Source organism: Chiloscyllium punctatum, chromosome 2, assembly GCF_047496795.1.
Source record: "Chiloscyllium punctatum isolate Juve2018m chromosome 2, sChiPun1.3, whole genome shotgun sequence".
NCBI classification, from domain to species: domain Eukaryota; kingdom Metazoa; phylum Chordata; class Chondrichthyes; order Orectolobiformes; family Hemiscylliidae; genus Chiloscyllium; species Chiloscyllium punctatum.
Window position 1 is genome coordinate 9,616,733 of NC_092740.1, and position 288,358 is coordinate 9,905,090.

General features: G+C 44.2%; 2 protein-coding genes and 1 long non-coding RNA gene across 5 annotated transcripts; all 3 read left to right on the plus strand.

Moving 5' to 3' along the window:
- Positions 1–942: 942 nt before the first annotated feature.
- Positions 943–23,401, plus strand: LOC140493712 (uncharacterized). Its single transcript, XM_072592476.1, has 4 exons — positions 943–1,183; positions 14,897–15,013; positions 17,915–17,954; positions 23,023–23,401. Exons 1-4 carry the CDS (start codon positions 943–945, stop codon positions 23,270–23,272), a joined length of 648 nt encoding a protein of 215 aa, XP_072448577.1. The 3' UTR covers positions 23,273–23,401.
- Positions 23,402–26,186: 2,785 nt separating this feature from the next.
- LOC140492648 (uncharacterized) lies at positions 26,187–43,258 on the plus strand. Of its 3 annotated transcripts, XR_011963599.1 has the most exons (5): positions 26,187–26,242; positions 26,336–26,371; positions 41,324–41,377; positions 41,472–41,516; positions 42,031–43,258. It is a non-coding gene; the product is annotated as an uncharacterized lncRNA (long non-coding RNA). The 3 variants fall into 3 exon arrangements; XR_011963595.1 differs by lacking the exon at positions 26,336–26,371 and having other exon boundaries at positions 26,189–26,242; XR_011963596.1 differs by lacking the exon at positions 26,336–26,371 and having other exon boundaries at positions 26,189–26,242; positions 41,472–41,507.
- Positions 43,259–53,364: 10,106 nt separating this feature from the next.
- LOC140493718 (uncharacterized) lies at positions 53,365–179,792 on the plus strand. The gene is made up of 11 exons (XM_072592490.1): positions 53,365–53,519; positions 131,021–131,071; positions 134,641–134,987; positions 153,371–153,487; positions 155,959–155,998; positions 159,975–160,036; positions 164,211–164,258; positions 164,352–164,387; positions 178,033–178,086; positions 178,181–178,216; positions 178,740–179,792. Exons 1-11 carry the CDS (start codon positions 53,365–53,367, stop codon positions 178,775–178,777), a joined length of 984 nt encoding a protein of 327 aa, XP_072448591.1. The 3' UTR covers positions 178,778–179,792.
- Positions 179,793–288,358: the final 108,566 nt, after the last annotated feature.

Consider the following 288,358-nt stretch of genomic DNA (forward strand, 5'->3'; position numbering starts at 1 on the left):
GACACTCACAGCCACCCCCCAACAAACACACACACACACACACACACTCACACACACACACACACACACACACTCACACACACACACACACTCACACACACACACACACACACACACATATCCGTTTGTGGGGTGAATTTGTATTTTCAGAGTTTCATTATACTTTGCTCAAAAAACTGCATGAATCCATGTAAGTTTCTATAAAGTCAATTTTTAGATGAGAATCAGTCTAAACATTGTGGCACAGACAGTATCACCCAGGGGAGCTCACACCTTCAATACATTATCTGGGCTGACAGACATTATCTGGGCTGACAGACATTATCTGGGCTGACAGACACCAATTGTTAAAGTTCACTTGAGAATGTAATTTTTAAAAAAAAATTGTGATTTACATATAAAAGAACTGAAACCAACATGGTCACTCTGACAGACGAGAGACTTAACAAATATCCTGGTCTTTTTCAATATATAATTTCAGTTACATCACACTATAAACATTTGCTGTAAATTCTGTGTCTTACAATCTTATACTCCACAATCACCTGATGAAGGAGCACCGCTCCGGAAGCTAGTGCTTCAAATTAAACCTGTTGGACTATAACCTGGTGATATCTGATTTTTAATCTTGTAATCAAGGTTTTCAAATTGAGTGGCGAGGAGACATTTTGATCAGGGTGACTCTTCTTGGGGAATGTCCAGCACAGACCTGTTAGAGATATGAGTGGAGTTTTTAATTGTTCATTTTATTGTGAAGTTGAAAGGAATGTAACATATTGAAATAAGACCTTCTGCACACTGACCTCATCCATTCTGATGTTTGTCCTTTCCTTTGATGCTCAAGGAGACATCTCAGTGGTGAGTGGGACAGAGGGAGATTCAGTTACTTTACCCTGTATCTTCATGACCAGGTCCTACCCTCCCCTGACCACTGTTACCTGGATGAGGAAGGAGCCCTACCAACACATCGTTACATTTACAGCCCAATCACAGGGAACTTGGACAACTGGACACGGTGGAAATCGGTACGAGCTCATCGGGAACCCAGAGGAGGGAAACGCCTCGACCAGGATAAACCAGCTGAGTGTGAGGGACAATCACACTTATCTGTGTCTGGTGGAGTACAGGTCAAGACACAATCTTTTGTATCTGATCCAGAAAGAGACACGGCTGCAGGTACATGGTAAGAAACCGTTCACACATTCTTCAGCCTGTAGAAGGTGCACAATGAGAGTGGAACAGATTCTGTGAATGTTTTGTGATTTGATTTTCTGCTGAAAGGACATGGAACTAAAACATTAATCCTGTTTCTCTCCATCGGTATTGTCTGCCCTGCTGAGTGTTTGCAGCATTTTGATGTTTATTTAAAATGTCCAGCATCTGTAGTGTTTTAGCTTTTGGTTTCAAATTTTTTTCAATATTTAATGTACTATGATGTGCTGATATTTTTTCGGCGCTTCTGATGTCAGTATTGAAAGACATTGACACACTCAGAATATTTAGTTCAATCTCCAAATGATCCAAAGTTATACTGACATTAAGATCATCTCCTTGAACAGGAAGGTGCTACAGACTAATGTGTCCCTCTTGGTTCCAACCTTCATCAGGAATAGTTCCATCAATGCAAGTACATTCCCCCAGTGTCCATCTGACTGTGTGAGACATCCCAGCCACGTAGGACCTATCCTCACCGTGCATTCAGCCTTGGGTTATAACAGGAGTTGGTGGTGTACTGTTACTGTTACTATCACTGGGTAACTAATCCAGACACCCAATCCTGGGGCCATGGGTTCAAATCCCACCACAGCAGAAGGTGAATTCTTTTTAAAATCTGGAATTTTAAAAAAAAGCTAACCTAATGGTTGCATGTGACCATTGTTGAGATTTGGAAAAGCCGATCTGATTCAATCATACACTTTCGGGAATCTGGGTTTTGGTTCAGTTAGCTGGATGGTTGGTTTGCAAAGCAGTGTGACGCCAACAGTGTGGGTTCAATCCCCACATTGGCTCAGGTGACCATGAAGGACCCTCCTTCTCAACTCTCCCCTCACTGAGGTGTGGTGGCCCTCAGGTTAAACCACCACCAGTTGTCTCTCTCTCTCTCTCTCTCTCTCTGTCTCTCTCTCTCTCTCTCTCTCTCTCTCTCAAGAGAAAGCAGCCCAGGTCTGGTAATAACATAGCAACTTGATTTAGAGAATGAAATCTGCCATTCACACTCAGTGTCATGTGTTGCCAAATGAACAATCTTGAGCCCTCTCTCTCCATCAGCACCACCTCACACAGACTCAGGGCTGCTCATAATCCACCAACTCTGCACAGTCCACTTCTAACTCTGTTTTGGGAAAACAAAACACTGACTGGGTGATTACTTTGCTGAACAGAAATGTTCTGCCCACAAAAATGATTCTCAGCATCCAGTTGCCTGCCATTTCCACACCCCACTTTTTGGGGACCCAGTGACCTTCTGGACTCAATATTGAGGTGAATAATTTGAGGGCCTCAGCACCTTCTCCTACCTCCTTCCCCCATCCCCCACACACCAGGCCTTGTCATCACATGGGCTACCACCAAAACAATCCATTGTCAGTGATGAATGGTCCCCATCAGCAGCTGTTCATTCTCCCAGGCTGACCTTTCCCCTTTCGTTTGTCTGTCCAATTGCTTTTCTCTCTGTCTGGGGTCCGTTTCCACTGAGTGTTTACTCCTGGCCCCTCACCCCCCTCCCCATCTTCAGCCTCTATACCAACCTTTTCCCAGCTATAATCAGTTATAGAATCATACAGCACAGGAGCAGACCCTTCAGTTCAACGAGTCCATGCTGACCATAATCCCAAACTAAAGTAGTCCCACCTGCCTGCGCTTTGTACATATCCCTCCAATCATTTCTTTTTCATGAAATTATCTAAATGCCTTTTAAATGTTGTAACTGTCCCCACATCCACCATTTCCTCTGGAAGTTCATTCCACATAAACCACTCTCTCTGTAAAATAAAACTGCCCCTTCGAGCCATAGAGTCACAGAGATGTGCAGCATGGAAACAGACCCTTCGGTCCAACCCGTCCATGCCGACCAGATATCCCAACTCAATCTAGTCCCACTTGCCAGCACCCGGCCCATATCCCTCCAAACCCTTCCTATTCATATACCCATCCAAATGCCTCTTAAATGTTGTAATTGTACCAGCCTCCACCACTCCCTCCGGCAGATCATTCTATACACATACCACCCTCTGCGGGAAAAAGTTGGCCCTTAGGTCTGTTTTATATCTTTCCCCTCTCACCCTAAACCTATGCCCTCTAGTTCTGGACTCTCCGACCCCAGGGAAAAGATTTTGCCTATTTATCCGATCCATGCCTCTCGTAATTTTGTAAACCTCTATAAGGTCACCCCTCAGCCTCCTTCCTTATGTCTTTTTAAAATCTTTCTCCTCTCACCTTAAAGATATGCCTCAGTCTTGAAATCTCCCACCTGAGCAAAAAGACACCTGCCATTCACCTTATCTATATTCCTCATGCTTTTATCGATCTTAATAAGGTCACCTCTCAACCTTGTACGCTCCAGTGAGAAATGTCCTAGTCACTCCGGACTCTTCCGATAACTCAAGGCCTGCTTTATTTGCAACATCCTGGTAAATCTCTTCTCCAGCTAAATGATATCCTTGCAATAAGGGTGACCAGAACTGGACACAATAGAGGCCTCACCAGCATCCTGTCCAACCTGAACATAACATCCCAACTCCGATTATCAAAGGTCTGAGCAATGAAGGCAAGTATGCTGAACCACCGTATATATAGATGATGCAAATTTGGAAGAATTCTGTACCTGAATCCCTCGGTCTCTGTTCTACAGCACTACCCAAGGCCCTACTTTTAATTGTGTAAGTCTTCCCTTTGTTTGTTTTCCCAAAGTGCAACACCTCACACTTATCTTAAACTCCATCTGTCACTCTTCACCCCATTGACCCATTTGACTAAGATCTTTTTGTATTCAAAGATAACCTTCTTCATTGTTCAATATTCTATCAATTTTGGTATCAACCACAAACTTGCAAAACATGCTTTTTGTAGTCTCATCGAAATTGTTCATATAAATGACTGACAAAAGTGGGCCCAGCACTGATCCCCGTGGAACACTGCTGGTCACAGGCCTCCAGAACAAAACCCTCCCTCCACCGTCACTCTCTGTCTTCTGCCTTTCAGCCAATTGTGCATCCACTTGCCAAGCTCACCCTGAATCCCATGGGATCCAATTTCACTAATTAGTCTACCATGCGGAGCCTTGTCAAAGGATTTACCAAAGTCTAAGTAAACAATGTTTACCCCTCTGCCCTCATCAATTTTCTTGTTTCCTTCTTCAAAAACCTCTATCAAGTTTGTGAGACACGATATCCCTTGCACAAAACCATGCTGACTATCCCGAATCATTCCTTGCCTCTCCAAATGCATATAAATCCAAACTTTCAGAACAACTTACTCACCACCGAAGTCAGACTCCCAGGTCTGAAGTTCCCAGGCTTCTCCTGACATTCCTTCTTGAACATGAGCCACTCTCCAGTCATTCAGCACCTGCCTGTTATTTATGGATGATACAAATGTTCCTGCAGGGGGCCCAGCAATTTCCTCTTCACTTCTGACAAAGTCCTGGGATTGAGTAGATCACGTCTCAGAGATTTATATTTATATTTTCAAAGACCTTGAACAATTCCTCTTCTGTAATACAAGCTGTTTTCAAAATGTCAAGATTTATTTCTCAGAGTTCTCAAGCCTCCACTTCTTTCTCCACAGTAAAAACTGACACAAAATATTCATTTGATTTCTCTCCCATCTCCTGAGGGGTGGCATGATGGCTCAGTGGTTAGCAGTGGCACCAGGGACCTGAGTTCAATTCCAGCCTCAGGCAGCTGGAGTTTGCATGTTCTCCCTGTGTGGTGAGGGTTTCCTCCCACAGTCCAAAGATGTGCAGGTTCGGTGAATTGGCCATGCTACGTTGCCCATAGTGTTAGGTGCATTAGTCAGTGGAAATGGGTCTGGGTGGGTTACTCTTTCGAGGGTCGGTGACGGTTTGTTGGGCTGAAGGGCCTGTTTCCACATTAGATTAGATTAGATTTGTTACAGTGTGGAAACAGGCCCTACGGCCCAACAAGTCCACACTGACCCGCCGCAGTGTAACCCACCCAGACCCATTCACGTACATTTACCCCTTCACCTACTACTACGGTCAATTTTAGCTTAACTAATTCACCAAACCTGCATATTTTGTGGACTGTGGGAGGAAACCGGAGCACCTGGAGGAGACCCATGCAGACACGGGGAGAATGTGCAAACTCCACACAGTCGCCCGAGGCATAGAATTGAACCCGAGATTCTGGCGCTGTGAGGCAGCTGTGCTAACCACTGTGCCACTGTGCCACACACATTGTAGGGAATCTAAAACACAAAGGCAATCTCTTTGTTTTTTAAGGAGACTTACACTCTATCTCTTGTTGCTGTCTTGGTCTTAATGTACTTATAGAATCCCTTTGGATTATCCTTAACCTTATTTGCCGAGGCTATCCCATATCCTTTCTTTGACTTCCTGATCTCCCTCTTATGAATGTCCTGACAGTCATTATATAGTGCAAGAGATCCATTTGGTCCCAGTCGTTTATATTTAGTATATGATTCTTTTTTATCCCTGACAGGAACCTCCATCTCTTTGTTCACCTGTTGTTCTCGAAAGCAGTACAGTTGAAACCATCCTTTGTGAATGGTCTTTTCTGTCTCAGAAGAGATCGCAGTGATCCAAGAATCTGAATCCCTGAACATTACTCCACCTCTTCAGCCATTGATTTGTCTCCTTTATCCTTTTGTTCCCTCATCTGAGCTTGGCCCTGGGAATAAATTAGAGATTACTACTTTTGAGGGTATGTTTTTTAAATCTTCTCCCTAACCTTTGATATTACTTTGTAAAGCCTTTATTCTTTCCCTAACTATGTCATTCCCATGAATGTGTACAAAAACTTCTAGTATCTCACTCTTCCCTTTAACAGTATGTGTCAAACATTTTGCAATGTCCTTAATCCTAGCACCAAGTAAACAGTATAATATCCTAGATTCATGCTCACTGCTGCGGAACTTCCTGTCTGTGCCCTTGACAGGAGAATCACCGACAACAATTATTCTTTTCAATTTTGTCAAACCCCTCCAAACATCAGATTCATTCTTACAGCCCAAGATCTGACTGTCCCTTCTAATTTCCTCTGAGAGATTATCCTTTCAACAGTACGAGAGATTTCTGAACTACCTTCTTACCTTTCCTGACAGTCATCCTTCTATCTGACTGATCCTGCTGTGTTATCACCTCTCAAAATCTACTGGCCATCTAACTCTGTGTCTCTTGGATGCCCTCAATGTCATTAAGTCTAAAAAGAAACAACTTACACTAACATCTTAACTCTAAAATAAACTACATTTCTTTATCCAAAGATAAACCTTTCTTTATCCAAAGAGTTAATATTAAGCACAAGTGGTCCAGCAGACAGCTATCAATGTTCTGATTAAAAATAAAATCCCACGTGTCAGCCTGTCCAAGAGGTGTGTAAACACAACTTGGTTTGAAACAAAACATTCCTCAGCAATTTCAAAAAAAATTGCTTCAGTGAGTTTAAAAACATCTCTCTCATAATTTCATCGTGGAAAAAGACTGAACAGTCCACATGTGGGCCTGTCCAAAACTTCCATTGAGAAAACTCCATTTCATAAAAAATTGTGTCAGTTTGTTTTGCTTCTTTTGCATTTTTGACGAGAAAAGAGCTAAAAATGAATCAAATAAAAAGCTTTTCTGACTGAAATTTAATAAACGTAAGAAATCTGAAAGTAAACCTGGAAATAAATCTGAATCTCAGGAGCAGCTGCAAGATCCACACTCCTCTCGGTCCACTGTTTTTGATCATTTTATTTCTGAAGAAGTGTCACTGGATCCAAAACATTAACTCTACTTTCTCTCCACAGATGCCCCTATACCTGCTGAGTTTTTCCCGCAATTTCTGTTTTTGTCTCTGCCATCTTTACTTGGTCAGGTCTCCAGGACAGGGGTGGACAGTACATCAGTATTGAAGAAGGGTGTTCACTGTGTCAGGTCAGTGGAAGCGAGTGTGGGTCCTGGAGGTTGGGTCAGGGGCTGTGTGAGGAACAGCACTAGGTCCCATGATTTCTGTCCCTAGCCCTATCTACACGTGAATGCTGACCCACTGAATTATATTTCGCGGCTGGGTAAGGAATCATCTATGATGCTGGGGACATCTTCTGGGTCAAGTTAGTTGTGAATCCTTCAGCCCTGTCATTTGCACTGGTGAGCAGGGCTCCCCCTCATTGAGGATGGGGATATTTGTGGAGACTCATATTCCTGTTAGTTGCTTAATTGTCCTCAACCATTCGTAACTGCATGTGACAGATCTGCTGAGCTTATATCTGATGCACTGACAGTGGAATCACTTACCCCAGAGCATCAATTGCTGCTCATGCTGTTTGACACGGAAGTAACCCTGTTTTATAGCTGACATCTCATTTTCAGGTTTGATGGTGCTGTTCCTGGCATCCCCTCCTGCATTGTTCATTGAACCAGGATTGATGTCCTGACTTGATGTTAATGGCTGAGTGGGGGAAATATTACAGATCATTGCTGCGAAACAACACAAGGACTGTGAGAGAGAGCGATCCTTCCAACTTGTGATCAGGACTTTTATTTTCAGTGTTCTGTTTAGCCTGTTACCCTGTCTACATTCTTTTTTTCTCTCATGGTAGAAATATATATCATTTATCTTTTGGATAAAATGGGATTTACAGGTTTCAGCAATGGAGGTGTTGAGAACTGAGGCAGGTAGCCCATAAAACATAGGAACAGAAGAAGGCCATTCAGCCCATTGAGTCTGTTCCACATTCAATGAGATCGTGACTGAGATGATAAACGTCAATTCCCCATACTTGCTTTATCTTCACAATCCTCGATTCCGTGAATGATTAAAAATGTATCTATCTCAGCCTTGGTTATACTTAATGACCCAACATTAACTGCTGTCTGTGGTAAAGTAGTCCAAAGATTCACTACCCTCTTCAAGAAAACATTCCTCTCATCTGAAATGTGTAACCCCTCATTCTGAGCTGATGCCCTCTGTTCCTGACAAGGGGGACAACCACGCTGCATCCACCTTATCAAGCACCCGAAGCATCTTTAATGTCTCAATTTGGTCACTCTTCATTCTTCTGTGATCCATCAAGTACAGGCTCAATCTTGTCAAACGCTGCCCATAAGACAGCCCCTCCCGACCTGGTATCAACTAATTGAATCTTCTCTGGACTGCCTCCAATGCCAGTTTCACTTTCCTTTGATAAGGGACCAAATCTATCCACAATATTCCAGCTGTGAGCTAACTAGTGTCTGGTAAAACCTTCCCACTTTAAAATTCTATTCCATTTGAAATAAAGGTCAGCATTCCATTGACCTTCCCTACTCTCTGCTGAATGTTTTTGTGAAAGTTCCATATTCTTCTGTTCTGTAACTTTCTGCAGGCTTTCTCTGTTTCACTATATTCAGCCTCTCTATTCTTTGTGCCAAATGTATAACCTTACATTTTCCACATTATATTCCAACTGCAAAGTTTTTCCCACTTTTTGAACCTGTCGACATCTCTCTGCAGCTTCTTTATTTCATCCTTATCACTTGCCTTCTCATTTACGTTTTTGTCATCAACAAACTTGGCTACAGTACATTCACTGACCTCATCCAAATCATTAATGTATATTGTAATAAATGTGGCCCCATCCCAGATTCTGTGATACACCACTAATTACAGTTTGCAGGCTGGATATCACTCCTGTCTTATCCCAACTCTCTGTTTTCTCTCAGTTAGTCAATTCTCTATCCATGTTCGTATACTACCACCAGCACCATAGAATCTAATCACATTAAGGAGCTTAATGTGTTGCACCTTCTGAAATATCTTCTAAAAACATATGAAACATCCACCAATTCCCCTTTATCTATCCACCTTGTAACCACCTCAAAGAATTCAAGATAATTTCCTCTTTATGAAATCATGTTGATTCTGCTTGATCGTATTATACATTTCTAAATGTTCTGCTAAGATATCTTAATTTTGATCTCACATTTTCCCAATAAAAGACATTAACTAATTGGTCTACAGAATCATAGAGATGTACAGCATGAAAACAGACCCTTCTGTCCAACCCATCCATGCTGACCAGATTTCCTAAATTAATCTCGTCCCTTTTGCCAGTGCTTGGGCCATGTCTCTCTAAACCCTTCCTATTCATATACCTATCCAGATGCCTTTTAAATTTTGTAATTGTACCTGACTCCACCACTTTCTCTGGCATCTCATTCCATACATGTACCACCTTCAGCGTGAAAAAGTTGCCCCTTATGTCCCTTTTAAATGTTTCCCCTCTCACCCTAAACTTATACCCTCTAGTTCTACACTTTCCTACACCAGGATAAAGGCCTTGTCTATTTTCCTGATGAGATTGCCAGGACTATGCCGTGGAAATGCTTAATTTGCTTCAAACACAACACTTGGAGCAACATATCTGTGCTTTACTCACTGATGGAAAGTTATTGGCCTGAAATGTTAACTCTGTTTCTGACTCCACACAGGATGCCAGACCTGCTGAGTTTCTCCAGCACCTTCTTTTTGTTTCCAATTTTCTGCACCCACATTTTTTCACTTTCATTTTTGCTGATGTCTTTATCTCAAATTACGCCCCCAATTCTCCCTCTCCTTCTCCCAATTTGCAGGGCATTCCATCATGTATTGTACTCAGCTATCCACACAGTGACCTGCAGAAGTCTAACCAGATGCTTGTTACTGTAGTTGATGTAAACCTTGGAGCAATGTGCCAGTAAACTATATCCAGCCTGCTGCCTGATGCAGTCCCTTCTTTTTTCCTGCCATCTTGAAAGGAAACATCCGCCATCCCCAGTGAGACCACATTGCTTCAGAACTTCAAGTGATGGACACTTTGGGTAACTTTGTTTTTTGTTTCCTTTTCTTGAAAAACAAGAGTGTTACTTTGGGAGATTTCCAATTCTCTGGGAACTTTCCAAAGATTCTTGGAAGGTTAACACCTGTGTGTTTATTGTCTCTTCAATAACTTCCTTTAATACCCGAGATGCATCCAGTCAGGTCCAGGGGACTAATTGGTCTTTAACTCCATCAGTTTCCTTCGCGGGTTTTCTCTCGTGATAGTTATTAGCCGTATAGATATGTACAGCATGGAAACAGACCCTCCAGCCCAACTCGTCCCCAGCAACCAGGTATTCTAATTAATCCAGTCTCATTTGACAGCACTTGGCTCATTTCCTTCTCAACCCTCCTATTCATACAGGCATCACCTCTTCATATAAAAGGTCCCTTTTCAAATCTTTCCCCTCTCCCATTAAACCTATGCCTTCTAGTTTTGGACTCCCGTACCTTGGGGAAAAGACCTTGACGAATCACCCTCTCCATGCCCCTTCTAAAAGCTCAGCCCTCAGCCTCTGATGCACCAGGGAAAATAGCCCAAACCTATTCAGCTTCTCCTTATATTCAAATACTCCAACCCTGGCAACATCCTCCCATATATTTCCTGGACCCTTTCTGATTTCACAAAACCTTTCCGATAGCAGGGAAACCAGAGGTGAATGCAATATTCCAAAAGTGGCCTTACCAGTGACCTGTTGAGTAACAACATGACCCCCCAACTGTTATACTCAATGCACTGACCAAGAAAAGCAAGCGTACCAAACACCCTCTTCAGTAACCTGTCTACCTGTGACTCGACTTTCAAAGAACAATGAATTTTCACTCCAAGACCTCTTTGTTCGGCAACACTCCCCAGGACCCGACCATTAAGTGTGTAAGCCCTACACTGATTTGTCCTACTAAAATGGAACATCTCACATTTATCTAAATTAAACTCCATCTGCCATTCCTCAGCCCATCATCTCATCTGATCAAAGTCCTGTTGTACTCTAAGATAACCTTCTTCGCTGTTCACGACGTCATCGATTTTGCTGTCATCTGCAAACTTACTAAACATAGCTGCTGTCTTCAAATCAAAATTTGTTCCTCTAATGATTGAGTCTCCTGCCACTAACACTTTTCTCTTCTCCCCCTTCCCTTCTGAGCCACAGATCCAGGCTCATTGCCAGAGGCCTGGCCACTATGGCTTTCCCCTGGTAGGAATGTTATGATGGTTCAACTGCTCATCCAGATACTTTTTAAATGTTGCCAGGTTTTCCGCCTCTATTACCCTCCCAAGGGAGTGCATTCCAAACTCCCATCACCGTTTCTGCAAAGCCCCTCTCATCACACTCGCTTTCACATGAAAATTATGCCCCATCATTCCTGACTTTGCAGTTCAGGGGCCGAACAACTGTGGACATTGTTAACTCTCCAACTGGTCCCCAACGAGAGTATTGTGTCCAGATCTGTCACCACCCATTAAGAGGAATGTGAATGTCCTTGAGAGATTGCAGAGTGACCCGAATTATTATAGGGATGGGCTTGGGGTGTTTCAGGGAGGGGATCAGAGACTGGTTTTCGTTGTAAGTTTTGAGAAGCAAGGGTCATTCTCCTTGGAGCTAAGGAGATTGAGGGGAGATTTGATTGAGACAGTGACAAGTGAAGAGAAAGTAAACAAGTAAAAGGTCTATCCATTAACTGTTGGGACAAGGATGCAGGCCTTAAATTTTGGGGCAGAGGTACAGAGAGAATGTGAGAGGGAAAGGTTTACAAAGTGAGTGCTGATGACTGACAGTCACCAACAGCAACGAAGGGGCATGTGGAAACAGTCATTGATCTCAGAATTAAACCTGATAGGTCCTTGAAGGAAGTGAACCGGCAGAACTTGGGGGGACTCGAACAGATGGGTGGGTCTCACCTGGATTGTTCCATGTGGAGCTAACCAGGACCCAATGGGTAAAATGACCTCCTTCTTGTTGTCAATCCAATGATTGGCATTGACTGAGGACAAGATAGGGCAAGTATCTTCCAACCCCTCACTGAGTGAGCACATGGTGGAACTTCAGGTCTCATTGGCCGAGAATATGTGAAGAGTCACCTCCCTACCTCCCATTGGCTGAGAATGTCAGAGTGTTGTTACCTGCCCATCCTGATTGGTTCAGAGTCAGATGGGGGCTGCTCGTTGCTGAAGATTGAGAAGTGACTTTATTGAAACTTGCAAGATCTTGAGGGGTCTTGAGGGAGTAGATGCTGAGAGGATGTGGGTGAATATGAAACTTATTTCAAATTAGGATGGAGATGGGGGAGATTACCTCTTTCATGGGATTTTTAATGTATAAAGGTGGTGCAGGGTGGGTCTAATTCCTAACCACTGCCCCACCGCACCCCCCCCCCCCCATCCCCCTTCCACAGAGTGAAGGAGCACAGACTGAAGTATAGGGCTGTGGAATGAAAAACAAAAGGTTTTAGTGAAGGTGGGAGGGATGTTGGGCCCAGAATGAATGAAGTCATGTAGGTTCAGTCCATTTACTAAGCTGTAACGATCCCACGAATGAGAAACTCAAAATGAGGGGGTGGAGCGTAAGTGATTTTCAACACGGTGCGTCATTCAGGAAACTATAATTGTCTGGTCCAGACACATGAGAAATATGCGTGAGGTATTTAATTACTTATTTCATTGTGAAGTTGAAAGAAATGTAAAAAATTGAATCTGGAACTTCTGGGCACTGACCTCATCCATTCTGATGTTTGTCCTTTCCTCAGCTGCTCAGGGAAATGTCTCAGTGGTGACTGGGACAGAGGGAGATTTAGTCTCTTTACCCTGTATCTTCAGGATCTGGGACTCCCACACACTGACCACTGTTACCTGGATGAGGAAGAAGCCCTATCAGCACGTCATTACATTTAGAGCCCAATCACAGGGAACTTGGACAACTGTACACGGTGGAAATCGGTACGAGCTCAGAGGAGGGAAACGCCTTGACTGGGATAAACCAGCTGAGAGGGAGGGACAATCACACTTACCTGTGTCTGGTGGAATACAGGTCAGAACCTGATTCTCAGTATCTGATCCCGAAGGAAACCCGGCTACTGGTACATGTTAGAAATCATTCTGCAAAAAAGGCAACAGCTGATGGTATTATTGCTGGACTGTTAATCCAGAGACCCAGGTAATGTTCTGGGGACCAGGGTTCAAATCCCACCTTGGCAGATGGTACAATGTGAAATCAAATAAATTGTCAAAGTAAGAATCTAAAGATGGCTGTGTGACCAATGTTGATTGTTGTAAATCCCCATCTGGATCATTGGTGTCCTTTAGGGGAGGAAACTGCCATTCTAACCTGGCCTGGCCTACATGTGACTCCATACCCCATAGTAATGTGGCTGATTCTTAACTATGAGACATGGGCAATAAAGGCTGACTGAGCCAGTCACACCCTCATAACTTAGTGACCATGATGAAGGCTTTAGTCTGTAAAGGGTCGAGAGTGTGGGTGGAACAGATTGTGTGAACTTTTTACAATTTGATTTTCTAGTGAAAGGTCATTGAACTAAAATATGAAACTGTTTCTCTCCACAGGTATTAGCTGGCCTGCTGACTATTTGATTTTTATTTCAAATTCCCAGCATCTGCAATATTTTGCTTTTGTGTTTGAAATGTGATTTTTTTCAATGTTTAGTGTAATTTGATGTGCTGATTCTTTTAGGTTCATTCTGATGTCAGTATTGAAAGACATTGACACACTCAGAATATTCAGTTCAATCTCCAAATGCACCAAAGTTATACTGACACTGAGATCATCTCCTCGAGCAGGAAGGTGCAACAGCCTAATGTGTCCCTCTTGGTTACAATGAAAGTGTTCACACCTTCATCAGGAATAGTTCCATCAACGCTGGTATGTTCCCCCAGTGTCCATCTGACTGTGTGAGGAAGCACGACAATGTGGAACCAATCCTCGTCCTGCATTCACACATGGGTTATAAAGGAAGGTGGTGGTTTTCTGCTACTGTCACTGGGTGACCAATCCAGACACCCAGATCATGGGTTCAAATCGCACCACAGCACATCTCTGGCCTGGTAATGACATGAGCTGCTTTCACCTACTTCCTGGTCCCCATTATCACATTGTCTTTCTCCCTGGAGGGCCATTCAGTGTCCCTTTGTCTATGTGACTGTCTTTCTCACCTTCTGGGCTCAGTCTCCACCAGCCTCTCACTCATTTCCCCCCCACTCCCATCCCGGTCCCACAATTCCCTGTCAACAGTTTCCATACCACATTTCCTTAGCAGCTGTCAGTTCTGATGAAGGATCACTGGACTCAAAACTTTCATTCTGAGTTCTGAGTTCTGTCCACAGATGACTGCCAGATCTGCAGAGTTTCTCCAGCAATATTTGTTATTGATTCCTTCATGACAACATCTGGTGTGCCGAAATCCCGTGGACCATCACTATTACCAATTCTTCTCACCCTCAGTCCGGGGGTAGCTGGAGCTAAATCTGTCCTTCCCATTATCCAGCTGAGACCCGGCAAGTCAGCACCGGATCCAACAACTGCCCTGTGGAATGATGTGAAATATCCATCTAAACTTCTATTCTGTGTCACAGAATTAAGCAGCTGCCTCCTTCAAGAATTGTCCTCATCTGGAAAGCACTGCCTGACAGGGCGATGGAAACAGATTCAACAGGGGCATCTTTCAGAAACAAGGGATAAGTATTCGGAAAGGAGCAAGTTACAGGGTTATAGTGATGGACAGGGGGAGGGGGAGGAACTGGATTGCTCTGTCAAAGAATGTCCAATGTGTACATTTAATCTCACACTCTATCACCCAGCTACAGGTTTCACTGCAGCAACATTGAGATATTCCTAACCAATGTTGTTCTTGCTGTTTTCCAGTGAAGACTCAGCCTGCTCAGTATGTCTCAGTATATTCACTGGTCATTCCACTGCTCATCCTCCTCCTCCTCCTCATCGTCATTGTCATCATCTTCATCACCTTCAGGAAGAAAGGAGGTGGGTTCTGGAGAGAATGAGGTTCATAAAACAATATGGTTCTGTTTTTGAAACAGCAATAAACAATGACCCTGGATTAATTTTCCCTCACCGACTCTCTCCTCTTCAGTACATTCTCTGAAAACGCTGGCTTTGTATTTGGTGGGTGGTGGAGGGTGGGTGAAGGTGGCCTGTTCAATAGTATCACCCACTGTCTGATGTCTGACTCATGGGTGATTGAAGATTGAGGCTGTTTCACAAACAAGGCCATTCCACTCCATTCTATTAAACTCTGATGGATTCATCCCCATTCTTCTCCCCATTACTGTCAACTCTCAATGCACCAAAATGTCTTCTCATTCACTTCCATTTGACAGAATACCAACAGACCACACCTTTTCCATTCATTCCCACTCAGTACAGAATCTCGATGGAACATAAAGGAAGCTGCAATTTGAAACAATTCCTTTTTGTGTTTTTATTGTTAAAATTGATTTGCTGCAAAAAGACAACCTGGTGCCTCAGATAGTCTGAGTAACAGACATCTCGGGGTGGAATGGTAACAATGGCTCCTGTTCGGGCCTGTGCAGTGGGGGTAATGTTCAGGCACTGATCTGTTTTGGGGCTGACCTCGTGACCTACCTGTGCACTGGTTGATCAAATTAAAAACATAGTCTCTTTTTGAACACAGGAGTTACATTTGCTATTGTTGAAGGCAGTGGGACCAGCCCAGAACCTTGGGAATTGTGGGAAATATAAAGCAATTGTTCAATTTTCCCAGCAGCTCCTCTTTAAAGACCCTGGGATGAAGTCCATCAGGGACTCAGGGAACTGTCAGTCCACAACATCAATGATTTACTCAGGACCACTTCTCTGGTGTTTGGAATTTTCTGGGTTGCTCCTTCCTTTTCATTTCCGGATTTATAATGATCAGGAATGTTATTTTTATCCTTTATCCTGAAGACTAATGCAAAATACCCATTTAATGCAATTGCCATTTCCATGACTAATTCTACAAACTCCTGTTGTTTTTAAACCATCTCAGTGTAACGTTGCCATATTCCCAGAGGACCACAGTGGTGTTTTCTGATCAGAGAGAAAGAGAGAAAAAAACAGATGACTGGTGGTGTGTTTAACCTGATAATCATCTTATCTCAAGTAAGAGTTGAAGTTGAAAAAGTGGGACCTTTATGGTAAGATCAGCTAATGTGGTAATTGAATCCATGCTCAACATCCCAAGTCAGCTGTTTCACCAACTTACCTGCAAAATGTCTCGAGAAACTCGAACTATCCACTCTTACATTACTGCCTAACTTTCTCTGGACAGTAAGGTTTCCCTCCTTATGAATTTTGTTGCCTTTGATTGATGATTTTTATATCCTGTCCAATCTTCTCACCTGTTCCTTTATTTTGTGTAAATATTTGTGTTTTCTTTCAGTTTGACAATGTCATTAATTTTTTTACAGTTAACTATTACTCCTCGTGAGATATCTGGAACTGTATCTCTTCACCATTCCCTTCACATAATTTATAAGTGAACTTTAGCTCATTGACTGCTTATGATCAAAATTAAATCTCCCAGTGTGTTCGAAACAGGGACCCTGGGGTTAGTCTTGCCCAAGTAGTCTTTCTGGGTATAAAACAAGATGTATTTTTGAGTACTGTACTGGGGATGAGTGCTGGGGTTGACACAGAACTTTTATTATTTTTAATTTATAAAGAAGTATTTTGGCATTAATACGATAAAGTTTGACTCTATTTTTAAACTTTTTTGAACTTATGTCTTCAGTTGACACATGTTTTATCTTCATTTCTTTTGGGAATGAGCTTCTGCTATAGTATGATGCAAACTCTGCAGCATCGTGCGCTTATCTTTCAGAGAGAGACCATTTCATCAAAAACAAAAACAACTCAAAATATGCTCGAGCAAACCTGTTTCAGTCTGGGACCTGACTTGTCCAGGAATAACATCAACTGGGATCAGAACAATATTAATACCTTTCTCTATTGTTTCTGCTCTTTGACTGAACACGTGGGCACAGCCTCAGAATTAGAGGGGGTAAATTCAGAACAGAAATGTGGAGACATTTCTTCAGCCAGAGAGTGGTGGGCCTGTGGAATTCATTGCCGCAGAGTGCGGTAGAGGCTGGGACGCTAAATGTCTTCAAGGCAGAGATTGATAAATTCTTGATGTCACAAGGAATTTAGGGCTACGGGGAGAATGCAGGTAAGTGGAGTTGACATGCCCATCAGCCATGATTAAATGGTGGAGTGGACTCGATGGGCCGAATGGCCCTACTTCCACTCCTATTGTCTTTTGGTCTTATGGATGGGTATATGAATAGGAAGGGGTTGGAGGGATATGGGCCAGGTGCTGGTGGGTGGGACTAGATTGGTTTGGGATATCTGGTCAGCATGGACAAGTTGGACCGAATGGTCTTTTTCTGTGCTGTACATCTCTATGACTTGTGCTACATCTTCCTGCATCTGATCTCTTGTTCCCACTGATTATTGTAAAACACTCCAATCTGACTTGGTCAACTATCATTTACATCTTACCACTTCCCCTCACCCTATCTTCTGCATTTAAGCCAATATTTTCCGAGCTACCGTCAGTTCTGAGGAAGGGTCACCGGACCTGAAACATTAACTCTGATTTCTCTTCAGAGATGCTGCCAGACCTGCTGAGCTTTTCCAGCAACTTCTGTTTTTGTTGTTGGTCCATTATTGATATTGGACTGGGCTAAGGAGGACACTCCTGAGTAAAGCTTTAGCAATCAGATAAGATTCGAGAGATCACTGTATCTAACTGTGCAAAATATATGTATTGTTGGTCAGGGATGGTTTTGCTTGAGACTCATCCAACTGTGGAGACAATGTGGGAAATTTGTTCATATTTATGAATCATTTTTATCTTTTTAGGGGGTTCACAGCAAATGGATCCGACCACAGTTTTGAAAAGGTAAGGTCATCAGTGACTGATATAAACGTGGTTGTAGAAATGCACTGGGCCATAGAGTCATACAGATGTACAGTATGGAAACAGACCCTTTGGTCCAACCTGTCCATGCCGACCAGATATCCCAACCCAATCTTGTCCCACCTGCCAGCACCCAGCCCATATCCCTCCAAACCCTTCCTATTCATATACCCATCCAAATGCCTCTTAAATGTTGCAACTGTACCAGCCTCCACCACATCCTCTGGAAGCTCATTCCATACATGTACCACCCTCTGAGTGAAAAAGGTGTCTCTTTTATACCTTTCCCCTCTCACCCTAAACCTACACCCTCTAGTACTGGAATCTCCGACCCCAGGGAAAGGACTTTGTCTATTTATCCTATCCATGCCCCTCATAATTTTGTAAACCTTTATAGGATCACCCCTCAGCCTCCGATGCTGCAGGGAAAACAGCCCCAGCCTGTACAGCCTCTCCCTACAGCTCAAATCCTCCAACCTTGGCAACATCCTTGTAAATCTTTTCTGAACCCTTTCAAGTTTCACAACATCTTTCCGATATAAAGGAGAACAGAATTGCACGCAATATTCCAACAGTGGCCTAACCAATGTCCTGGACAGCTGCAACATGACCTCCCAACTCCTGTACTCAATACTCTGACCAATAAAGGAAACATACCAAATGCCTTCTTCACTATCCTATCTCACTACGACTCCATTTTCAAGGAGCAATGAACTTGCACTCCAAGGTCTCTTTTGTTCAGAAACACTCCCTCGGATCTTACTATTAAGTGTATAAGTCCTGCTAAGATTTGCTTTCCCAAAATGCAGCACCTCGCATTTATCTGAATTAAATTCCATCTGCCACTTCTCAGCCCATTGGCCCATCTGGTCCAGATCCTGTTGTAATCTGAGGTAACCCTCTTCGCTGTCCACTACACCTCCAATTTTGATCTCATCTGCAAACTTACAAACTGTACCTCTTATGCTCGCATCCAAATCATTTATGTAAATGACAAAAACTAGAGGACCCAGCACCAATCCCCGTGGCACTCCACTGGTCACAGACCTCCAGTCTGAAAAACAACCCTCCTTCAGCACCCTCTGTCTTCTACCTTTGAGCCAATTTTGTATCCAAGTGGCTAGTTCTCCCTGTATTCCATGAGATCTAACCTTGCTCACCAGTCTCTCAGGGGGAACCTTGTCGATTGCCTTACTGAAGTCCATATAGATCACATCTACTACTCTGCCCTCATCAATCTTCTTTGTTACTTCTTCAAAAAACTCAATCAAGTTTGTGAGACATGATTTCCCACACATAAAGCCATGTCTACTATCCCGAATCAGTCCTTGCCTTTCCAAATACATGTACATCCTGTCCCTCAGGATTCCCTCCAAGAACGTGCCCACCACTGAGGTCAGGCTCACTGGTCTATAGTTCCCTGGCTTGTCCTTACTGCCTTTCTTAAACATTGGCACCACGTTTGACAACCTCCAGTCATCCGGCACCTCACCTGTGACTATCGATGATACAAATATCTCAGCAAGAGGCCCAGCAATCACTTCTTTAGCTTCCCACAGAGTTCTCGGGTACACCTGATCAGGTCCTGGGGATTTATCATTTCAAGACATCCACCACTTCCTCCTCTGTAATCTGGACATTTTGTAAGATGTCACCATTTATTTCCCTACAGTCTATATCTTCCTTATCCTTTTCCACAGTAAATACTGATGCAAAATATTCATTTAGTATCTCCCCCATTTTCTGTGGCTCCACACAAAGGCCGCCTTGCTGATCTTTGAGGGGCCCGATTCTCTCCCTAGTTACCCTTTTATCCATAATATATTTGTGAAAGCCCTTTGGATTCTCCTTAACTCTATTTGCCAAAGCTATCTCATGTCCCCTTTTTGCCCTCCTGATTTCCCTCTTCCCTAGTATACTCCTACTTCCTTTATTCTCTTCTAAGGATTCACTTGATCTATCCTGTCTATACCTGACCTATGCTTCCTTCTTTTTCTTAACCAAGCCCTCAATTTCTTGAGTCATCCAGCATTCCCTATACCTACCAGCCTACCCTTTCACCCTGACAGGAATATACGTTCCCTGGATTCTTGTTATCTCATTTCTGAAGGCTTCCCATTTTCCAGCCATCCCTTTACCTGCGAACATCTGCCTCCAACCAGCTCTCGAAAGTTCTTGCCTAATACCATCAAAATTGGCCTTCCTCCAATTCAGAACTTCAACTTTTAGATCTGGTCTATGCTTTTCCATCACTATTTTAAAATGAATAGAATTATGTTCACTGGCCCCAAAGTGCTCCCCCACTGACACCTCAGACACCTGCCCTGCCTTATTTCCCAAGAGTAGGTCAAGTTTTGCACCTTGTCTTGCAGGTACGTCCACATCCTGAATCAGAAAATTGTCTTGTACACACTTAAGAAATTCCTCTCCATCTAAACCCTTAACACTATAGCAGTCCCAGTCAATGTTTGAAAAGTTAAAATCCTTACAATAACTACCTTTTTATTCTTACAGATAGCTGAGATGTCCTTACATGTTTATTTCTCAATTTCCCTCTGACTATTGGGGGGTCTATAATACAGTCCCAATAAGGTGATCATCCCTTTCTTATTTCTCAGTTCCATCCAAATCACATCCCTGTTTGTATTTCCGGGAATATCCTCCCTCAGCACAGCTGTAATGCTATCCCTTATCAAAAATGCCACTCTCCCTCCTCTTTTGCCTCCCTTTCTATCCTTCCTGTAGTATTTGTATCCTGGAACATTAAGCTGCTAGTCCATCCCTGAGCCATGTTTCTGTAACTGCTGTGATATCTGAGTCCCATGTTCCTAACCATGCCCTGAGTTCATCTGCCTCCCCAGTTAAGCCACTTGCAATGGAATAAATGCAGTTTAATTTATTAGTCTGACCTTGTCCCTGCCTGCTCTGACTGTTTGACTCACTTCTGTTCTCAACTGTACCAGTCTCAGATTGATCTCTTTCCTCACTATCTCCCTGGGTTCCACACCCACTCACTGCCACACACCATCACCTCACCCCCCCCCCCCCCCACCCACCCCCCCAACCTTACTAGTTTAAATCCTCCCAAGCAGTTCTCGCAAATTTCCCTGCCAGTATATCAGTCCCCTTCCAATTTAGGTGAAATCCATCTATCTTGTACAGGTCACTTCTACCCCAAAAGAGATTCCAATGATCCAAAAATGTGAATCATTCTCCCATACACCAGCTCCTCAGCCATGCATTCATCTGCTCTATCCTCGTATTCCTGCCCTCCCTAGCTCGTAGCACAGGGAGTAATCCAGATATTACACCATTGAGGATCTCCTTTTTAAGTTTCTGCATAATTCTCTGTAATCTCCCTTCAGAATCTCAACCATTTCCCTTCCATTTATCGTTGGTTCCAATGTGGACAATGACCTCTTGCTGGCCCCTCTCCCCCGTGAGAACATTCTGCACCCTCTCAGAGACATCCTCGGTCCTGGCACCAGGGAAACAACAAACCATTCGGCTTTTTCTCTGCTGGCCACAGAAACGTCTGTTTGTACCTCGGACTACAGAATCCCCAAACACAATTGATCTCTTGGAAGCCGACATAGCCCTCGTTGCATTAGAGCCAGTCTCAATATCAGAGACTTGGCTGTTCGTGCTACGTTCCCCTGAGAATCCATCACACCCTTACATTTTCCTGCACAGAGAACCTGCACAGTTACTGCCTTTGCTGCTTTTGAATTCATGTGTCGCTGGACATCGGAGTGCATTTGGGAAAATTAACAAACAGTGAATTTCACAACTAATCTTGGAAGAACTTTGGGCGAAGTTCACAGCACAGAATCAGATAAGTTAATTGTTGTTTTAGGACTGTCCAAGAGAAAGGCTGTATTAGTGAGTACAGTGGGTTCTTTCTTGATTATATGTTTTTGGAGATAAGTCTCTTGATTAAACTTAAAATATAAGCCATAGCTATTAATTTAACTTTTGACTTTTTTTCCAAAGTTCCAAAACAATGCAACAGCATATAAACCAGTAATTGCTGCTCCTGGGATTTGAGGAAATCACCTCCAGCACCTAAAATACCTCAAAAAAGGAGCAGCTCTTACAAGTTGAAGTTTTTCCCATCCTCCATCTTGGATTACCCAGAATCCTGAATATCTCTTGCTCACAGACAGAATGCAGGTCCCTGCTGATGAGCTGCTAATATGGTTTGCCCTTTTAAAAAGCTGGTCGAACACTCAGAGTTGAAAAGTGATCAATGGACTGAGGTAAATGACAGATTAATGATCTCTGAGCAGCAATTTCCAGCAATTGTAAAACTCTTGCTCCTGATTCACTGTCTCCAAATTAACCTGCAATTTATCCTCAATCAAAACTGAAATGTTGCTCATTTTTATCACAGTGGATACTTTGAGTTGTATTGAATGTATATGGTGGGAAAGATTAAACTATTATCACTTGCAGCAAGTGCTGAGGATAAAAAGGATGTTTTTGTGTATCCTACTATTTTCTCCCTTGTTGTCCAAGCAGCTGAATTTCTATTGGATGGGAATGTGATTTCTGATCATCCCCCACTTTCCAAGATTTCCATGCGCTGTAACACCCTCCAAAGTTACAGCAGATGGGAAGCCCCTGCAAGCACTTTCCCCTCATCTCCAACACCCTCCCTCCCTCCCTGTGACTAGTTGCTCCAAGCTGAGCCAGAGCTGCCTGGAATGATCTGTCACTGTGATTCCTGACAGTGTCTGCACAGCCCTCCCTGTGTTACAGCTGCTGACTACACCTTGGGTTCCCTGGGTGCCAGCCATATTCTGATGCCAAGGCAAAACTGTTTCTCATGACAATTTATTCAAGGATGGCTTTTCTGATTGTGTCGACATCTGAGTATCTGTGATTTCTAGGAAAGTTCATTCTATTAACTGTATTTATCACTCTTTGGAATCTGTTCTCTGTGTAACCAAAGCAAGAGATTGATGTACAGTCAGAATGTTCCTTTCTGTGACCTATCAGAATGCATTTAGATACCTTGGAATATTCATCTTCCTTGTGTATTTTTCAGGAATGATCCAGGTTCATCCAGCATTCCCGGGACTGATCAGGCCCAGCAGCTCACTGTTCCAGATACTGTCTGTACTCTAACTGACCGATCATTGTCCACTTCAGAGACTCGAATGGAGAGAGTGTGGATCCTGGAGAGATATTCAGGGACAGACTGTTACATTGAGTTCAACCGGTCTCCAGCACAGAATAAAGCCCTTCGGCCCATTGAGTCTGCGTCAGTTGAAAACTATCCCCACCCCCATCCTTAACCCTTCACACTTATTGCACAGATTGACGTCTTTGATAGATGAACCTTTTAACTTTCAGACCATTCAATGTAAATGAATGAAAAGCTATGGGTTTCCATTAAGGGAGCTGACCAGACTCTGGATTATTGTTCGGGCAATGGAGATGGAAATCTTCTCCTCAGTCACTGACCCTGGATGGATTCTTGGACAATAACCATTTCCGATTCCCTGAATCATCTGGCTGAGTAACTGACTTGGCCCGGTCCTTGCTGCCTCGAGCTGTTCTCGGCCAGTCTGTCTGCTGCTTCGGTTTGGGTCAAGGAAAACAGTCCAGTTGGGTGTCACGCATCTCAAATGACTCCCAGTAGCTGGGCTGCTGTGGGGAACCTGAGGATCAGGTTCATGCTCTGGGGAGAGAGGTTCAATTTTCACCATGGCAACTTGTAAAATTTACATTTAATTATTAAATCTGGAATTGTAAACTCATCTCTGTGATGGGGGCCATCTGAATTAACATTAGTTGTTGTCTTAAAAAAAGTTTCTGTTTGGCAGTCTCCTTCAGGGAAGCAAACTTACCATCTTTACCCAATCTGCCCGACAGGTGACTTCAGATCCCCATTTCAAACCTCAGTTGTCCTTTTAGGACCGATTGAATGCAATGTGTCTGACTCTGACCTGCTGCCCTCTGAAATGGCCAAGCAAGCATCTCACTTCAAGGGTGTTCAGGGATGGGCAACAAACGCTGGCCTTGCCTGTGAGTCCCACGTGCCTTGCAAGGATATGAAAACTACTGAATTTGTTCTCACTCTCTTCTCAATCCCTGCATCCTCCAATGATCCCCCCTGCCTCACCTCAACTCTCCACCAGCGTCCAACATTGAACATAGAACATTACAGTGCAGCACAGGCCCTTTGGCCCTCAATTTTGTGCCGACCTGTGAAACCAATCTGAAGCCCATCAAACACTATTCCATTTTCATCCATATGTTTATCGAATGACCATTAAATGCTCTTCAAGTTGGAGAGTCTACTGCTGTTGCAGGGAGTGTGTACCACTCTTATACGACTCTCTAAGTAAATAAGCTGCCTCTGACATCTGTCCGATATTGATCCCCCCTCAATTTAAAGCTATGCCCCTTCTTTACTATGCCCCTTCTCCACTCCCCTTCTTGAATAAAGGAACAACATTTTCCCTCTTCCAGTCTTCTGGCACCATTCCTGTCGACACTGACAACATAAAGATCAAAGTGAAAGGCTCATCAATCTCCTCCCTGGCTTTCCAGAGAACCCATGGTAAATCCTATCCAACTTATCTATTTTCACACTTTCTCGAATTGCTTACACCTCCTCCTTGTGACCATCAATCCCATCTCGTCTAGTGGCCTGTATCTCAGTATTTTACTCGACAACATTAGCTTTATCCTGTGTGTATACTGAGGAAAAATATTCATTTACTGCTTCCCCTATCTGCTCTGTCTCGAAGGAAAATTTCCCACTACTATCCGTGATTGGCCCTAGTCTTACTCTTGTCATTCTTTTATTCCTGATATCCCTATGGAAAGCCCGAGGGTTTTCCTTGATCCTATCTGACAATGATGTCTTATGTCCCCTCCTGGTTCCTCTTAGCTCTCTCTTTAGGTCTTTCCTGGCTAACTTGTCACTCTCAAGCACCCTAACTGAGCCTTCACATCTCATCTGAACATAAGCCTTCTTCTTCCTCTTGACAAGAGATTCAACTTCCTGAGTAAACCATGGCTCCCGCGCTCAGTAACTTCCTCCCTGCCTGACATGTACATATGTATCAAGGACCCACAGTAACTGCTCCTTGTATAAGCTGCACATTTCAATTGTGCCCATCCCCTCCAGTTTCCTTGCCCATCCCATGCATCCTAAATCTTGCCTAATCACATCGTAGTTGCCTTTCCTCCAGCGCATAACTCTTGTCCTGCAATATATACCCATCCCTTTCCATTGCTAAAATAAACTTAACCAATTTGTGGTCACTATCACAAAAGTGCTCAACTACCTCCAAATTGAACACCTGGCCAGGTTCATTACCCAGTACCAAATCTGACGTGGCCTCGTCCCTTGTTGGCCTGTCTGTGTACTGTGTCAGGAAACGCTCCTGCACACATTGGGCAACAACTGACCCATCTAAAGTACTTGAACTATAGTATTCCTAGTCAATATTTGGAAAGTTAAAGACCCCCATAACAACTACTGTGTCACTCTTGCTCCTGTCCAGAATCATCTTTGCTATCCTTTCCTCTACATCTCTGGAACTATTTGGAGGCCTATAGAAAACTCCCGACAGGGTGACCTCACCTTTCCTGTTTTTAACTTCAGCCCATACTACCTCAGTAGAGAGTCCTCAAATGTCCTTTCAGCAATCATACTACTGTCCTTGACTAACAATGCCACTGCACACCCCCTCCCCCCACCTTACCATCTTCCCTGTTCTTACTGAAACATCTAAATCCTGGAACTGCAACAACCATTCCTGTCCCTTCTCTATCTATATCTCCAAAATGGCCACAACATCGAAGTGGGAGAAAGTGAGGACTGCAGATGCTGGAGATCAGACCTTAAAAATGTGTTGCTGGAAAAGCACAGCAGGTCAGGCAGCATCAAAGGAACAGGAGAATTGACGTTTCGGGCATAACCTCTTCTTCAGGATGTTTGATTCCTGAAGAAGGGCTGATGTCCGAAACATTGATTCTCCTGTTCCTTTGATGCTGCCTGACCTGCTGCGCTTTTCCAGCAACACATTTTTAAGCACAACATCGAAGTCCAAGGTACCAACCCATGCTGCAAGTCCAATATTTCACCTGCTCCAATCACATCTCTAACTCAGAGAATGATGTGGTGTCCACTGAGCCATTGCTGATATTTAAGGACAAGCCTGTCGATGCATGGTCCCTTATCATTCCTGTTTGTGTTCCAGATCAGGACAGTTCCATCCTCTATGCTGAGATTGACAGCAACAGAACAGGTAAATGGCTGCATCTTAAAGGTTTTGAGCAATTGTCTAATTGATAATCAGATTCTAGAATCAAACTAAGAGAACATTTTGTCTTTGTTAAAGGTGGCAAGAGATTCACAAACAATCTGTCAGAAGGCCGTGAGTCAACATTTGTTTCTTTATTGAGAAAGTGTATCGTTTGAGATCACTCCCACTCCCCCATATCTTAAAGAGCTGATTTCACTGGGGGTCTGGTTTCCTGAGGAGGAGTTGCAGTGTTGATGTTTGAAGCTGCAGTGGGAAACTGGTCAACTCATAGAATTCGTGCCTGGCCACCGTCAGAGAATCATCCCAAATGAGAACTCCCAGTTCAGTTTTAACTGACCTTGAATTCTCCCCTGATGAGGTCTTCATGATGCGAGTCTGACCCAGTACCATTCCCTCAGAAGACGATTGTTGAAGGGTGGTCGGGTCTGATAAACATGATCGAATTTTTAAGGAGTATTGAAGGATGGTTGGTTGGGTGTTTGATATTGACCATCAATGCGGATGTTAGCAAGGTGTTTGGGGAAGTTCCACAAGGCAGACTGGGCACAAAATCAAAGGGTCATGGGATCCAGGGGAAAGTGGCGAGATTGATCCAAATCAGGAGACATTGAGTTATTGTGAGCGGGTAGTTTTGTGACTGCGATGCTGTTCCGAGTGCCACTCAGAACCAGTTCCCTCAGTGTTCAGGTTCTATCAAAGTTTGGACATGTCTGTAGGAGTCATGATTGAGAAACAAACAGACAAACTCAGCAGGTCTGGAGAAAAGAAATGGAAGAAAGCTACAACATGAAGGGACATAGGGGTACTTGTGCACAAAACAAAGGTGCAGAAGAGATTGAGCAGGATGTTCCCTGATTTGGTGTGTGTTAACTATCAGGAGAACTTGGTCAAATTGGATTTAATTTTGCGAGAGTATTGGAGGGTGAGGGGAGACCTAACAGAAATACATAAATTTATGAGAGGCAGGGACAGGGGGGACAGTCAGTTTTTTTTCAAAGAGTGGAGATGTCAAATACAAGCGGCATAAATTTAAGGTGAATGAGGAAAAATTTGAGGGTTATTTGTGAGGATAGCTTTCAACAAAGAGAATGGTAGATGTCTGGAACAGGCTACCAGGGGAGGTGATAGAAGCAGATTCATTAGCAACATTTAAGAGCCATTTAGACAGGCCCATGAACAACAGGAACAGAGAGGGATGGACCATGTGCTGGGAAATGGGATTAGTTTAGAATGGCATCATGGTTTGTACTGACATGGTGGACCAAAGGCCATGTTCCTGCACTGTACTGTTCCATGTTCTGTATTCTATGTTTAGAGAGACAGGAACCATCAACACATCTAAAACCCAGGAGAAAATGTGGACTGCAGATGCTGGAAATCAGAGTCAAAATGTGTGGTGCTGGAAAAGCACAGCTAGTTCGGCAGCATCCGAGAGGCAGGAGAGTCGATGTTTCAAGTATAAACTCTTCATCAGGAATGAGTCTTCTGCTCCTCGGATGCTGCCTGACCGGCTGTGCTTTTCCAGCACCAACCTTTTTGACTCCGACGTTTAAAACTCACTTGGATAAGGATTTGAAGAACATGAGTCTCCAGGGCTATGGACCAGGAGCTGGGCAGTGGGATGTTCTAGAGAGCTCTTTATCAATCAACACAGTTACAATGGGCTGAATAGCCTCCTCCTCTTGTTTGGGAAACCTTCCAATAGAAATCAATAGAAATTGCTGGAGAAACTCAGCAGGTCTGGCAGCTTCTGTGGAGAGAAACCAGAGTTAAAATTTCAAATCCTTCTTCAGAACTGTCTGTAGCTGGGGAAAAGTGGTATCTATGGTAAAGACAGGTGGTGTGGGAGGGGAAAAGGAGTGAGCAGATAGGTGGAGATGGAGCCCAGAGAGAGTGAATGGAAGTCAGATCATCAAAAGGATGGGAGGGAGAATGAAAAGCTGATAGTGGGGACAATAAGTTGGTGAAAATGGTTTGGCTGTGCTGAAAACAACTCATGTCACGGCAGGGCCTGAGGTGTGAGGATGGATAAAACACCTCATTCTGGCTGTAAAATTATTTAGAACTCAATACTGAGGCCAGGAAGCTGCAGGGTGCCCTTGTGGAGAATGAGATGCTGTTCTTCCAACTTGCACTGAGCACCGCTGGAGTGCTGTGGAAATGGTGGTTAATGATCCTCTGGATGTGGAAGCTGGTGCGATGATAGATGAGGGTAAGGGATTTGAGCAATTCATCAACCTCACCAACACATTCCACCCTGACCTTAAATTTACCTGGACCATCTCTGACACCTCGCTCCCCTTCCTGGACCTCACCATCTCCATTAGTGACGACCGACTTGACACTAATATTTTTTTACAAACCCACCGACTCCCACAGCTACCTGGATTACACCTCTTCCCACCCTATCTCTTGCAAAAATGCTATCCCATATTCGCAATTTCTCCACCTCTGCCGTATCTGCTCCCTGGAGGACCAGTTCCACCATAGAACACACCAGATGGCCTCCTTCTTTAGAGACCGCAATTTTCCTTCCCACGTGGTTAAAGATGCCCTCCAACGCATCTCATCCACATCCCGCACCTCTGCCCTCAAACCCCACCCCTCCAACCGTAACAAGGAAAGAACGCCCCTGGTGCTCACCTTCCTCCCTACAAACGTTCGCATAAAACAAATCATCCGCCAACATTTCCGCTACCTCCAAATAGACCCCACCACCAGGGATATATTTCCCTCCCCACCCCTTTCCGCCTTCCGCAAAGACCGTTCCCTCCGCGACTACCTGGTCAGGTCCATACCCCCAAACAACCCACCCTCCCATTCTGGCACTTTCCCCTGCCACCGCAGGAACTGTAAAACCTGTGCCCACACCTCCTCCATCACCTCTATCCAAGGCCCTAAAGGAGCCTTCCACATCCATTAAAGTTTTACCTGCACATCCACTAATATCATTTATTGTATCCGTTGCTCCCGATGTGGTCTCCTTTACATTGGGGAGACTGGGCGCCTCCTAGCAGAGCGCTTCAGGTAACATCTCCCAGACACCCACACCAATCAACCAAACCGCCCCTTGGCCCAACATTTCAACTCCCCCTCCCACTCTGCCGAGGACATGGAGGTCCTGGGCCTCCTTCACCGCCACTCCCTCACCACCAGATGCCTGGAGGAAGAACGCCTCATCTTCCGCCTCGGAACACTTCAATCCCAGGGCATCAATGTGGACTTCAACAGCTTCCTCATTTCCCCTTCCCCCACCTCATCCTAGTTTCAAACTTCCAGCTCAGCACTGTCCCCATTACTTGTCCGGACTTGTCCTACCTGCCTATCTCCTTTTCCACCTATCCACTCCACCCTCTCCTCCTTGACCTATCACTTTCATCTCCTCCCCCACCCCCCCATTGTACTCTATGCTACTCTCTCCCCACTCCCCACCCTCCTCGAGCTTATCTCTCCATGCTTCAGGCTCACTGCCTTTATTCCTGACGAAGGGCTTTTGCCCGAAACGTCGATTTCGCTTCTCGTTGGATGCTGCCCGAACTGCTGTGCTCTTCCAGCACCACTAATCCAGTATTTGCTTTCCAGCATCTGCAGTCATTGTTTTTACCTCAAGGGAAGGGAAGTGATGAGGGCAGAAATGCAGGAGATGGATTGGACACGGCTGAGGGCCTTGTCACCCATGATGATGGAGAATCCTTGGTTGAGGATAAAGGTTGACATTTTGGAGGTCCCTGTGCAGAATGTGGCCCCATCAGACAGATGTGGAGGGCTTGGAGAAACTGGGAGAATGGAACAGAGTCTTTACAGGAAGCAGGGTGTGAGGATGGGGAGTCAAGGTAACTGTGGGAGACTGAGATTGTCATGAATATTGGTGACCAGCCTATCCCCAGAAATAGAAACAGAGATGTCAAGGAAGGGAAGGGAGGAGTCAGAGATCAGGTGAAGGTGAGAACAGGGTGGATATTGGAAGTGAAATTGTTCAAATTTTCCAATTCTGGATGAGAAAGGGAAACAGCACTGATGATGTCATCGACATACAGGAGAAAGAGTTGTGGGAATGGCCTGAGGAGGCCTGGAATGAGGAATGTTCCACTTGCCCCACAATGAGAGAGGCATAACTGGGGCCCAGGTGGGTATTGGTGGCCACACCAGTGAAGAGGAGGTGGCTGGAGATCACTAACCAGTAATTCTGACACTGACATAAATGGCAAAAGTATCATGGATGTAGTTGGGAAGGGATGGACAAGGGAAGGAAAAATTCAGTCAAGGTCAGCAGAGATAAGTTCCCTCAGGCAGGAAGAAGCAAGAACACTGGATCTGCCCAGGCAGTCCAGCTATAGATTTTGGGGAGAAGGTAGAAGTGGGCAGGTCAGGATTGGGGGAATGTGAGCTTGGAGGCTGTGAGGGCAGTGGGGAGATCCTGTATCAGATGAACTTTGTGACTGTTGTGCACACTACAGCCTGAGACCAGTCAGTTTAGGGGACATAGGGGTGAATGGAGGAGGGCAGAGAAATTAAAATGACCCATGTAATGTTAGCAGTTCTCGATGGACAGGCAAAATCTCCGGTGTGAGATTATTGATGATAATTTCAATCTGTTCAACCGCAACATTGATTACTCTTCTTGAGTCATTACGTCTGTAGCTTGCCTTCTTATCAGGAGTAGCTCCCTTGTTCCTTGTTACATTCAGTGTTAACTCTCTCCTGTCTCCCGGGAACAGATCCTTGATGTTGCGTTGACTCCTTCTTCTCAGGGACGGCTAATTAACATGTTGCTTTTAATTCCTTGATTACAGTTTCTCCTTGTCCCTTTCATCTCAGTACCACTGCATTTCAGAAAAAATCATTGTTGATTCATTCAAACTCTGAATCATTATCAAAGTTCTGAAGTTTACATTCTCACAGTCCCTCATTATTCTAAACTCCAGGGGAAACAAACCCAGCCTGTCCTCCCTCTCCTCATGAGACAACCTGCTTCTCAATCTCAGAAACCTCCTTTGAGCCAGCACCAATATCCTTCATTATGTACAGCATTTGAGATGTGATCTCAGAACTGCCTTGTATATCTAAAATAACATGTTTACGTTTATATCCAATTCCTCTTTTATTCAAGGATAGCATTTTATTAACCTTCCTGATTCCATGGTGTAAGAGTGTACCAAGCTTTGTGACCTGATTCCCACCACATGTTAGAATTCTGCAGTGGTTCTCCATTCACATAATTCTCTCCTTTTTCCCTGTGTTTAGTGTGTCTGCCCTGCCCAATGTCTGTACTCTGTGATCAATACAAGCTAATCCAACTCTCCTGTTCAGTGCTTTAACCAGATGATGACATCATGATCACATTGTGGTTTGTGGCAGCTTGCAGTAAGAAATTAGTTGACTGCAAATATAAAAATAGAGCTTCATCTGCTGTAAGGGGTTATTCAGTCCCCTGAGATCATGAAAAGTTAGGCGTAAATGCATTTATTTTCATTCTGGTAATGAGAAATGCAACAACCAGTTTGTGAAGAGTAATGTCCCACAAACAGCCCTGTGCTCAATCAGTTAGCCTGTGTATTTTCATGATGTAGACTGAGGGGTGAGTGATGTTGAGGACACAATGATCTGGGTTGAGGGATGAGTGACAAGGACACAGTAGAGAGCTCCTCTGTTCTTCATTGAAGTAACGCATTTGGAATTGTTCACAACCACCTGAGAGAGCAGACCAGAGCAACCTTTAACATCTCAGCCACAAGATAACACTTTAGACATTGTAGCACTCCATTTGAATTGCTCCGAAGTCTCAGCATTGATCTTACGATGTAGCCACTGGAATGGGGAATTGAACCCACAGCCTTCTAACCCCAAGGGGTATGTGGTGTCCACTGAGCTGTTGTTGATACCTAACAACAAACTGACCAATAAATATCCCCTTATCATTCCTGTTTGTGTTACAGATCAGGACAATTCCAGACTCTGTGCCAAGATTGACAGCAACAGAACAGGGAAATGGCTGCACCTTGGTGGTTTTGAGCTTTTGTCTCGATCTGAGATGAGACGAGTGACTGTTGTGGACAGAACAGCCTGAGAGTATTCAGTTCAGTGGGAGATAGGAGTGAATGGAGGAGGACAGAGAAATACAAAGACCAGTGTCAGTTCTCAATGAACAGGTCAAGTGCAGCTTAAAGGCCAGAGGGAGGGGTCCAGGTGGAGGAAGAGAGTTGGAGGTGGGTGAAGGGGTCTGTGGGATGGACAGAGGACTCCTGTCCAAAGAAATGGGCACAGAGGCAAAGGCAACGGAAGAAGAGATCAACATCATGTCGTGTCTGAACTTCGGTGAGGTGGGAGTGCAAAGTGATTAAAACTGAGACCTTTGCTGAATGTTCTGTACTCAGTATCGGAGAAGGGATAGTGAATGTCCAACAAGAGGTGGAGGTAGGAGAATGGGGAGAGACAAGTGGGAGAGTGGGTGGAGGAAGGTTCCAGAGGGGTGGGGGTACATGGTATCGGGTGAATGAGTCGGAGAATTAAGTTGAACTGGGGCTCAGGACAGCTTTGAGACAGTGTGAAGGGGTGCTGATGGAGAGAGAGGTCAAGACTGTGTATATGATGGCACATAGCACTGAGTGTGGGTCTCAGGATGTGGTGAGGGCAGCTGTTTGAAGAGTGATGGACATCATGGAGAGAGCTGTGATCCTGGGTGGATTCAAAACATAAAGGATGAAACTCATTCACTGTTTGTGTCAACGAATGATCCCATCCCATCCCATCAATCCCTCTCATCCCTATAGCCTCGGTGCTAACACATGCTGTCTGACTACCAGCCTTTGGCCTTATCGAGAGTAGTGGGGACAAGGTAGGAGAGCAGAACTGAGCCAGAAGCAGATCAGTTATGGTCTTAATGAATTGTGGAGACAACTCGATGGGCCATAGGGCTTGCTCCTGCTGTGAAGTACAATGTACATATCTTCTTTAAGTTGAAGCTGATGAGATTCAAAGTTACTGGCTGTGTGGTTTGGAAATTGGCTTTGGGCCAGGAAGCAGAGTGCTGTGGTCTGTGGTTTTATTTCAGACTGGAGGGAAGTGTGCAGCGCTGGTGATATAATTGAAATCTGGGCCCGGCGGATCTCATTGATTAGATTAGATTCCCTACAGTGTGGAAACAGGCCCTTCGGCCCAACAAGTCCACACCGACCCTCCAAAGAGCAACTCACCCAGACCCATTCCCCTACATTTACCCCTTCGCCAAACACTACAGGCAATTTAGCATGGCTAATTCACCTAACCTGCACATCTTTAGACTGTGAGAGGACATTGGAGCACCTGGAGGAAACCCACGCAGACACAGGGAGAATGTGCAAACTCCACACAGACAGTTGCCCGAGGTGGGAATTGAACCTGGGTCCCTGGCGCTGTGAGGCAGCAGTGCTAACCACTGTGTCACTGTTCCACCCCTTAATGAGCTCGGAGTCTCAGAACCATTTGTATTTAACAAGGTGATTGTGAATTGAAACATCATAAAACATCCTGCAAGATGCCCAAATGTTCACAAGCTGCAGTAGTTAGTTAATGAATTGACGAAGTCCCAAATACACACACAAACAATGAAATGATTCAAAAATACAGAGGCAAAAGCTTTTGTTGTGTCTTTGGAAGAACAGGGAATGTGTCCAAACACTGTTCAGTTTCCTGACCGTCACTACATTCCTGTTCCTTCCTGCAGTTACATGGGATCACCACCACTTCCAAGTAACCTTCCAAGCCACCCACTCTGTACTGACATGGAAATATATTGTCGTTCACTCACTGTCACTGGGTCACAATCCTGGAATTCCCTCCCCAGTGGCATTGTGGGTCTCCCAACATTTACACGGACTGATGATGAAAGCAAGGACTTTTTGCTGCCTTGTGGAGAACTTTGTTGTCAAACAGTCACTGCCATAGTTTCTGGAAGGTTGAGCTGTCTCAGCTGATCCAGTGTTGGATGTCTTCCCCAATAGGCATTGAGAAGCAGAGTGCCCTCGTGGTCACCTATGGGCTGGACTGAGACTGGCAATGATGGGCAGAGCCAGTGATGTCAGCCCTGGGCACTGTTTTGAGGGAGGTGCCTCCCAAACTATCGAGAGTGCTAAATGTATCCTGGAGTCTTAGCATATACAAGAGGTAGAATATTGAACTGACCAGTGATTTGTGGTTTGGTTTGGCAACACTCAAGCATTGGCCAAGTCCCTTGTTTGCAGCATTGAAGAGACCAAGGGTGGCTTGATAGTCGGGTGCAGAATGTGAAAACAACAGTGATGTTATCAGTGCATACTGCATCTTATGTGGGTCTGTTGTGGTCATTTTATTATTGGCATGGATGAGACTGAGGTTGAAGAGATTTCTATCTGGGCCATGTTTAATCCTGACACCAGAGGTCAAAGCTGCTGTTTGGTAGATTATAGATAATATGGAGCTATCACACAGCGTTGCTTTACTCTGGTCCTGTTCCTTGAAGACATCCGTTCCTGAAGATGTCAAGTCATCCCAAAGCAGTTGCAGAATTTGGAAGAAGTTTCTGGACATTCCAACTTTTAAGAGTATGATTCATCAATTGATTTACTGAGTCATCTGCTGTGATCAGGTTGAGAAATGTAATACAGAGTTCCTGGTGTTGTGTTTGACATTTTACTTGGATTTGTCTGACAACGAAGGCCATGTTGGAGATTCCATTGGAAGGTTTAAAGCTGTAGTGTGTCTTTGGGAGGATTCCCACAGCCACAGGAAGTAGGAGAGTCAGGAGAATGTGTATCAGGATGTTGTCCTCTAAGGACAAGATGCTCCGCCACTTTCCTGCACTATCCCTTTCCCCCTCAATGTTTTTAATGCCGGGAAATCTATCAATCTCATTCATGATTATACTCAATGGCTAAGCTTCCACAGCTCTCTGATGAGAGAATTCCCAAAATTAACTGCTTCAAAACAATAAATTCCCCCTCATCTCAGTTCCAACCACCTATCCCTCATTCTGAGTCTGTATTCCCTGGTTCAAGCCAGTGTATGACACTCACTCTGTAACAAGTGAATCCTTTTGTTGATATGGAAATCCGATCCGTTCACCACATTCCAGATGGGATCTCACCAAAGATCGATATAATTGCAGTGAGATGTCAGGAATTAAGGGAGGGCCACATCAGGAGTGAAGGAAGGCCTGAACCAGGAGTGAGGGAAGGACTGAACCAGGAGTGAGGGAAGGACTGAACCAGGAGTGAGGGAAGGCCTGAACCAGGAGTGAGGGAAGGACTGAACCAGGAGTGAGGGAAGGAATGAACCAGGAGTGAGGGAAGGACTGAACCAGGAGTGAGGGAAGGCCTGAACCAGGAGTGAGGGAAGGACTGAACCAGGAGTGAGTAAACAACCCGAGATCTCTTCAATGCTTCCAAGGGTTGTACCATTTACTGTATACTTCCTTCTTGCATTAGACCTTACACATCACCACATGTTTCTCCAAATTAAATTTCAGCAGCCATTTCTGTGCCCAAGTCTACAACCTTTATATGTCCTGCTGTATCCTCTGGCAATCTTCCTCACTATCCAAAGCTCCCTCAATCTTTGTGTCATCTGCAAACTTACTAATCATACCACTTACAATATTCTCCAAAATATTTATAAATGTTGTGAACTAACAGGGGTCCCAACACTGACTCCTGTGGATCACCAATGGTCACAGATTTCCAGTCAGAAAAACACCCTTCCACCACTACTCTCTGTCTTCTATGACTAAGCCAATTCTGCGTCCATCTTACCACCTCTCCGCAGATCCATGTGACTTCAATTTCAGTATCAGCCTGCCATGAAAAACTTTGTCAAAGGCCTTATGAAAGTCCATGTGGACAATATCTATCACCCTGTCGTTGTCAATCATGAAACTTGCTCAAAAGGCTGAATCAAGTTTCTGTGACATGACCTTCCTGCACAAAACCATGTTGCCTCGTGTTAATAAGAAGATATTTTTTCAAATTGAGTAAAGCCAGTCATTAAGAATCTACTCCAATATTTTCCCTACCACGGACGTAAAGCTCACCAGCTTGTAAGTTCCTGTATTATCCCTGTTGCCCTCAGACAAAGGGACAATGTTGGCTCTTCTCCAGTGCTCTGGGACCTGTCCTGTGACTAAACAGAATCCGAAGATTCTGTACAAGCTCCCAACAATGTGCTTCCTCACCTCGATGAGTCAGAGGAGGCAAATCTCTGTTTCTTTCTATTAAAATATCTGTTTCTGTACCCTCCATTTACCAAAATAAATGGAAAATCATCCTGTACAATGTTTCTAAATGCAGACTTGCTGCAGTGCAATCTTTGAGACTGGCTGCTGCTTTCCATCACTTCCTGATAACATTGGCTTCCTCTTTGAGCATGTGGCACCTTGTAGCCCTGTATAAATCTGCTCACTGACAGCCCCTCTCATTCTTCAACAATTACTGTACCTTACACCAGTGTCCTTTTGTGGGACTGGAGTCACATGTAGGCCAGACCAGGTATGCAATGGGATGCATTGAAGAAGGAAATAAGGAGAGTCCAGGGCTAAAGGGTGGGACCAACAAATCCAGTGAATCTTGAATACTGAGGAATACACAGCACTGGATGAAGGGAAAAGGGAGGCTTATGGCAGACACTGAGAATTCAAAACAGTAGCGATTTCTGAAGGATTATAAAATGTGCAAGTGGGAAATTAAAGTGGAGATTCGGAGTGCGAAAAGGAAATATGAAAGTATACTGACAGGTAATATAAAGAAGCATCCAAAATATTGAAAGGAATATTCATGGTAAAAAGACAACAAAGACCATGGTTGTAATTGAAACTTGAACCCAGAGGATGTACGTCAGGCTGTAATTGACAACTTTACGTTGGTGTTCAGGCGTGAGAGGGATGATTTTGGTGCAGAAATCGGGGAGATAGTCTGTGACAAGATGAAAGAAATTAACATAGAGAGGAACTGCTGAGTGGTATGGGCAGCAGAAAGTAGATAAATCTCCAGGGCAGGATGAAATGTATCTCAGGTTGTTGAGTGAGGCAGGGGAGAAAATAGCAGGGGCTTTGGAAATAATTTTCCATTCCTCTCCGGCTGCAGGAGAGGTGCTGGAGGACAGGAGGACAGCCAGTGTGGTACCTCAAGAAGGGAACAAGGGATGAACCAGGAACTTCAGGCTAGTCAGTCTCAACTCTGTGTCAAAACGTGTGGCAGATCAGGTTGATGAACGGCTCGTGCCCAAAACATCGACCCTCCTGCTCCTCAGATGCTGCCTGAGCTGCTGTGCTTTTCCAGTGCCACACTGTTAAACTCTGACTCTCCAGCATGTGCAGTCCTCACTTTCTCTCAGTCTATACTCAGTGGTGTGGAAACTGTTAGAAGTAATTCTGAGGGACGGAATGGATCTGCATTTGGAGGAACAGGGATCAATCATGAACATGGATTTGTTCAGGAAGTGATATCTTTACATCTTCCCTGAATTTTTTTTGAAGAGGTTACCAGATGTATAGACACGGGGAATGAATTTGATGCATCTTTTTAATACAAAGGGAGATAGATTTTAAAAGAGATCTTATTGAATGATGGAGCAGGCTTGAAGGACCAGATCGGTAGCATCTGTGGTGCAGGTGAATTGACGTTTCGAGTATAAGCCCTTCATCAGGAAGGATCTTTCTTCCTGATGGAAGGCTTCTTCCCGAAATGACGACTCTCCTGCATCTCAGATGCTGCCTGACTGGCTGTGCTTTTCCAGCTCCATACTCTTCGACTCTAATCTCCAGCATTCACAGTCCTCACATGCTCCATGAGGGGTCAGATAACCCTCTCCTGCTCCTATTTCTTACGTTCTTGTGTCTTCTTGGACTTCGGCAAAACCTTTGACCAGGTTCCACATGGGAAAATGATAGCAAAGGTGAGAGCCCAAGGAAATTTGGGGTAAATTGGATGCACAACTTGCTGACTGGAAGGAAGCCGAGGGTGATGGTCGAGGGGCATTTTTGTGACTGGAAGTGTGTGTCCTGTGGGATCCCACAGGGGTCACTGTTGGGGCCCTTGCTATTTGCGGTTTGTCATAAATGATTTAGACTTGAATGAAGAAGGGTTCATTAATATGGTCCCAGATGATAAACAAATAGTTGGGGTAGTAAATATTGAGGAGGATAGCCTTAGACAACAAGAGGATGTACGTGGGCTGGTCAGTTAGACTGATCAGGAGCAAACAGTATCCAACATGGATAAGTGTGAGGTGATACACTTGGGCAGGACGGAAAAGGGAAGGGAAGATATAATGAGCAATAGGACCCTGGGAAACACCAAGGATCAGAGCGACCTTGGTGTGCATGTACACCAGTCCCTTAATGTATCGGGACAGGTGGATAACATGGATAAAAAACCCTATGGGATACTTCCCTTTATTAGTTGAAGCATAGAGTTTAATTCAGAGCAGTGAGGTCATGTTGGAACTGGATGAAAAATTGGTTAGGTCACAGCTAAAGAATTGTGTGAAGTTCAGGAATCCACATTATGGGACAGAGCAGATTTGCCAGGATGTTACCTGGGCTGGAGAGTTTCAATTCTGAAGAGAATTTGGATAGATTGTTTTCTCCAGGGAGGAGGAGATTGAGAGGAGACATGATTGAGATGCGTAAAATTATGAGGGACATAAATACGGTTGAATTGAAAATTGTTTCCCCATGATAGAGTGGTCAGTGACCATGGGACATTAATTTAAGGTATGGGGCAGGGCGATTGTTTTTATTCATTCATGAAACATGCATAGCACTGGCTGGCCAGCATTCATTGCCCATTCCTTGTTGACCTCTTGTGAAGATGGCAATGGGCTGCCTTCTTAAACCGTTCCAGTCCACGTGCTGGATGTAGACCCATAATGCCTTAAGGGAGTGAATTCCAGGATTTTGACTGAACAAGAGTGAAGGAGTGATGATATATTTCCAAGCCAGGATGGTGAGTGCCTTGGAGGGGAATTTGCAGGTGATGGTGTTCCCCTTTATCTGCTGCCACTGAACGTTTAGCTGGAGATGGTCGTGGGGTTGGGAAGGTGATGTCTGAGGATCTTTGATGAATGTTAGAGGTTTATCGGAGATGTGAGGGAAACCTTTTCACTCGGAGGATGGCGGAAATCTGAAAGTCATTGCTTTTAAGGGTGACACAGACATGAAACCTTCATAATGTTTCAGACCTGTTTAGGTGTGCACTTGCAATGTTGATGTATAAGGCATTGGGGCAACCGCTGGATAATAGAATTGGAATGGGTAGATGGTTGGTTTTGACCAGCATGGACTCAATGGGCCAAAGGGCCTTTTACTGTGCTCTAGATCTCTATGACTCTATGATTAAGACCATTAGGGGTCTTGTGGTACAGTGGTTAATGTCCCTCCTTCAAAGCCAGGAGGCCTCCGTGAAGTCCCACTTGATCCAGAGGTGTGTAATAATATCTCTAATCATTGTGTTTGGAAAATATCTCCAGGAAAGTATTACTCACTTGAAATACCTGGCAATGGGCATCAAAGTGCCACATCTTAGCATGGTGAGGGGTTGGTAAGTGGGTTCTGGAAGGGGTAGCATAAAAGGAATGCCTTAGTAGATTAGATTACTTACAGTGTGGAAACAGGCCCTTGGGCCCAATACGTCCACACCGACCCGCCGAAGCGCAACCTAACATACCCCTACATTTACCCCTTACCTCACACTACGGGCAATTTAGCATGGCCAATTCACCTGGCCTGCACATCTTTGGACTGTGGGAGGAAACCGGAGCACCCGGAGGAAGCCCAAGCAGACAGGGGGAAGACGTACAAACTCCAAACAGTCAGTCACCTGAGGCGGGAATTGAACCCGGGTCTCTGGCGCTGTGAGGCAGCACTGCTAACCACTCTGCCACCGTGCCGCCCACGGTGCACGTAAGGGGCACACTTTGAATTTAACTCCCAATATGTTCCCTCATGTAAACTGTGATCCACAATATCTCTGAGACACTGTGAACCGTGACTCTTTAAAATCATGGACCGACTGGGTGTACATTGTGGAGGAGCAGGATGTGTTTCCCTCTGCAATGGAGGGGATTGGCTCAGAGTGCTGGGTGCAGGGTTTTATAACCTGAACCATGGGACTGTGGGAAAATTGGAAACCCTGGGATAGGGTTGGGAATCATGGAATCAGGAACCCCCATGGGAAGGCATCTGAGACTTCCCGACTTGGAGAATGTGGAAAGATCGTTTATGCTCTTCTTTTCTTGAGAACTTCAATCAAATCATCCCAAACCTTCCAGTGCAACAGGATACAAACATAACTTGTGATCCCACACCTTGTAATTTAACTCTGTGAGACCTGATGTCATCATTCTGCGCCACACTCTTTCTCAGGTCAGAATATCCTTCCCAAGGTGCGGTGCCCAGAACGGCTCCTGAATTGAAAAAGAAATAAAATTAAAAATTATCCTTCTCAAGTTCAAATTCTTCCACGGCATTGGGTCTGTCATCCTCATATACTCACAATATTTCCAAATCTGGCCCCTCCATATCCCTTCCTGTAAATGTAAACTCACCATAGTCCCAGAGGGCATCGGGCTGTTCTCTCATTAGAGAGGAAAAGCTCGGCAAACGTGAGGACTGCAGGTTCTGGAGATCAGAGTCTAGATTTTGCCCGAAATGTCGATTTTCCTGCTCCTCGGATGCTGCCTGACCTGCTGTGCTTTTCCAGCACCACTCTAATCTACACTCATTAGAGAGAGATGTGTGGTGGTGGATTCACCGGACTGTAATAGTAACATCACTGGGGTCTAATTTTCAATCTCCAAGACTGTGCGAATCCCTGTTCAAACCTCTCCAACTCTCTTTCCTCCTTTTAAGTCGCTCATTAAGACATGCGTGTTGGAACACCACCTGTCCAAATAACTCCGAATATAGTTTGATGTCTGATTCTCATGCAGTTCATTGAACATTTTCCAATGGTAAAGCTGTGATGTGAATCCAGGATTCTGTATGATTCTTTGATTCTCGAGTCAGAAAGCTGATGCAGTAAGGCAGTTTCAGAGTGAATACTGTTTGTATTACAGCTCAGCCTGATTCCTGTACCTATGCCAGCATCGTGTTTGACAGCAACAGAAAAGGTAACCAGCTACATACTTTTTTCCCACATAGTGGTATTATTAAACATTTAAAATACATCCTCCGCTCTAACAGACTATTCTCTTTCATTTCAAGGTGGCAAGATTCTCCGGGTTGCTGATTCAGAAGAGAGTGAGTCAGGTTTGTACTTTCAGATTCCTAATCCTAATCCTTTCTCCTTTCCCAATCCCTGAAGCCCATTCTCCGATGTGTGGGACAGTGCTAGTTGGGCCTGGGTGATCCATTTCCTTGTTATTTGAGACCCCAACTTTGGTTGGTGACATTATGGAGATTTGATCACATGACCTTAAAGCCCCAATCCCTCACCACGATGCTGTTGTCATTGGCCCGTCAGTCTGTTCATCGTTATTAGGGTGTTCCTTTACTCCACCAATCAGAAAGTAAACAGTCTCTCCATTATCCCATTGGATGATACTTGACTGTCTCTCAAAAAGCTTTTCTCTCCCAATGTATTTGTGAGCGTCATAAAGTGAATGAGGGGGAAAATGAACAACTGATGGAGTAAATATTTCCCTTTCCTGTAACTACTCTGATAGTGATGGGACTGATATTTGGGTAAATATGCCCCTTTCCTGTATTTACCTTCAAACTGAATTGATAATGATCATCAGCTCTGATTTCTGTCTCTTTCTAGCGGATGTAACCTATGCAGCTGTGGTGAAGACTCATTAGGAACGAATAAGAACTGAACCTGTGTAACTGAGGTTGCATTGTTTCTCAGATCAAATTCAAGGAACATCATGGAACTTACCAGCTCAGAAACTTGGCATTATTATTCTTCAAAAGTGTTTTTTAAAATTTTTAAAAAGTTTGTGCCTTTTTATCTTAGTGTATTTTTAATTGTGGACTGAAACGCATCAGAATTGTTGAAAATCAAGGATTGTTTAAGGGATACTGCACACTTTGAAAGCAAGTAACCTGACACTCATTGTAAGTATTGTTTACACAGCTGCTGGGTCAGACAGCAGCAGAAGAAGGTGCAGACGAGCTGGAGACATGCAGTTGTACCAATGGTGATTCAGGCAGAAACAAGTATCTGATTGGCCTTTGTACTAAAGACCAATATCAATGACAAAGACCGTCTTGCTGCCAATGACGATGTGATTGGTTCCCAGGTAATTGAACAGTTTGTGGATATGAACATGACAGGGAGAAGCCATCCGACCTCCACCATCTGAGGACCTGTTCGTCATCAGCTCTGTTCCTGGCAGGAAAAGCGACTTTAAATCTGAGGATAACCAGCTGATTGTCTTTTCCTTCAGCAGCTGCAGAAAGTTCTGACCTTTAATGAGTAAGTCAGACCTTTTATAAACCACAGGTTGTATCTCTAGTAAACCAGTGACAGCATCTGGGGAAGCAGCATTCTGATCAGCACAAGAATCATCTCAGTGAATCCCGCGAACAGGGATCGACAAAACTGTTTTCTGTGTGTTCCGTCCACTCAAAAATTGATGTTTAGTTTCTGTGTGTGTGTCTGTGTGTGCACGCGCATGTCTGTGTGTGTCTGTGTGTGTGAGTGTGTGTCTGTGTGTGTGAGTGTGTGTCTGTGTGTGTGAGTGTGTGTCTGTGTGTGTGTGTGTGTGTGTCAGTGTGTGTGTGTGTGAGTGTGTGTCTGTGTGTGTGTGTGTGTGTCAGTGTGTGAGTGTGTGTGTGTGTGAGTGTGTGCACGTGTAGTGTGTGCGTCTCTGTGTGTATGTGTGTCTGTGTGTGTGTGTGTCTGTGTGTGTGTGTGTCTGTGTGTGTGTGTGTACAATATGTGCTTGCTTTTCAGGGGACTTGGTTCATGAGCATCTTAGAGTTTTAACGAATGGCATTATAGCTCAATGGTCCATCATTTTTCTGTGGAATTAGAGTCTATTTATGTGTGATAAATAGTAATCCTTGTGAAGTAAAGAAACCTCGTGTATGCTTTCTGTCATCTTTAGTCTAAAACTCAGGAGAAGCTAACTTTTGTGACAACACAAGGAATAATGCTACTTGATTTCCAACATGCTACCTCAGTGAGGCATAACAGTATCCATCCATATGTAATAGACCACACTTGGAATATTGTGTCCAGTTCTGGTCGCCCTACTATAGTAAAGATACAGAGGGTTTGGAGAGGGTGCAAAGAAGGTTTACCAGGATGCTGCCTGGACTGGAGGGCTTGCCTTATGAAGAAAGGTTGAATAAGCTCAGACTTTTCTCTCTTGTGAAAAGGAGGAAGAGAGGAGACCTGATCAAGTTGAACAAAATAATGAGAGGAATAGACAGAGGCAATAGCCAGAGACTTTTCCCCTGGCAGGATTGACTGGTACGAGAAGTCATAGTTTGAAGATATAAAAGAGGAAGGTATAAAGGAGACGTCAGAGGCCGGTCCTTTACGCAGAGAGTTGTGAATGTATGGAATGCATTGCCAGTTGTGGTGGTGGAAGCAGAGTCATTGGGGACTTGCCTTAAAGGGTCAGTTTCAAGTACCCTACCACACAGAGTGCACAGCAGGGGGGTAACCACAGGATGTCTACACTGGTCTAATCTACTTAACTGAACAAAGAATTCTCAAGTGCTTGCCTTAATGGGTCAGTTTAAGTACTTTACGATAAAAACAAACAAACTATCCCAACCACTGAAAGCGGCAATGAATTGATAAGTGCATCCTGGATTGTTTGATGTGATGAAATAGCTCTTGCTTGCGGACCGTGGTTACCCTGGGGAGAGATCTGTTGTTATCCTTGTTTAATAGCTGAACTGTTTTGACACAATACAATGGATATGCTCAGGATGTATGTGACCTAACCCTCTCCCACTTTTTTTTAAAACAAAAACAAAACATGGTAATGTGAATCCCAGGTGGAATGTTAGATTGGGTTTCGAGGCCTATTTGGCTCCAACCTTGGTTTCTAGCGGTAGAGGTTAGGACTGTTTAAATGACCTGACCATGATGTGGTTAGGAGAAAAACAAGGTGGTCATGAAGACCAACGTTTCAAAGACGAGTGAATGTGTCGGGGATTGCAAGAGATCAATCATTGAAATATAAACCAAAATGAAGCTGGCCTGACTGACAGAGACCACTTTAAATGTGGGTCATAGAAATGAAGATGAAAGTGAAGGTACCATGAAGAATCTGACTTGGAGATTCTATCCAATGAGCAGAAAATTGAAGAATTATAACTTGGTTAAATTCCTCAGCATGCAGAGGAATAAAGCAGGAAGAGGTGTGAGCTGCATGAGAGTTTTGATCACCAGAAACAGTTGCACCTTCCCTTGAGTGGCTGTCAGGAGCTGTTTCATCACTTGGATCACTGAATCAGTGAATTTGTCAAAGAGACACTAAACACAGAGTCTGAATCCTCTGTCTCTGGGGTGTCTGTATCCAATCCTCCCTGTTCTCCTCTTGGTGTGCTCTCAGTCCCCCTATTGGAGAAATGTGGAATTGCCACCTGGGAGTTTGCGTCAGTTTTGTTTCGTCCGGAAATCTCTCGGTTCCCAGACATGGGCTGTGCCATGCCCCCTATTGGAGACATCTGGAATTACCGTCTGGGAGTCTGAGCTCGTCTGCTCTGGGTTTCCCTGTTGTTTTACTGTCACTCCCCCTTTTGGAGTCTTCAGGAACTGCTGCCTGACAGTCTGAGTGAGTCTGTTCTGAGTGAGTCTCATGTCCATGGTACGGGGATACCGTTAAGTGTCTGAGTTATACTGAGTTGGGAATGTTCAGTTTGCTGATCTGTCAGGGGGGTCTTGGGAGTCTGTGACATATCCGTGTTGTCACTGAGTAGTGTGTGATGCCAATCTGTTGGACACTCTCCTATTGGGTCATTTAAACTGGTCGGGGGTCCCTTGGATGTGGAATCTGCTGCCGGTGACAGTGATGGAAGTGTATCATTTCCATCAGGGGTGGGTGCCCTGAGGATGTGTTATGGGGTGTCCTTGGTCTTGTTATTTGGTCTGAAACTGTGTCATCTGCCTTCCATATACTAAGGTGGTGAGAGTGGCTGTGTTGTGTGCCAAAGGCTTTTAACTGGTTTCTGTGGTACCAGCCAGTTTTACCCGTGGCTAGTAGAATCTTATAGACTGAGGGGCTAGCTTAATCCACCACCATAAGTGGATTGGAATATTTAGGGGAAAGGAAGGAATTTGCCTCATAGACCTGGAGCATTACTTGCTATCCTGTGGGGTTCTCGACACGGTTAACTTTGCGATTGAAGTAAGCCTTACTTAGTTTCCTTCTCGTCCCTAACTGGACGGCTCCTGCCAGCTAAGTGCCTTTGCTATTGTGGGGGAGGTGCTGTCTGGCTTTTTGTTGGGGAGGGCAATGAGGGCAGGCTCTGATAGGTCAAGTCCGAACAGGTAGACAACCCCTTTCATGGGTCGGCCTGTCATTCATTGTTGGGGAGTGGGGGGGTGGTATCTCCTCACCATGAGGACAAATGGAAGCACTGTCTCCCAGGCTTTGTTATTCTGTTGCACTGTTTTCCTCATCATCCCTTTCAGTCTGCGGTTCATTCTGTCTGTGATCCCATTGGATTGGGGGTGGTAAGTGATGTGGAATTCCTGTTTGATACCAAACATGGTCATCACATTTTGCATTACTCAGCTGGTGGAATGGGGTTCCCTGATCTGACTCGATACTGCAGGGTAAACCCCATCTCGTGAACACCTGTTGTGTGAGGATCTGGGCTGTTGTTCTCACTGTGTTTGTCCCAATGGGAAATGCATCGATCCATTTTGTAAAAGTGTCTATGATGTCATGGATGGAGGTGTATCTGTTTTCACATGGAGGCAGGGCACTTATAGAGTCAACTTGGAGGTTTGTCCAGGGCCCTTCCACTGGACGTGTGTGCCAACACAGTTCTTCAAGTGTTCTGTCACAGCCTCTATTCCCTGGTGCCCATGCCCATCATGGAATTGGTAAATAATGTGGTTCCTGTCCTGAGTCAGGACTACATAGAATCCTGCCTTTTGGACTAACCCATCATGGACTTGCAGGGAATCTTTCCACCAAGCTTAGGCATCTGGATAAATCCCTGCCACAATCTGTTTTAACGGGTCATCACGATGCTGCTCTTGTCTAACGTCTTCTACGTTAGTCTGATTTACAGTGACTGCATTGGCCTGCTCACCTACAGGTAACTAACACAATGTTCCAACATGAGCAACATTTTTTGGAGAATTCACCTGCTCTGTAGTTAACTTCTGGGGATGTCTTGTGGTGGTGTTTAACTTTAATTATACTGTATTGCCTTCCACGGGCAGACTGCAGTCCGTACTGAAATAAAGGGGGCTATTGGTAGTCATTTCCCATTGGCAGAAATTAACCCTTTGCTTCCCAGAGTGGTAAGAATTCAGTGAGGCTGTTGCACACACACATGTTGTTGGAAAATATATCTGTGGTGGAGGAACAGGTTGGAGTGGCTAACTACATAAGCCACAGCTGCTAGTTCCACAGCCTGGGCACTGAGCTGTCTGGGTAATTTTCAGGCTAATTGAACCAATAGCTGTCCCTGAGTGTTGGTCATGTATATCCCACAGCCGGTGATCCACATGCCATCCTGTCCCGTGGATGCTCCACCTACATAAATTCCGATGGCTGTGTCTGCTTGGTTATTCCCTTGTCTCATCCCTAATCGTTTTCCCTGCTGTTTGGGTCATAAAAGGGCCGGTGGGGTGTTTTGAGGCTGTGATTTGGCAGTCATGTGGGTCTCCTCCATAATTCAGGCCATCAGCTAAGAAGCTGGGCACCTTGGTACGTTTGACCGTAATGTCCCAACTCTGAAGCAGTGGAGTCCATCGTGTGTCTCGAATCTGTCTCACTGAGCCATCTTTGATTGGACTGTCTAGCAGGAGCTAGATTGGTGTATGTTCAGTCCGTATGGGCAGTGGGTTTAAACTAATGATGTAGTCAAAGTATTGGCCTGCCCAAAAGACTGTGTGGTGGTGCCATTCCCACATGGAAAGCCCTTGCTCCACGGGCTGTAGGACCCTGGAGGCATAAGCTCCTGGCCCTTACCTACCGTGTCACTCTTGCGGTGGAACAGCAGCTATCGTCTGGTCTGTGGCTGCAGCTTCGAGGACGCATGGTAAATCAGGGTTGGGAACTAGTCAGGCGGGTGTTGTTGTGAGGGCGTGTTTTAACTCAGTTACTGCCTCTGTGTGTTGAGGAGTCCAATTCCAGGCAGCGTTCTTTATCAGTAAATCTGAGACTGGGGCTGCTTTGATGGTGAACCCATCAATGTGGTTCCTGCACTATCCCACTAACCCAAGGAAGGATCAAAGTCCACAACCATCTCGGGGGAGTGGGAGTCGTTCTATGGTCTCTAATCACTTTTGGTCTATTTCCCTTTTCCTGTGGGTGATTATCATTCACAAGGATGTGACCCGAGGCTGTAGAATTTGTGTCTTTTTCAGATTAATTTTGCATCCTAGCCTGTGTAATAGATCGAGTAATTCACCTCGGAGCTGAAAGTGCTCCTTCTTTGTCTCTGTTTACACAAGTCGGTCGTCTACATATTGTATGAGGCAAAAGTGAGGCCTGCAGCTGCTGGAAACTAGAGTTTAGATCAGAGTGGTGCTGGAAAAGCGCAGCAGGTCAGGCAGCATCCAAGGAGCAGGAAAATCGACGATTCGGGCAAAAGCCCTTCATCAGGAATATCTCTGCCAGTAGCCTCCTCCAAATAAGGGTACAAGGCACCTCCATGTCTATTGAATGACTCCCTGCTCCCAATTGTCCCGAGGGTGGACATTCCATTGTCCCATTCAAGTCCAACTTCAGGTGTGTATTGCAGGGTCTGTAGCTGTCAGGTTTGTTTATAAACCGTCTGTGAGCAGCTGTAGCCTGTCTGGATCCTGCAGCATGTGGATTAGCACAGTCACTTTAGTCAAGGCTGGGTTCGATTACCCAGCATGCTTTAATCATTGTCCATCTTTTGGAACTCCATGGTAAGTTTGTTATTGTCCATCATAAGTTCATTATTTTAGCTGACCCATCTGACCACAAGATGTTGTGGGCACAAGGGATATCAGACTTTCAGTGGTTTTCGGGTGAGTGGTGAATTAGTTCAGGAACAGCCCTTGGTAAAACCGGGATAGAATTGGATGTGGGGGATGCCACAAGGAGCAGGTCGGTAATTAATGATGTGGAAATGACTGCCGACAGACCGGGATCTCGTGACTGAGTCACCCTTCAGTTCCCTGTACACAGTACACAGGCTGTGGCCAACCAGCTCAGAGCTTCTGATCTCCGAGGTCAGCCAGGGTTCTCCTGATTGGCCTGGGTTAACAATCCCAATCAAGGACCTGGTGGGCAGTGAGATCAACCTGGTTCCAATCACTACAGATGTGGGGACTGGAGGTCAGCAAGTTGATACTGAAACATTTCTTTGGAGTTGTGGTCCTGAAACAACTAACAAAAATAAAGAACCAAACCATAACTTGGGGATTGTCACAAAATTCAGAGCAAATTTAAAATTCAATTCAAAATGTCATTGTGGACCAAGGTGGTGCCCTCCAGCCCATCTCATACTCACTAATCACATTCAGCATTTAGCACAGACACAGGAAGCTTCTTACAGTTGTCAGCCATCCCCAGTTGAGTCAGGGAGACAGCCTTTCTCAGGGGCCCCTGGTACACCCAGCCGAGTGCAGCCTCCGATCTGTCCTGGCCCTGCTCGGGGCAGTCAGAGTCAGGATGCTCTCCATATAAGGGATGAGGAACCGAATAATCAGCAGCACGCTCTCCGTCTTGACCCTTTCTGCTCTATCCCAGTCTGTTTTCCTCCTGGAATGACAGAGGTATGTAAAAATACTCCAAAAAACTTGGTGCAGCTTGGACCGAGCCAAAGAAACACAAGAGACAGCCCCCAAGCTTTGGAGCATTGAGAAGGCAATTGTGGGGCCTGTAGAAATAACATGCAAACCACACCCTGGCTTCAGCAGCCACAACAAATATTGCAAATCTCCCTCATTCTGTTCAGTTCTATATTTGGTTCTAAATGGATCAGAAATAAATATCCTAATGACACAGGCAGGGAGTGTTTCATTCTGTTAATTGATTCTGTTCACGGTGGATGACATAGTTTAGCCAAGCATCAGGTCTTTGCGACCTTGTTCGGATAGTCTGAAATTCGGATAATTGAATGCCGGATAATTGAGGTTCCTCTGTGTGTGTATGTCAGCAGTGTCAGTACAACCCAGACTCTCTGTGCATCTTTTTACACCTGGGAGTGGTGATGAACTCACCAGAGATCTCTGGTCCTGGGTCAGTCCTTAGCTCCACCAGGTGTGTTCGGTTCAGAAGGACAGCAGCCAGCGTCTGTGTCTCCAGTCCGTCTCTCTTCAGCAATAAAGAGGGATCCATATTATCCTTTGTCTGATCCAGGGGTGCTCCTGTCCTGGGAGTGTTTGACAGGGACAATGTCTCATGGAACCATAGTATCCCTATAGTGTGGAAGCACGGCATTCGGCCTATCAAGTCGACACTGACCTTCTGAAAGACATCACACCTGTATCCAACCCCCTCCCTTATCCCTGCATTTCCCATGGTGAATACACCTCACCTGCACACCTTTGGACTGTGGGAGAAAATGAAAGCACCCAGAGGAAACCCACGCTGACACAGGGAGAATGTCTCTGTAGGGTTTGTACAGTTGCCAAAGAGTGGAATTGAATCAGGTCCCTGGTGCTGTGAAGCAGCAGTGCTAACCACTGAGCCACCGTGCTGGCAGTGATGTGCAGAGGACCTTTACTGTGTATTTAACCCAGTGCTTCCCCAGTTCTCAGAGCATTTGATGTTGGGACTGAGGATTTTGAGAAATTTATTGGAAACTGGTACAATATTTCCTTTTCTGGAGTGGCTATGGTTGGTGCCTCACTTTCAAAACAGTCTTTTTACTCTCTCAGCTGCTACTGACTGTACACAGACTTCCCTTTCTGGTTCCTTTCATGTAAGATTGATCAACATACCTTTGGCAGTGCACAGGAAGTCAAGTACCTTCTGTAGTTTTTTGTGAAAGGACAAGAGGAAACGAGTGAGAAGGGTGAAATGCTGCAGTATTGATGATGAGGTGTCTCTATGTGTGTCTTTCTGCAGTCCTCCTGTCAGTCTCGGTCCAGGGAAACATTAAGTCTTTTCTAACACTGACCTTTCTAATTTATTTTGTTAATCATGGATTTGCTTCCTCCTTGATGACCCGTCTGCTGCCTGGTATTTATTTCCCAAAGCTGTTGCTGTTCACCACAATGAGCCTTTTCCTTCACCTTGGTTTCTTCATCAGGGAGGAATAACTTCCTTTTTTAAAAAAATGAAGGCAGGATAACGTCGCTTACCAGAAGCTGCCAAAACATTCCCATCAGAGCTCCGTGTGGGACAGAGCCCACAGAAACTCATGTGACTTTCCAGAGAGTGAGGCGAGATACAGAACACTGCAGGCACACCCAGGTTTCAGAGGGATACTGGGACAGAACTGACTGAGAAGTGACAATAATAAAGGCAAACCTTCCATCTGCCTTTTGAACCACTTTATTCCCCTGTGCTGCTAACTTAAGTGACCAGTACATATGGACCAATGTCCCTTTCATCCTCTGTGCTTTTCAAGGTGCTGTTGTTCATCAAGTCTTCCCTTGCCTTGTTTGTCCTGCCCAAGTGCATCATCTCATATATATCCACATTGAATTCCATTTTTAACTGCTCAATCTCTCAGACCAGCTCATCTATATCCTCTTACCATCTCAGACTCTTATATTCAGCTCTATCAAGATGAATGCTGATGTTGCATTTGCCTTCCAAACTGCCAAGTGAACCTGCATGCTACCCTTAAGGGAATTCTGAACCAGGACTCCAAAATCTACAACTCTTTTCTTCCAAACAAAGTACAAAACCCTTCACATTTCCCCATTATCATCCATCTGTCACTTCTTTGCCCACTCTTGTATCCTCTCCAAGTCCTTCTGCAACCTCCCAAATAGACCATATCCACTGGCTGTCCTTAGTCTAACTTACTTGTTACCATCTTGAAGAATTCTAACAGATTTGCCAGATATGACCTCACCTTAACAAAGTCATGTTGACCCAGGTGAATTTCATCATGTATTTCCAAGTGCTCTGTAATCTTATTCTTGATAATATAGAAACGAAAATCTCACGAATGACTGAGGTCAGGTGAACCAGCCGACACTTTCTTGTCTTCTGCCTCCCTCTCCTGAACAAAACCGTGCTGTCTGTTTTTAATACATCCCTCCCTCTCCAACTGTAGATTAATTGTGTCCCTGAAAATTGTGTCCAATTGATACCCCCCTCCTGAGGTGAGACTGAGAGGACTGTAGTTACTTGGTTTATCCCTTGCTCCCTTTTTGAATTGCGGTACCATATGGGTTTACCTCCAGTCTAACTATACCTCTCCAGTAGCCAGAGAAGAAGTGAAAATGTTTTGCAAACATCCTGAGTATTTCCTCTTTTGCCTCACACATAAACCTGGGACATATTTAATCCAGCCTTGGATATTTAGTTTTTATCCTGCCAGACCACTCTGAACATTCAGGATAAAGCATCAGCAATTAGTTTTGCTTTCCCAACAATATGTACAACTTTTAGACAGCTACAGATCTAAGCTCCACCTGCACAACCTTGGAGTCTTAGTTTTAATTTTTTTGTTCAAAAGTAAGCAGATTATGATTAGGAAAAAACACACAGTCTCAGTGTTTCCATGTCAAAAATAATCTTCAACGTGTTGAAGAACTGATCACAATGCTTCCTTTTCTGTCGTCAAGCAGCATTTCTGATGTTGGTTCCACGTTTTTGAAAGATAGGCCATAGGCCTCTCCATTCCAGCCTCATCGTCCTGTAAGAGAGCTGCTTGAAACCCCAAATCACTAACATCTCCTGCGAATTGAAATGGTCCATTACACTTCAACGCATTTAATACAGATTCAGTTGTTAAAATTACTTTTTGTTTTTCAAAGGCTGCCTGGCATCATTCTGTAGACCATTCCATCTTTATTCATTTTTGTAACAAATTATTCAAGTGAAATAACTCCACAGAGGCTGGTATCCATCATGAAGTCCCCCTTTATTTACATGTGGACAATCCATGACACTGATCCAGCTCCCTCAGAGCCAACTCTCAGAGTGAACAGAACCTCTGACATTCCTGTTTTTTCAGTCAGCCAGGTCTCCTTGATTGACCCAGATTAACAGCCCCAGTCAGGGAACTGATATTCTATCAGGTGAACCTGGCTGACCTCATTACAATCACTCCATCCTTCCCCGCCTGAATCCGAGGACAGAAGCCAGTTCTTTTCTTCGTAGATCCTCCTGGAATGTTTGAGCACTGGGTCCGGTCCCTCCAACTCTGCCCCGATATGGGCAGTGTGGAACACCCAGCCGCTCACCTCTTGTGCCTGGATTGTCTTGGAAGAAATTCCTTCTCCTCTCCAGGCATCAAAGGCACTGAGACAGCGACATCCGCTGTGTCCATTTCAGATTCCAAAGGATCTTCAAAGCTAGATTCCCTACAGTGTGGAAACAGGCCCTTCGGCCCAACCAGTCCACACCGACCTTCTGAAGAGTAACCCACCCAGACCCACTTCCCTCTGACTAATGCACCTAACACGATGGACAATTTAGCATGGCCAATTCATCTGACTTGCACATCTTTGGGCTGTGGGAGGAAACAGGAGCACCAGGACGAAACCCACGCAGACAGGGGGAGAATGTGCAAACTCCACACAGACAGTCACCTGAGGCTGGAATCGAACCTGGGACTCTGGTGCTGTGAGGCAGTAGTGCTAACTACTGAGCCACCGTGCCGCCCCATGCTTGATGGACAGGCAGAATGCACGGGTTCCTGAACAATTAGAAACACTGCCAAGGAGCCGGGCATGGGTTGTTTCTGCACTGTTTGTGAGTTTGCAGCTTTCATATGGTCCATGTCCTTGTTCAGGACCATTGGACTGACCAGAACTTTATACATCACAGGACCTGACCTCGTGTTGACCATGTACCTTACCCATGCAGAGCCATTCCTGTGGTTCCTCAACCAAACGTCATCCCCTGAAGAAGGTCAGAAGTCAGATGACACCAGGGCGCAATTGCTTGCTCTCACTTTATCTTCCAATGCGTATGACCTGGTCTTGTTGACTCTGGAGCCCAAGTAGGTCCCTTGGGGTGCCTGGAATTCACATTTTTCCCTTCTAAGGTACATGGTCACCTGGGAGAAACATCGAAGGACTGTGTCCAAGTTCTTTAAGTGCTCCTTGTTAATCTTCCCTGGTATTTGTATGTCATCGTGATAAATGCCACCATGTGGCGAGAATCTGTAACATGTTCTCCATTGTCCATTGAGAAACTACCCAGGCTAATGTTACTCCAAATGGCAGTATCGTGTATTGGTACTAACCTTTATGGGTATTAATTGTAGAATATTTCTGGGAATCCTCATCTAACTGCAATTACAAATACACACGGGTCATGTTCAGCTTCATGAAGGACAGAGCCCCCTTCCAGCTTTGTGAATATATCTCACTGTGAGGGATTGGGTATTTATCCAGCTGTGAAAAGCTGTTTACCATTTGTTTAAAATACCCACAAATGGCAAACTGACCAAAGGGGTTCACAATTGGTATGACCGGGGCTGCCTATTCTGTAAACTGCACTGGTCTGATGCTTCCTTTGCCTTCCAGCCATTTGATTTCTGCCTCCAATTTGAGGCAAATGGCACTGGCTGGGCCTTGCAGCCTTCTGGAATTACTTCCTGGTCAACATGCACAGTGGCCTTGTCTCTCCTGATAGTCCCGAGAGCTTCCTGAAAAATGTCAGGTGTTTCATTCGGACTCAGGCAGCCATTTTCCAATTGGAGAATATTGAGCCAATCTCGGTGAATCTTTCTCAACCAATTTTAGCCCCATCAAACTTGCTGCATACTATAGTCAGTGGCAAATGAACCAACTGGTTCTCATAAGAGGCCCTTAATCTGTAAAGGTTACCCAGTGTAACTTGTTAGCCTAGCTGAGGTCTTGCACAAACCTATGAGTTGGAGTCCAGAGTGAATAATGTTAAACAGTGGTTCTGTCATCACTGAAACACCCACACCAGTATCGGGCTCCATAAGAAGCGTGGGACCATTTAACCAGATGTTTATTTTGATTGGTTCTGATTTGGATGTTGCCAATAAACGTAACTGTTCCAAACCAGATATAGGTGGATTTTCCCAAGGTGTGCACTCTCCTGGACTATGAGCTCTCTTACCCAGTTTCGGTCCAGTGGGACTCTTTTTCTGTTTCGAGTCGAATACCGGCAGCAACTATAGTGGCCTGTTAGCCCGGATCCTGAAGACAATTTTAATTGTTTGGCTGAGGCCTGGCTTTGTTCTGGGGTTTTACTGTGGGCTGATCTCGAGTCCCTCTGTTCAGGGTATGCCCTGAGTGAGGCTATGCAATTGCCTTCACTCAAGTAGTGTTCCCTAAGCTCAATCGGCCTGGTGCGGGGGATCATTTCCATCAGGACCCCTTGCAACATGCTTGCCCAACTTGCCACATTTTCCATGATAAAGCCAGTTGTTGTGCACTTTGAAGTCCAGATGGGCTTCAGCTAGGCGGTGCTTTTGCATGGTTACATCATTAATCCCAAACACCAAATGGTCTCTTAACACCTCCTTAAGGGTTAAACCAAAGTCACATGTCACTTTCAGTTGTCTTAGCACAGTAAATTGTTCTTGAATTGCCAAACCAGGAGCATTTCAGAATTAGAGGAGACTTGGGATCATAATTTCTCTTAACTAAATCCACAAACTCTTGAAAGGTTTTAGTATCTGATGCCTCAGGAAAAGTTATTCTCCTCAGAACAAAACAAGCTGTCAGGAGAACTATTGATTGCTTTTCAACCACCCCGATATAATTTGGCCAGAATCAATAACACATTTTTTCCACATCCTGGGCCTAGTCTTTGACAGTAGGATAAAATGAGTCAATCTTCAGAAATAACAGGATGATGTCAGAAATGTTTACCCCAAATCAAAGATGACTGTTAATAGTGATTTTATTTCAGGAGCATACTTATCTCTCAACACCACTGAAATAACTCCACAGAGACTGGAATCCCTCACCAAGTCACCCTTTGTGGAAAGTCCTTCACACTGATCCTCCCTCAGAGCCAGCTTTCAGAATGAACAGGATATTTGACACTCCTGTTTATATGTCTGTCAGCCAGGGCTCCTTGATTAGACCAGATTAACAGCCCCAATCAGGGAACTCATATTTTATGAGGTCCACCTGGCTGACCTCCGTCCAATCAATACATCAAGGGTGCGTCTATTGTCCTAAACTTAAATCGAAATGTTGATGAAATCCACATGTGCCCAAATGCCTCATTTTCTCTCATTTTGCGTGAAAGTCAATGAAAGCTTTTGTTTTTCTTGTTCTGTGTGACACCTGTCCTTGTCCCACACACATCCCACAACGTCATCTTGGCTTTCGCAAATTCACTTGTTCCCCGATTTAACACCAACCCAGCTGACTGGAGCTGTGGAATATTTGTAAAATGTTGTAATTTTCCACGTTGTACTATGTATTACAACATCATCCAAGTAAACAACAATTGATGCTTTTCCTACAATCAGGAGTATTAATTGAATATGCTCCCGAACTAACTCTTTTAATTACCTTGAAAGGAAAAACACTACATTTTGCTTTAAATGATTCACCTTCTAACAGAAACAGTACCACAACTTCATCTCCTGCTTTAAAAATTCTTCTTTTATGTTTATCTGGCCCACTTTAAGGGGAGACAATGGCAGCAATGGCCGAGTGGGATTATTGCTAGACTATTCATCCAGAAACTCAGCTCATATTCTGGGGATCTGGGTTTGAACCCTGGCATGGCAAATGGTGGACTTTGAGATCATTCAAACAAAATGGAACAAAGAATCTACTGATGGCCATGAAACATTGTTAATTGTCAGAAAAACCCATCTGATACACTGATGTCCTTCAGGGAAGGAAATCTGCAATCCTTACCTGGTCTGGCCTACATGGGACTCCAGATCCACACACTTAATTTAACTCTCAGTTGCTCTTTAAAATGACCAACAAAGCCATTCAGTTGTACCAAAGACTTCAAGAGAAAACATGGATGGGCAATAAATGCTATACAGCCAGTGATGGCCACGTCCCAGAGAAGGATGTGGAAGCTTTTGAGAAGTTGAAGAGGATATTTAACAGAATGCTGTCAGGACCGAAGGGCATCTCTTATGAAGAAAGTTTGAGGGAGTGAGGCCTTTTCTCATTGGAGTGAAGAAGGACGAGAGGTGACTTGATAGAGGTGTACTTTTTTTTATTTCAAAAATATACTTTATTCATAAAAAGATTTGATGGTCTGTACATTTGATCATGCCATACATATGTCCACATTTCCAAACACAGATTCGAATTTATCAATGTCATTTACAATCCTGTGCATTTTTCAATCTTGTACATATATTTGGCTGAGGCATCAGCAGAGCCCAAAAAAAACGTCTGTATGGGCCCCCTGTTCTTCTTTCGGCAGGCCGATCTTACACGGTGGTCTTTCCCCACCGCGCCTTGGCGGCAGCTGCCCCAAGCTTCAGCGCGTCCCTCAACACGTAGTCTTGGACCTTGGAATGTGCCAGTCTGCAACACTCGGTCGGGGTCAACTCCTTCAGCTGGAAGATCAACAGGTTTCGGACCGCCCAGAGAGCGTCCTTCACCGAGTTGATGATCCTCCAGGCGCAGTTAATGTTCGTCTCGGTGTGAGTCCCGGGGAACAGGCCGTAGAGCACGGAGTCCCGCGTCACGGCGCTGCTCGGGACGAACCTCGACAAGCACCACTGCATTCCTCTCCAGACTTCCTCTGCATAGGCACATTCCAGAAGGAGGTGTGTGACAGTCTCGTCCCCCCCGCAGCCACTTCGAGGGCAGCGTGCAGTGCGGCAGAGAGTCCGGGCGTGCATAAAGGATCTCACAGGCAGAGCCCTTCTCACCACCAGCCAAGCCACGTCTTGGTGCTTGTTGGAAAGTTCTGGCGATGAGGCATTCTGCCAAATGGCTTTGACAGTCTGCTCAGGGAACCGCTCGACAGGATCCGCCCTCTCCTTTTCCCGAAGGGTCTCAAGGACGCTACGTGCTGACCACTTCCTGATGGATTGTGGTCAAAGGTGTTTTTCCTCATAAATTTCTCCACGAAGGACAGGTGATACAGAACGGTCCAACTACTCGGAGCGTTCCGCGGCAGCGAGGCCAGGCCCATCCTTCGCAACACCGGGGACAGGTAGAACCTCAGTACATAGTGACACTTGGTGTTTGCGTACCGGGGATCCACGCACAGCTTGATGCAGCCACACACAAAGGTGGCCATCAGGGTGAGGGTGGCATTGGGCGTGTTTTTTCCCCCATTGCACCGGTCTTTGTACATTGAGTCTCTTCGGACCCGGTCCATCTTTGATCTCCAAATGAATTGGAAGATGGCCCGGGTGACTGCGGCGGCACAGGTCCTGGGGATAGGCCAGACCTGTGCCACATATAGCAATACTGAGAGGACCTCACACCTGATGACCAGGTTTTTTCCCGCGATGGAGAGCGACCGTTGCCCCCATCTGCCTAGTTTCTGTCTCATCTTTCTGATCCGCTCCTCCCAGGTCTTGGCGCACGCCCCAGCCCCCCCGAACCAAATACCCAGCACCTTCAGGTGGTCAGTCCTGACGGTGAAGGGGATAGAGGATTGGTCGGCCCAGTTCCCGAAGAGCATGGCCTCGCTCTTGCCTCGGTTTACCTTGGCCCCCGAGGCCCGTTCGAACTGGTCGCAGATGCACACGAGTCTGTGCACGGACAGCGGATCCGAGCAGAAAACAGCGACGTCATCCATGTACAGGGAGGCCTTAACCTGCAGGCCCCCGCTGCCAGGAATAGTCACCCCTCTCAGGCTCGCATCCTTCCTGATGGATTCGGCAAATGGCTCTATGCAACACACAAACAAGGCGGGTGAGAGGGGGCATCCCTGCCTGACTCCAGATCTTACAGGGAAGCTATCTGATTCCCACCCATTGATTGAGACTGCACTGACAATGTTGGTGTAGAGCAGTCTGATCCAATTTCCGATTCCCTCCCCAAAGCCCATTTTGGAGAGGACATCCCTCATATATGTATGCGATATCCTGTCAAAGGCTTTCTCCTGGTCCAGGCTGATGAGGCAGGTGTCCACCCCCCTGTCCTGCACGTAGGCGATCGTATCCCTGAGGAGTGCGAGACTCTCAGAGATCTTCCTGCCCGGTACAGCACAGGTTTGGTCCGGGTGGATCACCGATCCCAGAGCAGACCTGACCCGGTTGGCGATGACCTTTGACAGGATTTTGTAGTCTGCATTTAACAGTGAGATCGGTCTCCAATTTCTAATTTCCTCCCTCTCCCCCTTCCGCTTGTAGACGAGGGTGATGATGCCTTTCCTCATGGATTCACTCATGGTACCTGCCCGGAGCATACTGACATACACCTCCAGCAGGTCCTGGCCGATCAAGTCCCAAAGAGTGGAATAAACCTCGACCGGTAAGCCGTCGCTTCCGGGAGTTTTATTCTTTTCGAAGGACTCGAGGGCCTTGGTCAGTTCATCCAGAGATAGCGGCTGGTCCAGCCTCTCTCGTGTTCCGTCATCTAGGACCTCCGTGATAGAGGACAGGAACGACTGGGAGGCCGCGCTGTCGGTCGGCTTCGAGTCATACAGGCTGGCGTAGAAGGATTTGCTGATCCTCATGACGTCAGCCTGAGATGACGTTACCGAGCCATCTTCTTTCTTCAGGCTGCTGAGCACGGAGCTCTCTTTGTGCACCTTCTGGAAGAAGAAACGTGAGCACGTCTCGTCCTGCTCCACCGAGCGGACCCTGGACCGGAAGATTATCCTGGAGGCCTCCGAGGCAAAGAGCGAGGCTTGCTGGCCCTTCACCTCCTTGAGGTCCTCCGTGACATCCACCCCCATCGTCTGCAGCAGGAGCAGGTTCTGCATACTTTCCTGGAGCTGGGACAGTTTTCCCCGCCTCTCTCTCGCCTCCTGGACACCTTTGAGGATAAAGAACCTCTTGATGTTCCCTTTTACCGTTTCCCACCAGTCCGCTGGAGACTCAAAGAGGGGCTTCACGGTTCTCCAACCTGCGTAATCCCTCTTGAGCTCTTCGATGTTTCCCGGGGTCAACAGCTTAGTGTTCAGTTTCCACGTTCCCTTGCCCGCCCGCTGTTCGTCCTGTAGGTGACAGTCGGCCAGCAGGAGGCAGTGGTCAGAGAAGAACACCGGCTTGACGTCGGTGGATCTGACCGAGAGCGTTCGGGACACAAACAGGTAATCTATCCTTGAGCGGATAGACCCGTCTGCCCGTGACCAGGTGTATCTACGCTGCGCTCCGTCTGCAGGGGCGCTGAAGACGTCGTGCAGCTTGGCGTCTTTGACCGTTTCCATCAGGGCCCTGGACGTAGCGTCCGGTTTACTGTCCCCCCCGCCGGATCGTCCATCTGCATCAATGATGCAGTTGAAGTCTCCGGCCAGAATGACCGGCCTGGACGTAGCCAGCAGCAGTGGAAGCTGTTGCAGGACGGCCAACCGTTCACTCTTACCCACTGGGGCGTACACGTTGATTAGTCTCACGGGAGCGTTTCTGTATTTGACGTCCGCGACGAGGAGGCGCCCGCCCACCACCTCCTTAACCTCGGAGATGGTGAAGTTGCCTCCCCGCAACAGGATACCCAGGCCGGAGGCGCGGCTATCGTTGCCCCCCGACCACACTGACGGCCCGTGGGCCCACAAGCTCGACCATCTCCTGTAACTGCTGAGGTGCGGTATCCCACACTCCTGCAGAAACAGGATATCGGCTTTGACGTTGGCCAGGAAGGCCAGCGTTGAAACACATCGCGTAGCCGCTTTAATGCTACGCACATTTATGCTGGCAATTTTAAACCCCATTTTAACAGTTTACGGGGTTACCAGTGTCCATTTTCTTCTGGTCTTGCTCCAGTGGGGTAGCTGCGTGCATCCCCGTGGTGACAGCAAACTGCTGGACCTTCCCGGGGCTGAGGTAGTTGTCCGGCTCCACGCTGGAGTCATTTCCCCGCTCTGGTGTCATCGTGTCAGACCCAGGGTCCACATCGCCCCGTTCTCCATCTGACAGCAGGGCTGTCACTGGGACGCTGCTCCCAGTTCCCTGGAGCTGTGGGCCGGTGGGTACCCCTTGGTACAGGATGATGAGAGGCATAGATAGAGTGGATCGCCAGAGATTGTTTCTCAGGATGGAAATGGCTATCATGTGGAGGCATAACTTTAAGGTAATTGGAAGAAGGTTTAGTTGAGATGTCAGAGGTAGGTTTCTTACACAGAAAGTGGTGGGTGCTTGGAATACACCAGTGGTGGTAGTAGAGTCAGATACATTAGGGACATTTAAGCAAGTCTTGGATAGGCACATGGATGATAGTAAAATGAAAGGTATGCAGGTCAGTTTGATCTTAGAAGAGGATAAAAGGTTGACACATCATTGAGGGCTGAATGGCCTGTGCTGTGCTGTGCTGTGCTGTGCTGTGCTGTACTGTACTGTACTGAGCTGTGCTGTGCTGTGCTGTGCTGTACTGTACTGTTCCATGTACCTCTACATGCTCTTGTTAACCCTTTTGAGAAGAGAAAATCTCAGCCTTTGTCTCTATCATTTGGACTCCCATTACCATCGGTTTCGATCATGATTTTGTGGTCTGCTGTACTGTGCTGTGCTATACTGTGCTGTGCTGTGCTGTGCTGTGCTGTGCTATACTGTGCTGTGCTGTGCTGTGCTGTGCTGTGCTGTGCTGTGCTGTGCTGTGCTGTTCCATGTACCTCTACATGCTCTTGTTAACCCTTTTGAGAAGAGAAAATCTCAGCCTTTGTCTCTATCATTTGGACTCCCATTACCATCAGTTTCGATCATGATTTTGAGAGTTCAGTAATCTATGCCCAAAGCACTTTGGAATTGTGGTTAGTCCACAGTCAACTTTTGTTGTTTAATCCCCAAATTACTGATGTTATCGTGACAACGTTTTGTCATGAAGTCTGATCCTTGATTAAATTGTGCTTCAGGATTGGTGGACCCTAACAATTAAAAGCTGTGTGAGTTTTTGTCGCTGCCACTGCAATTCTGATTGTTTGAAAGAGAATAGTCTCTGAAAATCCAGTTGTCATATCCAGAATGATAAGAAAATATTCACTTCCAGCCTTTGATTTTGGTAATGGTCCTATAAAACCCACCAGTACATGACCGAATGGTTCCTTATAAACTGGTGTCGGAATCGGGGTGCTAGTTTAACCTCCAACTTGACATAATGACACATTTTACAAAATTGGGGTGTCACTATCTGATGTACATCCTTCAGATCCAGCCTCCACTTCCTCACTGGTACTCCATTCTGAAGATAATAACACACTGGAGCTCCTTCAGCCTCTGCCTCAGTATGAATTGGCTGCACTGTTTAATTCAGGATCTGTTTTCTGGTCTGTAACTCAGGATGTCAAACCCAGCACTCTGCCTGCAATATCTTCACCTCTCTGGAATGTTTCAGCTGTCCTTGCACTCGCTTGTGGGGTCTCATCGACCCGTTTGGATGGATTTTGTTTAACCATCCCTCTGGTTACTCCACACAAAGGAAAGATACCAAGAACCTGATCTATAATTATTTTGTCTTTTGAACCTCCTTTAGGTATTCTGTAATTCTGAGCAAAACTATTACCTTCCGTCCGGCCAAATCATTCTCCAGCAGTAAGTCTACTCCCTCAATCGGTAATATCTTTACAACTCCAATAGTACGTCTCCTGATAAAGCACTTTCCAATTTATTTTATATAATGAAACAGGAAAATATTCTCCACCAATCACATTTGTTAACCTTGGCTCCCATCAAACTCACTGAAGGAAAAGCAATCCTTTCTCCAGTAAAAGGGTTGATGTTGTTCCTGTATCTCTTAATATAGTTAAGGGTTTAGCTAGCTCACCTGAAGGAAAGGAGTCACTTTCCCTTTCGACAAAAGGAACCTCTCATCTACCTTACACATTACTGTAATCATGACAGAATTCACCTCTGGCCTTTTTGTTATAGTCAGAGCTACAGCGTGCTCCATGTTATTCTCTTTATTGTGCTCCCTTGTCGTCTTTGCTGACTCCTAGAAGTCCCATAGATTTTCCTCACACCTTCCAACATTCCGAATGCACATGACCCAACTTAGTCAAATAGAAACATTGAAGTTTCTGACCCGAACCTCCACCCTCAGCAATTTCCTTGTTAATTTTCGGGGATTCCATCCTCTCCGTCCTGGTGACCTACCTCCCTTTTCCTTCACCACTTTATATTTTTCTCACATTTCTGGGGGGACACAAAAAGAGATCAGAGGATCAGTTCGTATCCATCAGCCATTATAACGACTTGTCTTGCCCTGAGTACACTTTAGTATTTGACCTGAGTTCTGTTTACAGAAGATTAGGAAAACTTAAATACTTTTAAAATAACAGGGTGGCCCAGTGGTTAGTGCTACTGCCTCCCAGCGCCAGGGACCCGGGTTTGATTCCAGCCTCATGTAAGTGTCTGTGTGGATTTAGATTAGATTACTTACAGTGTGGAAACAGGCCCTTCGGCCCAACAAGTCCACACCGACCCTCCAAAGAGTAACTCACCTAGACCCATTTCTTTCTGACTAATACACCTAACACTATGGGCAATTTAGCATGGCCAATCCACCTGACCTACACATCTTTGTGACTGTGGGAGGAAACCCACGCAGACACAGGGAGAATGTGCAAACTCCACACAGATAGTCACCCAAGGCTGGAATCAAACCTGGGACCCTGGTGCTGTGAGGCAGCAGTGCTAACCACTGAGCCACCGTGCCACCCCTTTCCACATTTTCCCTGAGTCTGTGTGGGTTTCCTTTGGGTGCTCTGGTTTTCTCCCACAGTCCAAAGATGTGCAGGTTAGGTGAATTGGCCATTCTAAATTGCCCATAGTGTTCTGGGATGTGTAGGTTAGTCAGGGGAAATGTTAAGTAGTATGGGAATGGGTCTGTGTGGGATACCCTTTGGGAGGTTCAGTGTAGACATGTTGGGTCAAAAGGCCTGTTTCCACACTGTAGGGATTCTATGAATAATTTCTCTTTGTAACATTGTAAGTATTGACAGGCTTAAATGCTCTTATCCATGAATGAACATTATTTTAAATCTCCCAAACTCAGTATATGTTTGTCCAGGCTGTTTCCATAAGTTCCAAAACCTCCAGCTGGATGTTTCCAGGACCAACTCCAATTCACATTGAACAGCTCATCGTAAACCCTGCACTGTTCCTGTGACAGGGATGTAGAAATCTCTTCTACTTTACCAGTTAATTTATTTTGCTCGGGCAAGGTCAGTTCTGCTTTTGCCCACCTTATATCTGTTGTTATCTTCTCAAACAACATGAAAATTGCTTCCATTTCCGTCTTTTCAAATTTTGACAAAACCTACTGTAGTGATTGAAATGTGGGCCTGGTGGATCTCATTGATTAGATTAGATTCCCTACAGTGCGGAAACAGGCCCTTCGGCCCAACGACTCCACACCGACCCTCTGAAGAGCAACCCACCCAGACCCATTCCCCGACATTTACCTCTGACTAATGCACCTAACACTACGGGCAATTTAGCATGGCCAATTCACCTAACCTGCACATCTTTGGACTGTGGGAGGAAACCGGAGCACTGGAAGGAAACCCACACAGACACGGGGAGAATGTGCAAAATCCACACAGATATGTTGCCTCAGGTGGGAATTGAACCTGGTTCCCTGGCACTATGAAGCAGCAGTGCTAACCAAGCTAACCTTTCAGAAGGTCCTTGATTGGGTTGTTACCTGGGCCAGGGGACACTGGGGGACAGATATAAACAGGAGATTCAGAGAGTCTCCTCATTCTCGGAACTGGCTCTGAGCTGGCTGGTAAGATACCCATGAAAATAAAATGTGACTTGGTGATAGGATCCTGGCCTCTGTGCAATCATTTCACCGGCACAATCTGAAAAATCTCTGACTGAACTGTGAATTATGGCTCAAACCTTCCTCTTTAAGTCTCTTCCAAACATTTGGTTTAACTTGCCTAGCATGGAGTAACATAGAATCCCTAATGTGTGGAATCAGGCCATTTAGCCCATCAAATCCATGTTGACATTCAAACAAGGATTCCATCCCGTCCCTGTAACCCTGCATTTCCTATGGCTAATCCACCTAACCTAAAATCCCTGGGCACTATGGGTAATTTAACATGACCAATCCACCTAACCCGACTGTGGGAGGAGACTAGGTGACCCGGAGCAAACCCACACAGACGGTCCCAAGGGTGTAATCAAACCTGGGTTCCTGATGCTGTGAGGCAGCAGTGCTAACCACTGACCCACTGCTCCTAAAGGGCATCATTTTCAATTTCTGTTCCTTTTCTTTCTCTTGCCACTCTTGTTCCAATTTTTTAAGCTTTAATGCTCTTTGAATTTTTTTTATTTCTCCTCCCTTTCGATTTCTTTCTCTGCTCTTTGGAATTCTAATCTCAAATTTTCTCAATTCCATTTGCCTTCAGAGACCTTCAGAAATGACCCAAATGACACTGATTTGTAACTTAAACAAAATACTTAGCAATTTATGAACAATACAGTGACTGTCGCAGAGTGAAATTTCAACAAAATTAAAGAGCAAAATAGTCGACTTGATGTCTATTTTCAATTTTTTTCATTTCAGCCCCATTCACACAAAATACTGACAGATGAACAAACACAGTTAAGGGATAAATACAATACAATAACAAAACTGACCAGATCATGCAGGTGGTTCTCATGATACTTTAGTTCCACAGGCAGAGATATTGTTTCTTGGTTTGACTTTCTGGAGATATCAATCAGGGCCAAAGTTTCAGCTCACTCTGATGAATCCAGTAATACTTGGAACTGAGTTTCTATTCTCTGAGCTTCCAATCGGTGCCAATGGGAGGTTCGTCAGGGAGCTTTTAAAACTTCATGCTTTTGCATCAAAACTCCTGCTCCCTGAAAACACAGACCAAAATCCAGTTCAAAACTGTGGTCTTTCACTCTCACCCTGACCATCTCCCCACGAGGTCCCAGTTACCATTCAACATCTACCATCAGCTTGAGCAGAAGGTCTCCCCCAGAGCGGATTGACTGAGGTAATGACAAAAAATTAATGATCAAGATCTACTATCTGTTTAAACATGCTGCTCTCCCAGCTCACACCTGTTCTATGGAATGGTTTTGATCAAGAAGCAATCTGCAAATAACTTCCAGGCCTGGCCTCACAAAGAAACCAAAACTTGTTTGTCACCTTCAGCTCACATCTTTTTAATTCCCAGCTCCAAAGTAAAACTGATGAAATAAAAATAATGAAGTATTAGTGAGGGTTATAACATCATGAACTGCAGCAGCTCGCTAGTACCTTTGTGACGACAATGTGGGACAGGTAACACCCGCTCACAAAACCTACACCCCATGAACGAATAAAAGTTCAGCATGTTAAGAATTATATGAAGTAATCTGAACAGTTAATTAAGGCGCATGCAAATTGAACTTAAAGAATTCTGTTGGTCTTTGGTGGTGATCATGTTCTGCACAAGTTCCTCCCTACCCTTTATTTTCTCACTTTGTCAGTATTTCGATCTGTTGCTTCCTCCCTCAAGTGTCAATCAAGCTTCCCCTTCAGTACAACAATGGTCACTGTGTCAACCATTTGGTGTATGAGCAGATTCCACATTCTAACCATTCCCTGTGTTTTCCTGAATCACTTGGTGGTTTGGTGGTGATTAGAATATTTACAGTTCCTGGTTTCAGGTCATCATGAGCCTGTTAATCCAGACTGACAAAAAGGAACACCCAACATAGTGGGACTTGAACTTCATTCCCCAGAACCTTACCTGGGTCTCCAGATTAATAACCTGGTGATAATAGAATGGGACCATTTCACCTCCTCATTTTGAGTGAATCATACAGAATCTTCACTTTTCAGTACAATTGTTGCCCAGTGGCCTTGTTCCTGTTTTCCTTCACTGCTTCAATAGGTGGTTTTGAAGTACCCATCTTCCCTCTTGGCATCTCCTTGTGAACTACTCAGACCTATTGTAGAGCGATAGAGTCATACGGATGTACAGCACAGAAACAGACCCTGTGGTCTAACCCGTCCATGCCGACCAGATATCCCAACCCAATCTAGTCCCACGTCCAGCACCTGGCCCATATCCCTCTGAATCCTTCCTATTCATATACCCATCCTGATGCCTCTTAACTGCTGTAATTGTACCAGCTTCGACCACTTCCACTGGTAGCTCATTCCTTACACACATCATCTTGTGTGTGAAAAAGTTGTCTCTTAGGTCCCTTTTATATCATTTCCTTCCCACACTAAATCTATGCCCTCTAGTTCTGGATTCCCACATCCTAAGGAAAAAACCCTATCTATTTATCCTATCCATGCCCTTTATGATTTTATAAACCTCTGGAAGGTCACCCCTCAGCCTCCGATGCTCCAGAGAAAACAGCTCCAGCCTATTCAGCTTCTCCCTTTTGCTCAAATTCTCCAATCCTGGCAACATCCTTGTAAATCTTTTCTGAACCCATTCAAGTTTCACAACATCCTTCTGAATTGCACACAAGATTCTAAAGGTAGCCTAACCAATGTCCTGTATAGCCATAACATGACCTCCATTGATTATATGATTAATTTGGTACAAATCCAGTGGACAGTGTGGACACAAAGATTATCGGCAAAGGCACAGCAATCTGTTCCCTCGCTTCCCATAGTAACCTTGTGGATTTATCTATCCTCACATTTTTAAAAAATTCCAGCACATCATCCTTCTTAACATCAATCTGTTCAAGTATATCAGCCTGCTCCACGCTGTCCTCACAAACGACAAGGTCCCATTTCTATTGAATACTGAAGCAAAACATTCATTAATGATCTCTCTTACCTCCTCCAACTCCAAGGACAAGTTCCCTCCATTATCCCTGAGCAGCCCTATCCTCACTCGGGTCATCCTCTTGTTCCTCACATAAGTGTAGAATGCCCCTTGGTGTTTTCCTTAATCCTACCCACCAAGGTTTTATCATGCTCCCTTCCATCTCTTCTCACTCCATTTCTCAGTTCCTTCCTGGCTACCTTGTAACCCTTCAGAGCCCTGTCTGATCCTTGCTTCCTCTACCTGAAGTAAGCTTCCTTCTTCCTCTTGACTAGATGTTCTACATCCCTTGTCATCCAAGGTTCATTCACCCTACCATCCCTTCCTTGCCTCAGTGGGACAAACCTGTCCAGCACTATCAGCAAGTGCTCCCTGAACAACCTCCACATTTCGGTCCTGCATTTCCCTGAGTATATCTGTTCCCAAATTGTGTTCCACAGTTCCTGCCTAATAGCATTGGAATTCCCCCTCCCCCAATTAAATACTTTCCCTACCATCTGCTCCCTGATTACAGTTAAGGTCAGGCAGTTGTGATCACTATCACCGAAATGCTATCCCACCGAGAGATCTAACACCTGACCTGGTTCATTGCCAAGAACAAATGGAATATGGCCTCCCTTCTAGTTGGCCTCTCTACATATTGAGTCCGAATCCTTCCTGGACACACCTGACAAATCCTGCTCCATTCAAACTATTTGCAGTAAGGAGATTCCAATTAATAGTAGGGAAATTAAAGTCATCCATGACAACAACCCTGTTACTTCTGCACCTTGACAAAATCTGCCTCCCAATCTGCTCCTCCATGTCTCTGTTGCTATTGGAGGGTCTATACAAAACTCCCAATGAAGTAACTGCTCCTTTCCTGTTTCTGAATTCCACCCACACTGACTCTGTAGGCAAACCCTCTTGGATGACCTCCATTTCTGCAGCTGTGATACTATCCCTGATTAACAATGCCACTCCCCCACCCCCTCTTTTACCTCCCTCCCTATTCCTTTTAAAACATTCAAACCCCAGAACATCCAACAACCATTCCTGCCCCTGTGGTATCCAAGTCTCCATAATGGACACAACATCGTAGCTCCAAGGACTGATCCGTGCTCTCAGTTCATCATTTACAAAAGATGAGAAAACAAAAAGGGAACAAATGTTGTTGGAATCTGGCTTGGAAAGACAAAGCAGGTTAATTCATTGTCATCGTCATTACTCACTGATGAGTGTGACCATCCACTGAGGAATTTCCGTGCCACTGGTCATGGGGTCTGTGGGTCCTTGTGTGGCTGATGAGCCTGATCCTGGAGCCACATCTCCAACCACATATTTGACGGGTGTTTCCCCACAGGTGAGATTGGTCCTTAGCCTGGAGATCATTAAAAGTCCATTCTGTGGTTCCTTTTCCATGCTTCGTCTGCTGATGGGTGTTCACAAACAATTGTGTCCCTTCACACAGGAGTTTCCTTCAACTCACTTTCATTTGAATGAGGTTCTCCCATGAAATTACATCAATGTTGGATTATTGAGGGAAGCCTTTTGGTCATTTTTGAAATGATTCCTTTATCCTGTGATCCTTGATAAGTCCCATCAACACTGAGGCAGACTTTCCACATCAGCTGGAGGGACAGGTGTCAGCATCCTTGAAGCAGCGAACAGCAGGTGAATTCCAGCTGGAAAGACACTGTGGATGAACTGAAATGTTGCTCTGCCTCGGAACTGGCAGCTGGCTGTGTGTTGAATTGGTTCATCATTGGAGGACCGTTTGCTGGCCTGCCACACACAGGGAATGTTGAAAGTAAAGGTTAGAACCAGAGTGAACTGGCTCTGACTGGGTTTTGGACAGGGGGACTGGGTGTGGTGTGGAGGGGTGGGGGGTGTTGTGGTGATGGGGCACAGGTTGGGGAGTGGGGTGTTTTGGTGGTGGGGGATGGGGTGGGGAAGTGGTTGTGGTGGTGGGGGATGGGGTGGGGGATGGGTTGGGGGTGTGGGACAGGGTGGGTGGAGTGTGGCACTAGTTGGGGTGGGTTGGGGGATAGTTTTAGAGTCGGGGTATCAGGTGGGGGGATGAGGTGGGTGGGGTGGGGATGGGTTGGGGCCTGGGTTGGAGGGGCCGTTTGGGGGGACAGGTTGCAAGTTGGGTTGGAGGTGTATGGGGTGGGGGAATGGGGTGGCTGGGGTGGAATCTGGTTCAGTGGACACATTGGGGTGGATGCATTTGGGGTGGGGGTATGGTGTGAGTCAGGGATGGTTTGGGAGTTGTATTGGGGGAGGCGGCAGGATGGGGTGGGGGTTAGCAATTTGTTTTCTAAGCCTCCCACTGGGGCTAATTTGTTGTTTTGCTCTCTCTCTCTCTCTCTTTCTCTCTCTCTCTGTCTCTCTCTGTCTTTGCCTCTCTCTATCTCTGTGTCTTTCTCTCTCTCTGTTTTTCTCTCGCTTTCTCTGTCTTTCTCTCTCTCTGTCTCTCTGTTTCTCTCTCTCTCTGTCTCTCTCTCTGTCTCTCTCTCCCTGTTTCTCTCTGTCTCTCTCTGTTTTTCTCTCTCTCTCTCTGTCTCTCTCTCTCTCTGTCTCTCTCTCCCTGTCTCTCTCTCTCTCACTGTTTTTCTCTCGCTTTCTCTGTCTTTCTCTCTCTCTGTCTCTCTCTGTTTCTCTCACTCTCTGTCTCTCTCTCTGTCTCTCTCTCCCTGTTTCTCTCTGTCTCTCTCTGTTTTTCTCTCTCTCTCTCTGTCTCTCTCTCTCTCTGTCTCTCTCTCCCTGTCTCTCTCTGTCTCTCTCTGTTTCTCTCTCTCTCTCTGTCTCTCTCTCCCTGTCTCTCTCTGTCTCTCTCTGTTTCTCTCTCTCTCATGATTCTCCAGTTACTGTCTTGTTCTGAGAAAAGAATCCCAGTCTGTGAGATATGAATAAAAATGTCTCGAGGTCTGCAGAAGCTGCTGACATTGACCAGAGACTTTGGAATTCAAGCCAGATGGTCAGTCCTATGCGCCTGTCATACAACCCATTATCCAAAGGTTTCATGAAAGCCTGGCATCCAGCTGAACATTACAATTCTTGCATTTTGTTTCTTAATTTATCTCTCAGCTGTGTGTGTGTGTGTGTGTGTGTGTGTGTGTCTGTGTGTGTGTGTGTGTGTGTGTGTGAATGCGGCGCAGGCATTTGTGAGAGATGTCTGATTGGATGTTTATGATCAGAGAAGATTTGACTTAGATCGTGTTATGACATGGTGGTGAACCACTCTGTTAATGAAAGCAAACACCCAGAAAAGCTCACCTCGCCTCTTAATCTGTTCAAATATATATGACAGAGAACTCCCAAGTTCAAATTTTAAAGAAAATAACATCAATTTATTGTTTAACTCTAAAGTGAACATTAAAAAACAACTATTCACAACTCTAAGACCCCCGTCTCTTAACTGCTTATTCCCTGCCTCCAACTCCATAACAATATAATGTTCACATTAAGACATTTATTAAAATTACATCAATTTAATTTCAAAACCACACAGCCGCTGTCGACTTCTGTGCCTTTACCCTTCCAGCTGCTGAATTCCCTGGGTCATCTTCTTTCTTTCATTGGGAGTATGTTTCACATGGAAAGGGACCTTTGATTGAGAGTGTTTCCGAGTTTCTTAGATCCGTCTCGATAGTAGTTGCTCTCCCTCCAATTTTCAAAATGCCTGCATTTTTATACCCTAATATTGGATTGTCTCACTGGCTCAATGTTGGCAAAACAATAAATTCAAACATGACTGGGTTTTAGTACGTTGGGCCATAATTTAAACTAATGGGTTAACTTGGAATTTTGTTGTCAAAATAGCAACCAAAACTTAGGTATCCATTTCACAGCCAAATGTTACATATTTTCAATTTTCCAGTACACTCTGGGATTGCCATCTAGTTATATACACAGGTGCTTGTAAGCTCTCTGTTGAGAACAGCATTCTCTCTCTCTTAAAGGTACAATACACACCTTCAACTTCATAACAATAGTATATATCAGTTAAAATGTCTTACAGTTTATTTGTGCTTTGCTAAGTTCTGTTCTTCATAATGAATTGTTCATTTTTGTGAAAATTATACACTTGGTGACCAAGATCTGTTTTTGTCATGTCTCATTAGGAATGATTCGGTAATTTTGAGGATCGTTGAATGTTTTCTTTTCATTGTGTCTCTGCAAGTACTAAAGTTCTGTCCTGTATACCTAAGCCCAGGTCATACACATCGTTCAAAAAGAGAATTGTTTCAACAAGACAGCACACTTCCCCCCAATCTGAAAGACAAACACTCACCACAGAGAATCAAAGAAATGACAAAGAACTGTGGATTCTGGAAATCAGAAACAAAAACAGAAATTGCTGGTGAAACTCAACGGGTCTGGCAGCATCAGTGGAGTGAAAGCAGACTTAATGTTTGGAGTCCAGTGACCGTTCTTCAGAAGACATAACTGGATTAGACACACAGCATTAACTCTGCATTCACTCTACAGATGCCTATGGGGATTTCTTCACCCAGGAAGTGGTGAGCCTATGGCATTTTATTTCTTATAAATAACCCAGGAAACCTGAGTGGAAAGGAAATTGTCCAGCCAGAGTTAGCATTTTGAATTGAATATGTCTCTTCTTTCGAACACAGTGAGTTGATGCATTTTGAGAGAAGCAATGCAGAGAGGGAATGTATATTTGAATGACACAGATGTCGAGAGTATGGAAGGACAGAGGGAGCAGGAGGTTAATGTGCAACTATCTTTAAAGGTGACAGGACATAATCAGAAAGCACCATATATGGGATCTTGGGCTTTATTATTATGGTTCCTGAGAACAATCTCATGGAGAAGATGCGAACCTTTGATTCAGCTCTGGTTATGAGACAGTCAAGTGTTGCATCCAATTCTAGTCCCCAGAGTTCGGGTCAGGAAGGATGGGAGAGCTCTTGAGGGGTGGAGCACACTTGTACCAGAATGGCTCATAGACACAGAAAATATAGTCAGAGGACTGTGTTGGAGAAATGGCTATTTTCCTTGAAGAATACAGGTTGAGAATCATTTCGATAGAGCTGGACAAGATTATAACAGATCGAGATAAGGCAGACAAAAAAAAGGAACTCTGTCCAATCGGTGATGGCACAAGAATTCGGATCAGGTTTAAAAGTTTGAGAAAATGTAGATGGGTAAGTGGTTCTGTTGATGCATTAACTGGAAATGTGCAGAACATGCTGCCTATTCGGTTGGTGCAAGTGAAGATGATCAATTATTGATGAAAAAAATGAGACCAGAAACTGAGGGAAATAAATTTGCAGGGTTTTGGGGATAGAGCAGTGAATGGGACACACGGGATTATGTGGCAGATAATCAGCTTGGGCTTGATGGGCTGAATGGTCTTTTTCTGTGCCACAATGAAGCTCTTTTTCTCTCTTTAACCCGTTCTGATCTTTTAACGCATGGAGACAAACTACCATTTCAATAAATCTGCTCTGTACTCCGACTCAGCCCAGTACAGGTCACTCTTCTGCAGGTGGGGTACACAGAATGACCACATACTCCAGGATGGTCTAATCAGGATTGTTAATATGTTGGAACACATACAGTCACACCAACATCTGACATCTTTTCTCTCAGACAGAAAGAAAAACATTTGCTTCCACAGAGAAAGGACAATGATATTCGTATCCCGGTAAAAGGAGGGACAGTCACATGTCTGTTTGGAGTTTCCTGTTTGTGAATGGTTCCCATTTCATATCCTCCCAACCCCTCCGTCACAGCAGCACTGTACCTGCGAGACCCTGATGGGATGAATGGCCCACTTCAGTTCCTGTGTCTTATGGTCTTCTATGTTAACCATATTTGGGAGTGAGTCTGTTTGATCAGAATTTGTTTCTGATGCTGTGCCTGTGTGCCATCCCTCACATCCTCCAGCCCGCTGGTCCAAAGGCCCTCACATGTTGCTCCATGTCTCAATCTTGAACCCATATCCATCTTCAGTTTTCTTTGCCATCTCTTGTCATGCCTTATCAGAGACCATGTTGACCAATGTGGGCGGCACGGTGGCACAGTGGTTAGCACTGCTGCCTCGCAGCGCCGGAGACCCGGGTTCAATTCCCGCCTCAGGCGACTGACTGTGTGGAGTTTGCACATTCTCCCTGTGTCTGCGTGGGTTTCCTCCGGGTGCTCCGGTTTCCTCCCACAGTCCAAAGATGTGCAGGTCAGGTGAATTGGCCATGCTAAATTGCCCGTAGTGTTAGGTAAGGGGTAGATGTAGATGTAGATGTAGGGGTATGGTTGGGTTACGCTTCGGCGGGGCGGTGTGGACTTGTTGGGCCGAAGGGCCTGTTTCCACGCTGTAAGTAATCTAATCTAATCTAATCTAATTCTCACCCAACTGCAGACTTTATCTATGTGTTAAAGTTTTAGTGAATAATTAAATAAAGCAAGAGAGTAGGCTCAACATCAGTTAAAAATAGCACGGCCTATGATGGAACAGGAAGGAGACAAGAAAACCAAAAAATTGCAATTTTACGAAAAGAGGTAAAGTGTCAGTGTTTTTCCAGTGAAAGGTGAACCTTTAAAAGCAAGGTTTAGTGGATCTTAACAAATCAAAAGGAGATTGAGTGAGGTGAATTATTTGATAGGGGTTCCAGATAGAAAAGAAATTTCACAGAATGTATCAGGTGATTATGCGCACAAGGTATTTCAATATGCAATGAAAGCAAAAGGAGAAGGTGTTACTGGTGACAACACAGAGTGAAGAAGCAAGTTCAGAGGATTCTGAATTGGACATCTCTCAAATTAATTTGGACAATGAGGAAGATCTCAAAAATTGAGATAAACGATTGAGTCAACTTCCAGAGGAAAATTGAAATGACCTGAAAGAGTTATTACTATCGCGTGGAGAGATATTCGAGAGTAAACTGGAAAGTATTCATCTAATTATAAATGATGTAGATATAGGAAATGCTGTTCCAATTAAGCAAAATCCTTTCAGACTTAACACTCTAAAGGTGGCACAGGTTCAAAAAGAGATTGAACGCATGTTAAAAGACAACATCATTGAAGCGAGTTGCAGTGACTGGAGCTTACCCAAAGTAATGATGACAAAATCAGATGGTGCCCAACGAGTATGTGTGTGTACTACTGCAAAGTAAATGTAGTCACAAAGTCTGATTGATCCTGTACTCTATGTTTGGAAGACTGTATTGAGAAGGTGGGCCATCAATTTAATTCTCAGTTGAACTTACTCAGAGGATACTAGCAGGTAACTTTATCTGGAAGAATTAAGACAGTTTTGGTTTTCATGATCCCAAAGACACTATGCCTTACTCCAAGTTCCTTCACCTCCACCCCATCTGCTCTCAGGAGGACAAATTCCACCATAGAATATCCCAGATGGCCTCCTACTTCAAGGACCCCAATTTCCCCTTCCACATGGTCAATGATGCCATCCAGCACATCTCCTCCACCCTCCACACCTCTGCCCTTGAACTCCACCCCTCCAATTGCAACAAGGACAAAACCCCCCTGATCCTCACCTTCCACCTCACCTACCTCCAAATACAATGCTTCATATTCCCCATTTCCACAACCTACAAACAGACTCCACCACCAGAGATAGATTTCCCTCCCCATTACTGAATGTGTTCTGTAGAAGACAATCTATCCACGACTCCCTTGTTCAGTTAATTCCCCCCCACTTTCACCAACCAACTTTCCAGTCCAGCACATTCCCCCGCCACCACAGGAAGTGTAGTACCTGTGCCCACAACTCCTCCGTCATTTCCATCCAAGGTTCCGATGGATCCTTCCATATCCGGCAGAGATTTTTCTGCACATCCACATACATTATCTACTATGTCCAATGCTCTTTATGTAGTCTCCTCTACATTGGAGAGATAGGATGACAACTTGTGGAACATTTCTGGGATACACTCATTAAACAACCCCACCGACCTGTGGTCAAACACTTCAACTCCCCCTCCTTCTCCACCAATGATATGCAAGTCCTCAGCCTCCTCCACTGCCAGATTCTAGCCATCTTACCCTTGGAGGAACAATGCCTCATTTTCTTCCTTAGGACCCTCCAACACACAGGATCAAAGTTGATTTCACCAGTTTCCTCATCTACCCTCCCCTCACTTTATCCGAGATCCAACCTTCCAACTTGGCATGGTCCTCTTCAAATGTCGTACCTGTCCATTGCCCTTCCCACATATCCGCTCCACACTCCTCTCCAACTATCACCATCACCCATCCCAACCTTTATCTACCCAACGCTTTCCCAGCTCCTTTCACCCACACCCCCAACTCATTTATCTCTCAGCCCCCTTGGGCCTCCCCCACATTCCTGATGAAGAGCTTCTGCTCGAAACTCCGACTCTCCTGCTCCTTCGATGCTGTCTGATGGCTGTGCTTTTCCAGTCCCACACTTTTTGACACTGATTTCCAGCATCTGCAGTCCTGACTTTCCCCGACCAATTGGACAAAACCAATTTAAAGGCATGACAATTGTGATGAAAAATGCTCCTGTCACATTTCAAAGACTAACCAGTGAGTCATTTCTGGATTACCCCATTTTGCGGTATACATTGATGACCTCGTGATATTTAATTACATATGGAAGGAACATTTACAGTTTTTATTGGAATTATTTGATTGACCTTTGGAGACAGACCCTGTAATTAACCTGCCTAAGAGTGAATTCAGAAAAGCTCAAGTCAAGTTCCTGGGCCATGTCATCGGACATGGACAGTTGGCCCCATGGAATAAGAAAACAGAGGTTATTGGGGCCTTTCCAATACCATCATTGAAGTCAGCAGTTCCTGGAACTGAACGTGTTTTATCAGAAGTTTGTCCTTAAATTTAGCAGTCTGGTCATTCCACTGAATGACTTATTGAAAAAGTGCAGAGTATTTCAGTGAACAGCAGGCTGTCAGAAGGCATTTAACAGCCTGAAAGCTGTGTTCATCACAGCTCCAGTGGGAGCCACACCCAATTATGCAAAGCCATTCAAGGTGTCTATCAATGCAAATGATGTGGGTTCAAGGTTTGTGTGAAGGTTTGTAGCTGGGGTGCTGGTTACAGTTATTGTGGGTGTGTTCGCTGAGCTGGGAAATTGGTTTGCAGATGTTTCATCTACTTTCTCAGTGACATCCTCAGTGCTGTGGAGCCTCCTGTGAAGTGCTGCTGTACTGTGTCGATTGGAATGTATTTGGGTTCATTCCTGCTGCTTCTGCCTGCTGGTTCCAGTTGCTCGTTGCAGTGGTGTTGGTGCTGTACTCTTACAAGAAGATGATGAGAAGATAGAAAGATCCATCAGGTACTTTTCCAGAAAGTTGAATATTCATCAACAGAAATATTCCATGATTGAAAAGGAGACCTTGAGCTTGGTATTGGCATTACAACATTTCAACATTTATATTTCCAGTAATGTGTCTGAGACCATTGTATATACTGATCACAACTCATTAAAGCGTTTGGAGAAATTTAAGGACAGAAATTCCTGATACTTGAGATGGAGCTTATTATTGCAGCCATTTAGTTTGAAAATGATACACATGGCAGGATGAGAAAACATAATTGCTGACGCGTTGTTGTGACTCGGATGATGAAAGACGGAGTTGTTCAGCGGCCGGAGTAAATGAACTGAAATAGAATGTAGTCGTGAATGTTTGCAGTCTGAGAGTTAATGTAATGTCTATGTATTGTAGCGTCCTAATAGAGAAAGACTAAAGGTTTTAAAATGAAGCAGTTTCTGTAGATTGATGGTTGATATTTATAAAGGGCGGAGAGTGTGACAACTCTGTCACTTTAAAAAGGGGATTTTGCCCTGGGTTTTTATGAAGAGAGGTTGTAAAGGCAGAGATGCTGAAGTCCCTGTTGATACCAGCCTCAGTCAATAATGTCGAGGCCCTGAATTATTTTTAAAGTATTTGTAACAATGGAAGGGGAGGGGCCAGTTCTGCCAGAGCAGGGTTTCTAGTTTTTTTTAGCTGTAGCAGTAAAAGCTGTTTGTGTCCCTGAAGTGTTGTAAGCTTCAGTAAATGATTTTAACCGTGACTTTCTCTGAAATCTCTCTTGATGTTGAATGACATGTAAACATCTGTGTCTGAATTTACCATTTTGGCAAGGGCTATGTTTATCGGATGTTAAGATATTGGAAGAGTTAATTAGCAATAGGTACCGTATCTATTGTTCAATTAAGTTTTCCACTCATTAAGTTATTCTGAATTCCTCTTTGTTTTGTTCATATTTTAACTGTAGTGATTAAATAAATTGTGTTTTGCTTTACATTGAGTCACATCACATCTGGAACACCCACTTCTCATCTACCTTTAAAATAAGAAACAGTTCGGATCTAGGGTACCTTCTAGAAATATTTTGAGGGGGGTCGGGTCTGGACCATAACATTCTACAGAGGTTTATAAAATCTTGAGGGACATGCCGAGGGTGAATAACCAATGTCTTCTCCCTAGAAAAGGGGAGTCCAAAACTCGAGAGCAGAGGTAAAGATGAGAGGGGAAAGAATTCAAAAGGGACCTGAGGGGGCAACGTTTTCACACAGAGTATGGTGAGTGTATGAAACAACTTACCAGAGGAAAGGGCATTTAAAAGACATTTTGGACAGGGACATGGTTCGGAAAGGGTGAGAGAGATATGGGTCAAACACAGGAAAATGGGGCTGGTTCAGTTTAGGAAACCTTGCTGGGATGGACATGTTAGGGCCAAAGGGCCTGTTTCTGTGCTGTATGACTCTGTGACACTAAGTGCCAATTAATTTTGTCCCAGATCATTGCCTTTTAATGTTCCTCTTTTCTATAATTTTCCTCAAAGTGAATGGGAAGGACATTGGGGTAAATGCTCCCCTCACAGTAATTACCCTCACACTGAAGGGAAGGATGTTGGGGTAAATATTCTCCTCACAGTAATTACCCTCACACTGAAGGGAAGGATGTTGGGGTAAATATTCTCCTCACAGTAATTACCCTCACACTGAAGGGAAGAATGTTGGGGTAAATGTTTCCCTCACAGTAATTACCCTCACACTGAAGGGAAGGATGTTGGGGTAAATGTTTTCCTTTCCTGCAATTCTCCTCACACTGAACAGGCTGGAAAGGGAAGGCACAGAAGCAGAAAACGGGAAGTGACGATAATTGTTCTTCAGCATATTTTATATCTTGTTCCATTTTGTGATGAATCTGAATATTAAAAGTAATCCTCCTCAATAACAGACAATTCTCCTTCAGTTCAAGCAGCAAGACTCTCTGAGTTGCTTATTCAGACGTGAGTGAATCAGTCTTTCCTTTCAACACCAGTTCTAATTTTCCCTCCCTTTCTCCCTGACACTCTATCTGCTCCCAGGGTCCAGAATCCCACTCTCCATGTACTGGAGAGAACCAGTTGGGGCTGTGTGATATAGTTCCTTGTTGCTGGCATCTCTAATGCTGTTCAGTCAGATCATTGGGGTTTGATCCCTGACTTCCAAGCCCCAACTCCCCATCCCAGTGCTCTAGCATTGGTCTGCCAACCTGCCCATCTTCATTGGGGTGTTGTTTTTCTGCACCAATCAGAAGGCAAACAGACTCTCCCCTATCCTATTAGATGGTACTTGACCGTCGGTCAACAGTTTGTCTCTACCAGTATGTTTATCCTGGTCAGGAAGAGAATGAAGGAAAAGAGGATGTGAGGGTATCGTGGTAAATTGGCTGAATGGTTAATCCAGAGAACCAGGAAATGTTCTGGGGAACTGGATTTTAATCATACCACAGGGGATGGTGGAATTTATATACAAAACAATCTGGAATTAAGAGTCTAATGGTGACTACAAACTCATTACCACTTGTGAGGAAACACCCATCTGGGTCAGTAATGTCCTTATGGACAGTAAATGTCATCCTTACAGGGACCGGCCTCCATGTGACTCCTGATGAATTCCTGGTGAAAGGCTTTTTCCTGCTTTTCAGATGCTGCCTGACCTGCTGTGCTTTTCCAGCACCACTCTAATCTTGACTCTAATCTCCAGCATCTGCAGTACCCACTTCTGCCGACATGTAACTCCAGACCCACCGTGGTATGGTTTGGTTGCTCTCTGGGCAACTATGGATGGGCAATAAATGCTGGCCTGGCCAGTGATACACTCATTCTATCAATGAATAAAATCAATGTACAATTGTTGAGGTAAATGTTCCCCTTTCAGGTAATTCCCCTCAAACTGAAATTATTATTCTGAGCTGCTTTGATTTCTGTTTATTACAGACTTTCAAAAAACATTATTACCGTTATCACCGACCTGGAGAAGGAAGAGCAAGGATCAGCATTCTGATCAGCACAAGAATCATCTCAGCAGGTCTTGTGAACAGAGAACCATTGAAACTGCTTTATGTGGTTTCCCCCTCCCCAAAGACCAGAGCTTAATTTGTATGTGTGTGTCTCTGTGTATGTGTGTCTGTGTCTGTGTGTGTGTATATGTGTGTGTGTGTCTTTGTGTGCGTGTATGTGCATGTGTGTGTCTGTGTGTTTGTGTGTGTGAGGGGGTGGTGGTGTGAGTGTGTATGTTGGTGTGTCTGTGTGTGTGTGTGTCTGTGTCGGTGTCTGTAAGCCAGAGGGTTACTCCAGTTTAACTGGAGAGTGCAGGACGGCATGTCACAAGCAGCAACAGCCACACCTAAAACTGAGGTGTTCGTCTGGAGAAGTGACCATACAGGTGTACTTGTTTACCAAACAGGACAAGCAGCAAATGGTAGGTGGAGCTAAGTGATCCCACAACCAATGGGTTTCCATGAAGGGAGCTGACCAGGCTCTTTAAATTACTATCTGAGCAATGGAGATGGAAATCCACCTTTAAATTACTATCTGAGCGATGGAGATGGAAATCTTCTCCTCCGTCACTGACCCTGGATGGATTCTTGGACAATAACCATTTCCGATTCCCTGAATCATCTGGCTGAGTAACTGGCTCAGCCCGGTCCTTGCTGCCTCGAGCTGTTCACGGCCAGTCTGTCTGCTGCTTCGGTATCGGTCAAGGAAAACAGTCCAGTTGGGTGTCACACGTCTCAAATGACTCCCAGTCGCTGGGCTGCTGTGGGGAACCTGAGGGTCGGGTTCATGCTCTGGGGAGAGGGGTACAATTTTCACCATGGCAACTTGTAAAATTTACATTTACTTATTAAATCTGGAATTGTAAACTCATCTCTGTGACAGTGACCATCTGAATTAACATCAATTGTTGTTGAAAGATAGAAACTGTTTCACTAATGTCCTTCAGGGAAGCAAATCTACCATCTTCACCCAATCTGCCCGACAGGTGACTTCAGATCCCCATTTCAAACATCAGTTGTCTTTTTAGGAGCAATTGAATGCAATGTGTCTGACTCTGATCTGCTGCCCTCTGAAATGGCCAAGCAAGCATCTCACTTCAAGGGTGTTCAGGGATGGGCAACAAACGCTGGGCTTGCCTGTGTGACCCACATGCCTTGCAAGGATATGAAAACTACCTAATCTGTTCTCACCGTCTTCTCACTCCCTACACCCTCTAATATTTGCTTCTGCCTCACCTCAACTCTCTCCTATCGTCCAATATCCTTCCTGCTCCAATCACATCTCTCATGAATGTTTTAGACAGTCTGTGTGCTCCTACCCAGAATGAAACACATGACCAGAAGGAATTGGGGCAGAGGTAGACCATTCAGCCCCTCAAGCCTGCGCCAACATTCAGGAAGATCTTGGCTGATTTGTTTGTGCTTCATATTCCACATTTTCACCTCGATTTCCCGGATTCACAAGAATCTGTCCATCACTACCTTTAAAAATATTCCATGACCCTACCTCCACGGCTTCCTGAGGCAAAGAATTCCAACATCACACAACTGTCCGAGAAAACTGGACACCAACATTGGTGGTGGAGTGGACAGTGAAGAAGGTTATCTCAGAGTATAATGGGAACTTGATCAGTGGAATGATGGGCCGAGGAACGGCAGATGGAGTTTAATCGAGACAAATGTGAGGTGTTACATTTTGGAAAGGCAAATCAGGGTAGGACATACACACTTAATGGTTAGGTTCTGGGGAGGGTTGCCAAGCAAAGTGACTTTAGAGTGCAGACTCACAGTTCCCGAATGATGGAGTTGCAAGTAGAGCTGGTTAGTGATGAAGGTATTTGGTATGCTTTCCATTATTGGGCAGTGCATTAGGGATAGGAGTTGGGATGTCATACTGTGACTATATAGTGCACTGATTTGGCCAATTTTATCATGCTGCATTCAGTTCAGGTCTCCCTGCTATAGGAAGGATGTAGGGAAACTTGAAGGGGTTCAGAAAAGATTTACAAGGTTGTTGTCAGGGATGGAGGGTTTGAGGTTTCGGAAGAGACTGAGGAGGCCGGAGCTGTTTTCCCTGGACTGTTCAAAGCTGAGGGGTGACCTGAGAGAAGTTAAAATCATGAAGGGCATGGATAGAGCTCCAGCGTAGTGGAGTTCAAAACTGGAGGGCATAATTTTAAAGTGAGAGGGGAAAGATTTAAAAGGGGTAACCTTTTCCCACAAAGGGGATTGCGTGTATGTGATGAGCTGCCAGAGGAAGTGATGGAGGCTGGTACAATTGCAATAGTTAAAAGGCATCTAGATGGGTATATGAACAGGAAGGACTTAGCAGGATATGGATCAAATACTGGCAGATGGGACCAGATTAATTTAGGATATCTGGCTGGTATGGAAGTGTTGGACTGAAGGGTCTATGGCCATGTTGTTCATCTCTATGACTCTAAAAAACATTTACGATATTATACATTTCAATCAAGTGATCCCTGCTGTGTGTAAATTACCACAAGCTTCATTTAATTTGGATACATTTTAAGAAATCTTTGAGACAATGAAATATTGAACCACCTTCTCAAAGTTTATTGCATATAGCAATAAAATAAGACTCCTTAAAAAACAAGTTAAGCCTCACGATTCAACTTCGCTAGTCCCTGATTTTTGGTGGAATTTAGTCTACGATTCTAACCAATAGTGTCTGTCTCTGGATATCCAAGGTCCAATCCTTTTGCTGAATTGATCTCTGGAGTTCTGCTACTGAAAAATTCTGAAGATGAATTCTTACAGGATTTTACTTCATGTGGAGTTTCTGATGTGACATTATTGAGTATCCGTTCGATCCTTTCATCCACAAAATCCATGAGTGATCAAGTCTGTAACTTGCCTTCTTATCAGGAGTAGCTTCCTTGTTCCTTGGTACATTTGGTGTTAACTATCTCCTGTCTCCAGGAACAACATGTTGATGTTGCTTTGACTCTTTCTTCCTGGGGATGGATAATTATCATGTTGCTTTTAACTCCTTGATAACAGTTCTTCCTTGTCTCTTTCATCTCAGGACCAGTTTCTTCCAGAGAGAGTCATTGTTTATTCTTTCAACCCCCGAACCGTTATTAAAGTTTGAAGTTTATAGTCTCACAGTCCCTCATTATTCTAAACTCCAGTGGAAACAAACCCAGCCTGTCCTCCCTCTCCTCATGAGACAACCTGCTTCTCAATCTCAGAAACCTCCTTTGAGCCAGCACCAATATCCTTCATTATGTACAGCATTTGAGATATGGTCACAGAAATACTCTGTATAACTGAAACAAAACATTGATACACTTATATCCAATTCCTCCTTTATTCTAGGATAGAATGCTGTTAACCTCCCTGATGACATGGTGCAAGTAAGGACTGCAGGACTTGATTCTCCTGCTCCTCGGATGCTGCCTGACCTGCTGTGCTTTTCCAGCATCAGACTCTTGACTCTGATTACAATGGTGCATCTGTTGACTAACCTTTTGTGATCTATCTCCCACCACTCCTCAGAATTCTGCAGTCCTTCTTATTTGAATAATTCTCTACTTTTCCCCTTGTTTAGTGTGTCTGCCCTGCCCAATGTCTGTACTCTGGGATCAATACAGGCGAATCCAACTCTCCTGTTCAATCCTTTAACCAGATTATGGCAACATTATCACATTGTCTGTGACACCTTGCAGTAATGAATTTGTTGCCTACCAATATAAAAATAATGATGTGGAGATGCCGGTGTTGGACTGGGGTGTACAAAGTTAAAAATCACACAACACCAGGTTATAGTCCAACAGGTTTAATTGGAAGCACACTAGCTTTCGGAGCGACACTCTTAATCACCTGATGAAGGAGCGTCGCTCCGAAAGCTAGTGTTCTTCCAAATAAACCTGTTGGACTATAACCTGGTGTTGTGTGATTTTTAACAACATAAAAATAGAGTGCTTCATCTGCTGTAAGGGGTTAGTGAGTTTGGAAGATTTGTAGCTCAGGCTGAGGACAGAGGACTCCTGCCCAAAGAAATGGGCACAGAGGCAAAGGCAACGGAAGAAGAGATCAACATCATGTCGTGTCTGAACGTTGGTGAGGTGGGAGTGCAAAGTGATTAAAACTGAGACTTTTGCTGAATTCAGAACACACACAAACAATGAAATGATTCAAAAATACAGAGGCAAAAGCTTTTGAAGTTTGTGTCTTGGAAGAACAGGGAATGTGCCCAAACACTGTTCAGTTTCCTGACCGTGAGGATGCAGTCACTGCATTCCTGAACGGTTCTGCAGTTACATGGGATCACCACCAGCTCCAAGTTCCCTTCCAAGCCACTCTGTCTATTCTATTCACTCTGCCTCCCATAATGGTGTAAACATCGACCAGGTTCCCCCTCAGCCTCTGACTTTCAAGTGTAAATAAACCAAGGTTATCCAATCTCTCCTTATAGCTCAGGGACCCAGAAGATGCAGGTTAGGCTGTAAGTGAGTGCTTTATGTCAGTGTTCAGCAGGGAGAGGGATGATTTTGGTGTAGAAATCAGGGAGATAGTCTGTGAAATTGTGAAAGAAATTAACATTGACAGAGAGGAGCAGCTGAGTGGCATGGGTGGCTGAAAAGTCAATAAATCTCCAGGGCAGCATGAAATATATCTCAGGTTGTTGAGTGAGGCAGGGGAGAAAATAGCAGGGGCTTTGGAAATAATTTTCCATTCGTCTCCGGCTGCAGGAGAGGTGCTGGAGGACAGGAGGACAGCCAGTCTGGTACCATTGTTCAAGAAGGGAGCAAGGGATAAACCAGGAAACTTCAGGCTAGTCAGTCTCAACTCGGAGTCAAAACGTGTGGCAGATCAGGCTGATGAAGGACTTATGTCTAAAACGTTGACCCTCCTGCTCCTCAGATGCTGCCTGAGCTGCTGTGCTTTTCCAGTGCCACACTGTTAAACTCTGACTCTCCAGCATGTGCAGTCCTCACTTTCTCTCAGTCTATACTCAGTGGTGTGGAAACTGTTCGAGGTAATTCTGAGGGACAGAATGGATCTGCATTTGGAGAGAGAGGGATCAATCATGAACATGGATTTGTTCAGGAGAAGTCATGTCTTAACAACTTCCCTGAATTTTTTTGAAGAGGTGACCAGGTATGTAGATGAGGAGAATGAATTTGATGTTGTCTTTTGAATGCAAAGACAGATAGATTTTTGAACAGTAAAGGAATTAAAGGTTATGGTGAGTGTGCAATAAATGAAGCTGAGTCCATGAAAGGATCAGCCATGATCTTATTGAATGATGAACCAGGCTCGGGGGGTCAGATAACCCTCTCCTGCTCCTATTCCTTATGTTCTTGTGTCTTCTTGGACTTCGGCAAGACTTTTGATCAGGTTCCACATGGGAGAACGACAGAAAAGGTGAGAGCCCATGGGATCCAAGGAAATTTGGTAAATTGGATGAACAATTTGCTGACTGGCAGGAAACAGAGGGTGATGGTCGAGGGGCATTTTTGTGACTGGAAGTGTGTGTCCAGTGGGATCCCACAGGGGTCACTGTTGGTGCCCTTGCTATTTGCGGTTAGTCATAAATGATTTAGACTTGAATGAAGAAGGGTTGATCAATATGGTCCCAGATGATAAACAAATAGTTGGGGTTGTAAATATTGAGGAGGATAGCCTTAGACAACAAGAGGATCTATATGGGTTGGTCAGTTAGACTGATCAGGAGCAAACAGTATCCAACATGGATAAGTGTGAGGTGATACACTTGGGCAGGACGGAAAAGGGAAGGGAAGATATAATGAGCAATAGGACCCTGGGAAACACCAAGGATCAGAGCGACCTTGGTGTGCATGTACACCAGTCCCTTAATGTATCGGGACAGGTGGATAACATGGATAAAAACCCTATGGGATACTTCCCTTTATTAGTTGAAGCATAGAGCTTAATTCAGAGCAGTGAGGTTATGTTGGAACTGGATGAAAAATTGATTAGGTCACAGCTAAAGAATTGTGTGAAGTTCAGGAATCCACATGATGGGAGGGATCTGGAGAGGGTACAGAGCAGATTTGCCAGGATGTAACCTTCGCTGGAGAGTTTCAATTCTGAAGAGAATTTGGATAGATTGTTTTCTCCAGGGAGGAGGAGATTGAGAGGAGACATGATTGAGATGCGTAAAATTATGAGGGACATAAATCCAGTTGAAATGAAAATGGTTTCCCCATGATAGAGTGGTCAGTGACCATGGGACATTAATTTAAGGTACGGGGCAGGGCGATTGTTTTTATTCATTCATGAAACATGCATATCACTGGCTGGCCAGCATTCATTGCCCATTCCTTGTTGATCTCTTGAGAAGATGGCGATGGGCTGCCTTCTTGAACCATGATTTGGATGTACCAGTGTTGGGCTGGGGTGGGAAAAGTTAAACATCATACAGCACCAGGTTATAGCCCAACATTCAGTTCCCATGGGGATGGCCTCAATCAGGACCAATAAACACCCACATGCATGTGCATACACAGATATATACACACACACACACACACACACCCACACACACACAGACACACACACACACACACGCACGCACGCACGCACGCACACACACACAGACATACACACACACAGACACACACACACACCCACACACAGACACACACACACACACACACACACACACACACGCACGCACGCACACACAGACACACACACACACACACACACACGCACGCACGCACGCACGCATGCACACGCACGCACACACACACAGACACACACACACACGCACGCACGCACGCACGCACACACACACACAGACATACACGCACACACACCCACACACACACACACACACACACACCCACACACAGACACACACACCCACACACAGACACACGCACGCACGCACGCACGCACGCACACACACACACACACATGCACACACACACACACACACACACACTCCTCTCGACCCATACACTCACACAGATCCTCTCTCATACACAAGCTCTCTCTCATATGCTCTCACTTACACACACCCCCACTTGCACCCTCTCACAGACTTGTACCCCTTTACACACACACACATACGCATAAACACACTCTCTCACAAGACACTCATACCTCCCAAATGCAAACACCCACATGCACACGCACACACACACACACATACACTCGTCTGTTTGGTGAATTTGTACTTGCAAAATTACATTTTATTTCGCTCAAAAACTGGATGAATCCATGTAAGATTCTGTAATTGCTTTTTTTAGAAATAGACTCAGTGTGAACATTGGGCACAGGCAGCCTCACACAGGGAACCTCAAACCTTCAAAGCATTATCTGAGCTGGCATCTGAAATGGCATCTGTTGTTAAAGTTCACTTGAGAATGTAAATTGGAAAGAAATGTTCTGAGCTTCACATACAAAAGAACTGAAACCAACATGATCATTCTAAAAAATGAGGGATGTAACAAACAATTCAGGTCTTTCTCAATATAATTTCAGTTGCATCACAATGTAAACATTTGCTATAAATTCAGTGTCTTACGATCTGACACTCCACAACCACCTGACGAAAGAACAGTGCTCCGAAAGCTAGTGCTTCCCAATAAACCTCCCGGACTCTAACCTGGTGTTGTGTGATTTTTACTTCTTGAACCACTGCAGTCCACGTGCTGGATGTAGACCCACAATGCCTTCAGGAAGTGAATTCCAGGATTTTGATCTAACAAGAGTGAAGGAGTGATGCTATATTTCCGAGCCACAATGGTGAGTGCCTTGGAGGGGAATTTACAGGTGATGGTGTTCCCATTTATCATCTGACACTGAATGTTTCGCTGGAGATGGTCGTGGGTTGGGAAGGTGATGTCTGAGGATCTTTGGTGAATGTTAGAAATTTATCAGGGAGGCGAAGGAAACCTTTTCACTTGGAGGATGGTGGGAATCTGGAAGTCATTGCTTGTAAGGGTGACACTGACAGAAACTCTCTGTTTAAGAAGTGTTTAGATGTGCACTTGTGATGTCGATGTATTTGGCAATGGGGCAAGGGCTGGATAATCGAATTGGAATAGGTGATGGTTGGTTTTGACCAGCATGGGCTCAATGGGCCAAAGGGCCTTTTACTGTGCTCTAAAACTCTATGACTCTATGATTAAGACCATTAGGGGTCTTGTGGTACAGTGGTAATGTTCCTCCTTCAAAGCCAGGAGGCCTCCAGGAAGTCCCACTTGATCCTCAGGTGTGTAATAATATCTCTAATCATTGTGTTTGGAAAATATCTCCAGGAAAGTATGACTCACTTGAAATACCTGGCAATGGGCATCAAAGTGCCACATCTTAGCATAGTGAGGGGATGGTAAGTGGGTTCTGGAAGGGGTAGCATAAAAGGTATGCCTTAGTAAGGGGCACACTTTGAATTTAACTCCCAATAAGTTCCCTCATGTAAACTGTGATCCACAATATCTCGGAGACACTGTGAACCGTGATTCTTTAAAATCATGGACCGACTGGGTGTACATTGTGGAGGAGCAGGATGTGTTTCCCTCTGCAATGGAGGGGATTGGCTCAGAGTGCTGGGTGCAGGGTTTTATAACCTGAACCATGGGACTGTGGGAAAATTGGAAACCCTGGGATAGGGTTGGGAATCATGGAATCAGGAACCCCCATGGGAAGGCATCTGAGACTTCCCGACTTGGAGAATGTGGAAAGATCGTTTATGCTCTTCTTTTGTTGAGAACGTCACTCAAATCATCCCAAACCTTCCAGTGCAACAGGATACAAACATAACTTGTGATCCCACACCTTGTAATTTAACTCTGTGAGACCTGATGTCATCATTCTGCACCACACTCTTTCTCAGGTCAGAATATCCTTCCCAAGGTGTGGTGCCCAGATTGGTCGTGAATTGAAAAAGGCATAAAATTAAAGATTATCGTTCTCAGGTTCAAATTCTTCCACAGTATTGGGTCTGTCATCCTCATATACTCACAATATTTCCAAATCTGGCTCCTCCATATCCCTTCCTGTAAATGTAAACTCACCATAGTCCCAGAGGGCATCGGGCTGTTCTCTCATTAGAGAGAGATGTGTGTTGGTGGATTCACTGGACTGTAATAGTAACATCACTGGGATCTAATTTTCAATCTCCAAGACTGTGAGAATCCCTGTCCAAACCTCTCCAACTCTCTTTCCCCCTTTTAAGTCGCTCCTTAAGACATGTGTGTTGGAACACTACCTGATCAAATAACTCCGAATATGGTTTGATGTCTGATTCTCATGCAGTTCATTGAACATTTTCCAATGGTAAAGCTGTGATGTGAATCCAGGATTCTGTATGATTCTTTGATTCGAGAGTCAGAAAGCTAACGCAGTAAGGCAGTTTCAGAGTGAATACTGTTTGTATTTCAGCTCAGCCTGATTCCTGTACCTATGCCAGCATCGTGTTCGACAGCAATAGAAAAGGTAACCAGCTACATACTTTTTTTCCACATAATGGTATTTCTAAACATTTAAAATACATCCTCCTCACTAACAGGCTGTTCTCTTTCATTTCAAGGTGGCAAGACTCTCTGGGTTGCTGATTCAGAAGAGAGTGAGTCAGGTTTGTCCTTTCAGAATCCTAATTCTAATCCTTTCTCATTTCCCAATCCCTAAAGCCCATTCTCCCATGTGTGGGACAGTGCTAGTTTGGACTGTTATTCGAGATCCCAACTCTGGGTGGCTGGTTTATGGAGATTTAATCACATGACCTTAAAGCCCCATTCCCTCCCCACCATCCTGTTGTCATTGGTCGATCAACCTGTCCATCTTTCTTGTGGTGTTATTTTACTGCACCAATCAGAAAGCAAACAGACTCTCTGTACCCTATTACATAATACTTAACTGTCTCTCAATATGTTTGTCTCTCCCAATGTGTTTATGAGTGTCAGAAAAAGAATGAGGAGAAAAATGTTCAACTGCTGAAGTAAATATTTCCTTTCTCCCAATTACTCTGACACTGACAGGACTGATGTAATTACTGTAATTACTCTCAAACTAAAATTATAATTATAATGAGTTCGATTTCTGTATTTTTCTAGTGGATGTAACCTACGCAGCTGTGGTGAACACACATTAGGAGTGAATAAGTACTGACCCTGTGTAACTGAGATTGCATTGTTTCCCAGATCAAATTCAAGGAACTTCATGGGATTCACCAGCTTGTAAACATGACATCATTATGCTTCAAAAGTACTTTTTTTTTTAGTTCTGTGCCTTTTTATCTTGGTGTATTTTTAATTGTGGACTGAAACACATCAGAATTGTTTGAAAACTGAGGATTGTTTAAGGGTTACTGCATGTTTTTGAAAGCAAGTAATCTGACACTCATTGTGAGTACTGTTTACACAGCTGCTGGGTCAGACAGTAGCAGAAGAAGGTACAGATGAGCTGGAAACAAAGGGTATGTGCAAATGGAGATTCAGTTGGCAACAAGTATCTGATTGGTCTGTGGACGAATGACCAGTAATCACTGACAAAGATCTTCTTGCTGCCAAATACTTTGTGATTGGTTCCAGGTAACTAAAAAGTTTGTGGATATGAACAAGACAGCGAGAAGCCATCAGACCTCCACCATCTGAGGAACTGTTCATCATCAGCTCCATTTCCTGCAGTAAAAGCTACTTTAAATTGAAGGAAAACAACTGATCTTCCTTTACTCCAGTAGTTGCAGTAAGCTCTGACCTTTAATGGATAAGTATGACCTTTTATAAGCCACCCTGTATACATTGTAAACCAATGGCAGCATCCAGAGAAGGAAGACAAAGAATGAACTTTTTGATCTATCATGAGAATCATTTCGACAGATCCTGTGTACAGGACCACTGAAACTGCCTTGTGCACATGCACATTTAAAGTGGGGTTTATGAGGATCTTAGAGTTGTGATAAGTAGTTGTTAATAGTTTGTTATTATTTCTCTAGAATTAGAGTGAATTTATTTGTAATAAATAGTACTCCTTGTAAGTACAGAAACCTGGTCTGTGTTTTCTGTCAACTTGGATCGAAAACTCCAAGCAAATTGGAGAATTTTGTAAACTTCTAAAAAAACTTCCCCATTTTGGATGACCCCAGGAAGAGTGAGGCTTGATTTCCAAACTGCTACCTCAGTGAGGTGTAACGATCTCCATCTATATGTAATATGGGATTGACGCATGTGTGTGGTGTATCGATACGTCTATATACATTTTCTGTATCTCTATCAATGTCTTTCCCTTGATGTGGGTCAGCTTTTATTGCTTATTCCTTGAGAAGATTGTGCTGGATATCCAGCTGTGTGGAGGGTGTTTTTAATAATGGTTTTCTGGATCACTCAGGGAACATGAAGAAATGGAAACATTCACATTTATATCATGTTAATGAGGTTGATCCTCAATCCCTCTGACCTAGAAAGGCAGGAATTAAAATCACTGAGTCTTATTTTGCAGATTTTAAATTGTTCCAGACAATTTGTAAACTTCCAATTTAAGTTTAAAAAAACATTTATTCCTTTCAGTCTCTTTCTTCTGTTTTCATTTCTCAACAAACAGCAATATGCAAACAACCAGTTATTAGTTTTATTGACAAAAGGGAAACTAGGGAGAGAACAGGGCCCCTCAAAGATCAGCAAGGCGGCCTTTGTGTGGAGCCGCAGAAAAAAGGGGAGATACTAATTGAGTATTTTGCAGCAGCATTTACTGTGAAAAAGGACATGGAAGATATAGAATGTAGGGAAATAGATGGTGACACCTTGCAAAATGTCCAGATTACAGAGGAGGAAGTGCTGGATGTCTTGAAAATGCATAAAGGGGGATAACTCCCCAGGACATTATCAGGTGTACTCTAGAACTCTGTGGGAAGCTAGAGAAGTGATTGCTGGGCCTCTTGCTGAGGTATTTGCATCATTGATAGTCACAGGTGAGGTGCCGGAAGACTGGAGATTGGCAAACATGGTGCCACTGTTTAAGAAGGGCGGTAAAGACAAGCCAGGGAACTATAGATCAGTGAGCCTGACCTCAGTGGTGGGCACGTTCTTGGAGGAAATCCTGAGGGACAGGATGTACATGTATTTGGAAAGGCAAGGACTGATTCGGGAGAGTCAACACGGCTTTGTGCGTGGGAAATCATGTCTCACAAACTTGATTGAGCTTTTTGAATAAGTAACAAGAGGATTGATGAGGGCAGAGTGGTAGATGTGATCTATATGGACTTCAGTAAGGCGTTCGACAAGGTTCCCCATGGGAGACTGGTGAGCAAGGTTAGATCTCAGGGAAGATTTGGAGGTGAGCATAAGAGGTACAGTTAGTAAGTTTGCAGATGACACCAAAATTGGGGGTGTAGTGAACAGCGAAGAAGGTGACCTCAGATTACAACAGGATCTGGACCAAATGGGCCAATGGGCTGCGAAGTGGCAGATGGAGTTTAATTTAAATAAATGCGAGATGCTGCATTTTGGAACAGCAAATCTGAGCAGGAGTTATACACTGAATGGTAAGGTCCCGGGGAGTGTTGCTGAACAAAAAGACCTGAGAGTCCAGGTTCACAGCTCCTTGAAAGTGGAGTCAGAGGTAGATAGGATAGTGAAGAAAGTGTTTGGTATGTTTTCATTTATTGGTCAGAGCATTGAGTATTGGAATTGGGAGGTCATGTTGCAGCTGTATAGGACATTGGTGAGGCCACTGTTGGAATGTAGCGCGCAATTCTGGTTACCTTCCTATCAGAAAGATGTTGTGAAACTTGAAAGGGTTTAGAAAAGATTGACAAGGATGATGCCACAATTGGAAGATTTGAGCTACAGGGACAGACTGAACAGGCTGGGGCTGTTTTCCCTGGAACGTCGGAGGCTGAGGGGTGACCTTACACAGGTTTACAAAATTATAAGGAGCTTGGATAGGATAAATAAACAAAGACTTTTCCCTGGGGTCGGGGAGTCCAGAACGAGAGGGCATAGCTTCAGGGTGAGAGGGGAAAGATATAACAGAGACCTAAGGGGCAACCTTTTCACACAGAGGGTGGTACGTGTCTGGAATGAGCTGCCAGAGGAAGTGGTGAAGACTGGTACAACTGCAACATTTAAGAGGCATTTGGATGGGTATATGAATAGGAAGGGTTTGGAGGGATATAGGCCGGGTGCTGGCAGGTGGGACTAGATTGGGTTGGGATATCTAGTCAGCATGGACGGGTTGGACCACAGGGTCTGTTTCCATGCTGTACATCTCTATGACTCTATGACATTGATTCATGGATAGACATTGAGCAGGTCACCAGGGAGAACTTTGAATAGTCACCACTGGTTCATGTGGGCCTACCCCTGTTGTCACAGCTAATGCTGCTGAGATTATGAGTGGAATCTTACAGGGGCCTGAATGATGAGCCAAGATCAAATTTGTGGTGGAATCAGATGAGAAGTGCGCTGAGGTCTATCTCAGTATCGGGAGCATCTCGCTGCATCTTTTATGGATTTGCTGAGCAGTGAGGCAGGTCTCTCACTGGGCAGCAGCAAATTAGGAATTAAGGGGCATTATAACTTTTTAAATGTCTTATTACTGCCCGAACCGTACTGACTAACATTCAGCTTCCTGCCTTACCAAACATGCCGAACAAGCTAGAAGGGCTTATGGCCGAAACGTCGATTCTCCTGCTCCTTTGATGCTGCCCGACCTGCTGCGCTTTTCCAGCAACACATTTTTCAGCTCTAGTCTCCAGCATCTGCAGCCCTCACTTTCTCCATGGTGAATCCTCAGGTAAAAACAGGCTCTCTGCCTGTATTCCTGATGAAGGGCTTTTGCCTGAAACCTCAATTTTACTGCTCCTCGGATGCTGCCTGAACTGCTGTGCTTTTCCAGCACCACTCTAATCTAGACCCTGAATCCTCAACATGGTGGAGGACAGAGCAGGTACCTAGAGACTTCAGCTCACCGCTGGCTGTGAGGAGTCTCCACGCTGCTCAGCACCAAACAGCGTCTCAGGGAATGATCCACAGGAATCATCCACACACACACACCATCATCCACAGACATTGGCATCCCAACATTTACCAACCCCTCTCCATCTTCACAGCAGCTCTCCGATACATTGACGGGTCACTTTGGAAGCACAGACCCACATTGAGGACAATTAACATTGAAAGGTTACTGCAGGCAGAGGGACAGGCACGCAGCTCCTTGATTGGACCAGGCTCCATCTCGGGCTTTAATCACCAAGCCTTGTTTGCAGATAGACTACGTCCACAAATAATCCATGGTCAGTCACTAGTGGTCCCCATTAGCAGCTGTTTATTCTTCCAGGCTGACCTTTACCATTCCCTTTGTCTGTCCAGCTTTCTCTCTCTCTCTCTCTCTCGCTCTCTCTCTCTCTGTCTCTCTCTCTCTGGGTTCTATCTTCAGCTGTCATTTACTCCTTCTCCTTCCCTCCAGCCCTTCTTTGACAGACATACCAACCTTTTCCCAGCTGTAATCAGTTCTGAACAATGATCACTGGCCCTGAAACATTAACTCTGCTTTCTCTCCACAGATGCTGCACCCTTCAGTCTAACACCTGCAGCATGTTCCAGCTGCCCACACAAGCAAACACACTGCATGTCTATTCAACTCGATGGCCTTGTCAGAAACTGGGTGGGGGCTGGACCTCAGGCCAGTTAAATGAAGGTGTCACCTGCTCAGGCCAGGCACCATCAGCAAATCTGTCTGCCTGCAGTTCAGGGAGAGGGCGACAGTCAGTGCTGTGGGGCCAGCAGCTTCAGTCAGGAGAACCTCGTGTTGTTAGTCTGGGAGTGGTCAGGGGTCTGACCAGTCATGTTCCAGGGGCTGTCAGTCAATGTCACTCAGAGATTTGGGGTGAAGACGGTCCTGGGGACCAGTCCATTGATTGTTCAGGAGGCACAGTGATGGAATCGTTCCTGAAAGGGTTGGGGGAGTTGAGGCCTGGTGGGGAAAGGCAGAGGGACCTGTGGAGTTTGGGACAAGAATGATGATCGGCGAGGGCATCTCAAGGTGTATGGGGGGAGGGGGATGAATATGGATCAGCACAGGAGGGTATGTCAGGCCATGGGGTGGGGGAGTGGCTCGTGTTGCCAGTGACCACCATCATGGCCTCCACAGGGGGAATGTAAAGGGGCAGAGTAGACATCACTAAGGTGTAATGTCAGGGCTCAGGGCAGGGAGGACAGTCATTGGTGAAGTTCATTGTAGTGGGGATTCACGTCAGAAAATGTGTGGACAGGGTCTGTCAGGTAGTGTGAGGTATAAAGGGGACATGGAGGTGTGAGACCGTGTACCTCGTGATCTGGCAGAGCCCAATGCTGACAGTGTCCACCGTGAACTGCATTCCCTGCCAGCACTTACCACTCTCTAAATATGAAATGGAACTGGGAAATGGCTGGGCCAGTGACCCAGGATAGATGGGGACAATGTCACTCTGACAGTAAAAGCCTGGGATCCACCTCTACTGGATGCCAGGATATTGAAGGATCAATTACATGTAGCAGGTGTTTGCAAACTCCAGTTACATTTAATTTGCAGTCATTTCATCATCCGTTTGAAAACCATGGAGAGCACAGATGGAGAGGGGTCATCTGCTGGGTCAGAGTAATTGGCACCTTGCCATTGGTGTTGCCAATTGAACACTGGCTCCTCAATGATGCAGATGCTTATTGTCACAGACTTAGAAAGAGGTGAATGTTGGCCTAAGATGAACCATTATTTGTGCAACACCCAATGGTGCTGACATCATCTCTCACGTCAGTGTAATAATCGTCTAAGGAAGGGTCACCGTACCCGGAACATTAACCCTGATTTCTCTTCACAGATGCTGTCAGACCTGCTGAGCTTTTCCAACAATTTACCTTTTTTGTTTCTGATTTACAGCATCCACAGTTCTTTCAGGTTTTATTTAACAATCGTCTGCACTGAATACGGCGAGGGCACATGGGATCCTGGTATTTCAGTGGTTTCCTGGTGAGTGGTGAGTTGTTTCAGGAATAGCCCTTGTTAAATTGGGATAGAATTGGATGTGCAGGATGCCACAGAATGGGGTAGGTAATGATGTACATTTGGTAAGGTTAAATGAGAAGTCTCACTTGTCCTCACAGCGGGAGTCACTCCAAAAATCCTGAGGCAACTTGAACACCGACAAAGCAATGCAAGATTCAGCTCAAACAATTAACCACATTGTGTAGGACCAAATCCAGACACAAGATCCTTATCCCCACAATGTGTGCTCAGGACGGACAGTCCAGGATAGCAGCCTCCATCTGTGTCCCCAGTCACTGTCCCTTCAGCAATACAGGGGGATCTGGGTTACCAGAGAGAAGGAGCGAAACTCTTTATCTGATCTTGTGCTCTTCCTGTCCTGGGATTGTTAGATGGGGACATTTATAAGGGATCTTTATTTTCCATTTCCTTTCAGTTTTGAAAGAGTAGGGATTGCCTCATTCTGTATCAGACCTTGTGATGTTCCTGCCCTGGGAGTGTTTGATGGAGATAATGTCAAGAGTGCTTTCCTTCAGGTTATTTTCAGGTTTAAAAAGTAGAAGGAACATGACTCTGTATCCAACCCTGTGCTGGGTGTGTTTAAACAGAATTATAAAACTTTATAATAAAGACACTGAGAGAAAACATTGAGGAAATGCCTGGCATATCTTGTTTCATTCGCTAAAGAGTGTTAACAGGAGGAGGAAGTACAACATTTGAATATTGCAAATTTTATAACAGAATCAACTGTAATTATCGAAAAAGAAGAATAAAATTTGATAGAGATCACAAATACAATGAACAATAAAATTCAAGGAGTTCTCAGAGATAAACAAACCTGGGACATGACCAAAAGAGAACAGCTATTAACTTTGGAAAACAACATTGAAAAATCCCAAACCAAGAGAAAACAATGATTGTTAAAAGACAAAAGAAACCCAGGATTATCTATAGGAATGCCCATCATTGATCAGGTGTTTTACACGAATGGTCCGATGGAGGGGAAAAGGAGGGCACAGCAACTATTTTGGGTATGATCATTGTAGAAACACATTGTATGAAAAGACTGTTTTTGACTGCAAAAATCAGAGTGTGTCATTGATCTCTCTTCCGGCCTGAGCTGCAGGTTCAGGGATCGATTGTGTTCTCACGTTGAAGACAGATTCGGGGATGATCCTTTGGCCCTCTCCGTGCATTCACCAGTTTCTGATTGAATAAAAGTCAGCCACGTCCCTGAATCCTGTCTGCCTCCTGACTCTTTGTCTCCAGTCTGGGTTCTCGCTCCGACAGATTGACGAGACAACGAGGAGTCTCAGCTTGAAGCCGAGATGTGGGTGAGCAAAATTTTATGTACCACCCCACTTAGATTATAAGGCACTTGGTGCGTGAAAAGCCAAGGCAAAAAAAACGTTTACTTGGAGTGAGCAGGTGGAGACAGAATTACAGGTCGGGGTGGACTGGGGGTGCCCGGCATGCGACAGTGTGAGACAAAGAGACACCAAGAGACTCGGGTGGGAGAATGCAAGATAAAGACAGACCAAGAGTCTTCAGCAAGGGACAATGTGAAAATAAAGAGAGCAAGGGAGACCCTAAGGCATGAAGAAGTAACAAAGAGGATTGATGAGGGCAGAGCGGTAGATGTGATCTATATGGACTTCAGTAAGGCGTTCGACAAGGTTCCCCATGGGAGACTGGTGAGGAAGGTTAGATCTCATGGAATACAGGGAGAGATAGTCAATTGGATACAGAACTGACTCAAAGGTAGAAGGCAGAGGGTGGTGGTAGAAGGTTGTTTTTCAGACTGGAGTCCTGTGACCAGTGGAGTGCCACAAGGATCGGTGCTGGGTCCACTTTTTGTCATTTACATAAATGATTTGGATGCGAACATAAGAAGTACAGTTAGTAAGTTTGTAGATGACACCAAAACTGGAGGTGTAGTGGACAGTGAAGAAGGTTACCTCAGATTACAACAGGATCTTGACCAGATGGGCCAATGGGCTGAGAAGTGGCAGATGGAGTTTAATTCAGATAAATGCAAGGTGCTGCATTTTGCGAAAGAAAATCTTAGCAGGACTTATACACTTCATGGTAAGGTCCCAGGGAGTGTTGCTGAACAAAGAGACCTTGGAGTCTCCTTGTCATAGCTCCTTGAAAAGTGGAGTTGCAGATAAGATCATGAAGGAGCGTTTGGTATGCTTTCTTTTATTGGTCAGAGTATTGACTACAGGAGTAGGGAGGTCATGTTGCAGCTGTACAGGACATTGGTTCAGCCACTGTTGGAATATTGCATGCAATTCTGATCTCCTTCCTATTGGAAGGATGTTATGAAACTTGAAAGGATTATTGTCTATTGTTCTATTGTCCGGTAGACCTAATGTCTATTGTCTATTGTTTAAACGATTTACAAGGGTGTTGCCAGGGTTGAAGGATTTGAGCTACAGGGAGAGGCTGAACAGGCTGGGGCTGTTTTCCCTGGAGCATCAGAGGTTGAGGGTGACCTTATAGAAGTTTACAAAATAATGAGGGGCAAGGATAGGATAAATAGGCAAAGTCTTTTCCCTCGGGTCGGGGAGTCCAGAAATAGAGAGCATAGGTTTAGGGTGAGAGGGGAAAGATAAAAAAGAGATCATAGGGGCAACCTTTTCACACAGAGGGTGGTACATGTACGGAATGAGTTGCCAGAGGAAGTGATGGAGTCTGGTACAATTGCAACATTTAAGAGGCATTTGGATGAGTGTATGAATAGGAAGGGTTTGGAGGGATATGGGCCGGCTGTGTCAGGTGAGACTAGATTGGGTTGGGATATCTGGTCGGCATGGACGAGTTGGACTGAAGGGTCTGTTTCCATGCTGAACATCTCTGTGACTCTATGACTCCAAATGGAATCAGACACAGCCCGAGATAGAGTCGAGGACAATGGCAGAACAGAACTGAAAAGAAAAACCCAGTTGGTTCCAGACCAGTCTCTGTTTGAGAAAAATAAAACCTTAATTAAAGATATGATAGAGGACAGTTGGAATAGGGAGGGAACTGAATCAGAACAGGAAGCTTGGTGGCTGGGTCAAAGAAAGAGAAAGCGACCAATGAGTTAATCAGCTTTGAGGCTCTGTTTAAGCAGAATACAAAAGAGGAACAGAATTAAGATGAATCAGCTGCAGTGTTCATAAGTGAAAAAGTGACAGAGGAAGACTGAATTTCTGCACCGGGCTGGTTCACTGTGGTTTGGTTTAAATGCACGAGTGTTGTTTGCGAAATGTTGTCTTGTGCAATTTATGTGTTTTTGTTTCTTGGAACTTTAGATCTGGGGATATGTTGAAGTTAGTTTGCATTTTGGAAATGTTGGGTGATTTAGAAGTGTGATATGTGCCATATGTGAGCCAGTCTGGTTAATATAATGTCCATTTAAGAAACTATCAGTGGTTGTGCATGGCAGAAGTCTGCGACAAAATGTTGATTTAAGATGTTGGTTCGTCAAGCTTGGGTAAAGCTTTTGGAATTGGCTCCATGCTGTGTTTGGACTTGGGTAAAATTTTCATTCCAGAAATTACCAATATTTGGGATTGCAGTTTCTTGCCAGAATGAACTTCCAAACACTGTTCTAACACATGAGTGAATCTTTAATTCCAGATGATAAGATTTGCTCATTGTAAAGGCACTTTGGTGTGAGACAATCCAAAAAAAATATGAAATGTGGAATCTTGGAAATACAATTCTCTTTGATCAAAATTCTGATAGTCTGTTCTAAAATCTGATAAAGCTGATAAAATAATTAGGAAAGGCAAATTTAACAAAGGAGGTGGGTTTTTTCCTAAAGTATAACATTTATTTTGGAGGAGGAGGAATGACGGATGATTTAATTACCTGCAAGAGATTGTGCCCCCCTCCCCTTTTTCCATCGTTGAAAACTAATTAACCCATTCTGTTTCTCATGGAATGGATGGATACTTCCTTTAGAAATTTTGAATCCATGGATGATGTTATTTTATTGCTACTGGGTGAAGGGACCTCTAAATAGAGACTGGAGGATAAAAATATTTAGAAATTAACACAAGTTAAGAGAGTACTCAATTGGGCTAGGAAGGCAGAAAATCATTAAGGAGCTAGCACACAATGGCCGAGTGGTATTATCGCTGGGCAAAATGGGCGTTGGGGAGGGAATCTGCTCAACACCAACATTGTCAGTGCAGTCTCAATCAATGGGTGGGAATCAGATAGCTTCCCAGTCAGATCTGAGTCAGGCAGGGCTGCCCTCTCTCTCCTGCCTTGTTTGTGTGCTGCATAGAGCCATTTGCCAAGTCCATCAGGAAGGATGCGAGCCTGAGAGGGGGAAGTATTCTTGGCAGCGGGGGCCTACAGGTTAAGGCCTCCCTGTACATGGATGACGTTGCTGTTTTCTGCTTGGATCCGCTGTCCATGCGCAGACTCATGTGCATATGTGACCAGTTCGAACGGGCCTCGGGGGCCAAGGTAAACCGAGGCAAGAGTGAGGTCATGCTCTTTGGGAACTGGGCCGACCAATCCTCGATCCCCTTCACCATCAGGACCAACCACCTGAAGGTGCTGGGTATTTGGTTCGGGGGGGCTGGGGCGTGCGCCAAGTCTTGGGTGGAGCGAATCAGCAAAGTGAGGCAGAAACTGGGCAGATGGAAGTTACGGTCACTCTCCATTGCAGGAAAAAACCTGGTCATCAGGTGTGAGACACTGTCATTGCTGTTGTACGTGGCACAGGTCTGGCCTATTCCCAGAACCTGTGCCACTGCAGTCACCCGGGCCATCTTCCAGTTTATATGGAGTTCAAAGATGGACCGGGTCCGAAGGGACTCGCTGTACAAAGATCTGGGCAACAGGGGAAATAATACACACAAAATGCCACCCTCACTCTGATGGCCACCTTTGTGTGTGGCTGCATCAAGCTGTGCGTGGATCCCCGGTACGCAAACACCAAGTGTCACTACGTACTGAGATTCTACCTGTCCCCGGTCTTGTGAAGGATGGGCCTGGCCTCGCTGCCGCGGAACGCTCCGAGAAGTTGGACCGTTCCGTATCACCTGTCCTTCGTGGAGAAATTTATGAGGAAAAACACCTTTGACCACAAGTCCATTAGGAAGTGGTCAGCACGTAGTGTCTTGAGACCCTTCGGGAAAATGAGAGGGTGGATCCTGTCGAGCGGTTCCCTGAGCAGACTGTCAAAGCCATTTGGCAGAATGCCTCATCACCAGAACTTTCCAACAAGCACCAAGACGTGGCTTGGCTGGTGGTGAGAAGGGCTCTGCCTGTGAGATCCTTTATGCACGCCTGGACTCTCAGCCACACCGCATGCTGCCCTCGAAGCGGCTGCGGGGGGGACGAGACTGTTACACACCTCCTTCTGGGATGTGCCTATGCAGAAGAAGTCTGGAGAGGAATGCAGTGGTGTTTGGCGAGGTTTGTCCCGAGCAGCGCCGTGACGCGGGACTCCGTGCTCTACGGTCTGTTCCCTGTGACACACACGAAGACGAACATTAACTGTGCCTGGAGGATCATCAACTCAGTGAAGGATGCTCTCTGGACGGTCCAAAACCTGTTGATCTTCCAGCTGAAGGAGTTGACCCCGACTGAGTGTTGCAGAGTGGCACATTCCAAGGTCCAGGACTACGTGTTGAGGGATGCACCACAAACTCCCAAAATTGGCCAGTGAAGAAACCCGAAGGATCATACAGAATAATGACTGACTCTCGCAGTCTAAAGAAATATGCAGATAAACTGGGGCCTGGTGATGCAGATCCCAACACTCTAATAAACAATATAGGGTCAGAAACCAAGCCCTTTATAATCCTAGACATAGCAAACGGGTTCTGGACTCTGCCTCTCGACCCCAAACACCAATATACATTTCCCTTTCCCACAGGTGACTGACAGTACACCTGGACAAGAGGACCACAAGGGCTCTTCATTAGCTCTGCAATGGCTGATGTAATCGCAAAAGGTCCCAAAACAGAGTGTGTAAGATTATAACAGGTTGACGAGATGCTGATTGCTTCTACTACTGAGGGAAACCACTACAAGACAGAACTGAAAACGTTAAAAACCATTGGAGCTTCTGGATTAAAAATAAAACCAAAGAAAGCCCAGCTCAGCAAACTGGAAGTGTCTTCCATGGGACAAAGTTAAAAATCACACAACACCAGGTTAGAGTCCAACAGGTTTATTTGGAAGTACGAGCTTCCGGAGCGCTGCTCCTTCATCAGGGAGCTGTGGAGCAGGATCAGAAGGCACAGAATTTATAGCAAAAGATCACAGTGTCATGCAACTGAAACGATAGATTGATCAAACCGAGATTGGTGTTAAGTCTTTCACCTTTTAGAATGGGTTACGGTTTTAGGTTCATTATGATGTAAATCCCAGAACTTCTCTCAAAGGAAAGGAGTGAGTATAAGTACTTACCCTTCGACACCAGCGACCTTTTAGAGTGAGAGCAGCAGCGGAGGTAAGGCAAACCAGGAAGGCTCCAGCGAAGGTAAAGGAGATGTTTACCATTACTTACCGGGAGTCATCAGCGGTGTTTATCCTCCACAGTCGGTGTGGGAGCAGCGGGGGAAGTGACCCAGACCAGAGGGGCTGTCGGGAAGGAAAGGAAGTGACCATATATATTAGCAAGGCGGCTTGCTCCTCCTGCAGAACGTGGCAGGTGAGAGACATGACACATGTCTCCGCTGGCTCCATCTGTGGGAAGTGCACCCAACTCCAGCTCATTGAAAATTGTGTTAGGGAATTGGAGCTGGAGCTGGATGAACTGTGGATCATTCCGGAGGCTGAGGGGGGGAATTGAGAGGAGTTACCGGCAGTTGGTCACTCCTGAGTCTCAGGATAAGGATAGATGGGTTACAGTCAGGGGGAGGAAAGGGGACAGACAGACAGTGCAGAGATCCTCTGTGGACATTCCCCTCAGCAATAAGTATATCGCTTTGGATACTGCTGGGGGGGTGACCGACCAGAGGAAAGCCATAGTGGTCAGTTCTCTGGCACTGAGCCTGACACTGTGGCCCAGAAGGGAAGGGGGGCAGAATAGGAAAGTGCTCGTGGTAGGAGACTTGATTGTTAGGAGAATTGACAGGAGATTGTGTGGTCAGGATCGGGATTCCCGGAAGGTATGTTGTCTCTTTGGTGCCAGGGTCCGGGATGTCTCCGATCGGGTGTATAAAATTCTGAAAGGGGAGGGCGAACAACCAGAAATCGTGTTATATATTGGCACCAATGATATAGCCAGGAAAAGGATTGAGGATATAAAAAGTGATTTCAGGGAGTTAGGGTGGAAGCTGCAGAGCAGGACGAACAGAGTAGTGTTCTCAGGTTTACTACCGGTGCCACAAGTTGGAGAGGTGAGGAACAGGAAGCTGGCACAGCTTAACCCATGGCTTCACAGCTGGTTTAGGAGGGAGGGCTTCAGATATGTAGATAATTGGGATGGCTTCAGGGGAAGGTGGGACCTGTGAATGTAGGACGGGTTGCACCTGAGCTGGAAGGGGACCAATGTCCTGGGTGGAAGGTTTGCTCGACTGGTTCAGGAGGGTTTAAACTAGTATGGCAGGGGGGGTGGGAACCTGAGCTATATACCGGTGGTGAGAGTTAATGGAGATGAGGCAATAGCAAGAGGTAGCGCAGCCAGTGGGAAGGAATTTCCTGGGAAAGAACCAAGGGATTCATTAAAGTATGTTTGCTTTAATGCAAGGAGTATCAGGAACAAAAGTGATGAGCTTAGAGCATGGATCAGAACCTGGTGCTATGATGTTGTGGCCATAACAGAGATGTGGGTTTCTCAGGGGCAGGAATGGTTGCTGGAAGTTCCAGGGTTTAGAACATTTAAAAAGAATAGGGAGGGGGGAAAAAGAGGAGGGGGTTTAGCACTGCTAACCAGAGAGGGTATCACAGCTACAGAAGTTACCATTGTCGAGGAGGGTCTGCCTACTGAGTCAGTATGGATGGAAGTTAGGAACAGTAAGGGAGCAGTCACCTCATTAGGGGTTTACTACAGGCCCCCCAATAGCAGCAGGGAGATTGAAGAAAGCATAGGTCAGCAGGTTTTGGAAAAGTGTGAATGTAGTAGGGTTGTTGTAATGGTGACTTTAACTTTCCCAATATTGATTGGAACCTCCTTTGAGCAGATGGTTTGGAAGTTGTTGTTTTTGTAAGGTGTGTTCAGGAGGGTTTCCTAACTCGGTACATTGACAGGCCTGACAAGGGGGAGGCCATTTTGGATTTGGTGCACGGCAATGAGCTGGGGCAGGTGTCAGATCTTGCGGTGGGAGAGCATTTTGGTGATAGTGACCACAACTGCCTCACATTCTACATAGCTGTGGAGAAGAAGAGAAGCAGGCACAATGGGAGGATATCTAATTGGGGAAATGGAAACTATGATGCTATCAGGCGTGAGTTGGGGAGCATGGACTGGGAGCAATTGTCCCATGGAAAGGGAACTATAGACATGTGGAGACTGTTTCAGGAACAGTTGTTGCAAGTGATGCATAGATGTGTTCCTCTGAGACAGGCAAGAAGGGCTAAGATAAAGGAACCTTGGATGACGAGAGCGGAGACGCTTCTCATCAAAAGAAAGAAGGCAGCTTCCATAAGATGGAGGAAGTAAGGGTCTTGCTCAGCTCTAGAGGATTACATTCTGGATTAGTGGTGCTGGAAGAGCACAGCAGTTCAGGCAGCATCCAAGGAGCTTCGAAATCGACGTTTCGGGCAAAAGCCTCGTTGATTTTTACCTCTAGAGGATTACAGGCAGGCGAGGAAGGAGCTCAAAAATGGTCTGAGGAGAGCCAGGAGTGGGCACGAGAAAGGCTTGGCAGGAAGGATTAGGGAGAATCCAAAGGCATTTTACATGAATGTGAGGAATAAGAGAATTATCAAAGAAAGAGTAGGGCCGATCAGGGATAGCATAGGGAACTTGTGTATAGAGTCTGAGGAGGTAGGGGAGGCCCTAAATGACTTTTATGCTTCTGTCTTTACTAAAGAAAAGGATCTTGTAGTGAATGAAATCATTGAGGAGCAGGTAAGCATGCTGGAACAGATAGAGATCAAGGAAGCTGATGTGCTGCAAATTTTGACAAACATTAAGATTGACAAGTCACCAGGGCCAGACCAGATTTGTCCTCGGCTGCTTTGGGAAGCGAGAAATGTGATTGCTTCACCGCTTGCAAAGATCTTTGCATCTTTGCTCTCCACAGGAGTCATACCTGAGGACTGCAGAGAGGCAAATGTAATTCCTCTCTTCAAGAAGGGAAACAGAAAAATTCCCAGCAATTACAGACCAGTCAGTCTCACGTCTGCGAGGTGTTAGAAAGGGATAGGATTTATGACCATCTGGAAAAGCATGGTTTGATTAAATGCAGCCAGCACGGCTTTGTGAGGGCAGGTCATGCCTCAAAAAATTTATTGAGTTCTTTGAGGATGTTACTAGACAAGTTGATGAGGGTTGAGTGGTAGATGTGGTGTATATGGACTTCAGTAAGGCATTTGATAAGGTTCCCCATGGTAGGCTTGTTCAGAAGGTCAGGAGAAATGGGATACAGGGAAATTTAGTTGTCTGGATACAGAATTGGCTGGTAGTGCAAGGAAAGTATTCTACCTGGAGGTGTGCAGTGTTCCACAGGGCTCTGTTCTTGGGCCTCTACTCTTTGTAATTTTTATTAATGACTTGGATGAGGAGATTGAAGGATGGATTAGCAAGTTTGCAGACGACACAAAGGTTGGAGGTGTCATTGACAGTATAGAAGACTGTTGTAGGCTGCAGCGGGACATTTACAGAATTCAGAGATGAGCTGAGAGGTGGCAGATGGAGTTCAACTGGATAAATGCGAATTAGTGCATTTTGGAAGGTCGAACTTGAAAGTTGAGTACAGGATTAAGGATAGGATTCTTGGCAGTGTGGACGAACAGTGGGATCTTGGTGTGCAGGTACATAAATCCCTGAAAATGGCCACCCAAGTGGACAGGGTTGTTAAGAAAGCATATGGTGTTTTGGCTTTCATTAACAGGGGGATTGAGTTTAAGAGCCGTGAGATCTTGTTGCAGCTCTATAAAACTTTGGTTGGACTGCACTTGGAATACTGTGTTCAGTTCTGGTTGCCTTATCATAGGAAAGATGTGGATGCTTTGGAGAGGGTTCAGAGGAGGTTTACCAGAGTGCTGCCTGGAATGGAGGGCTTATCTTACAAAGAGAGGTTGACTGAGCTCGGACTGTTTTCATTGGAAAAAAGAAGGAAGAGAGAGGACCTAATTGAGGTGTACAAGATAATGAGAGGCATAGGTGGAGTTGATAGCCAGAGACTTTTTCCAGGGCAGAAATTGTTAACACGAGGGATCATAGTTTTAAGCTGTTTGGCGGAAAGTACAGAGGGGATGTCAGAGGCGGGTTCATTATGCAGAGAGTTGTGAGAGCATGGAATGCGTTGCCAGCAGCAGTTGTGAAAGTGAGGTCATTGGGGATATTTAAGAGACTGCTGGACATGCATATGGTCACAGAAATTTGAGGGTTTATACATTAGGTTTACCTTACATGAGGATCAATGGTTGGCAAAACATCGTGGGCTGAAGGGCCTGTTCTGTGCTGTACTGTTAAAAAAAAATAAATCACATTCTTGAGATAACTTGCAGTTTTAGTGTAAAAAGTGACATCTTAGTTCAGTCAATGCATTAAAGGTGTGAGGTTAGAGTTTGTATGTATTCCAATCTTGAGTCAGACTGGTTCTATTTCCAAAGTAGGAATTTATAAAATGTTACATGGATTGGCTGCCTGCATTGACTGCCTGCAGGTTGTGGACTTTTTGACAAAATGGAATGTCCCTGCACTTTTGCAAATTCACATTCACCCAATATCAATGTGTGTGAGCATGTGAGGGACAGACAGAGAGAGAGAGTGTGTATGTGTGTGAGTGAGGGAGCGAGAGAGTGTGAGTGTTTGCACTTGAGTGTGTATGTATGGATGTGAATGTGAGTGCTTGAGGGTGTGTGTTTGCGTGTGTGCGTACTTGGTAGTGGGTGTGTGTGTGAGTGTGACGGTGTATAAGCCTGTGAGAGGATTTGTGCTTGGGTGTGAGTGTGGGGAGTGTATGTGTGTGTGTCTGAGAGAGAGCGGGTGTATGAGAAAGGGCCCTTTGGTCGTCTCCCTGCACTAACTGGTTTTTACTTGAATAAACGTTGGCCACGTGCCTGAATCCTGTCTGCCTCCTGAGTCTTTGTACCCATTCGGGGGGATAAGGTCAAGGTGCTTTCCTTCTGGTTATTTTCAATGTTAAAAAGTAGAAGGAGTTTTACTCTGGATCCAACCCCGAGCTGTGGCTGTCCTGGGAGTGTTTGATGGAGACGGTGTTGAAAGAGCTTTACTCTGTCTCTAACACTGTCCTGCCCCAGATCACAGAGTGTTTGATGCTGACGCTGTTGATTTTGAGATTTGTGTTGGAAGCTGAAGTAACATCCCCCTTTCTCAACGGTTGCTGTGGTTGGTGCCTCAGTTTTATAATAGCTTTGTCATTCTCTCAGCTCCTCCTGACCGTACACAGACTTCCCGTTTGTTGTTCGTGTCGTGTATGATTGCCTCACATTTATTTGGCAGGAAGTCAAGTAACTTCTGTATTTTTCTGTAAAACGACAAGAGTAAGCGAGTGAGAAGGATGAAATGGTGAAGTATTAACGATGAGGTCTCTCTGTGTTTGTCTTTCTGCAGTCCTGCTGTCAGTCTCAGTACGGGGTCACAGTAAGTACTTTCTAATACTGACCTTTCAAATCCACTTTGTTCATCATGGAATTGCCTCCTCCTTGATGGTCTGTTTACTGTCTGGTATTTCGTTCCCAAACTGTTCCTGCTCAGCACGATGTGCCTTTTCCTTCACTGCGGTTTCTACATCAGGGAGAAATCATTTGTTTTATCAAAAATGAAAGCAGTGACAATTGACTATTCTGAGCGGGATGATTTATTCCTTCATGTTTTCCTTGTAGATTCATGAATCTTAGACATTTACAGCGTAAAAGGAGGCCATTTTGGGTGATCATGTCTGTATCAGTCAACAATGATCTCACTCTAGAACATAGAACATAGAACATAGAACATAGAACAATACAGCACAGAACAGGCCCTTCGGCCCACGATGTTGTGCCGAACTTCTATCCTAGATTAAGCACCCATCCATGTACCTATCCAAATGCCGCTTAAAGGTCGCCAATGAATCTGACTCTACCACTCCCTCGGGCAGCGCATTCCATGCCCCCACCACTCTCTGGGTAAAGAACCCACCCCTGACATCTCCCCTATACCTTCCACCCTTCACCTTAAATTTATGTCCCCTTGTAACACTCTGTTGTACCCGGGGAAAAAGTTTCTGACTGTCTACTCTATCTATTCCGCTGATCATCTTATAAACCTCTATCAAGTCACCCCTCATCCTTCGCCGTTCCAACGAGAAAAGGCCGAGAACTCTCAACCTATCCTCGTACGACCTACTCTCCATTCCAGGCAACATCCTGGTAAATCTTCTCTGCACCCTCTCCAAAGCTTCCACATCTTTCCTAAAGTGAGGCGACCAGAACTGCACACAGTACTCCAAATGTGGCCTAACCAAAGTCCTGTACAGCTGCAACATCACCTCACGACTCTTGAATTCAATCCCTCTGCTAATGAACGATAATACTCCATAGGCCTTCTTACAAACTCTATCCACCTGAGTGGCAACCTTCAAAGATCTATGTACATAGACCCCAAGATCCCTCTGTTCCTCCACCTGACCAAGAACCCTACCATTAACCCTGTATTCCGCATTCTTATTTGTTCTTCCAAAATGGACAACCTCACACTTGGCAGGGTTGAACTCCATCTGCCACTCCTCAGCCCAGCTCTGCATCCTATCTAAGTCCCTCTGCAGCCGACAACAGCCCTCCTCACTGTCCACAACTCCACCTATCTTTGTATCATCTGCAAATTTACTGACCCACCCTTCGACTCCCTCCTCTAAGTCATTAATAAAAATTACAAACAGCAGAGGACCCAGAACTGATCCCTGCGGAACTCCACTTGTAACTGGACTCCATGCTGAATATTTACCATCTACCACCACTCTCTGACTTCTACCGGTTAGCCAGTTTTCTATCCAATTGGCCAAATTTCCCTCTATCCCATGCCTCCTGACTTTCCGCATAAGCCTACCATGGGGAACCTTATCAAATGCCTTACTAAAATCCATGTACACTACATCCACTGCTCTACCCTCATCCACATGCTTGGTCACCTCCTCGAAGAATTCAATAAGACTTGTAAGGCAAGACCTACCCTTCACAAATCCGTGCTGGCTGTCCCTAATCAAGCAGTGTCTTTCCAGATACTCGTAAATCCTATCCCTCAGTACCCTTTCCATTACTTTGCCTGCCACAGAAGTAAGACTAACTGGCCTGTAATTCCCGGGGTTATCCCTATTCCCTTTTTTGAACAGGGGCACAACATTCGCTACTCTCCAGTCCCCTGGTACCACCCCAGTTGCCAGTGAAGACGAGAAGATCATTGCCAACGGTACTGCAATTTCCTCTCTTGCTTCCCACATAATCCTAGGATATATCCTGTCAGGCCCGGGGGACTTGTCTATCCTCAAGTTGTTCAAAATGTCCAACACATCTTCCTTCCTAACAGGTATCTCTTCTAGCTTATCAGTCCGTTTCACACTCTCCTCTTCAACAATACGGTCCCTCTCGTTCGTAAATACTGAAGAGAAGTACTTGTTCAAGACCTCTCCTATCTCTTCCGACTCAATACACAGTCTCCCACCACTGTCCTTGATCGGACCTACCCTCGTTCTCGTCATTCTCAGGTTTCTCACATATGCATAGAATGCCTTGGGGTTATCCTTGATCCTATCCGCCAGGGATTTTTCATGCCCTCTCTTAGCTCTCCTAATCCCTTTCTTCAGGTCCCTTCTGGCTATCCTGTATCCCTCCACTACTCTGTCTGAACCTTGTTTCCTCAACCTTATGTAAGCCTCCTTCTTCCTCTTTACTAGACATTCAACCTCCCTCGTCAACCAAGGCTCCCTCACACGACCATTTCTTTCCTGCCTGATCGGTACATACATATCAAGGACACGTCGTATCTGCTCCTTGAAAAAGTCCCACATTTCCACCACATCCTTCCCTAACAGCCTATGCTCCCAACGTATGCTCCTCAAATCCTGTCTTACAGCATCGTAATTTCCCTTCCCCCAATTGTAAAATCTACCTTGTTGTGCGCACCTATCTCTCTCCATAACCAAGGTGAAAGTCACAGAATTGTGGTCGCCATCACCAAAATGTTCACCCACCAACAAGCCCACCACTTGTCCCGGTTCGTTACCGAGTACCAAATCCAATATGGCCTCCCCTCTGGTTGGACAATCTACATACTGCGTTAGAAAAGCTTCCTGGACATACTGCACAAACACCGCCCCATCCAATCTACTTGATCAAAAGAGCTTCCAATCAATATTTGGGAAGTTGAAGTCGCCCATGACTACGACCCTGTGGCTTCTGCACCTTTCCAAAATCTGTTTCCCAATCTGTTTCTCCACATCTCTGCTGCTATTGGGGGGCCTATAATAAACACCCAACAAGGTGACTGCACCTTTCCTATTTCTGACTTCAGCCCATACTACCTCCAGAGGCAGATCCCCCTCAAACTTCCTTTCTGCAGCCGTTATACCATTTCTAATTAGCAATGCCACCCCCCCTCCTTTTTTACCACCCTCCCTAATCTTACTGAAACATCTGTAACCAGGAACCTCCAACAGCCATTCCTGTCCCTCATCTATCCATGTTTCCGTGATGGCCACAACATCGTAGTCCCAGGTACCGATCCACGCCTTAAGTTCACCCACCTTATTTCTGATACTCCTTGCATTGAAGTATACGCACTTGAGCCCATCTCTGTGTCCGCAAGTAGTCCCTGTCAGTGCTACCTTCTCCACAGCCTCCCTACAGTCTTGGACATCCTGACACACAGCTAGCTTACTTGCTGGACTACAAGTCCGGATCCCATCCCCCTGCCAAATTAGTTTAAACCCCCCCGAAGAGTGCTAGCAAACCTACCCCCCAGGATATTGGTGCCCTTCTGGTTCAGGTGCAACCCGTCCTGTTTATACAGGTCCCACCTTCCCCAGAATGCAGTCCAATTGTCCAAATATCTGAAGCCCTCCCTCCTACACCATCCTTGCAGCCACGTGTTCAACTGCACTCTCTCCCTATTCTTTGCCTCTCTGTCACGTGGCACCGGCAACAACCCAGAGATGACGACTCTGTCTGTCCTAGCTTTTAGCTTCCAGCCTAACTCCTTGAGCTCTTGAATGACCTCCCCACCCCTCTTCCTACCTATGTCGTTGGTGCCAATGTGTACCACGACTTCTGGCTGCACACCCTCCCCCTTAAGGATTCTGAAGACACGGTCCGAGACGTCTCGGATCCTAGCACCCGGGAGGCAACAAACCAGCCGAGAGTCTCGCTCATGTCCACAGAACCGCCTGTCCGTCCCTCTAACTAGAGAGTCCCCTATAACTAGCGCTCTCCTCTTCTCCCCCTTTCCCTTCTGAATCTCAGAGCCACAGACCCCTTCACTGCAGCTTACACCTGCAAGGCTGTCCCCCCCAACAGTTTCCAAAGCTGCATACTTATTTTTTAGGGGAACGACCGCAGGGGAACCCTGCACTTCCTGCTTCTTCCCCTTCCCACCTCTAACTGTTACCCAGCTACCTCTGTTCTCTGGCGTAACTATGTCCCTGTAGCTTCTATCGATCACCCTCTCAGCCTCTTGAATAATCCTCAGCTCATCCAGCTCCAGTTCCAGTTCCCTAACTCGTTCGGTGAGGATCAGGATCTGACTGCATTTCCTGCACACGAAGTCGGCAGGAGTATCGGTGGTCACCCCTACCTCAAACATCCTGCAGGAGGAACATTCCACCGCCTGCGCTGCCATGACTGTACACTGTCTCCAAAAACAAGAACACTGAGTCAATAACCTGTGGACTTTAAAGTTAGGTTAGAGGAGGAGGGTGGGAGGGAGGCCCTACGGAAGTAGGACCTGGGGTCTAGAACACACCCACTCAAATACTAATCACTTACCTTCCCGCCCAGCTATGCGCTCCAACCTCACTTCCGCTGCCCGCTACAGGTAAGTAATTTTGAAACAAACTGTCTTACCTTAGCTGTAGTCTCCCGGGTTCGTTTTTCCTCGGCCGCTGCTCCCACTCCTTTCTGTGAAGAGAGTGAAAAAAAAACACCGCTGCCCGCTACCGGTAAGTACTTTTAAAACAAACAGTCTTACCTTAGCTGCTGCTCGCACTCTACTTCTCCCATTTTGCAGCTCTTCATCTAAAAGCCTTCTTAACCAACTTATTGAGGGATTTAATGTATATAGTGGGATGGAGATCGCAGTGGGAGGTAGGATTCATTTGGGGGGACTTTTGAAAATCAAAAAGGGATGCTGTTCAGAGAGTCAATGTGGATTTGTTGGGTCAAATCTCCAGTTTTCACACTGCAGGGATTTGGAAAAATAGAAATGACAGAGCAGAGGTGCAGGCTACTGAAGAGGCAAACAGAAATGCAAATGTACATCGAAGTACAAATGTTACCAGTGTTTATAACTCAACCGCCCTTTCAGGCAGTGTGTTCCAGAGTCGTATTAACCTCGACCTGAGGAAGAATCTGTTCAAGTCTCCTCTCACCCTCTATCTCCGACCTTAAATCTATATTCCCTGTTTACTGACCACAGTATGAATGAAGAAAGGACCTTCTTGCCTATCCTATCTGAGCACTCATAATTATCCATATTTTATTAGTTTTCCTGTCAACCAATCAAAAAAAAAGAGAGAGCAGAGAATGCAGGGTAGTGAAGAGGTGAATGATAATCAAAGTGTGATGGGAAGGGGTCGGAGATGTACGGACAAAGATACAAGAGGCGAGGCCACATTGGATTTGGTACTGGGCAATCAACTGGGCCAGCTGTTAGATTTGATGATAGTGACCACAATTTGGTTAAGTTTACTTTAGCGATGGCAAGGTGCAGGTATATACTGCAGGGCAAGTGTTATAGCTGGGGAAAGGCAATAATGATGCAATGAGGCAAGATTTACGAAGCATAAGATGGGGAACGAAACTACAGGGGATGGTCACAATTGAAATGTGGAGCCTGTTCAAGGAACAGCTCCTGCATGTCCTTGATAAGTATGTACCAGTCAGGCAGGGAGGACGTGGTTGAGTGAAGGAACCATGATTTACGAAAGAAGTTGAAGCTCTTGTCAAGAGGAAGAAGGAAGCTTATGGAAAGATGAGATGGGAGACTCAGATAGGGCACTTGATTGTTAGACGTTAGCCAGGAAGGACCTAAAGAGAGAGCTAAGAAGAGTCAGGAGGAGACATGAGAATTCTTTGGCAGGTAGGATCAAGGAAACCTCTGAAGCTTCCTTTCGGTGTATCAGGAATAAAAAAAATGACTAGAGAAAGTTTAGGGCAGGTCAATGACAGTAGTGGGAAGTTGTGTGTGGAGTCTGAAGAGATAGGAGCGGCGTTAAATAAATATGCTTTGTCTGGGTTGCACAGTGGCTCAGTGGTTAGCCCTGCTGCCTCACAGCGCCAGGGACCTGGGTTCAATTCCCACCTCGGGCGACTGTCTGTGAGGAGTTTGTACATTCTCCCCATGTCTGTGTGGGTTTTCTCTGGGTGCTCCAGTTTCCTCTCACAATCCTAGGATGGAGAGGTCAGGTGAATTGGTTATGCTAAACTGCCCATTGTGATCGGTGCATTAGTCAGCAGTAGTATATATTTTGATGGTCCAGTCTTAATGGGCTGAAGGGCCACTTCTGCACCATCTGATTCTGTGACTCTAAACCAACAGCAGATACCAATAAGGATCGTAAAGGTGGAGACAATTGGGATGACAGGAACTGGACAAGAAATAGAAAAACTAACAGCAATCGATGCTCTGGGCATATACAGAGAAAGAAAATAATTGTGGAACTATGTGAGGGAGAAAGTTGGGAATTTAAAACATGGAACAGGGAAATGGCAGATAATTTAGATTTACATGGTGATCAGCTCATAGAAGTTAACAGCACAGAAGGCCATTCAGCCCACTGAGTCTGTGCTGGTCACCTATCTATTCCAATCCGATTATCCAGTCCTTGCCCTCACATACCTCATGACCAGCCTGTCCATATTTTCTTTCTGCCTAAGGCTATCCTCCTCATTATTGATCACCCCACCAAGTTGTTTATCCTCTGGGAACTTGTTGATCAATCTGCCGACATATAAGTTTATATCATTGATATAAACCACAGACAGCAAGGATCCCAACACCTACCCCAGTGGGCCCCCAGTGGACACGAACATCCAGTCGGAAAAGGGTCCCTCATCCTTCATCTTCTACTTCCTGCTTGTCAGCAAATTGTGGATCCAATTTCCCAAATGTCCTTGGATCCCATGGGCTCTGACCTTTACTATCAGTCTCCCATGTGGAGATTGATAAAAGCCTTGCTGAAGTCCAAGTAGACAACATCAAAATCATTGCCTCATCTGCACACCTGGTCTTTGCTTCAAACAAATTCAATTATGTTGGTCAGATATAAGACCGTAGGATATTGGAGTAGAGCTAAGCCATTTGACCCATCAAGTCTGCTCTGTTTGTGATCATGGCTGATATGTTCCTCAAACACATTCTCTGCCTTCTCCCCATAACACCCTTGAACCCCTGACTAATCAAGAACCCTGTCAGAAATACACTCAATGACTTGGCCTCCACAGTCCTCTGCAGCAATGAGTTCAACAGAATTCTCACCACAGGCTGAAGAAATTCTTCCTCATCTCAAATCTAACCCTGCTCTCTGTGGCTGTGCCCCTGGGTCCTCATCTCTCCCCCGAGCAGAAACATCTTCACGTTCATGATATCCAGGCCTCTCAGTATTCTGTAAGTTTCAATCAGATCCCCCTCATCCTCCTAAACTTCCTTGAGTACAGACCCAGAATCTGCACTCATCATAACAAGTCTTCGCCCCCTGGATCATTCTTGCAACTTCCTCGATCTCTTCCAATGTCAACAGCTCCATCCTCAGATATAGGGCCCAAAACTGCTGTCAATATTCCAAATGTAGTCTGGCCAGATATAGCCTTATACAGCATAGGCCATACACCCCCTAGCCTTGAATTTACACCCTCTCGAATGTAATGCTAACATTGCATTTGTTTTCTGAACTGCCAACTGTACTTAGAACTTAGAACATCGAACATAAAAAAGTACAGCACAGAACAGGCCCTTCAGCCCACGATGTTGTGCCGAGGTTTAATCCTAATATAAATTATAGTAACTTCACCTACACACCCCTCAACTCACTGCTATGCATGTTCATGTCCAGCAGTCGCTTAAATGTCCCTAATGACTCTGCTTCCACCACCACCACCGCTGGCAATGCAGTCCATGCATTCGCAACTCTCTGTGTAAAGAGCCTACCTCTGACATCTCCTCAATACCTTTCTCCTAATATCTTATAACTATGACCCCTCATACCAGTCAATCCTGCCCTGGGGAAAAGTCTCTGGTTATTGACTCTATCTATTCCTCTCATGATCTTGTATATCTTCATCAGATCTCCTTTTTTCCTCCTTCTCTCCAGAGAGATATATCTGAGCTTTTTCAACCTTTCTTCATAAAGCAAACCTTCCAGTCCAGGCAGCATCCTGGTAAATCTTCTTTTCACCCTCTCCAAAGCCTCTGCATCTTTCCTATAGTAGGGCAACCAGAACTGGACACAATATTCCAAGTGTGGTCTCACCAGGGACTTGTAGAGCTGTAGCAAAACCTTACAGCTCTTAAACTCAATCCCCCTGTTAATGAAAGCCGAAACACCATATGCTTTCTTAACAACCCTATCCACTTGGGTGGCAACTTTGAGGGATCTATGTACACCGACCATACCAGAAGAGAGCAGAAGCGAGAAGACGATGAGGAAGGCAGAGAGGAGACAGGTGCAAGAGACCGCGGGGGAAGTACCTGTCAGGAACAAGTTGAATCTTTTGGAAACAGTAGAGACAGACTACATTGCCAGTCTACGAGGCGATCAGGTCTGTCAATCAAAAGCTGGAGTGGAGGCAGAGCCGAGGAGTCAGACATCGCACAGAGCCATGGTAATACGGGACTCCATAGTGAGAGGAACTGAACGGGCTTTCTGTGGAAACAGGCGGGATTTGAGAATGGTGTGTTGCCTTCTTGGTGCCAAGATTAAGGACATCGCAGACAGAGTGCAGGAAATCCTCAAGGGCGAAGGTGAAGAGCCAGAGGTGGTGGTACATGTCGGCACAAATGATGTCGGGAAGAAGAGGAGGAACATACTACAGTGGGATTTCGGAGAACGAGGAAGAAGGCTGAAAAGCAGGACGTCCAGGGTGGTTATCTCCGGTTTGCTTCCAGTTCCTCAGGTTGGAGAGGCCAGGAACAGGGAGATAATGGACTTGAACATGTGGCTGGGGAACTGGTGCAAGAAGCAAAGATTTAAATTCTTGGATCACTGGGGTATGTTTTGTGGTAAGTATAAATTATACAAAAGAGACAGTTTGCACCTTAATAGGTTGTGGACCAGCATTCTGGCAGGCAGGTTTGCTACTGCAACACAGCTGCGTTTAAACTAAATAGTGGGGGGGCGGTGGGAGGGGGCAAACTGGAAGTTTAAGAAGGAAATTGAAGGGAAAGTTAGAACAAGGGAAGTCAAGAAAGACAACAGTATCAATGAAGCAGAAAATTCTAAAAGGGATCATGCCGTAAGGTTGAGTGAAATAGGGGTTGATAGGAAGGGTGAGAGCAGTAACAAATTAAAAATACGATATATGAATGCACGAAGTATTAGAAATAAGATGGATGAGCTTGAGGCTCTTTTGGAAATTGGCAGCTATGATATTGTGGGGATAACTGAGACGTGGCTTCAAGTGGACAGGGCCTGGGAAATGAATATTCAAGGCTATACGTGCTATTGTAAGGACAGACTGACGGGCAGAGGGGGTGGGATGGCCCTGTTGGTAAAGGATGATATTCAGTCCCTTGCGCGGGGGTATCTCGAATCAGGGGATGTAGAGTCAGTATGGATAGAGCTGTGAAATTCTAAGGGTAGAAAGACCCACAAAGACAGGCCCCCAAACAGTAGTATGGATGTAGGGTGTAAGTTGAATAAGGAGCTGAAATTGGCCTGTCACAAAGATGTTACTACAGTTGTTATAGGGGATTTCAACATGCAGATAGACTGGGAGAATCAGGATGGTATTGGACCTCAAGAAAGAGACTTTGTGGAGTGCCTCCGAGATGGATTCTTAGAGCAGCTGGTGCTGGAGCCTACCAGGGAGAAGGCAATTCTGGATCTGGTATTGTGCAATGAACCAGAATTGATCAGGGACTTCGAAGTGAAGGAGCCATTAGGAGGTAGTGACCATAATACAATAAGCTTCAATCTGCAATTTGAAAGGGAGAGGGTACAATCGGTAGTGACAATATTTCAGTTGAATGTAGAGAACTATGGAGCTATGAGGGAGGAGCTGGCCAAAGTTCAATGGTGCAATACCTTAGCAGGGATGACAGTGGAGGAACAATGGCAGATATTTCTGGGCATAATGCAGAAGATGCAGGATCAGTTCATTCCAAAAAGGAAGAAAGATCCTAGGAAGAGGCATGGGTGGCCATGGCTGATGAGGGAAGTTAAGAAACATATAAAGTTAAAAGAGAAAAAGTATAACATAGCAAAGAAGATGGGAAAACGGAGGACAGGGAAGCTTTTAAAGAACAACAGAGGATTACTAAGAAGGAAATATGCAGAGAAAAAATGAGGTACGAAGGTAAACTGCCCAAAAATATAAAGGAGGATAGTAAAAGCTTTTTTGGTATGTGAAAGGGAAAAAAATGGTTAAGACTAAAATTGGTCCCTTGAAGACAGAAACAGGGGAATATATTACGGGGAACAAAGAAATGGCAGAAGAGTTCACTGGGGAAGACACAAGCAATCTCCCAGAGGTAACAGTGGCTGAAGGACCTGAACTGAAGGGTATTCATATTTGCCAGGAATTGGAGTTGGAGAGACTGTTAGGTCTGAAGGTTGATAAGTCCCCAGGGCCTGATGGTCTACATCCCAGGGTACTGAAGAAGGTGGCTCTAGAAATCGTGGATGAGTTGGTGGTTATTTTCCAGAGTTTGATAGATTCAGGATCAGTTCCTGCAGATTGGAGGGTGCTTAATGTTGTACCACGTTTTAAGAAAGGAGCGAGAGAGAAAGCAGGAAGTTATCAACCAGTTAGTCAGACCTCAGTGGTAGGAAAGATGCTGGGGAGTCAATTATAAAGGATGAAATTACTACACATCTGGATAGTAATAACAGGATAGGTCAGAGTCAGCATGGATTTATGAAGGAGAAATCATGCTTGACTAAACTTCTGGAATGTTTGAGGATGTAACTCTGAAGATGGACGAGGGGGATCCAGTGGATGTAGTGTACCTGGACTTTCCGAAAGCCTTTGATAAAGTCCCACATAGGAGGTTAGTGAGCAAAATTAGGGCACGTGGTATTGGGGGCAAAGTACTGACTTGGATTGAAAGTTGGTTGGCTGACAGGAAACAAAGAGTAGTGATAAACGGCTCCCTTTTGGAATTGCAGGCAATGACCAGTGGGGTACCTCAGGGATCAGTGCTGGGACAGCAGCTTTTTACAATATATACTAATGATATAGAAGGTGTTATTAATAGTAACATTAGCAAATTTTCTGATGATACAAAGCTGGGTGGCAGGGTGAAATGTGAGGAGGATGTTAGGAGATTACAGGGTGACCTGGATAGGTTAGTTGAGTGGACAGATGCATGGCAGATGCAGTTTAATGTGGATAAATGTATGGTTATCCACTTTGGTGGCAAGAACAGGAAGGCAGATTACTACCTAAATGGAGTCAAGTTAGGTAAAGGGGCAGTACAAAGAGATCTGGGTGTTCTTGTACACCAGTCAATGAAGGTAAGCCTGCAGGTACAGCGGGTGATGAAGAAGGCTAATAGCATGCTGTTCATAACAAGAGGGATTGAGTATAGAAGCAAAGAGATTCTTCTGCAGCTGTATAGGGCCCTGGTGAGACCACACCTAGAGTATTGTGTGCCGTTCTGGTCTCCACATTTGAGGAAAGTCAATCTGGCTATTGAGGGAATGCAGCGTAGGTTCACGAGGTCAATTCCTGGCATGGAAGGAATACCTTACGCTGATAGACTGGAGCGACTGGGCTTGTATACCCTTGAGTTTAGAAGACTGAGAGGGGATCTGATTGAGACATATAAGATTTTTAAAGGATTGGACACTCTGGAGGCAGGAAACATGTTTCTGCTGATGGGTGAGTGCCGAACCAGAGGACACAGCTTAAAAATAAGGGGTAGGCCATTTAGGACAGAGATGAGGAGAAACTTCTTCACCCAGACAGTGGTGGGTGTGTGGAATGCTTTCCCCAGAGGGCAGTGGAGGCCCAGTCTCTGGATTCATTTAAGAAAGAGTTGGAGAGAGCTCTCAAGGATAGTGGAATCAAGGGTTATGGATACTGATTGAGGATGATCAGCCATGATCATAATGAATGGTGGTGCAGGCTCGAAGGGCAGAATGGCCTACTCCTGCACCTATTGTCTATTGTCTATTCTTTGCATCCTCTCCAAAGCCTCTGTATCTTTCCTGTTGTCGGGTGACCAGAACTGGACACAATATTCCAAGTGTGGTCTCACCAGGGACTTGTACAGCTGTAGCAAAATCTTACAGCTCTTAAACTCAATCCCCCTTGTTAATGAAAGCCGAAACACCATATGCTTTCTGAACAACCCTATCCACTTGGGTGGCAACTTTGAGGGATCTATGTACTTGCACACCCAGATCCCTCTGTTCCTCAACACTGTAAAGAATCCTGTCTTTAATCCTATAATCAGCATTCGATTTTGACCTTCCAAAATACATCACTTCACATTTATCCAGGTTGAACTCCATCTGCTATTTCTCAGCCCAGATCTGCATCCTGTCTATGTCACGCTGCAGCCTGCAATAACCCTCAATACTATCAACGGCACCTCTAAACTTTATGTCATCTGCAAATTTACTAACCCACCCCTCAACCTCCTCATCCAAGTCATTTATAAAAACTACAAAGAACAGACCCCTGCAGGACCCCACTCATCATTGTCTTCCAGGCAGAATACTTTCCATCTACAACCACTCTCTGCCTTCTGTTAGCCAATCAATTCTGACTCTAGATAGCCAAATCTCCCTCTATCCCATACTTCCTGACATTTTGAATGAGCCTACTATGGGGAACCTTTTCAAATGCCTTGCTGAAGTCCATATACACCATATCAACTGCTTGACCTTCATCGACCTGTCTTGTCACCTCCTCAAATAACGTGTTCTTCTCCACAATCTCATTCTTAATGATGGACTGTAAAATCTTTCAAATAACCGAGGTCAGGCTAAACAGCCTATCGAATCCCATCTTCTGCCTCCCTCTCCTGAACAAAACCATTCTGTCTGCTTTTGATCCGTCTCCACCTCTAAAGTGTAGATGAATTCTGCCCCTCAGAATTGCTTCCATAGTTTCCCTACCACCGAGGTTAGACTGACTGGCCTGTAGATACCTGGTTAATCCCTTGCTCACTTCTTGAATCATGGTACCACATTGGCTTTCCTCCTGTCTTCTGGCACCTCTCCATCTGCAGATCTAAGCTCCAACTGTATAACCTGAAGTCTTATCTTTAAGCTTTTCTACAAAGATAAGCAGATTATAATTATCAAAACCTATTGTCTCATTAATTCCATATCAGACATAAATTTCAAAGTGTTGAAGAGCTGATAGCAATGTTTCCTTTTCCATCGTTAAGCAATGTGAACCAACCAGGTAAGAATAACAAATTTCCATCCCGAGAGTTTATGGTCATCATGAGATTCTTAATTCCAGATTTTAAAAAAATGAAACTCTACTATGGAGGGCTTTGAACTCCATTACCCCAGAAAATGACCTGGATCTCTAGATTTATAGCCTCCTGATAAGACAACTCCACCATTGCATCCCCAGTATGAACAGTCACTTGTTTTGAGTGAACCACACAGATTCTTCACTTTTCAGTACAATACTGAGCAATGACCTTGTTCCCATCTTTCTTCACTGCTTCACTGCAGGATTTTTGTAGCAATAATCTTCCCTCATGGAATCTCCTAGTAAACCACTCCAACCTCATACAATTCATGTCAATCTTTTTTTGAAGCTTTTCCAATGTCGTTGGGTTTAGTTGCCTCTGGCTTCAGCACTGTAACCTATTGGGCCGTAAGGGAGGGAGGATTGCTGGGTTGTCACGGGGAGTCAGTATTCTGGTCTTGGTGAGCTCAGTGATCTTGAAATTGAGCTTATGTCCTGTTCAATATGTAGGACATTGTTGTGGTGCAGTGGGGAGTGTCCCCACTTCAAGAAGCTCTGGGTTCAAGTCACATTTTGCCTTCAGCCAACTCAGGACTCTACCAGAGATTGTCATCATTAATGGATCCTAATTCGCTAGATGGATCTTTAAGAGAAGGTTGGGAGTCAATTATAACACTTTATTACATCGGAGATGTTGTGACAACATACACCTTAAACTGCTGTCAATCATTACATACTTCATCAGCATATGATGGGTCAGCCCCATGACTTGTTAGACAGTCTGAAGCAGCAAAATCGAAGTCAGATTGACAATAAACATCACATCCCAGTAAATCAAAATATTCCCTTCACAAAAAAACACATATTATTCTTTCACATACACACTGATCCTGTGTGTGCCTGCTATTTTTGCATCAAAGAGAAGAACATAACAAAGGGATAATTGAACAGAGATATTTCAAATCATACAATCTTTAGATAGAGTGGATAGAATGTTTCCCCTTGAATTTCACAATTGGAGATATCAGAACAACTGAGGTCAAATGGATCTGGGCCAAAGGGAAGGCTGAGGGAAGATTTGATTGAGATGTTCAAACTCATGAAGGGTCAGGATAGTGTAGATAGAGAGAGACTGTACCCACTCATGAAGGGTCAGGATAGTGTCCATAGAGAGACCGTACCCACTCATGAAGGGTCAGGATAGTGTAGATAGAGAGAGACCGTACCCACTCATGAAGGGATCAAGAACTAGAGGGCACAGTGGGATGGCAGTTTATAAAATATTATTGTTCATCCAGAATATAGATTCAAAAGTGGAGTGAAAAGAGATTTTAGGTTTCAGTTCCGTGAAAGTGACTTGTTCATTTGAAACAAAGGGTCAGAATGTGATCTGGAACATTGAAGTAAAGACACTGAGAAAATATCCTGGAGATAAGTGACCTGGAGAGTTCATTGCTGAATATTTACCAAGGTGAGTTTTACAGTCAATACAAACAGATTTTTCAGTACCACCAGTCAGCTGAGTTCAGAAGTGCAGAAGTCAGAAGAGTAGTTGTTTTAAAAAATTCCGAAAGTCTCCAGGTTGAGTTGTAATAAAATCTCCAGATTATCAACATTGAAAATAAGTCTGAAACTGTTTCAATACTCAAAGGAGGAGGGAGAGAAAGAGTCAATGAGTTAGTTTATGTTAATGCATTTCATAGAGAGACAGAGAGAATCCTATCTGGTGAAAATGCTGAGATTCAGTTGAGTGAGACATCCTTTAGTGAAGCTTACTGAAGTCAATGTAGACGACATCAACTGTATTATTCTCATCTTCATACCTCGTCACCTCCTCTAAAATTCCATCAAATCCAACTCAATCAAATTCCTTTACAAATTCATGCTAAATATCCTGGATTAACCTTTGTCTCTCCAAGTAATGATTCATTCTATCCCTCAGAATTGTTTCCAATATTTTCCCCACCATTGATATAGGCCTCACTGGCTTGTACTCTCCTGGTTTATCACTACCACCCTTGAACAATAGGGTAACAGGTAAAGGGATGATTGGCAAGTGAAATAACAAGGGTTCAGAGACACTGTCCTCCTGTTAGAGTGAAGGGTAAGGCCAGTAAGATGAGGGAACAATGGATGAGTAAATATATTGAGGCTCTGGTTAAGAATATGAAAGATTCATGTATTAGGTGTAGACAACTGGGATCAAGTGAATCTCTTGAAGAGTGTAAGGGCTATCGGGGCATTCTTATGAGGGATATCGGGAGGGCAAAAAGTGGACATCAGATAACCTCAGCAGATAAGGCTGAGGGTAAGCCAAAGATATTCTACAAAGTCATTAGAAGCCAGAGAGCAACCAGGAAGGGAATAGGGCCTCTTCAAGATCAATGAGGTCATCTATGTGTGGAACCAGAGGAGAGGGGGAGATATCCGAAACAAATATTTTGCATCAGTTTTTACTGTGGAGAAAGAAATTGACGCAAGGGAACTTGGGCAAATAAATATTAATGTCTTGAATTCAACTCACTTTACTGAAGAGGAAGTGTTGGAGGTCTTGAAAAACATAAAAGTGGCTTTGTGCAGGGAAATCATGTGTCACAAACTTGACTGAGCTTTTTGAAAATGTTACCAAAAGACCAGTGAGGGCAGAGGGGGAGATATTGTTTACATGAACTTGTGTAAAGCTGTTGTCAAAGTTCCACATGGTGGACTAATTAGTGAAGTTAGGTGGCATGGGATTCAGGGAGAGAATGCCAGTTGGTTACAAAATTTGCTTGATGGTAAGAGACAGAGTGTCGTGATGGGGGTTTGTTTTTACATTGTACCATGTGACCTCATTTGGAACATTCTAATATATCATCCATCTTATGTCAGTGATTAATCCTTCATCAATGTTGCAACACCCCCTCCTCTTTGACATTCCCCCTACCCCTACATGTCTCATCTCACAGTTCGATAGCCCAGAACATTGTACTGTCAATCCTGTCACACCCTCAACCATGTCTCTGTGGTAACAACAATATCTCATCCCCACTCATTAATCAACACCTTCAGCTCGTCTGCCTTACTCACAAGTAAATGCCATCCAGCCATGCCACACTCCCTTATGCCCTCACTTGACGATATTCACACTGCCTTCTAGATTTACTTGCATTGCCTTCTCATCGTCCGTTAGCTCAGTTGGCTGGACAGTTGGTCTGTGATGTGGAGTGGTGCCAACAAGGGATGTGTAATTCCCATATTGTCTGCGGTGACCATGAAGTTCCAATCTTCTCAACTTTGCCCCTTGTCTGAGGCAGAGTGACCCTCAGGTTAAATCATTACCAGTCATAACTTCCTTTAACGAGACAGGAGTTCTCTCACACAATGATGAGTTTACTGTTTTACTTCAGTTAACTTTTTTCCATCTTCATGTCTCTCTGTATCCACCTCCACACCCCCCCAACCCTCACTCCCACAATGCTTCCACTGCATCCCCCATCCCTCTGCTATGACTGATGAATGAGTCAGGTTGCTGAAGGCTGGCTGGGTAATAGAGTAGAAAGTGATGGGAAATAGAAAAGGTTCTGCAGGGAGGGCCCTGAGTCCTGCTCTTCAGATCACTCTGGGTCTCCTGGAACAATGGAGAGTTCAGATAACTCTCAGGTACCAAACCCTCTCTTCAACCAACAGCAACAACCCCCCACCAGTCTAATCTCAGCATTAGATTACTTACAGTGTGGAAACAGGCCCTTCAGCCCAACAAGTCCACACCGCCCCGCCGAAGCGTAACCCACATCTACATCTACATCTACATCTACATCCACATCCACATCCACATCCACATCCACCCCTTACCTAACACTACGGACAATTTAGCATGGCCAGTTCACCTGACCTGCACATCTTTGGACTGTGGGAGGAAACCGGAGCACCCGGAGGAAACCCACGCAGACACAGGGAGAACGTGCAAACTCCACACAGTCAGTCGCCTGAGGCGGGAATTGAACCCGGATCTCCGGCGCTGTGAGGCAGCAGTGCTAACCACTGTGCCACCGTGCCGCCCACATTTACAAACCACCCGAAGCCCTCTGTTGTATCCAGCCCAGAGCTCATTCCACTCTGTCACTAGTCTGTTCAGAAACCACAATTGTATCATATTATATCTTTTCTCACTAAATAACAGATTCAGTGCTTTACCTCACTGTTTGGTGTCTGTGCTGTGTTCATATCCTCTCTCTCTCTCTCCCCTCACAGCGGATTCTGCTAATGGTTGGTCAATAACAATCGCGGATGGAGTGAGGGCTGAGGAAGGAGACTCCGCTGTCTTACCCTGCAGCTTCACCCATCCTGACACTAACCTCACACTCACTGGCTCCATCTTATGGTTCAAGGGGAAATCACGGGCTTTAATCTTTAAGTGTACATATCCTGGTTCAGACCATTCCCAGGGTGAGCTGTGTGAGAATGTGAGACAGTGGGACGGTGGGAATCGATTCAGATTCGTGGGGAATCTCAGCAACAAAGATGCCTCAATAATGATGGAGGGACTGAGCCAGGAGGATGCTGGTTCCTATTGGTGTCGTGTGGAACTCAATATTGACAACGTTGGATCTGGAAAAGGAACACGCCTGAAAGTGGAAGGTGAGGAAGAATGTTCTGATGTGTCACTGCCCTGACAGCTCAATGGGGACAGGCTCCACCTGGTCTGGGAGCTCTTGGGTTGGCTCCTTCTCCTGGGCTCTTCCAGTTGGTCTAAGACAGGAGGCAGTGAGAAGGACAGAGACAGAGAGGCACAAAGAGAGAGAGAGAGAGAGAGAGAGAGGCATGACTGGGATTTAGAGACCATTCCATGACTATCTTTGAAACCTCCCTCAGTCACCTTCATTCATTATCACATTCAAACTGGCTTCACTGCTCTGGGATGGGGAACAGAGAAAACATCACTGACAATCCAAGCTCCAAGATCTGCACCAATGACGGTCCAGCTTTATCAGCATTGGGTGAGGACAAGAGAGACCAGGTATCTCCTGAAACCTCATTGGATGAGCTCATCTCAGGGTGAAGGAACCCTCAGCTCACATTAGTCGAGAACCTCACTGTTGCTATCCTCCCCCTCTATTGGCTGAGGAGAAAATGGGGGGAGCTGTCCTTGACAGAGGCTAATATCCTGGAGATTGTGGCAGATTGTGAAATTTGAATTTGAAAATATCTAGAAATAAAAACTAGTCTAATAATGACTGTGTAATTGTCACCATTCAAAAACAATCTGGGATAATCATGTCCTTTTGGGAGGGAAATCTGCTATCCTTACCCGATCTGACCTACATGTGACTCCATACCCACAGTTATGTGTTTGACTCTTAACTGCCCCTCGGTTGTGGATAAGGAGTGAACCCAGGAGTGCAAATGAAACTGTGGCTGCAAGAGCAGGTCACAGGCTAAGAATCCTTTGAATTAACACACCTCCTGACTCCAAAGCCGATTGGCCAGTCAGGAGTGTGATGAAATACTTCCCACTTGCCTGGAACAGTGCAGGAAAATATATCACTGCTCTGTCATTATTACTGGGTCAAAGTCCTGGAAATCCCACCCTAACATCATTGTGGGAATAAAAATAAATATAAAATGCACTGCAGCAAGACAGCAACATTTCCTCCACCAGCACCTTCCAAAGTAGGGACCTTGAAGAGCTCAGTGAACAATGACATCAGATATAGGCCATCCTGACTTGGAACTATCTTTTCATTGTCCAAGGGGATGTGGGTGCACAGTCAGCCTTTATTGGCCAGCCCTGGAGAAGGAATGGTGAGCTGCCTTCTTGAACTGCTGTATTCCCTCAGCTGCAGAGACATACACGATATGGTTGGGAAAGGATTTCCAAGGCTTTGTCCCAGTGACACTGAAGGAATGATGAAATATTCCCAAGTCAGGATGGTGAGTGTCTTGGAGGGAAGCTTGTCGGTGGAGATGTTCTCCTGTATCCCATGTTCATCAGTGAACAACCATCCCCACTTCTGACCTTATGGTGGAGGGAGGGTCATTGATGATGCAGCTAAAGATGGTTAGACCAAGGACACACTAACCTGAGGAACTCCTGTTGAGATGTGCTCTGGAGCTGAGATGACTGATCTCCAAGAACAACAACCAGCTTCCTCTGTGCCAGGTCTGACTGAAACCCATGGAGGTTTCCCCCCTCGGCTTCCCACTGGATTCAGTTTTGCTCAGGTTCCTTGATGCTACACTCGCTCAAATACAGCCTTGATGTTAACAACAGGCACATTCGCCTGTACCTGTCTTTTTGTTTTTTCTGTTGTTTCCCTATTATTTACTATCTATGCTACTTAACTCTGTGATCTGCCTGTACTGCTCACAAGACAAAGCTTTTTGCCGTGCCTCGGTACATGCGACAATAAATTCAATTCAATTCAATTCGATTCGATTCAATTCGATTCGATTCAATTCAATTCAATTCAGTTCAGTCACTGACAGCTTCCAGCAGTTTAATTGGCCAAATTGAAAATATGTAACATTTCACTGCAAACGAGATACCTCAGTTGTTTTGAGCATGATTTGAATCTAAACAATCAGATTAAATTATCCCCTAGAATACTAAAACCCAATCGAGTTTGAATTTCTTGTTTTTGCCAACATCAAACTAATGAGACAATCTGATGTTTGGGGTATAAAAAAAAAGCAGATATTTTCAAAGTTAGACAGAGAGTAACTGCCATTGAGAGACTGCTGTACAAAACACTCTCAATCAAAGGGACCTTCTTCATATGAAACATCTTTGCAGTGAAAGACAGAAGTCAACGTGGGAGATCTTCAGCTGAATGAAGAAACACACTGACAATAACAGCCACTGTGTGGTTTTGTAATGAAGCTGATGTAATTTTAATACAGGTGGTTATTGGAACAGTATATTGTTATAGAGTTCGAGGCAGATATCAAGCAATTAATGGAAATTTAAAAATCACACAACACCAGGTTATAGGCCAACAGGTTTAAATTGGAAGCACACGAGCTTTCGGAGCGACGCTCCTTCATCAGGTGATTGTGGAGGGCTTGATCATTACACAGAATTTATCGCAAAAATTTGCAGTGTGATGTAACTGAAATCATACATTGAAAAATTGATTGTCTGTTAAGCTTTTCATCTGTTAGAATACAGTGGTAGTTTCACCTCTTTCATGTGCAAATGACAAAACCCTTTTTACAGTTGCATTCTCGGGTTTGCTGTTAACAGTCGTGATACCTAGACAATATGTTGAAGGTGTTAGCCCCCTGTGTTCTCTGTCTATGACCTGATGTTTAGATTGATTCTAATCTAAAAAGTGAGATAACAGAGTTTTACATAAATTCATGCAGTTTTTGAGCTCAGAGTTCTACATGAATGCATGCAGTTTTTGAGCAAAGTGCAATGTAACTCTGCAAGTACAAATTCACCCCACAAAATATATGTGTGCATGTGGGTCTTTGTCTGTCTGTGTGTGTGTCTGTTTGGGGTGGGGGTTGTGAGTGTGAGAAACTGTGTGTGTGTGTATGTGTGAAATCAGTTAAGGGAAAGGAGGCTGAGAGTTGGAAATAGTTGTTGTTTAATGTTCACTTTGAGATTTAAAGAATAGTTTGATTTTTTTGTTTAAGTCGTGCAATTTGGGAGTTCTCTCTCACTCAGACTTTAACAGATTACGATGTGAGGTGAGCTTTTCTGGGTGTTTGGTTTAATTAGCAGAGGGGTTCACCACCATGTCGTTTCAGTTTGGGGGCTCATCTGCGATTTGGACGGGTTTAGACAGATCCAGTCTGAGATTTGGAAAGATTTGGGTACAAAAGATCCCAGCAGATTTAAACACTTGCCGATTAGTGTCCGAGATTTTTAAAGAAAATGTAGGTGAGAGAATTGATTTATTTTCTGTTATTTGTGGTTGGTTAAATTAAAAGTGAGAGAAATGGCTCTTAAAATTGCTGAAGACGTTCTGTGGTTTGAAAATAGTTCCAAATTTGCCAAGAAAGTTTAGAAAGACAGCAGAAGGCCATACTTTTAGAATGAGCATTGAGGTTAGAACATAGAACATAAAACATAGAACAATACAACATAGAACAGCCCTCGATGTTGTGCCAACCTGTGAACTATTCTCAGTTCATCCCCCTACACTTTCCCATCATCATCCATGTCCTTATCAAGGGATTGTTTAAATCTCCCTTAGAATTGGATCTAACCAGGGACATGGGAAAGCTGAAATTGTAAGGGAGTTAGTCAAGCACTTTGGTGGGTCAGAGAAACAGAGAAGTGCAGGAGAGTTAGAAAAATTTAGTTTACAATTGAGGAAAATGGAGTTACAAGATAAAGAAAAGGAAAGAAGAGCCATGAGAGAAGAAAAGAAGAAAGAGAGAGAGAGAGATAAAGAGAGATAGAATAAATGGAGGGAAAGAGACAGAGAGAGAGAAAAAGAGAAGAAAGGAAGAGAGAAGAAAGAGAAAAGAAAAAGAAAGAGAGAGAGACAGTGAAAAAGAGAGAGAATGTTGTTAGCAGAGCAAAGAGAGAGCAAAGAAAGAGAAAGAGAAAGGGAGAGAGAATTTCAACTTCGAAGTTGTGAATTCGTCAGGAAAGCCAAGTTAACAGGAAGGAGATGAAGAGTGAAGGTCGTGATATGTACAAAAACGTCAAAGCTCTGCTGCATTTTGATGAGAAAGATGTTGAAGCCTTTTTTATTTCATTAGACAATTTGGCTCGGCACAGGGAGTGGTCAGGGAACCTCTGTGTAATGCTCGTTCGGAATAAGCTGGTCGACTGAGCTAGTGAGGTATTTGCAGTGCTGTCAGATGAGGGGTCAAGAGATTATGACAATGTCAAACATGCTATTTTGAGTGCTTCTGAATTGGTACCAGAAATGTATAGACAGTGGTTCAGAAATATAAAGAAGGAATCAAGTCAGACTTGTATTGAGTTTGAAAGAATCAATCAGTCATTTTGACAGATGGGTATGTGCTTTAAAGATCGATAGGACCTTTGAGGCTCGAGGAGAGGTTATTCTGCTGACGAGTTTAAAAACTCACATCACTCAACTTCCACCAGATTGTGTTGCTGGTCGTATGACAGGAAATGTTCCATGGAGCACATGAACTACCAGTAGGAGGTCACCTCAGTGTAAGGAAGACTCAGATTAAGGTACAAAAGCAGTTGTATTGGCCTGGGATGCACAAAGATGTTGTTAACTTTTGCCGGAGCATGAAGACAAAATGGGTGGTAGAGAAGTTATTAGCTTTCTTCACTTGGTATGAGCTCCTCAGAGAGATTCAGTCAGACCATTGTCTAATTATATTGCTCAGCTGTTTAAAGAAGTCATGGATAGATTAGGCATACAGCACATTAAACCAAGTGCAGATCATCCTGAAACTCAGGGAGCTTTGGAAAGGTGGCATCAGACCCTGAAGACCATGTTAAGAGTGTGCTGTCAGGATTACCTGAATGATTGGGATGAAGGTATCCCATTCATATTGTTTGCCATTAGAGATGACTTAAATCAATCTACTCAGTTCACTCCCTTTGAGTTAATATTCAGACATGAAGTGAGAGGTACTTTGAAATTAATTAAAGAGAAATTGACAGGACTGAAGTCGGAGGTCAACTGGAACAAAGAACCAGTTGAAATGATTGTTGCAGCAGTACAAGGACATTTGCAGGAATAAGATGGAGAGGCCTGATCCTCTTGTGCATGAGGTAGAAGTAGGAAATGCTGTTCCAATAAAACAACACACTTACAGGCTTAATCCTTTCAATGCCACATAGGTCCAGAAGGAAGTGGATGCAATGCTCAGTGAAGCTATCATCGAACTGAGTCAAAGCAAGTGGAGTTCGATGATCGTGTTAGTTGCCAAACCTGACGGGATTCAACAATTTTGCGTGGAACATTGGAAGGTTAAGGCAGTTACAAAATCAAACTCAGATCAATACTAAAATTGGAGGACTGTAAAGAAAAATTTGGACAAGCCCCTTACATCACAAAGTTGGACTTACTGTTTGGGCATTGTCATCCCTTTATCAGAGAAAGTGAAATAAATTTCTGTGTTTGTCACCCCAAAAGGGTTATGTCAATTCAAAGTGCTGCCCTTTTGAATGAAGAACACACCAGCCACATTTAAAAGGCTCGTGAACAGAGGTGTGGCTGTGTTAACAAACTGTGCAGTATATCTGGATGATGCAGTGATTTTTAGTGAGTCATGGAAGATCACATGGTACAGTTGGCACACAGCTCTTTGAATGATTAAGAGAAGCAAAGTGGTAATAAAATTGAAGAAAACACAATTTGTGAAGGCAGAGGAGACATTATTGGGACAATATATCGGGCATGAAATGTTGACCCTCAGGAATGCAAAGACAAAGACCATCGAGGAATTTCCACAAACAACCTCAAAGAAAGAAGTGCTTTGATTTTGGGGACTAAGTGGATTCTACTGGGAGTTTGTTCCAAATGTCAGCAGGGTAGTGACTTCACGCGCGGATTTCCTGAAGAAGACCACAACATTTCGGTGGATGGAACAAAGCCAGGAGGCACTTGACAATGTAAGAGTTGTATTAACTGTGGCACCAGTTTTAGCTGCACCAAATGTTGCAATCAAAGTTGCAATCGATGCCGAAAGAAGAAACACACTGACAATAACAGCCACTGTGTGGTTTTGTAACGAAGCTGATGTAACTTTAATACAGGTGGTTCTTGGAACAGTATATTGTTATAGAGTTGGAGACAGATAGCAAGCAGTTTAGGGAAAGGAGGCTAAGATTTGGAAATAGTTGTCGTTTAATATTCACTTTTCAAGTCAAAGAATGAATTGCTTTTTTTAATATAAAAGTGAATTTTGGGAGTTCTCTGTTCCTCATACTTTAACAGATGGCGATGCGAGGTGAGCTTTTCTGGGGTTTTGGTTTAATTAGCAGAAGGCTTCACCGCCGTCTCGTAACAGCAGCTTCACCTGGGCAATCAGGATGGACAATACATGTACATCATCTGGGCCAGCGATACCCATGATGGAATAAAACAAAAGTAGAAATTAATGAAACAAAGAACATCCTGAGGAAAAACCTAAAACATAGCTGCTGATGCTGCAAATCAGAAACAAAAATGGAAATTGTCAGAAAAGCTCAGCGGGTCTGGCAGCACCTGTGGAGAGAAATCAGAGTTAATGTTTCAGGCAGAGTGACCCTTCCTCAAGATGCTGAGGAGTTTGACAAGACAGATTCTGAGAGGATATTTGTTCTTGTGAACAGAAGTCAAACAGGGGAACAATTGCAAAATAACGGATTTTCTCTGTAAATTGAAATGAGGAAACATTTAATCTCTCAGCTTCTCTTTTAAGTTGATGAAGCAAAGAACCACATGGCTGATTATTCCCCTCCTCCTGCACCCAAATATCTTACTTAATGAAGAAAAGTTTAATCTGGACTCTGAGTTTAAATTAACCTGTGCTCATTTCAAAGTTCACAGGTTGGAGCTGGTGAATGGTTACATTAGGAATGACACCAGGGGGTTCTCCTTCACACAGAGTGTGGTCAATACTTTGAAGGTGTTTGCTGGACAGAGTGAGGGGGGAAGGCTGTAAAATCCTTGACCTCATTTAAAGAAAATTAACTTTGAGCAATGGGTGGAGGGTTCTGCATGAATGAATTCAGGAGGGTTCAATGGATCCAATCTGTTAGTACCTTCAGCAGGCACATGGCACCAGGTTACAGTCCAACAGGTTTATTTGAAATAACAAGGTTCAGAGTACTGCTCCTGCATCAGGTGAAGTCCTGGTGTAGTGTGACTTCTGACTTTGTCCACCTCAGTGCAACACTGACATCTCCACATCATGGAAATATCTTGTAATCAAGATTTGGAGATGCTGGTGTTGGACTGGGATGTACAAAGTTAAAAATCACACAACACCAGGTTATAGTCCAACAGGCTTATTTGGAAGCACTAGCTTTTGGAGCGCTGCTCCTTCATCCGGTGGTTGTGGAGCGTAAGATTGTAAGACACAGAATTTATAGCAAAGGTTTACAGTGTGATGTAACTGAAATTATATATTGAAAAAGACCTGGACTACTTGTTAAATCTCTCATCCATTAGATTGACCATGTTGGCTTCATTTTTTTAAATGAAAATCACAAAACTTTTTTTTAAATGTTCCATTCTCAAGTGAACTTTATCAATTGGTGTCTATCAGCCCAGAAAATGTATTGAAGGTGTGAGCTTCCCTGGGTGATACTGTCTGTGCCACAATGTTTAGACTGATTCTCATCTAAGAAAATGAATTTGTAGAATCTTACATGGATTTTTGAGCAAAGTAAAATGTTACTCTGCAAGTACAAATTCACCCCCACAAACCTATATGTGCATGTGTACGTGTGTGTGTGTGGGGGGGGGGGGGGGGGGGGGGGGGGGAGGTGGGGGTGCGGGGGTGGGGAAGGGGTGAGGGAGGTGGTTGTGAATGTCTGTGAGGAGTGTGTGCCTGTATGTGAGTGTAAGTATAAAGTCTGTGAGAGGGTGAATGTGTGAGTGTGGCAGTGAATGTGGTGAGCATATGAGTGAGGGTCTGCATCAGTGTGTGCATCCATCGGAGTGTGTGTGTGTGTGTGTGTGTGTGTGTGTGTATAGGAGTGTCTGTGTGTGTATAGGAGTGTCTGTGTGTGTGTGTATAGGAGTGTCTGTGTGTGTGAAGGAGTGTCTCTGTGTGTGTGTGTGTGAAGGAGTGTATGTTGTGTGTGTGTGTAGCGTGATGGGGTCATCTGTAGTGTGACATGAACCCAAGATCCTGGTTGAGGCCATCCCCATGGGTACCGAACTTGGCCAAGAGCCTCTGCTCGGCCACTTTTTTGTTGCTGCCTGTCCCGAAGTCCGCCTTGGAGGATGGTCACCTGAAAGTCCAAGGTTGAATGTCCCAGACTGCTGTATGTGGCAGGTACTCATGCAACTCAACCAACGTTGTCTATCCCATTCGCTGCAGGCAAGGATACCCTGAGGCATGCTACATTGGTGAGAGCAAGCAGAGGCTACAGCAACGGATGGATGGGCACCGTACAACAATCAACAGACAGGAGTGTTCCCCACACCCCCCCCCCCCCACCCCCCCCCCCCCCCCCCGCCCCTCAACAGTCAGAGAACACTTCAATGGTCCTGCACTCACAGACATACATATACACACACAAACACACACATGTGCGTACACACACACACACAAACACACACATGCGCGTGCCCACACACACTCAGACACTCCCAAATACACACTCCTCCAGACATACATACTGGCGCAGATGCTCTTTCATACGCTCACAAATACACTCCCACAATCACACATGCTCCATCTTACAGACTAAGACCCCTTTATACTCATACTCACACACATGCGCACACTCTTTCAAAGACACTCACAGCCACCCCCCAATAAACACACACACACAAACACATACACTTATACGTTTGTGGGGTGAATTTGTACTTTCAGAGTTTCATCATACTTTGCTCCAAAAACTGCATGAATCATGTAAGTTTCTATAAAGTCATTTTTTTAGATTAGAATCAGTCTAAACATTGTGGCACAGACAGTATCACCCAGGGGAGCTCACACCTTCAATACATTATCTGGGCTGACAAACACCAATTGTTAAAGTTCACTCGTGAATGTAACTTTTAAAAGAAAATTGTGATTTACATCTAAAAGAACTGAAACCAACATGGTCACTCTAACGGACGAGAGACTTAACAAACTATCCTGGTCTTTTTCAAAATATAATTTCAGTTATATCACACTATAAACATTTGCTGTCAATGCTGTGTCTTACAATCTTATACTCCACAATCACCTGATGAAGGAGCAGCATTCCGGAAGCTAGTGCTTCAAATTAAACCTGTCGGACTATAACCTGGTGATGTCTGATTCTTAATCTTGTAATCAAGGTTTTCAAATTGAGTGGCGAGGAGACATTTTGATCAGGGTGACTCTTCTTGGGGAATGTCCAGCACAGACCTGTTCGAGATATGAGTGGAGTCTTTAATTGTTCATTTTATTGTGAAGTTGAAAGGAATGTAACATATTGAAATAAGACCATCTGCACACTGACCTCACCCATTCTGATGTTTGTCCTTTCCTCAGCTGCTCAGGGAAATGTCTCAGTGGTGACTGGGACAGAGGGAGATTCAGTTACTTTACCCTGTATCTTCAGGAGCTGGGACTCCCACACCCTGATCACTGTTACCTGGATGAGGAAGGAGCCCTACCAACACATCGTTACATTTACAGCCCAATCACAGGGAAATTGGACAACTGGACACGGTGGAAATCGGTACGAGCTCATCGGGTACCCAGAGGAGGAAACGCCTCGACCAGGATAAACCAGCTGAGTGTGAGGGACAATCACACTTACCTGTGTCTGGTGGAGTACAGGTCAAGACGCAATCTTTTGTATCTGATCCAGAAAGAGACTCGGTTGCAGGTACACGGTAAGAAATCGTTCACACATTCTTCAGCCTGTAGAAGGTGCACAATGAGAGTGGAACAGATTCTGTGAATGTTTTGTGATTTGATTTTCTGCTGAAAGGACATGGAACTAAAACATTAACCCTGTTTCTCTCCATCGGTATTGTCTGCCCTGCTGAGTGTTTGCAGCATTTTGATGTTTATTTAAAATGTCCAGCATCTGTAGTGTTTTAGCTTTTGGTTTCAAATTTTTAAAAATATTTAATGTACTATGATGTGCTGGTATTTTTAGGTGCTTCTGATGTCAGTATTGAAAGACATTGACACACTCAGAATATTTAGTTCAATCTCCAAATGACCCAAAGTTAGACTGACATTAAGATCATCTCCTTGAACAGGAAGGTGCTACAGACTAATGTGTCCCTCTTGGTTCCAACCTTCATCAGGAATAGTTCCATCAATGCAAGAACATTCCCCCAGTGTCCATCTGACTGTGTGAGAAATCCCAGCCATGTGGGACCTATCCTAGCCCTGCATTCAGCCTTGGGTTATAACAGGAGTTGGTGGTGCACTGTTACTGTCACTGGGTGACAAATCCAGACACCCAATGCTGGGGCCATGGGTTCAAATCCCACCACAGCAGCAGGTGAATTTTTTTAAATCAAGATTTAAAAAAAAAACTAACCTAATGGTTGCATGTGACCATTGTTGAGATTTGGAAAAGCTGATCTGATTCAATCATACACTTTCGGGAATCTGGGTTTTGGATCAGTTAGCTGGACGGTTGGTTTGCAAAGCAGTGTGACGCCAACAGTGTGGGTTCAATCCCCACATTGGCTCAGGTGACCATGAAGGACCCTCCTTCTCAACTCTCCCCTCAGTGAGGTGTGGTGGCCCTCAGGTTAAACCACCACCAGTTGTCTCTCTCTCTCTCTCTCAAGAGAAAGCAGCCCATGGTCTGGTAATAATATAGCAACTTGATTTAGGGAATGAAATCTGCAATACACACTCAGTGTCATGTGTTGCCATATGCACAATCTTGAGCCCTCTCTATCCATCAGCACCACCTCACACAGACTCAGGGCTGCTCATAATCCACCAACTCTGCACAGTCCACTTCTAACTCTGTATTGGGAAAACAAAACACAGATTGGGTGATTACTTTGCAGAACAGAAATGTTCTGCCCACAAAAATGATTATCAGCATCCAGTTGCCTGCCATTTCCACACACCACGTTTTGGGACCCAGTGACCTTCTGGACTCAATATTGAGGTGAATAATTTTACGGCCTCAGCACCTTTTCCTACCTCCTTCCCCCAACCCCCACACACCAGGCCTTGTCATCACATGGGCTACTACCAAAACAATCCATTGTCAGTGACGAATGGTCCCCATCAGCAGCTGTTCATTCTCCCAGGCTGAACTTTCCCCTTTCAATTGTCTGTCCAATTGCTTTTCTCTCTGTCTGGGGTCTGTTTCCACTGAGTGTTTACTCCTGCCCCCTCACCCCCCTCCCCATCTTCAGCCTCTACACCAACCTTTTCCCAGCTATAATCAGTTATAGAATCATACAGCACAGGAGCAGACCCTTCAGTTCAACGAGTCCATGCTGACCATAATCCCAAACTAAAGTAGTCCCACCTGCCTGCGCTTTGTACATATCCCTCCAAACATTTCTTTTTCATGAAATTATCTAAATGCCTTTTAAACGTTGTAACTGTCCCCACATCCAGCAATTTCTCTGGAAGTTCATTCCACATAATCCACTCTCTCTGTAAAATAAGACTGCCCCTTAGAGGCATAGAGTCATAGAGATGTGCAGCATGGAAACAGACCCTTCGGTCCAACCCGTCCATGCCGACCAGATATCCCAACCCAATCTAGTTCCACCTGTCAGCACCCGGCCTATATCCCTCCAAACCCTTCCTATTCATATACCCATCCAAATGCCGCTTAAATGTTGAAATTGTACCAGCCTTCACCACTTCGTCTGGCAGCTCATTCCATACACATACCACCCTCTGCGTGAAAAGGTTGCCCCTTAGGTCTGTTTTATATCTTTCCCCTCTCACCCTAAACCTATGCCCTCTAGTTCTGGACTCTCCGACCCCAGGGAAAAGATTTTGCCTATTTATCCGATCCATGCCTCTAGTAATTTTGTAAACCTCTATAATTCACCCCTCAGCCTCCTTCCTTATGTCTTTTTAAAATCTTTCTTCTCTCACCTTAAAGATATGTCTGACTCTTGAAATCTCCCACCTGAGCAAAAAGACACCTGCCGTTCACCTTATCTATATTCCTCATGCTTTTATCGATCTTAATAAGGTCACCTCTCAACCTTGTACGCTCCAGTGAGAAATGTCCTTGTCGCTCCGTACTCTTCCGATAACTCAATGCCTGCTTTATTTGCATCATCCTGGTAAATCTCTTCTCCAGCTCAATGATATCCTTGCAATGACAGGGTGACCAGAACTGGACACAATAGAGGCCTCACCAGCATCCTGTCCAACCTGAACATAACATCCCAACTCCTGTCACTCTTCAGCCCATTGACCCATTTGACTAAGATCTTTTTGTATTCTAAGATAACCTTCTTCACTGTTCAATATTCTATCAATTTTGGTATCAACCACAAACTTGCAAAACATGCTTTTTGTAGTCTCATCAAAGTTGTTCATATAAATGACTGACCAAAGTGGGCCCAGCACTGATCCCTGTGGAACACTGCTGGTCACAGGCCTCCAGAACAAAACCCTCCCTCCACCGTCACTCTCTGTCTTCTGCCTTTCAGCCAATTGTGCATCCACTTGCCAAGCTCACCCTGAATCCCATGGGATCTAACTTCACTAATTAGTCTACCATGCGGAGCCTTGTCAAAGGATTTACCAAAGTCTAAGTAAACAATGTTAACCCCTCTGCTCTCATCAATTTTCTTGTTTACTTTTTCAAAAACCTCCATCAAGTTTGTGAGACACGATATCCCTCACACAAAACCATGCTGACTGTCCCGAATCATTCCTTGCCTCTCCAAATGCATATAAATCCAAACTTTCAGAACAACTTCCTCACCACCGAAGTCAGACTCCCAGGTCTGAAGTTCCCAGGCTTCTCCTGACATTCCTTCTTGAACATGAGCCACTCTCCAGTCATTCAGCACCTGACTGTTATTTATGGATGATACAAATGTTCCTGCAGGGGGCCCAGCAATTTCCTCTTCACTTCTGACAAAGTCCTGGGATTGAGTAGATCACGTCTCAGAGATTTATATTTATATTTTCGAACACCTCTAACAATTCCTCTTCTGTAATACAAGCTGTTTTCAAAATGTCAATATTTATTTCTCAGAGTTCTCTAGCCTCCACTTCTTTCTCCACAGTAAAAACTGACACAAAATATTCATTTGATATCTCTCCCATCTCCTGAGGGGTGGCATGATGGCTCAGTGGTTAGCACTGGCACCAGGGACCTGAGTTCAATTCCAGCCTCAGGCAGCTGGAGTTTGCATGTTCTCCCTGTGTGGTGAGGGTTTCCTCCCACAGTCCAAAGATGTGCAGGTTCGGTGAATTGGCCATGCTACGTTGCCCATAGTGTGAGGTGCATTAGTCAGTGGAAATGAGTCTGGGTGGGTTACTCTTTTGAGGGTCGATGACGGTTTGTTGGGCTGAAGGGCCTGTTTCCAGATTAGATTAGATTAGATTTGTTACAGTGTGGAAACAGACCCTTCGACCCAACAAGTCCACACTGACCCGCCGCAGTGTAACCCACCCAGACCCATTCACGTACATTTACCCCTTCACCTAACACTACGGTCAATTTTAGCTTAGCTAATTCACCAAACCTGCACATTTTGATGACTGTGGGAGGAAACCGGAGCACCTGGAGGAGACCCACGCAGACACGGGGAGAATGTGCAAACTCCACACAGACAGTCGCCTGAGGCGTAGAATTGAACCCGGGTCTCTGGCGCTGTGAGGCAGCTGTGCTAACCACTGTGCCACCGTGCCGCCCACATTGTAGGGAATCTAAAACACAAAGGCAATCTCTTTGTTTTTTAAGGAGACTTACACTCTATCTCTTGTTGCTGTCTTGGTCTTAATGTACTTATAGAATCCCTTTGAATTATCCTTAACCTTATTTGCTGAGGCTATCCCATATCTTTTCTTTGACTTCCTAATATCCCTCTTATGAATGTTCGGACACTCATTGTACAGTGCAAGAGATACATTTGCACCCAGTTGTTTATATTTAGTATATGATTCTTTTTTATCCCTGACTGGAACCTCAATCTCTTTATTTACCTGTTGTTCTCGAAAGCATTACAGTTAAAACCATCCTTTGTGAACGGTCTTTTCTGACTCAGAAGAGATCGCAGTGATCCAAGAATCTGAATCCCTGAACATTACTCCACCTCTTCAGCCATTGATTTGTCTCCTTTATCCTTTTGTTCCCTCATCTGAGCTTGGCCCTGGGAGTAAATTAGAGATTACTACTTTTGAGGGTCTAGTTTTTAAATCTTCTCCCTAACCTCTGATATTCACTTTGTAAAGCCTTTATTCTTTCCCTCACTATGTCATTCCCATCAATGTGTACAAAAACTTCCAGTATCTCACTCTTCCCTTTAACAGTATGTGTCAAACATTTTGCAATGTCCTTAATCCTAGCACCAAGAAAACAGGATAATATCCTAGATTCATGCTCACTGCTGCAGAACCTCCTGTCTGTGCCCTTGACAGGAGAATCACCGACAACAATTATTCTTTTAAATTTTGTCATACCCCTCCAAACATAAGATTCATTCTTACAGCCCAAGATCTGACTGTCCCTTCTAATTTCCTCTGAGAGATTATCCTTTCAACAGTATGAGAGATTTCTGAACAACCTTCTTACCTTTCCTGACAGTCATCCTTCTGTCTAACTGATCCTGCTGTGTTATCACCTCTCGAAATCTACTGGCCATCTAACTCTGTGTCTCTTGTATGCCCTCAATGTCATTAAGTCTAAAAACAAGCAACTCACACTCACATCTTAACTCTCAAATAAACTACATTTCTTTATCTGAAGAGTTAATATTAAGCACAAGTGGTCCAGCAGACAGCTATCAATGTTCTGATTAAAAGTAAAATCCCACGTGTCAGCCTGTCCAAGAGGTGTGTAAACTACAACTTGGTTTGAAACAAAACATTCCTCAGCAATTTAAAAAAAAATTGCTTCAGTGAGTTTAAAAACATCTCTCTCATAATTTCATAGTGGAAAAAGACTGAACAGTCCACATGTGGGCCTGTCCAAAACTTCCACTGAGAAAACTCCATTTCATAAAAAATTGTGTCAGTTTGTTTTGCTTCTTTGGCATTTTTGACGAGAAAAGAGCTAAAAATGAATCAAATGAAAAGCTTTTTTGACTGAAATTTAATAAACGTAAGAAATCTGAAAGTAAATCTGGAAATAAATCTGAATCTCAGGAGCAGCTGCAAGATCCACACTCCTCTCAGTCCACTGTTTTTGATCATTTTATTTCTGAAGAAGTGTCACTGGACCCAAAACATTAACTCGACTTTCTCTGCAGAGATGCCACTGTACCTGCTGAGTTTTTCCCGCAATTTCTGTTTTTGTCTCTGCCATCCTTACTTGGTCAGGTCTCCAGGACAGGGGTTGACAGTACATCAGTATTGAAGAAGGGTGTTCACTGTGTCAGGTCAGTGGAAGCGAGTGTGGGTCCTGGAGGTTGGGTCAGGGGCTGTGTGAGGAACAGCACTAGGTCCCATGATTTCTGTCCCTAGCCCTATCTACATGTGAATGCTGACCCACTGAATTATATTTGGCAGCTGGGTAAGGAATCATCTGTGATGCTGGGGACATCTTCTGGGTCAAGTTATTTGGGAATCCTTCAGCCCGCTCATTTGCACTAATGAGCAGGGCTCCCCCTCATTGAGGATGGGGATATTTGTGGAGACTCATATTCCTGTTAGTTGCTTAATTGTCCTCAACCATTCATAACTGCATGTGACAGGTCTGCTGAGCTCATATCTGATGCACTGACAGTGGAATCACTAACCCCAGAGCATCAATTGCTGCTCATGCTGTTTGACACAGAAGTAACCCTGTTTTATAGCTGACATCTCATTTTCAGGTTTGATGGTGCTGTTCCTGGCGTCCCCTCCTGCATTGTTCATTGAACCAGGATTGATGTCCTGACTTGATGTTAATGGCTGAGTGGGGAAATATTACAGGCCATGGGTTTACAGGTTGTGTTACAGCCCAATTCTGCTGTACTGATGGCCCACAGTGTCTCAGGGATCCCAGAACAGATTTGCTCGATCTGTTCAAAGTTTGTCCTATTTAACACAGGGCTAGTGCCATACACGATGGGGATGTACCTCAATGTGATGATGGGACTTTGTCTCCATGGGACTGTGTGGTAGTGACTCCTCCCAATCCTATAATAGACAGATAGACGGCTGAGGACAAGGTCAAGCTTTTCTCTCTTGTTGGTTCCCTCACCACCCGCCACAGACCCAGTCCAAAGGCTATGTCATTTCAGATTCCACCAGCTCAGGCAGTAGGAAAGCTGCTGAGTCTGTCTTGGTGTTGGACAGTGACGTCTCCCACCCAGAGTACATTCTGTGCCAGTGTTGACCTCAGTGCTTCCTCCAAATGGTGATAAACATGATCAGAAGCCTGGGAGTGGGGGCATTGTGGCAGTGGGTAGTCATCCGGAGATTCCCTTGCTCATGTTTGACCTGATGCCATTGGACTTCATCATAATGTTTCGACTTAAGAAAATTCTGCTTAGCAACTGCTGTCTGATTGGTTGAACTGTGCTGTTACAAAGCTATATGTTCCTGGAGTGTCTGAAAGTGTAAAGTATCTAGAGCCTACAGAGTGAAAGCAGCCAGCTCTGCCTCTCCCCCATCACTGTAGAGAAAAGCAGAGAAAACACAAGTAATCTGGAAAGAAAAGTCCTGAGTTCACCTGATTGGGCGTTGGATTTGAAGTATGCCCATCACTGTCCAGAACACAGCATCTCATTGCTGCGAAACAACACAAGGACTGTGAGAGAGAGCGATCCTTCCATCTTGTGGTCAGGACTTTTATTTTCAGCATTATGTTTAGCCTGTTACCCTGTCTATGTTCTTTTTGCACTCATGGTCGAAATAGAAATGATTTATCTTTTCTCTGTCTTAATTGTGGTTGTCTGTGTGTGTGTGTGTGTGTGTTTTTGAAGGGGCGCAGTTCAGGAGCATTAATTAAAAATCCTTTTCTTTCACTGTTCTTATTAGTGGAATTATTAATTAATGGAATTATTTTAACTGTTACTGAAAAATCCTGGTGTGGCTCACTTCTGTCCTGAGGAGCAGTCTGTCTGGTCCTTTGGGTGTTCGGGTGATCCTACTGGGATTCTTGTCCATTTGTGTAGCTCCTGATAATGTGTCGAGCAGTAAGACATGTTCAGACAGAGCATGACTCATTGAGTTTTATGAAGGAGTGATGAAGATGATTGATGAATGGAGAGTGGTGGACATGGCCTCAATGGGCTTCAGCAAGGTCTTTGACAAGGTTCTGCATGATAGACTGGTTAACAAGGTGAGATCACATGGAATACAGGGGGAACTAGCCATTTAGATACATAACTGGCTTGAAGATAGGACACAGAGTGTGGTGGCGCAGGATTACTTTTTAGACTGGAGGCCTGTTCCCAGCGGTGTGCTGCAAGGATCGGTGCTGGATCCACTGCTTATTGTCATTTATATAAATGGCTTGGATGGGAATATCAGAGAAATGGTCAGTCAGTTTCCAGATGACACCAAAATTGGAGGTGGAGTTGACAGCAAAGAGGGTTATCTCAGTGTAGAATGGGACTTTGATCAGATGGGCCAATGGGCTGAGGAGTGGCAGATGGAGTTTAACTTAGAAAAATTTGAGGTGTTACATTTTGTTAAGGCAAATCAGGGCAGGACTTATACACTTACTGGTAAGGTACTGGGGAGTGTTGCCAAACAAAGAGAACTTGGAGTGCAGGTTCACAGTTCTTTGAAAGTGGAGTCAAAGGGTAGACTGGTTAATGACGGAAGCATTTGGTAAACTCACCTTTATTGTTGAATGCACCGAGTATAGGAATGAGGAGGTCTTGTCATGGCTGTACAGGATGCTGGTTAGACACTTTTGGAATACTGCATTCATCTCTGGCCTCCCTGCTGGAGGAAAGATGCTGAGAAACTCAAAAGAGTTCAGAAAAGATATTCAGGATATCTGATGGACATGGACAAGTTGGACTGAAGGGTCTGGTTGTATGCTGCACATACCTATAACTTTCCTTTCACATTTTGTACTGGTTTTGTCCAACTCAGTGTCTCCCTTTGCCATTGATGTGGGAGTTTCAGAGTCGAATCTGTTGCTGTGGGACTGTAGTCACATGCAGGTCAGACTGCGTAAGGACGGTATTTCCCTTCTCTAAAGAACATCAGTGAACCAGATGGATTTTTTCCAACAATTGATCATGGTTTCATGGTTCCCATTAGACTGGTGTTTAATTCCTGATGTAATAACTGAACTGAATTTCCAGCAGCTGCCATGGTGGGAACTGAAACTCTGTCCCCAGTGTATTGGATTGCTCATGAATTTACATTACTATGTGTTCACTACCTCTCATTATAGCTGCGAACCCTGTTCTCACTAAATAACATTCTCAGAATAGAGTCTCCAAGTTTCAGTTCCACACACTGATATCTGTCCCAGTGCTGTGTTCATATCCTCTCTCTCCCTGTCTTTCTCCTCACAGCGGTTTCTGCTCAGAGTTAGAACATAGAACATAGAACATTACAGCGCAGTACAGGCCCTTCGGCCCTCGATATTGCGCCGACCAGTCATCCCAATCTGAAGCCCACCTATCCTATACTATTCCATGTACGTCCATATGTTTGTCCAATGACGACTTAAATGCACTTCAAGCTGGCGAATCTACTATCGTTGCAGGCAAAGCATTCCATACCCTTACTACTCTCTGAGTAAATGAAATACCTCTGACATCTGTCCTATATCTATCACCCCTCAATTTAAAGCTATGCCCCCTCGTGCTCGCCATCACCATACTTGGAAAAAGGCTCTCCCTGTCCACCCTGTCTAACCCTCTGATTACCTTATGTCTCTCTATTAAGTCAGCTCTCAACCTTCTTCTCTCTAACGAAAACAGCCTCAAGTCCCTCAGCCTTTCCTCATAAGACCTTCCCTTCATACCAGGCAACATCCTAGTTAATCTCCTCTGCACCCTTTCCAAAGTCTCCACATCCGTCTTATAATGTGGTGACCAGAATTGTAAACAATATTCCAAGTGCGGCCGCACCAGAGTTTTGTACAGCTGTAGCATAACCTCATGGTTCTGGAACTCGACCCCTCTATTAATAAAAGCTAAAACACTGTATGCCTTCTTAACAACCCTGTCAACCTGGGTGGCAACTTTCAAGGATCTGTGTACATGGACACTGAGATCTCTCTGCTCATCTACACTTCCAAGAATCTTACCATTAGCCCAGTACTTTGCATTCCGGTTACTCCCTCCAAAGAGAATCACCTCACACTTGTCCGTATTAAACTCCATTTGCTACCTCTCAGCCCATCTCTGGTGCTTATCTATGTCTTTCTGTAATCTACAACATCCTTTGTCACTATCCACAAGTCCACCTTAGTGTCATCAGTGAATTTACTAACGCACCGTTCTACACCCTCATCCAGGTCATTTGTAAAAATGAGGAACAGCAGTGGACCCAACACCAAACCTTGCAGTACACCACTAATAACTGGACTCCAAGATGAACATTTCCCATCAACCACCACCCTCTGTCTTTTTCAGCAAGCCAATTACTGATCCAAACTGCTTTATCTCCCACAATCCCATTCCTCCGCATTTTGTGCAGTAGCCTACTGTGGGGAACCTTATCGAATGCTTTGCTGAAATCCATATACACCACATCAACAGGTTTACTCTCATCTACCTGTTTGGTCACCTTCTCAAAGAACTCAATAAGGTTTGTGCAGCACGACCTACCCTTCACAAAACCGTGCTGACTATCCCTAATCTAATTATTCTTTTCTAGATGATTATAAATCCTAACTCTTATGACCTTTCCAATACTTTACCAACAACTGAAGTAAGGCACACTGTTCTATAATTACCAGGGTTGTCTCTACTCCCCTTCTTGAACAGGGGAACCATATTTGCTATCCTCCAGTATTCTGGCACTATTCCTGTAGACAATGACGATTGAAAGATCAATGTCAAAGGCTCTGCAATCTCCTCCCTGGCTTCCCAGAGGATCCTAGGATAAATCCCTTCTGGCCCAGGGGAATTATCTATTTTCACACTCTGCAGGATTTCTAAAACCTCTTCCTTGTGAACCTCAATCCCACCTAGTCTAGTAGCCTGGATCTCAGTATTCTCCTCGACAACATTGTCGTTTTCTAGAGTGAATACTGTTAAAAAACATTCATTTAGTGCTTCCCCTGTCTCTTCTGACTCCACACACAACTTCCCACTACAGTCCTTGATTGGCCCTTGATTGGTCAATGACAGTCGCGGATGGAGTGAGGGCTGAGGAAGGAGGCTCTGCTGTCTTACCCTGCAGCTTCACCCACCCTGACACTCACCTCACACTCACCGGATCCATCATACGGATTAAATCTGGCACAGGTGCTATCTTTACCTGTACATATCCTGGTCCAGACCATTCCCAGGGTGAGCTGTGTGAGAATATGAGACAGCGGGATGGTGGGAATCGATTCAGATTCGTGGGGAGTCTCACCAACAAAGATGTCTCAGTAACGATGGAGGGACTGAGCCAGGAGGATGCTGGTCCCTATCAGTGTCGTGTGGAGCGCAATATTGATAGTTTTCAAACAAAGCTTCCAACAACGTAGGAAGTTGAAGGTAAGGAACAATGTTTGGATGGTGTCACTGTCCCGATAGCTCAATGGGAACAGGGTCCACCTGGACCGGGAGCACTCGGGTTGGCTCCTTTTCTTGGGCTCTTTCAGTTGGTCTCAGGCAGGAGTCAGGGAGAAGGAGAGAGAGAGAAATGAGGCTGGGATTTATGGACCATTCCACCACTGTGTCTGAAACTTCCCACAGTCTCCCATCAACTCCCTAATTTGTTGTGTTCAAATTGACTTCAGTGTTCTGAGGTAGGGACGAGAGAAAACATCACCAAGGATGCAAGCTCCAAAATCCACCTGGTTCCATGTTCCCTATGGGCAATATGGAGTCAATGACAGGGATCTCAAGGATGGATCTGGATAAAGGAAGTCGGTGGTCAGAGTGCATCGGTTTTTGAAGATGTCAGGACATATTGAGAATGTGGTTGGAAAAGCAAATGGGATTTACAGGTTTCAGAAATGGAGGTGTTGAGAACTGAGGCAGGTAGCCCATAAGACATAGGAACAGAAGAAGGCCATTCAGCCCATTGAGTCTGTTCTACATTCAATGAGATCATGACTGAGATGATAAACGTGAATTCCCCATACTTGCTTGATCTTCACAATCCTCGATTCCATGAATGATTAAAAATTTATCTATCTCAGCCTTGGCTATACTTAATGACCCAACATTAACTGCCGTCTGTGGTAAAGTAGCCCAGAGATTCACTACCCTCTCAGAGAAAACATTCCTCTCATCTGAAATGTGTAACCCCTCATTCTGAGCTGATGCCCTCTGTTCCTGACAAGGGGGACAACCACGCTGCATCCACCTTATCAAGCACCCGAAGCATCTTTAATGTCTCAATTTGGTCACTCTTCATTCTTCTGTAATCCATCAAGCACAGGCTCAATCTTGTCAAACGCTGCCCATAAGACAGCCCCTCCCGACCTGACATCAACTAATTGAATCTTCTCTGGACTGCCTCCAATGCCAGTTTCACTTTCCTTTAATAAGGGACCAAAACTATCCACAATATTCCAGCTGTGAGCTAACTAGTGTCTGGTAAAACCTCCCCACTTTAAAATTCTATTCCATTTGAAATAAAGGTCAGCATTCCATTGACCTTCCCTACTTTCTGCTGAATGTTTTTGTGAAACTTCCATATTCTTCTGTTCTGTAACTTCCTTCAGGCTTTCTCTGTTTCACTAATATTCAGCCTCTCTATTCTTTGTGCCAAATGTATAACCTTACATTTTCCACATTATATTCCAAGTGCCAAATTTTTCCCACTTATTTAACTGTCGATATTTCTTTGCAGCTTCTTTATTTCATCCTCATCACTTGTCTTCTCACCTACATTTTTGTCATCAGCAAACGTGGCTACAGTACATTCACTGACCTCATCCAAATCATTCATGTATATTATAGTATATGTGGCCCCATCTCAGATCCTGTGATATACCACTAATTACAGTTTGCAGGCTGGATATCACTCCTGTCTTAGCCCAACTCTCTGTTTTCTATCAGTCAGTCAATTCTCTATCCATGTTCGTATACTACCACCAGCACCATAGAATCTAATCGCATTAAGGAGTTTAATGTGTTGCACCTTCTGAAATATCTTCTAAAAACATATGAAACATCCACCAATTCCTTTTTATCACCTCAAAGATTTCAAGATAATTTCCCCTTTATGAAGTCATGTTGACTCTGCTTGATCATATTATACATTTCTAAATGTTCTGCCAAGACATCTTAATTTTGATCTCACATTTTCCCAATAAAAGACTTTCACGAATTGGTCTACAGAATCATCGAGATGTACACCATGAAAACAGACCCTTCGGTCTAACCCATCCATGCTGACCAGATTTCCTAAATTAATCTCGTCCCTTTTGCCAGTGTTTGGGCCATGTCTCTCTAAACCCTTCCTATTCATATACCTATCCAGATGCCTTTTAATTTTTGTAATTGTACCTGACTCCACCACTTCCTCTGGCATCTCATTCCATACATGCACCACCATCAGCGTGAAAAAGTTGCCCCTTATGTCCCTTTTAAATGTTTCCCCACTCACCCCAAACTTATACCCTCTAGTTCTACACTTTCCCACACCAGGAAAAAGGCCTTGTCTATTTTCCTGATGAGATTGCCAGGACTATGCCGTGGAAATACTTAATTTGCTTCAAACACAACACTTGGAGCAACATATCTGTGCTTTACTCACTGATGGAAAGTTATTGGCCTGAAATGTTAACTCTGTTTCTGACTCCACACTGGATGCCAGACCTGCTGAGTTTCTCCAGCACCTTCTTTTTATTTCCAATTTTCTGCACCCACATTTTTTCACTTTCATTTTTGCTGATGTCTTTATCTCAAATTACGCCCCCAATTCTCCCTCTCCTTCTCCCAATTTGCAGGGCATTCCATCATGTATTGTACTCAGCTATCCACACAGTGACCTGCAGAAGTCTAACCAGATACTTGTTACTGTAGTTGATGTAAACCTTGTAGCAATGTGCCAGTAAACTATATCCAGCCTGCTGCCTGATGCAGTCCCTTCTTTTTTCCTGTCATCTTGAAAGGAAACATCCGCCTTCCCCAGTGAGACCACATTGCTTCAGAACTCCAAGTGATGGACACATTGGGTAACTTTGTTTTCTGTCTCCTTTCCTTGAAAAACAAGAGTGTTACTTTGGGAGATTTCCAATTCTCTGGGAACTTTCCAAAGATTGTTGGAAGGTTAACACCTGTGTGTTTATTGTCTCTTCAATAACTTCCTTTAATACCCGAGATGCATCCAGTCAGGTCCAGGGGACTAATTGGTCTTTAACTCCATCAGTTTCCTTCACGGGTTTTCTCTCGTGATAGTTATTAGCCGTATAGATATGTACAGCATGGAAACAGACCCTCCAGCCCAACTCGTCCCCAGCAACCAAGTATTCTAATTAATCCAGTCTCATTTGACAGCACTTGGCCCATTTCCTTCTATACCCTCCTATTCATACAGGCATCACCCTCTTCATGTAAAAGGTCCCTTTTCAAATCTTTCCCCTCTCCCATTAAACCTATGCCTTCTAGTTTTGGACTCCCATACCCTGGGGAAAAGACCTTGACGAATCACCCTCTCCATTCCCCTTCTAAAAGCTCAGCCCTCAGCCTCTGATGCACCAGGGAAAATAGCCCAAACCTATTCAGCTTCTCCTTATATTCAAATACTCCAACCCTGGCAACATCCTCCCATATATTTCCTGGACCCTTTCTAATTTCACAAAACCTTTCCGATCGCAGGGAAACCAGAGGTGAATGCAATATTCCAAAAGTGGCCTTACCAGTGACCTGTTGAGTAACAACATGATCCCCCAACTGTTAAACTCAATGCACTGACCAAGAAAAGCAAGCGTACCAAACACCCTCTTCAGTACCCTGTCTACCTGTGATTCGACTTTCAAAGAACAATGAATCTTCACTCCAAAACCTCTTTGTTCGGCAACACTCCCCAGGACCCGACCATTAAGTGTGTAAGCCCTGCACTGATTTGTCCTACTAAAATGTAACATCTCACATTTATCTAAATTCAACTCCATCTGCCATTCCTCAGCCCATCATCTCATCTGATCAAAGTCCTGTTGTCCTCTGAGATAACCTTCTTCACGACATCATTGATTTTGCTGTCATCTGCAAACTTACTAAACATATCTCCTGTCTTCAAATCAAAATTCATTCCTCCAATGATTGAGTCTCCTACCACGAGCACTTTTCTCTTCTCCCCCTTCCCTTCTGAGCCACAGATCCAGGCTCAGTGCCAGAGGCCTGGCCACTATGGCTTTCCCCTGGGAGGAATGTTATGATGGTTCAACTGCTCATCCAGATACTTTTTAAATGTTGCCAGATTTTCCGCCTCTATTACCCTCCCAAGGGAGTGCATTCCAAACTCCCATCACCGTTTCTGCAAAGCCCCTCTCCTCACACTCGCTTTCACATGAAAATTATGCCCCATCATTCCTGACTTTGCAGTTCAGGGGCCGAACAACTGTGGACATTGTTAACTCTCCAACTGGTCCCCAATGAGAGTATTGTGTCCAGATCTGTCACCACCTATTAAGAGGAATGTGAATGTCCTTGAGAGAGTGCAGTGACCCGAATTATTCCAGGGATGGGCTTGGGGTGTTTCAGGGAGGGGATCGGAGACTGGTTTTCATTGTAAGTTTTGAGAAGCAAGGGTCATTCTCCTCGGAGCTAAGGAGATTGAGGGGAGATTTGATTGAGACAGTGACAAGTGAAGAGAAGGTAAACAAGTAAAAGGTCTATCCATTCGCTGTTGGGACAAGGATGCAGGCCTTAGATTTTGGGCAGAGGTACAGAGAGAATGTGAGAGTGAAATGTTTACACAGTGAGTGACTGACAGTCACCAGCAGCAATGAAGGGGCACGTTGAAACAGTCATTGATCTCAGAATTAAACCTGATAGGTCCTTGAAGGAAGTGAACCGGCAGAACTTGGGGGGACTCGAACAATTGGGTGGGTCTCACCTGGATTGTTCCATGTGGAGCTAACCAGGACCCAATGGGTAAAATGACCTCCTTCTTGTAGTCAATCCAATGATTGGCATTGACTGAGGACAAGATAGGGCAAGTATCTTCCAACCCCTCACTGAGTGAGCACATGGTGGAACTTCACGTCTCATTGGCGGAGAAGATGTGAAGAGTCACCTCCCTACCTCCCATTGGCTGAGAATTTCAGAGTGTTGTTACCTAACCATCCTGATTGGTTCAGAGTCAGATGGGGGCTGCTCGTTGCTGAAGATTGAGAAGTGACTTTATTCAAACTTGCAAGATGCTGAGGGGTCTTGAGGGAGTAGATGCTGAGAGGATGTGGGTGAACCTGAAACTTATTTCAAATTAGGACGGAGATGGGGGAGATTACCTCTTTCATGGGATTTTTAATGTATAAAGGTGGTGCAGGGTGGGTCTAACTCCTAACCACTGCCCCACCACACCACCCCCCCATCCCCCCCTTCCACAGAGTGAAGGAGCACAGACTGAAGTATAGGGCTGTGGAATGAAAAACAAAAGGTTTTAGTGAAGGTGGGAGGGATGTTGGGCCCAGAATGAATGAAGTCATGTAGGTTCAGTCCATTTACTAAGCTGTAACTATCCCACGAATGAGAAACTCAAAATGAGGGGGTGGAGCGTAAGTGATTTTCAACACGGTGCATCCTTCAGGAAACTATAATTGTCTGGTCCAGACACATGAGAAATATGCGTGAGGTATTTAATTACTCATTTCATTGTGAAGTTGAAAGAAATGTAAAAAATTGAATCTGGAACTTCTGGGCACTGACCTCATCCATTCTGATGTTTGTCCTTTCCTCAGCTGCTCAGGGAAATGTCTCAGTGGTGACTGGGACAGAGGGAGATTCAGTTACTTTACCCTGTATCTTCAGGAGCTGGGGCTCCCACACCCTGACCACTGTTACCTGGATGAGGAAGGAGCCCTATCAACACGTCATTACATTTAGAGCCCAATCACAGGGAACTTGGACAACTGTACACGGTGGAAATCGGTACAAGCTCAGAGGAGGGAAACGCCTCGACTGGGATAAACCAGCTGAGAGTGAGGGACAATCACACTTACCTGTGTCTGGTGGAATACAGGTCAGAACCTGATTCTCGGTATCTGATCCTGAAGGAAACCCGGCTACTGGTACATGTTCGAAATCATTCTGCAATAAAGGCAACAGCTGATGGTATTATTGCTGGACCGTTAATCCAGAGACCCAGGTAATGTTCTGGGGACCAGGGTTCAAATCCCACCTTGGCAGATGGTACAATGTGAAATCAAATAAATTGTCAAAGTAAGAATCTAACGATGGCTGTGTGACCACTGTTGATTGTTGTAAATCCCCATCTGGATCATTGATGTCCTTTCGGGAAGGAAACTGCCATTCTAACCTGGCCTGGCCTACATGTGACTCCATACCCCACCGTAATGTGGCTGATTCTTAACTATGAGACATGGGCAATAAAGGCTGACTGAGCCAGTCACACCCTCATAACTTAATGACCATGATGAAGGCTTTAGTCTGTAAAGGGTCGAGAGTGTGGGTGGAACAGATTGTGTGAACTTTTTACAATTTGATTTTCGAGTGAAAGGTCATTGAACTAAATTATGAAACTGTTTCTCTCCACAGGTATTAGCTGGCCTGCTGACTATTTGATTTTTATTTCAAATTCCCAGCATCTGCAATATTTTGCATTTGTGTTTGAAATGTGATTTTATAAATGTTTAGTGTAATTTGATGTGTTGATTCTTTTAGGTTCATTCTGATGTCAGTATTGAAAGACATTGACACACTCAGAACATTCAGTTCAATCTCCAAATGCACCAAAGTTATACTGACACTGAGATCATCTCCTTGAGCAGGAAGGTGCAACAGCCTAATGTGTCCCTCTTGGTTACAATGAAAGTGTTCACACCTTCATCAGGAATAGTTCCATCAATGCTAGTATGTTCCCCCAGTGACCATCTGACTGTGTGATTAAGCACAACAATGTGGAACCAATCCTCGTCCTGCATTCACACATGGGTTATAAAGGAAGGTGGTGGTTTTCTGCTACTGTCATTGGGTGACCAATCCAGACACCCAGATCATGGGTTCAAATCCCACCACAGTACATCTCTGGCCTGGTAATGACATGAGCTGCTTTCACCTCCTTCCTGGTTCCCATTATCACATTGTCTTTCTCCCTGGAGGACCATTCAGCATCCCTTTGTCTATGTGACTGTCTTTCTCACCTTCTGGGCTCAGTCACCACTCAGCCTCTCGCTCATTTCCCCCCACTCCCACCCCGGTCCCACAATCCTCTGTCAACAGCTTCCATACCACCTTTCCTTAGGAAGCTGTCAGTTCTGATGAAGGATCATTGGACTCAAAGCTTTCATTCTGAGTTCTGTCCACAGATGGCTGCCAGACCTGCAGAGTTTCTCCAGCAATAATTGTTATTGATTCCTTCATGACAACATCTGGTGTGCCGAAATCCCGAGGACAGTCACTATTACCAATTCTTCTCTCCCTCAGTCCGGGGGAGCTGGAGCTAAATCTGTCCTTCCCATTATCCAGCTGAGACCAGGCAAGTCAGCACCGGATCCAACAACTGCCCTGTGGAATGATGTGAAATATCCATCTAACCTTCTATTCTGTGTCACAGAATTAAGGAGCTGCCTCCTTCAAGAATTGTCCTGATCTGGAAAGCACTGCCTGACAGGGCGATGGAAACAGATTCAACAGGGGCATCTTTCAGAAACAAGGGATAAGTATTCGGAAAGGAGCAAGTTACAGGGTTATAGGGAAGGACAGGGGGAGGGGAATGAACTGGATTGCTCTGTCAAAGAATGCCCAATGTGTACATTTAATCTCACACTCTATCACCCTGCTACAGGTTTCACTGCAGCAACATTGAGATATTCCTAACCAATGTTGTTCTTGCTGTTTTACAGTGAAGACTCAGCCTGCTCAGTATGTCTCAGTATATTCACTGGTCATTCCACTGCTCATCCTCCTCCTCCTCCTCATCGTCATTGTCATCATCTTCATCACCTTCAGGAAGAAAGGAGGTGGGTTCTGTCGAGAACGAGGTTCATAAAACAATATGGTTCTGTTTTTGAAACAGCAATAAACAATGACCCTGGATTAATTTTCCCTCACCGACTCTCTCCTCTTCAGTACATTCTCTGAAAACGCTGTCTTTGTCTTTGGTGGGTGATGGAGGGTGGGTGAAGGTGGCCTGTTCAATAGCATCACCCACTGTCTGATGTCTGACTCATGGGTGATTGAAGATTGAGGCTGTTTCACAAGCAAGGCCATTCCACTCCATTCTATTAAACTCTGATGGATTCATCCCCATTCTTCTCCCCATTACTGTCAACTCTCAATGCACCAAAATGTCTTCTCATTCACTTCCATTTGACAGAATCCCAACAGACCACACCTTTTCCATTCATTCCCACTCAGGACAGAATCTCGACGGAACATAAAGGAAGCTGCAATTTGAAACAATTCCTTTTTGTGTTTTTATTGTTAAAATTGATTTGCTGCAAAAAGACAACATGGTGCCTCAGATAGTCTGAGTAACAGACATCTCGGGGTGGAATGGTAACAATGGCTCCTGTTCGGGCCTGTGCAGTGGGGGTAATGCTCAGGCACTGGTCTGTTTTGGGGCTGACCTCGTGACCTCCCTGTGCACTGGTTGATCAAATTAAAAACAGAGTCTCTTTTTGAACACAGGAGTTACATTTGCTATTGTTGAAGGCAGTGGGACCAGCCCAGAACCTTGGGAATTGTGGGAAATGTAAAGCAATTGTTCAATTTTCCCAGCAGCTCCTCTTTAAAGACCCTGGGATGAAGTCCATCAGGGACTCAGGGAACTGTCAGTCCACAGCATCAATGATTTACTCAGGACCACTTCTCTGGTGTTTGGAATTTTCTGGGTTGCTCCTTCCTTTTCATTTCCAGATTTATAATGATCTGGAATGTTATTTTTATCCCTTATCCTGAAGACTAATGCAAAATACCCATTTAATGCAATTGCCATTTCCATGACTAATTCTACAAACTCCTGTTGTTTTTAAACCATCTAAGTGTAATGTTGCCATATTCCCAGAGGACCACAGTGGTGTTCTCTGATCAGAGAGAGAGAGAGAGACAGATGACTGGTGGTGTGTTTAACCTGATAATCATCTTATCTCAAGTAAGAGTTGAAGTTGAAAAAGTGGGACCTTTTTCGTAAGATCAGCTAATGTGGTAATTGAATCCATGCTTTACATCACAATCCAGCTGTCTCACCAACATACCTGCAATATGTCTCAAGAAACTCTAACTATCCACTCTTACATTACTGCCTAACTTTCTCTGGACAGTAAGATTTCCCTCCTTTTGAATTTTGTTGCCTTTGATTGATGATTTTTATATCCTGTCCAATCTTCTCACCTGTTCCTTTATTTTATGTAAATATTTGTGTTTTCTTTCAGTTTGACACTGTCATTAATTTTTTTACAGTTAACTATTACTCCTCGTGGGATATCTGTAACTGTATCTCTTCACCATTCCCTTCACATAATTTATAAGTGAACTTTAGCTCATTGACTGCTTATGATCAAAATTAAATCTCCCAGTGTGTTCGAAACAGGGACCCTGGGGTTAGTCTTGCCCAAGTAGTCTTTCTGGGTATAAAACAAGATGTATTTTTGAGTACTGTACTGGGGATGAGTGCTGGGGTTGACACAGAGCTTTTATTATTTTTAATTTATAAAGAAGTATTTTGGCATTAATACGATAAAGTTTAACTCTATTTTTAAACTTTTTTGAACTTATGTCTTAAGTAGACACATGTTTTATCTTCATTTCTTTTGGGAATGAGCTTCTGCTATAGTATGACAGCAAACTCTGCAGCATCGTGCGCTTATCTTTCAGAGAGAGACCATTTCATCAGAAACAAAAACAACTCAAAATATGCTCGAGCAAACCTGTTTCAGTCTGGGACCTGACTTGTCCAGGAATAACATCAACTGGGATCAGAACAATATTAATACCTTTCTCTCCGTAGCTGTGTGGGTTTCCTCTGGGTGCTCCGGTTTCCTCCCACAATCCAAAAATATGCAGATCAGGTGAATTGGCCATGCTAAATTGCCCGTATTGTGAGGTGAAGGGGTAATTGTAGGAGAATGGGTCTGGGTAGGTTGCGGGTCGGTGTGGACTTGTTGGGCCGAAGGGCCTGTTTCCACACTGTAGGTAATTTAATTAACTCTGATTTCTCTTCAGAGATGCTGCCAGACCTGCTGAGCTTTTCCAGCAACGTCTGTTTTTGTTGTTGGTCCATTATTGATATTAGACTGGGCTAAGGAGGACACTCCTGTGTAAAGCTTTAGCAATCAGATAAGATTCGAGAGATCACTGTATCTAACTGTGCAAAATATATATATTGTTGGTCAGGGATGGTTTTGCTTGAGACTCATCCAACTGTGGAGACAATGTGGCAAATTTGTTCATAATTTAACAAAATATTTACGAATCATTTTTATCTCTTTAGGGGGTTCACAGCAAATGGATCCGACCACAGCTTTGAAAAGGTAAGGTCATCAGTGACTGATATAAACGTGGTTGTAGAAATGCGCTGGGCCATAGAGTCATAGAGATGTACAGCATGGAAACAGACCCTTCGGTCCAACCCATCCATGCCGACCAGATATCCCAACCCAATCTAGTCCCACCTGCCAGCACCTGGCCCATATCCCTCCAAACCCTTCCTATTCATATACCCATCCAAATGCCTCTTAAATGTTGCAATTGTACCAGCCTCCACCACATCCTCTGGCAACTCATTCCATACATGTACCACCTCTGTGTGAAAACCTTGTCTCTTTTATACCTTTCCCCTCTCACCCTAAACCTATGTCCTCTAGTTCTGGACTACCCGACCCCAGGGAAAAGACTTTGTCTATTTATCCTATCTATGCCCCTCATAATTTTGTAAACCTCTATAATTCTCCGACGCTCCAGGGAAAACAGTCCCAGCCTGTTCAGCCTCTCCCGATAGCTCAAAGCCTCCAACCCTGGCAACGCCCTTGTATATCTCTTCTGAATCCTTTCAAGTTTCACAACATCTTTCCGAGAGGAAGGAGACCAGAATTGCACGCAATATTCCAACAGTGCCTAGCCAATGTCCTGTACAGCCGCAACATGACCTCCCAACTCCTGTACTCAATACTCTGACCAATAAAGGAAAGCATACCAAACGCCTTCTTCACTATCCTATCTACCTGTGACTCCACTTTCAAGGAGCAATGAACCTGCAATCCAAGGTCTCTTTGTTCAGCAACACTCCTTAGGACCTTACCATTTAGTGTATAAGTCCTGCTAAGATTTGCTTTCTCAAAATACAGCACCTTGCATTTATCTGAATTAAATTCCATCTGCCACTTCTCAGCTCATGGGCCCATCTGGTCCAGATCCTGTTGTAATCTGAGGTAACCCTCTTCGCTGTCCACTACACCTCCAATTTTGATCTCATCTGCAAACTCACTAACTGTACCTCTTGTGCTCGCATCCAAATCATTTATGTAAATGACAAAAACTAGAGGACCCAGCAAATATTCCTTTGGCACTCCACTGGTCACAGGCCTCCAGTCTGAAAAACAACCCTCCTCCAGCACCCTCTGTCTTCTACCTTTGAGCCAGTTTTGTATCCAAATGGCAAGTTCTCCCTGTATTCCATGAGATCTAACCTTGCTAATCAGTCTCACATTGGGAACCTTGTCGATTGCCTTACTGAAGTCCATATAGATCACATCTACTACTCTGCCCTCATCAATCTTCTTTGTTACTTCTTCAAAAAACTCAGTCAAGTTTGTGAGACATTATTTCCCACACATAAAGCCATGTCGACTATCCCTAATCAGTCTTGCCTTTCCAAATACATGTACATCCTGTCCCTCAGGATTCCCTCCAACAACTTGCCCACCACCGACGTCAGGCTCACCGGTCTATAGTTCTCTGGCTTGTCCTTACTGCCTTTCTTAAACAGTGGCACCACGTTTGCCAACCTCCAGTCTTCCGGTACCTCACCTGTGACTATCGATGATACAAATATCTCAGCAAGAGGGCCAGCAATCACTTCTCTAGCTTCCCACAGAGTTCTCGCGTACACCTGATCAGGTCCTGGGGATTTATCATTTCAAGACATCCAGCACTTCCTCCTCTGTAATCTGGACATTTTGCAAGATGTCACCATTTATTTCCCTACAGTCTATAACTTCCTTATCCTTTTCCCCAGTAAATATTCATTTAGTATCTATTTTCTGTGGCTCCACACAAAGGCCACCTTGCTGATCTTTGAGGTGCCTGATTCTCTCCCTAGTTACCCTTTTGTCCTTAATATATTTGTAAAAGCCCTTTGGATTCTCCTTAATTCTATTTGCCAAAGCTATCTCATGTCCCCTTTTTGCCCTCCTGATTTCCCTCTGAAGTATACTCCTACTTCCTTTATAGTCTTATAAGGATTCACTCGATCTATCCTGTCTATCCCTGACATATGCTTCCTTCTTTTTCTTAACCAAACCCTCAATTTCTTGAGTCATCCAGCATTCTCTATACCTACCAGCCTTCCCTTTCACCCTGACAGAAATATACATTCCCTGGATTCTTGTTATCTCATTTCTGAAGGCTTCCCATTTTCCAGCCGTCCCTTTACTTGCGAACATCTGTCCACCCAATCAGCTTTCGAAAGTTCTTGCCAGATACTGTCAAAATTGGCCTTCCTCCAATTTAGAACTTCAACTTTTAGATCTGGTCTATCCTTTTCCATCACGATTTTAAAATAAATAGAATTATGGTCGCTGGCCACAAAGTGCTCCCTCACTGACACCTCACACACCTGCCCTTCCAAAAAAGAACCTTTTATCTCAACTCTCTGCCTTCTGTCAGATAGCCAATCCTCAATCCATACCAGTAGCTCACCTCGAACACCATGGGCCCTCACCCTTGCTCAGCAGCCTCCCGTGTGGCACCTTATCAAAGGCCTTTTGGAAGTCTAGATTGACCACATCCACTGGGTTTCCCTGGTCTAACCTACTTGTCACGTCTTCAAAGAATTCCAACAGGTTTGTCAGGCACGACCTCCCCTTACTAAATCTATGTTGACTTGTTTGAATCTGACCCTGCTCTTCCAAGAATTTAGAAACCTCATCCTTAATGATGGATTCTAGAATTTTACCAGCAACCGAGGTTAGGCTAATTGGCCTATAATTTTCCATCTTTTGTCTTGATCCTTTCTTGAACAGTGGGGTTACAACAGCGATCTTCCAATCATCCGGGACTTTCCCTGACTCCAGTGACTTTTGAAAGATCTCAACCAACGCCTCCGCTATTTCCGCAGCCACCTTCCTGAGAACTCTAGGATGTAGCCCATCGGGGCCAGGAGATTTATCAATTTTAAGACCTTTCAGCTTTTCTAGCACTTTCTCTTTTGTAACGGCAACCATACTCAACTCAGCCCCCTGACTCCCTTTAATTGTTGAAAAATTACTCATGTCTTCCACTGTGAAGACTGACACAAAGTACTTATTAAGTTCTCCAGCTATTTCCTTCTCTCCCATCACTCGGCTTCCAGCATCAGTTTGAAGTGGCCCAATGTCTACTTTTGCCTGTCGTTTGTTTCTTATGTATTGAAAGAAACTTTTACTATCATTTATAATTTTGAGAAGCTGCTAGAGCACTCAGAGTTGGAAAGTAATCAATAGACTGAGGTAAATGACAGGTTAATGATTTCTGAGCAGGATTTGTCACTTTCCAGCTGTTTGTAAATCTCAAGCTCCAGATTCACCGTCCCCAAATTAACCTGCAATTTATCTTTATGCAAAACTGAAATGTTGCTTATTTTTATCACAGTGGATACTTTGAGTTGTAATGAATGTTTTATGGAGGGAAAGATTAAACTGTTATTACTTGCAGTGATTGCTGAGGATAAAAAGGATGTTTTTGTGAATCCTACTATTTTCTCCCTTGCTCTCCGAGCAGCTGAATTTCCATTGGGTGGGAATGTGATTTCCTGATCATTCCCCACTTTCCAAGATTTCCATGCCCTGTAATATCCTCCAAAGTTACTGCAGATGGGAAGCCCCTGCAAGCACTTTCCCCTCATCTCCAACACCCTCCCTCCCTGCCCTGTGACTAGTTGCTCCAAGCTGAGCCAGAGCTGCCTGGAATGATCTGTCACTGTGATTCCTGACAGTGTCTGCACAGACCTCCCTGTGTTACAGCTGCTGACTACACCTTGGGTTCCCTGGGTGCCAGCCATATTCTGATGCCAAGGCAAAACTGTTTCTCATGACAATTTATTCAAGGATGACTTTTCTGATTGTGTCTACATCTGAGTATCTGTGATTTCTAGCAAAGTTCATTCTATTAACTGTGTTTATCAATCTTTGGAATCTGTTCTCTGTGTAACCAAAGCAAGAGATTGATGTACAGTTAGAATGTTCCTTTCTGTGACCTGACAGAATGCATTTAGATTCCTTGGAATATTCATCTTCCTTGTGTATTTTTCAGGAATGATCCAGGTTCATCCAGCATTCCCGGGACTGATCAGGCCCCGCAGCTCACTGCTCCAGGTACTGTCTGTACTCGAACTGACCGATCATTGTCCATTTCAGAGACTCTAATGGAGAGAGTGTGGATCCTGGAGAGATATTCAGGGACAGAATGTTACATTGAGTTAAACCGTTCTCCAGCACAGAATAAAGCCCTTCGGCCCATTGAGTCTGCATCAGTTGAAAACTATCCCCACCCCCATCCTTAACCCTTCACACTTATTGCACAGATTGACGTCTTTGATAGATGAACCTTTTAACTTTCAGACCATTCAATGTAAATGAATGAAAAGCTATGGGTTTCCATTAAGGGAGCTGACCAGACTCTGGATTATTGTTCTGGCAATGGAGATGGAAATCTTCTCCTCAGTCACTGACCCTGGATGGATTCTTGGACAATAACCATTTCCGATTCCCTGAATCATCTGGCTGAGTAACTGGCTCGGCCCGGTCCTTGCTGCCTCGAGCTGTTCACGGCCAGTCTGTCTGCTGCTTCGGTATGGGTCAAGGAAAACAGTCCAGTTGGGTGTCACACGTCTCAAATGACTCCCAGTCGCTGGGCTGTGGTGGGGAACCTGAGGGTCGGGTTCATGCTCTGGGGAGAGGGCTTCAATTTTCACCATAGTAACTTGTAAAATTTACATTTAATTATTCAATCTGGAAGCATAAACTCAATTCTGTGATGGTGGCCATCTGAATTAACATTAGTTGTTGTCTTAAAAAAAGTTTCTGTTTGGCAGTCTCCTTCAGGGAAGCAAACTTACCATCTTTCCCCAATCTGCCCGACAGGTGACTTCAGATCCCCATTTCAAACCTCAGTTGTCCTTTTAGGAGCGATTGAATGCAATGTGTCTGACTCTGACCTGCTGCCCTCTGAAATGGCCAAGCAAGCATCTCACTTCAAGGGTGTTCAGGGATGGGCAACAAACGCTGGCCTTGCCTGTGAGTCCCACGTGCCTTGCAAGGATATGAAAACTACTGAATTTGTTCTCATTCTCTTCTTAATCCCTGAATCCTCCAATGATCCCCCCTGCCTCACCTCAACTCTCCACCAGCGTCCAACATTGAAAATAGAACATTACAGTGCAGCACAGGCCCTTTGGCCCTCGATTTTGTGCCGACCTGTGAAACCAATCTGAAGCCCATCAAACACTATTACATTTTCATCCATATGTTTATCGAATGACCATTAAATGCTCTTCAAGTTGGCGAGTCTACTGCTGTTGCAGGCAGTGTGTACCACTCTTATACGACTCTCTAAGTAAACAAGCTACCTCTGACATCTGTCCGATATCGTTCCCCCCTCAATTTAAAGCTATGCCCCTTCGTGCTAGCCATCACCATCTGAGGAATAAGGCTCTCACTGTCCACTCTATCTAACCCTCTGATTATTTTATGTTTCAATTAAGTCAGCTCTCAGCCTTCTTCTCTCTTATGGAAACAGCCTCAAGTCCCTCAGCCTTTCCTTGTAAGACCTTCCCTCCATACCAGGGAACATCCTCGAAATGTCCTCTGCACCCTTTCCAAAGCTTCCACATCCTTCCTGTAATACGGTGACCAGATCTGCATTCAATACTCCAAGTGCAGCCACACCAGAGTTTTGTATAGCTGCAGCATGACCTCATGGTTCCAAAACTCAATCCCTTCACTAATACAAGCTAACACATTGTATGCCTTCTTAGCAACTCTATCAACCTGGGGAGAAACTTTCAGAGAGCTATGTGCATGGACACGGAGAACTCTCTGCTCATCTACACTACTAAGAATCTTACAATTAGTCCAGTACTCTGTACTCCTGTTACTCCTTCCAAAGTGAATCGCCTCACACTTTTCCACATTAAACGCCATTTGCCTCCTCTCAGCCCAGCTCTGCAGTTTATCTATGTCTCTCTTTAACCTACAACATCCTTCAACATGATCCACAACTCCACCAACCTGAGTGTCATCTGCAAATTTACTAACCCCTTCATCAAAGCCCTCACCTGGGTCATCCACAAACGTGACCCAAAACAGTTCCTTGGGTACACCACTAGTAATTGAACTCCTGGATAAACATCTTCCAGCAACTACCACCCTCTGTCTCCTTTCACAAAGCCAATTTCTGATCCAAACAACTAAATCACCCTCAATCCCATGCCTTTGTATTTTGTGCAGTAGCCTACCATGGGCAACCTTACCAAATGCCTTATTGAAATCCATATACACCAGATCAACAGCTTTCCCCCCCATCCACCTGTTTGTTCACCTTCACAAAGAACTCAATAAGGTTTGTGAAGCACGACCCTCACAAAACCATGTTGACAATCCCTAATTAACTTATTCCTTTCCAGATGATTATAAATCTTATCTCTTATAACCTTTTCCAACATGTTACCCTCGTTACTCACTGGTCTATAATTACCAGGGTTGTCTCTACTCCCCTTCTTGAATAAAGGAACAACATTTTCCCTTCTCCAGTCTTCTGGCACCATTCCTGTTGACAACGACAACAAAAAGATCAAAGTGAAAGGCTCATCAATCTCCTCCCTGGCTTTCCAGAGAAACCATGGTAAATCATATCCGACTTATCTATTTTCACAATTTCCCGAATTGCTAACACCTCCTCCTTGTGACCATCAATCCCATCTCGTCTAGTGGCCTGTATCTCAGTATTTTCCTCGACAACATTATCTTTATCTTGTGTGAATACTGAGAAAAAACATTAATTTACCGCTTCCCCTATCTCCTCTGACTCGGTGTACAACTTCCCACTACAATCCTTGTATTGGCCCTAGTCTTACTCTTTTATTCCTGATATCCCTATGGACAGCCTGAGGGTTTTCCTTGATCCTATCTGACAATGGTGTCTTATGTCCCCTCCTGGCTCCTCTTAGCTCTCTTGTTAGGTCTTTCCTGGCTAGCTTGTCACTCTCAAGCACCCTAACTGAGCCTTCACATCTCGTCCTAACATAAGCCTTCTTCTTCCTCTTGACAAGAGATCCAACTTCCTGAGTAAACCACGGCTCCCGCACTCAGTAACTTCCTCCCTGCCTGACAGGTACATATGTATCAAGGACCCACAGTAACTGTTCCTTGTATAAGCTGCACATTTCAATTGTGCAGCTTATACAAGTTTCCAGTTTCCTTGCCCATCCCATGCATCCTAAATCTTGCCTAATCACATCGTAGTTGCCTTTCCTCCAGCTCATAAATCTTGTCCTGCAATATATACCCATCCCTTTCCATTGCTAAAGTAAACTTAACCAATTTGTGGTCACTATCATGAAAGTGCTCACCTACCTCCAAATTGAACACCTGGCCAGGTTCATTACCCAGTACCAAATCTGACGTGGCCTTGTCCCTTGTTGGCCTGTCTGTGTACTGTGTCAGGAAATCCTCCTGCACACATTGGACAACAACTGACCCATCGAAAGTACTTGAACTATAGTATTCCTAGTCAATATTTGAAAAGTTAAACACCCCCATAACAACTACTGTGTCACTCTTGCTCCTGTCCAGAATCATCTTTGCTATCCTTTCCTCTACATCTCTGGAACTATTTGGAGGCCGATAGAAAACTCCCAACAGGGTGACCTCACCTTTCCTGTTTTTAACCTCAGCCCATACTACCTCAGTAGAGAGTACTCAAATGTCCTTTCAGCAATCATAATACTGTCCTTGACTAACAATGCCACCACACACCCCTCTCCCCACCTTACCATCTTCCCTGTTCTTACTGAAACATCTAAATCCTGGAACTGCAACAACCATTCCTGTCCTTACTCTACCTATATCTCCAAAATGGCCAAACATCGAAGTGGGAGGAAGTGAGGACTGCAGATGCTGGAGATCAGAGCTTAAAAATGTGTTGCTGGAAAAGCGCAGCAGGTCAGGCAGCATCAAAGGAACCGGAGAATCGACATTTCGGGCATAAGCCCTTCTTCAGGATGTTTGATTCCTGAAGAAGGGCTTATGCCCGAAACATCGATTCTCCTGTTCCTTTGATGCTGCCTGACCTGCTGCGCTTTTCCAGCAACACATTTTTAAGCACAACATCGAAGTCCCAGGTACCAACCCATGCTGCAAGCCCAATATTTCACCTGCTCCAATCACATCTCTAACTCAGAGAATGATGTGGTGTCCACTGAGCCATTGCTGATATTTAAGTACAAGCCTGTCGATGCATGGTCCCTTATCATTCCTGTTTGTGTTCCAGATCAGGACAGTTCCATCCTCTATGCTGAGATTGACAGCAACAGAACAGGTAAATGGCTGCACCTTAAAGGTTTTGAGCAATTGTCTAATTGATAATCAGATTCTATAATTAAACTAAGAGAACATTTTGTCTTTGTTAAAGGTGGCAAGAGATTCACAAACAGTCTGTCAGAAGGCCGTGAGTCAACGTTTGTTTCTATATTGAGAAAGTGTATCGTTTGAGATCACTCCCACTCCCCCATATCTTTAAGAGCTGATTTCACTGGGGGTCTGGTTTCCTGAGGAGGAGTTGCAGTGTTGATGTTTGAAGCTGCAGTGGGAAACTGGTCAACTCATAGAATTCGTGCCTGGCCACCCTCAGAGAATCATCCCAAATGAGAACTCCCAGTTCAGTTTTAACTGACCTTGAATTCTCCCCTGATGAGGTCTTCATGATGCGAGTCTGACCCAGTACCATTCCCTCAGAAGACGATTGTTGAAGGGTGGTCGGGTCTGATAAACGTGATCGAATTTTTAAGGAGTATTGAAGGATGGTTGGTTGGGTGTTTGATATTGACCATCAATGCGGATGTTAGCAAGGTGTTTGGGGAAGTTCCACAAGGCAGACTGGGCACAAAATCAAAGGTTCATGGGATCCAGGGGAAAGTGGCGAGATTGATCCAAAGCAGGAGACATTGAGTTATTGTGAGCGGGTAGTTTTGTGACTGCGATGCTGTTCCGAGTGCCACTCAGAACCAGTTCCCTCAGTGTTCAGGTTCTATCAAAGTTTGGACATGTCTGTAGGAGCCATGATTGAGAAACAAACAGACAAACTCAGCAGGTCTGGAGAAAAGAAATGGAAGAAAGCTACAACATGAAGGGACTTAGGGGTACTTGTGCACAAAACAAAGGTGCAGAAGAGATTGAGCAGGATGTTCCCTGATTTGGTGTGTGTTAACTATCAGGAGAACTTGGTCAAACCTGGATTTATTTTTGCGAGAGTATTGGAGGGTGAGGGGAGACCGAACAGAAATACATAAATTTATGAGAGGCAGGGATAGGGGGGGCAGTCAGTTTTTTTTCAAAGAGTGGAGATGTCATATACAAGCGGCATAAATTTAAGGTGAATGAGGAAAAATTTGAGGGTGATTTGTGAGGATAGCTTTCAACAAAGAGAATGGTAGACGTCTGGAACAGGCTACCAGGGGAGGTGATAGAAGCAGATACGTTAGCAACATTTAAGAGCCATTTAGACAGGCCCATAAACAACAGGAACAGAGAGGGATGGACCATGTGCTGGGAAATGGGATTAGTTTAGAATGGCATCATGGTTTGCACTGACATGGTGGACCAAAGGCCATGTTCCTGCACTGTACTGTCCCATGTTCTGTATTCTATGTTTAGAGAGACAGGAACCATCAACACATCTAAAACCCAGGAGAAAGTGTGGACTGCAGATGCTGGAAATCAGAGTCAAAATGTGTGGTGCTGGAAAAGCACAACTAGTTCAGCAGCATCCGAGATGCAGGAGAGTCGATGTTTCAAGTATAAACTCTTCATCAGGAATGAGTCTTCTGCTCCTCGGATGCTGCCTGACCGGCTGTGCTTTTCCAGCACCAACCTTTTTGACTCCGACATGAAAAACTCACTTGGATAAGGATTTGAAGAACATGAGTCTCCAGGGCTATGGACCAGGAGCTGGGCAGTGGGATGTTCTAGAGAGCTCTTTATCAATCAACACATATACAATGGGCTGAATAGCCTCCTCCTCTTGTTCGGGAAACCTTCCAATATAAATCAATAGAAATTGCTGGAGAAACTCAGCCGGTCTGGCAGCATCTGTGGAGGGAAACCAGAGTTAAAATTTCAAATCCTTCTTCAGAACTGCCTGTAGCTGGGGAAAAGTGGTATCTATGGTAAAGACAGGTGGTGGGGGAGGGGAAAAGGAGTGAGCAGATAGGTGGAGATGGAGCCCAGAGAGAGTGAATGGAAGTCAGATCATCAAAAGGATGCCAGGGAGAATGAAAAGCTGATAGTGGGGACAATAAGTTGGTGAAAATGGTTTGGCTGTGCTGAAAACAACTCATGTCACGGCAGGGCCTGAGGTGTGAGGATGGATAAAACACCTCATTCTGGCTGTAAAATTATTTAGAACTCAATACTGAGGCCAGGAAGCTGCAGGGTGCCCATGTGGAGAATGAGATGCTGTTCTTCCAAGTTGCACTGAGCACCGCTGGAGTGCTGTGGAAATGGTGGTTAATGATCCTCTGGATATGGATGCTGGTGCGATGATAGATGAGGGCAAGGCAAGGGAAGGGAAGTGATGAGGGCAGAAATGCAGGAGATGGATTGGACACGGCTGAGGGCCTTGTCAACCATGGTGATGGAGAATCCTTGGTTGAGGATAAAGCTTGACATTTCGGAGGTCCCCTGTGCAGAATGTGGCCCCATCAGACAGATGTGGTGGGCTTGGAGAAACTGGGAGAATGGAACAGAGTCTTTCCAGGAAGCAGGGTGTGAGGATGGGGAGTCAAGGTAACTGTGGGAGTCTGAGATTGTCATGAATATTGGTGACCAGCCTATCCCCAGAAATAGAAACAGAGATGTCAAGGAAGGGAAGGGAGGAGTCAGAGATCAGGTGAAGGTGAGAGCTGGGTGGATATTGGAAGTGAAAGTGATTAGATTAGATTAGATTACTTACAGTGTGGAAACAGGCCCCTCAGCCCAACAAGTCCACACCGAGCCGCCGAAGCGCAACCCACCCATTCCCCTACATTTACACCTTTACCTTACACTAAGGGCAATTTAGCTTGGCCAACTGTACCTGACCTGCATATCTTTGGACTGCGGGAGGAAACCAGAGCACCCGGAGGAAACCCACGCAGACACGGGGAGAATGTGCAAACTCCACACAGTCAGTCGCCTGAATTGAACCCGGGTCTCTGGCGCTGTGAGGCAGCAGTGCTAACCACTGTGCCACCGTGCCGCCCATAATTGATCAAATATTCCAATTCTGGATTACAGAGGGAAGCAGCACTGATGATGTCATCGACATACAGAAGAAAGAGTTATGGGAGTGGCCTGAGGAGGCCTGGAATGAGGAATGTTCCACTTGCCCCACAATGAGAGAGGCATAACTGGGGCCCAGGTGGGTATCGGTGGCCACACCAGTGAAGAGGAGGTGGCTGGATCTCACTAACAAGTAATTCTGACACTGACATAAATGGCAAAAGAATCACAGATGTAGTTGGGAAGGAATGGACAAAGGGAGGAAAAATTGAGTCAAGGGCAGAAGAGATAAGTTCCCTCAGGCAGGAAGAAGCAGGAACACTAGGTCTGCCTGGGCAGTCCAGCTATAGATTTTGGGAAGAAGGTGGAAGTGGGCAAGTCAGGATTGTGGGAATCTGAGCTTGGAGGCTGTGGGGGTGGTGTGGAGAGCCTGGATCAGATGAACTTTGTGACTGTTGTGGACATAACAGCCTGAGACCAGTCAATTTGGGGGACATAGGGGTGAATGGAGGAGGGCAGAAAAATTAAAATGACCCAGGTAATGTTAGCAGTTCTCGATGGACAGGCAAAATCTCCGGTGTGAGATTATTGATGATCATTTCAATTCGTTCAACCACAACATTGATTACTCTTCTTGAGTCATTAAGTCTGCAGCTTGCCTTCTGATCAGGAGTAGCTCCCTTGTTCCTTGTTACATTCAGTGTTAACTCTCTCCTGTCTCCCAGGAACAGATCCTTGATGTTGCGTTGACTCCTTCTTCTCAGAGATGGCTAATTAACATGTTGATTTTAATTCCTTGATTACAGTTTCTCCTTGTCCCTTTCATCTCAGTACCACTGCATTTCAGAAAAAATCATTGTTGATTCATTCAAACTCTGAATCATTACCAAAGTTCTGAAGTTTACATTCTCACAGCCCCTCATTATTCTAAACTCCAGGGGAAACAAACCCAGCCTGTCCTCCCTCTCCTCATGAGACAACCTGCTTCTCAATCTCAGAAACCTCCTTTGAGCCAGCACCAATATCCTTCATTATGTACAGCATTTGAGATGTGATCTCAGAACTGCCTTGTATATCTAAAATAACATGTTTACGTTAATATCCAATTCCTCTTTTATTCAAGGATAGCATTTTATTAACCTTCCTGATTCCATGGTGTAAGAGTGTACCTACCTTTGTGACCTGATTCCCACATCATGTTAGAATATTGCAGTGGTTCTCCATTCACATATTTCTCTACTTTTTCCCTGTGTTTAGTGTGTCTGCCCTGCCCAATGTCTGTACTCTGTGATCAATACAAGCTAATCCAACTCTCCTGTTCAGTGCTTTAACCAGATTATGACATCATGATCACATTGTGGTTTGTGGCAGCTTGCAGTAAGAAATTAGTTGACTGCAAATATAAAAATAGAGCTCCATCTGCTGTAAGGGGTTATTCAGTCCCCTGAGATCATGAAAAGTTAGGCGTAAATGCATTTATTTTCATTCTGGTAATGAGAAATGCAACAACCAGTTTGTGAAGTATAATGTCCCACCTGAGAGAGCAGACCAGTGCAACCTTTAACATCTCAGCCACAAGATAACACTTTAGACATTACAGCGCTCCATTCGAACTGCTCCGAAGTCTCAGCATTGATCTTACATTGTAGCCACTGGAATGGGGAATTGAACCCACAACCTTCTAACTCCAAGGGGTATGTGGTGTCCACTGAGCTGTTGTTGATACCTAACAACAAACCGACCAAAAATATCCCCTTATCATTCCTGTTTGTGTTACAGATCAGGACAATTCCAGACTCTGTGCCAAGATTGACAGCAACAGAACAGGGAAATGGCTGCACCTTGGTGGTTTTGAGCTTTTGTCTCGATCTGAGATGAGATGAGTGACTGTTGTGGACAGAACAGCCTGAGAGTATTCAGTTCAGTGGGAGATAGGAATGAATGGAGGAGGGCAGAGAAATACAAAGACCAGTGTCAGTTCTCAATGAACAGGTCAAGTGCGGCTTAAAGGCCAGAGGGAGGGGTCCAGGTGGAGGAAGAGAGTTGGAAGTGGGTGAAGGGGTCTGTGGGATGGACAGAGGACTCCTGTCCAAAGAAATGGGCACAGAGGCAAAGGCAACGGAAGAAGAGATCAACATCATGTCGTGTCTGAACTTCGGTGAGGTGGGAGTGCAAAGTGATTAAAACTGAGACCTTTGCTGAATGTTCTGTACTCAGTATCGGAGAAGGGATAGTGAATGTCCAACAAGAGGTGGAGGGAGAGTGGGACAGTGGGTGGAGGAAGGTTCCAGAGGGGTGGGGGTACATGGTATCGGGTGAATGAGCTGGAGAATTAAGTTGAACTGGGGCTGAGGACAGCTTTGAGACAGTGTGAAGGGGTGCTGATGGAGAGAGAGGTCACGAGTGTGTATATGATGGCACATAGCACTGAGTGTGGGTCTCAGGATGTGGTGAGAGCAGCTGTCTGAGGAGTGATGGACATCATGGAGAGAGCTGTGATCCTGGGTGGATTCAAAACACAAAGGATGAAACTCATTCACTGTTTGTGTCAACGAATGACCCCATTCCGTCCCATCACTCCCTCTCATCCCTATAGCCTCGGTGCTAACACATGCTGTCTGACTACCAGCCTTTGGCCTTATCGAGAGTAGTGGGGACAAGGTAGGAGAGCAGAACTGAGACAGAACCAGATCAGTTATGGTCTTAATGAATTATGGAGACAACTCGATGGGCCATAGGGCTTGCTCCTGCTGTGAAGTACAATGTACATATCTTCTTTAAGTTGAAGCTGATGAGATTCAAAGTTGCTGGTTGTGTGGTTTGGAAATTGGCTTTGGGCTAGGAAGCAGAGCGCTGTGGTCTGTGGTTTTATTTCAGACTGGAGGGAAGTGTGCAGCGCTGGTGATATAATTGAAATGTGGGCCCGGTGGATCTCATTCATTAGATTAGATTCCCTACAGTGCGGAAGCAGGCCCTTCGGCCCAACAAGTCCACACCGACCCTCCAAAGAGCAACTCACCCAGACCCATTCCCCTACATTTACCCCTTCAACAAACACTACAGGCAATTTAGCATGGCCAATTCACCGAACCTGCACATCTTTAGACTGTGAGAGGACATTGGAGCACCTGGAGGAAACCCACGCAGACACAGGGAGAATGTGCAAACTCCACACAGACAGTTGCCTGAGGTGGGAATTGAACCTGGGTCCCTGGCGCTGTGAGGCAGCAGTGCTAACCACTGTGTCACTGTGCCAACCCTTAATGAGCTCGGAGTCTCAGAACCATTTGTATTTAACAAGGTGATTGTGAATTGAAACATTATAAAACATCCTGCAAGATGACCAAATGTTCACAAGCTGCAGTAGTTGGTTAATGAATTGAAGAAGTCCCAAACACACTCAAACAATGAAATGATTCAAAAATACAGAGGCAAAAGCTTTTGTTGTGTCTTTGGAAGAACAGGGAATGTGTCCAAACACTGTTCAGTTTCCTGACCGTGAGGATGCAGTCACTACATTCCTGTTCCTTACTGCAGTTACATGGGAACACCACCACTTCCAAGTTCCCTTCCAAGCCACCCACTCTGTACTGACATGGAAATATATTGTCGTTCACTCACTGTCACTGGGTCACAATCCTGGAATTCCCTCCCCAGTGGCATTGTGGGTCTCCCAACATTTACACGGACTGATGATGAAAGCAAGGACTTTTTGCTGCCTTGTGGAGATCTTTGTTGTCAAACAGTCACTGCCATCGTTTCTGGAAGGTTGAGCTGTCTCAGCTGATCCAGTGTTGGATGTCTTCCCCAATGGGCATCGAGAGGCAGAGTGCCCTCGTGGTCACCTATGGGCTGGACTGAGACTGGCATTGATGGGCAGAGCCAGTGATGTCAGCCCTGGGCACCGTTTTGAGGGAGGTGCCTCCCAAGCTATCGAGAGTGCTAAATGTATCCCGGAGTCTTAGCATATACAAGAGGTAGAATATTGAACTGACCAGTGATTTGTGGTTTGGTTTGGCAACACTCAAGCATTGGCCAAGTCCCTAGTTTGCAGCATTGAAGAGACCAAGGGTGGCTTGCGAGTCGGGTGCAGAATGTGAAAACAACAGTGATGTTATCAGTGCATACTGCATCTTATGTGGGTCTGTTGTGGTCATTTTATTATTGGCATGGATGAGACTGAGGTTGAAGAGATTTCTATCTGGGCCGTGTTTAATCCTGACACCAGAGGTCAAAGCTGCTGTTTGGTAGATTATAGATAATATGGAGCTATCACACAGCGTTGCTTTACTCTGGTCCTGTTCCTTGAAGACATCCGTTCCTGAAGATGTCAAGTCATCACAAAGCAGTTGCAGAATTTGGAAGAAGTTTCTGGACATTCCAACTTTTAAGAGTATGATTCATCAAGTGATTTACTGAGCCATCTGCTGTGATCAGGTTGAGAAATGTAATACAGAGTTCCTGGTGTTGTGTTTGACATTTTACTTGGATTTGTCTGACAACAAAGGCCACGTTGGAGATTCCATTGGAAGGTTTAAAGCTGTAGTGTGTCTTTGGGAGGATTCCCACAGCCACAGGAAGTCGGAGAGTCGGGAGAATGTGGATCAGGATGTTCCCCACTAAGGACATGATGCTCCACCATTCAAGAGGATCATGTCTGAGCTTGTAGTTCAACACCACTTTCCTGCACTATCCCCTTACCCCTCAATGTTTTTAATGCCGGGAAATCTATCAATCTCATTCATGAATATACTCAATGGCTAAGCTTCCACAGCTCTCTGATGAGAGAATTCCCAAGATTAACTGCTTCGAACCAATAAATTCCCCCTCATCTCAGTTCCAACCACCTATCCCTCATTCTGAGACTGTATTCCCTGGTTCAAGCCAGTGTATGACACTCACTCTGTAACAAGTGAATCCTTTTGTTGATATGGAAATCCGATCCATTCACCACATTCCAGATGGGATCTCACCAAAGATCGATATAATTGCAGTGAGATGTCAGGAATTAAGGGAGGGCCACATCAGGAGTGAAGGAAGGCATAAACCAGGAGTGAGGGAAGGACTGAACCAGGAGTGAAGGAAGGCTGAGCCAGGAGTGAGGGAAGGACTGAACCAGGAGTGAAGGAAGGCCTGAACCAGGAGTGAGGGAAGGCCTGAACCAGGAGTGAGTAAACTACCCTAGATCTCTTCAATGCTTCCAAGGGTTGTCCCATTTACTGTATACTTCCCTCTTGCATTAGACCTTATGCATCACCACATGTCTCTCCAAATTAAATTTCAGCAGCCATTTCTGTGCCCAAGTCTCAATCTTTATATGTCCTGCTGTATCCTCTGGCAATCTTCCTCACTATCCAAAGCTCCCTCAATCTTTGTGTCATCTGCAAACTTACTAATCATACCACCTACAATATTCTCCAAAATATTTATAAATGTTGTGAACTAACAGGGGTCCCAACACTGACTCCTGTGGATCACCAATGGTCACAGATTTCCAGTCAGAAAAACACCCTTCCACCACTACTCTCTGTCTTCTATGACTAAGCCAATTCTGCATCCATCTTACCACCTCTCCACAGATCCATGTGACTTCAATTTCACTATCAGCCTGCCATGAAAATCTTTGTCAAAGGCCTTATGAAAGTCCATGTGGACAATATCTATCACCCTGTTGTTGTCAATCATGAAACTTGCTCAAAAGGCTGAATCAAGTTTCTGTGACATGACCTTCCTGTACAAAACCATGTTGCCTCGTGTTAATAAGAAGATATTTTTTCAAATTGAGTAAAGCCAGTCATTAAGAATATACTCGAATATTTTCCCTACCACGGACGTAAAGCTCACCAGCCTGTAAGTTCCTGTATTATCCCTATTGCCCTCAAACAAAGGAACAATGTTGGGCTCTTCTGCAGTGCTCTAGGACCTGTCCTGTGACTAAACAGAATCCAAGGATTCTGTACAAGCTCCCAACAATGTGCTTCCTCACCTCGATGAGTCAGAGGAGGCAAATCTCTGTTTCTTTCTATTAAAATATCTGTTTCTGTACCCTCCATTTCCCAAAATAAATGGAAAATCATCCTGTACAATGTTTCTAAATGCAGACTTGCTGCAATGCAATCTTTGAGACTGGCTGCTGCTTTCCATCACTTCCTGATGACATTGGCTTCCTCTTTGAGCATGTGGCACCTTGTAGCCCAGTATAAATCTGCTCACTGACAGCCCCTCTCATTCTTCAACAATTACTGTACCTTACACCAGTGTCCTTTTGTGGGACTGGAGTCACATGTAGGCCAGACCAGGTATGCAATGGGATGCATTGAAGAAGGAAATAAGGAGAGTCCAGGGCTAAAGGGTGGGACCAATAAATCCAGTGAACCTTGAATACTGAGGAATACACAGCATTGGATGAAGGGAAAAGGGAGGCTTATGACAGATACTGAGAATTCAAAACAGTAGCAATTTCTGAAGGATTATAAAATGTGCAAGTGGGAAATTAAAGTGGAGATTCAGAGTGCTAAAAGGAAATATGAAAGTATATTGACAGGTAATATAAAGAAGCATCCAAAATATTGAAAGGAAAATTCATGGTTAAAAGACAACAAAGACCATGGTTGTAATTGAAACTTGAATCCAGAGGATGTACGTCAGGCTGTAATTGACAACTTTATGTTGGTGTTCAGGCGTGAGAGGGATGATTTTGGTGCAGAAATCAGGGAGATAGTCTGTGACAAGATGAAAGAAATTAACATAGAGAGGAACTGCTGAGTGGTATGGGCAGCAAAAAGTAGATAAATCTCCAGGGCAGGATGAAATGTATCTCAGGTTGTTGAGTGAGGCAGGGGAGATAATAGTAGGGGCTTTGGAAATAATTTTCCATTCCTCTCCGGCTGCAGGAGAGGTGCTGGAGGACAGGAGGACAGCCAGTCTGGTACCTCAAGAAGGGAACAAGGGATAAACCAGGAAACTTCAGGCGAGTCAGTCTCAACTCGGAGTCAAAACGTGTGGCAGGTCAGGCTGATGAACGGCTCGTGCCCAAACCATCGACCCTCCTGCTCCTCAGATGTTGCCTGAGCTGCTGTGCTTTTCCAGTGCCACACTGTTTGACTCTGACTCTCCAGCATTCACAGTCCTCACTTTCTCTCAGTCTATACTCAGTGGGGTGGAAACTGTTAGAAGTAATTCTGAGGGATGGAATGGATCTGCATTTGGAGGAACAGGGATCAATCATGAACATGGATTTGTTTAGGAAGTGATATCTTTACAACTTCCCTGAATTTTTTTTGAAGAGGTTTCCAGATGTATAGACACGGGGAATGAATTTGATGCATCTTTTTAATGCAAAGGGAGATAGATTTTAAAAGAGATCTTATTGAATGATGGAGCAGGGTTGAAGGACTAGATAGGTAGCATCTGTGGTGCAGGTGATGGAAGGCTTCTTCCCGAAATGACGACTCTCCTGCATCTCAGATGCTGCCTGATCAGCTGTGCTTTTCCAGCTCCACACTCTTCGACTCTAATCTCCAGCATTCACAGTCCTCACATTCTCCTCGAGGGGTCAGATAACCCTCTCCTGCTCCTATTTCTTATGTTCTTGTGTCTTCTTGGACTTCGGCAAAACTTTTGACCAGGTTCCACATGGGAGAACGATAGCAAAGGTGAGAGCCCATGGGATCCAAGGAAATTTGGGGTAAATTGGATGCACAACTTGCTGACTGGCAGGAAACAGAGGGTGATGGTCGAGGGGCATTTTTGTGACTGGAAGTGTGTGTCCTGGGGGTTCCCACAGGGGTCGCTGTTGGGGCCCTTGCTATTTGCGGTTTGTCGTAAATGATTTAGACTTGAATGAAGAAGGGTTGATTAATATGGTCCCAGATGATAAACAAATAGTTGGGGTTGTAAATATTGAGGAGGATAGCCTTAGCCAACAAGAGGATCTATACGGGCTGGTCAGATAGACTGATCAGTAGCAAACAGTATCCAACATGGATAAGTGTGAGGTGATACACTTGGGCAGGACAGAAAAGGCAAGGGAAGATATAATGAGCAATAGGACCCTGGGAAACACCAAGGATCAGAGCGACCTTGGTGTGCATGTACACCAGTCCCTTAATGTATCGGGACAGGTGGATAACATGGATAAAAAACCCTATGGGATACTTCCCTTTATTAGTTGAAGCATAGAGTTTAATTCAGAGCTGTGAGGGTATGTTGGAACTGTATGAAAAATTGGTTAGGTCACAGCTAAAGAATTGTGTGAAGTTCAGGAATCCATATTATGGGACAGAGCAGATTTGCCAGGATGTTACCTGGGCTGGAGTGTTTCAATTCTGAAGAGAATTTGGATAGATTGCTTTCTCCAGGGAGGAGGAGATTGAGAGGAGACATGATTGAGATGCGTAAAATTATGAGGGACATAAATACGGTTGAATTGAAAATTGTTTTCCCATGATAGAGTGGTCAGTGACCATGGGACATTAATTTAAGGTACGGGGCAGGACGATTGTTTTTATTCATTCATGAAACATGCATATCACTGGCTGGCCAGCATTCATTGCCCATTCCTTGTTGATCTCTTGAGAAGATGGCGATGGGCTGCCTTCTTAAACCCTTACAGTCCACGTGCTGGATGTAGACCCATAATGCCTTGAGGGAGTGAATTCCAGGATTTTGACCGAACAAGAGTGAAGGAGTGATGATATATTTCCAAGCCAGGATGGTGAGTGCCTTGGAGGGGAATTTGCAGGTGATGGTGTTCCCCTTTATCTGCTGCCACTGAACGTTCAGCTGGAGATGGTCGTGGGTTGGGAAGGTGATGTCTGAGGATCTTTGATGAATGTTAGAGGCTTTTCGGAGATGTGAGGGAATCCTTTTCACTCGGAGGATGGCGGAAATCTGAAAGTCATTGCTTTTAAGGGTGACACAGACATGAAACCTTCATAATGTTTCAGACCTGGTTAGGTGTGCACTTGCAATGTTGATGTATAAGGCATTGAGGCAATTGCTGGATAATAGAATTGGAATGGGTAGATGGTTGGTTTTGACCAGCATGGACTCAATGGGCCAAAGGGCCTTTTACTGTGCCCTAGATCTCTATGACTCTATGATTAAGACCATTAGGGGTCTTATGGTACAGTGGTAATGTTTCTCCTTCAAAGCCAGGAGGCCTCCGTGAAGTCCCACTCGATCCAGAGGTGTGTAATAATATCTCTAATCATTGTGTTTGGAAAATATCTCCAGGAAAGTATTACTCACTTGAAATACCTGGCAATGGGCATCAAAGTGCCACATCTTAGCATGGTGAGGGGATGGTAAGTGGGTTCTGGAAGGGGTAGCATAAAAGCCTTAGTAGATTAGATTACTTACAGTGTGGAAATAGGCCCTTCGGCCCAACAAGTCCACACCGCCCCGCCGAAGCGCAACCTAACATACCCCTACATTTACCCCTTACCTAACACTACGGGCAATTTAGCATGGCCAATTCACCTGGCCTGCACATCTTTGGACTGTGGGAGGAAACCGGAGCACCCGGAGGAAACCCACGCAGACAGGAGGAGGACGTGCAAACTCCACACAGTTAGTCACCTGAGGCGGGAATTGAACCCGGGTCTCTGGCGCTGTGAGGCAGCAGTGCTAACCACTCTGCCACCGTGCCGCCCACGGTGCACGTAAGGGGCACACTTTGAATTTAACTCCCAATAAGTTCCCTCATGTAAACTGTGATCCACAATATCTGAGACACTGTGAACCGTGATTCTTTAAAATCATGGACCGACTGGGTGTACATTGTGGAGGAGCAGGATGTGTTTCCCTCTGCAATGGAGGGGATTGGCTCAGAGTGCTGGGTGCAGGGTTTTATAACCTGAACTATGGGACTGTGGGAAAATTGGAAACCCTGGGATAGGGTTGGGAATCATGGAATCAGGAACCTCCATGGGAAGGCATCTGAGACTTCCCGACTTGGAGAATGTGGAAAGATCGTTTATGCTCTTCTTTTCTTGAGAACTTCAATCAAATCATCCCCAAACCTTCCAGTGCAACAGGATATAAACATAATTTGTGATCCCACACCTTGTAATTTAACTCTGTGAGACCTGATGTCATCATTCTGCACCACACTCTTTCTCAGGTCAGAATATCCTTCCCAAGGTGTGGTGCCCAGAACGGCTCCTGAATTGAAAAAGAAATAAAATTAAAGATTATCCTTCTCAGGTTCAAATTCTTCCACAGCATTGGGTCTGTCATCCTCATATACTCACAATATTTCCAAATCTGGCTCCTCCATATCCCTTCCTGTAAATGTAAACTCACCATAGTCCCAGAGGGCATCGGGCTGTTCTCTCATTAGAGAGGAAAAGCTCGGCAAACGTGAGGACTGCAGGTTCTGGAGATCAGAGTCGAGATTAGAGTGATGAAGGGCTTTTGCCCGAAATGTCGATTTTCCTGCTCCTCGGATGCTGCCTGACCTGCTGTGCTTTTCCAGCACCACTCTGATCTACACTCATTAGAGAGAGATGTGTGGTGGTGGATTCACCGGACTCTAATAGTAACATCACTGGGGTCTAATTTTCAATCTCCAAGACTGTGAGAATCCCTGTCCAAACCTCTCCAACTCTCTTTCCCCCTTTTAAGTCACTCCTTAAGACATGCGTGTTGGAACACCACCTGTCCAAATAACTCGGAATATGGTTTGATGTCTGATTCTCATGCAGTTCACTGAACATTTTCCAATGGTAAAGCTGTGATGTGAATCCAGGATTCTGTACGATTCTTTGATTCTAGAGTCAGAAAGCTGATGCAGTAAGGCAATTTCAGAGTGAATACTGTTTGTATTACAGCTCAGCCTGATTCCTGTACCTATGCCAGCATCGTGTTTGACAGCAACAGAAAAGGTAACAAGCTACATACTTTTTTCCCACATGGTGGTATTTCTAAACATTTAAAATACATCCTCCTCACTAACAGACTATTCTCTTTCATTTCAAGGTGGCAAGATTCTCCGGGTTGCTGATTCAGAAGAGAGTGAGTCAGTTTTGTCCTTTCAGAATCCTAATCCTAATCTTTTCTCCTTTCCCAATCCCTGAAGCCCATTCTCCAATGTGTGGGACAGTGCTAGTTGGGCCTGGGTGATCCATTTCCTTGTTATTTGAGACCCCAACGTTGGGTGGCGCCATTATGGAGATTTGATCACATGACCTTAAAGTCCCATTCCCTCACCATGATGCTGTTGTCATTGGCCCATCGGTCTGTTCATCGTTATTAGGGTGTTCCTTTACTCCACCAATCAGAAAGTAAACAGTCTCTCCATTATCCCATTGGATGATACTTGACTGTCTCTCAAAAAGCTTGTCTCTCCCAATGTATTTGTGAGCGTCATAAAGTGAATGAGGGGGAAAATGAACAACTGATGGAGTAAATATTTCCCTTTCCTGTAGCTACTCTGATAGTGATGGGACTGATATTTGGGTAAATATGCCCCTTTCCTGTATTTACCTTCAAACTGAATTGATAATGATCATCAGCTCTGATTTCTGTCTCTTTCTAGCGGATGTAACCTATGCAGCTGTGGTGAAGACTCATTAGGAGCGAATAAGAACTGAACCTGTGTAACTGAGGTTGGATTGTTTCTCAGATCAAATTCAAGGAACATCATGGAACTTACCAGCTCAGAAACTTGGCATTATTATTCTTCAAAAGTGTTTTTTAAACTTTTTTTAAAAACTTGTGCCTTTTTATCTTAGTGTATTTTTAATTGTGGACTGAAACGCATCAGAATTGTTGAAAACCAAGGATTGTTTAAGGGATACTGCACTCTTTGAAAGCAAGTAACCTGACACTCATTGTAAGTATTGTTTACACAGCTGCTGGGTCAGACAGCAGCAGAAGAAGGTGCAGACGAGCTGGAGACATGCCCATGTACCAATGGTGATTCAGGCAGAAACAAGTATCTGATTGGTCTTTGTACTAAAGACCAGTATCAATGACAAAGACCATCTAGCTGCCAATGACTATGTGATTGGTTCCCAGGTAATTGAACAGTTTGTGGATATGAACATGACAGGGAGAAGCCATCCGACCTCCACCATCTGAGGACCTGTTCATCATCAGCTCTGTTCCTGGCAGGAAAAGCTACTTTAAATCTGAGGATAACCAGCTGATTGTCTTTTCCTTCAGCAGCTGCAGAAAGTTCTGACCTTTAATGAGTAAGCCAGACCTTTTATAAACCACACACTCTATCTCTGGTAAACCAGTGACAGCATCTGGAGAAGCAGCATTCTGATCAGCACAAGAATCATCTCAGCGAATCCCGCGAACAGGGATTGACGAAACTGTTTTCTGTGTGTTCCTTCCACTCAAAGATTGATGTTTAGTTTCTGTGTATGCGTCTGTGTGTGCACGTGCACGACTGTGTGTGTCTGTGTGTGTGTGTGTGTGTGTGTGTGTGTGTCTATGTGTGTGTGTCTATGTGTGTATGAGTGTGTGTGTACAATATGTGCTTGCTTTTAAGGGGACTTGGTTCATGAGCATCTTAGAGTTTTAACTAATGGCATTATAGCTCAATGGTCCATCATTTTTCTGTGGAATTAGGTCTATTTATGTGTGATAAATAGTAATCCTTGTGAAGTCCAGAAACCTAGTGTGTGCTTTCTGTCATCTTTAGTCTAAAACTCAGGAGAAACTAACTTTTGTGACAACACAAGGAATAATGCAACTTGATTTCCAACATGCTACCTCAGTGAGGCATAACAGTATCCATCCATATGTAATAGACCACACTTGGAATATTGTGTCCAGTTCTGTTCGCCCTACTATAGTAAAGATACAGAGGGTTTGGAGAGGGTGCAAAGAAGGTTTACCACTGGATTGGGGGTGGTAAGTGATGTGGAATTCCTGTTTGATACCAAACATGGTCATCACATTTTGCATTACTCAGCTGGTGAAATGGGGTTCCCTGATCTGACTCGATACTGCAGGGTAAACCCCATCTCGTGAACCCCTGTTGTGTGAGGATCTGGGCTGTTGTTCTCACTGTGTTTGCCCCAATGGGAAATGTATTGATCCATTTTGTAAAAGTATCTATGATGTCATGGATGGAGGTGTATCTGTTTTCACATGGAGGCAGGGCACCTATAGAGTCAACTTGGAGGTTTGTCCAGGGCCCTTCCACTGGACGTGTGTGCCAACACAGTTTTAGATTAGATTAGATTAGATTAGATTACTTACGGCCCAACAAGTCCACACCGCCCCGCCGAAGCGTAACCCACCACATGTTGTTGGAAAATATATCTGTGGGTGGAGGAACAGGTTGGAGTGGCTAACTACATAAGCCACATCTGCTAGTTCCACAGCCTGGGCACTGAGCTGTCTGGGTAATTTTCAGGCTAATTGAACCAATAGCTGTCCCTGAGTGTTGGTCATGTATATCCCACAGCCGGTGATCCACATGCCATCCTGTCCAGTGGAGGCTCCACCTACATAAATTCCGATGGCTGTGTCTGCTTGGTTATTCCCTTGTCTCATCCCTAATCGTTTTCCCTGCTGTTTGGGTCATAAAAGGGCCGGTGGGGTGTTTTGTGGCTGTGATTTGGCAGTCATGTGGGTCTCCTCCATAATTCAGGCCATCAGCTAGGAAGCTGGGCACCTTGGTACGTTTGACCGTAATGTCCCAACTCTGAAGCAGTGGAGTCCATCGTGTGGCTCGAATCTGTCTCACTGAGCCATCTTTGATTGGACTGTCTAGCAGGAGCTAGATTGGTGTATGTTCAGTCAGTATGGGCAGTGGGTTTAAACCAATGATGTAGTCAAAGTATTGGCCTGCCCAAAAGACTGTGTGGTGGTGTCATTCCCACATGGAAAGCCCTTGCTCCACGGGCTGTAGGACCCTGGAGGCATAAGCTCCTGGCCCTTACCTACCGTGTCACTCTTGCGGTGGAACAGCAGCTATCGTCTGGTCTGTGGCTGCAGCTTCGAGGACGTCTGGTAAATCAGGGTTGGGAACTAGTCAGGCGGGTGTTGTTGTGAGGGTGTGTTTTAACTCAATTACTCCTCTGTGTGTTGAGGAGTCCAATTCCAGGCAGCGTTCTTTATCAGTAAATCTGAGACTGTGGCTGCTTTGATGGTGAACCCATCAATGTGGTTCCTGCACTATCCCACTAACCCAAGGAAGGATCAAAGTCCATGACCATCTCGGGGGAGTGGGAGTCGTTCTACGGTCTCTAATCACTTTTGGTCTATTTCCCTTTTCCTGTGGGTGATTATCATTCACAAGGATGTGACCGTAGACTGTAGAATTTGTGTCTTTTTCAGATTAATTTTGCATCCTAGCCTGTGTAATAGATCGAGTAATTCACCTCGGAGCTGAATGTGCTCCTTCTTTGTCTCTGTTTACACAAGTCGGTCGTCTACATATTGTATGAGGCAAAAGTGAGGCCTGCAGATGCTGGAAACTAGAGTTTAGATCAGAATGGTGCTGGAAAAGCGCAGCAGGTCAGGCAGCATCCGAGGAGCAGGAAAATCGACGATTCGGGCAAAAGCTCTTCATCAGGAATAGAGCCGATGAAGGGCTTTTGCCCGAAATGTCAATTTTCCTGCTGCTCAGCTGCTGCCTGACCTGCTGTGGTTTTCCAGCACCACTCTGATCTAAACTCGACATATTGTATGAGGCAGTCAGGCCGGGAAAACATCTCTCGTCCCTTGGCTAACCATCTGTGAAAAATCGAGTGCAAGCTATGAAATCCTTGGGATAGAAATGTCCAGGTGTACGACTGTTCCTGGAAGATCAAAGTGAATTTGTCCTGGCAGGACCTATTTAAGGATATGGACCAGAAACCATGACTGATATCAAGTCCTGTGAAGTACGTCACTTGTGGGACTTTCTTCATTATTGTGGCGACTGTTGGTGCAGTGAAGGGGGGGGGGGGGGGGTTGACTTTATGAAGCTGTCTGTAATCAATGGTTAAACCCATCTGGTTTGCTGATTGGCCAAATGGGAACATTATTAGTGGAGGCTACAGGTCCCAGTATTCTTTGCTGTAACAGACTGTCAATCACCTTGGCCACCTCCCCCTCTGCCTGTCTGGGGAAACCAGTTTTTGTGGTTTCAGGGTTGGGCCCCTCAATTATCACCTGTCCAGGGATATGCTCACAGTCATGTTTGTGCTGGGCCAATATGCCTTTGCGTTTTGTAGCTATCTCTCCCACAGCCAGATCCTTGGTCGTTGTCAGAGGATTAAACCAGAACTTTCCTGTTGTACTGACTCGATTAGCATAAGGACTTGTTTAGATGATGGATGGGATGTTAATGGCTGGAGGTAACTTCCCTATACAGGCATTCACTGGGTCAAATCTAAAATTACACCTCATCAGATAATCAATGCCAAGTATGTGGTTCCCCCCCCTACCCACCCCCACCGCCCCCCGGGTTGATTAAAATAGCAGGACACTGGCATGTAATATCACCCAGTTTAAATTCTATCGATTCAGTAACGTACCCCTCCTGTACATGACTCGTCAACCCATTTAAAGCAATAGTCCCTGTTGTCCACCAGGGTATATTTTTAAATCTCGAGGTGTTCAGGGTTGTGTCGGAATCTCCGGTATCCCAAAGGAATTTGACAGGGCGACCTCCTACCTCGCTGTTGACTAGTGGCCAATCTGCACCATCCCACTTCGTGTCACAGACCTATATCAGGGAGGCAGAAGCCTGACACCGTCGTGCGGATGCCTCAAAGGTTGGCATTGAGGGTACGGGGTTGGTTAATCTCCCACACCCAGGACATTCTCCTCAGAACCCATGCCTCACTGTGTCTCGCCTCTGCAGCATTGAAGTTCACACACACCTTCCTGCTCTCCTCAGTGCCCTGGGAAACTAAAGTCCTCACCCACATGGCTAAGTCAGCCTCGGATAACTGACCCCTGTCTAACTCTCCAGAAACCCCTGTGATGTGTAACCAAAGCAACCGGCAAAGACAATTGGGTGTGTCCCTTTCTTTTGCCTACCCTTATCCAATCCGTCGACGGGGTCCCCTCTATTATAACCGATCACTGTCAGGATTGGCTTTTTCATGTTGACAAGGGCTCTGTCTCCTACATTTGCTGGGGCTGGGATCATGGGCTGTGCTGACTGGCTCAAACACATTACAATAAGTTTCACCTCCTGCCTCTCGTCCAGACCCTGTAAAATGTTCTGCTGCCTGGCCTTCTTATAGAATGTATAAGGATCAGTGGATGGTTCAATTTCAGGAATATTTTTTGCTATCTTTAGAATTAGATTCGATTCCCTACAGTGTGGAAACAAGCTCTTTGGGCCAACCAGTCCACACCGACCCTGCGAAGAGTAACCCAACCCAACCCATTTCCCACTGACTAATGCACCTAACACTATAGACAATTGAGCAAAGTCAATTCACCTGGCCTGCACATCTTTGGACTGTGGGAGGAAATCAGAGCACCCGGAGGGAACCCACGCAGACACAGGGAGAATGTGCAAACTCCACACAGACAGTCACCCAAGACTGGAATCGAACCTGGGACCCTGGTGCTGAGAGACAGCAGTGCTAAACACTGAGCCACTGTGCCACCCATAGAGTAGGATCTCTCCAGACGTGGAGGGCTGAAGGGCCTGTTCCTGGGCTGTAAATTTTCTTTGTTCTTTGTACAATGTGGAAACAGACCCTTCAGCTGAACAAGTCCACACTGACACTCCAAAGAGTAACCCAGTCAAACCCATTCCCCCCTTCCCAATATTTAACCAACCTACACATCCCTGACCACTATGGGCAATGTAGCATGGCTAATTCAGCTAACCTGCACATCTTTGGATTGCAGGAGGAAGCCAAAGCAAACCCAGGCAGACACGGGGAGAGTGTGCCAACTCCGCACAGACAGTTGCCTGAGGCTAGAATCGAACCCAGGTCCCTGGTGCTATGAGGCAGCAGTGCTATCCACTGAGCCACCATGCTGCCCTGATCGCTGCAGACTGTGCAGCGGTAAATGGGGTGATGTATGTGATTGGGGGCAGGTCCTTCGGGTCCCCGAACTGCCTTTCAATTGTTATCGGGTTCAGTGTGACCGGGAGTGTTCTCAGGGGCATTGAAGGAGGAGACTCCTGTGGGAAGGGTGGGGATGGACTCCAAACCTCTGTGCTCCTGGTACACTGTTGACCGTCTTCCCTGAGCTCATCCCAGTCTATCCTTTGTTCTTTTCCTTCTCTAACCTCTCCGTACGAGCACATTATCTCATTTCGAATGGAAAGCTGTGATTTTAATTAGGTAAAAACAATGACTGCAGATGCTGGAAACCAGATTCTGGATTAGTGGTGCTGGAAGAGCACAGCAGTTCAGGTAGCATCCAAGTAGCTTCGAAATCAATGTTTCGGGCAAAAGCCCTTCAATTTCCTGCAGACACTTGATATGATCTGCAGCTGCCTGCTTCTTCACTTGGAGTTGGGGGCCACGTGTCGTGTGTCCAAGTTTTCAGATGACACAAAGATGTGTGGCAGAGCAAAGTGTGCAGAGGACTGTGAAACTTTGCAGAGATACTTAAGTGAATGGGCAAAGGTCTGGCAGGTGGAATACAATGTTAATAAATGTGAAGTGATCCCGTTTTGGGAAGAGTTACGGGAAAAAGGAGTATTATTTGAATGATGAGAAGTTGCAGCATACTGCTATGCAGAGGGACCTGGGAGTCCTTGTACATGAATCACAGAAGGTTAGTCTGCAGGTAAAACAGGTAATTAGCAAGGCAAATGGAATTTTGTCGTTCATTACGAAAGGGATTGAGATGAAAAGCAAGGAGGTAATGTTACAGCTGTACAAGGTGCTGGTGAGGCCATACTTGGAGTACTGCGTGCAGTTTTGGTCTCCTTACTTGAGGAAGGATGCACTGGCACTAGAGGGGGTACAGAGGAGGTTCACTGAGTTGATTCTGGAGTTGAGGGGGTTGGTTTATGAGGAGAGACTGAGTAGACTGGGATTATATTCATTAGAATTTAGACGAACAAGGAGGGATTTTATAGAAACATATAAAAAATTATGAAGGAAATAGATCTGATAGAAATAGAGAGGATGTTTCCACTGGTGGGTGAAACTAGGACAAGAGAGCAGAGCCTCAAGATTAGGGGGAGCAGATTTAGGACCGAATTGAGAAGGAACATCTTCACCCAGAGGGCTGTGAATCTGTGGGAACCCCCTGCCCAGTGAAGTGGTTGACATGACTTCATCAATACTTTGAAAGTGAAGAGATTTTTTTGGAACAATAAAGGAATTAAGGGTCACAGTGAGAGGGTGGGTAAGTGGAGCTGAGGCCATGAATAGATCAGCCATGATCTTATTGAAAGGTGGAGCAGGCCCGAGGGGCCAGATAGCCTACTCCTGCTCCGAGTTCTTACGTTCTTGTGTCTGCCTGGTCTCATACTTTAACTGCAGCTTGTAAATCCAGACATTTGCTCTTCCATTGGTTTACTTCTTTCTCCAACACTGCGTGCTGAGTATCCTATATCCTCGCTCACACTGGGGCTGAAATTGCTCCACGTGCAGCGTCCTCTAGCTCCTTACAGACAATTTTTAACTCCTGCTCTGTCCCTAATAACTGCCCTAAGCAGCACATGATCACTGTGATCTACTAAGTCTGGAAACCTGATTCCCTTGAGCTTTTCTAAGACCATCCCAATACTTCTGCCCGAGGAATCCTGGTTCCATCTTAACATTACATCATTCTGCCCAAATCGGCTGCATTTTGTCATTGACGTACTGTCTCAGTTTTGTTTCCCATACGGGACAATCCTCTGCTCTGACCCCTTTCTTTGCCATTTCAATTAAACAGAAAGAGTATCGGGGGTGGAATGGACTGAGGGTACCACTGTTGTAACTTTCTTGGTCCTAATACCACTGGGTCTCTCCCGACTTTTCGGTGTTTTACCTGACCGACCCCAAACACACACAGAAACAGTTGTTTGCTGGACTAGAAGTAAAAACCTGTTGTCTTTACCTTTTCAAGAACAGTTCAGTTTTGACCTTTCTATTCGGATTGATTCACTTGGGACTCCTGACCTTGGTGTGGGACAGCTGTCCTCTTAACAACTGGCTCAGGCAAAATCGCACGGAGGGTCAGGTTGGACAGGATTCGATTTCAGAGCAACAAAGGCACGACATATCGAGGTCCCATCTGGGGTGCCAATTTGTTATACCTGCCACACAGTGTGTTTAAAATCTTATATTCAGCAAAAGAACTGGAAGTTAACCCTACGAGACAAAAATATTTGGTTGTTGAACTCAATCAATATTAGAACAATAAAGTATACCATAAACTAACAAAAAATCCACAACAAACTATCTTATGTTTTAGCTTAACCTGGTGTGACCTTATCCCATCCCACTGGAACGGAGCTCCACACGGTGATGTCTTCTTCTTCTTCCGATGGCCTTGGAGGTGTCTTCTCTTTCAGTGGTTATTCTCGGGTTACCGCTCTGAGTGGGGTTTTGCGATGATTCTAATCCTTCAGAGCCATCCCGCCCTTTTGGGAGGGTCTTGACGAGCTGCCAATGGATTGACCAGGTTTGATTGCCCTGATCAATCAGACCCAACCAGGTGTTGGCACATTGATGCCAGGGTGGTCCTTAGGTGTCCATCATGGTCGGTGCTGGGTGCATGTAGTCTCCTCCAAATAAGGGTACTAGGCACCTCCATGTCTGTTGAATGACACCCTGCTCCCAATTGTGCCGAGGCTGACATTCCATTGTCCCATTCAAGTCCAACTTCAGGTGTGTATTGCAGGGTCTGTAGCTGTCAGGTTTGTTTGTAAACCGTCTGTGAGCAGCTGTAGCCTGTCTGGATCCTGCAGCATGTGGATTAGCACAGTCACTTTAGTCAAGGCTGGGTTCGATTTCCCAGCATGCTTTAATCATTGTCCATCTTTTGGAACTCCATGGTAAGTTTGTTATTGTCCATCATAAGTTCATTATTTTGGCTGACCCATCTGACCACAAGATGTTGCGGGCACAAGGGATATCAGACTTTCAGTGGTTTTCCGGTGAGTGGTGAATTAGTTCAGGAATAGCCCTTGGTAAAACTGGGATAGAATTGGATGTGGGGGATGCCACAAGGAGCAGGTCGGTAATTAATGATGTGGAAATGACTGCCGACAGACCGGGATCCCGTTACTGAGTCACCCTTCAGTTCCCTGTGCACAGGACACAGGCTGTGGCCAACCAGCTCAGAGCTTCTGATCTCCGAGGTCAGCCAGGATTCTCCTGATTGTCCTGGGTTAACAATCCCAATCAAGGACCTGGTGGGCAGTGAGATCAACCTGGTTCCAATCACTACAGATGTGGGGACTGGAGGTCAGCAAGTTGATACTGAAACATTTCTTTGGAGTTGTGGTTCTGAAACAACTAATAAAAATAAAGAACCAAACCATAACTTGGGGATTGTCACAAAATTCAGGATAATTGTGGTTCCTCTGTGTGTGTATGTCAGCAGTGTCAGTACAACCCAGACTCTCTGTGCATCTTTTTACACATGGGAGTGGTGATGACCTCACCAGAGATCTCTGGTCCTGGGTCAGTCCTTAGCTCCACGAGGTGTGTTCAGTTCAGAAGGTCCAGGACAGCAGCCAGCATCTGTGTCTCCAGTCCCTCTGTCTTCAGCAATAAAGAGGGATCCATATTATCCTTTGTCTGATCCAGGGGTGCTCCTGTCCTGGGCGTGTTTGACAGGGACAATGTCTCATGGAACCATAGTATCCCTATAGTGTGGAAGCACGGCATTCGGCCTATCAAGTCGACACTGACCTTCTGAAAGACATCACACCTGTATCCAACCCCCTCCCTTATCCCTGCATTTCCCATGGTGAATACACCTCACCTGCACACCTTTGGACTGTAGGAGAAAATGAAAGCACCCAGAGGAAACCCACGCTGACACAGGGAGAATGTCTCTGTAGGGTTTGTACAGTTGCCAAAGAGTGGAATTGAATCAGGTCCCTGGTGCTGTGAAGCAGCAGTGCTAACCACTGAGCCACCGTGCTGGCAGTAATGTGCAGAGGAGCCTTACTGTGTATTTAACCCAGTGCTTCCCCAGTTCTCAGAGCATTTGATGTTGGGACTGAGGATTTTGAGAAATTTATTGGAAACTGGTGCAATATTTCCTTTTCTGGAGTGGCTATGATTGGTGCCTCACTTTCAAAACAGTCTTTTTACTCTCTCAGCTACGACTGACTGTACACAGACTTCCCTTTCTGGTTCCTTTTATGTAAGATTGATCAACATTCCTTTGGCAGTGCACAGGAAGTCAAGTACCTTCTGTAATTTTTTGTGAAAGGACAAGAGGAAGCGAGTGAGAAGGGTGAAATGCTGCAGTATTGATGATGAGGTGTCTCTATGTGTGTCTTTCTGCAGTCCTCCTGTCAGTCTCGGTACAGGGAAACATTAAGTATTTTCTAACACTGACCTTTCAAATCTATTTTGTTGATCATGGATTTGCTTCCTCCTTGATGACCCATCTGCTGCCTGGTATTTATTTCCCAAAGCTGTTGCTGTTCACCACAATGAGCCTTTTCCTTCACCTTGGTTTCTTCATTAGGGAGAAATAACTTCCTTTTTAAAAAAAATGAAGGCAGGATAACGTCGCTTACCTGAAGCTGCCAAAACATTCCCATCAGAGCTCCGTGTGGGACAGAGCCCACAGAAACTCATGTGACTTTCCAGAGAGTGAGGGGAGATACAGAACACTGCAGGCACACCCAGGTTTCAGAGGGATACTGGGACAGAACTGACTGAGAAGTGACAATAATAAATGCAAACCTTCCATCTGCCTTTTGAACCACTTTATCCCCCTGTGCTGCTAACTTAAGTGACCAGTACATATGGACCAATGTCCCTTTCATCCTCTGTGCTTTTCAAGGTGCTGTTGTTCACCATGTCGTCCCTTGCCTTGTTTGTCCTGCCCAAGTGCATCATCTCATATATATCCACATTGAATTCCATTTGTAACTGCTCAATCTCTCAGACCAGCTCATCTATATCCTCTTACCATCTCAGACTCTTATATTCAGCTCTATCAAGATGAATGCTGATGTTGCATTTGCCTTCCTAACTGCCAAGTGAACCTGCATGCTGCCCTTAAGTGAATTCTGAACTCGGACTCCAAAATCTACAACTCTTTTCTTCCAAACAAAGTACAAAACCCTTCACATTTCCCCATTATCATCCATCTGTCACTTCTTTGCCCACTCTTGTATCCTGTCCAAGTCCTTCTGCAACCTCCCAAATAGACCATATTCACTGGCTGTCCTTAGTCTAATTTACTTGTTACCATCTCGAAGAATTCTAACAGATTTGCCAGATATGACCTCACCTTAACAAAGTCATGTTGACCCAGGTGAATTTCATCATGTATTTCCAAGTGCTCTGTAATCTTATTCTTGATAATATAGAAACTAAAATCTCACGAATGACTGAGCTTAGGTGAACCAGCCGACACCTTCTTGTCTTCTGCCTCCCTCTCCTTAACAAAACCATGCTGTCTGTTTTTAATACATCCCTCCCTCTCCAACTGTAGATTAATTGTGTCCCTGAAAATTGCTTCCAATTGATTCCCCCCCCCCTCCTGAGGTGAGACTGACTGGACTGTAGTTACTTGGTTTATCCCTTGCTCCCTTTTTGAATTGCGGTACCACATTGGCTTCCCTCCAGTCTAACTATACCTCTCCAGTAGTCAGAGAAGAAGTGAAATGTTTTGCAAACATCCTGAGTATTTCCTCTTTTGCCTCACACATAAACCTGGGACATATTTAATCCAGCCTTGGATATTTAGTTTTTATCCTGCCAGACCACTCTGAACATTCAGGATAAAGCATCAGCAATTAGTTTTGCTTTCCCAACAATATGTACAACTTTTAGACAGCTGCAGATCTAAGCTCCACCTGCACATCCTTGGAGTCTTAGTTTTCATTTTTTTGTTCAAAAGTAAGCAGATTATGATGAGGAAAAAACACACGGTCTCAGTGTTCCCATGTCAAACATAATCTTCAACGTGTTGAAGAACTGATCACAATGCTTCCTTTTCTGTCGTCAAGCAGCATTTCTGATGTTGGTTCCACGTTTTTGAAAGATAGGCCATAGGCCTCTCCATTCCAGCCTCATCGTCCTGTAAGAGAGCTGCTCTAATCCCCAAATCACTCACATCTCCTGCGAATTGAAATGGTCCATTACACTTCAACGCACTTAATACAGATTCAGTTGTTAAAATTACTTTTTGTTTTTCAAAGGCTGCCTGGCATCATTCTGTAGACCATTCCATCTTTATTCATTTTTGTAACAAATTATTCAAGTGAAATAACTCCCCAGAGGCTGGTATCCATCATGAAGTCCCCCTTTATTTACATGTGGACAATCCATGACACTGATCCAGCTCCCTCAGAGCCAGCTCTCAGAGTGAACAGGACCTCTGACATTCCAGTTTTTTCAGTCAGCCAGGTCTCCTTGATTGGCCCAGATTAACAGCCCCAGTCGGGGAACTGATATTCTATAAGGTGCACCTGGCTGACCTCGTTACAATCACTCCATCCTTCCCCGCCTGAATCAGAGGACAGAAGCCAGTTCTTTTCTTCGTAGCTCCTCCTGGAATGTTTGAGTACTGGGTCAGGTCCCTCCAACTCTGCCCCCGATATGGGCAGTGTGGAACACCCAGCCGCTCACCTCTTGTGCCTGGATTGTCTTGGAAGAAATTCCTTCTCCTCTCCAGGCATCAAAGGCACTGAGGCAGCGACATCCGCTGTGTCCATTTCAGATTCCGAAGGATCTTCAAAGCTAGATTCCCTACAGTGTGGAAACAGGCCCTTCGGCCCAACCAGTCCACACTGACCTTCCGAAGAGTAACCCACCCAGATCCATTTCCCTCTGACTAATGCACCTAACACTATGGACAATTTAGCATGGCCAATTCATCTGACTTGCACATCTTTGGGCTGTGGGAGGAAACGGGAGCACCAGGACGAAACCCACGCCGTCAGGGGGAGAATGTGCAAACTCCACACAGACAGTCACCCGAGGCTGGAATCGAACCTGGGACTCTGGTGCTGTGAGGCAGTAGTGCTAACCACTGAGCCACCGTGCCGCCCCATGCTTGATGGACAGGCAGAATGCACGGGTTCCCGAACAATTAGAAACACTGCCAAGGAGCCGGGCATGGATTGTTTCTGCACTGTTTGTGAGTTTGCAGCTTTCATATGGTCAATGTCCTTGTTCAGGACCATTGGACTGACCAGAACTTTGTACGTCACAGGACCTGACCTCGTGTTGACCATGTACCTTACCCATGCAGAGCCATTCCTGTGGTTCCTCAACCAAACGTCATCCCCTGAAGAAGGTCAGAAGTCAGATGACACCAGGGCGCAATTGCTTGCTCTCACTTTATCTTCCAATGCGTATGACCTGGTCTTGTTGACTCTGGAGCCCAAGTAGGTCCCTTGGGGTGCCTGGAATTCACATTTTTCCCTTCTAAGGTACATGGTCACCTGGGAGAAACATCTAAGGACTGTGTCCAAGTTCTTTAAGTGCTCCTTGTTAATCTTCCCTGGTATTTGCATGTCATCGAGATAAATGCCACCATGTGGCGAGAACTTGTAACATGTTCTCCATTGTCCATTGAGAAACTACCCAGGCTAATGTTACTCCAAATGGCAGTATCGTGTATTGGTACTAACCTTTATGGGTATTAATTGTAGAATATTTCTGGGAATCCTCATCTAACTGCAATTACAAATACACACGGGTCATGTTCAGCTTCATGAAGGACAGCGCCCCCTTCCTGCTTTGTGAATATATCTCACTGTGAGGGATTGGGTATTTATCCAGCTGTGAAAAGCTGTTTACCATTTGTTTAAAATACCCACAAATGGCAAACTGACCAAAGGGGTTCACAATTGGTATGACCGGGGCTGCCTATTCTGTAAACTGCACTGGTCTGTTGCTTCCTTGCCTTCCAGCCATCTGATTTCTGCCTCCAATTTCAGGCAAATGGCACAGGCTGGGCCTTCCAGCCTTCTGGAATTACTTCCTGGTCAACATGCACAGTGGCCTTGTCTCCCCTGATAGTCCCAGGAGCTTCCTGAAAAATGTCAGGTGTTTCATTAGGATTCAGGCAGCCATTTTCCAATTGGAGAATATTGAGCCAATCTCGGTGAATCTTTCTCAACCAATTTTAGCCCCATCAAGCTTGCTGCATACTATAGTCAGTGGCAAATGAACCAACTGGTTCTCATAAGAGGCCCTTAATCTGTAAAGGTTACCCAGTGTAACTTGTTAGTCTAGCTGAGGTCTTGCACAAACCTATGAGTTGAAGTCCAGAGTGAATAATGTTAAACAGTGGTTCTGTCATCACTGAAACACCCACACCAGTATCGGGCTCCATTAGAAGCGGGGGACCATTTAACCAGATGTTTATTTTGATTGGTTCTGATTTGGATGTTGCCAATAAACGTAACTGTTCCAGACCAGATGTAGGTGGATTTTCCCAAGGAGTGCACTCTCCTGGACTATGAGCTCTCTTACCCAGTTTCGGTCCAGTGGGACTCTTTTTCGGTTCCGAGTCAAATACCGGCAGCAACTATAGTGGCCTGTTGGCCCGGATCCTGAAGACAATTTTAATTGTTTGGCTGAGGCCTGACTTTGTTCTGGGGTTTTACTGTGGGCTGATCTTGAGTTCCTCTGTTCAGGGTATGCCCTGAGTGAGGCTATGCAATTGCCTTCACTCAAGTAGTGTTCTCTAAGCTCAATTGGCCTGGTGCGGGGGATCATTTCCATCAGGACGCCTTGCAACACACTTGCCCAACTTGCCACATTTTCCATGATAAAGCCAGTTGTTGTGCACTTTGAAGTCCAGATGAGCTTCAGCTAGTAGGTGCTTTTGCATGGTTACATCATTAATCCCAAATATCAAATGGTCTCTTAACACCTCCTTAAGGGTTAAATCAAAGTCACATGCCACTTTCAGTTGTCTTAGCCCAGTAAAAAATCCTGATATGGATTCCCCTGGTTCTTGAATTGCCAAACCAGGAGCATTTCAGAATTAGAGGAGACTTGGGATCATAATTTCTCTTAACTAAATCCACAGACTCTTGAAAGGTTTTAGTATCTGATGCCTCAGGGAAAGTTACTCTCCTCAGAACAAAACAAACTGTGGCTCCACAAGCTGTCAGGAGAACTTTTGATTGCTTTTCAACCACCCCGATAAAATTTGGCCAGAATCAATAACACATTTTTCCACATCCTGGGCCTAGTCTTTGATAGTAGGATAAAATGAGTCAATCTTCAGAAATAACAGGATGATGTCAGAAATGTTTACCCCAACTCAAAGGTGACTGTTACAAGTGATATTTTTTAGGAGCATACTTATCTCTCAACATCACTGAAATAAATCCACAGAGACTGGAATCCCTCATCAAGTCACCCTTTGTGGAAAGTCCTTCACACTGATCCTCCCTCAAAGCCAGCTTTCAGAATGAACAGGATATTTGACACTCCTGTTTATAGGTCTGTCAGCCAGGGCTCCTTGATTTGACCAGATTAACAGCCCCAATCAGGGAACTCATATTTTATGAGGTCCACCTGGCTGACCTCCTTCCAATCAATACATCAAGGGTGCGTCTATTGTCCTAAACTTAAATCGAAATTTTGATAAAATCCACACGTGCCCAAAAGCCTCATTTTCTCTCATTTTGTGTGAAAGTCAATGAAAGCTTTTGTTCTTCTTGTTCTGTGTGACACCTGTCCTTGTCCCACAAACATCCCACAACATCATCTTGGCTTTCGCAAATTCACTTGTTCCCTGATTTAACACCAACCCAGCTGACTGGAGCTGTGGAATATTTGTAAAATGTTGTAATTTTCCACGTTGTACTATATATTACAACATCATCCAAGTAAACAACAATTGATGCTTTTCCTACAATCAGGAGTATCAACTGAATATGTTACCTTACTAACCCTTTTAATTACCTTGAAAGGAAAAACACTACATTTTGCTTTAAATGATTCACCTTCTAACAGAAACAGTCCCACAACTTCATCTCCTGCTTTAGAAATTTTTCTTGTCTGTTTATCTGGCCCACTTTAAGGGGAGACAATGGCAGCAATGGCCGAGTGGGATTATTGCTAGACTATTCATCCAGAAACTCAGCTCATGTTCTGGGGATCTGAGTTTGAACCCTGGCATGGCAGATGGTGGAATTTGAGATCGTTCAAACAAAATGGAACAAAGAGTCTACTGATGGCCATGAAACATTGTTGATTGTCAGAAAAACCCATCTGATACACTGATGTCCTTCAGAGAAGGAAATCTGCAATCCTTACCTGGTCTGGCCTACATGGGACTCTAGATCCACACACTGTGTTTAACTCTCAGTTGCCCTCTGAAATGGCCAACAAAGCCATCCAGTTGTACCAAAGACTTCAAGAGAAACCATGGATGGGCAATAAATGCTATACAGCCAGTGATGGCCACGTCCCAGAGAAGGATGTGGAAGCTTTTGAGAGGTTGAAGAGGATACTTAACAGGATGCTGTCTGGACCAAAGGGCATCTCTTATGAAGAAAGTTTGAGGGAGTGAGGCCTTTTCTCATTGGAGTGAAGAAGGACGAGAGGTGACTTGATAGAGGTGTACAGGATGATGAGAGGCATAGATCGAGTGGATAGCCAGAGATTGTTTCTCAGGATGGAAATGGCTATCATGTGGAGGCATAATTTTAAGGTAATTGGAAGAAGGTTTAGTTGAGATGTCAGAGGTAGGTTTCTTACACAGAGAGTGGTGGGTGCTTGGAATGCACCAGTGGTGGTAGTAGAGTCCGTTACATTAGGAGAAAGTGGGGATTGCAGATGCTGGAGATCAGAGCTGAAAAATGTGTTGCTGGAAGGGCTTATGCCCAAAACGTCAATTCTCCTGCTCCTTTGATGCTGCCTGACCTGCTGCTCTGCTTTTCCAGCAACACATTTTTCAGCTCTGATACATTAGGGACATTTAAGCAAGTCTTGGATAGGCACATGGATGATAGTAAAATGAAAGGTCGGTTTGATCTTCGAGTAGGATAAAAGGTCGACACACATCATTGAAGACCGAATGGCCTGTGCTGTGCTGTTCCATGTAACTCTACATGCTCTTATTAACTCATGCTTTTGGGAAGAGAAAATCTCAGCCTTTGTCTCTATCATTTGGACTCCCATTACAATCGGTTTCGATCATGATTTTGAGAGTTCAGTAATCTGTACCCAAAGCACTTTGGATTTGTGTATAGTCCACAGTCAACTTTTGTTGTTTAATCCCCAAATTATTGATGTTATCGTGACAACGTTTTGTCAGGAAGTCTGATCCTTGATTAAATTGTGCTTCGGGATTGGTGGACCCTAACAATGAAAAGCTGTGTGAGTTTTTGTCACGACCACTGCAATTCTGATTGTTTGAAAGAGAATAGTCTCTGAAAATCCAGTTGTCATATCCAGAATGATAAGAAAATATTCACTTCCAGCCTTTGATTTTGGTAATGGTCCTATAAAACCCACCAGTACATGACCGATGGTTCCTTATAAACTGGTGTGGGTGGAATCGGGGTGCTAGTTTCATCATATATTGAGCTTTACCTCCAACTTGACACAATGACACATTTTACAAAATTGGGGTGTCACTATCTGATGTACAACTAACCATCCTTCAGATCCAGCCTCCACTTCCTCACTGGTACTCCATTCTGAAGATAATAACACACTGGAGCTCCTTCAGCCTCTGCCTCAGTATGAATTGGCTGCACCGTTTAATTCAGGATCTGTTTTCTGGTCTGTAACTCAGGATGTCAAACCCAGCACTCTGCCTGCAATATCTTCACCTCTCTGGAATGTTTCAGCTATGTTTCACCCACTCGCTTGTGGGGTCTCATCAACCCGTTTGGATGGATTTTGTTTAACCATCCCTCTGGTTACTCCACACAAAGGAAAGATACCAAGAACCTGATCTATAATTATTTTGTCTTTTGAACCTCCTTTAGGTATTCTGTAATTCTGAGCAAAACTATTACCTTCCGTCCGGCCAAATCATTCTCCAGCAGTAAGTCTACTCCCTCAATCGGTAATATCTTTACAACTCCAATAGTACGTCTCCTGATAAAGCACTTTCCAATTTATTTTATATAATGAAACAGGAAAATATTCTCCACCAATCACATTTGTTAACCTTGGCTCCCATCAAACTCACTGGAGGAAAAGCAATCCTTTCTCCAGTAAAAGGGTTGATGTTGTCCCTGTATCTCTTAATAAAGTTAAGGGTTTAGCTAGCTCACCTGAAGGAAAGGAGTCACTTTCCCTTTCGACAAAAGGAACCTCTCATCTACCTTACACATAACTGTACTCATGACAGAATTCACCTCTGGCCTTTTTGTTATAATCAGAGCTACAGCGTGCTCCATGTTATTCTCTTTATTGTGCTCCCTTGTCATCTTTGCTGACTTCTAGAAGTCCCATAGATTTTCCTCACACCTTCCAACATTCCGAATGCACATGACCCAACTTAGTCGAATAGAAACATTGAAGTTTCTGACCCGAACCTCCACCCTCAGCAATTTCCTTGTTAATTTTCGGGGATTCCATCCTCTCCGTCCTGGTGACCTACCTCCCCTTTTCCTTCACCACTTTATATTTTTCTCACATTTCTGGGGGGACACAAAAAGAGATCAGAGGATCAGTTCGTATCCATCAGCCATTATAACGACTTGTCTTGCCCTGAGTACACTTTAGTTTTTGACCTGAGTTCTATTTACAGAAGATTAGGATAACTTAAATACTTTTGAAATAACAGGGTGGCCCAGTGGCTAGTGCTACTGCCTCCCAGCGCCAGGGACCCGGGTTTGAATCCAGCCTCATGTAAGTGTCTGTGTGGATTTAGATTAGATTCCCTCCAGTGTGGAAACAGGCCCTTCGGCCCAACAAGTCCACACTGACCCTCCAAAGAGTAACTCACATCGACCCATTTCTTTCTGACTAATGCACCTAACAATTTAGCCTGGCCAATCCACCTGACCTGCACATCTTTGTGACTGTGGGAGGAAACCCACGCAGACACGGGGAGAATGTGCAAACTCCACACAGATCGTCACCCAAGGCTGGAATCAAACCTGGGACCCTGGTGCTGTGAGGCAGCAGTGCTAACCACTGAGCCACCGTGCCACCCCTTTCCACATTCTCCCTGAGTCTGTGTGGGTTTCCTCTTGGTGCTCTGGTTTTCTCTCACAGTCCAAAGATGTGCGGTTAGGTGAATTGGCCATTCTAAGTTGCCCATAGTGTTCTGGGATGTGTAGGTTAGTCAGGGGAAATGTTAAGTAGTATGGGAATGGGTCTGTGTGGGATACTCTTCGGGAGGTTCAGTGTCGACACGTTGGGTCAAAAGGCCTGTTTCCACACTGTTGGGATTCTATGAATAATTTCTCTTTGTAACATTGTAAGTATTGACAGGCTTAAATGCTCTTATCCATGAATGAACATTATTTTAAATCTTCCAAACTCAGTATATGTTTGTCCAGGCTGTTTCCATAAGTTCCATGACCTCCAGCTGGATGTTTCCAGGACCAACTCCTATTCACATTGAACAGCTCATCGTAAACCCTGCACTGTTCCTGTGACAGGGATGTAGAAATCTCTTCTACTTTACCAGTTCACTTATTTTGCTCGGGGAAGGTCAGTTCTGCTTTTGCCCACCTTATATCTGTTGTTATCTTCTCAAACAACATGAAAATTGCTTCCATTTCCTCCTTTTCAAATTTTGACAAAACCTGCTGTAGTGATTGAAATGTGGGCCTGGTGGATCTCATTGATGAGACTAGATTCCCTACAGTGCGGAAACAGGCCCTTCGGCCAAACAAGTCCACACCGACCCTCCGAAGAGCAACCCACCCAGACTCATTCCCCTACATTTACCTCTAACTAATGCACCTAACACTACATGCAATTTAGCATGGCCAATTCACCTAACCTGCACATCTTTGGACTGTGGGAGGAAACCGGAGCACTGGAAGGAAACCCAAGCAGGCACGGGGAGAATGTGCAAAATCCACACAGACAGTTGCCTCAGGTGGGTATTGAACCTGGATCCCTGGCACTATGAGGCAGCAGTGCTAGCCACTGAGCCACCGTGCCACCCCTTTTAGAAGGTCCTTGATTGGGTTGTTACCTGGACCAAGGAGCACTTGGGGGCAGATAAAAACAGAAGATTCAGAGAGTGTCCTCATTCTTGGAACTGGCTCTGAGCTGGCTGGTTAGAGCCCATGAAAATAAAATGTGACTTGGTGATAGGATCCTGGCCTCTGTGTAATCATTTCACCTGCACAATCTGAAAAATCTCCTGACTGATCTGTGAATTATGGTTCGAACCTTCCTCTTTGAGTCTCTTCCAAACATTTGGTTTAACTTGCCTAGCATGGAGTAACATAGAATCCCTAATGTGTGGAATCAGGCCATTTAGCCCATCAAATCCACGTTGACGTTCAAACGAGGATTCCATCCCGTCCCTGTAACCCTGCATTTCCTATGGCTAATCCACCTAACCTAAAATCCCTGGGCACTATGGGTAATTTAACATGACCAATCCACCTAACCCGCATACCTCTGGACTGTGGGAGGAGACTAGGTGACCCGGAGCAAACCCACACAGACGGTCCCAAGGGTGTAATCAAACCTGGGTTACTGATGCTGTGAGGCAGCAGTGCTAACCACTGACCCACTGCTCCTAAAGGGCATCATTTTCAATTTCTGTTCCTTTTCTTTCTCTTGCCACTCTTGTTCCAATTTTTTAAGCTTTAATGCTCTTTGAATTTTTTTTCTTTCTTCTCCCTTTCTATCTCTTTCTCTGTTCTTTGGAATTCTAATCTCAAATTTTCTCAATTCCATTTGCCTTCAGAGACCTTCAGAATTGACCCAAATGACACTGATTTGTAACTTAAACAAAATACTTAGCAATTTATGAACAATACAGTGACTGTAGCAGAGTGAAATTTCAACAAAATTAAAGAGCAAAATAGTCGACTTGATGTCTATTTTCAATTTTTTTTCATTTCAGCCCCATTCACACAAAATACTGACAGATGAACAAACACAGTTAAGGGATAAATACAATACAATAACAAAACTGACCAGATCATGCAGGTGGTTCTCATGATACTCTAGTTCCACAGGCAGAGATGATTGTTTCTCGGTTTGACTTTCTGGAGATATCAATCAGGGCCAAAGTTTCAGCTCACTCCGATGAATCCAGTAATACTTGGAACTGAGTTTCTATTCTCTGAGCTTCCAATCGGTGCCAATGGAAGGTTAGTCAGGGAGCTTTTAAAACTTCATGCTTTTGCATCAAAACTCCTGCTCCCTGAAAACACAGACCAAAATCCAGTTCAAAACTGTGGTCTTTCACTCTCACCCTGACCATCTCCCCACGAGGTCCCAGTTACCATTCAACATCTACCATCAGCTTGAGCAGAAGGTCTCCCCCAAAGTGGATTGACCGAGGTAATGACAAAAAATTAATGATCAAGATCTACTATCTGTTTAAACCGACTGCTCTCCCAGCTCACACCTGTTCTATGGAATGGTTTTGATCAAGAAGCAATCTGCAATTAGCTTCCAGGCCTGGCCTCACAAAGAAACTAAAACTTGTTTGTCACCTTCAGCTCACATCTTTGTAATTCCCAGCTCCAAAGTAAAACTGATGAAATAAAAATAATGAAGTATTAGTGAGGGTTATAACATCATGAACTGCAGCAGCTCACTAGTACCTTTGTGACAACAATGTGGGACAGGTAACACCCGCTCACAAAACCTACATCCCATGAACGAATAAAAGTTCAGCATGTTAAGAATTATATGAAGTAATCTGAACAGTTAATTAAGGCGCATGCAAATGGGACTTAAAGAATTCTGTTGGTCTTTGGTGGTGATCATGTTCTGCACAAGTTCCTCCCCACCCTTTATTTTCTCACTTTGTCAGTATTTCGATCTGTTGCTTCCTCCCTCAAGTGTCAATCAAGCTTCCCCTTCAGTACAACAATGGTCACTGTGTCAACCACTTGGTGTATGAGCAGATTCCACATTCTAACCACTCCCTGTGTTTTCCTGAATCCCTTGGTGGTTTGGTGGTGATTAGAATATTTACAGTTCCTGGTTTCAGGTCCCTCCACATTTCCTGCTTGTCTGTACTATCTGACATCTCATAACTTTCACCGTCCCCATCAGTCGGCCTTCCTGATTCAGGAGCAGAGTCTGAAATTCTGTTCAGTCTTTCCTCTCCATGAATCCTCTCCGTGAATGCATCATTTTTTGTAAAGACTTCCATTTTGCTTTTTTATAGTTTTGTCAAGACACTTTATTCCTTGTCTCTGCTGCATGACCTGGCTTTGTGACTTGTAATTGTAATCTGGGCTGTCCTCTCCATAATCCTCCTGGCCATTTTCACATTCAGAGCAGTCAATCTCATTGCTCATTGTCAGAAATTCCTGAATCGTGAGGACAATATGGGTTTGGTTTCGTCACCTTCCATGGACTCTTTGTTTTGATTCATTCATGGCATCCAGTTGCCACTGGCTGGGCCAGCATTCATTATCTCTCCTGAATTGCCCAGAGGCCACTGGGAAGTCACTCGCATTGCTGTGTGTCTGGAATCATATTTGAACCAATCAGGGAAGAATGACAGACTTTCTACTCGATAGGTCATGGCCATCACGAGCCTGTTAATCCAGACTGACAAAAAGGAACACCCAACATAGTGGGACTTGAACTTCATTCCCCAGAACCTTACCTGGGTCTCCAGATTAATAACCTGGTGATAATAGAATGGGACCATTTCACCTCCTCATTTTGAGTGAATCATACAGAATCTTCACTTTTCAGTACAATTGTTGCCCAGTGGCCTTGTTCCTGTTTTTCTTCACTGCTTCAATAGGTGGTTTTGAAGTCCCCACCTTCCTTCTTGGCATCTCCTTGTGAACTACTCAGACCTATTGTAGAGCGATAGAGTCATACGGATGTACAGCACAGAAACAGACCCTGTGGTCCAACTCGTCCATGCCGACCAGATATCCCAACCCAATCTAGTCCCACGTCCAGCACCTGGCCCATATCCCTCTGAATCCTTCCTATTCATATACCCATCCTGATGCCTCTTAACTGCTGTAATTGTAACAGCTTCTACCACTTCCCCTGGTAGCTCATTCCATACACACATCACCTTGTATGTGAAAACGTTGCCCCTTAGGTCCCTTTTATATCATTTCATTCCCTCACTAAATCTATGCCCTCTAGTTCTGGATTCCCACATCCTAAGGAAAAAACCTTATCTATTTATCCTATCCATGCCCCTTATGATTTTATAAACCTCTGGAAGCTCACCCCTCAGCCTCTGACGCTCCAGAGAAAACAGCTCCAGCCTATTCAGCTTCTCCCTATAGCTCAAATCCTCCAATCCTGGCAACATCCTTGTCAATCTTTTCTGAACCCATTCAAGTTTCACAACATTCTTCTGAATTGCACACAATATTCTAAAAGTAGCCTAACCAATGTCCTGTACAGCCATAACATGACCTCCCAACTCATATACTCAATGCTCTGACCAATAAAGGAAAGCATACCAAACACCTTTTTCATTATCCTATCTGCCTTTGACACCACTTTCAAGGAACAATGAACCTGCACTCCAAGGTCTCTTTGTTCAACAACATTCCTCAAAACCTTAACATTAAGTGTATAAATCCTGCTCTGATTTGCCTTTCCAAAATGCAGCACCTCACATTTATCAAAATTAAACTCCTTCTGCCATTCCTCAGCCCATTGGCCCATCTGATAAAGATCCCATTGTATTCTGACCTAACTCTCTTCGCTGTCCACTACATCTCCAAATTTGGTGACATCTGCAAAATTACTGACTATACCTCCTAAGTTCACATCAAATCATCTATAAAAATGACAAAAAGTAGTGGACCCAGCACCAATCCTTGTGGCACACCACTGGTCACAGACCTCCAGACTGAAAAGCAGCCCTCCACCACCACCACCCTCTGTCTTCTACCTTGGAGCCAGCTCTGTATCCAAATGGCTTGTTCTCCCTGTATTCCATGAGATCTAACCTTGCTAACCAGACTCCCATGAGGAACCTCGTTGAACACCTTACTGAAGTCCATATCAATCTTTTTTTAGCGGCTCCTCCATTATCTTTGGGTTCAGCTGCCTCTTCCTTCAGCACTGTTACTTATTGGGACATAAGGGAGGGAGGTTTACTGGGTTGTCATGGCGAACCAGTATGCTGGTCTTGGTGCATTAAGTGAATTTGACATTGAGCTTTATTTGATTCTGTCCTGTTCAATGTGTAGGACATTGTTGTGGTCCAATGGGGAGTGTCCCCGCTTCAACAAGCTCTGGGTTCGAGTCACATCAGGTTTACCCTTCAGTCTATTCAGGGCACCACAGAGGTTGTCATCTTGAACGGACCCTGATTCATGAGATGACCCTTTAAAGGAAAGTAAGGAGTCAATTTTATCTGTTCTTCACTTTAGGAGATGTTGTAACATCTTAAAGTACTGTCAATCATTATCTCCTTCATCAGGATACAATGGGTCAGTCCCATGCCCTGTCTGAGAGTCTGAAGCATCCGAATAGAAGTCGGTTTTCCAACAAAGGTCGCCTCCCAGTAAATCAAAATACACCCTTCAAATAAAAATGCTCATTATTATTTGACCGATCGTGTGTGAGTTATTTTTGCATCGAAGAGGAAAGCAGAGCAAAGATTGAGCAGAGATCTTTCCAGTTGTACAATTTTTGACAGAGTGGATAGAATGTTTCCTCTTGTTGTGAACTGCTCAGTTGGAGACATTATAATAACGAGAGGTCACTTATCATTGAGTTTAGACTGGATCTGGGCCAAAGGAAGGCCGAGGGAAGATTTGATTGAGGTGGTCAATATCATGAGAGGTCAGGATAGCACGGATAGAGAGAGAGACTGTTCCCATTCATGAAGCGATAAAAAACCAGGAGGCACTGTATGGTGAAGGTTTATAAAATATTATTATTCATTCAGAATTTGTAGAGGGAAAATAGATGCTACTTTTCAGTTCTGTGATAAAGATGTCATTCTTTTAAAAGAAGGGGCCGGAATGTCATATGGAACAATGAAGTAAAGACAGCCTTTCTGAGAAACTATATCAATTATTCAAGTCACCTCAGGAGTTAATTACTGAATAGTTTCAAAGTTGAGTTTTAAGATCAGAATTAAGTGTCACTAGCAGGTTGAGTTCAGACCAATAGAAGTCATGCAAGGAGAAGTTGATTTTTCTCTTAATTTTATAAAAGTCTCCAGCTGAGAGTTGGAAAGAAATCTCCAGACAATCAGTGCTGAAAATAAATCTGAATCTGTTTCAAGACACCAAGGAGGAGGGCTGGAAAGGGTCACTGTGTTAGTTTATGTCAACGTGTTTCATGGAGGGACAGAGAGAATCCTGTCTGGTGAATGTGTAAAACGTCAGTGACATCCTTCAGTGGAGCTTTCTGAAGTCCATGTAGATTACATCAACTACATTACCCTCATCTATACACCTCGTCACCTCCGAGAAAAATTCAATCCAATCCAATTCCTTTACAAAGCCATGCTGATTACCCTTGGTTAACCCTTGTCTCTCCAAGTAAAGATTCATTCGGTCTCTCAGAATTGTTTCTAATAGTTTCCCCAGCATTGATGTTGTACTCACTGGCCTGTAGTTTCCTAGTTTATCACTACCACCCTTCTTGAAGAATGACACCTGTCCTTCAATCCTCTGGCACCCCTTCTGTGACCAGAGAGGATTTGGAAAGTGATATCAGAGCCCTTGTATTCTCCACCTGGGATACCATGTGGGCCTGGGGAATTAGCCACTTTCAGGTCTGTTAAAATCTCCATTGCCACTTCCATCTACATGATACTTTGTTCACATTTGTCATGGTCCATGTCCCTGATTTCTATCCCAACATTGTACTTCTCTCTACCATGAAAACCGACATGAAAAACTCATTTGCAACTTCACCTAAGACTTGCAGCTCCACGCTCCGATTGTAATTTTGGTTCCTCATCAGCTCTACGCTTTCTCTGGTTATTCTCTTGCCCCTAACATACGTATGACATTTCCTTGGACTCTCTTTAACATTATTTAACAGATTTTCTTTTTCCTGTCTATTTTTTGGCCCTCCTAGTTTCTTCATTAAGTAACCCCCTGTACTTTCTACACCCTTGAGGATATCCAGTGTTTTCAGAGCACAGTAACTCCCATAAGCTTCCTTTTTACCCTTTTCTAATCAAGTTGGTACATCATGCCCTGAATTTGCATCACAGGTAGACAGTGTGGTTAAGAAGACATTGAGCATGCTTGCTCTGATTGCTCAGATCTTTGAGTGTATGAGTTGGGACGTCTGTTGAGGTTGTCCAGGATGTTGGTGACTCCTCTTCTGGAGTACTGTGTATAGTCCTGGCTGTCCAGTTGGATTGTGTTTGGCATGGAGCGTTTGAGTCATAAACATTGGGTCTTTTTTCAATGGAGTTTGAAGGGTGCCCTTATAGAGGTTTATAAAACCACAAGGGGCAGAGATAATAGAATAGCAAGAGTTTTTTTCCCTAGGATGAAAGAGTTCAAACCGAGGGGGCATTTTTTTAAGGTGAGAGAAGAAAGGTTTAAAAGTACACAGGATAAACTTTTTCACACACACAGTGGTACTTGTGTGGAACTAACTACCAGAGGAAATGGTGGACGTATATACAGTTACAACATTTAAAAGACATTTGGATATCTGCATAAATAGAAAAGATTTGGGTCAAATGTAAGCAAGTCAAATGGGTTTAGTTTGAGAACCCGGTCAGTGTGGACTGTTTAGACCAAATAGTCTGTTTCCACGCTGTATGATATTGTGTCACCATAATCTTACCAGATCAGAGGGGCTGCTTTCTCATTAGAGAGAAGCAGCTGGTGGTGGTTTAACCTGAGGGCCATCAGACCTCAGGCAAGGGAAGAGATTGAGAAGGAGAGCCTTTCATGGTAACCTCAAACCAGTGATGGGAATTAAACCCATGCTGTTCACATCACACGGTTTTATAAACCAACAATCCAGCCAACTGAGCTAAACCAACTCCCTGGCCCTATGACCTTATAACTCTGCATCATCCCTCTTTTGTAGCAATTGACTCATTGGTCAATGTTGTAACACCATCTCCCCTTTTACATCCCTCCCCATCTCTACATGTCTCATCTGACGGTTCTATACCCTGGAACATGGTGCTGCCAATCCTGCCCCACTCTCAACCATGTCTCTGAGATCATAATATCACATCCTCACTCATTAATCTACACCCTCAGCTCATCTGCCTTACTCACAATTAAATGCCATCCAGCCATGCCATGTTCCCTTATGCCCTCACTTGATGATGTCCACACTAATTTCTGGGCATACTTGGTTTGCCTTTTCAGGTCAGTTAGCCCAGTTGGCTGGCCAGTTGGTTTGCAGTGTAGAGTGCTGCGAACAATGTGGGTTTAATTCCCATATTGTCTGAGGGGATCCTGAAGGTCCCACCTTCTCAACCTTGCCCCTTGTCTGAGGCAGGGTGACCCTCAGGTTAAATCACCATCAGTCAACTCTCTAATGAGACAGCAGTTCTCTGGGATTATGACCGATTTTTTTAACTTCAGTTCTCCTTCTTCAAGTCTCTGTGTATCACCTCCAGCCCCTGTAATACTTCCACTGCGTACCCCGTCCTACTGCTATGACAGATGAATGAGCCAGGTTGCTGAAGGCTGGCTCGGTAATAGAGTAGAAAGTGATGGGAAATAGAAAAGGTTCTGCAGGGAGGGCTCTGAGTCCTGCTCTTCACATCATTCTGGGTCTCCTGGAACAATGGAGAGTTCAGAAAACTCTCAGGCACCAAACCCTCTCTTCAACCAACAGCAACAAACACCCACAGTCTCACCTCAGGATGTTTACAAACCACCTGAAGCCCTCTGCGGTGTTCCAGTCTATAGTTCACTCCACACTGTCTCAGATCTGTTTCTAAACCATGATTGTACAATCCTAAATACAAAGACAAAGTGAGGACTGCAGAAACTGGAGGTCAGAGTCGAAAAGTGTGGTACTGGAAAAGCACAGCAGATCAGGCAGTATCTGAGGAGCAGGATAATCGATGTTTCAGGCATCATCCCAGATCCATCTCTCCAACTCGGCACCGCCCTCTTGAACTGTCCTCCCTGTCCATCTTCGTTCCCACCTATTCACTGCACCCTCCCCTCTGAGCGATCACCATCACCCCCCATCTGCATCTACCAATCATCTTCCCAGCTGAGTGCCCCCAGCCCCACTCCTCGATTTATCTCTCAGCCCACCTCCCCCTCTCCAAATTCCTGAAGAAGGGCTCATGCCCGAAACGTCGATTCTCCTGCTCCTTGGATGCTGCCTGACCTGCTGTGTTTTTCCAGCAACACATTTTTAACTCTAACCTATGGAGAGTTTGACCCATGACTCCCCTTGATTCCATTTTTTTTCAGGGATCCTTCCTGCCACACGTGTTTGCATCCAGCCTTGTTGGGGTTTGTTTAAAACAAAGGGGGAGGGGTGTTATGTATCTGGTTGGATGCTGCCCCTTTAAGAAAGCTGGTTAGGTGACTTGCAGCGTGTCATTTCCCCTTCTCTCACCCCAGTTCCAAACTTTCCAGCTAAGCACCGTGCCCCATGACCTGTCCTACCGGCCTATCTTCTTCTCCATCTATCCATTCCACCCTCCTCTCTCACTTATCACCTTCATCCCACCCCCACCCACCCATTGTACCCTTTGTTACCTTCCCCCGCCCTACTCCCTGACCTATCACCTTCATACCCACCCCCATTCACCAATTGTACTCTATGCTACTTTCTCCCCACCCCCACCCTCCCCTCATTTATCTCTCCAACCTTCAGGAACTCTGCCTGTATTCCTGATGAAGGGCTTTTGCCCGAAACGTTGATTTCGCTGCTCGTTGGATGCTGCCTGAACTGCTGTGCTCTTCCAGCACCACTAATCAAGGATATGGGGTAGGTCACTTAGGAAAGAGAGGAAGGAGAAATTCATTTCCTCACAGAAAGCATAAGGAATACATTACTACAGGTGGCACAGTGACTCAGTAGTTAGCACTGCTGCCTCACAGCGCCAGGGACCCGGGTTCAATTCCCATCTCGGGCAACTATCTGTATCGAGTTTGCACATTCTCCCCGTGTCTGCGTGGGTTTCCTCCAGGTGACCCGATTTCCTCCCATAGTCCAAAGATGTGAAGGTCAGGTGAATTGGCCATGCTAAATTGGCCGTAGTGTCAGATGCATTAGTCAGGAGTAAATGGAGGGGAATGGGTTTGGGTGGGATATTCTTCGGAGGGTCAGCATGGACTTGTTGGGTTGAAGGGCCTGTTTCCACACTGTAAGGAATGTAAACAGAAAACAGTGGAGGCCAAAACATTGAATACTTTAAGAAGGAGTTAGACAGAGTCCTTCAGACTAAAGGTGTCAAAGAGTATAGTAAGAAAACCAGAACAAGGTCCTGAGTTGGACAATCAGTAATGATCATATTGAAAAGTGAAACATGCTTAAAGGGCCGAATGGCCTCCTCCAGCTCCTATTTTCTATGTTAACAAATGCCTTCTGGAAATAGAAGCTCAATGTATCCACATGTTGTCCTTTATCTGCAGTACATTTCATTTTCACAAAGTGACCTGCTACAACGTCTTCAATATTAATTTCGAGCATTTTCACTCTGATCGATAAACAAACTGACCTGTTGTTTTCTACTTTCTGCCTTCTTCCCTTTTTGAATAAATGACTTACATTCACTATTTTTGAAAGGAATGGGACACCCCCTGATCCTCGAGAACTGTGGGAATTTAAAGCAATTAGTCAACTTTCCCAGCAGCTCCACCTTAAAGACCCAAGATACCCTCCATCAGGGACCTGGGAAGTTGCCAGCCCACAGCTTCAATAATTAACTCAGTGTCATTTCTCTGGGGATTGTAATTTTCTTGCAGATGCAAAAATTATTTGAATTCATCTGCCATTTCCATTATTAATTCTGCAGACAGACTCATATTGTATTTGTTTCTAAAGTCTTCATAGAAATACATATTTTGACATGATTTTCTCTCGTACATTAATTTTTCCCTCTTTGTACATCTTGGAGCCATTGATTCCTGTGCCTTTTATATTCTGTTCAACCTTCAGACCTGTTCCTTTGCTTTGTGTAATTATTTCCTTTTCCTTTCATTTCAATACTTCATTTCTTGTTGCGTTTCCCTCCAAATGCTAGGTCCTTCCCCTTGCAATTTCTCTTTCTCATTGGAATATTTATCCCCTTTAATATCTGCCACTATATCCATTGATCATTCCCTTCACCTTATTTATCAATTCAATTCAACTCGTTCTGCTTTCATACTCTCATAATTATCCTTATTTTAGATTAACCTAACAGTCTTGGATCCATGGTTTCCTCCCTAAAACGGTAAAATTCAGTCATATTAGTATCATTGCTACCTCGGGGTATCTTTGTTTTCATTTTATTAATTAATCTTATCTTATTGCAGAATAACAAGTCTTGTAGGGTCTGATATACTTTTGGCTCCAGAATGTGCTGTTTGTAAAAAATGATTCTAAACATATTCAAAGTACTCCTCATCTCGACTACCTTTACCCATCTACATTTATCAGGGTTTATGCATTTGGAAATTCCATGTCATTGTTTGTGGGTTCTGTGGGTCATTGTGTGGCTGATGAGTATAATCCAGCAACCGCGAGTCCTTCCACACTTTTGGAATTTATCCTTGGCCACGGGGTCACTGGTATTCATTTTTCTGGTTCCTTTTCCATGCTTCCTCTTTTCTATTGGTATTTTAAAAGAATTGTATCCCTTCATACAAGAGCTGCCTTCAAGTTGGTTGAAAATATCTTGTGCGTGAATGGCTGTGGAGGACTTGTTTTGCGGTTGCATTTTGTCTTGTTCCTTTTTTTGCTACCAAAATGGATGATCTCATACTTAACCACATTATACTTCAACAACAATATATTTGCACACTCACTGAACTGATCCAAATTGCACTAAAGTGTCTGTATCATCTTCATAGTTTACTCTCTCGCCCAACTCAGAGTATTTAATATTAAAAATGCCCAGTTTGCGATTTTGTTTTTTAAGTGAGTAACATGTGGATTTTCTGTGTCTCTAAGATTGATAATTGGCTTAGTATTGCTATAGCCATGGTGATTTCTTCAGAGAAGTGTTTTTGCGGACAAGCTTTAGAATTGATGGATTTTTGTTTATCTTAGATTGTTCTGTGGCACAGGGATATAAATAAGGGGCCCTCAAGGTTTGTTAGAACTTTCTGGAACTTCTTTTTAAAGCTTCAGGGATAAAGCTATAAATTGGAGGAAGAGTCTTTATACTTAGTTTTACTCTTGGTTTGTGCAATCTTATGAAATACTTGGATGAATATGGCACCTGTGAAGGGAAGAACAGAGTAATTGACTTTACATTCAAGTGAAGAGTTAATGTTAATCACTGTCCAGAAATGTTGGGACAAAACCCTGAAGAGGTTACTTGAAACTCAGTGCATTTGAACTCAACTGTATCATAGTTCCAGTAAAAACCTATAGGTTAACCAATAAGTTAAAATTACAAGTGGCTTATATCTACTGAAGTGATAGAAACAGGGATTCTGGTGTAAGTATTGCACAAGTAGTGTTTTTGGTTCCTATATGAAGTGTGATTTTAGTCACTGTCCCAGTGAAAAGCTTTGGGTACAATGAAAAAGCTTCTCATTGAATTTAATTTGTAAAAGAGTGTTTTGGCAAAAATGGAAATATACTTGTAGCCTACTTTTTAAAAATCTTTGGGTTTGTGTCAGATGTAGACAGTTTTGTTTATTTTATATTGTCATTTTGATTCTGAATAAACTTGTGATTTATTATTAAAGCAATAAATGCAGCATTATGTGCTTATCTTTCACAGAGAGAACATTTCTTTGTAAACCAAGAATAATCTAAATATGATCTCGCAAGCCAGGTTCCACGCCTGGGATCTGATTTGTCAGTAATAACATCAGCTGGGATTATAACAATATTAATACCTTTCTATCTTAATTTGTCTCTGCTCTTTTACTGAACACATCTTCCTACATTTGACGCTTCACCCCAGTAATTATTTTAAAACAGTGCAATCTGAATTGGTCAATTACTGATCTTGGACTGAGCTATGTAGGATGTTCTTGAGTAAAGGGTTTAGGTACCACATTAGATTCTGGGGATCTTTGTGTCTGACTGTGCGATATGTATATATTGTTGATAAGGGACAGCTTCATTTGAGACACTTCCAGTTGTGGAGAGAATGTAACAGATTTGTTCATCACTTACCAAAATATTTACTGATCATTTTTGTCTCTTTAGGGTGTTCACAGCCAAATCGAGCACACTCCACCTTTGAAAAGGGAGGGTAATTAGTGATTGATCCAAGGGGAGTGGTAGAGAGGCTCTGGTTCAGAGATGAATTGAATATCTCTTACTGAATGCAGCTTCCTGCTGATGAGCTGCTAATGTGGTTTGTCCTTTTAGGAAACTGCTCAAACACTCAGAGTGGGAAAGTGATCTCCATAAACCATGACAGGTTAATAAATTCTCAACAGAATTTGTTAATTTCAAGCTGTATGCAAATCTCTAGCTCCAGAATCACCTGTGATCTCCCTTCCCCAAATTAACCTGTGATTCACCTCCGTGGAAAACTAAACTATTTCTCATTTTTATGACCATGAATACTTTGAATTGTAATTAATGTTTTATGAAGGGAATGATTGAAATGTTATCACTTGCAGTAAGTGCTGAGTATAAAATGGAAGTTTTTGTGAAACCTATTACTTCCTCTTTTGCTCTCCAAGCAGCTGAATTTCCATTGGGTGTGGATGTGATTTGCGCATCACCCTCCACTTTCCAAGATTTCCAAGCCTTGTAACTTCCTACAAATTTGCAGCAGATGGGAGGCCCCTACAGGATCTTTCCCCTCATCTCCAACACCCTCCCTCCCTGCCCTGTGACTCGTTGCTCCAAGCTGATGCAGAATGACCTGTCACTGTGATTCCTGACAGTGTCTGCACAGCCCTCCCTGTGTTACAGCTGCTGACTACACCTGGGTAGGCAAGGCAAGGCTGTTCATGGTGACCACTTTTTCAAGGCTGACGTGGGTGATTTGAAAATCTTTTAAATTTAATTTCTAGATGTGAGCATCTCTTGTTGGGTCAGCATTTATCCTTAGTTGCCCTTGAGAAGTTGATGGTCAGCTGCCTTTATGAAACACTGCAGTCCGTGTGTTATAGGTCGAGCCACAGAGTCCTTAGGGAGGGAATTCCAGGGTTTTGATCCAGCAACAGTTCCCTACCACCTTCTCATGGGCAACTAGGAGCAGCCAGCCAGACCCATGACCTGTGAGGGAATAAGCAAAAAGATAGAATCCTTGTTACTGGGATTATGCCATTAGCTTCCTCTGAATATTTATATTCCTTGTTTGTTTTTCAGGAATGATCCAGGGTCATCCAGTATTCCCAAGATGAATCAGGCCCAGCAAGCGTCTGCTCCAGGTACTGGCTGTACTCGAACTGAGCAATCACCATCCATTTCAGACACTGTAACAGAGAGAATGTGAAGCATCAACACAGTGGGATTCTGCTCCACAGGTTACAGATCAAGAAAGGTACTTTGAAGAAAGCTATTCTCTGGGCAGTTTGCAGAATTCATTGGCTTGGCAGTTCTCTTCTAAACTGTTCAATTTTCCCTGGTCTTTTCACATCAAAGCATCAGATTGTATCATTGGCTTTTCAGAATGTCAATGTATAAGATTCAAACTGGATTGCAGTTTGTTTTATTTGGTGTATAACTTGGCCTAATTCAAATCTGTTTTTGTCTTCAGGCAATCAGTTACCCTAGCTACCCCAATAGCTGGACCACATGTTATGTTCTATCTTACTGAGAACACTTAGTGCCGTGATTACGAGCTTTTAACTCTCTTAAAGTTACAGTATATCCATAGCTTCATAACAATACACAGTCCTCACTTTATCTGCCTTCTTAACGATTCTGTCAACTTGGGTTCCAACTTTTACGCATCTATGGATGTGGACACCAAGATGCCCCTGCTCCTCCATACGGCCAAGAATCCTGCCTTTAACCCTGTAATCTGTGTTCAAATTTGACCTTCTAAAATGAATCACTTCACGCTTTAACAAGTTGAACTCCATCTGCCACTTCTCAGCTGGGCTCTGCATCCACTCAGTGTCCCATTGCAACCTACAACAGCCCTCCACACCATCCGCAACTCCACTAACCTTGATGTCAGCAGCAAACTTACTAACCCACCCTTGCATTTCCTCTTCCAAGTCATTCATAAAAATCACAAAGAGCAAAAGTCCCAGAACAGATTCCTGCAGAACACCATTGGTCACCGAGCTCCAGGCTGAATACTTTCCATCAACTAGCACCTTCTGTCTTCTTTGGGCCATCCTATTCTATATCCACACAGCGAAGTATCCCTGAATCCCAATCCTCCTTACTTTCTGAATGATCCTATCATGTGGAACTTCATCAAGCACCTTCCAAAATCCATGTACACCACATCCACCGCTGTACCTTCATCAATGTGTTTTGTTACACCCTCAAAGAATTCAACAAGACTTGTGAAACGTGACCCACCCCTCTCAAATCAAGATTAGATTACATACCTACAGTATGGAAACAGGACCTTTGGCCCAACAAGTCCCCAACCTTCTGAAGAGTAACCCACCCAGTCCCATTCCTCAACCTTATATTTACCCTTGACTAATGCACCTAACATTATGGTCAATTTAGCATGGCCAATTCACCTAACTTGCACATCTTTGGATGTGGGAGGAAACCAGAGCACCCGGAGGAAACCCACGCAGACACGGGGAGATTGTGCAAACTCCACACAGACAGTCACCTGAGGTGGGAATCGAACTCAGGTTCCTGATGCTGTGAGGCAGCTGTGCTAACTACTGAGCCACTGTGCTATGAGCTATGATTTTCCAAGTAATCATTGGTCCTGTCTCACCATGTAATACTGACTGGTCAGTAATTCCCAGGATTATCCATATTTTCTTTCTTGAACAAGGGAATAACATTTCACACCCTCCATTCATTTGGTACAAATCCAGTGGACAGTGAGGACACAAAGATTATCACCAAAAGCACAGCAGTCTGCTCCCTCGCTTCCAATAGTAACCTTGGATATATCCTCTCTGGCCTAGTGGATTTATCTATCCACACATTTTTTAAAATTTCCAGCACATCCTCCTTCTTAACATCAATCTGTTCAAGTATATCAGCCTGCTTCACGCTGTCCTCACAAACGACAAGGATCCTCTTTCTATTGAACACTGAAGCAAAACATTCATTAATGATCTCTCTTACCTCCAACTCCAAGGACAAGTTCCCTCCATTATCCCTGAGCAGCCCTATCCTCACTCGGGTCATCCTCTTGTTCCTCACATAAGTGTAGAATGCCCCTTGGTGTTTTCCTTAATCCTACCCACCAAGGTTTTATCATGCTCCCTTCCATCTCTTCTCACTCCATTTCTCAGTTCCTTCCTGGCTACCTTGTAACCCTTCAGAGCCCTGCCTGATCCTTACTTCCTCTACCTGAAGTAAGCTTCCTTCTTCCTCTTGACTAGATGTCCTACATCCCTTGTCATCCAAGGTTCATTCACCCTACCATCCCTTCCTTGCCTCAGTGGGACAAACCTGTCCAGCACTATCACCAAGTGCTCCCTGAACAACCTCCACATTTCGGTCCTGCATTTCCCTGAGTATATCTGTTCCCAAATTGTGTTCCACAGTTCCTGCCTAATAGCATTGGAATTCCCCCTCCCCCAATTAAATACTTTCCCTACCATCTGCTCCCTGGTTACAGTTAAAGTCTGGCAGTTGTGATCACTATCACCGAAATGCTATCCCACCGAGAGATCTAACACCTGACCTGGTTCATTGCCAAGAATCAAATGGAATATGGCCTCCCTTCTAATCGGCCTATCTACATATTGAGTCTGAATCCTTCCTGGACACACCTGACAAATCCTGCTCCATTCAAACTATTTGCAGTAAGGAGATTCCAATTAATAGTAGGGAAGTTAAAGTCACCCATGACAACAACCCTGTTACTTCTGCACCTTGACAAAATCTGCCTCCCAATCTGCTCCTCCATGTCTCTGTTGCTATTGGGGGGTCTATAGAAAACTCCCAATGAAGTAACTGCTCCTTTCCTGTTTCTGAATTCCACCCACACTGACTCTGTAGGCAAACCCTCCTGGATGACCTCCCTTTCTGCAGATGTGATACTATCACTGATTAGCAATGCCACTCCCCCTCCCCCCACCTCTTTTACCTCCCTCTTTACTCCTTTTGAAACATTCAAACCCCAGAACGTCCAACAACCATTCCTGCCCCTGTGGTCCCCAAGTCTCCATAATGGATACAACATCGTAGCTCCAAGGACTGATCCGTGCTCTCAGTTCATCATTTACAAAAGATGAGAAAACAAAAAGGGAACAAATGTTATTGGAATCTGGCTTGGAAAGACAAAGCAGGTTAATTCATTGTCATCGTCATTACTCACTGATGAGTGTGACCATCCACTGAGGAAATTCCGTGCCACTGGTCATGGGGTCTGTGGGTCCTTGTGTGGCTGATGAGCCTGATCCTGGAGCCACATCTCCAACCACATATTTGACGGGTGTTTCTCCACAGGTGAGATTGGTCCTTGGCCTGGAGATCATTAAAAGTCCATTCTGTGGTTCCTTTTCCATGCTTCGTCTGCTGATGGGTGTTCACAAACAATTGTGTCCCTTCACACCGGAGTTTCCTTCAACTCACTTTCATTTGAATGAGGGTCTCCCATGCATTTGCATCAATGTTGGATTATTGAGGGAAGCCTTTTGGTCATTTTTGAAATGATTCCTTTATCCTGTGATCCTTGATAAGTCCCATCAACACTGAGGCAGACTTTCCACATCAGCTGGAGGGACAGGTGTCAGCATCCTTGAAGCAGCGAACAGCAGGTGAATTCCAGCTGGAAAGACACTGTGGATGAACTGAAATGTTGCTCTGCCTCGGAACTGGCAGCTGGCTGTGTGTTGAATTGGTTCATCATTGGAGGACCGTTTGCTGGCCTGCCATACACAGGGAATGTTGAAAATAAAGGTTAGAACCAGAGTGAACTGACCCTCACTGGGTTTTGGACAGGGGGACCGGGTGTGGGGTGGAGGGGTGGAGGGAGGTGTTGTGGTGATGGGGCACAGGTTGGGGAGTGGGGCACAGTTTGGGGTGTGTGGGGTGTTTTGGTGGTGGGGGATGGGGTGGGGAAGTGGTTGTGGTGGTGGGGGATGGGTTGGGGGTGTGGGACAGGGTGGGTGGAGTGTGGCACAGGTTGTGGTGGGTTGGGGGATAGGTTTGGAGTTAGGGTATCGTGTCGGGGGATGGGTGGGTGGGGTGGGAATGGGTTGGGGGCTGGGTTGGAGGGGCCGTTTGGTGGTCAGGTTGCAGGTTGGGTTGGGGGTGTATGGGGTGGCTGGGGTGGAATCTGGTTGAGTGGACACATTGGGTGGATGCATTGGGGGTGGGGGTAAGGTGTGAGTCAGGGATGGTTTGTGGGGTGTGGCGGCAGGATAGGGTGGGAGTTAGCAATTTGTTTTCTAAGCCTCCCATTGGGACTAATTTGTTTTTTTTCTCTCTCTCTGTCTCTCTCTCTCTCTCTCTTTCCCTCTCTCTCTGTCTCTCTCTGTCTCTGTCTCTGTCTCTGTCTCTCTCTGTCTCTGTGTCTTCCTCTCTCTCGCTCTCTCTCTGTCTCTCTGTTTTTCTCACACTTTCTCTCTCTCTGTCTCTCTCTCTTTCTCTCGTGATTCTCCAGTTACTGTCTTGTTCTGAGAAAAGAATCCCAGTCTGTGAGATATGAATAAAAATGTCTCGAGGTCTGCAGAAGCTGCTGACATTGACCAGAGACTTTGGAATTCAAGCCAGATGGACAGTCCTATGCGCCTGTCATACAACCCATTATCCAAAGGTTTCATGAAAGCCTGGCATACAGCTGAACATTACAATTCTTGCATTTTCTTTCTTAATTTATCCCTCAGGTGTGTGTGTGCGTGTGTGTGTGTGTGTGTGTGTGTGAGCGTGTGCAGGCATTTGTGAGAGAGATGTCTGATTGGATGTTTTTGACCAGAGAAGATTTGACTTAGACACGATGTTATGACACGGTGGTGAACCACTCTGTTAATGAAACCAAACACCCAGAAAAGCTCACCTCGCCTCTTAATCTGTTCAAATATATATGACAGAGAACTCCCAAATTTAACTATTTAAAGAAAATAGCATCAATTTATTGTTTAACTCTAAAGTGAACATTAAACAACAACTATTCACAACTCTAAGACCCCCGTCTCTCAACTGCTTATTCCCTGCCTCCAACTCCATAACAATATACTGTTCCAATAAGACATTTATTAAAATTACATCAATTTAATTTCAAAACCACACAGCCGCTGTCGACTTCTGTGCCTTTACCCTTCCAGCTGCTGAATTCCCTGGGTCATCTTCTTTCTTTCATTGGGAGTATGTTTCACATGGAAAGCTACCTTTGATTGAGAGTGTTTCCTAGTTTCATAGATCTGTCTCGGTAGTAGTTGCTCTCCCTCCAATTTTCAAAATGCCTTCATTTTTATACCCTAATATCAGATTGTCTCACTGGCTCAATGTTGGCAAAACAATAAATTCAAACATGACTGGGTTTTAGTACGCTGAGGCATAATTTAAACTAATGGGTTAACTTGGAACTTTGTTGTCAAAACAGCAACCAAAACTTAGGTATCCATTTCACAGCCAAATGTTACATATTTTCAATTTTCCAGTACACTCTGGGACTGCCTTCTAGTTATATACACAGGTGCTTGTAAGCTCTCTGTCGAGAACAGCATTCTCTCTCTCTTAAAGGTACAGTACACACCTTCAACTTCATAGCAAAAATATATATCAGTTAAATTGTCTTATAGTTTATCTGTGCTTTGCTAAGTTCTGTTCTTCATAATGAATTGTTCATTTTTGTTAAAATTATACACTTGGTGACCAAGATCTGTTTTGTCATGTCTCATTCGGAATAATTCTGTAATTTTGAGGATTATTGAATGTTTTCTTTTCATTGTGTCTCTGCAAGTATTAATTTTCTGTCCTGTATACCTCAGCCCAGGTCATATAAATTGTTCAAAAAGGGAATTGTTTCAACAAGACAGCTCACTTCCCCCCAATCTGAAAGACAAATACTCACCACAGAGAATCAAAAAAATGACAAAGAACTGTGGATTCTGGAAATCAGAAACAAAAACAGAAACTGCTGGTGAAACTCAACAGGTCTGGCAGCATCAGTGGAGAGAAAGCAGACTTAATGTTTGGAGTCCAGTGACCGTTCTTCAGAAGACATAACTGGATTAGACACACACCATTAACTCTGCATTCACTCTACAGATGCCTATGGGGATTTCTTCACCCAGGAAGTGGTGAGCCCATGGAGTTTTATTTCTTATAAATAACCCAGGAAACCTGAGTGGAAAGGAAATTGTCCAGCCAGAGTTAGCATTTTGAATTGAATATGTCTCTTCTTTCGAACACAGTGAGTTGATGCATTTTGAGAGAAGCAATGCAGAGAGGGAATGTATATTTGAATGACACAGATGTCGAGAGTATGGAAGGACAGAGGGAGCAGGAGGTTAATGTGCACCTATCTTTAAAGGTGACAGGACATAATCAGAAAGCACCATATATGGGATCTTGGGCTTTATTATTATTGTTACTGAGAACAATCTCATGGAGAAGATGCGAACCTTTGATTCAGCTCTGGTTATGAGACAGTCAAGTGTTACATCCAATTCTAGTCCCCAGAGTTCGGGTCAGGAAGGATGGGAGAGCTCTTGAGAGGTGGAGCACACTTGTACCAGAATGGCTCATAGACACAGAAAATACAGTCAGAGGATTGTTTTGGAGAAATGGCTATTTTCCTTGAAGAATACAGGTTGAGAATCATTTTGATAGAGCTGGACAAGATTATAACAGATCGAGATAAGGCAGACAAAAAAAAAGGAACTCTGTCCAATAGGTGATGGCACAAGAATTCGGATCAGGTTTAAAGGTTTGAGAAAATGTAAATGGGTAAGTGGTTCTGTTGATGCATTAACTGGAAATGTACAGATCATGTTGCCTATTCGGTTGGTGCAAGTGAAGATGATCAATTATTGATGAAAAAAATGAGACCAGAAACTGAGGGAAATAAATTTGCAGGGTTTTGGGGATAGAGCAGTGAATGGGACACACGGGATTATGTGGCAGATAGTCAGCTTGGGCTTGATGGGCTGAATGGTCTTTTTCTGTGCCACATTGAAGCTCTTTTTCTCTCTTTAACCCGTTCTGATCTTTTAACGCATGGAGACAAACTACCATTTCAATAAACCTGCTATGTACTCCGACTCAGCCCAGTACAGGTCACCCTTCTGCAGGTGGGGTACACAGAATGACCACATACTCCAGGATGGTCTAATCAGGATTGTTAATATCTTGGAACACATACAGTCACACCAACATCTGACATCTTTTCCCTCAGACAGAAAGAAAAACATTTGCTTCCACAGAGAAAGGACAATGATATTTGTATCCTGGTAAAAGGAGGGACAGTCACATGTCTGTTTGGAGTTTCCTGTTTGTGAATGGTTCCCATTTCATATCCTCCCAACCCCTCCGTCACAGCAGCACTGTACCTGCGAGACCCTGATGGGATGAATGGCCCACTTCAGTTCCTGTGTCTTATGGTCTTCGATGTTAACCATATTTGGGAGTGAGTCTGTTTGATCAGAATTTGTTTCTGAAGCTGTGCCTGTGTGCCATCCCTCACATCCTCCAGCCCGCTGGTCCAAAGGCCCTCACATGTTGCTCCATGTCTCAATCTTGAACCCATATCCATCTTCAGTTTTCTTTGCCATCTCTTGTCATGCCTTATCAGAGACCATGTTGACCAATTCTCACCAAACTGCAGACTGTATCTATGTGTCAAATGTTTAGTAAACAATTAAATAAAGCAAGAGAGTCGGCTCAACAGCAGTTAAAAATAGCACCGCATATGATGGAACAGGAAGGAGACAAGAAAACCAAAAAAATTGCAATTTTACGAAAAGAGGTAAAGTGTCAGTGTAATTCCAGTGATAGGTGAATCTTTAAAAGCAAGGTTTAGTGGATCTTAACAAATCAAAAGGAGATTGAGTGAGGTGAATTATTTGATAAGGGTTCCAGATAGAAAAGAAATTTCACAGAATGTATCAGGTGATTATGCGCACAAGGTATTTCAATGTGCAATGAAAGCAAAAGGAGAAGGTGTTACTATTACAACACAGAGTGAAGAAGCAAGTTCAGAGGATTCTGAATTGGACATCTCTCAAATTAATTTGGGCAATGAGGAAGATCTCAAAAATTGGGATAAAGTATTGAGTTAACTTCCAGAGGAAAATTGAAATGACCTGAAAGAGTTATTACTATCGCGTGGAGAGATATTCGAGAATAAACTGGTAAGTATTCATCTAATTATAAATGATGTAGATATAGGAAATGCTGTTCCAATTAAGCAAAATCCTTTCAGACTGAACACTCGAAGGTGGCACAGGTTCAAAAAGAGATTGAATGCATGTTAAAAGACAACATCATTGAAGTGGGTTGCAGTGACTGGAGCTTACCCAAAGTAATGATGACAAAATCAGATGGTACCCAACGAGTATGTGTGTGTACTACTGCAAAGTAAATGTAGTCACAAAGTCTGATTGATCCTGTACTCTATGTTTGGAAGACTGTTTTGAGAAGGTGGGCCATCAATTTAATTCTCAGTTGAACTTACTCAGAGTTTACGAGCAGGTAACTTTATCTGGAAGAATTAAGACAGTTTTGGCTTTCATGATCCCAAAGACACTATGCCTTACTCCAAGTTCCACCACCTCCACCCCATCTGCTCTCAGGAGGAATATCCCAGATGGCCTCCTACTTCAAGGACCCCAATATCCCCTTCCACATGGTCAATGATGCCATCCAGCACATCTCCTCTACCCTCCACATCTCTGCCCTTGAACTCCACCCCTCCAATTGCAACAAGGACAGAACCCCCCTGATTCTCACCCTCCACCTCACCAACCTCCAAATACAATGCTTCATATTCCCCATTTCCACAACCTACAAACAGACTCCACCACCAGAGATAGATTTCCCTCCCCATTACTGTAGGTGTTTTGTAGAGGCCAATCTATCCACGACTCCCTTGTTCAGTTAATTCCCCCCCACCTTCACCAACCAACCTTCCACACCGGCACCTTCCCCCGCCACCACAGGAAGTGTAATACCCATGCCCACACCTCCTCCGTCATCTCCATCCAAGATTCCAAAGGATCCTTCCATATCCGGCAGAAATTTTCCTGCACATCCACATACATCATCTACTATGTCCAATGCCATCAATGTGGTCTCCTCTACATTGGAGGGATAGGACGACAACTTGTGGAACATCTCTGGGATACACTCATTAAACAATCCCACCGACCTGTGGTCAAACACTTCAACTCCCCCTCCTGCTCAACCAAGGATATGCAAATCCTCAGCCTCCTCCACTGCCAGATTCTAGGCATCCGACCCTTGGAGGAAGAATGCCTCATTTTCTTCCTTGGGACCCTCCAACACACAGGATCAAAGTTGATTTCACCAGTTTCCTCATCTACCCTCCCCTCACTTTATCCGAGATCCAACCTTCCAACTTGACATGGTCCTCTTCAAATGTCGTACCTGTCCATTGCCCTTCCCACACTCCTCTCCAACTATCACCATCACCCCTCCCAACCTTCATCTACCCAACACTTTCCCAGCTCCCTTCCCCCTCGTCCCCCAGTCATGTATCTCACAGCCCCCTTGGGCCTCCCCAACATTCCTGATGAAGAGCTTCTGCTCGAAACTCCGACTCTCCTGCTCCTTCGATGCTGTCTGATGGCTGTGCTTTTCCAGTCCCACACTTTTTGACACTGATTTCCAGCATCTGCAGTCCTAACTTTCCCCGACCAATTGGACAATACCAATTTAAAGGCATGGCAATTGTGATGAAAAATGCTCCTGCCACATTTCAAAGACTAACCAGTAAGTCATTTCTGGGATTACCCCATTTTGCGGTCTACATTGATGACCTTGTGGTATTTAATTACATATGGAAGGAACATTTGCAGTTTTTATTGGAATTATTTGATTGACCTTTGGAGACAGACCCTGTAAATAACCTGCCTAAGAGTGAATTCAAAAAAGCTCAAGTCAAGTTCCTGGGCCATGTCATCGGACATGGACAGTTGGCCCCATGGAATAAGAAAACAGAGGTTATTGGGGCCTTTCCAATACCATCATTGAAGTCAGCAGTTCCTGGAACTGAACGTGTTTTATCAGAAGTTTGTCCTTAAATTTAGCAGTGTGGTCATTCCACTGAATGATTTATTGAAAAAGTGCAGAATACTTCAGTGAACAGCAGACTGTCAGAAGGTATTTAACAGCCTGAAAGCTGTGTTCATCACAGCTCCAGTGGGAGCCACACCCAATTATGCAAAGCCATTCAAGGTGTCTATCAATGCAAATGATGTGGGTTCAAGGTTTGTGTGAAGGTTTGTAGCTCGGGTGCTGGTTACAGTTATTGTGGGTGTGTTTGCTGAGCTGGGAAGTTGGTTTGCAGATGTTTCATCTACTTTCTCAGTGACATCCTCAGTGCTATGGAGCCTCCTGTGAAGTGCTGCTGTACTGTGTCGATTGGAATGTATTTGGGTTCATTCCTGCTGCTTCTGCCTGCTGGTTCCAGTTGCTCGTTGCAGTGGTGTTGGTGCTGTACTCTTACAAGTAGATGATGAGAAGATAGAAAGATCCATCAGGTACTTTTCCAGAAAGTTGAATATTCATCAACAGAAATATTCCATGATTGAAAAGGAGACCTTGAGCTTGGTATTGGCATTACAACGTTTCAACATTTATATTTCCAGTAACGTGTCTGAGACCATTGTATATACTGATCACAACTCATTAAAGCGTTTGGAGAAATTTAAGGACAGAAATTCCTGACACTTAAGATGGAGCTTATTATTGCAGCCATTCAGTTTGAAAATTATACACATGGCAGGATGAGAAAACATAATTGCTGACGCATTGTTGTGACTCGGATGATGAAAGACGGAGTTGTTCAGCGGCCGGAGTAAATGAACTGAAATAGAATGTAGTCGTGAATGTTTGCAGTCTGAGAGTTAATGTAATGTCTATGTATTGTAGCGTCCTAATAGAGAAAGACTAAAGGTTTTAAAATGAAGCTGTTTCTGTAGATTGATGGTTGATATTTATAGAGGGCGGAGAGTGTGACAACTCTGTCACTTTAAAAAGGGGATTTTGCCCTGGGTTTTTATGAAGAGAGGTTGTAAAGGCAGAGATGCTGAAGTCCCTGTTGTTACCAGCCTCAGTCAATAATGTCGAGGCCCTGAATTATTTTTAAAGTATTTGTAACAATGGAAGGGGAGGGGCCAGTTCTGCCAGAGCAGGGTTTCTAGTTTTTTTTAGCTGTAGCAGTAAAAGCTGTTTGTGTCCCTGAAGTGTTGTAAGCTTCAGTAAATGATTTTAACCGTGACTTTCTCTGAAATCTCTTTTGATGTTGAATGACATGTAAACATCTGTGTCTGAATTTACCATTTTGGCAAGGGCTATGTTTATCGGATGTTATGATATTGGAACAGTTAATTAGCATAGGTACTGTATCTATTGTTCAATTAAGTTTTCCACTCGTTAAGTTATTCTGAATTCCTCTTTGTTTTGTTCATATTTTAACTGTAGTGATTAAATAAATTGTGTTTTGCTTTCCATTGTGTCACATCACATCTGGAACACCCACTTCTCATCTACCTTTAAAATAAGAAACAGTTCGGATCTAGGGTACCTTCTAGAAATATTTTGAGGGGGGTCGGGTCTGGGCCATAACATTCGACAGAGGTTTATAAAATCTTGAGGGACATGCCGAGGGTGAATAACCAATATCTTCTCCCTAGAAAGGGGGAGCCTAAAACTCGAGAGCAGAGGTAAAGATGAGAGGGGAAAGAATAAAAAAAGGGACCTGAGGGGGCAACGTTTTCACACAGAGTATGGTGAGTGTATGAAACAACTTACCAGAGGAAAGGGCATTTAAAAGACATTTTGGACAGGGACATGGTTTGGAAAGGGTGAGAGAGATATGGGTCAAACACAGGAAAATGGGGCTGGTTCAGTTTAGGAAACCTTGCTGGGATGGACATGTTAGGGCCAAAGGGCCTGTTTCTGTGCTGTATGACTCTGTGACACTAAGTGCCAATTAATTTTGTCCCAGATCATTGCCTTTTAATTTTCCTCTTTTCTATAATTATCCTCAAAGTGAAAGGGAAGGACATTGGGGTAAATGCTCCCCTCACAGGAATTACCCTCACACTGAAGGGAAGGATGTTGGGGTAAATGTTTCCCTTCCCTTCATTTCTCCTCACACTGAACAGGCTGGAAAGGGAAGGCATAGGAGCAGAAAACGGTAAGTGACGATAATTGTTCTTCAGCACATTTTATATCTTGTTCCATTTTGTGATGAATCTGAATGTTAAAAGTAATCCTCCTCAATAACAGACAATTCTCCTTCAGTTCAAGCAGCAAGACTCTCTGAGTTGCTTATTCAGACGTGAGTGAATCAGTCTTTCCTTTCAACACCAGTTCTAATTTCCTCTCCCTTTCTCCCTGACACTCTATCTGCTCCCAGGCTCCAGAATCCAATTCTCCATGTACTGGATAGAACCAGTTGGGGCTGTGTGATATAGTTCCTTGTACCTGGCATCTCTAATGCTGTTCAGTCAGATCATTGGGGTTTGATCCCATGACTTCCAAGCCCCAGCTCCTCATCCCAGTGCTCGAGCATTGGTCTGCCAGCCTGCCCATCTTCATCAGGGTGTTGGTTTTCTGCACCAATCAGAAGGCAAACAGACTCTCCCCTATCCTATTAGATGGTACTTGACCGTTGGTCAATAGTTTGTCTCTCCCAGAATGTTTATCCTGGTCAGGAAGAGAATGAAGGAAAAGAGGATGTGAGGGCATCATGGTAAATTGGTTGGATGGTTAATCCAGAGAACCAGGAAATGTTCTGGGGAACTAGATTTGAATCACACCACAGGGGATTGTGGAATTTATATACAAAACAATCTGGAATTAAGAGTCTAATAGTGACTACAAACTCATTACCACTTGTCAGGAAATACCCATCTGGGTTAGTAATGTCCTTATGGACAGTAAATGTCATCCTTACAGGGATCACCCTCCATGTGACTCCTGATGTATTCCTGGTGAAAGGCTTTTTCCTGCTTTTCAGATGCTGCCTGACCTGCTGTGATTTTCCAGCACCACTCTAATCTTGACTCTAATCTCCAACATCAGCAGTACCCACTTCTGCCGACATGTAACTCCAGACCCACCACGGTATGGTTTGGTTGCTCTCTGGGCAACTATGGATGGGCAATAAATGTTGACCTGGCCAGTGATACACTCATTCTATCAATGAATAAAGTACAATTGTTGAGGTAAATGTTCCCCTTTGAGTTAATTCCCCTCAAACTGAAATTATAATTCTGAGCTGCTCTGATTTCTGTTTATTACAGACTTTCAAAAAACATTATTACCGTTATCACCGACCTGGAGAAGGAAGAGCAAGGATCAGCATTCTGATCAGCACAAGAATCATCTCAGCAGGTCTTGTGAACAGAGGACCATTGAAACTGTTTTATGTGGTTTCCCCCTCCCCAAAGACCAGAGCTCAGTTTGTGTGTGTGTGTGTGTGTGTGTGTGTCTGTGTGTGTCTTTGTGTGCGTGTAAATGTATGTGCGTGTTTGTGTGTGTGTGGGGGGAGGGGTGCGTGTGTCTGTTGGTGTTTTGTGTGTATGTTGGTGTGTCTGTGTGTGTGTGGGTGTGTGTTTGTGTGTGTGTGTGTGTCTGTGTCTGTAAGCCAGGGGATTACTCCAGTTTAACTGGAGAGTGCAGGAGGGCATGTCACAAGCAGCAACAGCCACACCTAAAACTGAGGTGTTAGTCTGGAGAAGTGACCATACAGGTGTACTTGTGGACCAAACAGTACAAGCAGCAAATGGTAGGCGGAGCTAAGCGATCCCACAACCAATGGGTTTCAATGAAGGGAGCTGACCAGGCTCTTTAAATTATTATCTGAGCGATGGAGATGGAAATCCACCTTTAAATTATTATCTGAGCGATGGAGATGGAAATCCACCTTTAAATTATTATCTGAGTGATGGAGATGGAAATCTTCTCCTCCGTCACTGACCCTGGATGGATTCTTGGACAATAACCATTTCCGATTCCCTGAATCATCTGGCTGAGTAACTGGCTCGGCCCGGTCCTTGCTGCCTTGAGCTGTTCACGGCCAGTCTGTCTGCTGCTTCGGTATGGGTCAAGGAAAACAGTCCAGTTGGGTGTCACACGTTTCAAATGACTCCCAGTAGCTGGGCTGCAGTGGGGAACATGAGGGTCGGGTTCATGCTTTGGGGAGAGGTGTTCAATTTTCACCATGGCAACTTGTAAAATTTACATTTAATTATTTAATCTGGAATTGTAAACTCATCTCTGTGATGGTGACCATCTGAATTAACATCAATTGTTGTTTCAAGATAGAAACTGTTTCACTAATGTCCTTCAGGGAAGCAAATCTGCCATCTTCACCCAATCTCCCGACAGGTGACTTCAGATCCCCATTTCAAACCTCAGTTGTCCTTTTAGGACCGATTGAATGCAATGTGTCTGACTCTGACCTGCTGCCCTCTGAAATGGCCAAGCAAGCATCTCACTTCAAGGGTGTTCAGGGATGGGCAACAAACGCTGGGCTTGCCTGTGTGACCCATGTGCCTTGCAAGGATATGAAAACTACCTAATCTGTTCTCACCGTCTTCTCACTCCCTACACCCTCTAATATTTGCTCCTGCCTCACCTCAACTCTCTCCTATCGTCCAATATCCTTCCTGCTCCAATCACATCTCTCATGAATGTTTTGGACAGTCTGTGTGCTCCTACCCAGAATGAAACACATGACCAGAAGAAATTGGGGCAGAGGTAGACCATTCAGCCCCTCAAGCCTGCTCCAACATTCAGGAAGATCTTGGCTGATTTGTTTGTGCTTCATATTCCACATTTTAACCTCGATTCCCTGGATTCACAAGAATCTGTTCATCACTACCTTTAAAAATATTCCATGACCCTACCTCCACGGCTTCCTGAGGCAAAGAATTCCAGCATCACACAACTGTCTGAGAAAACTGGACACCAACATTGGTGGTGGAGTGGACAGTGAAGAAGGTTATCTCAGAGTATAATGGGAACTTGATCAGTGGAATGATGGGCCGAGGAACGGCAGATGGAGTTTAATCGAAACAAATGTGAGGTGTTACATTTTGGAAAGGCAAATCAGGGTAGGACATACTCACTTAATGGTTAGGTTCTGGGGAGTGTTGCCAAGCAAAGAGACTTTAGAGTGCAGACTCACAGTTCCCGAATGATGGAGTTGCAAGTAGAGCTGGTTAGTGATGAAGGTATTTGGTATGTTTTCTATTATTGGGCAGTGCATTCAGTATAGGAGTTGGGGTGTCATACTGTGGCTATATAGTGCATTGATTTGGCCAATTTTATCATGCTGCATTCAGTTCTGCTCTCCCTGCAATAGGAAGGATGGAGGGAAGCTTGAAAGGGTTCAGAAAAGATTTACAAGGTTGTTGTCAGGGATGGAGGGTTTGAGGTTTCGGAAGAGACTGAGGAGGCCGGGGCTGTTTTCCCTGGACTGTTCAAAGCTGAGGGGTGACCTGAGAGAAGTTAAAATCATGAAGGGATAGTGGAGCATAGTGGAGTTCAAAACTAGAGGGCATAATGTTAAAATGAGAGGGGAAAGATTTAAAAGGGGTGACCTTTTCCCACAAAGGGGATTGCGTGTATGTGATGAGCTGCCAGAGGAAGTGATGGAGGCTGGTACAATTGCAATATTTGAAAGGCATCTAGATGGGTATATGAACAGGAAGGGTTTAGCAGGATATGGATCAAATGCTGGCAGATGGGACCAGATTAATTTAGGATATCTGGCTGGTATGGAAGTGTTGGACTGAAGGGTCTATGGCCATGTTGTACATCTCTATAACTCTAAAAAACATTTACGATATTATACATTTCAATCAAGTGATCCCTGTTGTGTGTAAATTACCACAAGCTTCGTTTAATTTGGATACATATTAAGAAATCTTTGAGACAATGAAATATTGAACCATATTCTCAAAGTTTATTGCATATAGCAATAAAATAAGACCCTTAAAAAGCAAGTTAAGCCTCACGCTTCAACTTCGCTAGTCCCTGATTTTTGGTGAAATTTAGTCTACGATTCTAACCAATAGCGTCTGTCTCTGGATATCCAAGGTCCAATCCTTTTGCTGAATTGTTCTCTGGAGTTCTGCTACTGAAAAATTCTGAAGATGAATTCTTACAGGATTTTACTTCATGTGGAGTTTCTGATGTGACATTGTTGAGTATCCATTAGATCCTTTCATCCACAACATCCATGAGTGATCAAGTCTGTAACTTGCCTTCTTATCAGGAGTAGCTTCCTTGTTCCTTGATACATTTGGTGTTCACTATCTCCTGTCTCCAGGAACAACATGTTGATGTTGCTTTGACTCTTTCTTCCTGGGGATGGATAATTATCATGTTGCTTTTAACGCCTTGATAACAGTTCCTCCTTGTCTCTTTCATCTCAGGACCAGTTTATTCCAGAGAAAGTCATGGTTTATTCTTTCAACCCCTGAACAGTTATTAAAGTTTGAAGTTTACAGTCTCACAGTCCCTCATTATTCTAAACTCCAGGGGAAACAAACCCAGCCCGTCCTCCCTCTCCTCATGAGACAACCTGCTTCTCAATCTCAGAAACCTGCTTTGAGCCAGCACCAATATCCTTCATTATGTACAGCATTTGAGATATGGTCACAGAAATACTCTGTATAACTGAAACAAAACATTGATACCCTTATATCCAATTCCTCCTTTATTCTAGGATAGAATGCTGTGAACCTCCCTGATGACATGGTGCAAGTAAGGACTGCAGGACTTGATTCTCCTGCTCCTCGGATGCTGCCTGACCTGCTGTGCTTTTCCAGCACCAGACTCTTGACTCTGATTACAATGGTGCATCTGTTGACTAACCTTTTGTGATCTATCTCCCACCACTCCTCAGAATTCTGCAGTCCTTCTTATTTGAATAATTCTCTACTTTTCCCTGTGTTTAGTGTGTCTGCCCTGCCCAATGTCTGTACTCTGTGATCAATACAGGCGAATCCAACTCTCCTGTTCAATCCTTTCACCAGATTATGGCAACATTATCACATTGTCTGTGACACCTTGCAGTAATGAATTAGTTGCCTACCAATATAAAAATAATGATGTGGAGATGCCGGTGTTGGACTGGGGTGTACAAAGTTAAAAATCACACAACACCAGGTTATAGTCCAACAGGTTTAATAAGAAGCACACTAGCTTTCGGAGCGATGCTCCTAATCACCTGATGAAGCAGCGTCCCTCCGAAATCTAGTGTGCTTCCAATTAAACCTGTTGGACTATAACCTGGTGTTGTATGGTTTTTAACAATATAAAAATAGAGTGCTTCATCTTCTGTAAGGGGTTAGTGAGTTTGGAAGATTTGTACCTCAGGCTGAGGACAGAGGACTCCTGTCCAAAGAAATGGGCACAGAGGCAAAGGCAACGGAAGAAGAGATCAACATCATGTCGTGTCTGAACTTTGGTGAGGTGGGAGTGCAAAGTGATTAAAACTGAGACCTTTGCTGAGTTCAGAACATTCAGCATCGGAGAAGGGATAGTGAATGTCCAACAAGAGGTGGAGGTGGGAGAATGGAGAGAGACAAGTGGGACAGTGGGTGGAGGAAGGTTCCAGAGGGGTGGGGGTAACTCTGAGTTGTTGCAGCTTGTGTTAATGCCTGAAAGGAAGAGAAAAAGTTTCATGTTATCTGTTGAACGAGCCAGAGAATGAAGTCGAACCTGGGGCTGAGGACAGCTTTGAGACAGTGTGAAGGTTTGCTGATGGAGAGAGAGGTCAAGAGTGTGTATATGATGGCACATAGCACTGAGTGTGGGTCTCAGGATGTGATGAGAGCAGCTGTTTGAAGAGTGATGGACATCATGGAGAGAGCTGTGATCCTGGGTGGATTCAAAACATAAAGGATGAAACTCTTTCACTGTTTGTGTCAACAAATGACTCCGTCCCCTTCCTTGAAGCTGCTTGGATGCTGCCTGAATTGCTGTGCTCTTCCAGCACCACTAATCCAGAACCAGAACCAAATCAGTTATGGTCTTAATGGATTGTGGATTCAACTCGATGGGCCATAGAGCTTGCTCCTGCTGTGAAGTACAATGTACATATCTTCTTTAAATTGAAGCAGATGACATTCAAAGTTGCTGTTTGTGTGGTTTGGAAATTGGCTTTGGGCCAGGAAGCAGAGCGCTATGGTCTGTGGTTTTATTTCAGACTGGAGGGAAGTGTGCAGAGCTGGTGATATTATTCTCTTCTTGATCTTTGTGAATGATCTGCACTCAGGGATACAGGACAAACTCCAATGTTTGCAGATGACACAAAATTCAAAAACACAGTGAAGAGTGAGGAAAGTGCTCACAGGCTCTGGGCCCTATAGGCTGGTGAAATGGCCAGCCAAATGAAAGTTAACACTGGGAATAGTGAAGTGACACATCATGACAGGAAGAACAAAGAGAGGTGTGATAAATGGTGTAATTTTACAATGGTTACAGGAACAGAAAGTTAGCAGAAATGCACATTGAGAAGTCTTAGAAGCTTGGAGGTTTCATTGAAATGGATTAAAATAGGCAAAAGAAATGTTTGTTTTTATTGAATAGCACATAGAGTAGAAAAGCAAGGATGGACATTTCCAAAACATCAGTTCGAACCCAGCTGAAGACACATGACCAATTCTGAGCACTATCCTTGAAGGAAGATGTTTTTGTGCAAAGCAGATGAATCAAATGGTTCCAGGGAAGAGAGACTTCAGTTCTTTGGAGGAACTGGTGTTGTCTTTACAGCAGAGAAGATTCAGGGGAGATTTGGTTGGACCGTGCCAATTCAAGAACAGTCTTTCGAAAGCAAGTCATGAGAAACTGTTTCTAATGGCAATCTTTCTGTTCATTGGAAAAAAAGAAGGAAGAGAGGGGACCTAATTGAGGTGTACAAGATAATGAGAGGCATAGATAGAGTTGATAGCCAGAGACTTTTTCCCAGAGCAAAAATTGTTAACATGAGGGGCCATTGTTTTAATCTGTTTGGCAGAAAGTATAGAGGGGATGTCAGAGGCGGGTTCTTTATGCAGAGAGCTGTGAGAACATGGAATGTGTTGCCAGCAGCAGTTGTGGAATCGAGGTCATTGGGGATATTCAAGAGACTGCTGGACATGCATATGGTCACAGAAATTTGAGGGTTTAAACATTAGGTTTACCTTACATGAGGATCAATGATTGGCACAACATTGTGGGCTGAAGGGCCTGTTCTGTGCTGTACTGCTAAAAAAAAATCATATTCTTGAGATAACTTACAGTTTTACAATAAAACGTGACCTCTTAGTTCAGTCAATGCGTTAAAGGTGTGAGGTTAGAGTCTGTCTGTATTCCAATCTTGAGTCAGACTGGTTCTATTTCCAAAGTAGGAATTTATAAAATGTTACATGGATTGGCTGCCTGCATTGACTGCCTGCAGGTTGTGGACTTTTTGACAAAATGGAATGTCCCTGCACTTTTGCAAATTCACATTCACCCAATATAAATGTGAGTGAGCATGTGAGGGACAGACAGAGAGAGAGAGTGTGTATGTGTGTGAGTGAGGGAGGAGAGAGTGTGAGTGTTTGCACTTGAGTGTGTATGTATGGATGTGAATGTGAGTGCTTGAGAGTGTGTGTTTGCATGTGTGCGTACTGGGTAGTGTGTGTGTGTGAATGTGACGGTGTATAAGCCTGTGAGAGGGTTTGTGTTTGGGTGTGAGCGTGGGGAGTGTATGTGTATGTGTCTGAGAGAGAGCGGGTGTATGAGAAAGGGCCCTTTGGTTGTCTCCCTGCACTAACTGGTTTTTACTTGAATAAACGTTGGCCATGTGCCTGAATCCTGTCTGCCTCCTGAATCTTTGTACCCATTCGGGGGGACAACGTCAAGGTGCTTTCCTTCTGGTTAATTTCAATGTTAAAAAGTAGAAGGGGTTTTACTCTGGATCCAACCCCGAGATGTGGCTGTCCTGGGAGTGTTTGATGGAGATGGTGTTGAAAGTCCTTTACTCTGTCTCTAACACTGTCCTGCCCCAGCTCTCAGAGTGATTGATGCTGAAGCTGTTGATTTAGAGATTTGTGTTGGAAGCTGATGGAACATCTCCCTTTCTCAACGGTTGCTGTGGTTGGTGCCTCAGTTTTATAATAGCTTTATCATTCTCTCAGCTCCTACTGACCGTACACAGACTTCCCGTTTGTTGTTCGTATCGTGTATGATTGTCTCACATTTATTTGGCAGGAAGTCAAGTAACTTCTGTATTTCTCTGTAAAACGACAAGAGTAAGCGAGTGAGAAGGATGAAATGGTGAAGTATTAACGATGAGGTCTCTCTATGTTTGTCTTTCTGCAGTCCTGCTGTCAGTCTCAGTACGGGGTCACAGTAAGTACTTTCTAATACTGACCTTTCAAATCCACTTTGTTCATCATGGAATTGCCTCCTCCTTGATGGTCTGTTTACTGTCTGGTATTTAGTTCCCAAACTGTTCCTGCTCAGCACAATGTGCCTTTTCCTTCACTGTGGTTTCTACATCAGGGAGAAATCATTTGTTTTATCAAAAATGAAAGCAGTGACAATTGACTATTCCGAGCGTGATGATTTATTCCTTCATGTTTTCCTTGTAGATTCATGAATCTTAGACATTTTCAGCGTAGAAGGAGGCCATTTTGGGTGATCATGTCTGTATCAGTCAACAATGATCTCACTCTACTTCTCTCATTTTGCAGCTCTCCATCTAAAAGCCTTCTTAACCAACTTATTGAGGGATTTAATGTAATTAGTGGGGTGGAGATCGCGGTGGGAGGTGGGATTCAGTTGGAGGGAATTTTGAAAATCAAAAAGGGATGCTGTTCAGAGGGTCAATGTGGATTTGTTGGGTCAAATCTCCAGTTTTCACACTGCAGGGATTCGGAAAAATAGAAATGACAGAGCAGAGGTGCAGGCTACTGAAGAGGCAAACAGAAATGCAAATGAACATCGAAGTACAAATGTTACCAGTGTTTATAACTCAACCGCCCTTTCAGGCAGTGTGTTCCAGAGTCGTATTAACCTCGACCTGAGGAAGAATCTGTTCAAGTCACCTCTCACCCTCTATCTCCGACCTTAAATCGATATTCCCTGTTTACTGACCACAGTATGAATGAAGAAAGGACCTTCTTGCCTATCCTATCTGAGCATTCATAATTGTCCATATTTTATTAGTTTTCCAGTCAACCAATCAATTAAAAAAAAGAGAGAGCAGAGAATGCAGGGGAGTGAAGAGGTGAATGATAATCAAAGTGTGATGGGAAGCGGTAGGAGATGTACAGAGAAAGATACAAGAGGCGAGGCCACATTGGATTTGGTACTGGGCAATAAACTGGGCCAGCTGTTAGATTTAGTGATTGTGACCACAATTCGCTTAAGTTTACTTTTGTGATGGCAACGTGCAGGTACATACTGCAGGGCAAGAGTTATAGCTGGGGGAAAGGCAATTATGATGCAATGAGGCAAGATTTACGAAGCATAAGATGGGGAACGAAACTACAGGGGATGGTCACAATTGAAATGTGGAGCCTGTTCAAGGAACAGCTCCTGCGTGTCCTTGATAAGTATGTACCAGTCAGGCAGGGAGGACGTGGTTGAGTGAAGGAACCATGATTTACGAAAGAAGTTGAAGTTCTTGTCAAGAGGAAGAATGAGACTTCTGGAAAGCTGAGACGGGAGACTCAGATAGGGCACTTGATTGTTAGACGTTAGCCAGGAAGTACCTAAAGAGAGAGCTAAGAAGAGTCAGGAGGAGACATGAGAATTCTTCGGCAGGTTGTATGAAGGAAATCCCTAAAGCTTCCTTTCGGTGTATCAGGAATAAAAAGATGACTAGAGAAAGATTAGGGCAAGTCAACGACAGTAGTGGGAAGTTGTGTGTGGAGTCTGAAGAGATGGGAGCGGTATTAAATGAATATGCTTTGTCTGGGTGGCACAGTGGCTCAGTGGTTAGCCCTGCTGCCTCACAGCGCCAGGGACCTGGGTTCAATTCCCACCTCGGGTGACTGTCTGTGTGGAGTTTCTATGTTCTCCCCATGTCTGTGTGGGTTTTCTCTGGGTGCTCCAGTTTCCTCTCACAATCCTAGGATTGAGAGGTCAGGTGAATTGGTCATGCTAAATTGCCCATTGTGTTCGGTGCATTAGTCAGCAGTAAATATAGGGTCGGGAAATGGGTATGGGTGGGCTACTCTTCGGAATGTCACTGTGGACATGTTGGGCCAAATGACCTGTTTCCATACTGTAGGTAATCTAATCTAATCTAAGCATTCACACAGGAAAAACACATTGTTGTCGAGGAGAATACTGAGGTGTAGACTATCAGAAGAGACTTTTCCACATTAAACTCCATTTCCCACCTCTCAGCCCAGTTCTGCAGCTTATCTGTGTCCCTCTGTAATCTGCAACACCCTTCTGCACTGTCCACAGCTCCACTGACTTTAGTGTCACCTGCAAATTTACTAACCCATCCTTATATGCCCTCATCCAGGACATTGATAAAAATGACAAACAGCAGTCCCCCCAAAACTGATCATTGTGGTACACCACTAGTAACTGAAGTCTAGGATGAACATTTCCCTTCAACCACCATCCTCTGTCTTCTTCCAGTAAGCCAATGTCTGATCCAAACTGGTAAATCATTAGGAGAAGGTGTTAGCAATTCTGGAAAGTGTGGAAATAGATAAATAAATAGATTTATCCAAGGACTCTCTGGAAATCAGGGAGCAGATTGCAGATCCCTTGGTTTTGATCTTTATGTCATCATTGTCTACAGGAATAGTGCCAGAAGACTGGAGGATAGCAACTGTTGTCCCCTTGTTCAAGAGGGGAGTCGAGATAACCTGGTAATTATAGACCAGTGAGCCTGACTTCGGTTGTGAGTGAACTGTTGGAAACGATTATAAGAGATAGGGTTTATAATCATCCAGAAAGAAATAAGTTGATTAGGGACAGACAACACTGTTTTTGTGAAGTGTAGGTCACGCCTCACAAACCTTAGTGAGTTCTTTGAGACCAAACAGGTGGATGAGGATAAAGTGGTTGACGTGGTATATATGGATTTCAGTAAAGTGTTTGATAAAGTTCCCCATGGTTGGCTATTGCAAAATATACAGAGGCATGGGATTGAGGGTGATTTAACAGTTTGGATCGGAAATTGACTAGCTGAAAGAAGAGAGAGGGTGGTGATTGATGGGAAATGTTCATCCTGGTGTTCAGTTAGTAGAGGTGTACTGCAAGGATCTGTTTGTCATTTTTATAAATGAATCGGATGAGGGCACAGAAGGATGGGTAAGTATATTTGCAGATGGCACTAAAGTCAGAGGAGTTGTATACAGTGCTGAAGGATGTTGTCGATTACAGAGGGACATAGATAAGCTGCAGAGGTGGGCTGACATGTGGCAAATGGAGTTTGATGAGGAAAAGTGTGAGGTGATTCACTTTGGAAGGAGTAATAGGAATACAGAGTACTGGGCTAATGGTAAGATTCTTGGTAATGTGGATGAGCAGAGAGATCTCGGTGTCCATGTGCATTGTTCACTGAAAGTTGCCACTCAGGTTGATAGATTTTTTATGAAAGCTTACAGTGTGTTAGCTTTAATTGGGAGAGGGATTATGTTTCAGAACAAGAGGTCAGGTTGCAACTGTACAAAACTCTGGTGTGGCCACACTTGGAGTAGTGCATACAGGTCTCGTCAGTCCATTATAGGAAGGATGTGGAAGCTTTGGAAAGAGATCAGAGGAGATTTCTGAGGATATTGCCTAGTATGGAGGGAAGGTTTTATGAGGAAAGGCTGAGGGACTTGAGGCTGTTTTCATTAGCGAGAAGAAGGTTAAGAGGTGACTAATAGAGAATACAAGATGATCAAAGGATTGGATAAGGTGGACAGTGCGAGTCTTTTTCCTCGGATGGTGATGGCTAGCACGAGGGGACATAGCTTTAAACTGAGGGTTGTTCGATAGAGGACAGATGTCAGAGGTAGGTTCTTTACTCAGAGAGTAGGAAGGGCACAGAATGCCCTGCCTGCAACAGTAATAGACTAACCAACTTTAAGGGCAATTAAATGGTTATTGGTAAGTATATGGATGATAATGGAATAGTGTAGGGTAGATGGGCTTCAGGTTGGTGCAACATTGAGGGCCGAAGGGCCTGTACTGCGCTGTATTGTTCTGTGTTCTACGTTGTAAAGATGTAGTAGAAGTTAACAGCAGCTTAACAAATAAAGTTTAAAAATTTCAACATTGTGCTCTTTATCCCTGTCTGGAAAAACATTCAAAAAAATGAAAGGAGTTGGGGTCACATTGTTAATAAAGGAGGGTTTCAGTGTGGTGATGAGGAGTGATACAAGGACTAGAGGTTATGATGTGGAATCAGTTTAGGTGGAAATTCGGAATATCAGGGGAAAGGAATCACTGGTATAAGTTGTTAATAGGACGTGGAAAAGTTGTCTCACTGCAGGATAAATTATAAACCAGGAAATAGTAGAGGGGTGCAACGAAGGGACGACAATGGTCATGGGTGATTTTCATCTGAATATTGACTCGACAAATCAGATCAGCAAAGATAACAAGGAGAATGAATGTGTAAAATGCAGAAAGGATGGTTTCTTTAGAGAAGCCCATTGCAGAATCTGCCTGGTAATAGGTTACTTTGATCTACTTATGTGTAATAAGGGAAGATTATGAAGCGTTTCTGTAATTGAGGATCCTCTCGGGCATAGCGATCACAACATTGTAGAATTTCAAATCAGCTTGAGGGAGAGCAACTTGGGTCTAAGAATCGAGTCCTCAACTTCAGTGAAGCCAATCACAGAGATTTGAAGAAAAAGGATTGTCTAAAGTGAGCTCGGAAAATACACAATGGGGAAAGTAGAAAGTCAGGTGACCAATGACAGACATTTAAATTGCTATTTCTCAAAGCTGAGTGTGAATTTATTCTGAAAAAGTTGATGAGAAGTATAAACCACCTGAGGTTAACAAAGATGGTCAAGGAGAATATCCAAATAAAAACTAACACACGTTAAACAGAAAAACCAGTGCGAGGCCAGAGGATGGAGACATTGTTTTAGAAACTGTGAAATGTAAGAATAATAAGCCCAGAGAACCATAAATGTCAAGGAATACTCAAAACTGGATAAAATGGAATAGAGAGTTGCACAACAGATATGAAATGGGTAAAACAACACAGGCCCGAGGGGAGTGCAGGTAGTTCGGGGGTGGGGGGTTCACAAAAAACAAGAGGAGAGCAAAGAGAATGATGTGAAAACACTGGCGGGAAAGATGAGGGAGAATCCCAGAATTCTACAAGTGTATCAAGGGGAAGAGAATAACTGGGGAGAGAGTCAGGCCTATTAGGGACCAAGGGGACAACCTGTACATGCAGCTGGAGGACACTGGTAGAGGGTTAAGTGAATATTTTACATCTGACCGTATCCTGGAGAAAAGTATTCAGGAAGATTGACTGTTAAGCTCTTGAGCAGATTGATATATAAAGTGAGGAGATATTGTTGGTTCTGGCTTTATAAAAGTGGGTAAATCACCAAGGGCAGTTGTATATCAGCCTACTGTGGGAGATGAGGGAAGAAATTACAGGGGTTCTGATCCAAAACAGTAAATTGTCTCTGGCGACAGGGAGATACTAGAGGATTGGACAACAGCCAGTGGTTCCACTTTACAAGAAGACTGGTAGAGATAGAACAGGGAACTATAGACCAGAGAGTGTAACATTAGTACTGGGGAAATTACTGATGGAAACAGTGAAGTAGGGGATTAATCTCCATTTTGAGAAACAAGGTTTAATCAGGGATAATCAGTATGGGTTTGTCAGAGGGAGGGCATGCCTTACAAACCTGGTGGAATATTTTGAGGAGGTGACCAAGTGTTTGGATGAGAGTAGGGCAGTTGATGTTTTTCATATGGAATTCAGCAAGGTCTTTGAGAAAGTCCCACTTGGGAAACTGATAAAGAAAGCAAACACTCATCCGATCCAAGGTAATTTGGGAAGTTGGATTCAAAATTAGCTCAATGACAAGAGACAAAGGATGGTGATAGAAGAATGTTTGTGTGACTGGAGCTTGGTGTGCACTGGTGTACCACAGGGATCAATGCTGGGTCCTTCATTGTTTGTGATGTTCATAATTTATGTAGATGGGCATGTGGGGGGAATGATTTGTACATTTGTGGATGAGACAAAGATTGGCTGGGTGGTTGATAGTGAGCTGTTAGGTTATCGGAGGATACAAATGGATTGAGAAGATGTGCTGATCAATGGCAAATGGAATTTAACCCTTACAAATATGAGGTGACACACTTCAGAAGAAGGAACAAGACAAGGGAGTAGCCAATGAATGAAAATACTATCAAGCTCAGATGACCAGAGGACTCTTGGTTGTGTTTGTTTGCAGATCCCTTTAAGATGGCAGGAGAGGTTGATAAGGAGTTATGAAGGCATATGGGCGACTTGCATTTATCAGTTGTAGCATATATTATAGGTGCACTGAGGTCATGGTAGGTCATGGTGTGGCTGTACAGAAGTTTGGTTTAGTCACAGCTGGAATAGGGTGAGCAGTTCTGGTCACTACACGATCAGAAGGATGTGACTGCACTGTCGGAGGCTGACCAGGATGTTCCTGGGATAGACCAGTCCAGCTGTGAAGACAGGCTGGATAAACCTGAGCTGTATTCTTTGGAACAGAGAAGGTTGAGGGGGAACTGATCAAGGTTTCTCAGATTATGAGGGGTATGGTCATAATATAATGAATATAAAGCAGCTATTCCCTTTATTTGAAGGGTCAATAACAAGGAGCACCATTTTGAAGGGAAGGCAGGAGGTTTAGAGGGGAGTTGAGGAAAGGCTATTTTACCCAGAGGGTGGTGGGACTCTGGAATGCACTGCCTCAGAGGGTAGTTGAGGCAGGAAAACCCACAACTTTTAAAAATTATTTGGATGAAAACTTGTGGTGTCATAACATTCAAGGCTATTGGCCGAGTGCAGGAAAGTGGGACTTGTGTTGGTAGTATATATTTTGGTGGTCCAGTCTTAATGGGCTGAAGGGCCACTTCTGCACTGTCTGATTCTGTGGTTCTAAACCAACTGCAGATACCAATAAAGATCGTACAGGTGGAGACAATTGGGATGACAGTAACTGGATAAGAAATAGAAAAACTAACAGCAATCGATGCTCTGGGCATATACAGAGAAAGAAAATAATTGTGGAACTGTGTGAGGGAGAAAGTTGGGAATTTAAAACATGGAACAGGGAAATGGCAGATAATTTAGATTTACATGGTGATCAGCTCATAGAAGTTAACAGCACAGAAGGCCATTCAGCCCACTGAGTCTGTGCTGGTCACCTATCTATTCCAATCCGATTATCCAGCCCTTGCCCTCACATACCTCATGACCAGCCTGTCCATATTTTCTTTCTGCCTAAGGCTATCCTCCTCATTATTGATCACCCCACCAAGTTGTTTATCCTCTGGGAACTTGTTGATCAATCTGCCGACATATAAGTTTATATCATTGATATAAACCACAGACAGCAAGGATCCCAACACCTACCCCAGTGGGCCCCCAGTGGACACGAACATCCAGTCGGAAAAGGGTCCCTCATCCTTCATCTTCTACTTCCTGCTTGTCAGCAAATTGTGGATCCAATTTCCCAAATGTCCTTGGATCCCATGGGCTCTGACCTTTACTATCAGTCTCCCATGTGGAGATTGATAAAAGCCTTGCTGAAGTCCAAGAAGACAACATCAATATCATTGCCTCATCTGCACACCTGGTCTTTGCTTCAAACAAATTCAATTATTGGTCAGATATAAGACCGTAGGATATTGGAGTAGAGCTAAGCCATTTGACCAATCAAGTCTGCTCTGTTTGTGATCATGGCTGATATGTTCCTCAAACACATTCTCTGCTTTCTCCCCATAACACCCTTGAACCCCTGACTAATCAAGAACCCTGTCAGAAATACACTCAAAGACTTGGCCTCCACTGCCCTCTGCAGCAATGAGTTCAACAGAATTCCCACCACAGGCTGAAGAAATTCTTCCTCGTCTCAAATCTAACCCTGCTCTCTGTGGCTGTGCCCCTGGGTCCTCATCTCTCCCCCGAGTAGAAACATCTTCACGTTCATGATATCCAGGCCTCTCAGTATTCTGTAAGTTTCAATCAGATCCCCCTCATCCTCCTAAATTCCCTTGAGTACAGACCCAGAATCTGTACTCATCAGAACAAGTCTTCGTCCCCTGGATCATTCTTGTAACTTCCTCGATCTCTTCCAATGTCAACAGCTCCATCCTCAGATATAGGGCCCAAAACTGCTGTCAATATTCCAAATGTAGTCTGGCCAGATATAGCCTTATACAGCATAGGCCATACACCCCCTAGCCTTGAATTTACACCCTCTCGAATGTAATGCTAACATCGGATTTGTTTTCTGAACTGCCAACTGTACTTAGAACTTAGAACATAGAACATAAAAAGTACAGCACAGAACAGGCCCTTCGGCCCACGATGTTGTGCCGAGGTTTAATCCTAATGTAAATTATAGTAACTTCACCTACACACCCCTCAACTCACTGCTATGCAAGTTCATGTCCAGCAGTCGCTTAAATGTCCCTAATGACTCTGCTTCCACCACCACCACCGCTGGCAATGCATTCCATGCATTCGCAATTCTCTGTGTAAAGAGCCTACCTCTGACATCTCCTCAATACCTTTCTCCTAATATCTTATAACTATGACCCCTCGTACCAGTCAATCCTGCCCTGGGGAAAAGTCTTTGGCTATTGACTCTATCTATTTCTCTCATTATCTTGTATACCTCGATCAGGTCTCCTTTCTTCCTCCTTCTCTCCAGAGAGAAACGTCCGAGCTTATTCAATCTTTCTTCATAAGGCAAGCTCTCCACTCCAGGCAGCATCCTGGTAAACCTTCTTTGCACCTCTCCAAAGCCTCTGTATCTTTCCTATATTTGGGCAACCAGAACAGGACACAATATTCCAAGTGTGGTCTCACCAGGAACTTGTAGAGCTGTAGCAAAACCTTACAGCTCTTAAACTCAATCCCCCTGTTAATGAAAGCCAAAACACCATATGCTTTCTTAACAACCCTATCCACTTGGGTGGCAACTTTGAGGGATCCCTCTGTTCCTCTACACTGCCAAGAATCCTGTCATTAATCCTATATTCAGCATTCGATTTTGACCTTCCAAAATGCATCACTTCACATTTATCCAGGTTGAACTCCATCTGCTATTTCTCAGCCCAGATCTGCATCCTGTCTATGTCACGCTGCAGCCTGCAAGAACCCTCAATACTATCAACAGCACCTCTAAACTTTATGTCATCTCCAAATTTACTTAGCCACCCCTCAACTTCCTCATCCAAGTCATTTATAAAAACTACAAGGGCAGATCGTGCCTCACAAACCTTGTTGAATTCTTTGAGAAGGTGACTAAGGAGGTGGACGAGGGTAAAGCGGTAGATGTGGTGTATATGGATTTTAGTAAGATGTTTGAAAAGGTTCCCCATGGTAGGCTACTGCAAAAAATATGGAGGTATGGCATTGAGGGTGAGTTGGAGGTTTGGATTAGGAATTGGCTGGCTGGAAGAAGACAGAGGGTAGTAGTTGATGGTAAAGGTTCATCTTGGAGTGCAGTTACTAGCGGTGTTCCACAAGGATCTGTTTTGGGACCATTGCTGTTTGTCATTTTTATAAATGACCTGGAGGAGGGGCTAGAAGGTTGGGTGAGCAAGTTTGCGGATGATACGAAAGTCGGTGGAGTTGTTGACAGTGAGGAAGGATGTGTCAGGTTACAGCGGGATATAGATAAGCTGCAGAGCTGGGCAGAAAGGTGGCAAATGGAGTTCACCGTGGGTAAGTGTGAGGTGATTCACTTTGGTATGAGTAACAAAAAGATGGGGTACTGGGCTAATGGTCAGATACTTGGTAGTGTGGAAGAGCAGAGGAATCTTGGTGTCCATGTACACAGATCTCTGAAAGTCGCCACTCAGGTAAATAGTGCGGTGAAGAAGGCATATGGCGTACTGGCTTTTATTGGTAGAGGAATTGAGTTCCGGAGTCCTGAGGTCATGTCGCAGTTGTATACGACTCTGGTGCGGCCACATCTGGAGTATCGTGTGCAGTTTTGGTCACCATATTATAGGAAGGATGTGGAGTCACTGGAACGGGTGCAGAAGAGTTTTACCAGGATGTTGCCTGGTATGGTAGGAAGATCCTATGAGGAAAGGCTGAGGCACTTGGGGCTGTTTTCATTGGAGAAAAGAAGGTTTAGGGGTGACTTGATAGAGGTGTACAAGATGATTAGGGGTTTAGATAGGGTTGACCATGAGAACGTTTCTCCCCGTATGGAGTCAGCTATTACGAGGGGGCATAGCTTTAAATTAAGGGGTGGTCGGTATAGGACAGATGTTCGGGGTAGATTCTTTACTCAGCGAGTCGTGAGTTCATGGAATGCCCTGCCAGTAGCAGTGGTGGACTCTCCCTCTTTATGGGCATTTAAATGGGCATTGGATAGGCATATGGAGGATAGTGGGCTAGTGTAGGTTAGGTGGGCTTGGATCGGCGCAACATCGAGGGCCAAAGGGCCTGTACTGCGCTGTATTTTTCTATGTTCTATGTTCTATGTACAAAGAGCAGAGCTCTGCGGGACCCCACTCATCATTGTCTTCCAGGCAGAATTCTTTCCATCTACAACCACTCTCTGCCTTCTGTTAACCAACCAATTCTGACTCCAGATAGCCAAATCTCCCTGTATCTTATACTTCCTGACTTTTTGAATGAGCCTACTATGGGGAACCTTATCAAATGCCTTGCTGAAGTCCATATACACCGTATCAACTGCTTGACCTTCATCGATGTGTCTTGTCACCTCCTCAAAGAACTTGCTCTTCTCCACAATCTCATTCTTAATGATGGACTGTAAAATCTTTCAAATAACCGAGGTCAGGCTAACCAACCTATCGAATCCCATCTTCTGCCTCGCTATCCTGAACAAAACCATTCTGTCTGCTTTTGATCCATCTCCACCTCTTAAGTGTAGATGAATTCTGCCCCTCAGAATTGCTTCCATAGTTTCCCAACACTGAGGTTAGACTGACTGGCCTGTAGATACCTGGTTAATCCCTTGCTCACTTCTTGAATCACGGTACCACATTGGCTTTCCTCCTGTCTTCTGGCACCTCTCCATCTGCAGATCGAAGCTCCATCTGTATAACCTGAAGCCTTATCTTTAAGCTTTTCTACAAAGATAAGAGGATTATAATTAGCAAAAACTACTGTCTCATTCATTCCATATCAGACATAAATTTCAAAGTGTTGAAGAGCTGAGAGCAATGTTTCCTTTTCCATCGTTAAGCAATGTGAACCAACCAGATAAGAATAACAAATTTCCTTCCCAAGAGTTTATGGTCATCATGAGATTCTTAATTCCAGATTAAAAAAAAATGAAACTCTACTATGGAGGGCTTTGAACTCCATTACCCCAGAAAATGACCTGGATCTCTAGATTTATAGCCTCCTGACAAGACAACTCCACTATTGCACCCCCAGTATGAACAGTCACTTGTTTTGAGTGAACTGCACAGAATCTTCACTTTTCAGTACAATACTGAGCAATGACCTTGTTCCTGTCTTTCTTCACTGCTTCAATATGTGGTTTTGTAGCAATAATCTTCCCTCATGGAATCTCCTAGTAAATCACTGCAATCTCGTACAATTCATGTCAATCTTTTTTTGAAGCTTTTCCAATGTCGTTGGGTTTAGCTGCCTCTGGCTTCAGCACTGTAACCTATCGGGCCGTAAGGGAGGGAGGATTGCTGGGTTGTCACGGGGAGTCAGTATTCTGGTCTTGGTGAGCTAAGCGATCTTGACATTGAGCTTATGTCCTGTTCAATATGTAGGACATTGTTGTGGTGCAGTGGGGAGTGTCCCCACTTCAAGAAGCTCTGGGTTCAAATCACATTTGGTTTCGCCTTCAGCCTACTCAGGACTCTATCAAAGATTGTCATCATTAATGGATCCTAATTCACTGGATGGCCCTTTAAGAGAAGGTTGGGAGTCAATTATAACACTTTATTACATAGGAGATGTTGTGACAACATACACCTTAAACTGCTGTCAATCATTACATACTTCATCAGCATATGATGGGTCAGCCCCATGACTTGTTAGACAGTCTGAAGCAGCAAAATCGAAGTCAGATTGACAATAAACATCACATCCCAGTAAATCAAAATATTCCCTTCACATAAAAACACACATTATTGTTTCACATGCACACTGACCCTGTGTGTGCCTGTTATTTTTGCATCGAAGAGAAGAACATAACAAAAGGATAATTAAACAGAGATATTTCAAATCATGCAATCTTTAGATAGAGTGGATAGAATGTTTCCCCTTGAACTTCACAATTGGAGACATCAGAATAACTGAGGTCAAATGGATCTGGGCCAAAGGGAAGGCTGAGGGAAGATTTGATTGAGATGTTCAAAATCATGAAGGGTCAGGATAGTGTCAATAGAGAGACTGTACCCACTCATGAAGACTCAGGATAGTGTCAATAGAGAGACCGTACCCACTCATGAAGGGTCAGGATAGTGTAGATAGAGAGAGACCGTACCCACTCATGAAGGGTCAGGATAGTGTAGATAGAGAGAGACCGTACCCACTCATGAAGGGTCAGGATAGTGTAGATAGAGAGAGAGACTGTACCCACTCATGAAGGGTCAGGATAGTGTCAATAGAGAGACCGTACCCACTCATGAAGGGTCAGGATAGTGTAGATAGAGAGAGACTGTACCCACTCATGAAGGGTCAGGATAGTGTAGATAGAGAGAGACCGTACCCACTCATGAAGGGTCAGGATAGTGTAGATAGAGAGAGAGACCGTACCCACTCATGAAGGGTCAGGATAGTGTAGATAGAGAGAGACCGTACCCACTCATGAAGGGTCAGGATAGTGTAGATAGAGAGAGACTGTACACACTCATGAAGGGATCAAGAACTAGAGGGCACAGTGGGATGGCAGTTTATAAAATACTATTGTTCATTCAGAATGTGGATTCAAAAGTGGCGTGAAAAGAGATTTTAGGTTTCAGTTCTGTGTAAGTGACTTGTTCATTTGAAACAAAGGGTCAGAATGTGATCTGGAACAGTGAAGTAAAGACAGTGAGAAAGTGTCCTGGAGATAAATGACCTGGAGAGTTCATTGCTGAATATTTACCAAGGTGAGTTTTACAGTCGATACAAACAGATTTTTGAGTACCACCAGTCAGCTGAGTTCAGAAGAACAGAAGTCAGAGGAGTAGTTGTTTTAAAAAATTCCGAAAGTCTCCAGGTTGAGAGTTGTAATAAAATCTCCAGATCATCAGCGTTGAAAATAAGTCTGAAGCTGTTTCAGTACTCAAAGGAAGAGGGAGAGAAAGAGTCAATGAGTTAGTTTATGTTAATGCTTTTCGTAGAGAGACAGAGAGAATCCTATCTGGTGAAAATGCTGAGATTCAGTTGAGTGAGACATCCTTAAGTGAAGCTTACTGAAGTCAATGTAGACGACATCAACTGTATTATTCTCATCTTCATACCTAGTCACCTCCTCTAAAATTCCATCAAATCCAACTCAATCAAATTCCTTTACAAATTCATGCTAAATATCCTGGATTAACCTTTGTCTTTCCAAGTAATGATTCATTCTGTCCCTCAGAATTGTTTCCAATATTTTCCCCACCATTGATGTTGGCCTCACTGGCTTGTACTCTCCTGGTTTATCACTACCACCCTTGAACAATAGGGTAACAGGTAAAGGGATGATTGGCAAGTGAAATAACAAGGGTTCAGAGATACTGTCCTCCTGTGAGAGTGAAGGGTAAGGCCAGTAAGATGAGGGAACAATGGATACATAAATATATTGAGGCTCTGGTTAAGAATATGAAAGAGTCATGTATTAGGTGTAGACAACTGGGATCAAGTGAATCTCTTGAAGAGTATAAGGGCTGTTGGGGCATTCTTATGAGGGATATCAGGAGGGCAAAAAGTGGACATCAGATAACCTCAGCAGAGAAGGCTGAGGATAAGCCAAAGATATTCTACAAAGTCATTAGAAGCCAGAGGGCAACCAGGGAGGGAATAGGGCCTCTTCAAGATCAATGAGGTCATCTATGTGTGGAACCAGAGGAGAGGGGGGAGATATCCTAAACAAATATTTTGCATCATTTTTTACTGTGGAGAAAGAAATTGATGCAAGGGAACTCGGACAAATAAATATTAATGTCTTGAAAGCAACTCACTTTACTGAAGAGGAAGTGTTGGAGGTCTTGAAAAATATAAAAGTGGCTTTGTGCAGGGAAATCATGTGTCACAAACTTGACTGAGCTTTTTGAAAATGTCACCAAACGACCAGTGAGGGCAGAGGGGGAGATATTGTTTACATGAACTTGTGTAAAGCTGTTGTCAAAGTTCCACATGGTGGACTAATTAGTGAAGTTAGGTGGCATGGGATTCAGGGAGAGAATGCCAGTTGGATACAAAATTTGCTTGATGGTAAGAGACAGAGTGTCGTGATGGAGAATTGTTTTTACATTGGACCATGTGACCTCATTTGAGGAACATTCTAAGATATCATCCATCTTATGTCATTGATTAACTCCTTCATCAATGTTGCAACACCCCCTCCTCTTTGACATTCCCCCTACCCCTACATGTCTCATCTCACAGTTCGATAGCCCAGAACATTGTGCTGTCAATCCTGTCACACCCTCAACCATGTCTCTGTGATAACAACAATATCTCATCCCCACTCATTAATCTACACCCTCAGCTCGTCTGCCTTACTCACAAGTAAATGCCATCCAGCCATGCCACACTCCCTTATGCCCTCATTTGACGATATTCACACTGCCTTCTGGATTTACTTGGATTGCCTTCTCAACGTCAGTTAGCTCAGTTGGCTGGACAGTTGTTCTGTGATGTGGAGTGGTGCCAACAAGGGATGTTTAATTCCCATATTGTCTGAGGTGACCATGAAGTTCCAATCTTCTCAACCTTGCCCCTTGTCTGAGGCCGAGTGACCCTCAGGTTAAATCATTACCAGTCATAACTTCCTTTAACGAGACAGGAGTTCTCTCGCACAATGAATAGTTTACTTTTTTACTTCAGTTAACTTTTTTCCATCTTCATGTCTCTCTGTATCCCCACCCCCCCTCCCCTCCCCCCACCCCCACAATACTTCCACTGCATCCCCCATCCCTCTGCTATGACTGATGAATGAGTCAGGTTGCTGAAGGCTGGCTGGGTAATCGAGTAGAAAGTGATGGGAAATAGAAAAGGTTCTGCAGGGAGGGCCCTGAGTCCTGCTCTTCAGATCACTCTGGGTCTCCTGGAACAATGGAGAGTTCAGAAAACTCTCAGGTACCAAACCCTCTCTTCAACCAACAGCAACAAACCCCCCACAGTCTAACCTCAGGATGTTTACAAACCACCTGAAGCCCTCTCTTGTATCCAGCCCGGAGCTCATTCCACTCTGTCACTAGTCTGTTCATATTATATCTTTTCTCACTAAATAACAGATTCAGTGTTTTACCTCACGGTTTAGTGTCTGTTCTGTGTTCATATCCTCTCTCTCTCTCTTCCCTCACAGCGGATTCTGCTAATGGTTGGTCAATGACAATCGCGGATGGAGTGAGGACTGAGGAAGGAGGCTCCGCTGTCTTACCCTGCAGCTTCACCCACCCTGACACTAACCTCACACTCACCGGCTCCATCTTATGGTACAAGGAGGAAACACGGGCTTTTATCTTTCAGTGTACATATCCTGGTCCAGACCATTCCCAGGGTGAGCTGTGTGAGAATGTGATACAGCGGGACGGTGGGAATCGATTCAGATTCGTGGGGAACCTCAGCAACAAAGATGCCTCAATAATGATGGAGGGATTGAACCGGGAGGATGCTGGTTCCTATTGGTGTCGTGTGGAACTCAATATTGACAATTTTGGATCTGGAAAAGGAACACGCCTGAAAGTGAAAGGTGAGGAACAATGTTCTGATGTGTCACTGACCTGACAGCTCAATGGGGACAGGCTCCACCTGGTCTGGGAGCTCTTGGGTTAGCTCCTTCTCTTGGGCTCTTCCAGTTGGTCTAAGGCAGGAGGCAGTGAGAAAGACAGAGACAGAGAGGCACAAAGAGGGAGAGAGAGAGAGAGAGAGGGAGAAAGAGGTATAGGGAGAGAAAGAGAGAGAGACAGAGAGACAGAGAGAGAGAGACATGACTGGGATTTAGAGACCATTCCATCACCGTCTTTGAAACCTCCCACAGTCACATTCTTTCATTCTCACGTTCAAACTGGCTTCATTGCTCTGGGATGGGGAACAGAGAAAACAGCACTGACAATCCAAGCTCCAAGATCTCCACCAATGAGGGTCCAGCTTTATCAGCATTGGGTGAGGACAAGAGAGACCTGGCACCTCCTGAACCCTCATTGGATGAGCTCATCTCAGGGTGAAGGAACCCTCAGCTCACATGAGCTGAGAACCTCACTGTTGCTATCCTCCCCGTCTGTTCGCTGAGGAGAAAATGGGGGGAGCTGTCCTTGCCAGAGGCGAATGTCCTGGGGATTGTGGCAGATTGTGAAATTTGAATTTGAAAATATCTAGAACTGAAAACTAGTCTAATAATGACCGTGTAACCATCACCATTAAAAAAACTATTTGGGTTAATCATGTCCTTTTGGGAGGGAAATCTGCTATCCTTACCCGATCTGACCTACATGTGACTCCATACCCACAGTTATGTGTTTGACTCTTAACTGCCCCACAGTTGTGGATAAGGAGTGAACCCAGGAGGGCAAATGAAACTGTGGCTGCAAGAGCAGGTCACAGGCTAAGAATCCTATGAATTAACACACCTCCTGACTCCAAAGCCTATTGGCCAGTCAGGAGTGTGATGAAATACTTCCCACTTGCCTGGAACGGTGCAGGAAAATATATCACTGCTCTGTCATTATTACTGGGTCAAAGTCCTGGAAATCCCACCCTAACATCATTGTGGGAATAAAAATAACTATAAAATGCACTGCAGCAAGACAGCAACATTTCCTCCACCAGCACCTTCCAAAGTATGGACCTTGAAGAGCTCAGTGAACAATGACGTCAGATACAGGCCATCCTGACTTGGAACTATCTTTTCATTGTCCAAGGGGATGTGGGTGTCCCATGCACAGTCAGCCTTTATTGGCCAGCCCTGGAGAAGGAATGGTGAGCTGCCTTCTTGAACTGCTGTATTCCCTCAGCTGCAGAGACATTCACGATATGTTTGGGAAAGGATTTCCAAGGCTTTGTTCCAGTGACACTGAAGGAATGATGAAATATTCCCAAATCAGGATGGTGAGTGTCTTGGAGGGAAGCTTGTAGGTGGAGATGTTCTCCTGTATCCCATGTTCATCAGTGAACAACCATCCCCACTTCTGACCTTATGGTGGAGGGAGGGTCATTGATGATGCAGCTAAAGATGGTTAGACCAAGGACACACTAACCTGAGGAACTCCTGCAGAGATGTGCTCTGGAGCTGAGATGACTGATCTCCAAGAAGAACAACCAGCTTCCTCTGTGCCAGGTCTGACTGAAACCCATGGAGGTTTCCTGATGTTTAGGGTATTAAAAAAAAGCAGATATTTTGAAAGTTAGACAGAGAGTAACTGCCATTGAAAGACTGCCGTACAAAACACTCTCAATCAAAGGGACCTTCTTCATATGAAACATCTTTGCAGTGAAAGACAGAAGTCGACCCAGGAGATCTTTAGCTGAATGAAGAAACACACTGACAATGACAGCCATTGTGTAGTTTTGTAATGAAGCTGATGTAACTTTAATACAGGTGGTTATTGGAACAGTATATTGTGATAGAGTTCGAGGCAGAAAGCAAGCAGTTAAAAGGAAAGTTAAAATGGAAAGTTAAAAATCACACAACACCAGGTTATAGTCCAACAGGTTTAATTGGAAGCACACTAGCTTTCGGAGCGACGCTCCTTCATCAGGTGATTGTGAGGGCTCGATTGTAACACAGAATTTATAGCAAAAATTTGACGTGTGATGTAACTGAAATTATACATTGAAAAATTGATTGTTAAGCCTTTCATCTGTTAGAATACAGTGATAGTTTCACTTCTTTCATGTGTAAATCACAAAACCCTTTTTTTTAAAGTTGCATTCTCGGGTTAGCTGTTAACAATGGTGATAGCTAGACAATATGTTGAAGGTGTTAGCCCCCTGTGTTCTCTGTCTATGACCTGATGTTTAGATTGATTCTAATCTAAAAAGTGAGATAACAGAGTTTTACATAAATTCATGCAGTTTTTGAGCTCAGAGTTCGACATGAATGCATGCAGTTTTTGAGCAAAGTGCAATGTAACTCTGCAAGTACAAATTCACCACACAAAATATATGTGTGCATGTGGGTCTTTGTCTGTCTGTGTGTGTGTATCTGTCTGGGGTGGGGGTTGTGTGTGTGTGTGAAATCAGTTAAGGGAAAGGAGGCTTAGAGTTGGAAATAGTTGTTGTTTAATGTTCACTTTGAGAGTTAAAGAATAATTTGATTTTTTTGTTTAAGTAGTGGAATTTGGGAGTTCTCTCTCACTCAGACTTTAACAGATTACGATGTGAGGTGAGCTTTTCTGGGTGTTTGGTTTAATTAGCAGAGGGGTTCACCACCATGTCGTTACAGTTTGGGGGCTCATCTGCGATTTGGACGGGTTTAGACAGATCCAGTCTGAGATTTGGAAAGATTTGGGTACAAAAGATCCCAGCAGGTTTAAATACTTGCCGATTAGTGTCCGAGATTTTTAAAGAAAATGTAGGTGAGAGAATTGATTTATTTTCGGTTATTTGTGGTTGGTTAAATTAAAAGTGAGAGAAATGGCTCTTAAAATTGCTGAAGATGTTCTGCAGTTTGAAAATGGTTCCACATTTGCCAAGAAAGTTTAGAAAGACAGCAGAAGACCATACTTTTAGAATTAGCATTGAGGTTAGAACATAGAACATAAAACATAGAACAATACAACATAGAACAGGCCCTTCAGCCCTCGATGTTGTGCCAACCTGTGAACTATTCTCAGTTCATCCCCCTACACTATCCCATCATCATCCATGTCCTTATCAAAGGATTGTTTAAATCTCCCTTAGAATTGGATCGAACCAGGGACATGGGAAAGCTGAAATTGTAAGGGAGTTACTCAAGCACTTTGGTGTGTCAGAGAAACAGACAAGTGCAGGAGAGTTAGAAAAATTTAGCTTACAATTGAGGAAAATGGAGTTACAAGATAAAGAAAAGGAAGGAAGAGCCATGAGAGAAGAAAAGAAGAGAGAGAGAGAGACAAAGAGAGATAGAATAAATGGAGGGAAAGAGACAGAGATAGAGAAAAAGAGAAGAAAGGGAGAGAGAAAGAGAGAAGAAAGTGAAAGGAAAAAGAAAGAGAGAGAGAGAGAGAGAAAAAGAAAGAGAGAGAATGTTGTTAACAGAGCAAAGAGAGAGCGAAGAAAGAGAAAGAGAAAGGGAGAGAGAATTTGAACTTCGGAAGTTGTGAATTAGTCAGGAAAGCCAAGTTAACAGGAAGGAGATGAAGAGTGAAGGTCGTGATATATACAAATACATCAAAGCTCTGCTACATTTTGATGAGAAAGATGTTGAAGCCTTTTTTATTTCATTAGACAATTTGGCTCGGCATAGAGAGTGGTCAGGGAACCTCTGTGTAATGCTAGTTCGGAATAAGCTAGGAGATGTTCCATGGACCACATGAACTACGGGTAGGAGGTCACCTCAGTGTAAGGAAGACTCAGATTAAGGTACAAAAGCAGTTGTATTGGCCTGAGATGCACAAAGATGTTGTTAACTTTTGCCGTATGTGTCATACAGGCCAAGTGGTCGGTGAGCCAAAGCAGTAAACCCAACACCTTTGTTGCCAGTTCCCACATTTGAAGAACCTTTCACGTGGGTTATGATGATTGTGTAGGTTCCCTGCCTATAACTATAAGTGGGAACCAGTACTTGCTAAACATAATGCGTGTGTCTCCCAGATTTCCGGATGCAATTCCATTACGGAGCATTGAGACAAAATGGGTGGTAGAGGAGTTAGTAGCTTTCTTCGCTTGGTATGAGCTAACCAGAGAGATTCAGTCAGACCATTACCTCATTTTATTGCTCAGCTGTTTAAAGAAGTCATGGATAGATGAGGCGTACAGCACATTAAACCAAGTGCAGATCATCCTGAAACTCAGGGAGCTTTGGAAAGGTGGCATCAGACTCTGAAGACCATGTTAAGAGTGTGCTGTCAGGATTACCTGAATGATTGGGATGAAGGTATCCCATTCATATTGTTTGCCATTAGAGATGGCTCAAATGAATCTACTCAGTTCACTCCCTTTGAGTTAATATTCGGACATGAAGTGAGAGGTACTTTGAAATTATTTAAAGAGAAATTGACAGGACTGAAGTCGGAGGTCACACACTTGGATTATGTATCAGAGGTGAGAGAGAGATTAAGTCAGGCAGGTGAGTTAGCTAAACAGCACTGAAAGAGGGTGGAGTGTAGATTGAAGTAGGTGGCAGACAAAAACCCCGGAATTCAGACATTTTCCCGTGGGGATGACGTGTTAGTATTGTTACCAATGACAGGATATCCTTTCAAAGTCAGGTTCTGTGGTCCCTGACAAATTGAGAAAAAAGTTGAGTCAGGTAAACTATCTGGTAAAGATGCTGGACAGGAAAAAACTGTATTGGGTATGTCTTGTGAATATGTTGAAACATTATTATAATAGAGAGAGGGGGAACTGGAGGAAGTGTTAGTTACTGCCCCACAGAGTGAGGAATCAAATCTCATGCTGTGCAGTTTGATTGCCTTAAAATACATTAAACAATGGAGAAGTCCTTGAGGAGTGGGATAGGTTAGTGAACAATCCGTCCCAGGAACAAAGAAGCAGTTGAAAGGATTGTTGCAGCAGTACAAGGACATATGCAGGAATAAGATGGAGAGGCCTGATCCTCTTGTGCATGAGGTAGAAGTAGGGAATGCTGTTCCAATACAACAACACACCTACAGGCTTAATCCTTTTAATGCCACACAGGTCCAGAAGGAAGTGGATGCAATGCTCACTGAAGCTATCATCAAACTGACTCAAAGCAAGTGGAGTTCGATGATCGTGTTAGTTGTCAAACCTGACGGGATTCAACAATTTTGCGTGGACCATTGGAAGGTTAAGGCCGTTACAAAATCAAACTCAGATCAATACTAAAATTGGAGAAAGTTGGACAAGCCCCTTACATCACAAAGTTGGACTTACTGTTTGGGTATTGTCATCCCTTTATCAGAGAAAGTGAAATAAATTTCTGCGTTTGTCACCCCAAATGGGTTATGTCAATTCAAAGTGCTGCCCTTTTGAATGAAGAACACACCAGCCACATTTAAAAGGCTCGTGAACAGAGGTGTGGCTGTGTTAACAAACTGTGCAGTATATCTGGATGATGCAGTGATTTTTAGTGAGTCATGGAAGATCACATGGTACAGTTGGCACACAGCTCTTTGAACGATTAAGAGAAGCAAAGTGGTAATAAAATTAAAGAAAACACAATTTGTGAAGGCAGAGGAGACATTATTGGGACAATACATCGGGCATGAAATGTTGACCCTCAGGAATGCAAAGACAAAGACCATCGAGGAATTTCCACAAACAACCTCAAAGAAAGAAGTGCTTTGATTTTGGGGACTAAGTGGATTCTACTGGGAGTTTGTTCCAAATGTCAGCAGGGTAGTGACTTCACTCACGGATTTCCTGAAGAAGACCATAACATTTCGGTGGATGGAACAATGCCAGGAGGCACTTGACAATGTAAGAGTTGTACTAACCATGGCACCAATTTTAGCTGCACCAAATGTTGCAATCAAAGTTGCAATCGATGCTCATGATATTGGTCTTGAGGCTGTACTGCTACAGGAAGATGATGATGGAATCGAATAGCCAGTTGGTTACTTTTCAAAGAAACCCAACACCCACCAGAGAAAAATATTCGACCATCGAAAAGGAATTATTGAGTTTGGTACTGGCCGAACAACATTATCGCAAATTTAATGGAGAAATATTAAATAAGGTTGAACAGATAACAATATTATACGTATGTGTGCGGAAATTAATATGAACTTAAATTAATATCCTATGCATTTCATTGTCACGGGGTTTAGAATGAGGCAAAAAATGGAGACATCTTTTCATTATGATGGTCCTTTTTTTCTTCGGGGGGGTTGTTATGAAGTTGAAGGTGTATACTGTACCTTTAAGCGAGGGTGAAAGCTGTTCTGCACTGAGAATGTGCAGGCACCTGTCACGTGACTGACAAGCAGTCTCAGAGTGTACTGGAAAATTGAAAATATGTAACATTTAGCTGTAAACTAGATACTAGTTGCTTTGACCAAAATTTAAATCTAACCAATCAGTTTAAATTATGCCCCAGGATACTAAAACCCAATCGAGTTTGCATTTATTGTTTTTGCCAACTTCAAAACAATGAAACTACCTGATGTTTGGGGTATAAAAAAAGCAGACATTTTGAAAGTTAGACAGAGTGTAACTGCCATTGAGAAACTGCGATTCAAATCATTCTCTATCAAAGGTACCTTTCTCATATGAAACATCTTTACAGTGAAAGACAGAAGACAACTCAGGGAGATCTTGAGCTGAAAGAAGAAACACACCAATAATAACAGCCACTGTGTGGTTTTGTAATGAAGCTGATGTAACTTTAATAAAGGTGGTTCTTGGAACAGTAGATTGTTATAGAGTTGGAGAGAGATAGCAAGCAGTTTAGGGAAAGGAGGCTAAGAGTTGGAAATAGTTGTTGTTTGATGTTCACTTTGAGAGTTAAAGAATAAATTGATTTTTAATATAAAAGTGAATTTTGGGAGTTCTCTGTTCCTCATACTTTAACAGATGGCGATACGAGGTGAGCTTTTCTGGAGGTTTAGTTTAATTAGCAGAAGGCTTCACCACCGTCTCGTCACAGCAGCTTCACCTGGGCAATCAGGATGGACAATACATGTACATCATCTGGGCCAGCGATACCCATGATGGAATAAAACAAAAGGAGAAATTAATGAAACAAAGAACATCCTGAGGAAAAACCAAAAACAAAGCTGCAGATGCTGCAAATCAGAAACAAAAATGGAAATTGTCAGAAAAGCTCAGCAGGTCTGGCAGCACCTGTGGAGAGAAATCAGAGTTAACGTTTCAGGTAGAGTGACCCTTCCTCAAGATGCTGAGGAGTTTGACAAGACAGATTCTGAGAGGATATTTGTTCTTGTGAACAGAAGTCAAACAGGGGAACAATTGCAAAATAACGGATATTCTATGTAAATTAAGATGAGGAAACATTTAATCTCTCAGCTTCTCTTTTAAGTTGATGAAGCAAAGAACCACATGGCTGATTATGCCCCTCCTCCTGCACCCAAATATCTGACTTAATGTAGAAAAGTTTAATCTGGACTCTGAGTTTAAATTAACCTGTGCTCATTTCAAAGGTCACAGGTTGGAGCTGGTGAATGGTTCCATTAGGAATGACACCAGGGGGTTCTCCTTCACACAGAGTGTGGTCAATACTTTGAATGTGTTTGCTGGACAGAGTGAGGGGGAAGGCTGTAAAATCCTTGACCTCGTTTAAAGAAAATTAACTTTGAGCAATGGGTGGAGGGATCTGTATGAATGAATTCAGGAGGGTTCAATGGATCCAATCTGTAAGTACCTTCAGCAGTCATACGGCACCAGGTTATTGTCCAACAGATTTATTTGAAATAACAAGGTTCAGAGTACTGCTCCTGCATCAGGTGAAGTCCTGGTGTAGTGTGACTTCTGACTTTGTCCACCTCAGTGCAACACTGGCATCTCCACATCATGGAAATATCTTGTAACCAAGGTTTGGAGATGCTGGTGTTGGACTGGGGTGTACAAAGTTAAAAATCACACAACACCAGGTTATAGTCCAACAGGCTTATTTGGAAGCACTAGCTTTTGGAGCGCTGCTCCTTCATCAGGTGGTTGTGAAGTATAAGATTGTAAGACACAGAATTTATAGCAAAGGTTTACAGTGTGATGTAACTGAAATGATATATTGAAAAAGATTTGGATAGTTTGTTAAGTCTCTCGTCCGTTAGAATGACCATGTTGACTTCAATTCTTTTATATGTGGATCACAAAAGTTTTTTTTAAAAGTTCCATTCTCAAGTGAACTTTAACAATTGGTGTCTGTCAGCCCAGATAATGTATTGAAGGTGTGAGCTCCCCTGGGTGATACTGTCTGTGCCACAATGTTTAGACTGAGTCTAATCTAAAAAAATGAATTTATAGAATCTTACATAGATTTTTGAGCAAAGTAAAATGTAACTCTGCAAGTACAAATTCACCCCCACAAACATATATGTGCATGTGTGCGTGTGTGTGGGGGGGGGGGGGGGGGGGGGGGGGGGGGGGGAGGGGGGGCTGGGGTGGGGAAGGGGGGAGGGGGTGGTTGTGAATGTCTGTGAGGAGTGTGTGCCTGTGTGTGAGTGTAAGTATAAAGTCTGTGAGAGGGGCATGTGTGAGTGCGGCAGTGTATGTGTGAGCATATGAGTGAGGGTCTGCATCAGTGTGTGCATCCATAGGTGTGTGTGTGTGTGTGTGTGTGTGTGTGTGTGTGTGTGTGTGTGTGTGTGTGTGTGTGTGTGTAGCGTGATGGGGTCACCTGTAGTATGACATGAACCCAAGATCCTGGTTGAGGCCATCCCCATGGGTTCCGAACTTGGCCAAGAGCCTCTGCTCGGCCACTTTTTGTTGCTGCCTGTCCTGAAGTCCGCCTTGGAGGATGGTCACCTGAGTGTCCAAGGTTGAATGTCCCAGACTGCTGTATGTGGCAGGGACTCATGCAACTCAGCCAACGTTGTCTATCCCATTCGCTGCAGGCAAGGATACCCTGAGGCATGCTACATTGGTGAGAGCAAGCAGAGGCTACAGCAACGGATGGATGGGCACCGTACAACAATCAACAGACTGGAGTGCTCCCCCCCGTCCCCCACCCCCATAGTCAGAGAACACTTCAATGGTCCTGCACACACAGACATACACACACATATACAGAGACAAACACATACACAGACACTCCCACACACACATGCATGCGCGCACACACACACTCAGACCCTTCCACACACACACACACACACACACACATATTCCTCTCGGCACACATATGGGCGCAGATACTCTTTCATACGCTCACAAATACACTCCCACAATCACACATGCTCCGTCTTACAGACTTATACCCCTTTAAACTCATACTCACACACATGCGCACACTCTTTCACAGACACTCACAGCCACCCCCCAACAAACACACACACACCCACACACACACACTCACACACTCACACACATATACGTTTGTGGGGTGAATTTGTATTTTCAGAGTTTCATTATACTTTGCTCAAAAAACTGCATGAATCCATGTAAGTTTCTATAAAGTCAATTTTTAGATGAGAATCAGTCTAAACATTGTGGCACCGACAGTATCACCCAGGGGAGCTCACACCTTCAATACATTATCTGGGCTGACAGACATTAACTGGGCTGACAGACACCAATTGTTAAAGTTCACTTGAGAATGTAATTTTTTTTAAAAAATTGTGATTTACATATAAAAGAACTGAAACCAACATGGTCACTCTGACAGACGAGAGACTTAACAAATATCCTGGTCTTTTTCAATATATAATTTCAGTTACATCACACTGTAAACATTTGCTGTAAATTCTGTGTCTTACAATCTTATACTCCACAATCACCTGATGAAGGAGCACCGCTCCGGAAGCTAGTGCTTCAAATTAAACCTGTTGGACTATAACCTGGTGATATCTGATTTTTAATCTTGTAATCAAGGTTTTCAAATTGAGTGGCGAGGAGACATTTTGATCAGGGTGACTCTTCTTGGGGAATGTCCAGCACAGACCTGTTAGAGATATGAGTGGAGTCTTTAATTGTTCATTTTATTGTGAAGTTAAAAGAATGTAACATATTGAAATAAGACCTTCTGCACACTGACCTCATCCATTCTGATGTTTGTCCTTTCCTCAGATGTTCAAGGAGACGTCTCAGTGGTGAGTGGGACAGAGGGAGATTCAGTTACTTTACCCTGTATCTTCATGACCAGGTCCTACCCTGCCCTGACCACTGTTACCTGGATGAGGAAGGAGCCCTACCAACACATCGTTACATTTACAGCCCAATCGCAGGGAACTTGGACAACTGGACATGGTGGAAATCGGTACGAGCTCATCGGGAACCCAGGGGAGGGAAACGCCTCGACCAGGATAAACCAGCTGAGTGTGAGGGACAATCACACTTACCTGTGTCTGGTGGAGTACAGGTCAAGACACAATCTTTTGTATCTGATCCAGAAAGAGACACGGCTGCAGGTACATGGTAAGAAACCGTTCACACATTCTTCAGCCTGTAGAAGGTGCACAATGAGAGTGGAACAGATTCTGTGAATGTTTTGTGATTTGATTTTCTGCTGAAAGGACATGGAACTAAAACATTAACCCTGTTTCTCTCCATCGGTATTGTCTGCCCTGCTGAGTGTTTGCAGCATTTTGATGTTTATTTAAAATGCCCAGCATCTGTAGTGTTTTAGCTTTTGGTTTCAAATTTTTTTCAATATTTAATGTACTATGATGTGCTGATATTTTTTCGGCGCTTCTGATGTCAGTATTGAAAGACATTGACACACTCAGAATATTTAGTTCAATCTCCAAATGATCCAAAGTTATACTGACATTAAGATCATCTCCTTGAACAGGAAGGTGCTACAGACTAATGTGTCCCTCTTGGTTCCAACCTTCATCAGGAATAGTTCCATCAATGCAAGTACATTCCCCCAGTGTCCATCTGACTGTGTGAGGCATCCCAGCCACGTGGGACCGATCCTCACCGTGCATTCAGCCTTGGGTTATAACAGGAGTTGGTGGTGTACGTGTTACTGTTACTATCACTGGGTAACTAATCCAGACACCCAATCCTGGGGCCTGGGTTCAAATCCCACCACAGCAGAAGGTGAATTCTTTTTAAAATCTGGAATTTTAAAAAAAAGCTAACCTAATGGTTGCATGTGACCATTGTTGAGATTTGGAAAAGCCGATCTGATTCAATCATACACTTGAGGGAATCTGGGTTTTGGTGAAATTAGCTGGACGGTTGGTTTGCAAAGCAGTGTGATGCCAACAGTGTGGGTTCAATCCCCACATTGGCTCAGGTGACCATGAAGGACCCTCCTTCTCAACTCTCCCCTCACTGAGGTGTGGTGGCCCTCAGGTTAAACCACTACCAGTTGTCTCTCTCTCTCTCTCTCTCTCTCTCTCTCTCTCTCAAGAGAAAGCAGCCCATGGTCTGGTAATAATATAGCAACTTGATTTAGGGAATGAAATCTGCCATTCACACTCAGTGTCATGTGTTGCCATGTGCACAATCTTGAGCCCTCTCTCTCCATCAGCACCACCTCACACAGACTCAGGGCTGCTCATAATCCACCAACTCTGCACAGTCCACTTCTAACTCTGTTTTGGGAAAACAAAACACTGACTGGGTGATTACTTTGCTGAACAGAAATGTTCTGCCCACAAAAATGATTCTCAGCATCCAGTTGTCTGCCATTTCCACACCCCACTTTTTGGGGACCCAGTGACCTTCTGGACTCAATATTGAGGTGAATAATTTGAGGGCCTCAGCACCTTCTCCTACCTCCTTCCCCCAACCCCCACACACCAGGCCTTATCATCACATGGGCTACTACCAAAACAATCCATTGTCAGTGACGAATGGTCCCTATCAGCAGCTGTTCATTCTCCCAGGCTGACCTTTCCCCTTTTGTTTGTCTGTCCAATTGCTTTTCTCTCTGTCTGGGGTCTGTTTCCACTGAGTGTTTACTCCTGTCCCCTCACCCCCCTCCCCATCTTCGGCCTCTATACCAACCTTTTCCCAGCTATAATCAGTTATAGAATCATACAGCACAGGAGCAGACCCTTCAGTTCAACGAGTCCATGCTGACCATAATCCCAAACTAAAGTAGTCCCACCTGCCTGCGCTTTGTACATATCCCTCCAAACATTTCATTTTCATGAAATTATCTAAATGCCTTTTAAACGTTGTAACTGTCCCCACATCCACCATTTCCTCGGGAAGTTCATTCCACATAAACCACTCTCTGTGTAAAATAAAAACTGCCCCTTAGAGACATAGAGTCATAGAGATGTGCAGCATGGAAACAGACCCTTTGGTCCAACCCGTCCATGCTGACCAGATACCCCAACCCAATCTCATTTCACCTGCCAGCACCTGGCCCATATCCCTCCAAACCCTTCCTATTCATATACCCATCCAAATGCCACTTAAAAGTTGCAATTGTACCAGCCTCCACCACTTCCTTTGGCAGCTCATTCCATACACATACCACCCTCTGCGTGAAAAAGTTGCCCCTTAGGTCTGTTTTATATCTTTCCCCTCTCACCCTAAACCTATGCCCTCTAGTTCTGGACTCTCCGACGCCAGGGAAAAGATTTTGCCTAATTATCCTATCCATGCCTCTCGTAATTTTGTAAACCTCTATAAGGTCACCCCTCAGCCTCCTTCCTTGTGGCTTTTTAAAATCTTTCTCCTCTCACCTTAAAGATATGCCTCAGTCTTGAAATCTCCCACCTGAGCAAAAAGACACCTGCCATTCACCTTATCTATGTTCCTCATGCTTTTAACGATCTTGATAAGGTCACCTCTCAATCTCGTACGCTCCAGTGAGAAATGTCCTAGTCACTCCGGACTCTTCCGATAACTCAAGGCCTGCTTTATTTGCAACATCCTGGTAAATCTCTTCTCCAGCTAAATGATATCCTTGCAATAACAGGGTGACCAGAACTGGACACAATAGAGGCCTCACCAGCATCCTGTCCAACCTGAATTTAACATCCCAACTCCAATTATCAAAGGTCTGAGCAATGAAGGCAAGTGTGCTGAAACACCGTATATATAGATGATGCAAATTTGGAAGAATTCTGTACCTGAATCCCTCGGTCTCTGTTCTACAGCACTACCCAAGGCCCTACTTTTAATTGTGTAAGTCTTCCCTTTGTTTGTTTTCCCAAAGTGCAACACCTCACACTTATCTTAAACTCCATCTGTCACTCTTCAGCCCGTTGACCCATTTGATTAAGATCTTTTTGTATTCAAAGATAACCTTCTTCACTGTTCAATATTCTATCAATTTTGGTATCAACCACAAACTTGCAAAACATGCTTTTTGTAGTCTTATCAAAATTGTACATATAAATGACTGACAAAAGTGGGCCCAGCACTGATCCCCGTGGAACACTGCTGGTCACAGGCCTCCAGAACAAAACCCTCCCTCCACTGTCACTCTCTGTCTTCTGCCTTTCAGCCAATTGTGCATCCACTTGCCAAGCTCACCCTGAATCCCATGGGATCTAACTTCACTAATTAGTCTACCATGTGGAGCCTTGTCAAAGGATTTACCAAAGTCGAAGTAAACAATGTTAACCCCTCTGCCCTCATCAATTTTCTTGTTTACTTCTTCAAAAAACTCCATCAAGTTTGTGAGACACGATATCCCTCACACAAAACCATGCTGACTATCCCGAATCATTCCTTGCCTCTCCAAATGCATATAAATCCAAAATTTCAGAACAACTTACTCACCACCGAAGTCAGACTTCCAGGTCTGAAGTTCCCAGGCTTCTCCTGACATTCCTTCTTGAACATGAGCCACTCTCCAGTTATTCAGCACCTGACTGTTATTTATGGATGATACAAATGTTCCTGCAGGGGGCCCAGCAATTTCCTCTTCACTTCTGACAAAGTCCTGGGATTGAGTCAATCACGTCTCAGAGATTTATATTTATATTTTCAAAGACCTCTAACAATTCCTCTTCTGTATTACAAGCTGTTTTCAAAATGTCAATATTTATTTCTCAGAGTTCTCTAGCCTCTACTTCTTTCTCCACAGTAAAAACTGACACAAAATATTCATTTGATATCTCTCCCATCTCCTGAGGGGTGGCATGATGGCTCAGTGGTTAGCACTGGCACCAGGGACCTGAGTTCAATTCCAGCCTCAGGCAGCTGGAGTTTGCATGTTCTCCCTGTGTGGTGAGGGTTTCCTCCCACAGTCCAAAGATGTGCAGGTTCGGTGAATTGGCCATGCTACGTTGTCCATAGTGTTAGGTGCATTAGTCAGTGGAAATGGGTCTGGGTGGGTTACTCTTTCAAGGGTCGGTGTGGGTTTGTTGGCCTGAAAGGCCTGTTTCCACATTAGATTAGATTAGATAAGTTACAGTGTGGAAACAGGCCCTTCAGCCCAACGGGTCCATACCGACCCGCCGAAGCGCAACCCACCCAGACTCATTCACCTGCATTTGTCACTTCACATAACACTACGGTCAATTTTAGCTTAGCCAATTCACCTAACCTGCACATTTTGTGGACTGTGCACCGGGAGGGGATCCACGCAGACACGGGGAGAATGCAGACAGTCGCCTGAGGCATAGAATTGAACCCGGGTTTCTGGCGCTGTGAGGCAGCAGTGCTAACCACTGTGCCACCGTGCCACCCACATTGTAGGGAATCTAAAACACAAAGGCAACCTCTTTGTTTTTTAAGGAGACTTACACTCTATCTCTTGTTGCTGTCTTGGTCTTAATGTACTTATCGAATCCCTTTGGATTATCCTTAACCTTATTTGCCGAGGCTATCCCATATCCTTTCTTTGACTTCCTGATCTCCCTCTTATGAATGGCCTGACACTCATTATACAGAGCAAGAGATCCATTTGGACCCAGTTGTTTATATTTAGTATATGATTCTCTCCTATCCCTGACTGGAACCTCCATCTCTTTATTCACCTGTTGTTCTCGAAAGCAGTACAGTTGAAACCACCCTTTGTGAACGGTCTTTTCTGTCTCAGAAGAGATCGCAGTGATCCAAGAATCTGAATCCCTGAACATTACTCCACCTCTTCAGCCATTGATTTGTCTCCTTTATCCTTTTGTTCCCTCATCTGAACTTGGCTCTCGGAGTAAACCAGAGATTACTACTTTTGAGGGTCTGTTTTTTAAATCTTCTACCTAACCTCTGATATTCACTTTGTAAAGCCGTTATTCTTTCCCTAACTATGTCATTCCCATCAATGTGTACAAAAACTTCCAGTATCTCCCTCTTCCCCTTAACAATATGTGTCAAATATTTTGCAATGCCCTTAATCCTAGCACCAAGAAAACAGTATAATATCCTAGATTCATGCTCACTGCTGCAGAACCTCCTGTCTGTGTCCTTGAAAGAAGAATCACCTACAACAATTATTCTTTTAAATTTTGTCAAACCCCTCCAAACATAAGATTCATTCTTACAGCCCAAGATTTGACTGTCCCTTCTAATTTCCTCTGGGACATTATCCTTTCAACAGTACGAGAGATTTCTGAACTACCTTCTTACCTTTCCTGACAGTCATCCTTCTATCTGACTGATCCTGCTGTGTTATCACCTCTCGAAATCTACTGGCAGTCTAACTCTGTGTCTCTTGGATACCCGCAATGTCATTAAGTCTAAAAAGAAGCAACTTACAACAACATACTATCTCTAAAATAAACTACCTTTCTTTATCCAAAGAGTTAATATTAAGCACAAGTGGTCCAGCAGACAGCTATCAATGTTCTGATTAAAAATAAAATCCCACGTGTCAGCCTGTCCAAGAGGCGTGTAAACACAACTTGGTTTGAAACAAAACATTCCTCAGCAATTTCAAAAAAAAATTGCTTCAGTGAGTTTAAAAACATCTCTCTCATAATTTCATAGTGGAAAAAGACTGAACAGTCCACATGTGGGCCTGTCCAAAACTTCCACTGAGAAAACTCCATTTCATAAAACATTGTGTCAGTTTGTTTTGCTTCTTTGGCATTTTTGATGAGAAAAGAGTTAAAAATGAATCAAATAAAAGGCTTTTCTGACTGAAATTTAATAAAGTTAAGAAATCTGAAAGTAAATCTGGAAATAAATCTGAATCTCAGGAGCAGCTGCAAGATCCACACTCCTCTTGGTCCACTGTTTTTGATCATTTTATTTCTGAAGAAGTGTCACTGGACCCAAAACATTAACTCTACTTTCTCTGCAGAGATTTCACTGTACCTGCTGAGTTTTTCCCCCAATTTCTGTTTTTGTCTCTGCCATCCTTACTTGGTCAGGTCTCCAGGACAGGGGTGGACAGTACATCAGTATTGAAGAAGGGTGTTCACTGTGTCAGGTCAGTGGAAGCGAGTGTGGATCCTGGAGGTTGGGTCAGGGGCTGTGTGAGGAACAGCACTAGGTCCCATGATTTCTGTAAAATCTTTAAATAACCGAGGTCAGACTAAACAGCCTATCGAATCCCATCTTCTGCCTCGCTCTCCTTAACAAAACCATTCTGTCTGCCTTTGATCCATCTCCACCTCTTAAGTGTAGATGAATTCTGCCCCTCAGAATTGCTTCCATAGTTTCCCTACCACTGAGGTTAGACTGACTGGCCTGTAGATACCTGGTTAATCCCTTGCTCACTTCTTGAATCATGGTACCACATTGGCTTTCCTACTGTCTTCTGGCACCTCTCCATCTGCAGATCTAAGCTCCAACTGTATCACCTGAAGTCTAATCTTAAAGCTTTTCTCCAAGATAAGCTGATTATAATTAGCAAAACTATTGTCTCATTAACTCCATATCAGACATAAATTTCAAAGTGTTGAAGAGCTGAGAGCAATGTTTCCTTTTCCATCGTTAATCAATGTGAACCAACCAGGTAAGAATAACAAATTTCCTTCCCAAGAGTTTATGGTCATCATGAGATTCTTAATTCCAGATTTAAAATAAAATGAAACTCTACTATGGAGGGCTTTGAACTCCATTACCCCAGAAAATGACCTGGATCTCTAGATTTATAGCCTCCTGATAAGACAACTCTGCTATTGCACCCCCTAGTAATGGCAGTCACTTGTTTTGAGTGAACCACACAGAATCTTCACTTTTCAGTACAATACTGAGCAATGACCTTGTTCCTGTCTTTCTTCACTGCTTCAATATGTGTTTTTGGAGCAATAATCTTCCCTCATGGAATCTCCTAGTAAACCACTCCAATCTCGTGCAATTCATGTCAATCTTTTTTTGAAGCTTTTCCAATGTCGTTGGGTTTAGCTGCCTCTGGCTTCAGCACTGTAACCTATCGGGCCGTAAGGGAGGGAGGATTGCTGGGTTGTCACGGGGAGTCAGTATTATGGTCTTGGTGATCTAAGTGATCTTGACATTGAGCTTATGTCCTGTTCATTATGTAGGACATTGTTGTGGTGCAGTGGGGAGTGTCCCCACTTCAAGAAGCTCTGGGTTCAAGTCACATTAGGTTTTGCCTTCAGCCTACTCAAGACTCTACCAGAGATTGTCATCATTAATGGATCCTAATTCACTGGATGGCCCTTTAAGAGAAAGTTGGGAGTCAATTATAACACTTTATTACATAGGAGATGTTGTGACAACATACACCTTAAACTGCTGTCAATCATTACATACTTCATCAGCATATGATGGGTCAGCCCCATGACTTGTTAGAAAGTCTGAAGCAGCAAAATCGAAGTCAGATTGACAATAAACATCACATCCCAGTAAATCAAAACATTCCCTTCACATAAAAACACACATTATTGTTTCACATACACACTGATCCTGTGTGTGCCTGTTATTTTTGCATCGAAGAGAAGAACATAACAAAAGGATAATTGAACAGAGATATTTCAAATCATGCAATCTTTAGATAGAGTGGATAGAATGTTTCCCCTTGAACTTCACAATTGGAGACATCAGAATAACTGAGGTCAGAATGGATTTGAGCCAAAGGGAAGGCTGAGGGAAGATTTGATTGAGATGTTCAAAATCATGAAGGGTCAGGATAGTGTCAATAGAGAGACTGTACCCACTCATGAAGGGATCAAGAACTAGAGGGCACAGTGGGATGGTAGTTTATAAAATATTATTGTTCATTCAGAATGTGGATTCAAAAGTGGAGTGAAAAGAGATTTTAGGTTTCAGTTCCGTGAAAGTGACTTGTTCATTTGAAACAAAGGGTCAGAATGTGATCTGGAACATTGAAGTAATGACACTGAGAAAGTGTCCTGGAGATAAATGACCTGGAGAGTTCATTGCTGAATATTTACCAAGATGAGTTTTACAGTCAATACAAACAGATTTTTGAATACCACCAGTCAGCTGAGTTCAGAAGAACAGTAGTCGGAAGAATAGTTGTTTTAAAAAAATTCCGAAAGTCTCCAGGTTGAGAGTTGTAATAAAATCTCCAGATCATCAGCGTTGAAAATAAGTCTGAAGCTGTTTCAGTTCTCAAAGGAGGAGGGAGAGAAAGAGTCAATGAGTTAGTTTATGTTAATGCATTTCATAGAGAGACAGAGAGAATCCTATCTGGTGAAAATGCTGAGATTCAGTTGAGTGAGACATCCTTAAGTGAAGCTTACTGAAGTCACTGTAGACGACATCAACTGTATTATTCTCATCTTCATACCTGGTCATCTCCTCTAAAATTCCATCAAATCCAACTCAATCAAATTTCTTTTCAAATTCATGCTAAATATCCTGGATTAACCTTTGTCTTTCCAAGTAATGATTCATTCTGTCCCTCAGAATGGTTTCCAATATTTTCCCCACCATTGATGTTGGCCTCACTGGCTTGTACTCTCCTGGTTTATCACTACCACCCTTGAACAATAGGGTAACAGGTAAAGGAATGATTGGCAAGAGAAATAACAAGGGTTCAGAGATACTGTCCTCCTGTGAGAGTGAAGGGTAAGGCCAGTAAGATGAGGGACAATGGATGAATAAATATATTGAGGCTCTGGTTAAGAATATGAAAGAGTCATGTATTAGGTGTAGACAACTGGGATCAAGTGAATCTCTTGAAGAGTATAAGGGCTGTAGGGGCATTCTTATGAGGGTTATCAGGAGGGCAAAAAGTGGACATCAGAAAACCTCAGCAGATTAGGCTGAGGATAAGCCAAAGATATTCTAGAAAGTCATTAGAAGCCAGAGAGCAACCAGGGAGGGAATAGGGCCTCTTCAAGATCAATGAGGTCATCTATGTGTAGAACCAGAGGAGAGGGGGGAGATATCCTAAACAAATTCATGCTAAATATCCTGGATTAACCTTTGTCTCCTCCGTTGCTCTTTAAAGTGACAGTCGGAAGTGACAGTACTTCTGTTGAATAAAGGGAACTATGGAGCTATGAGGGAGGAGCTGGCCAAAGTTCAATGGTGCAATACCTTTGCAGGGATGACCGTGGAGGAACAATGGTGGATATTTCTGTGTATAATGCAGAAGTTGCAGGATCAGTTCATTCCTAAAAGGAAGAAAGATCCCAGGAGGAGGCATGGGCGGCCGTAGCTGACGAGGGAAGTTAAGAAACATATAAAGTTAAAAGAGAAAAAGTATAACATGGCAAAGATAAGTTGGAAAACTGAGGACTGGGAGCTTTTTAAGAGCAACAGAGGATTTCTAAGAAGGAAATACGCTGAAGCAAAATGAGGTATGAAGGTAAACTGGCCAATAATATAAAGGAGGATAGTAAAAGCTTTTTTAGGTATGTGCAAGGCAAATTGGACTAAAATTGGGCCCTTCAAGACAGAAACGGGAATATATTATGGGGTACAAAGAAATGGCAGAAGAATTAAATGGGTACTTCTGATCTGTGTTCACTGGGGAAGACACAAGCAATCTCCCTGAGGTAACAGTGGCTGAAGGATCTGAACTTAAGGGAATTTATATTTGCCAGGATTTGGTGTTGGAGAGACTGTTAGGTCTGAAGGTTGATAAGTCCCCGGGGCCTGATGGTCTACATCCCAGGGTACTGAAGGAGGTGGCTCGGGAAATCGTGGATGCGTTGGTGATTATTTTCCAGAGTTTGATAGATTTGGGGTTGGTTCCTGAGGATTGGAGGGTGGCTAATGTTATACCACTTTTTAAGAAAGGTGGGAGAGAGAAAGCAGGAAATTATATACCAGTTAGTCTGACCTCAGTGATGGGAAAGATGCTGGAGTCTATTATAAAGGATGAAATTACGGCACATCTGGATAGTAATAACAGGAGAGGACAGAGTCAGCATGGATTTATGAAGGAGAAATCTTGCTTGACTGATCTTCATGAATTTTTTGAGGATGTAACTCTGAAGATGGATGAGGGAGATCCAGTAGATGTAGTGTACCTGGACTTTCAGAAAGCTTTTGATAAAGTTCTACATAGGAGGTTAGTGAGCAAAATTAGACCACATGGTGTTGGGGACAAAGTACTAGAATGGATTGAAAATTGGTTGGCTGATAGGAAACAAAGGGTCGTGATAAATGGCTCCATTTCGGAATGGCAGGCAGTGACCAGTGGGGTACTGCAGCGATCTGTGCTGGGACCGCAGCTTTTTACAATATATGTTAATGATATAGAAGATGGTATCATCAATAACATTAGCAAATTTGCTGATGATACAAAGCTGGCTGGCAGGGTGAAATGTGATGAGGATGTTAGGAGATTACAGGGTGATCTGGACAAGTTAGGGGAGTGGGCAGGTGCATGGCAGATGCAGTTTAATGTGGATAAATGTATGGTTCTGGATTAGTGGTGCTGGAAGAGCACAGCAGTTCAGGCAGCATCCAAGGAGCTTCGAAATCGACGTTTCAGGCAAAAGCCCTTCATCAGGAATAATTCTGCAGCATCTGCAGTCATTGTTTTTACCCTAAATGTATGGTAATCCACTTTGGTGGGAAGAACAGGAAAGCAGATTACTACCTCAATGGAATCAATTTAGGTAAAGGGGCAGTAAAGAGAGATCTGGGTGTTCTTGTACACCAGTCAATGAAGGCAAGCATGCAGGTACAGCAGGTGGTGAAGAAGGCTAATCGCATGCTGGCCTTCATAACAAGAGGGATTGAGTACAGAAGCAAAGAGGTTCTTCTGCAGCTGTACAGGGCCCTGGTGAGACCACACCTGGAGTACTGTGTGCAGTTCTAGTCTCCAAATTTGAGGAAAGACCTTCTGGCTATTGAGGGAGTGCAGTGTAGGTTCACGAGGTCAATTCCTGGAATGGTAGGATTACCTTACATGGAAAGACTGAAGTGACTGGGCTTGTATACCCTTGAGTTTAGAAGATTGAGAGGGGATCTGATTGAGACATATAAGATAATTAAAGGAATGGACAATCTGGCAGCAGGAAACATGTTTCCGCTGATGGGTGAGTGCCGAACCAGAGGACACAGCTTAAAAATATGGGGTAGACCATTCAGGACAGAGATGAGGAGAAACTTCTTCACCCAGAGAGTGGTGGGTGTGTGGAATGCTTTCCCCCAGAGGGCAGTGGAGGCCCAGTCTCTGGATTCATTTAAGAAAGAGTTGGCTAGAACTCTCAAAGATAGTGGAATCAAGGGTTATGTAGATAAGGCACGAAGAGAAGACTGATTAGGAATGATCAGCCATGATCAAATTAAATGGCGGTACAAGCTCGAAGGGCAGAATGGCCTACTCCTGCACCTATTGTCTATTGTCTATTGTCAAATATCTTGCATCAGTTTTTACTGTGGAGATAGAAATTGATGCAAGGGAACTTGGGCAAATAAATATTAATGTCTTGAATTCAACTCACTTTACTGAAGAGGAAGTGTTGGAGGTCTTGAAAAACATAAAAGTGGCTTTGTGCAGGGAAATCATGTGTCACAAACTTGACTGAGCTTTTTGAAAATGTCACCAAAAGACCAGTGAGGGCAGAAGGGGAGATATTGTTTACATGAACTTGTGTAAAGCTGTTGTCAAAGTTCCACATGGTGGACTAATTAGTGAAGTTAGGTGGCATGGGATTCAGGGAGAGAATGCCAGTTGGATACAAAATTTGCTTGATGGTAAGAGACAGAGTGTTGTGATGTTTTTACACTGTACCATGTGACCTCATTTGAGGAACATTCGAAGATAACATCCAGCTTATGTCAGTGATTAACTCCTTCATCAATGTTGCAACACCCCTTCCTCTTTGACATTCCCCCTACCCCTACATGCCTCATCTCACAGTTCGATAGCCCAGAACATTGTGCTGTCAATCCTGTCACACCCTCAACCACGTCTCTGTGATAACAACAATATCTCATCCACACTCATTAATCTACACCCTCAGCTCGTCTGCCTTACTCACAAGTAAATGCCATCCAGCCATGCCACACTCCCTTATGCCCTCACTTGACGATATTCACACTGCCTTCTCGATTTACTTGGATTGCGTTCTCATCATCAGTTAGCTCAGTTGGCTGGACAGTTGGTCTGTGATGTGGAGAGATGCCAACAAGGGATGTTTATTTCCCATATTGTCTGAGGTGACCATGAAGTTCCAATCTTCTCAACCTTCCCCCTTGTCTGAGGCAGAGTGACCCTCAGGTTAAATCATTACCAGTCATAACTTCCTTTAACGAGACAGGAGTTCTCTCGCACAATGATGAGTTTATTTTTTACTTCAGTTTACTTTTTTCCATCTTCATGTCTCTCTGTATCCCCCCCCCCCCCACCCCCACAATGCTTCCACTGCATCCCCCATCCCTCTGCTATGACTGATGAATGAGCCAGGTTGCTGAAGGCTGGCTGGGTAATAGAGTAGAAAGTGATGGGAAGTAGAAAAGGTTCTGCAGGGAGGGCCCTGAGTCCTGCTCTTCAGATCACTCTGGGTCTCCTGGAACAATGGAGAGTTCAGAAAACTCTCAGGTACCAAACCCTCTCTTCAACCAACAGCAACAACCCCCCCCAGTCTAACCTCAGGATGTTTACAAACCACCTGAAGACCTGTGTTGTATCCGCCCAGAGCTCCTTCCACTCTGTCACTAGTCTGTTCATATTATATCTTTTCTCACTAAATAACAGATTCAATGTTTTACCTCACTGTTTGGTGTCTGTGCTGTGTTCATATCGTCTCTCTCTCTCTCTCCCCTCACAACAGATTCTGTTAATGGTTGGTCAATGACAATCGCGGATGAAGTGAGGGCTGAGGAAGGAGGCTCCGCTGTCTTACCCTGCAGCTTCACCCACCCTGACACTAACCTCACACTCACCGGCTCCATCTTATGGTACAAGGGGAAATCACGAGCTTTTATCTTTAAGTGTACGTATCCTGGTCCAGACCATTCCCAGGGTGAGCTGTGTGAGAATGTGAGACAGTGGGATGGTGGGAATCGATTCAGATTCGTGGGGAACCTCAGCAACAAAGATGCCTCAATAATGATGGAGGGACTGAGCCGGGAGGATGCTGGTTCCTATCGGTGTCGTGTGGAGCTCAATATCGGCCAGTTTCACACACGGTATCGAACACGTCTGAAAGTGAAAGGTGAGGAACAATGTTCTGATGGTGTCACTGCCCTGACAGCTCAATGGGGACAGGCTCCACCTGGTCTGGGAGCTCTCGAGTTGGCTCCTTCACCTGGGCTCTTCCAGTTGGTCTCAGGCAGGAGGGAATGAGAAGGACAGAGACAGAGAGGCACAAAGAGAAAGAGAGAGAGAGAGGTAGAGGTGAGAAATAGAGAGACAGAGAGACAGAGAGAGAGACATGACTGGGATTTAGAGACCATTCCATCACCATCTTTGAAACCTCCCACGGTTATACTCAGTCATTATCATGACCAAACTGGCTTCATTGCTCTGGGATGGGGAACAGAGAAAACATCACTGACAATCCAAGCTCCAAGATCCCCACCAATGAGGGTCCAGCTTTATCAGCATTGGGTGAGGACAAGAGAGACCTGGCACCTCCTGAACCCTCATTGGATGAGCTCATCTCAGGGTGAAGGAACCCTCAGCTGACATTGGCCGAGAACCTCACTATTGCTATCCTCCCCGTCTGTTAGCTGAGGAGAAAATGGGGGTAGCTGTCCTTGCCAGAGGCTAATGTCCTGGAGATTGTGGCAGATTGTGAAATTTGAATTTGAAAATATCTAGAACTGAAAACTGATCTAATAATGACTGTGTAATCGTCACCATTAAAAAAGAATCAGAGTTAATCGTGTCCTTTTGGGAAAGAAATCTGCTATCCTTACCCGATCTGACCGACATGTGACTCCATACCCACAGTTATGTGTTTGACTCTTAACTGTCCCTCAGTTGTGGATAAGGAGTGAACCCAGGAGGGCAAATGAAACTGTGGCTGCAAGAGCAGGTCACAGGCTAAGAATCCTATGAATTAACACACCTCCTGACTCCAAAGCCTATTGGCCAGTCAGGAGTGTGATGAAATACTTCCCACTTGCCTGGAACAGTGCAGGAAAATATATCACTGCTCTGTCATTATTACTGGGTCAAAGTCCTGGAAATCCCACCCTAACATCATTGTGGGAATAAAAATAACTATAAAATGCACTGCAGCAAGACAGCAACATTTCCTCCACCAGCACCTTCCAAAGTAGGGACCTTGAAGAGCTCAGTGAACAATGACATCAGATACAGGCCATCCTGACTTGGAACTATCTTTTCATTGAGGTAAAAACAATGACTGCAGATGCTGAAAACCAAATACTGGATTAATGGTGCTGGAAGAGCACAGCAGTTCAGGCAGCATCCAACGAGCAGCGAAATCAACGTTTCGGGCAAAAGCCCTTCATCAGGAAGGGCTTTTGCGCGAAACGTTGATTTCGCTGCTCGTTGGATGCTGCCTGAACTGCTGTGCTCTTCCAGCACCACTAATCCAGTACTATCTTTTCATTGTCCAAGGGAATGTGGGTGTCCCATGCACAGTCAGCCTTTATTGGCCAGCCCTGGAGAAGGAATGGTGAGCTGCCTTCTTGAACTGCTGTATTCCCTCAGCTGCAGACACATACACGATACAGTTGGGAAAGGATTTCCAAGGCTTTGTTCCAGTGACACTGAAGGAATGATGAAATAGTCCCAAGTCAGGATAGTGAGTGCCTTGGAGGGAAGCTTGTAGGTGGAGATGTTCTCCTGTATCCCATGTTCATCAGTGAACAACCATCCCCACTTCCAACCTTATGATGGAGGGAGGGTCATTGATGATGCAGCTAAAGATGGTTAGACCAAGGACACACTAACCAGAGGAACTCCTGCAGAGATGTGCTCTGGAGCTGAGATGACTGATCTCCAAGAACAACAACCAGCTTCCTCTGTGCCAGGTCTGACTGAAACCCATGGAGGTTTCACCCCTCGACTTCCCACTGGATTCAGTTTTGCTCAGGTTCCTTGATGCTACACTCGCTCAAATACAGCCTTGATGTTAACAACAGGCACATTCGCCTGTACCTGTCTTATTGTTTTTTCCGTTGTTTACCTATTATTTACTATCTATGCTACTTAACTCTGTGATCTGCCTGTACTGCTCACAAGACAAAGCTTTTTGCCGTGCCTCAGTACATGTGACAATAAAATCAATTCAATTCAATTCGATTCAATTCAATTCGATTCGATTCGATTCAATTTGATTCAATTCAATTCACTCACTGACAGCTTCCAGCAGTTTAATTGGCCAAATTGAAAATATGTAACATTTCAGGGCAAACGAAATACCTCACATGTTTTGAGCATGATTTGAATCTAAACAATCAGATTAAATTATCCCCCAGAATACTAAAACCCATTCGTGTTTGAATTTATTGTTTTTGTCAACCTCAAACTAATGAGACAATCTGATGTTTGGGGTATAAAGAAAAAGCAGATATTTTGAAAGTTAGACAGAGAGTAACTGCCATTGAGAGACTGCCGTACAAAACACTCTCAATCAAAGGGACCTTCTTCATATGAAACATCTTTGCAGTGAAAGACAGAAGTCGACCCAGGAGATCTTTAGCTGAAAGAAGAAACACACTGACAATGACAGCCACTCTGTGGTTTTGTAATGAAGCTGATGTAATTCTAATACAGGTAGTTATTGGAACAGAATATTGTTATAGAGTTGGAGGCAGAAAGCAAGCAGTTAATGGAAAGTTAAAAATCACACAACACCAGGTTATAGTCCAACAGGTTTAATTGGAAGCACACTAGCTTTCGGAGCGATGCTCCTTCATCAGGTGATTGTGGAGGGCTCGATCGTAACACAGAATTTATAGCAAAAAATTTGCCGTGTGATGTAACTGAAATTATACATTGAAAAATTGTCTGTTAAGCCTCTCATCGAGTTGAATACAGTGATAGTTTCACTTCTTTCATGTGTAAATCCCAAAACCCTTTTTTTTAAAGTTGCTTTCTCAGGTTAGCTGTTAACAATGGTGATAGCTTGACAATATGCACGTCCCTTCCCACGTGGTTAAAGATGCCCTCCAACGCATCTCGTACACATCCCGCACCTCCGCCCTCAGACCCCACCCCTCCAACCGTAACAAGGACAGAACGCCCCTGGTGCTCACCTTCCACCCTACAAACCTTCGCATCAACCAAATCATCCGCCGACATTTCCGCCACCTCCAAAAAGGCCCCACCACCAGGGATATATTTCCCTCCCCACCCCTTCCCGCCTTCCGCAAAGACTGTTCCCTCCGTGACGACCTGGTCAGGTCCACACACCCCCTACGACCCACCCTCCCATCCTGGCACTTTCCCCTGCCACCGCAGGAACTGTAAAACCTGTGCCCACACCTCCTCCCTCACCTCTATCCAAGGCCCTAAAGGAGCCTTCCACATCCATCAAAGTTTCACCTGCACATCCACCAATATCATTTATTGTATCCGTTGCTCCCGATGTGGTCTCCTCTACATTGGGGAGACTGGGCGCCTCCTAGCAGAGCGCTTTAGGGAACATCTCTGAGACACTCGCACCAATCAACCAAACCACCCCGTGGCACAACATTTCAACTCCCCCTCCCACTCTGCCGAGGACATGGAGGTCCTGGGCCTCCTTCACCACCGCTTCCTCACCACCAGAAGCCTGGAGGAAGAACGCCTCATCTTCCACCTCGGAACACTTCAACCCCAGGCCATCAATGTGGACTTCAACAGCTTCCTCATTTCCCCTTCCCCCACCTCATCCTAGTTTCAAACTTCCAGCTCAGTTACTGCCTCCTTGACTTGTCCTACCTGCCTATCTTCTTTTCCACCTATCCACTCCACCCTCTCCTCCTTGACCTATCACCTTCATCTCCTCCCCCACTCACCCATTGTACTCTATGCTACTTTCTCCCCACCCCCACCCTCCTCTAGCTTATCTCTCCACGCTTCAGGCTCACTGCCTTTATTCCTGATGAAGGGCTTTTGCCCGAAACGTCGATTTCGCTGCTCGTTGGATGCTGCCTGAACTGCTGTGCTCTTCCAGCACCACTAATCTAGTATTTGGTTTTCAGCCTCTGCAGTCATTGTTTTTACCAATATGTTGAAGGTGTTAGCCCCCTGTGTTCTCTATCTATGACCTGATGTTTAGATTGATTCTAATCTAAAAAGTGAGATAACAGAGTTTTACATAAATTCATGCAGTTTTTGAGCTCAGAGTTCTACATGAATGCATGCAGTTTTTGAGCAAAGTGCAATGTAACTCTGCAAGTACAAATTCACCACACAAAATATATGTGTGCATGTGGGTCTTTGTCTGTCTGTGTGTGTGTCTGTCTGTCTGGGGTGGGGGTTGTGAGTGTGAAAAAGTGTATGTGTGTGTGTGTGAAATCAGTTAAGGCAAAGGAGGCTAAGAGTTGGAAGTGGTTGTTGTTTAATGTTCACTTTGAGAGTTAAAGAATAATTTGATTTTTTTGTTTAAGTAGTGGAATTTGGGAGTTCTCTCTCACTCAGACCTTAACAGATTACGATGTGAGGTGAGCTTTTCTGGGTGTTTGGTTTAATTAGCAGAGGGGTTCACCACCATGTAGTTACAGTTTGGGGGCTCATCTGCGATTTGGACGGGTTTAGACAGATCCAGTCTGAGATTTGGAAAGATTTGGGTACAAAAGATCCCAGCAGATTTAAACACTTGCCGATTCGTGTCCGAGATTTTTAAAGAAAATGTAGGTGAGAGAATAGATTTATTTTCAGAGTTAGAAAAATTTAGTTTACACTTGAGGAAAATGGAGTTACAAGATAAAGAAAAGGAAAGAAGAGCCATGAGAGAAGAAAAGAAGAGAGAGAGACAAAGAGAGATAGAATAAATGGAGGGAAAGAGACAGAGAGAGAGAGAAAAAGAGAAGAAAGGGAGAGAGAAAGAGAGAAGAAAGAGAAAGGAAAAAGAAAGAGAGAGAATGTTGTTAGCAGAGCAAAGAGAGAGCGAATAAGGGGAAAGAGAAAGGGAGAGAGAATTTGAACTTCGGAAGTTGTGAATTAGACAGGAAAGCCAAGTTAACAGGAAGGAGATGAAGAGTGAAGGTCGTGATAAAGACAAATACGTCAAAGCTCTGCTACATTTTGATGAGAAAGATGTTGAAGGCTTTTTTATTTCATGAGACAATTTGGCTCGGCATAGGGAGTGGTGAGGGAACCTCTGTGTAATGCTAGTTCGGAATACGCTGGTCGGCAGAGCTCGTGAGGTATTTGCAGTGCTGTCAGATGAGGGGTCAAGAGATTATGACAATGTCAAACATGCTATTTTGAGTGCTTCTGAATTGGTGCCAGAAATGTACAGACAGTGGTTCAGAAATATAAAGAAGGAATCAAGTCAGACTTGTATTGAGTTTGAAAGAATCAATCAGTCATTTTGACAGTTGGGTACGTGCTTTAAAGACACTCAGACACTCCCACACACACACTCCTCTAGACACACATACGGGTACAGATGCTCTCTCATACGCTCACAAATACACTCCCACAATCACACATGCACCCTCTTACAGACTTATACCCCTTTATACTCATACTTACACACATGTGCCCACTCTTTCACAGACACTCACAGCCACCCCCCAACAAACACAAACACACACACACACACACACAAAAACGTTTGTGGGGTGAATTTGTACTTTCAGAGTTTCATCATACTTTGCTCAAACAACTGCATGAATCCATGTAAGTTTCTATAAAGTCAATTTTTAGATTAGACTCAGTCTAAACATTGTGGCACAGACAGTATCACCCAGGGGAGCTCACACCTTCAATACATTATCTGGGCTGACAGACATTATCTCGGCTGACAGACACCAATTGTGAAAGTTCACTTGTGAATGTAATTTTTAAAAGAAAATTGTGATTTACATCTAAAAGAACTGAAACCAACATGGTCACTCTAACGGACGATAGACTCAACAAACTATCCTGGTCTTTTTCAACATATAATTTCAGTTACATCACACTGTAAACATTTGCTGTAAATTCTGTGTCTTACAATCTTATACTCCACAATCACCTGATGAAGGAGCAGTGCTCAGAAAGCTAGTGCTTCAAATTAAACCTGTTGGACTATAACCTGGGGATGTCTGACTCTTAATCTTGTAATCAAGGTTTTCAAATTGAGTGGCGAGGAGACATTTTGATCAGGGTGACTCTTCTTGGGGAATGTCCAGCACAGACCTGTGAGAGATATGAGTGGAGTCTTTAATTGCTCATTTTATTGTGAAGTTGAAAGGAATGTAACATATTGAAATAAGACCTTCTGCACACTGACCTCATCCATTCTGATGTTCGTCCTTCCTCAGCTGCTCAGGGAAATGTCTCAGTGGTGAGTGGGACAGAGGGAGATTCAGTTACTTTACCCTGTATCTTCAAGACCAGGTCCTACACTCCCCTGACCACTGTTACCTGGATGAGGAAGGAGCCCTACCAACACATCGTTACATTTACAGCCCAATCACAGGGAACTTGGACAACTGGACACAGTGGAAATCGGTACGAGCTCATTGGGAACCCAGGGGAGGGAAACGCCTCAATCAGGATAAACCAGCTGAGTGTGAGGGACAATCACACTTACCTGTGTCTGGTGGAATACAGGTCAAAACACAATCATTTGTATCTGATCCTGAAGGAGACTCGGTTGCAGGTACATGGTAAGAAATCGTTCACACATTCTTCAGCCTGTAGAAGGTGCACAATGAGAGTGGAACAGATTCTGTGAATGTTTTGTGATTTGATTTTCTGCTGAAAGGACATGGAACTAAAACATTAACCCTGTTTCTCTCCATCGGTATTGTCTGCCCTGCTGAGTGTTTGCAACATTTTGATGTTTATTTAAAATGTCCAGCATCTGTAGTGTTTTAGCTTTTGGTTTCAATTTTTTAAAAATATTTAATGTACTATGATGTGCTGATATTTTTAGGTGCTTCTGATGTCAGTATTGAAAGACATTGACACACTCAGAATATTTAGCTCAATCTCCAAATGACCCAAAGTTATACTGACATTAAGATCATCTCCTTGAACAGGAAGGTGCTACAGACTAATGTGTCCCTCTTGGTTCCAACCTTCATCAGGAATAGTTCCATCAATGCAAGTACATTCCCCCAGTGTCCATCTGAGTGTGTGAGGCATCCCAGCCACGTGGGACCTATCCGAGCCCTGCATTCACCAATGGAATTTTTTTTAAAAAGCTAACCTAATGGTTGCATGTGACCATTGTTGAGATTTGGAAAAGCCGATCTGATTCAATCATATACTTCAGGGAATCTGGGGTTTGATTCAGTTAGCTGGACGGTTGGTTTGCAAAGCAGTGTGATGCCAACAGTGTGGGTTCAATCCCCACATTGGCTCAGGTGACCATGAAGGACCCTCCTTCTCAACTCTCCCCTCACTGAGGTGTGGTGGCCCTCAGGTTAAACCACCACCAGTTGTCTCTCTCTCTCTCTCTCTTTCTCTCTCTCTCTCTCTCTCAAGAGAAAGCAGCCCATGGTCTGGTAATAATATAGCAATTTGATTTAGGGAATGAAATCTGCCATTCACACTCAGTGTCATGTGTTGCCATATGCACAATCTTGAGCCCTCTCTCTCCATCAGCACCACCTCACACAGACTCAGGGCTGCTCATAATCCACCAACTCTGCACAGTCCACTTCTAACTCTGTATTGGGAAAACAAAACACAGACTGGGTGATTACTTTGCAGAATAGAAATGTTCTGCCCACAAAAATGATTATCAGCATCCAGTTGCCTGCAATTTCCACACCCCACTTTTTGGGGACCCAGTGACCTTCTGGACTCAATATTGAGGTGAATGATTGTAGGGCCTCAGCACCTTTTCCTACCTCCTTCCCCCAACCCCCACACACCAGGCCTTGTCATCACATGGGCTACTACCAAAACAATCCATTGTCAGTGACGAATGGTCCCCATCAGCAGCTGTTCATTCTCCCAGGCTGACCTTTCCCCTTTTGTTTGTCTGTCCAATTGCTTTTCTCTCTGTCTGGGGTCTGTTTCCACTGAGTGTTTACTCCTGCCCCCTCACCCCCCTCCCCATCTTCAGCCTCTATACCAACCTTTTCCCAGCTATAATCAGTTATAGAATCATACAGCACAGGAGCAGACCCTTCAGTTCAACGAGTCCATGCTGACCATAATCCCAAACTAAAGTAGTCCCACCTGCCTGCGCTTTGTACATATCCCTCCAAACATTTCTTTTTCATGAAATTATCTAAATGCCTTTTAAACGTTGTAACTGTCCCCACATCCACCAATTCATCTGGAAGTTCATTCCACATAAACCACTCTCTGTGAAAAATAAAACTGCCCCTTAGAGACATAGAGTCATAGAGATGTGCAGCATGGAAACAGACCCTTCGGTCCAACCCGTCCATGCCGACCAGATATCCCAACCCAATCTAGTTCCACCTGCCAGCACCCGGCCCATATCCCTCCAAACCCTTCCTATTCATATACCCATCCAAATGCCTCTTAAATGTTGCAATTGTACCAGCCTCCACCACTCCCTCCGGCAGATCATTCCATACACATACCACCCTCTGCGTGAAAAAGTTGCCCCTTAGGTCTGTTTTATATCTTTCCCCTCTCACTCTAAATCTACGCCCTCTGGTTTTGGACTCTCCGACCTCAGGGAAAAGATTTTGCCTATTTATCCTCTCGATGCCTCTAGTAATTTTGTAAACCTCTATAAGATCACCCCTCAGCCTTCCTTATGTCTTTTTAAAATCTTTCTCCTCTCACCTTAAAGATATGCCTCACTCTTGAAATCTCCCACCTGAGCAAAAAGACACCTGCCATTCACCTTATCTATATTCCTCATGCTTTTATCGATCTTCATAAGGTCACCTCTCAACCTTGTACGCTCCAGTGAGAAATGTCCTAGTCGCTCCGGACTCTTCCGATAACTCAAGGCCTGCTTTATTTGCAACATCCTGGTAAATCTCTTCTCCAGCTAAATGATATCCTTGCAATAACAGGGTGTCCAGAACTGGACACAATAGTGGCCTCACCAGCATCCTGTCCAACCTGAACATAACATCCCAACTCCGATCTTCAAAGGTCTGAGCAATGAAGGCAAGTGTGCTGAACCACCGTATATATAGATGATGCAAATTTGGAAGAATTCTGTACCTGAATCCCTCGGTCTCTGTTCTACAGCACTACCCAAGGCCCTACTTTTAATTGTGTAAGTCTTCCCTTTGTTTGTTTTCCCAAAGTGCAACACCTCACACTTATCTTAAACTCCATCTGTCACTCTTCAGTCCATTGACCCATTTGATAAAGATCTTTTTGTATTCTAAGATAACCTTCTTCACTGTTCAATATTCTATCAATTTTGGTATCAACCACAAACTTGCAAAACATGCTTTTTGTAGTCTCTTCGAAATTGTTCATATAAATCACTGACAAAAGTGGGCCCAGCACTGATCCCCGTGGAACACTGCTGGTCACAGGCCTCCAGAACAAAACCCTCCCTCCACCGTCACTCTCTGTCTTCTGCCTTTCAGCCAATTGTGCATCCACTTGCCAAGCTCACCCTGAATCCCATGGGATCTAACTTCACTCATTAGTCTACCATGCGGAGCCTTGTCAAAAGATTTACCAAATTCGAAGTAAACAATGTTAACCCCTCTGCCCTCATCAATTTTCTTGTTTACTTCTTCAAAAAACTCCATCAAGTTTGTGAGACACGATCTCCCTCACACAAAACCATGCTGACTATCCCGAATCATTCCTTGCCTCTCCAAATGCATATAAATCCAAAATTTCAGAACAACTTTCTCACCACCGAAGTCAGACTCCCAGGTCTGAAGTTCCCAGGCTTCTCCTGACATTCCTTCTTGAACATGAGCCACTCTCCAGTCATTCAGCACCTGACTGTTATTTATGGATGATACAAATGTTCCTGCAGGGGGCCCAGCAATTTCCTCTTCACTTCTGACAATGTCCTGGGATTGAGTAGATCACGTCTCAGAGATTTATATTTATATTTTTGAAGACCTCTAACAATTCCTCTTCTGTAATACAGGCTGTTTTCAAAATGTCAATATTTATTTCTCAGAGTTCTCTAGCCTCCACTTCTTTCTCCACAGTAAAAACTGACACAAAATATTCATCTGATATCTCTCCCATCTCCTGAGGGGTGGCATGATGGCTCAGTGGTTAGCACTGGCACCAGGGACCTGAGTTCAATTCCAGCCTCAGGCAGCTGGAGTTTGCATGTTCTCCCTGTGTGGTGAGGGTTTCCTCCCACAGTCCAAAGATGTGCAGGTTCGGTGAATTGGCCATGCTACGTTGTCCATAGTGTTAGGTGCATTAGTCAGTGGAAATGGGTCTGGGTGGGTTACTCTTTCGAGGGTCAGTGTGGGTTTGTTGGGCTGAAGTGCCTGTTTCCACATATTATTCGGGAAACTGAACCACAAAGGCAACCTCTTTGTTTTTTAGGGAGACTTACGCTCTATCTCTTGTTGCTGTCTTGGTCTTAATGTACTTATAGAATCCCTTTGGATTATCCTTAACCTTATTTGCTGAGGCTATCCCATATGTTTTCTTTGACTTCCTGATCTCCCTCTGATGAATGCCCTGACACTCATTATACAGTGCAAGAGATACATTTGGTCCAGTTGTTTATATTTAGTGTATGATTCTCTCTGATCCCTGACTGGAACCTCAATCTCTTTATTCACCCGTTGCTCCTGAAAGCAGTACAGTTGAAACCGCCCTTTGTGAACGGTCTTTTCTGTCTCAGAAGAGATCGCAGTGATCCAAGAATCTGAATCCCTGAACATTACACCACCTCTTCAGCCACTGATTTTTCTCCTTTACCCTTTTGTTCCCTCAATTGAGTTTGTTTCTGAGAGTAAATTAGACATGACTACTTTTGAGGGTCTGGTTTTTTTAATCTTCTACCTAACCTCTGATATTCACGTTGTAAAGCCTTTATTCATTCCCTAACTATGTCATTCCCATCAATGTGTACAAAACCTCCAGTATCTCACTCTTTCCTTTAACAGTATGTGTCAAATATTTTGCAATGTCCTTAATCCTAGCACAAAGAAAACAGTATAATATCCTAGATTCATGCTCACTGCTGCAGAACCTCCTGCCTGTGTCCTTGACAGGAGAATCACCTTCAACAAATATTCTTTTAAATTTTATCAAACCCCTCCAAACATAAGATTCATTCTTGCAGCCCAAGGTCTGACTGTCCCTTCTAATTTCCTCTGAGAGATTATCCTTTCAACAGTACGAGAGATTTCTGAACTACCTTCTTCCTTTTCCTGACAGTCATCCTTCTATCTGACTGATCCAGCTGTGTTATCACCTCTCGAAATCTACTGGCCATCTAACTCTGTGTCTCTTGGATGCCCACAATGTCATTAAGTCTAAAAAGAAGCAACTTACACTAACATCTTAACTCTAAAATAATCTCCATTTCTTTATCCAAAGATAAACCTTTCTTTATCCAAAGAGTTAATATTAAGCACAAGTGGTCCAGCAGGCAGCTATCAATCTTCTGATTAAAAATAAAATCCCACGTGTCAGCCTGTCCAAGAGGTGTGTAAACATGACATTCCTCAGCAATTTTAAAAAAAATTGCTTCATTTAGTTTAAAAACATCTCTCTCATAATTTCATCGTGGAAAAAGACTGAAAAGTCCACATGTGGGCCTGTCCAAAACTTCCATTGAGAAAACTCCATTTCATTAAAAATTGTGTCAGTTTGTTTTGCTTCTTTTGCTTTTTTGATGAGAAAAGAGCTAAAAATGAATCAAATAAAAAGCTTTTCTGACTGAAATTTAATAAACGTAAGAAATCTGAAAGTAAATCTGGAAATAAATCTGAATCTCAGGAGCAGCTGCAAGATCCACACTCCTCTCGGTCCACTGTTTTTGATCATTTTATTTCTGAAGAAGTGTCACTAGACCCAAAACATTAACACTACTTTCTCTGCAGAAATGCCACTCTACTTGCTGAGTTTTTCCCTGCAATTTCTGTTTTTGTCTCTGCCATCCTTACTTGGTCAGGTCTCCAGGACAGGGGTGGACAGTACACCAGTATTGAAGAAGAGTGTTCACTGTCTCAGGTCAGTGGAAGCGAGTGTGGGTCCTGGAGGTTGGGTCAGGGGCTGTGTGAGGAACAGCACTAGGTCCCATGATTTCTGTCCCTAGCCCTATCTACATGTGAATGCTGACCCACTGAATTATATTTGGCGGCTGGGTAAGGAATCACCTATGATACTGGGGACATCTTCTGGGTCAAGTTATTTGGGAATGCTTCAGCCCTAACATTTGCACTGATGAGCAGGGCCCCCCCGCATTGAGGATGGAGATGGGGATGAGGTACGAAGGTAAACTGGCCAAAAATATAAAGGAGAATAGTAAAAGCTTTTTTAGGTATGTGAAAGGCAAAAAAATGGTTAGGACTAAAATTGGGCCCTTGAAGACAGAAGCAGGGGAATATATTATGGGGAACAAAGAAATGGCAGAAGAATTGAATTGGTACTTCAGATCTGAGTTCACTGGGGAAGACATAAGCAATCTCCCTGAGGTAACAGTGGCTGAAGGACCTGAACTTAAGGGAATTTACTCCAACACCAGGAATTGGTGTTGGAGAGACTGTTAGGTCTGAAGGTTGCTAAGTCCCCAGGGCCTGATGGTCTACATCCCAGGGTACTGAAGGAGGCGGCTCGAGAAATCGTGGATGCGTTGGTGATTATTTTCCGGAGTTTGATAGATTCGGGATCAGTTCCTGTGGATTGAAGGGTGGTTAATGTTGGACAACTTTTTAAGAAAGGTGGGAGAGAGAAAGCAGGTGATTATAGACCAGTTAGTCTGGCCTCAGTCGTGGGAAAGGTGATGGAGTCTATTATAAAGGACGAAATTACGACACATCTGGATAGTAGTAACAGGATAGGTCAGAGTCAGCATGGATTTATGAAGGGGAAATCATGTTTGACTAATCTTCTGGAATTTTTTGAGGATGGAACTCTGAAGATGGACGAGGGGGATCCAGTAGATGTAGTGTACCTGGACTTTCAGAAAGCCTTTGTCAAAGTCCCACAAAGGAGGTTAGTGAGCAAAATTAGGGTGCATGGTATTGGGGGCAAAGTACTAAGTTGGATTGAAAGTTGGTTGGCTGACAGGAAGCAAAGAGTAGTGATAAACGGCTCCATTTCAGAATGGCAGGCAGTGACCAGTGGGGTACCGCAGGGATCAGTGCTGGACCGCAGCTTTTTAAAATATATATATTAGTGATATAGAAGATGGTATTAGTAATAACATTAGCAAATTTGCTGATGATACTAAGCTGGGTGGCAGGGTGAAATGTGAGGAGGATGTTAGGAGATTACAGGGTGACCTGGACAGGTTAGGTGAGTTTACAGCTGCATGGCAGATGCAGTTTAATGTGGATAAATGTATGGTTATCCACTTTGGTGGTAAGAACAGGAACACAGTTTACTCCCAAAATTGAGTGAATTTATATAAAGGGGCAATACAAAGAGATCTGGGTGTTCGTGTACACCAGTCAATGAAGGTAAGCATGCAGGTACAGCAGGTAATGAAGAAGGCTAATAGCATGCTGTTCATAACAAGAGGGATTGAGTATAGAAGCAAAGAGGTTCTTCTGCAGCTGTACAGGGCCCTGGTGAGACCACACCTGGAGTACTGTGTGTAGTTCTGGTCTCCAAATTTGAGGAAAGACCTTCTGGCTATTGAGGAAGTGCAGCGTAGGTTCACAAGGTCAATTCCTGGAATGGTGGGACTACCTTACACTGAAAGACTGGAGTGACTGGGCTTGTATACCCTTGAGTTTAGAAGACTGAGAGGGGATCTGATTGAGACATATAAGATAATTAAAGGATTGGACACTCTGGAGGCAGGAAACATGTTTCCGCTGATGGGTGAGTGCCGAACCAGAGGACACAGCTTAAAAATAAGGGGTAGACCATTTAGGACAGAGATGAGGAGAAACTTCTTCACCCAGAGAGTGGTGGGTGTGTGGAATGCTCTGCCCCAGAGGGCAGCGGAGGCTCTGTCTGTGGATTCATTTAAGAAAGAGTTGGATAGAGCTCTCAAGGATTGTGGAATCAAGGGTTATGGGGAGAAGGCAGGAACAGGATACTGATTAAGGATGATCATCCATGATCATATTGAATGGTGGTGCAGGCTCGAAGGGCAGAATGGCCTCCTCCTGCACCTATTGTCTATTGTCTATTGTCTATTTGTGGAGACTCATATTCCTGTTAGTTGCTTAATTGTCCTCAACCATTCATAACTGAATGTGACAGATCTGCTGAGCTTATATCTGATGCACTGACAGTGGAATCACTTACCCCAGAGCATCAATTGCTGCCAATGCTGTTTGACACGGAAGTAACCCTGTTTTATAGCTGACATCTCATTTTCAGGTTTGATGGTGCTGTTCCTGGCATCCCCTCCTGCATTGTTCATTGAACCAGGATTGATGTCCTGACTTGATGTTAATGGCTGAGTGGGGGAATATTACAGGCCATGGGTTTACAGGTTGTGTTCCAGCCCAATTCTGCTGTACTGATGGCCCACAGTGCATCAGGGATCCCAGAATTGATTTGCTCGATCTGATCAGAATTGATTTGCTAGTGCCATACATGATGGGGATGGACCTCAATGTGATGATGGGACTTTGTCTCCATGGGACTGTGTGATAGTTACTCCTCCCAATCCTATAATAGGCAGATAGACGGCTGAGGACAAGGTCAAGCTTTTCTCTCTTGTTGGTTCCCTCACCACCCGCCACAGACCCAGTCCAAGAGCTATGTCATTTCAGATTCCACCAGCTCAGGCAGTAGGAAAGCTGCTGAGTCTGTCTTGGTGTTGGACAGTGACGTCTCCCACCCAGAGTACATTCTGTGTCAGTGTTGACCTCAGTGCTTCCCCCAAGTGGTGATAAACATGATCAGAAGCCTGGGAGTGGGGGGATTGTGGCAGTGGGTAGTCATCCGGAGATTCCCTTGCTCATGTTTGACCTGATGCCATTGGACTTCATGATAATGTTTCGAGTTAAGAAAGTTCTGCTTAAGATAGCAACTGCTGTCTGATTGGTTGAACTGTGCTATACGTTCCTGGAGTGTCTGAAAGTGTAAAGTATCTAGAGCCTACAGAGAGAAAGCAGCCAGCTCTGCCTCTCCCCCATCACTGTAGAGAAAAGTAGAGAAACCACAAGTAATCTGGAAAGAAACGTCCTGAGTTCACCTGATTGGCCGTTGGATTTGAAGTATGCCCACCACTGTCCAGAACACAGCATCTCATTGCTGCGAAACAACACAAGGACTGTGAGAGAGAGCGATCCTTCCATCTTGTGGTCAGGACTTTTATTTTCAGGACTTACACACTTACTGGTAAGGTACTGGGGAGTGTTGCAAAACAGAGACCTTGGTGTGCAGGTTCACATTTCTTTGAAAGTGGAGTCAAAGGGTAGACTGGTTAATTTGGTAAACTCACCTTTATTGTTGAATGCACTGAGTATAGGAATGAGGAGGTCTTGTCATGGCTGTACAGGATGCTGGTTAGACACTTTTGGAATACTGCATTCATCTCTGGCCTCCCTGTTGTAGGACAGATGCAGAGAAACTCAAAAGAGTTCAGAAAAGATATTCAGGATATCTGATGGGCATGGACAAGTTGGACTGAAGGGTCTGGTTCTATGCTGCACATACCTATAACTTTCCTTTCACATTTTGTACTGGTTTTGTCCAACTCAGTGTCTCCCTTTGCCATTGATGTGGGAGATTCAGAGTCGAATCTGTTGTTGTGGGACTGGAGTCACATGCAGGTCAGACTGGGTAAGGACGGTATTTCCCTTCTCTAAAGAACGTCAGTGAACCAGATGGATTTTTTCCAACAATTGATCATGGTTTCATGGTTCCCATTAGACTGGTGTTTAATTCCTGATGTAATAACTGAATTGAATTTCCAGCAGCTGCCATGGTGGGAACTGAAACTCTGTCCCCAGTGTATTGGATTGCTCATGAATTTACATTACTTTGTGTTCACTGCCTCTCATTATAGCTGCAAACCCTGTTCTCTCTAAATAACATACTCAGAATAGAGTCTCCAAGTTTCAGTCCCACACACTGATATCTGTCCCAGTGCTGTGTTCATATCCTCTCTCTCCCTGTCTTTCTCCTCACAGCGGTTTCTGCTAAGGGTTAGAACATAGAACATTACAGCGCAGTTCAGGCCCTTCGGCCTTCGATATTGCGCCGACCAGTCATACCAATCTGAAGCCCACCTAACCTACACTATTCCATGTACGTCCATATGTTTGTCCAATGACGACTTAAATGCACTTCAAGCTGGCGAATCTACTGCCGTTGCAGACAAAGCATTCCATACCCTTACTCCTCTCTGAGTAAAGAAACTACCTCTGACATCTGTCCTATATCTATCACCCCTCAATTTAAAGCTATGCCCCCTCGTGCTCGCCATCACCATACTTGGAAAAAGGCTCTCCCTGTCCACCCTATCTAACCCTCTGATTATCTTTTATTTCTCTATTAAGTCACCTCTCAACTTTCTTCTCTCTAACGAAAACAGCCTCAGGTCCCTCAGCCTTTCCTCGTAAGACCTTCCCTCCATACCAGGCAACATCCTAGTAAATCTCCTCTGCACCCTTTCCAAAGTCTCCACATCCGTCTTATAATGTGGTGACCAGAATTGTACACAATATTCCAAGTGCGGCCGCACCAGAGTTTTGTACAGCTGTCGCATAACCTCATAGTTCTGGAAATCAATACCTCTATTAATAAAAGCTAAAACACTGCATGCCTTCTTAACAACCCTGTCAACCTGTGTGGCAACTTTCAAAGATCTGTGTACATGGACACAGATCTCTCTGCTCATCTACAGTACCAAGACTCTTACCATTAGCCCAGTACTTCGCATTCCGGTTACTCCGACCAAAGTGAATCACCTCACACTTGTCCTCATTAAACTCCATTTGCCACCTCTCAGCCCAGCTCTGCAGCTTACCTATGTCTTCCTGCAATCTACAACATCCTTCATCACTATCCACAACTCCACAGACCTTAGTGTCATCTGCGAATTTTCTCACCCACCCTTCTACACCCTCATCCAGGTCATTTGTAAAAATGATGAACAGCAGTGGACCTAACACCGACCCTTG

Excerpts from the sequence above, each read along its gene's own strand:
- LOC140493712 (XM_072592476.1), top strand. The coding sequence starts at position 943 with ATGAGGAAGGAGCCCTACCAACACATCGTTACATTTACAGCCCAATCA. Across the intron at positions 15,014-17,914 it reads CACCTTCAGGAAGAAAGGAG|GGGGTTCACAGCAAATGGAT; the intron begins GTGGGTTCTGGA and ends TTATCTTTTTAG. Across the intron at positions 17,955-23,022 it reads CCGACCACAGTTTTGAAAAG|GAATGATCCAGGTTCATCCA; the intron begins GTAAGGTCATCA and ends TGTATTTTTCAG.
- LOC140493718 (XM_072592490.1), top strand. The coding sequence starts at position 53,365 with ATGTACCTTACCCATGCAGAGCCATTCCTGTGGTTCCTCAACCAAACG. Across the intron at positions 53,520-131,020 it reads TTGTTGACTCTGGAGCCCAA|AAGACCACAACATTTCGGTG; the intron begins GTAGGTCCCTTG and ends GATTTCCTGAAG. Across the intron at positions 164,388-178,032 it reads AAACAGTCTGTCAGAAGGCC|CTCAGCCTGATTCCTGTACC; the intron begins GTGAGTCAACGT and ends TTTGTATTACAG.